The following is a 203673-nucleotide window of genomic DNA, read 5'->3' on the forward strand; positions in this document are numbered from 1 at the left end:
TTGCCCCGTGTCCACAAAGATTTGCAAAGGTCTTCAAAACTTCGGGAGAAAAATATAATAACTATAAAATAATTTTATTTTGACGTAGACCAAATTTATTAAAACTGCATATTTGCATTTATATTTTCCTTTGGTACTCTCGCAGAAATAGGCAGCAAGGCGATACTAAGGGGGAGGGAGAACAGGTGGGGTCGGTCTGCTCCAGGTAATAGCCAATTAACCTATGTATATTTATTAAATAAAAAAATACCCTAACATCCAACAGCCACATTGTAAAGTATAATTATCGTGTGCCGTAGGTATCAGGAACTACGGAAGACAATTGTAAACACCAAAAAAAAAATATTATAACCCCATTAATACAATAATTAGCTATTTAAACATTTGACCTATAAAGAGCTCTTCGTATTTTCGCGTTGAATAAGACGATATCCATGAGAATTCATTAATATCGGACTCCGTTGTCACTCGTTCTAGGTAATCCACTAGGTGTCAGTTTTATCTCAAAAGTAATCATTTTTGGGATAATAGTTATTTCAGGCTTTAACGCTACGTAGAGGACAAGGCAGTGCACGTATTTGACAGATGGCTGGACATCTGTCCGTGAAGGGCCCGGACCTTCTTCATAGCATTAATCACGGCATTGTTACTCTGCTCACAATGGCACGCAGTCCCAAGATCATTTTCTTTGTTACTCCTGTATTTTATGGTGTTACGTAGCTTGGAAGTATTTCGTAAGTTACCACGAAAATATTTTAAAATGGTGACAAAATTACAAACCTTTTGCCTTTGTTCTCGTCCATTGGCAGCAGCTGTACGAAATGGGTGTATTCGGATGAAAATGGAATAAAAAAGGCATAACAATTTGTTTTTATTTATATTTTTATTATTATATTTATTAAAATATCTAGTGTTAGGTTGTTTCTCAGAATTACGCTTGTGTTATTTTATTTATCATAAACATAATTTTAGATAACTATTCAATTTAGGAATTTTCGAAGGTGTGTCTACCAATCCGCTCTAGGGCAGCGTGGTAGACTACGGACTAATCCCTCGCAGTAATAGAGGAGGCCCGTGCCCAACAGTGGGACAGTATATAATACAGGGCTGATATTCAATTTTATACTTACACAAATACAATATAATACATGAAATGAAGTTATTAAAACAATTGTACAATAAATACATAACTTTATATCTCACGAACACATTAGGCACTAGAATAAATATAAGCTTATAGCGTATATAAAAACAAGAAATGCTAATCAACGCAATGGAAAGATTTTACCTCCCTGTAAAATAAAAACATTGTCAACTTTCATTTTCGTCATTCTTTGGAAGTGGGTAATTTCATTGTCTTATTTATCTTGTGAAGTGAATACAGTGAAAATGATGGACACCGAAAAAGCCAACAAGGTTTAGTTTTGTTTTCGCAATAATTCTTTCAGAGTTCCTTACATAAACAAAACTTAGTAAGCAGATAAAGAATATTAAGTTAACATTATTTGGATGTAGATAATTTTGCATGTTTATCTCGAACACTAAGCAGTGGTACTTTTATATTATTAAACACTTTTACGTGAGCTGAATTATCTAAATATCACTCGCTGTCAGTTGCGAAGTGCGTGGATGTGAACAATAAGTTTTTGAGTTCGTTTTCCGAATCTGGTAAATAAAATTTTAGTAAATTCCCGATTGACAGGAGTGAACGAACATGCCCCCTAAAACATCATATGACAAATATTAACAAGGTGCATAATTTTGTCACCATCCTGCCTATCCCTTAAGAATAAAGCGCCTGAATGTGTATAAATCATTCACATTTAATCAGGTTTAATCATCACTTTTTAATCATTTACCTAATATTATGTAGAGCTGAAATCAGTGTAGTAGTTTGCCTCCGGGCTCTGATGCAATAATCTCCGTTGTTGTGTGATGACGTCACTTGTATGGACAGACAGTTGTATGGTGTAGTAGATCTTAAATTTAACCTATGTTTAAAATTTGCAATGGACCCTTATTGTGAACACGAGGAGTAATAAAATTGTTTTTCAAGCTTCTCCTCTTGACAATTGTTTTTCATGGTTAATATTTAAATTATTTTTAACTATATGGCCATACCACAAACCATCGTTCGAAGCAGTCGTAACGTTTTGACCATTCATAAAAATATAAATAACAATAATTTACAAATAGCTAACTTGACATAAATATAAAATTTTAAATAGCAATATTTTAGGTTCATTTTTAATATTGGCTCGTCTGATTTTGTCGGCTTTATTCACGAAAGCGCTCGTTCTCCGGAGATTTAAATGAACTGCTCTATCAATCGTAATTGTTGCAAAATTTTACTTTTCAAATAAACTTATAACAAAAGCGATTGTAATTAAGTTTCTTTTTTATGATAGATTTTGAAAATAAGTAAGTATAACCGTTGTAAACATGCAGCGTGTACACTTTTTGAGTAATGCAATAAATATTTAATACCTAAGAATACAAAATAAAATAAAATAATTAAACGCAGTAGTATGGTGAGCTTACCAGTTTCATTTAGCATAGCTACGTGCGGCCCTGTGGGAAAGGGCTCATTTTCCGTTCATTCGCCCCGTCTATAACCAATATATTTTGTCTGAAACGTTAGGTGGCTTTTGTTAACCTGCGCGTAATGAAGATATTATTTTATCTGATGGCTCTTCTTCTCGTTGGCCAATATATATAGGTACTTATTGTATGCAAGTCAAGGTTCAGAGTCACCAAATAGCTCTATGTAGAGTTATGGTAAACGTAGGTACACCAACCATTGTGTGAATTCTATTATCATCATTCATCATTTCGCCACTAAACTTTGATCTGTTGAAAGTCCTCAAGAGGCATTTCGCACCAACGAATAATTCAACACTCAAGTACCTACCTACGTGGCCACAAATGACCCTTCTACCTACCAACTGGCCAATAGCCATACTATTGGTGACAACCATTAATAAGTATGGTCTGCTTATTTACCAACATGAAAAAAGCTATAACATATAATAAAACCTCGTAAAACCAATTTGGACCCGCACACCGTGACACCACACGACCACGAAATTGCGTGAGCCCGATTGAAACTTGACGAGATTTTATTGACTTGAGAGTTTACATTGTAATTGCTTTAAGTTTGGAACTATGTTAGTTATTACAGCTATCTATCACGGTTCAAAAGCTAGAACCCTGTAAATGTGGGGTAGACAGATGCCGCGCGACGCGAAGGCGTTAGTTTAATATTTAGTAATACGATTGGGTATCGTTACGTGCACCTACCTTATTTATGGTCTCTTTCAATGTGTCTCCTTGGCTTTAAATAAATGCTTTACTATTAACTAAATGGTTATTCGCACGTTATTAAATCGATTTTGATAGAGGTTTCATTGGTACATAATTATTAAAATTATTCCTATATTATACATATAACTCGTATCGTACTGCTGAGAATGCCTCCTCCATTATTAAGGCCCTTTGCTCTAAAGCGCTGATTAAGATTACAAATAACGTAGATTACAAATTCATATTACGAAGTTAGATATGCAAGTTTTCTCACGATATTTTTCATCATTGTTAAAACGAGCGACAATTAAAAATAAGTACCTTCGTAACTTCGAAGTCACTGCCCTAGGATCGGGGCCGCGACCTTCCATAAAACCGTCTTATATTACAATATATGCCAATTTAGTTTTGCCTCTGCATGGATTTAGTTAGTGGCGTATACCAAATTAATATTATTTCTCTATGGCGTACTACACAATAAAATGCTTTATAACTATAATCTAATTAATAAAGTTATGTTTGGTTAAGGGTGAAGCGCGTGGGTGAAAAACTTATTTCTTAGTCTAGTCTTAGTGGTTTCTAGTTTGAATAATTCAACACAAATAAAAGGTTTCGCCCATGTAATTTACAAACGTGTATTACGGATTATAGAATTTGAATAATAATAAAAAACTAGATACATGTGATATAATATCTTAGATCTCAGCTGCCGGCAAGCGCTCAATTAGAATTTTGGGTACTTAATTGGTTCAACATACAAATAAGCCAATATTACCTCTTTCAACAAAAAAACAATATTTGAGTTCTTGCATTTCGTCTCACGAATCTCATCGTTCATAAGTAGGCATATCTAGATACTGTTGCATACATCTGTTAGAGCTATTTTGAATTGCATGATTGTGTAATGTCGATACACTATTGTATGCAGATTATGTAGGTAGGTACGTATATTTTTATTTCGATAGGTCATTCATCACGTATTATGTCCAATTTACATTGTCCATATAGCAGACAATTCACAGTATTTTGTGCTATTTTTGTTGTGCTCTTTATAAAACTTAAGTCAAAGATAAAAATTCTAAAACTGTTAGAGAAGGATACTTCGTAAAAGTTCTCTGTGTCTATAATTTTTTTTGTAACTTTCCTATTAGCGTCGCCTTGGGAACAATTTCTGAAGCCGTCGCCGTTCCCCGATCTCGTTTACAAATTAATTGTTACGTGCTTATTAAAATGAAAAAACTTTGACGGTAATGTTTGATTTAAGGGGTTTCATTTCTTAAACGAGTATTTACTTTGGGTACTTCATTAAGGTTTTATAAGTATATTCAGGAATGTTGTAAAAAGTCAATGTTTCAACAAGACATTGGTCCAATCTTGGGTGTAGATAATATATGTATCTAAACTCCTCTACTGCAATATTTATTTGGTAAGTTGATTTTGCTGGTGGTAGGTAGGATTTATATTTTATATACGACCGGATAGCGACCACCGTACGCAAGGTGTTAAAACCCGTTGACTGCCTAGGGTAATCATCTCCGGTCAGTTAACATTCTATGGAACTATACTTATATAGTATACTTATATATATACTATACTTCACTTACCATCAGGTGCAGTGGGGTCGCTTTGTCCTACACGTATACGTTCTGTAGTTATAGGATCCGTTACTGCCCTTGCTGAATACTGTTTAAGTACCCATATTAAGTGTCAATTAACCTACAATGACTAGAAGGAAAACAGATCCAACATCAGTTCGTGTTCTCATGGTTCCTAACTACTTATTTTCGAACTGTGTTCAAATAAAACATCTCCAGTTATGTTTTCGAGCCTCTTATAGTTTTAGTTTGTGAAGCCAGTAGTTTTTGAATTTGTCCAGTCTATCTTAATTACTGGTCTCTTGAATTGTAACTACGGAATGTTCGGTAACTACTAATGCTAGGTTCAAGCCTGATTGATTGAATCGTTCCACTAGTGGACGCTTAGCCTTAGAGCTTAGTGGTAAAAACGAGTATCGCGATTCGCAAATCTAAGTATTCACTATTTACTAATAACTACATACCTACCTTAGTAAGAAAGGATTTGAAGTATTCAAATTACAAATTTACTTAATGGGTTGGCATCATAGATATAACTAAACACTTTCAATGTTATAATATTTTATTTAAATTAAGCATCCACTAAAGCTATACGTAAATTTTAATTAATAGCAACAATTTGAGTTTAAGAATTTAAAAAAGCTAGTGTATTTATTTATGAGTATAAATGAAATAATATGATTTCTTTCTTCAACTCTTGTTAAAGTTAAACTAATTAAGCCCGTTAAAACTCGCTGGGAAAATACTTGCTTATTTTGTTAGATAAAATGTGACCCAACTTTAGGCAACAAAATGGACGCTCTCTCATTAGCGTTTACAGAATGATAAATAGTGTTTGTTGTCTTGTCAATTAGAAAACCTATTTCGCAAACAACTTTCGTCAGCACAGCTCTACCCACCTAAGAGCTATAGAAGTGTAGACTGAGTAGTTAGAAGTTCAGTTCAATTCTCAGGTGGAGAAGTTTTCGTGCGTTTTCTGACATGAATACCTATTTTTAACCGACTTCAAAAATGGAGGTTATCAATTCGACGTGAATAATAAAGTTTTATGTGACTGGTCACGAAATAAACGGGTCCTCTGTTTATATGAACACTGTTTTAATAAGGTAAAAATCAAACAATGTATCAGTTAAAACGTATATTAAACTAAGATCATCAAATCACAATTTCTGTTTAGTAGACAATGTTCAAAATGACACCCAACAAAACGTGCACTCCCATTCATGCAGTGTCTACGTACAAATAAAACAAACATGGTTTATGACAACGCCTGGATAAACAATAAATAACAGTAATGTTGTAAAAGCTTTAACTAATGTCGTTAATACATTCTGGTGTTTTTCCAAACTCAATAACCAAAATTTATAAACACACTAAACGGTTTTGGTGTATTTTCGTTAGCCAGTCGAGAGCGGGAAGGAATAAATACACATAGAGCTCTCGCCCGTATATCCCATGGGGCACGGGGAGTTTCAACGAGAACGCAATAATATACCGTCTGTTAGGTCTAAGGTATTAAAACAATACTATTTTAGCGTAAATTTATAATATTGTCGTTGTTCTCATGAGTGTTTCAGACTTTTGCGTATACCTATATTTTCAATAAGATTTCAACTCGATATCAATAACATAATATTTGCTTCATCCCGCTCACCTGTCCTCCGAAAATGCACTCTTCTGGGTCTCAAATGTCTCATTATTCATGACCAATATCAAGGAATGTCAACAACAGTTTGGCAAATGACCAATATTAACGAGCATATAGTTTCGCCGAAGTAAATTATAAGTTAAATTATTTTTTCAAACTCTTGTGTAAAATTGTTGTATATCGTCTACAAATTACAATCGTACTTGTGTATAGGCATGTAAAAACGTGTGTCTAGGATACTAGTGTGTAGCTGTGCAGTGCATAAAACAGCCCAGACATAGGCTTACAAAACCAACTAATTTATGAACGACAATTAATCTAATTTGTACCATTTTGATCGTATTTCATCTACGATATATTGTCTAATATGAGCACAATATCGATTACAGCCTAAAATTCACGATTAAAATCTACTAGACATCAATAATTCCAATCTAAAATGTTCGTTTTTACATTTAAAAAGTTTGTAATTGTAAAACGATCTCAATAATACAACATAAAAATTTTAAAAGTGTTTTTTTTTGTTTGTAATTGACTCAAATGTTTGAATATTATACTGTCCAATGTAAATGCCATACCATCAACTTAATTACACAAGGAACACGTTTTCTAATAACTTATTATCAAGCAAAGGAACTATTCAATATGTAGAAATAAAATGAAAACAATACAAATAATCTAATACACATTTCTACACAAACAAAGTACGCTAATACGTGATAGATACCTATTTATAATATAAATACATTCTAAACATCTTTCAAAACAAAATTCAGTATGGCAAATCTCACATGTCTAAATCGAAAATGAGATCATTTTTAAACATCACTTCTAAGTACTGACCTTTGTTCAACTTATCAGGGTCATACATGTTCGTGTGGTGTTTAATATTTTCACAAGTAATGGGGTTTGAATTTGTTTTCTTTTCAGATTTGCCATCAGATTCCCAGATGTCGGCTTTTGATTTAGGTTTAACTTTACCTTCGTTGTTTACGATGTCCAACATTGATTCACCATCATTATTACGGTTTAACTTTGGCTCATACTCTTCGTTGGCAGTGTGAAATGATTCTGATTTGCATTCCGCTTCGGCGTCGGATGTATCGGCGAGACCGCTGTCCCGTCGTTGTTTCAGTACTGATTTCAGTCTTGTTGGAGTTGGCTGTTGATTAAAAATGTCTTTTAAAATTTACGAATCTTACTATCATTTGATTACATTTAAGATTGATTTTATTTTACGAAGGTATCTATTCTCGTATTTAATTTACAATGGAAATAGCCGAGGTCTGAGGTAAAAAACATTATAAAAAAAATTCACGTCGCATTGATAGCCTCCTCCTTTTTGAGACGTCGGTTAAAAAGTATTTCTACTAAAGGCAACATTTTAAGATTCGTATTTTTTTCGTGGCGTGGGATAACAAATATAAACTATTCTCAATATGTAATGCATTTACAATGTTATGATCTTTTATTAGTATATATAACTGTATATAATTATTGAAGCTACCGCAACAATTGTTTTGTGAGTTATGCTAAGTGATGTGTGAATATAATTATACACTAATGATTAATGCATCTTATCAGGTCATGGTAATAAAATTATGCATACATAGCTAAATCTTGCTGATATAGAAATTATTGTAAGAATAATACATTTCCTTTGTGTTTGCAATATATATTTATAATCATTTGAGATTATAAATATTTTCTTTTTTGTAGTATTAGCCCATAATCGCTGGCATGGGGCTATCGCCATAACAGTGACTCTAAACTCTTCACAAGTGTGTGCCTATGCATACACTCGTGAAATCATAGGATTTATTTATGGAAGCTTCTCCAGCAGATTATACATTTAATTTATGCACGAGTAGTTTAACAAAGGTCATATTTTGATGCACAACCAGCTTAAAGGAGTACATGGCGTTCATTAAAGTAATGCGCACATTTTTAAATTACATTACTACATAATATAAGAACATATAAACTAAAAAGTAACTAAAATTATATTATGTTATGTTATACTTAATAAGCAAATAGATCAAAAAAGGAAATCAAGGACAGAATAGACACGGCAAAAATTGGGTTGGTTGTGTTTCTGCTAGTACCTCTTTGAATGTGTGTGTGTGTCTCTCTCTCTCTGTGCCTGTGTGTGTTTGTGTCTATCTGTGTGTATTACCTGGGACGTGTTACGCGTTTCCTCTTCAGCCTCACTTTCACTCTTGCGTCTCTCCTGACACCTCTTTTTACTCTTCTTTCGCTGGTTCTTCTTTTTCTGGCCTTCTATGGAAGAATTATACCTGGAATATAAACATGAATATAAATATTCATCTGAAGATAAATGATTGAGTATTCTCTTATCTTTGTTGTATTGTGACGCCATCTGATTTATCATTTCATCAGAATATGTAAGATTACAGAGATAAGAAAATCTAGCTGCTTCAAACCTATATTTTAAGAGAATCATAATGCGGATGTAAATATTTTTAATAACAATTTTTTCAAGCAAATGAATTATCTTTGCTGGTTAAAGATAATTCTGATTATTACCTATTGTCCCACATTGATAAAAAGTAATAATAAACAACATGTATAGCGATAACAGTTAATAAAATTTCATAACAATAATAATATCTTACTAATAGATAATAATATAATTTAAAAGATTCTCACCTATAAAATTGTCTTGCAATAACATCATTAAACCTAACAGTCTTTTTTAAACTAGATTCCTCGGGAATACAATCAGAGCTGATGTAATCTATGGACGAGGCAACCTCACCCGTACTGGACTCGGAATAACTCCGCATCATAGATATGGGTTTCCGCAATATACTCTTAGCTCCATTCTCACAATTACTTTCTATCCACACTATTTCTTTTTCCTTAGATTCCTCTGAATCATCTTCTTCATAATCCATATGATTGGATGAAACAACTATGTTGGTTTCTGAGCCTAAATTAGTTACTTCTACAACTGGTGTCACAGTATCTGATTCTTCAGTATCCTGGTTATTTTCTTGTGTTTTTGAAGTCTTTTTAATCTGTGAAATATCCAAGTACTCTGTTATTGTTGAGTGCTGGTCAATACCTATCTGGAATTCTTGTGGAGCATCTCCTTCAAGTTCCAGTTGTAAGATGACATTATTATCCCAAGCTTCACCATTCACATTGCTGAATTTGATCGATTTATCAAAGATGATGACAGCTGCATAGTGGATTGGCACAAAACCTGAGCCAATAGATGTAAATTTAATGTACACTTTATTGTCAATGTTTTGAACTTTGACAGATTCTGGCTCTGTGTTTTTCACATGGAATGTAAATGCTATAATATCATCCATAGCATTATAAGTATAAGGTGGAAGTATGTATCCTAACTCAGATTGTAAGAAAGTGTCTGAGCTTGGCAAAGCCTCATTTGTCATTGCGGTAGGCTGTGGCGTAGTGTCATGGGCATTTGAAGAAACTTCTACAACTAGTTTTTTGTTGTTATTCTCTTCATCACTTTGTGATCCAGAATTTTCTTCACTTTCCACACCACTGTCTACTCTGAGATAATTAGAAGTGTCACTGTTAATATTCTTTTTAATCACTGGTAAAGTAACAATCAACATTCTTTTACTTTTATCAAACTTGGCATTGCCACATTCATCATTTACAGAGTAAGGAAGGGGTATTTTCAGTCTATATTTTGCTGGTTTTTCTGACAACAGGCTTAGAAATCTTTCTTGAACATCTAATATGCAATCTTTAGTAGATGACAATAATGGAAGATTTATTTCAACCACTATGTGACTGGGTATAGCAGAGTACTGTTTACTATCTCTGTCATAAGTGAAGTCCTGTAAATCAACATTTTTCTGTTGTTTTATCACATATTTTGGTATCGTAAAACCATTGTCAGAAGAGTGAGCAAACTCCTTGTTAGGCTTCTTTGATCCTTGTTTTTGGGTGGTATTATTTTGAGGGACTTGTTCTTGCTTCCCTGACTTTTCTGGATATAATCGCTGTGGATATAATTTTTCTAAAACCTCTGGTGAAATTTCATCATCACCATCTTCTTCAGGTGGTTTAAAATTAGGGTCTTCTTTCCGTATCACCGCGGGTACCGTCATTCCTTTATAATGTGATTTTGGGAAGCGGAAATTGTTGCTATCCAAATGTATGTTATATGCATTCTGCAATCCATCTACCGCAGTCTTGTTTACAATCTCGCGGAACTGTTTGTTAATCTCTGCCATGCGTAATGTGTCGGGATGGAAAACTACGTCATATATCACACAACGCTCTCTTTTATGATCGTAATCTTCTCTTGGTGGAATGATAGAGTAAGGAATTTGCCAGTTCATACCTTTTTTTCCGTTGGCCTCTTTGATATTGTATGATGGCTTATCGACATTTTCGTTACTGCAGATATTAATAAACGCTTTCCTGTCGCCGGCGACGCTTGTTTTGATAACATAACTTCCCTTCGGATTGATGAAAGTTACGTCGTAGCCACGTTCCTTCTCCAGTTGGGTCATTTCTTTCTGATAGATTGCCTGATTTGCCGGGTCACGTACTTCTTCACAGTACTCGGAAAGCATTTCTCGAAATTTCTTACTTTTCATTGCATCTTGGATTGCCTCTAGATCCGATCTCGTGAAGGAACTTTCTTCATCACGAGGTTTTACTCCTGTTGCCATTTTGGTTTACGTTACTTCTGAACGATTTATAAATAAACACAACGTTTCTACGCATCCACTTTTTAATAATTTTCAGCTGACGAGTGTTATGCGATGGCGATGTTACTGATGGAAAAAAACCAAGTAAAACTAATGTTCAGTGTTGACACTGTAGGCTAAAAATGTCAGAAACTCCTTCCAAGTTTGAAATACTATGGTTTTGTTAGAATTTTACAAAAGGTTATTGTCCATTGACACGTGTTTTGTGTCAATCAAAAATCTCATAATAAGCGTCAATACCGATGCGTATTATGTATTAATATAAACTTTATCAAGGATTTTGACTTTCAAATATTCAGTTTTTCTGTATTTTGAATTTCAATTTTTATTTATAATATTTTATGAATGTAACACTACTTTTTAATCATTGTCATTGCTAGATAGGTATTTAACTCAAAATATAAAGTATTTATTGTTATGTATACTTGTTTTCTATTTGTCACCGTTAATTTAACTTCATAAGTTTATGCAACAGTATTGGTTTAGGGGCTTCGCTAGGCAGACGGACAATGATATATCTATTTGCTTAACGCGAACGGACTATAACAAAAAGCCGGACACGGGGCGATACGTTAGCCGTCGTGTCACAATGACATAGTGGGCAACGAATCACTCCCAGCCCGCCTATTGGTCGCGATCCTTTATAAAATGGATATATTCTGGCCAATGATATTCTGGCAGCATGCTGCGATCTGTCATAAATCTATAATTCTCTTTGGTTATAAATGCTGTAGATCTGTGGAAAAAGAAAACATTTTTGGAGGTTATATTTGTTAATTATTATAACATTGTGAACACAAACTTGTTAGTAACAGAAAATATAATAATTTGATGCAGTAAAATGTCAAGAAATTTACATCGGTTTATTTTTCAAACAGTTAGACAACAGTTGGTGATTACTTCTAGACAATATGGCAGGTGGATGCATCGAAATCCTGGCAAAGTTCTGCTACCTTTTGAAGAAACATCTAAAGTAGATTTAAAAAAAGAGAAAAAGATTATTGATTTAGATCCTGAAATATTATATAAAAGTAAGGTGAAAACAGATAAAGTGACCGAGACTAAGACAGTAACTAGTGAAGATAATTCTGCATCTACACTGCCACCAGAGAAATCTAAACAAATCAAAAGTAATAGGAAAGAAAAATTACAAAAACGAAACTTCTATCTGAGCCAGAAAAAAGTATTTGATGATAATCATGACATTATTTATGAAAAATTAGGAGAAAATGATGGTCGCATAAGGTAAATTTAGTCTATAATTTTTTATATACCATCTGCAATCTTCAACCTACACATTGTATTTGTGTAATAAAATGTTCATATAAACTATTTCAATTTCTTTACCAATTATTTATGTCAGTAATGTATCCTTTATCTATTTTTAGCTCCCTTCTTGTGAAATTAAAGTCAAAAAAAGAAAGGTTGCGCTCTGGCCAGACTTTAGTGGAAGGATGGAGGCTGATAGTAGATGGGCTGGAAGCAAAATGTAAACTGAAATATTTGATATTCAGTAAAGTTGAAGATTTAAATAATTTGAGACCGTTCCTACCTAAAACAGGTGTATCAATATATAAAATACCTTACAAGCAGATTGAGATGTGGTCAGATGTAGAGACATCACCTGGAATTTTTGGTAAGTATCCATTCCTATACTAAATTGACTTCCAAATAGTAAACATAGAAATGAAAATAATGAAACTCTCACTTGGCTACAAGCAGCAGTGGCAGGTAGAGGGAGTGGGTGACATCAGGCAGGTCAAATGTTTTGCGTATTTAATTAATATTTCCATATGATTATACAATTTTATAATGATAATCATTAATTCTATGGTGTAATTGTTTGTCATTTCTTTGCATCATCACTAGAAGGGTGAAAATTTACATAATTTTTGCTCAAATAAAGCCTATAAAGGCAGGTATAATAACATTATCAAAAGTTTTATAGTTATGCTTGTATATTCCTTAAACTTTTCTGAGTATTTACATAATTAATTCATCTTATGACAGTGATTGATATTGACAGAACTGTAACCTGTTTGTTTGATTATAAAACAAGTTTTGATTTGTAATTAATAAAATCCACTGAAATAACAAGAAGTCAATGTGTAAATCTAATTTTTTGTTTAAGCATGCCCAAATAATATATAAAGGCATTCATCCTGCCATCTATTGTCTCGCTGCATCATGCCATGGGATGGTAGAAGCAGCAATATTGCAGTGCCCATTTTAGCTACCCGTGCTGCTGCTCGTAGTAGAGTGGCAAGAGTTTACTATATAATGAATTAATAAAACATTTTATCTCCTAGGAATCTTTGAGACACCAACAGCAGAAAATATAAGAAGATTTTCAAAACCTCTACCCTTAAATTTTATATGTGACAATATCAGGGTGCCTGGAAATTTGGGTGCTATACTAAGAGCTGCAGTAGGAGTGGGCTGTGATAAAGTCTTATTGTCAAAAGGTAAGGAGTGAAATTTACATTTTTTAAAATTTGTTTACTTAATCATAATATTCTCAAAAATTTATTAATGGGGAAAAAATGCTGCACACCACAAACCTGTTTAATACCATGTTATTAATTTAAATTTGAATCCTAATTGTGAGTAATTATAATTTGTTTTTATTTCCAGGTTGTGTTGATGTTTGGGATCCAAAAGTTATAAGGAGTGCGGCCGGAGCTCACTTTAGACTCCCAATACACCATTCTATAGAGTGGAGCGACATGCCCTCTCACTTGGAGGAGGATACCTCTATATTCATAGCTGACAGTAATACTAAAGTTGACAATTTGGATGATGAAAGTGACACTGAATATGGTAATGTGCCAGTATTACCATATTATGGTGTTGAGTTTTCCTCTTTGAGCCATATTACGCTTATATTAGGTGGTGAAACTGAAGGCATAAGTGAAAACAGCTATGAGTAAGTAACATTCTTGTCATCTTTTAACAATATTATTTGGTTCTGATACATTAATTATAATATAATAAACAACCTGGGTTCATATGTATTATCTTTCATACTATGATAGTGGTGGTAGATTCTATCATTATAATTATGAATATTACAATAATTACGTATAATTATACATAAAAATTACATATAAAAGTTATTATATTATACTGTAATTTTTCACTTGGTTGATATGTAAAATGACAATATCCAGATTGATTGTTACAATGGACTGTCTACACATTTCATATCTATAATTATATATTTATAAGTATTATCCAATTTAGAAAGTAATTTTCATTGCAGAATTAATAATATTCATTGACATTTTACTGGCTCATTGTTACAAGGTTCTATGTTATATTTATTGCACAAATTGAATTTTAATTATATGTCACATAATAATTCCTTTTTTTTAGTAAAAAAAATCCAATTATCTTGAAAGATAAATTAAGTCGAAAGCATGAATTATTCTCTTTTCATCAACATAAAAATTTAACATATAATTTTTCTAACATAAGTGAAAATAAGATAGGATGTTGAATAGCTAGTGATTTGCTGACTAGTGATATTAAATATACTTAATGTCTGAAGGCAAATTAAATGTGTTACATTTTTTATACCATTAAGTAATTTATAAAAAAAACATGACCTTTTCAGATTAGCATCAAGTAAACACGGCGTAAGACTGAACATACCTCTTCAAAAAGGCGTGGACAGTTTAAACACTGGCATGGCCGCAGCCGTCATCGCCTTCGAAATTAGAAAACAATTCATTCAAACCTGGGCGAAAGCAAAATTACAGAAACAAATGGGTCTTGCTACTTAGCAATATAACAAAGTATGATATTTAGTTTGTAGTTGATGTATCAAATATACCAAATAAAATATATTGTTTAAACAATACATTATGTTTCTATATTGATATAATAAGTAGAAAGTTTATTATACTAACTTGCAGATGTACATGTTGTCGAGTTCGGTGTTTTTACCGTATAATGTGGAAAGGCCTTTTCCCGGGCACGTAGACGTTGAAAAATGATCAAAGTTTACTTGACGAAAGGTTTTTATTATAATCCATAATGTGGACCCCTGAGAGGACGAAGTTTAGGGTTCCGCACGTAGAGTGCTCATGCAATATCTACCCGACATTTTAGAGGACTAATTAGTCCGTGATTTAACATAACTTTAACAGTAAATTGTAATAAGTATCGGGTTAGTTTTTTATGAAAAATAAAATGTTATACTGGTATGCCCATAAAATAATAATTCCTAAATAAATAAGAAATATTCATACATGTATGTATGTATGTATGCAATAATTTTTTGTAAGAATCGGATAGGCAAGTGTAAGATCTTTTACCTCCATAGAGAATACATTAAAAAGAAAAGCGCCATCTATGGAAAACAGTCCAAATTATTTACAGAATCGGTAACTTTAAAAACAATAATCCCAAAAATATCATCTATATTTGTTTTAAGATATAGAACACTCGAATGAGTTAAACTTGTAAGTACGAAATAGGTTTTTATGGCTTTGAAAATTAATTTTAAATCAGTGTGTAACATTTCCAATTCTTGTTGGGTACCAATTAGAAAACAAAAATTAATTGCTCTCGGAGATATAACAAGAAAACTTGAAAATCTGTCAACCGAAATGTGAATCCACGTCATTGCGTTTATGTGACATCCTCCGAACAATGCTTGTTGGTGTTCTGAGGTGACATCAGTATTTGTGAGCTACGATGCCTATAGAAAAACGGCCCGGTGACCATATTTTTTAGAAAGTATATTAAAAAAAATCGTATTTCTATAATATGAAACCTTACTTTCTCCGTTTATTTTTTTATAGTGTGGAGTGTAGTTATTGCATTATAGTATTCCATTAATTTCATGGTAATGCCACTAAAATTGTTGATTCTGTGCATCGCCACCTTAACTACACACATGAATTCATATTCATTTGCAAAAAACACTATTAGATAGACAATTTAATAAGGAACATTTTGGTAGTAAGTTTAAAATAAAAAAAAACCTTAAATTGATTTTATTCGTAAATATTCTGGTCGCTATCCCATGCGCCGTAAATGTATAGTACTTATAACCGTTGCCACGGAGAGGGCTTTAACTATACGAACTGTGAAAGCAGGTAATAAGCGAAATTGGAAAGATGCAGGTTGCTTCAGACGTAGTTTAAAGTTTACTACTTTCAGTTTAGTTAACGTAGACTGCAGATTAGATTAAAACAAAGTTGTTTAGTTAGTGTAAACATCCAAAAGCAGTTTTGTGAGTGGAAGTTATGTATTACGTATTATTTATATTACACAGACCTATTATGTTTTTGTGTTATTGTTACAATAACATAAAAAAACATAATAAATAAAAATGTAACTTGAAGTTTGTTAATTTATACTTATAAAAAAGCAAACATCTTTGTTTCCTAATACTTAATTGTTTCTATACATATTCTAGGTAGAGCGGCGATAGCCTAGTTGGGTGTGGAACGGACTGCCAAGACGAATGTCCGCAGGTTCAAATCCCAAGGGCACACACCTCTGACTTTTCTAAAATCATGTATGTATTCTTTGTGAATTTATCGTTCGCTTTAACGGTGAAGGAAAACATCGTGAGGAAACCTGCACATCTGAGAAGTTCTCTATAGGAATTTCGAAGGTGTGTGAAGTCTACCAATCCGCACTAGGCCAGCGTGGTGGACTAAGGCCTAATCCCTCTCAGTAGTAGAGGAGGCCCGTGCTCAACACTGGGCAAGTATATAATACAGGGCTGATATTATTATTATTATTATTATATTCTAGGTATGAGTATGTAAAATGTTTGGTTTCACTCTTTATTTTTCATTTCTGTCATCTCGCACGAATATTATTAACCTAAACCTTCGCGACAGGACTGTGGAAACATCTAACATTCGAAGGGCCCGTCATATTAAAGGAAGCTTGAGGCGAATCACCCACACTGTCTTCCATTTCGGAATTTAAAAAACATAAAGTACCGGATGCTCTAGGGTGCCTTAATAACCTCTGCTTATACTCATACGACCCCCTGTAACTCCTACTAATCGTCTCGTACGGCAATTTTCCAAATATTACCAATCCTTAGATAGCTTCATGCTATCGACTTGCAAGTAACGAGGAATGACCACTAAGAGCATTATAAAGTTGTTTATATATTTGTCCGTTTTGAAACTTAAAACTAATTGTATCCACCATTTGTTATGGCTAAGATTTTACGTCCACCCATTCTTATATTGTGCTCTACACAGGAGGTCGAGCTAACTTGCTATTTGGCAATGACGTTAGTATAGGTAAAAATATTTTTTCTTACTTCATGTTATTGACGAGATGAGCAAGCCTTTGAGTTAAGTCTCATAACGCCACTGTTATTACAATAAAATACAATACATATATAATTCTTTACAATGGGAGACATATTATTATTGTGTGATTCAAACAATTCAATACACCGGCGGGTGGCCGACAAAGTAACTGTTAAGCGTAGTTGGGGTGAAGTAGCGGAGAGTAGGGCACGGATTTCATTTATTTTTATTTATATTGTTTTCTGGATGACGAGACGAGCTTGCCGTTCGCCTGATGGTAAGCGATACGACCGCCCATAAACAGTAGAAACACCATCCAACACTTGGATTTGCAAATTATTGTTCGATATTCCACTGCGCTCGCCATCTTCAGACATGAGATGTTAAGTCTTACTATGTCCAGTAGTACACTGGCTACAATGTCCTTTAAAACAGAACACAACAGAAACTACGCAGTATTGCTTAGCGGTAGAAATAGATATTGCGGTGTTACCCAATCAGGCGCTGGACTCTCACATATGAGAGACCTACCACCAGTATTTTCATTCTAACTATTCATATATTGACTGTCCGCCGATCATGAAAAATGCAGAACCATCTAGCTGCTAGCAAATTCATATTATTTAAATTTCCCGTTTGGGGTCATCAATAACTGAAAATATAATATTTGATTAGAGTATAGTGTATAACGATAGAAGCAATATTCCTAACTATACCTATTATATGTTTGTATAAGTACACAATAGTCTCTGAGTTATGTTCGTGATTCTCTTGATTTTTAACTAATGTGTAAGATGCGTGATTCCAATCTTTAAAACGACCTAACGGTTTTAATGAGATTATACTGTTTTGCCTTGCATGTTAGTTGCGAATAAGAGCTATTAAAACTCTTATTTTATAGTGTGAAATATTATCTGTTTTGACATTATTCTATAAAGTTCGCACAATCTAATCTGAAATCAATATTACAATAAATTGAAAATTAACCCTAGTTCCTTTGTATGACAGAGCAGTCTAATGAACCATATCTAGACGAATTATCCTTTTGGAGGGTATATGATTTTCTTTAACATAAAGTCCATTGTTTGACCTATTTTAGTATATAATTGAAACAATAATATTACATAAGCTTGGAAAATAGCATTAAAAATTAACGCCTCTTTGTTATTAGTACGTTATTTTTGTAATGTATTTAGCAAATAACTTAGCATAAAATATAATACGATTCTCAATAAGTAACAGTACCAGTTGGCTCCAAAGAAAGCACATTAAGAAACGTTGAACCTTATACATTATCGTATAAAAATGGACAGTGCCAAACGATAGCAAACATTTGCTTCCTGTGAGAACTCTAACCCACATAATAAAGATTTTATGTCATTCTTGAGTACGTTCTTGTTCCAAGTTAATTCGCTTTGCGGGTATCCATCCCGTTGCCAACTTATGTTGACGTCATTTACTGCGTACGTATGTAGGTTGCAATACAACTAGGCTAGATCAATCTGGTGTAATAAAATTATAAATGAAATAGCCTATGCTTTAGTATTTCATCGCACACTTGTGGGTTCGCTCAGATTATTATTCTAAATGAAATTGGTTTAAGAATACGAAATGATTTTGATCAAGCAAATTTTATTGGAGAAATATAAATATGATATAATATTTTTTTTGTGCTGGAAAAGCCAGAAACAAACTTATAATGCATAATTTTATGATTCATATATGAATAGGTATTATGCTTATGAATGGGTAATGATAAAGGAATCCTATATTGTAGAATATAGAGTTCCAAATACAGCAAGTATTCCTTTTCCGACATAGAGAAAATTCACATCGATATTACCCATCGCTGCTCTAGGTTACATCATGTTCGGTGATATTCAATTACTATACCGTCATTATTCGCTAAATGCAGACGGTATTCCGCGCAGCATCGGGACTGATAGAATTATATAACTGAATCTCATTACTCTTCATTGCAAAGATCTTTTTTGTAATTTTTACATTTAATATCTACGTGAATATATTTGAGGGCGACTTATAACGTAAAAGCAATGTAGGAAAAATTAAATTATTATTAAATATATAAACTTGGGAAGTCCCAAATATAACTAAGTTCCGTTAACAAAACATGTATTACATAAATATAACTGCTTTACGATTGTTTTCATGTTATTCATAAATCGGATACTTACTACTTTTTAAATTTCAATTACATTTTATCTACAATGGTATTTGTAGCATCTATTATGGAAAGTTTTCCTAACTAAATATAAAGTTATTTGTACGTACAACGTCGTCCCTACAGCTAAATCAAAAGTATTTCATGTAATATAATAATGAATGATGGTATTGTAACTGGTTCTGCTCGCGAAAAAACTACCCTTGGTTAAATACACTGCCTTCAACAGTCAACGACAACGTAGCAGTATGAAAGAGTTTTCAAAGGCCGATCAACTGTTCCAAAGATAAATCCCTTAAGTAGACAGGATAAGTATATGTACAAACTAATAAACTTTATGCCTCCATATTAGTATATAGTATAATGGTACCTAAGATGGCAGTTTAAGAGTAATAATTATGATCTACTGAATTTCTAGGCGTTTATTATTATTGGTAATACGCTTGGAATAAGTGATAGAGTCTTAAGAGGCTTGGTTTTCTAGTGCCTGTGACTGTTAGATTTTAATTATGATAATTTACAAACGGAAGTAATTTATCAATTTATCTTATGAAAGAAATATAATATCGATTAAAAAAGAAAATAGTTGAAAACACGAGGATAGCCAGTCTCTATATTTGTGTGCTTTGTACCTATACTTATGCTCTATTTTAAAAGTATATTTTATTTCTAAATATGTTATTGAAATGTAATAAGAAAATGGGTCAGATACGAGTACTACAACTATAATATTATTTATTTTTCACCTTTCAGTTCAAAAATCGTTTACAACTGCTAAATTGAAAAATTAAATTTGTTCGTGCTATTGGCATTCACCTTTTTAATCTATATATATAAAAATCAATTGCTGTTCGTTAGTCTCGCTAAAACTCGAGAACGGCTGAACGGATTTATCTTATCTTGGTCTTGAATTATTCGTGGAGGTCTAGGGAAGATTTAAAAGGTGAGAAAAATTCGAATAATTGCCGGGAAAATCCTCAAAACAGCATTTTTCTATTTCCCATACAAACGTTTTCTAACTAATACGTAGAGTCAATTTGTAATTTATTACCGCTGCATAAAGTTCAAATTCGCGTGCGCGTTGGAGGATCTAATATCGCGTTCTGAAACTCAACAAAAGTGAAAGTGAATCGCGAACGCGACAAAATTGCATAGTCTCAAAATACATAGTACATAAATAGTGGTCGGCTTCGAGAAACTCAATTTTAGCTAACTTCAGTTGTTAATATAATATATAACTCAAAGGTGACTGACAGTGATATATCAAGGAACAGCCCAAACCATTGGACGGATCGGGCTAAGACTTTACATGCATAAAGCTACTATGACGTAGGCATCCCCTAAGAAAGGATTTTGATAAATTCTACCCTTAAGGGGATAAAATAGGGGATGAAAGTTAGTATAAATGTTCTTAGATTTTCGACTGATTGAACTGAAATTATAGATTGGGGATAAAATTAGTTTGAACCTATAAGTACCGGGAAAATATGTAGCAAGACTTTTATCAAACAGTGGAATTTTATCCTGGAAAACACCTTCACGCGGGCGAAGCCGCGAGCAAAAGCTAGTAATTTATAAATAAGTATATTTTTCATGTATTTTGTTATATTGTAAAGTTTAAAATGGTAAGTTAACAACAACAACATTCCTTTTCTCTGTGTTTAAAACGAATAAGTTGAAAAAGCATCAGCATCTCGTGAAGGTTACATAAGTGCTCTATGTGAAATACCTGCGCAAAAAATCCCATAATAACACATTTGAATAATAAGGTGCTTACCAAGTTTATGAACCATAGCCGTGGTCTATCTCTATCAGAGAGAAGGAATTAGGGGATTTTTCGAAGGAGAATTCGTAGTACCTATTTAAGGATGTGAAATGTAGGAAGGAGGCGTCGTCGGTCAATACTGGAGGTGGTGCGGTGCGGGAGCGGTGCGCAGGCGTGGTCCCCTGTCCCCCGGGCCCCGCCGCTGCCGGCCCACTCACGCAACTCGCGAGTCAGCCGCCGAGCGCTGCGACCGCGTGCGACACACATTTCGAACCATCTCTAGTCATGTGTGATGTTTTCATCACGGAGGGGAGCATCATCTAGCTTCCGAACTCGATATTTTGCAAGATGAATGAATAGACCACTCGTATTTAACGTTACACGTAGGAAGCTGTTACCGTTGGCTTCCCAGGAGGACAGCTTTCGCCGAGTGTCTGGTTTTTCTCGTAAGCTCGTGGCCGTTGACATTGCAGCGTGCGGATCCCGCAGTGTGCGAGTGTGTGCTTAAATTGGCGAATATAAAATCAGCTGAGTCACGTAAACATATGATCTAATGGGACTGTTGATGATGGCTTCGGCAAAATTTCATTGAACTGTTAGACCGGCACCGAAATAATTCCGATATGCAGCGCTCAGTTCTTCTGCTTCTCCTAACAGGTAAGTAAATATAATGTACAAATAAATCATGTAGTTGATAAATTTCTCCGGTTGGCGTGAAGTATCGACGGGCTAACTCGACGCAAACGGTGTTCATATTGCTTTTACAAGTATTAAAAGTTTTAAACTATGGGAGTGCATGACATTTTTGACGCGCAAGTTAGGGGTTGCCGTCAAACTTAAATTTTATTCAAATTTTGTTGAAATATTGTTATAAGTACGTCATTCGTTACGTTCTTAGAAAAGTAAGTTGTAAAACTGCCAAAGGTCCCTCGTTCTCGTGATTCATAACACAAGCAAATGGTTGCAGAGAAAAGGAAAATATTTTGCTTTCTCAACTTATTTTCGAAAACAATTACGATTATCTTTTGTTCAATGTTTTAAATCTCAGGAAGTAAGGCGCCTCAATGAATTTTATGGTCTTACTTCTTTATATTAAATATTATGTTCTCCTTTTTTTCTCAACCTAGCGCTCTAATAAATAAGAAAAAAATGTAATAATACCTATTGATGGTATTTTACAATCATAATATTATAGCCATTTATGGCGGCATTTCCAAAGACTTAGTTTAGGTTATGTCAGCTCTATATTATGATAAAGCATATATATTACAAAATAACGAAACCGGGACTATTAAGGGTTGATTTTGTTCGGGTTCTAAATAAAAAATATTGAAAAAAAAATATCTGCAGATATGCCAATGGAAACTAATCTATGAGCACTGAGTATCACATCATTTGGAATATACATATACAAAGGGCAAGGATTTAGTTTCTTATTATGGGAAGAAGCGACAGGTGTTCAATGCAGGTAGAAAGATTCGGCCGGCCGACGGGATTACTTTGATGAAATATAGCCATTCAAACATCGAACAAAAAATATCTGCACGCTTATTGAAAAGAGTATTGCGAGGATAAAAGGATTTCGAGGGCAACTACTTATCTACCTAGTACCCATATTATGTCTTAAATTTACCTATTCGCAGGTCTGTTTCAATTCAGCAGTTCCGGAGATTTATACTTGATCTTGCTTGTATCTACATCTATTTTATTCGTATATCCAATAGGTACTTGGTTATCATTTCTAGTTTTATGGATAAAATGTACTCAAAGTCCGTTTTTAAAAAATCTTCAACGAAATACGAGTAGATACCCAGAAAGCGCACTATGATACAATCATTTGTTATTGGTTTTTGAATAAGATGTTATATAAACGTTTTTTTTTTAAATAATAAGTTACCTATTCTCTGATAAACATAAAGCATAATGACGTCCAATTTTCGCAAATCCATTAAGCTGGATTTTTAAAAGTTTTGTTCCAAGAAGTCTCATATTTCAGAGTTCAATATTATCAGAGAGGGAGGAAAAAGTTTTTTGCTTCACTTAAACAGATATGGGCTGCACCTGGCGTCTGTCTTTTTCGCTTTTTATTATGCTTTGCAGGGCTCGGAATATTGCTCGGGACTCCTGTTTTAATTTACTAAAAAATACAAAACCTTTTTATAATGGAAATGAACACTACCGACATCTCGATTAATAGAAAAGCAATAAAACGGGACGAGGATCGTATCCGGACGTTGGATCGTTAAAATTTCATCTCACTTTGCAACGGCTTATTCCAATATGTTTATAATGGGATCGTTGTTATTGTACGGATCTCGTTTACACTTCAAAGATGCGTAGTGTTATTACTCTGTCGTGAACATTATCGTTAGCAATTACGTAAATTTCGTCAATGAATTTTAATGAATGCAGCGGTTTATGTCTATTTCGGGGTGCTGACAGAGAAGGCATAATCAAATCGGGTATAGGGAGTCGATAAGTGGCCGGCGTCTGCTTTCATCTCATCGTAGTGTGTGTGTTTACACTCGGCGGAGCTGAGCCGTCACTGCCGCCGTCTGTGACTGCGTCCGCGCACCTCCGCATCGCAATGCAAGGGTCGCTATGAGTTTTATTTATGACTTTTCTGATTACGGCGACGCTCTCGGTTTCTCGCCTTTCAAGTTTTTTTTTAATAGGTCTGATAAATAGCAATAATATATCCATGCTGTTGAATTGAAATGAGTCTGCCAGATTTAACATAAGTCCGTCAATTGCCTAATACTTTGAATAGTAACCGCTAAGATGATGTAAGACTGTAAATAAATCTGAAATAGTTCCAAAGTAATTCTCGTCCCATGTTCTTAAAGATTACAAAACTTGGGAATGGTAGATACTGTTTTAAAATTTCCCAAAAGAGTCGCAATCGTCCCAGTGGTCTTATGTATGTAAATATGTTACAAAAGTTTTCTCATTTGTCGCTTATTTTAAGACGAAGTATGTACAAGAAATGTTTGCTCAAAGTTTGAAAATGAAACTTGGGTAGAACATATTATTTTGGAGGATGAACAAGCTTTTTTCTACTGCGTAGTACGTACTTACATATGTCAATGTTTTATTTTTTACGGATAGACTGTAATACAATTACAAAATTATAAGAATAGCAACAATCGAAAAGGTTTAATTATACCTAGCCGGGTGAGTCGCTGGTTGTGATACCTACTGATGTTTCTTCAGTTAGGTAGTATTTTACAACTATCGGTACCGAAAAATTTGCTTTAAATTACATAAATTTTGTATCAATATGTTTAATAGCTAATTTTTTTAACTAAGCTTAAAGAGACCCACATATAAGAAATCACGTTGCTGCTTTGTGCAGCATTAAGTGGTGGTATAAGAAACTTAGACTTGGAGCACGCGACATAGCAGAAAAAATATATAAATGTGCTTAAAGGGTTAAAGTTTGTAAAGAAATTGCATCTTTTAAAGAAAATATAGGATTACCAACGACTGTAGTAAACGAATGTGCATAAGTTTCAATTCAATGGTGATTTTATTTAATATTACGATCAAGACTTTCGTCTGAACGGATTCCAAATGATGGCTTTTAAAGTCAATAATCAATCTTTCAAGAAACAAAACGGAATGGTGGCTATTTTTTTACAATTAACCTACATATTTAATCTAGGTACAGATATTATTATCTGTACCTATCTCTGTTGTAATACTAGGTACACTTCAATATCCATTATAAAGTCAATTGGATTTTAAAATAAAGCAATTTAAACGGTGGTTTCATTGCGTTTTCAGCTCTACAAATAGCTTTATATCAGGGGATCTCGGATCATGCTAATTATTTTTTTTTAAATTCCATATCCAAATCTTCAAATGGAGCACAGGAGACTAGATGACAAGCCACTGATCCGACTATTTAAATTTTTTTGATGATTTTCTTAGTTGTTGCATGGGTTCTTTACGATAGATTAAATTTTTCCTTAATATAATTTTACTGCCATCATAATGAATAGTAATGAAGATAATTGCTTTCATTTTCTCACGTGTTAGTGCGTATTATGTCACGCGATATGTTGCAACTGGCAGAACACTAAGGGTGCATCTTCAAGGTTTCTCCAATCGATCAGGTTAACTAGAACACTTTCGTTTCTTACTCCTTTTAACATTTAACTAATAATTCATTAACTAAATAAAATCAGTCATAGAGTCCACGGCCCATGTAAGTGTGTCACGATCCGGGATCAGCCTGTGTATATGTGGTTTCAACAGGCCGGCATAATTGTGTCAACTTCCGGCGGCTAATCGTTTCTCGTCAATCGACATTCTATTGGACCCCATTCCACTTACCATCGGGTTCACTTGGGTCACTTTTCCGTGCACAAAAAGAAAATATTCTGGGACGAAATTAAATAAAACGTATTTAAGAACTAATAAATACTAAAAGAATGTAGCATTTTATATTTATTGCTACATAGTATTGTACGACACTGTTCATTTTAGCGCACCGTCGTGTAATTGCTAAATTGTCTGAAATTCTTTTTGTGCTAGAACAAAGCGGCCATTGTTGTCACAAGTGGGCACGTTATTTCCCTAGAGGTGAGCTCGTCGTTAAACTAGCCGATTTAGCTGAGTTTGTAATTAAACTCCTATTGATCCACTTGCGGCTGTGGACTGCGTCACCGTAGCCCAAGACGCTCCATATTTAGAAAATCAAAGTGCTTTGAACAATAGTATTTTAAAAGTTTGGTTATTCAATTAAATTATAGAGTTTGTAAAGTATCTAAATATTCATATGATATGCTAAGATGTTGCAAAATACTTAAAACGATGTTTAAAGCAGAAATTACATAGGTTTGAAATAGAAATTAAATACTGAAAATTTAAATTATTTCTATACATGCATAAACTATGCCGCTATGTTATAATAAGTTTCCATAAATAATCTATTCATAAATATAGTTTCAACTTACAATAGATTTTTATGTTCTATCTACATCAAATACAACGGTTGCTGATGATTAATTATGTTTATATATATTAAGCAGTGGTTAATTAATTAATTACTTGTAAACATTTCGTTAAGTAAAATGCAATTTGCCACTTATAAATACATTAGAATTACGAACTTAAATTGATAATATCTTAGATTCAAAAATACAATTACAAAATAAAAAAGGAGCTCCCAACGACGAAAAACATCTAACAGTCAAGACGACGTAGGGGTTGCGCAAGTGTGGGACAAAAGGCTCCACATTCTATAATTATCGACCTTGAATAGAACGGGGGCTATCCCTCGCATGCCGCCACGTGCGTCTACTAAAATGATAATCATAGAGTGGCCCGAGGTTAGGTATAATCAACTGAATGACTAATTCAAGTCATTGCGCTTTGCTTTACTTAACGGTCCTTTTGTGGCACCCTTCTCTCTCGAGTAAAGGGTCATTTTGGAAGCGTTTTTGTAAAAATATTATGAGTGGCTCAAACTGTTGTGCATAATTTAGCTTTGACCGACCTTCGGCATTCAAATATTATTGACTCGTTTAAATTTGTACGAGTAATTATGATCCCGCAACGGAGGGAATAATAAACAGACAAAAGATCAAGTTTACTTAGCATAACGTTAAATTGCCTCATTTAAATGCCAAAGGGTCTTGCCTTGTTCACAAAATTTAACACTGTATTGATAGAGATTTTTTCAAAACATCAAACGAAAGTACGCAGTAGTATAGATGATAAGAACATAAGGCGGTTTCCTCAAATCGGCGTACTAGCCGTATTTTGGAAGCTATATATGTATTTGAAATTATAATACATGTAGAAAAAAAATATTCAATATCAAATTTATACAATATGTTATCTTTATTTTGATTAATTACGATTATTTATAATGTGGATATTGTTTCATTAATTTCATAATGGAAATGCCATTATAAATGTTGATTTCGTACATCTCCTCCGAAAGTACACATCATTTCAATTTGCAACCAACACTATTAGATAGATAATTCAATAAACATCATTTTGGTAGTTTAAATATTCAATAAAATATTTAAAATTGATTTCTAAAAGAAATTATTTGTATTTGTTTGCATATTTCCACTCGTAATTCGAGCGCCGCAAACGTATGGAACGAAAGCTCAAGGTCGATTGCTCGGGTGAGCGCCTTAATCAATAATCAACACTGCTTATATGCAGTCACCTAAAGAAGCATATATTTGATATCCATCTTCAAAGTAAGGAATTTAATGATTTCTCATGTTTACGCGAATGTTAGACGTTAAAATTAAACTATTTTTCGGATTTTTATGCGGTTTTAATATTTTAGTTTTCTCCCGACGTTTCGAAAACTAACATATTAAAACTGCGATATAATCCGAAAAATAGGTTAATTTTAAAAGAATTTAAATAAGGACAGTGGTGAGGTTAGTTCGGACTTGTACATTTGAAAATTAGGTAACCGTTAAAAATACAATAAAAGGCAAAGACGATTATCATTGTCCTTTGAAATTAAGCCACCTGTATTTTCAGGCAAAATATTATATAATACCGTCCCAGTCGGACCATCAGTTTCATTGTAAAGATAAAATTGTCCGCATAGTAGTTGCGCTACTTTTGGTAAAATTTTATGTCCATTTATACAATATTGCTTTTGTAATTACAGTGCTCACCGATTGTACATTTTATTAAAGTGATAATGATATAATTTTATTAATGTCACAGGTCACTGTAGTTGTTAAGTTTAAGTGCTCATAACAACAAAATGAATGAGTCTAAACTTGATTGCGTCATAACAATATTATAAATTGAATATTAGACTGAGTACTTATGTACTTTATTATTATTAATCATAATAATCTGTTCTACATTCTCCACAGATATTATTATTACCTACGTCTTCCCTAGACTTCTCAATTTCATTGTTTAATTTTTGAAAATATTATATGCCTTGTATGAAATTTTGCTTACGACATGGAAGAAAGAAAATTCACAACGAGTCATATTACTTAAGGCAATTCCAACGATGGTCTTCATCGTCATTGTCATTATTACCTCAATTTTGCGAAAATCACGTTGTTAAAATTTCAATGTCCCGGAATATTTTTGATTGATGGAAATTTGATGGAAAATTTATAGTTAAATGGAAGGAAAATTTGGTTCAAATAATTGAAGCGCACTGATCCTGAACTTCCTCGCACGTTGCAACTTAAAAAAAGCGTGTGAAAATATTATGTTCCGCATAATTGGGTCACAGAGTGAAGGACGGCTTTATGGTGGGCTGAAAGGGGTGTACCCCGTGGCCGTTGTTCTACGTTGCGTACAAATTGCTATATTATTGTCCGTTTTATTATAACACCACATTCACTGCTGCCAGACTTTACTTACACGCTCGATCCTTTTGGCTAAAGAAACTTGGCTACATTTGGATTTCCATATTTTAGAAATGCAAAATTTTCAGCGGAAGAGAAAATAAAATAACTGCACCCCGACAGTGACATTAAAAGACGCGATACATTAACTAAAAATCGATGAAAAAACAAGGGGTCGTTGCGGCAATAAAATTTGATTACAGATGATCATAAATCTTTTTTTTCATTATCTCGCTTGGCGTCGCTTGGGCCGTCTGTGTGAGAGGGCAGACGCCCAAATCCCCTATGTTTTGACATACATACATACTAGCCCGTATTTATGACGTGGCACTCGGCTGGTACAGAATCTGACATGGGATTTATGAAGTGCGCATGTGTGCGTAGAAGATTGAATTGGTATTACGCAAGTAATACCGAGTTGCAAACATTTAAATCCGGCTTTTTTGTCATACCAATTTTATGGGTTTGTAGTGTATTTGTCTTTGATTATATTAGATACATAATATTTTGATAATTATCGATATCGATATAATCTCTATGTATAAAATGGAAGCATTACATCACGCTTGAATAATTTAATTTCTCGCTTTGTTTAAAATATTCATTTGTCACCAGGTCAAATTAATTGAGACAAACGTTCGTTATTTCACAAAGCCAACAGACAGTCGTTTCGTTGTTTAATTCGGATCAATTGAGTACATTTTTTACAGGCACGCGAATGACGTTATCTGCTGGCAATTTTATTAATAAAAAAGTATGATACCACCAATGAAAATATGCATCACAGTGTGCATACAAAGTGTCGTTTCTTTATACGCATAATATATTTTTTATTCCAGAAAGTTATATCCCATTTGATATCAATCCCACGTTAATGGAGGTTTTACCCGCGTCTCTATAAAATCTGCCGCTGGCACACTTTAGTGACATGTGGAGGATCATGATTCATACGCCGCGAGATCCATTAGATACATTTTGCCGAATCATTCTGGCTTTTTGTGGGCATATCTCTCACCATTATTTGGCTACTTCCACGCAACGCATTTCAATAAAATATTCACATATTTCATCAGTCAAGTCTAAGAATTATATTAAATGTTATATCCCATGAATATTTTTATTTTGTAAAATAAATCATATTTTGTATCTAGTTGCAAGTTGTCTTACTCACATTAAGTCATTCTTACACACATTAAGTTAACTTATGCAGTAGACACAGGTGCAACTAGGACATTTAAAATCAGTCGGGCTTTTTACAAATAATTGAGATATAACAAAATAGACAAGTTTACAACTAAACTTTAATTATAAGTCAAAGTGAGTAAGAAACTTTAATGATCTGTTTGTAGGTTGGCTGAGTCGTAAAATCAATGCATTAATGTAGCTTGAGTATTGCTCGTAAACATTATTACGTTTAAGCATATCGCGGTACGATCTTGAAAGAGGCACCCCGTATTACGAACTATAGTGGTCATAAGTGAAATTAATGGAACGTTGTCACGGAATCGACAATAACTGTAGTAGAGTAAGTCTGAGATAATTCTAAGCGATTACTGATTAGAGTCCCATGTATCACTTCCGGAGATTGTGGCGACTGAGCCTCGCCGCCGGATGCGGCGAAACATGGAAAGCATTTTAAGTGCTAGTCCCAATAATATAGTCCCATCTATTGTTACACTTATTTCGAACGCGTTTGTAACAATGGCGCATCATATTTGGGATAGCATTTTGTTATAGCAGTAAACGTAAATTATTTCATTTTACTTATCAATAGTGCTTTTAAGGCATATAATTCCTCGACATCATCATCAATTACTAATGTAATGTACTAGAACTTGAATTATATAACAAGTAAAGTGTTTTTAAAAGGTCGGGATTTCTAAGAGCGGTAATAATCAATACGGACAAATTGTGTAGCCTTGAGATAGATATAGTATGCGATTGCGGTGGCTCACGAAGCCACAAAATGCGGCACCACACACGTCACTCCAGGTTATCTGATACAGCTTAAATGTAACTCGAAACTTGGCGAACTTGCGATGATTAATTTTCTAACTGTTGGCTGAGTTCATATTAATATCTTTGGCAACTTCGTGCAAGTTTTTTTGGTTATCAATTAAAGTACAATAGGAGTGAAATGAAAAGAAATGAACGCATATTTCGTGATTAGCTGCGTCATTTTTATTTATATTATATTTTGTGAAAACCTCGAGAGTTTATTGCTGACAGAGTTACATAAGAGCTTTATATTGGAAAACCAAACAACATCGTCTAGACAGTAGACAAAAATAATTTATTGGCGTCAAATATCGCTGGCTTGTGAACTTAGGAATATACATACATCTGAGAAATAGATATTATAGTATTCTATTTTCAGCTAAGCATTGTATTTGCATTTTGAAAGGATCTTCAACTTGAGTAAATGAAAAAAGTGTTTATCATACTAATACCACACTCGTAGACGATTGAATAATTTTAAAAAGAACTTGTTTACGAAGTCATTTTGACATTGTTTTAATAAATGAAACCTCAGACTGGTCTTCACTTACCAAAAATCATTCCCGAACAGGGAATATTTTCGCCAAAAATATTGGTTTTCTTTTCTGATCACTTTGTAGTTTAGTATGAATGTGGAGTGTGCGCGAATGATTTTTTGACTGAAAGTGTGACGTTGCCCTTAGAGTAGTAGTAATTAGGGTATGTCGAATCAAATAATTTTTTATTGATATTTATTTTGTTCAAAATTTACACTATTGCTTTACGTATAAGGTTAGAGTAACTAATTGTGTTATTTTGAAGAGGACGAGTATAAGGTATAATTTAGAAACACACTCCCAAAAGAACCCTGTATAAATAATGAATACTTAGTACCTACATAGTATACATCATTATTCATAACTTTTTTCATTAATTTAAGAGTATTTTAATGATAAAGAATGCTTACGTTATGTTTTTTATTCTGTGAATAGTCTATATAAGATCGTTAGTTACATCGTAAATCACCGAAAAACCAGAGGAACAGTCAACTATAAAAAGTTTGCGTATACAAATTCAATGGTTTTCAACGATGTAGTTTTATTGGCGATAGTTTTTTACGTTGTCAGATCCACGCAGGGGTGGCGCTTGCCCCACATTGTTGCGACACGTAGATAATGGCGCCACATCTCTGGGGGATTAACATAGCCATCCCCCTCCTTAGCATGTTTATTTTGAATTACTTTTTCCTTTGTGTAGCATTCTTAATGGCATCTATTTTATCGACTGTGCTAGTTGGATGCCACCCACATGCTTCAGTCATAAATCATGCTCTCAGGAATGTGACATATCGTAGTTATATAACACAGTTAAGTCAACAAAGCTTATTTCGACTTTCATCAGTCAGTGGCTTGTCAAGACGTCGATACAGGACGGCCTACTTTCCCTATCATTCCGAAGTGTGACGTATCTTCGATGTAGGAAAATCGTTTTGCAGCTCAGTCTAGGATGACTACGTGAGCTCTGGACCATGAGATCTTGATTCGATTGTCACGACGTGCAATCTTCTGCGTGAGCTATTCTAATCTATTTTGCAGCGGATTGGATTTGCGCCTGCAAATGTTTCTTGAGAAATGCTTCTAGAAGTAGCTGTAGCATATAAATGCCGAATAGTTAACAGTTAAATTTACAGTAGTTTGAATAATCATTACCTAAGTAAAATAAAATAAATTTGTCTGCCTAAATAAAACTTATATTAAAAATGTAATTTATGTATTATACAATCTAAGTTTGCCTATTCGAAGATTAGAATGAAGCTTGGTTGACTGAAGATTTATGCAAGGGTAGCGCTTACGTTATTTTGTAACGTTAAATAATCTCTAATCTCTTCGTAGCCTGTTAGTCTCGCTGGAATGAGATTAAATCGTCCAACTGTCGTAATGTTCCACGTCCCATACATGGGCATCTGCGTCCTTAAGAGGGCGAGGGGTCGTCTCCCCAACCCAAGTTGTTTATCTAGCTATCGATCCGGCCAAGTCATAGCGATCGTTCTAATTTCTACCCATAAACAGCGAATTCGAGGACGTTGCTGAATCTCTTACATAAATAGAAAGGCAATCTCGTGGATGGTTTCCAAATCTATATAAATTAGGTCTTGGCTGATAGTCTACTTTTAATTAACGGAGTCTCCATTGGAATGGTAATAAAGGCATTTATTTTTAAAAGTAGGCCATTCGTTTTATAATGTACAAAAATATTAAAATGATCAATATGCTAGTGCCCAGAGCGGAATATAACTTACGTATGCATTAATCAAGTAGAGTGTGTAATTGAAACAATCCCAAAAGAGTTGCCGATTTATGTAGTAAGCAGTGACGTGTGATGTCATTGATTCGAAACGATGATAAAAAGTATTTTCTCATGCATGTCTCCCTTCGTCCTGCGATTGCAGTCGACTGACACATTATAATTAACGCAAATATGACTCATATTTATTATGAATATAGTGACTGAATGTATTTGAAGAGAAAGAATCGCCTGTATCTTAGCGCCGATACTTATCGTGTTGCAAATCAGGGGGTGGACACTTAGAACATTTTGTGTAATGATGAATGATTATATATCTTAATGCCGTTACATAGAGTTTAGTTTTGGTTGACAAAAGGATGTCTCATCGTAACATCTTGTACCAACATAATAATCCAATAAATTTTGAAAGTATGTTGGCTACCATGATAGTTGATAATTTGCCGCCATTATTGACGGTAGATTTGTCATTGTTGAAGTTTATTTGCAAAAAAATTGTATTATTGCGATTATGTTCAATAATAAGTTATGTTTTATGCCGAATACGTTGAGTTAAGCCAGCTTTTCCGTTTCGTGTATATTTCTTCTTGAAGGAATTTGTGTAGTGTGTGTTACGAGATAGTGATTCTTATTATTCCGAGATATTGACTCTAATTCTGTTTACATTTGTGTAGTTTATTGATTTTGTGTGCGAGAATGGGGAAAAGAATTAATGTGTATAAAAATGTGAGGTTTGTGGCATACAAAAGTACCCAAAGTCAAACATATTTATGGTTAAGTATCCACTTGATCTACACCGGTAACAGAAAATTTATATTATGATTTAAAACATTACATAAAAGTGATGTATATTTAATTCAAATTTACAACCTCAGGTAGTCGTTGAAGAGAATACTCTAGATTATGGAGTTTCAATTCTATGCTTAGTAACCTAATCAAAAAAGGCACGTGTGAAATCTATGAATTTGCCCTTGCAATAATTGTATCATAGTAATTGTTGATTAGACGGAAAAAGATCATATCTGTAAGGTATAAAATTTTTCAATTTCCATATAAAATTGGAAATAAATAACGGAAAACTGGAGTGTTATGAATTTTTAAGTAGGAGACCTAAACATTATACAATTTATACATAAGAAATTCACGTGATAATATTGTGTATTTTCTAATTAAATAAAGGGAATTATTAAAAATTGTGGACGTTTTATTTTTAATATTCTAAATTCAATCATAATTTATACCAGTGTAAGATTTATGGTCAGCAAATTTATCGATATAAAGCTGTCGATACAAAATTATCGATAATATCGATTAAATAAGGAACGTTCCTAGAAACGAGCAGATTTATAGTAAGTTGGCAGCCTTGCGTATCATTTTTTCTGCGTAATGTTGGTACAAAATGTAATTCTACTGGGCTCACGTATGTGTGCGTGAGCTCAAATTCAATGTACTAAGTGCCGCCTCTTCTTACGTAGTATATTACTTACTCTATGTTGCAAATAACATGCGATGCCTGACCTCCATTCACTCAATGAGTCGATAATTTTAATTGACGTCAGTCAACTTTGTTGCCAGAGACGAATTAATGAGTATTGGGGTCCGACCGCCTGGTATATGTATAAATGAAAATAGTTCCCGCCATTTTGTCTTAATCGAAAATTAAAGTATTGCAATTATATTTCACTTTAAAGTTTCCGAGTACACAAACAAATACTTTATTTCACATGAAAGATATAGGCGACTATGCATCATATTCTGTATAACGTCTAATACATTAAACAATGCCATTTATAACATTATATTATAATGTAACAGCTTTCTAATATCTTTCCTTAGCTGGGTATATGTCATAGTGCTTCTAAAATGGCTTATATGTACTCTGAAAATTACTTTGATTGAATGAATATATTTTTAACTAGACGCAGGTAGAACTAATATCTAATTATTTTAACTACCTTGTTATATGAGAATATACAATATGACGAAATGAAACAAACATATTATGCCTACAAGAGATAAAGAAGAATACGACAAAATAAACTTAAATATTCTAACTTTTTGTATAAAATTATACAAAATGCGTGGGGGTTTTCTCACGTTCGTAATTTTAAAGCACGCCGAAAATATGTGTGTCAGATGTCAACCATAAATACATTAATTTACGAAGACAGCAAACCTTTTTTAAAATGTAAAAAATACACTATTTTCTAACTATGAGTTTAGATTAGAGACAGTCTGTTTCTAGTAGTGTAAGATATTTTTAGTAGTACCCTTTATAAGAAACTAGAAACAAAGCTGATTTGGAAGGTACTATGAGTATAGTACTAAGCTAATATTTTTAATATTATATGTTTTTTTCAACAGATCATAATGATGCCGCTTATTTATGAAATGGTGCAAGTTTTAAAAAAAACTTTAAATAATTTTAAATGGAATTTTAGCGGTAGTCCAGTGGTCGTAAATAAAAATCTTTTTATTTGTTGCAAGTCGTATTTATTATCAAATATATGTGTGTAACTGATAGATATAAAATAAAAATGTGTATAAAAAGTAATTATACGCCAAATATAATGATCGTGACATACCTACTGATATACCGGACCGAACATTTTAATTTACCATGTTGATAACCGTAGTAATTGAATCGTAGAGATTACTAATATGAAGTGATAAATTCATTGTACCAATTTGTGTTACAAAATATGAAGATTGATAATAGATTTTGGGTCCCCTTAGATAAACTTACTTAAACCCTGTTGTCATTCCCGTAATGTACTACAATTAATTATTTACTATTTATTGAATGGCACTACATTAAACATGTCTTATAACAGTCTGATATTTAGCGAATGGACACATCGTTAGATGCGTACAAATATTGTCTTAACTGCTATAATTAAAGTGATAGACCAATTTGACCTAGATATGTTATGAGAGAACAAATAATTCTCGTTATAGAGATTGGTATAAAATAAGCAAATTGTTTAGTTTGATATACTTAAAAAAAATCTGTTGGAATATTAAAGCTTTAATAATTACACAGTAACAGTTTTATCGAAGAATAATATGATTAAGACTAACTTTAGTAGGTAACTCGATAACATATCTTTCCACCATTGATAAGATTTTCCAAAAATATATTAAGCTCAAAATCGTATAGCCTGTCTTATGTCGACGCTTTATATACGTAACTAGCTTGTGTTCGTGGCTCCGCTCGCGTGAAGGAGTTTTCCGGGGTAAAAGTCCCGCTACATCCTTTCCGAGGACAGAAAGTAGTCTATGACTTTCCTAGGGTCTTAAACTATCTCCATACCAAATTTCATAAAAATCCGTTCAGTAGATTTCGAGAAAAGCTAAGATAGCAATTTTTTCCAACTTACTTGATATGTATCGTTATATAATGACCAAATTACACAAAATCATTATAAATTGTAGCCTAGGTGTTATTCTGATGTATAATCAATATTACTATAATGTTTCATTCCAATCCGTTCAGTAGTTTTTTCGTGAAAGAGTAACAAACATACATACATCCATACAACAAACAACATACAACTTTCGCATTTATAATATTAGTAGGATTGTTATAAAATAAATAACCCGAAAATGTTTTATGATTCATTGTACACCCGTGTTTGGAATGAATACAGCAAAATATTTGTTAAAGAACCTACGTAGATATTATTTCAGAAACATGATAAATGTTTATACAAAAGAAAAGTACTTTTTATTGCATTCATACATTATAATACTTAAAGCTATGACTTCACCGGCTCCAATATGGATATCCATTATGAGAGCGTACAAAGGCATCATTAATTAAGAATGTCACAGAAGACAAAACGTAATAACCAATTTGTATTTTGTTATTTTCATTTCGTTTCTATCAACGCTATAACTTTGTTCCGTTCTTGTTTGTTCAGTAAGTTTCACATATACTACTTCCGCGAAAGTTATTAACTTCGAGTAACAAAGGACTCCTTTTGTGCTGTCAATATGAAATTTCTCTGTTGCCTCCATTTGTACCTTTATAAAATATTTACCTTCGCCTTCCGTTATCATTTTGTTAATGGATTTATGTATTTTTGTTAAGTTTAGTAAATAAGGAGAACCGACCTAAAAATGTGTAGTATTTAAAATATATTTCTAACAACTCTAACATAAGATATCGCAAATGCTGCACATTTTATAATACGCTACACGTGCTTAATCTGCTTTAACAATAGACGTGTTCAGATGAAAAAATCCATTGTTCAATTTATCTGTAAACATCTGCTTGTACATGAAAGAGAAGTATTTTTCTAAAATATGCTTTCTCCTTACTTACATTGTAGTGTTTTTACTAAAATTTTAAACATTCATCATATTTCCGTGATTTTATCTGGATGTCCAGGCAGTTTTATATTGCCGTCGTATGATTTTATTTTTCTCTCAGTAGCTAGCAATGGGGCCGTTGGCATTTTAATTAGCAAAGCGACCAAGGTTTTGCATTCCCTGGTATCTTTATAAAGCAGTTTAAATATTTTCTCAGATATCGTAATACACTAAGTAGTAACACTAACAAATTCTAATTAATCTAGTTTTTCGGAAGTGTATAAATTATTCAGATATGACTTTGCTACACATTATATAAATAGATGTAGTAAATTCTTCTAATTTACCTTTTAAAGTAATGTAAATGTTTAATATTGTCTTTTATTGAATAAACCGATTAAAGTTGCGTTATAATTTTCAAATATCTTATATGCCTACGGACAAGACGACGGAGATATTTCAAAACTGTTCCCTAACATTTTATCGCAAACCGGGTCAACGAGAAAGCTTTAAAAATTCATTCGCTTTTAATTCCAGCGGTGTAGTCGGTACTCTAGGTGCACTCCCGTGTCTAAGTGATAAAACACTGCATTTGGCGCCCGCCGCCGATTCCCCAGGCTTGCTTTTATTGCAAGCCTGCAATGCAATTTTAAGGCCATTAATCTTTCCCAAGCTGTTTTGGTGCTTCACTCACCTATGCTGCTAGTACGCTGGCAACACAGTTGCATTTCGTTACTTTCACAGTTTTCGTTTGTGATACAGCTTGTGAATTTTATTTAGCTTCGTGTTTCACTTGCTTTGTACGAATGAAATTCTGAATTCCTCTCACTAATTTGAATTATCTAGTCTTTCAAGTCATTACGTGTTAATGTTAGCAAATTAAGTTTTAGTAGCTCGTTGGTGAGTGATAATCACTGTTATAACCGAGATTCCATTCGTGCAATCATGATATTTGTAAACGTCGGTATGATGAACAATTAAATTCTCTTTGATATCGCTTTGAGGCGTCAGTTTGTGGGAGTCTAGTCTAGCGGACGCCGATAAAGCTGCCCATTGAGGAGATTTATAACCGAGCCAAAGTTAACGACTCCACCGCCATTCAAGACACGCAGACTCACTAACTTGTTTTAGACGAAAAATGAAGTTTTAATGCTTCTGAGAACAGCTGAATTTAAATGGTTCAAACCTACCTAGAGAAACTCTGTATTCTCGCTGTTATTGGTTGTGGAAGCTAAGGAACTCGGTGTAATTGCTATTATTTTGGCCGGAGTGAGTAAGCCTGACTTAGCTGGAATTAGAAACTAAATATAAGTTGATTTGTGTATAGATTTGTGGTAGAGTCATACAATAAGTATTCATATTATTAGCTTTATTTTAGGATGATGGTAATTTCTATAAAATTTTCATTCATAAATAATGCTCAAATAAAAAATCACAAAAAAAATTGACAACAAACGTGAAGTGTGAACAAACAAAGTAACATAAGTACCTAACTATAGACTTTATAACCATATATTCGTTTTTTTTTACACAATTGAGTATTTTGTGCGTTTGTACACATTTTTACGTAATATAATTGTATATCGCAAATATCTATAATAATATAAAAATCTATAATAATAGAGTAGGTACAAATGTCTATATACGAAACATGAGCTATTGTAAAAGCAAAATTCCATAAAGAATAAATGAAACGTGTTTAAGACGCCGTCGATGTTAATCTTAAGGATTTAACAAAATGTTTGTTGTATAAAACATCTAATAAAAGCGTGTCGAATTGCAAAGCAACGTGTGGCGTTCGTGCCGTAACATTAAGCAGTTTCTTTTGTTGGTAGGACTTCGCAATCAACTCCAATGCATTGTTATTGCCTTCGTACGTGTTTGTCGCTTTACACACGGGAGAATTGTCCTTGTATGAAATACACGTTTTCAATTCAAGACCTTCCGTTAAAAATATAATAAGCTCCTTATGCTAAATACTCATATCAATTTAACTTAACACGCGGGGGTATCCAAGCGGTGCCCAAAGGACAACAAAAACGAATTCTATGTCCTTTAGCGATTTCATAATTTTGGTGGCTTTTACAATGTGTTTCAGTAGTATGCATTAATATTCTAGAGTGGGTACGCGCTTCCCCACTCCTCAGCTATGTCTATGCCTAACAGATTATGAACCTGGCCTTTTATAAGAGAGACCTATGGAATATGTCGTCAATTATTATAAAGCTTAGAATATACATATTTCAATGTAATAAACAGAAACAGCGAGTCACGTACTCAGAGATCATAAGTGCCGATTAAAGCGAACAAAAAGATAAGACTGTTGATAAAGTATTCAAATAAATTATATTAACACCCTATTCCGAAGTTTATCTTCTAACTTTGCTCGTTTTTGTAATGTTGTATATTATTCTTATTCATATTTTAACTTTCAGTGTAATTTCAAATATTTCGCATTAAAGTTGCCTTGCTATATAATAATAATGTTTTATTTTAATATCAAAATGAGGCCCTACCTTGTTAATTTGTGGACTAAAAGAAATTACTCGTGCGTTTATACCAAACAGTTTCCCTACAGTTTGCAATGCGCCATAACGCCGGAGACCGCGTCGCGTCACGCTGTGAGAGTTCGTGCGGATCGAAATTTTGAATGACTATGTAATTCGCCCAATGTTGTGTGTTAATCAGCTACGAAATTACGGACTACATATTTGGCATATTCCTTTACGTGTTTAAATGCAAATATCTTATTACATACATAGAGTTAAAAGATTGTATATATCCGAATATAGTTGTTTGGTAACGTTATTAGCAGCGTGACATTAAGGGTCAGAATCAAAGTCATAGTATAGTTATGAGAGTTGAGATTATCAGATTGTTTAGAAAGATTGTCATTGGGGTGTATATTTCAAAAAATCTCAATTTAAATTTTATTACTTGGTAAATATCCTCGAGAAATATATCCCTTTTTAAATATTGTCTACATTATCCCATTTATATTCGTTAAACCCAAGCTAGATTTGCATTCACAGAAAAGACCATGCTAGCAAACTACTTGAACTAATTCAGATTTATTTGCGTTTTATCTCTTTGATACCGAAGCAGAAAACTGGAAACTCTTGCATTTATTCGTATTAGGTACTTCTTTGAAGCTAAATAAATCGCGCTGATATAGGTGAGTTTATGGTATTTATGTTTCATTACATTAAAAAAAGATCACTCTTATTTCACCACGTAATATTAAGTAGAGACAAAAGTATTTTATATTCTTCTATTAATATTTTATATAATGTTATACAGTACAACTCTTTTAAACCTCTGAAAACTTTGCCAATAATCACGAGCAGTAGTAAGTCATTTTGTTACCTGCTGAACAATCTTATTCGGGTATAAAATATTTTTGTGATTTTGTTCGGCATTAGTCAGTCATCATCATCATACCTATTAGTAAACAAAAATATAAAAATTGTAAAGTGCGCAACAAGATATAAATTATTCATAATTTGTTTTAGTACTTTAAAGTAATCGTCTTTCTACATTATCAGATAAATTAAATGAAAATGTCTTAACACTTCAGTAAGATACTTTTGGTGATTTAGTGTTATGCTCTCATACTCGAAGAAATGTCAAGAACAATATTCGAAATTTATTACACAGAAAATTAATTTAGATAACTAAGTCTTATACGATACATTATAATTTTGTTTGCTCTTTAAAATACCTAGAGATTTAGAAGTTTTAATGGATGTCTTATAGCTTACAAATAACGCAAAATGTTTGCATTAATAAATAAAGCAACGATATATTGTTTTTATTAACCTTTGTCTCCAAAACTTTAGATTAAAACCTATTTGTTTCGATAAACTAACAAAATGTTACAATATCAAAATCGAACAGTTCGCTTTATATAGGACAGGCACCTAATGAATTTTCGCGGTAAGATGTGGGTTACAACATTCGGGATTGATGACCGTTAACACTGGAAAATAAGGTTATCGAACAATGTTTGGAGGTGACCTCATGACCTGTCCGTAACTTTAGAGTCGTTTATTCTTTGAAATATTGTAGACTATCTGCGTTGTACGCATTAAGTGCTACAAGATAATAAAACACTCAAACTTGCCCTCTATAATATAGAACATAAATTTGATGTATTCAGATCTTTTGTTGAGGTTATAATTTAAGTTTTTAAGCTAAAATATTTAAATTAATTTGAGGGATCAGTGTTTGAGTTGGTTAGTTTTTATGTCTTATAAAGGGGGATGGTATCTATACCACCATCTTATATTACGTACGACTATAGAGTTCTTTGCATATGCAAAATTTATATAATAATAATAATAATATTAGCTCTGTATTATAATATAATTAGACAATAATGATCAATTTGATTAATTCAAATATGCATAACACTATCATAACATTACCTATACAATGTATGAAGATTAATCGAAAGTAACCCTAAACTGTACAAACATAATTAATATGATGTACTATATACTGGCGTAGTCGTCGATAACACAAGTATTACTCCACTGACGTATTTAAATGAATCTAGATTTAGTCGGATTGCCAGTGCAAACAGTATAGTCTGTATAATTCGTGATATAGACGCAGCGTATTTGTCTAACGAAGCTTTATTGTTAGAGCTGGCAGGAGCCGCGCCGTCTCGCCGCACTGAAGCCGCCGGCGCGACGCCGAGGGTGCCGCTGTGCTCGTAAAATACCAGCTTTTGCGTCCTTGTTTACTAAATTTACCTACTATCATGTCAAAGAAAATGTTACGTTACATATTGTTGCATGGAAAGTATTTATTATTTCTATAAGATTATGTAAGTGATCTATCTTACCTTAATCAGTTAGTTATGAAAGTCGTAAAATTTTATATTTACGGTTATATGCAAGTTTCAATTGCGAAAATAGTATCAAAATTAATTTACGTAATTAAGTTGACGCGAAGTGAATTTGTCAGAGCGGTACAAATTAAATTAATTGCGATCCGACACTAAAAAGTTTGGATATTTAAGTTGTTTTAATTTAAGTACTTAACCTTATTTCATCGTTAACGTTTTAGCTTCTATGCAATTAATTTATCCAGATTTATATTGAAGTTTATAATGTGTAAAAGTATTGTATTAGAGTAATTTATTTGATCTTACTAATATAATAAATGTGAAAGTTGGTAAAGATGTAAACGCAGAAAGCGACAAACGGATTTATATGACATTTGGCACAAATATATACTATCATATTTAACTCCTTTTTATCTAAAAAAAAACGATATTGGACGTTAATACCGAAAAAGGTTATTCACGTGGGCGGACTGTGGAGCAACACCTAGAGTATTAAAGATGAAGTTTTCAGCGGATATACCAAGCCGCATACGCCCGTTTCTATTTTTAATAATATAGTATTTTACTCAATGATTTGAACGTTATAACTAAAGTACTTTAAGGTTCTGTGTAAGGAGGTCGCAGAAAATCATTACTTTTAACAACAAATATCCCGTGAAGACTCAAGTCTCTCATTTCATGTACGACGAACACAATCAATGAGCCATTACTCCAATTATCGATAGTGGGTTTGATTGTTCCACCGAACCCACTTCACATCCGATATAAATCGATACTTGACCTTCCATACCGCTGATATTTTAATGGAACATCATAATTTATAAAGTGTTGTTGGTTTAATAGTTCAGATTATAACTTCTGATAGTATTGTTTTTAATATAAAGAAATTTTAATATAATAGTACGAACTTATAACTAAAAAAAACAGATCAGTATATTCTGATGAAAGCTATGTAAGATCTTACAAATACCAACTTGAATGTAGAAAACGCTTTGAAATTCCAAAAGTTATGACTTCATCACACACATATACACAGTAACTTGTTATGCAGCTAGTTCGGAATTACTTACGTAAACCCGGTACATCTCGGCGAACATTTCGCGGACTTAAGCATTGAGCCGAACGCGTCGGTGCTGTAGTCAAACTTTTGACACTATTTTCTGCAAACTTGAGTTTTGATTAGGTGAGGAAACTTCTGAAACGATGTCTCTATAAAATTCTCTTATAATATGATGAGTAAACGAAACTTAACAGACTAGCTCCATTTAAATATCTATGTGCCGAGAAATAAGATTTATTATAAAGATTATCTTGATTGGTGATTGGGGGCGTATTTAATTACAAAAACAATTTAATCACAGTACAAGCTTAAAAACATTAATTAACGTTAATCAAAGTAAAGAGCGTTGATTTTTTGTCTAAAATAATTCAAAGTAAAATCTTGTTTCCTACTTTTAACCCTTTCATAATTTGAGAAGCCCCGTCGGCCAAATTAATTCACCAAAGAGAATGGATACGTTAATTATGAAGCCACTAATCTTTTTAGTGAGGAAACGAGGGTGTTAATCGTGTAGAGGTTAGAGCCACACATCATTGTATAACGAACCAACATACCATGTAATCGTGATTAAACGAGCCGGTTCATCGCGTGTTCAATCAATCAGAAACCATGCTTCAACCGCAGAAGCCGGTAACTGAATTCGCAGCTTCCATTCATACCTACGCGTACGTACAATAACAATACTTCACATTTTGATAAATTACAAATGATAGAAAAATGATTGAGCTGTCGAGTAAATTGAAATAAGTCATAGTAATTTACTATTAACTATGTGAATAAAATAATGCCTATAAGGTTATATAGAGTGAACATTAGGAAGAAACGCAAAATTTTTGCCATTATTATCATATTTTGCGTTTCTGTGATGGTTACTCAATCTACCGTGAAATAGCAAAACATGAAAAATACTTCATATTTTTCCATATCATGATTTGCACGTTTTTAATGCGAATATTATTATTATTTTGTGTAAATATATTATCTTTCTATTAATATTTAAGGACGATATGACATCTTTTCGTATGGATATATCAAACAAACAGCGAATTAATACCAATTGGCAATAAGTTTTGGAGCAAAAATTTGGCTTTGATATCCGGTCTATAAGTAACTAATAACTATAAAGTTTAATGTCTTTGTGCCTAACTAATTAATCGTTGCGTAATTAAATTCGGTTTCGTTTTAACACTTTGTTTAGTTTAAAGTTTGTACGAACAATGTAGCGAGTAAGCATCCGTAATTACTTGAAAATTAGATGGGCTATAATAAATTCATTCACCACTTTGTTAGCAATCTCAACTTTTAGGTAACTTTGAAGGACGCTGACGTTTAAATATTAACAGTAAGTTAATAAGACCTCTGACACGAATGAACTCATCCCTGTCTTTAGAAGTTTGAAACTATTTAGTTGAGGATTATGATGCCTTCTTTGACCTAAGTAAACTTTTTATTCCGCTAATTTATACTTTAGAAGTTTGAATGTTTTTAAAGGTTTTCGCAACTGATTTGTTATATTTAATAGAAACGTATTTATTTGTGGTCTTACTATGGCTACGATTGTGTGTTTATATCCTTAAACAAAATAACTCTTTTTGTTATTTTAAGCAAACATGACTGCTAGTGGATATTATTTTTATTCAATGAAAAACGAAGTAAACAAGCTATTATTAAATGCTAATCTATTTAAAGGTCAGTATCTCTATATCCTAATATATTATCTAGATGTTAAGCTTGTAATACAATTAGATATTGTGTGAATGAACAAAAGCAATTTTTTTTGGGAGAATGCAATATAAATGTGCATATCAATAATTCGGATTTAAAATTTTCGTACAAGATAGGCGGATAAAGATACGAATCTTTATTCACAAAAGGTTAATTGGGTGTAATAGCAGTGACTGTTTAACTTTCTATGTATAAAAACATTTGGTGTCCCTCGAGATTTGCAAGTTCACTGGCGTATATATTTTTTTTTCGGTATCAAAGTACTAACATTTATTTTACTGGGTTAAAAACTAGCTGATACCTTTGTTAATGCGAGATATGATGTATACGCCAAATCCATCCCAATCCGTTCAGCAGTTTCTGCGTTGATTTCTAGAAACATCCAAACATAATCACAAACTTTCGCAACACAATATTAGTAAGTAAGATGACATTGAATTATTAAGGTGCTGTCATCAAATGAGAATTCATTAAGTGAACTAACTGTATTAACATCTAACTCCATTAGTGCGGTGAACGCGCGAACGTAAGGTGCTATTATGAGTTTCCATTATAGAAGCCGTAGCCTAATGGTGCCAAGAGCTCTCCAGGTGAAGTATACTTAATTGGATATGAATAAACGACTCCCTTAATTACTATTGTACCAACCAAAGTAAGGGCAACTGAGTGTAATCGCAAAATGAGAACATTGTAGTTTGTGCATTGATATACAATGAAGTACTTACTTGGTATACAAATAGGTATAAATGGATTACATTAACATTCTGCCTGAGTTCTTATATTTGTTTCGCGGAATTAATTTTTCTACGTCATAATATATCTTATTTTGACTTGTCTGTCCAAAAACAAGGAATAAATTAGCATTGTAATGTAAAATTCATCAGTTGAGACTTTTTTATTATGGGAATGACTATTTTATTACCTTTTGTATAGATATCAGGCATGGTGTATGAAATTTTATTACAAGCAAATAAAACAGGCATAGACAGTTCCACGAATTACGAAGTGCATGATCGTCACAATGTGTGATGCACGCTGGCGCCTGGAATTTAAATTCCGAATACCAATAATCGACGTCATATCATCCTGTTAGTACACTGTTAGGAATATTGTTTTAAATACAAGTTCCGATTGAAATTCGAAATTCAAATATGGTAATCTTGTTAAGCGAAAACTGATATTAATTCAGTCCCGTTGTTTGGGGTGCATTGTCCTGGTTGTCATTTAATTAAATTGATGTTGTTCATTGCGATCGGCTGACCAGTGATCTCTTAGGCCGGATGAAAAACAATACAATGTTTTTTGCTCCGACACTTTTAACAGTGAGGGAATCGATTTCATCTGCATAGAAGGACGGTGGTGTTATTGGATTCACGTATATAAATTGTCCTTTTTTACTGGGTTTGTTTGCATTCGTTTGTATGCTATGAAAGGACTTTAATTACTCAATTATTCTTTTGAATGGAGGTTGTAGTTATTCATTTAGATACCTGTACAGAATTTGTAACATAAAGGAGCAATTAAGAAATTGCAATGTATTTATACGGTATCGCTTTGTACCCCGGTAGATATTATGAAATTACCGCCTTTGTTATAATTTAAAATGAGTAGCACGCTCGAATCTGATACGTGTTCAGGGCAATTACTCAAATTGGTGATGGCAAATTATACGATTTCAAGTAATTTGCTTAAATGGACGTTTCGCGAAGTTGGTACTGCCGTTAATTTATAAATACCTGCATCAAACTTTAATATAAAAACTCTTTTTTAGTCTAATACGTTTGTGTTGCCGTAATATTGGTCTTGCGCTTAGCTTGTTTTGAATATATTAAAAATCGGTTTTAATGATCTTTAACTTTTTTTGTTTTTATTTTGATGTTGTTTCATTTAAAAGTATGCGTTAGTTATTCGGAATTGCTTCTTGTGCTTAATTTGGCCATCACGTCACGAAACAAAAATAAGCTCAATGAAATGATGCATTGCAGAAGCATCTCTGCCTACCTTTAATTGGTATTATACCAGTATTATTTGTGTTATATATACTACTTGTATTTAAAGATATGTGAAACGTTGAGATCCACAGGCTTGCTTGGATTTCGCCGATTCCTATAAAGATAACATCTATCGAGTGTTGCACAAGAATATAATTATTATTCCGAAGTACGCGTATTCAGTAATATAAATGTTTATATTTGAACATAAGTTTTCTGGCAGCTTGCTTCCTATAGAGTGGTGAAGTAAGGGAACCCAGTGGGTTGGTTACGTAACCGCTGACAGATCGATATTGTTATTGTTAGGAAATGTGGTTGCGGTCGTGATTGAATTTAACCGAATTGAACTCTATTTATTTAACGGTTGAATGTAAAGTCAAATAATTCGTAATCAGCTCGTAGTAAACACGAGATTTTATGGCGCAAGGGCCTTTTCATTCACATCGAGGATCCTTGATGTTGATAGTGCGGCTATTGCAACGCGCAAAATAATTTTCTCTAAAGTTGTCAGTGCACGTTCCTATAGGAAACTTGTTAGTGTTTGGCATGTACCGGAGCGGGTGCTCTGGCGCAGGCACTGCGCGGAGAGCAGACACATTCTCGAGGAGAGCGAGCGATGGCGCGCGGGCGTGCAGGGTCAACGGTCGGCTGCGCATGCGCCTGAGAACCGACGATAAATATTTCACTTTTAACACTTGATACATATGCTTAGCAAATTGATTATAGCATGCTCTGCCGCCGAGTGGCTGGCACTTGTTTATGTCAAGGATTTGGGTCGTGTTAGTTGCGTTCTACTTGTAAGATAGCTACTGCTGTTTAAAACCGCAGCAATATTTCTTTGATGGTGTTCAGTGGAATGCGATATTTACGAAATATTAGCAACAAGTTAGCGAGGTCAATGAGAAATCTAAAGTTGATTACATTTGAAGAGGCTGTTAAGCGACTACTGGACCTGATAGGTTTACACTCTGTTTGCAAGAAACTTTAGAACTTGCAGAATAAATAAACAAAATATATTATTTATATAATAGAAATATAACGATATTTGTTCTCTTTCTTATAACTAAATCTTCCCGTAACCACGAAGCACATCGAAACGAATTAAACATAAGCAGAAAATGAGAACATTACACAAAACCTCACGATAATGTCATGTTTAAACCTTACAATCGTTCCGCCTGTGAGTGTAGAGTTGATTTAGGAAGCGACGCTAGGTCCCAGTTCCCTGAGAACGAATTTCGTGACGCCTTCACATAAATCGAACGCGTTAAGTGTAAACCGTGACCGCTGACCTGTCTTGTCTTTACCGTTTTATACATTGAGCACTGACCTTACGTATGGCTTAGATAGACTTATTCGGAAAGATAGTTTTGTTTAGTTATTTCCCGATAAAGTATTTATCGTGATTCAATAAAATTACGTTAATGCTTATTTTACGTTATTCAATACTACTACAAAAGATCAATCCCACCGATCATAATCGGCTCTGAATGATGACTGATTTGCAATTCATGTTTCTTAGTTGAGATAACGTAAATGACAACAGACATTTGTATTTTGTAATATAATGCTGGAATGTAATGAATTTGTGACGTTACAGGATCAAAATTACATTTTAATGATAATATTCCGGTCATAAATATTAATGTGATGGCGTCCGGCTCGATTTACCGGACGGCGTGTACGGTCGGCATCGCAGGATTGTGTATCACGTCGCCTCGTGCATAAATAAAATGAAGTTCACGGCTATAACGTAATAAAAATATCGAGACAAAGATAAATTTATTAAAGCGAGTGCATCACGGGGTTATCGTATACATGTGCGTAAATTGTCGATTCCCGGAAATTATAAGTAGAAAGTTTAAATTTATTGTTCCGTTATACCAATACGACTGTTTTGTGGATAGTGCGCTTTCATCCCGGTTAATGATCAATTATATATTTTGACGTTTCGTTTTATACAGTTTGGGTACCGTGTTTAATAATTAAACAAATTAATAATAACATCGTGTTAGTGTCGTCAATTTTGACTGCCTCGGCGTAGTTGTATTATGGTACGAATACAGTGCTGATGTCTTGAGTTCGATCCCCGGGTCGGGCAAAGTGTTATGGGATCTCTCTCCTAAGTATCAGCTCGGAGACAGTAATTTGTGCCTGATATGGCGATAGGTTCACCCCCTATCACATCATTGGATAAACACGGTGAAAAATGGGTGCACCAGTTAAATAGTCTAGTGTAGTTGGTCATGCATCCGCCCTGTGGACTGGGGGCGTTTGGAGAATTCCACCACGGTATCCCCTGCCTGTCGTAAAAGGCGACTAATAGGGGCCATCGGGGGTCGCCGGCGGGCAGCAGGGGGCTGTCTGCCGCTGGTGTAGGTTGTGCATGCTTAGCACATTGTGGTGACCCCCTGGATGGACGGCAGTGTGTAGTTGGCCTCATGCTGCCGTAGACGCCGAGGTCGTCCTTCGGTGCGCGGGGGCTTCTGAGCCCCCCACCCATAGGAGACGGGCCGCAAGGCGGCACCGCGCAGGGGCGGCTGGGGACGAAGACTTAGACAACTCCGTCAGAGGAAGCCCGCAGCCGTTCCTAATGCGCCGAAGAGGGCCACCGCGGAGTTTTAGCTGGTAGGCCGTGCGTAGGTTAGTTGTACATAGGGACTTGGTCCGGCGGCCGCCCGAAGGTCGTCATCAAATCCGGGCGGCTCAACGCCGGGCCGTAAGACACGGTTACCCCAGCATAACCGCTCAGTCACCCCCCACGAAGGCTGGGCGGTAGTAATAAGGGACTTTCTCCGCGAAACCAAAAAAAAAAGTTGGTCATGCATCAAATGTTGGTCGTTTCCATCTGGGTGGAAAAAATATTAACATAGTATTCAAAACTGATTCTACAGAATATACGAATTGTAATAAAATGTTAGCATGTTATTTCATATCCACTTCTAAAGAGTTGGAGGAAATTGACACACGTCACCTTGAGAAATAAAGACGTGTGCTTTTCTTGTTTTTAAAAACATGTTAACAGTCTTATAAAAAGATCTGTCGAGTCTTCAGGAGTCACCAAGTCACGTATAATTTTTTTTGTTCCTGCGCCAAAATGTAAAACAGTGTCGAGTCTTCAGGACATAAATGCGTACGAAATTACATTTCAAACAATAATGGATAGTCCCTGTCGAAATGAACATCTTTAGCGGAATAATGGTTCGGAACGGAGGAAAGCAACATTGTATTCCTAATAGGGCATTGTCATGAAATGAACAAGAAAGGCAATATTTGACCGCGCACGTACGCAGTAATTCCTTCCCGCGTGTTAGGAATGTAATAAAACTTATCTGTAGATATCTTCGTACCGTCCAGTGATTCCGTTTTCCTATTACTTCCGCAGTTCTATTATAAGTTTATGTATTATACGATTGAAACAACACTTCGTGGAATTAAACAATTGGACGCGATAATAGGCGTTGTACCCAAGTATTTGTTAAAGCAAGCATTCGCAAAAACTATGTTGGTAATAAAATATTAGTAGTTTATTTGTATTATTCTATGTATAAGTTTAATACCGGTTATTTAATACTTATTACTTACTTTATACCCATGTATCCGTAAACGATCCTAACGGAGACTAAAGTGTATGTATTTTGGATTTTATTAAAATTGCTCATACTTCTAAGATATATATAAAAAAAATATAATATTTTATTACGGACGTTTAATCGACCATATAACAATGATGGAGCCATAACATTCTGAAAGTATCCGAATACAATTTTTCGGATAAACATTTTCACATAATTTAATAGTACATTTATTTATTTGCGTTTGTTATAAATATTGACCAGTTTATTTAGGAGCTATTTGTAAGTTATATGGGCAATATTTATTAATAGCCTAAATACATAACGTATAATAATATTATTTAATAGAGCCCTAAAACATGTATTTCTCCTACTACCAAAGTCTAATTCTATATTTGGTGAAACAAAATAAACTCTTCACGTAGTCTGTATATGTGATCTTAATGTCTGGGACGCCGTGACATATCGTGGCGTTTTTAAACAGGTCAATAGGTCACCTGACGGTAAGTGGTCGCCGCAAAGAACACTCGCAATATCAAAGGAACGATGGGTGAGGACCTTATAGGAAATAAACGTGGATTAGAAGGATGATATACCTTAGGTATCACACATTATATGATAGGTTATAAAGGTGCATTAGAAGGATGATTTTTATTTATTTTAGGTATCACGCACTCCTATTATCGTTTGAGAACACCTTATTTATACGCATAAATAGACTAGCTCAAAAGTGGTATCTCCAAAAAAATCAAAACCTTGATTTTTATATCGTCAACTTAAAGAAATGCCCATCCAATGAACTTACCTATATAACGGTATCTTGTTTAGAACTTGTTAAAAAAAACCTTAAAAGAGTTTTTCTATCTCAGTTTTACATACAAAACTATAAAACTATATTTACAAAACTTCGATTATCTCGAAATAAGGTATACCTGACATACCACTTTTGCGCCTAGCACGGCAGAGTACCTACTCTTTAGGGGAACCTTCCCCTCTTAATTTTCATTGTGAAATATTCTGTTATTCTGCTAAATAAACTAAAATGGAGCGTTTCGACACAGGTATCCTAAAGCTTAGCTTTTACAATTTTCTATGACATCATTTGCAGTGTTTATAATGTTTATACTTTATAGCACTATTTGCCTTTGAACACGCGAGAACTTGGATGTTTATTCATAATTCATTCCAAACACGTCATGAAAGTTTAGAATAGAATAACTATTTTATTACTAATTGGCACGTGCCTTTATACATTAATGTAGTTATAAACTATATTAATTACATACATATTTACTATACAGCGAAAAAAGTATAATTTTGTAGGTCGAAGAATACCTATGTCATTTTAGTGTCATTTTTTTGTTCCATTAAACTTCAAATTGTTTATTAAAAATCAGACTTATATAAAAGGATAAAAATTAAATACACAAAAATAAATAAAACTACAGGAAATTATTATAAACATCGCAATCCAGGGGTAGCCAAATTAAGCGAGGCCTGTATCTTAGGAACCCAATTAAAGTTATATAACATTAGTTAAAATCTTTGTGTTGCTTATTAAGTTTAGACAATAATATAATTAAGGGAACAAAAATATAATAAAACAGTAATATTTGCCCATTTGCCTATCTTTTCAGGGATACCCACATGAGCCCAAGTTTATAACAAATAATATATTTGGAGTTATTTTAATTCATTACGTTATTTAGAATTCTATATCGAAACTAGTTGAACAATAAAATTTACAAGTTATAACTTAGACATGAAATCATAACATTGCGTAATTACGTTCAAAAGCAAACAATAATCAAATAAAGCCAATTTAAACAAATATATAACAATACTGTAAATGTACGTGTCTTTAATTATAATCAATAGTGACCTAACTTCCGCGTTTTGTTTATGATTTCCCTGCGTTCCTAGTGCTGCAGGCTATATGACATAATAGGGTTGGCACTTATCACTTAGTTTGGCACTGGAATTTGGCTTCAGCTATCGAAATATTACTACAAAATTAATATTATTTATATAATTTGTGGCTTTTAGGCTTTTAATTCCTTTTATACCTATTACGTAAAGCCCTAGAACGGTGGATTCAATATTTTTCCTTATCTAAAGGGCGTTTTTCGTACTGCGCGCGATATGGCTACCGTTTTTTGACTACCGTATTTTTTCAATATAAGATTTATAGCTTCGTATATTAATATATCAATAAACTATACTGATGGCAACCCTAAATTCAAACTGTATCAGCGGGGTGTTGTTAAAGCAAGCGTTTGTTAGTAATGTTTATTCAATGCATAGTTCACATATCTCATACAAGCGCCTCTGGATACCGGCTTTCGTGGACCTTGAGATTTAATTCGAAGCTAAAACAACACGCCCTACACAAATCCAGTTTGGATAAAAACTGGATTCTCTTATAGAAAATGCACCATTGTTCCACTATCAAAGAGAAAATTCTGATTTTATAACGATTTGTGATAATAGCGTGTGAATGCAGAGGCAAGAGGAGGTTTAATTAAATTGCGTGAAATTTATGCACTATTATTTGCTACTGCTTTTAAATGGAAACTAACAGAAATGCTGAATACCAAAGTAGGTAGATAATACCTACGATAAAGTTAGGAGACAAATTGCACGTTTATTGTTGTTAATTTTTGTGGCAGTGATTTATTAAAACATGATCCGTGTATATGTTATAGGATTCCTGATATATTTTATAATAAACATACTAATATTTTAGTGGCATGCAATAAGAAAACATAAAAAAAAAATTACTCGTAACTCGATATATTAGCAAAAATATTGGCGGAGCCGCATACTAAAGTCAGTAAACAATAATATACGGTTCAAAGTTCCGAAGTTCAAACCTTCAACAAAATATTTTTCACTATTTGAAAGCCTACTGTGTTATTCATTTATTCCGGATGCCTCGGAATAGAATCGAATTACACGCTCGAAAGTGTTTGATTTGTGTATCGTTGAAGTGTAGAGCCAACATGACGAAGCCAAGTTGAAATACGGGCTCGGAGCCACTTTGTTTTCTTTACGCAGTATAAATAACTAGATGTAGCACAATATTCATAAGGTCCATCGGCCGAGTAATGCTAATGCGTTTTGGAGCACCACTTTACGTCGATGCACTTCGTTGGCCCGTCGATGAAGCGTGGTTCCCGAGCCGATCATATTCTAATAGCAATTAACTGATAAATGATGTTAATTAAATGGAGCTGAACGTAAATTTTATTTATGAATGCAGTTTTTATACCTTTCAACGTTATGTGTAAGACCGCAAACTGAGGGTATTATAAAAAAAAATTATGTGTAAGGGATGTCGTAGCAGGACGGAAAACCGCAAGACAAAATGTTTTACTATTACTAGTAATAGAGTGTTAAAGCCGGATACCGCGACTATAACGTAGTTTCCATGCCGCGCCAATAACGAGCGTCATGAATAGCGCTGCAACGTCATACATTACAAGCTTACATCTGCTCACTTTCTTATTTGTGAGAAAATAGCTTGGAAGTCTTATTCGGCTGACGAGGCACGAGTTAATAAGAATGCAAGCTACAATACTCGTTCTAGGAATATTTGTAATGCAAAACATTTTTCCAAAGGAAACCGCACTGATTCAAAAATACGCGCTCCGTAAAGAAATTTCATTAGCACAGAGTTATCAATGTTTCATTTCTGTTTTATTAAACATCGTAAAGTATGTTTACGACTTTGAGAATCTTACAAAAATTTGAATAACTGTTTCCTTAATCCGGGGAAGAAATTCCGACGCGCTCTCGCATTTCCAATCCAAATTGGGTAAACTTCGTAATTCTACGTACCTATAATTTTAGAAGACATTTCCAATTAAACTTTGCAACGCTTCCTGTTCGAGCCGTCCCACGTCTATCGGTTGCTAGATCATGATTGGGGTTAGTTAATTTACCAGCTAGATATCATTTACGTGTTTTCCTTAAACTCTGTTTAAACATGACGCTACTTGTTTTTGATAAAGCAAATTAATTTAGTTTCTACAAAAACACTGAATGAATTAATGTTAATTCTATTTAAATAAACTTCTTAAGAAATTGCAAATATATTTTTATTTTATAAAATACTAATTATCAAATTGAATATCCCGGTATAGTTATTAGGTCAATTTAAGCAAGTATATGTTATAAAATTAAATGTTATAATATTTTTTTCATTTCAATACTTTATATTTAAAAGGCAATGAGCAAACATTCTACGGTTTAATTTGTTCAGATTGCTTCATCACTAAATGCTCATTCCACGAACAGACGTCGGTACTCCCAATCTGTAGGAAAACAATGCGAGAAGTTTATGCAACCGCCTTGAATTGATAGGTATACACTAATTGGAGCATTTAATTTGTAGTGTAGTGAAACTTATTGTTTATTAGCTTTAGTTAACTTTATGTTTTGCCCTAAAATTGTATCTGATATCAGCGTCTGGAGAGTGGAGACTATACTAAATCGGACTCAAGGCATTTGTTCCATACATTTTCGGCGTACGAGTCACGGCAGGAATACGCAATGATTAACGAATAACATATTTAAAAAAAGAGTTTTGAGTATTTTTGAAAATTTTGAATGACCATAATATTCCTTGTTACATTGTCTATTAAAATGATACATACTTTAGGAGATGCAAGCATGAAATTGTAATAAACGTTTTATCGCGATATTAATGATACAATATCCACATTATAAACAAAAATTTGACTACTAAAGTTGAGGTACCATCATATTATCTAACATATTGTAGAGATATGATATTTTATTTTCTTTTTTTTTTGGTTTTGTAAATTTCGAGTAGATATCTCATAAAAAATTGTTAACGCGCCGTTTTGCTGGGAGAAGCATCTTAACTGATCTAAGGTTTATTCAAGAAATATAATAATACGACATAAGGAACAAAATCATAAAGTTTATTAACCTATCCCTAGCGTAATGGGCTACGGGGCGAGTCTAATACTATAGCATGTAAAAAGTTCCTTTAGGTGACTTCTCGTTTGCGAAGTACGTCTAGGTAGGCACCACAGTATCGTCTATTTCTACCATAAAACGGCAGTGGGTAAACAATAACTGATTTATGACCAGGGCTTGCATTAAATCCAAGTTGTATGTACCGCTATTAGTATTCATTACTTTTTATTATTGTGGACTTGTATTTATGAATGAATAAAATATGGAAACAAGAAAGTACTGCCAAAGTTTCTTAAAAAGTATGCCTTGAATAAAAGATAATTTAGTTGTAGAACGAAAACAAGAAACCGTATCTGGTTAGTATCATGAATATATTTTATGTTTATGTATTAAAATTAGGTTATGCATAAAATATACTACACTGCGTAAGTGTTTAGGACTCTAATAGAAAATGAATGACATCAACAAAATATAAGTTGATTTGTATAAGTCTAAATTTTTTTATTCATTTAACTTTTTAAACTGTCAAACAGCAAACTGACAAGGAATTTAGTTGCATAAGTATATATAGAACGTTTCTATATGCCCATTGACGTAGACGGCTTTACATTAATTAGATATTAAAATGAAACATCAATAAAACGTCTCAGATCTCGACACTCCATTAAAATTGTGGTCAGTTTCTTTGCATGATTTATGTGCCTTAACAACTAATGCCCTTAGGATACTAATAGCACAACCTTGTAACACGAGAATGTTGCAATTGGAACATTACATCACCATCCTACCCTTAACCCATTATATGACTGTACATACTATATATGTAGAAAGTAAAGAATGACCGCTTTGTCTCTTGAAAGTCAAACTCGCTAATGTCGTCAACTTGAAAACTAATACTTATTCTCGACTAAGCTGTTAGTTGAACATCAACTTGTTCTTAAAGTGATTTATCTTTTATAGTAGTAGGTAGTTCATCAACTCGGCAGTCTTCAATATTAAATTTTCTCTGCATCCAAAATACATCATGCTAAGATTCAAACGCTCTTCTTTATATTTATAGCGATAAACTTTGACATTTATCTCGGCTCAGTACGCTTTGCAGTTCGAAAATGAATATTTAAGAGCATAATACATTCAATTTTACTAAAATTCGTTGCATCTAAACTTCATTCTTTGACTACATCTTCCTATGTAACAGTTGCAAAGCTCTATTTTTCCAGGAATTCTAATTAGGAAGGTATATGTTGGCAGCTTATCCGGCCAATTAGCATAGCAAACGAAGGAGCTTACGTCGCGTGGTGGCCTATGCGGTTTTCATTTGGCCTCGTTATAAGGAAAGGCATGCATTATAGACGAGTACACGGTGCACACATGGCGCGGTTGTTTTGAATTGCGTTTGGTGTGTGCACTAGCACATATACCACGTATTCCCTCGTAACAATGTCTGTGCTTCAAAATCAAATAGTTCTCATTCGTGTCATGCGGCGCTTTATTAATGTTTCATAGATGCAGCACTGTCTTCGACTGGGGTAGTTGTTAGATTTAAAAAAGTAATTTTCATTTTTAGTTTGGTTTGGTTTATGAGAATCATTTCAGCATAAAAAAAAACATTTATAATCAAATTATGATTATTGCATTTAGGCTATGATTGAGCGGCTAAATTTTACATTTCTTTCGTTATCTAGGGGCGCGTGCTCAATTTTTTATTACGAACCTAGTTCACTCCAATTGCTAAATGGAAAATGTTTGCTGAAAATATTTTTCATCAACTCCGCCAAAATGCACGGTTCGTTGGTCTTTCAATTTTTATTATATACATATGTTCATAGTTTATTATATTAGAGTAATGTAATAAATATGCTACCAATACATTTAAGATATCATTTAGGTATTCTTTATTTATCTTCATAAATTCCTTCATTTTTGGCGGAATATCTAACTAATATGTTAATTGCGCAAGTTTGTGAAGATGTTTGTAATGAATAAACGCAGAAACATGTGAAAGATTTTGTTAATGCCTTAAATAGGCAAAATGTATTCTTTCATTGCCTCCCCTATTGTGCGACTTTTCTATGCGATAATAACGTGTATTTTGTCCAAGTTTGCGGTTTGCAAAAATAAGATTTGGATAAAGAAATGTATTGTACTAAACAACAAAACTTTTAAAAACAATTACTCTACTAAAATGTTTTTGTCTCCCCTCGCTTCTTTGTACACGAAAGTCACGCACGAATTCGAAACACGAACACAAAAAGAAACCGTAATTAGTGTCATTTAATGAACGAAACATTTTTGGAGGTTGAATTATATAGTGTATTTAGTTTCTGCACGAACCTTTTGAATAACATCTGTGTTGCAGGCGATGAGAACTGCCGTTTTTAATTAAATGAAAATACACCATTACTCGTGCTAGCTATAAAGGAATCCTTCGTCAAAGACGTTCCCCTCGCTCGGAACTGTAACTTCCGCAAACAAGAAAAAAATACCATTTATACTGATATCGATATTTTCACCCTTTTGTGAGTCGATGCTGGAGTTTGGCGTAAAATCTCTTGTGCTTCAAGCGTTGCTTTTTTAGTGTATTTTAATGTGTGTAATGTTATTTGATTATTTTATTGCATTTAAAATGATTTAGGAAATTTCAGTTCATGGAGATTGTTTAGAGTATCTGTAATGTAAAGAAATGAGAAAGAAAAATTACACTTATATTTTTTATCACAGTGACTAATAGTTGTTTTCCTTCATGATTGCCATATTTGATCTTCAGATTTACGGTTATTCGGATGTTTTCAATTTCGTCCGCAGTACTGGGACCAAATTCCAGTCAAATAAACGTAACGAGGGTGTAGTGTCCGCTGGGAGCGACCCTTGTAAACTATTTTATTTAGTTTCGCAAAGCTGCAAATACGAAGAGCAGATCAATACATTACAAATATAAAATACGTAATACGTACACGCAAGCGTACACGAAAATGCGTGCATTGTAATACTGTGACTGTGATCATCCCGAACGCTTTGTCAAACAGAATATTTAATTGCCGTCAATACCACAAACCTTTACAAATAATATTTATGGGCGAACGAATGGTATGGTTTTGATTGAATCGTATTTTAAATAACATGGCTCACAAATATTATATAATTCTAGTATAGTAAGTTCGAAATAAAAAAATGATGATCTGTTACATCTAGTTTTTGATTTAATTTTCCTATTAATAATGCATAGGTTAAATATGTTACAACGACAAATTTTGTGATATATTTTATTAATTGCCGTATATGTACGTAGTACATATACATATATCGATGATTTTAGATAAATAATACCGGACTAGTGCAAGTTGGACACGCGCAGGAAGAATTCCGTAAAAACTTGTATAAAATAAACTGTATCTAAGAATATGCGACCGAACTTAACAAACTTAACTTTGCCGCTTGATGTCCACACACTGTTATTGCACCAATCGCAAATAATAAGTTTGTAATAATTAAATCGATTTTTGTTATATTTACAGGATATATTTACAGTTTTCTGATATATCCTTTGCATGTGCTGTACGACATTGAAATTCATTAATGACATTGTTTCTTGCAAAATTTTATGATTCTAGATCATCGGGAGTTACCCTACAGATTTGATTCACTTATGAAATCGCAAAATACGTGACATAAACTTTCGTATCTTTTAATCGCGTTGAGTTACAAAAATAATTTCTTTACAACTGTATGAGACTGTAGACCTGAGTATTTGTTATGAATATCAACTTGATACTTCTACTCGTTCAGTGTTCTGCTTGCGGATGAAAAAAGATCTTGACAGACAAGTAGACGATCAACAGTGTCCTATAAGGACTCCTTTTGAGATACGGAATCTTAAAATAGAATGTTAGGAAACCTTTGTTCTTAATAACTTTGTATCTTCACGGATATTAATGTTACCTATTCCGGGGTAATGAACCAATATCCAATTTTACGATTAATTTTAAAGTAAACAGATTGCAACAAGAAAGTAATATTTTTTATAGCTAGTCAATATCCTCGCGAGTATGTGTGCTCACAAATTGAAAGAAAAATTTACTTTTGTTGCGGGTGAGTATCGATTGTGGAACACATTAGCGTGATAGCATCAAACACTTGTCGGGGGCACGTCGCCACTCTGATATGAGGTGAATGTCAACCGCCTGCCACACCCCGGAGACCGTGCGCCCTTAACACAATATTACTTTCCATCATTAGGTGCAGTCATTCTGTTTAATAACGTCGCAAATGGGTGCTCTATAAGTACTTACAAATATATTATCTTGAATTATAAATCAATTGCAAATTACACCCCATTCAATTATTGTACGGAATACTGATAAAATGTAAATATGTACTCAAAAATTCATCGAATAAAAACGTAAAAGCACTGATCACTAAATTAAACTCGCCGACTATAGTTACGAATTCATGTTTTCAAATAAACGTGCAAGGTTCGGTGTTTAATATTCGGTCTAGTTTTATTCGCTTGAAACAACATTTTCAACGCTTTTCTGTAACTTGGATACTGGCTGGTTATTTTATTTATTAGAGTCGGCAGAGTGATCAAACTTGTAGCTGTTGAATCCTGTCGTCTGCCCGGTTAGAGTCTGTGAATAGATCGGCTAAATACGTACAAAGCCGTCGGAGCCTCCATTTGCATAATGGATACTGACAACGCCCTCGGAGTAGTCCTGCAAAGTAACTGCCAATACGAATGCAAGAGTTTGAAATTCAAATAGCTGAAATGCGGTGTAAATTCGGAATTATTATTTTGTAAACAAACTGTACCTTCGTGATAACCAACTACGGGACACGAAGGTGTGTCACGCAATAGGCTATTTTTACAAAAGAGAGTCCCATGTATACGATTAACGACGCAGTTATATATATTTTAAGTACTTTTTGCGTACGTAACCTTTCCGCGCTCTACGAACCGAATATGGAACAAATAAGTAATTTATGTTTAATAAAAAAATGGTCAATAACGTCCAATAAAAGATATTGTTTGACTTCCGCATTTGTAGTTAGATCAAATGTGCATGAAATGCGATAAAATCAGTTAAACGCCGCCGGCCCACACTGTTAAAGTCACCCCGTTTCGCAATCACTGAGGCACGAGAGACGTAATAAAATAACATAACGTGGACAGTATAGCCGTGTGACTGACGGCCATTGCATTCGACATCCCGCGTCCAGAAGCACCGTTTAAAGTTCTGTTTTAAATCCGCTAAATATCTCGATTCGAAATCCAGGCTGAGTCATAGAAAATAGTAAGGTTCTATTAATTTAAGAAATAGGTACATCTTAAGTACGTATTCGGGATTGAAATTTGTGTTTTATCTATAACAACATGATTTATGAGACGGACTCGATTAAATAAATATTCAATATAAATGTAGATAAATACGAAGAAATTAACTCTTGAAAAAGTTTACTTGGGACACAATCTTGATATTAAGTTATAAATTGCTTTTCTCAAGAAATGTAATTTGGCGAGAACATGTGTACCTATTTCTATTGTTCTAGTGTGTCAATATAGTTCAATCACTCGATCATACGATTACCTCTATGTAAATGCACAAAATAAATTTATATTTAAATAATTGATGTCGGACTGTTAATAGAATTGAAAATCAATGGTTGTTAGTTTAGTCGCATGGTTACAAATTTATTGAATCTGGTTTGGATTTCGACAGTCATTCGAATGTGACTTGCCAGTAAATTCTTTATTCTTTTGGGTTCAATGCGGCGTAGTGTTTTATGATGCTAATCGAATTTCATGGCAGGCTACGCTTCGATATACTCTGCTCGGCCAAGACATTGATACAAAGTTTTTATCGTAAACGTTTAAGCTACCCTTCTTGCTGGGGCTCTTAAACGAGCCGGTGTCGACAATGGGTTTTTTTTATCAGCACACCGTCTGTTCCGCTGTGCACATACGCATCGTTTGGTGCCCATAAAGTTATGAGTGCTACACTTTATCTACCGAGCCATGGAAATTTGTTGCTCCTCTTGATATCGCAATAAGCGCTTCGTATATACATAGATTCACAGCGCATTGGTTTGGAACATGTTTAAAAACATATTTCATGAACGCGTTTCTTTGTATTGAAATAGTCCAGTTCTGCTTATGTTTGCTTAACCAAGAAATGAAGATAATGTTTGCGTTCTGGGGGCGTGTGAACGTATATTTTAGGATAAATAATGACTTGTATCACCAGGTATAGTATGAACTATGAAGACGAAAATTATTTACTTATATCTATAATACAGAGTATACACACTACCGTGGTCAAACATGAACTAACTAATAAGTGGTATACATAAAATTAAAACCAACTCCGCTTAGCTGATCAATTTGAACTATGAGTTTTCTGTATTTATATAGAAATGTGTATGATTCAAATCCTTTTGTAAAAGGTATAGAATGAAACTACTGATAAAAAATCACGTGCGGGCATAAGTGAAATCATATACGTAAATCACTTATTGTCTCATTAATAATTCAATTATAAGTATATATGTTGTAATAAAATTAAATTCAAGATTCCATCTGAATACCTAAATACACCTATAGGTCCATCGACTTACATGCTATTTTTATACACAATACGTCCCTTAGGAGCAATTCGATGAAATTCTTTATTAGAGGACGCCCACTCCTTTTGAGGAACTTCCACACGGAAAGTAAAATTTCGCTTTTATATGAACATCCCTTTTATATGGGATTGAAGTACCTACCTTACTAAAAATATCTAAGAAATGGAAGAGAAAAGATTAAATTAGAATATAATAAAGCGCTTAACTTATTATTGGTGTTTTCATAAACTTGCTCATTAAAAAGATAAAGCCGAGAGTTCTGTAGTCGCCAAAATTGCAAGCCCAGATAAACTCGCAACTCTTGCCCAGATAAAATGTAATTTAATAGCCCTTCTTCGTGAATGTTATCTCGCGACACAGGGAGCTCGGGTTGCGTGTGTTTACCCATTCGCTTCCACAAAGCAGACCAATATATCAAGTTGTCAAGTCGACTTTGCTATGAGCCGCAAGATGTTGCTACACGAGCCCCTGTTTGTCAAGTTATGGGACGCCATATTATCCATTATGCTTCGTGTATCTCTTTCGAAGACTTGCAGTAGCAATATGTTTATTACAATTTTGAAATAGGAACGACAAATAGAGCAGAACTCGTGACTTATTTAGGTCACACTGATATTCCTATAAAATAGCAATCTGAATTTAGCATAAACGAACATAAATCTATCTTGTAGCTCAGCTTGTTCCGACAGCGGTTCAGGAAAGCAGAAATGAAATAAAAGTGCGCAAATCACGCGTGAAATTGAGTTCGACCCGCTGTTGAAGTCATTGTGCGCTCGGAAACTAACTGCCACTCCGCCAATCCACCGACGGACGTATCGGAATTGCCACCTACGTTCCCAAGTTTATGCTGAGAATTCTTGCAGAATTCTTTGTGAATTCTAGTCTACAATTCACCAAATTATGCGCAACTAGACAAATCATCTATAATTCCACTAGTGTCGCCCAAAAAGATATTAAAGCAACAAAAACACCTTACTTGCTAAGCTCAACTTAATTAGAAGTTTCTCGTAAATCTTTGCAAGTTCGACATTTTTCGGTAAAATAAAATTGTAATATGTTTTGGTTATGAAAACATATTTCTAGAGTTTCGAAGCTGGCAGAGGCAGTGGGCGGGTGTGTACGTACAAAGTTTCATGTTTTCAGTCGGGACGGCGCCCACGGGACTCATTTATCTGCCAACGTAAGAAAAGATGTAATTAATTGAAATTATTCTGTCAGCCTTATGTAACTTGCACGTCGTCGAGTGTGGCGCTCGTTAGCATAATCAACCTTACTTTAAACAGAGCTGAACTCGGCATTACATCATTTTCATATTACAGTTTTTGTGTGAGAATTGTATCATTATGAATGAAATGAAACTTTATAATTATGAGATCTGCAATGAATGTGCTTACTTTGTGAAAATGATGCTCATATTTTCAAAGAGTTTTGAGTACGCATAATTTAAGATAATCGGACGTATTATACAATTAACGACAGAACAAAGTGATGGGATCTCTCGTATCCGAATGACCCATAGTTCAGATTTATATATATTCCAGGTTTATCAGGAATCATGCTATTTAGACTTCGATCTACAACAATAAATAAAATTTAGATTAGGGCATGTGCTCACATTCCCAAAACGCATTGATCTCATATTAAATTACCGAAGGAAGTTTCACGAGAGTCTAAAATCACCAATATAATGTACACGTTATTGAATCTAGATACAGCTAGGATAGGAATTTACATTACCAAACTTAAAAATACCTAATTTTTACAGTACTAGAGATCAAACCAAACTAAACCAAGTAATCAATGTTATGCCCTGATTCACACTGTATAATTGTAGTATTATCCAAGCGGTGTCGCGTAGGGGCGAGGATGTCACGCCCAGGCCGCAGGTCATTTCCATATTATTCGGGACGCGTCCGGGAATGCAAATGCGGATAGTACAAGAGCCGACCGTGTTCCGGCAGATTCTCATGACCAGCTGGCCCGCGCTATCAGTTTCCGGAGTGAGAACGCATTTAATCCATCTATCACACTTGAAACCGTATGTTGCTATATGTTTTTGTTTCCGTGGGAAAGATATTTTTAATAATTTATTGATTACGTGGCAACGTTGGGAAATTGTTTGAACGGCGCAATGAGGATTATTATTAGGATTTGATTTTCAAATTATATATTATATTAAAAATATAAAATTTTTTCTTACATTGCCTCGGATACTAAGCATTAAAATGTTTAATCCTCGCTTATCATCTTTAGGGCTGCAAACGTAATTTCTTAAATCATATTAAACAACTTAAATAAAAATAACGTGTAGATATTCAATGGGTATGTACTGTTAATCGGTATATTAATAGTTATATATAAACTACGTTAGAAGTGCCTTTAAATATGTACTTACAGTATGTATATATGCAAATTGTACTTACTTAACCTCCAACTATGCACCTGGCTTACTTAACGGTTCTACTTAGGCACAAAACTTATTGCGTCCAGCATAAATTTCTCGAAGAATAGCATTTTATGCAGTTAAACTTATATTTTGGTGCAAATTTCATAGACGCGTTGAGACTTCGTTTACTTAACTGTCCCTTAATCCCACGTCGAGTATAACCCGACAGCTTAAGTAATGTTCCATGATTCCTGTTTAGATGAAGTTAATCAACGTTATTGTACAGATTATGGTGCCCTTGTGTCGCCGAACCACATAGAAATAACTAATGTCTCCGAGGCCGTAAACGTTGTTAATTAACTCTGAACTCGGTCGGCTTTCGACGAACCCAGTGGATTACTATTACAATAAGAGTACTTTGTTACGTTTCTAATCTGCCTTACTCCGAATAAGGCGTATAATACGTATTTCTATGTACGTATGCAATAGTATTAGAGTAAAAAAATCTCTGGTTTACTATTCTATATTGTTAACAAGGTTCTATATGAATTTTTATTAATACTGATAAAATTAAATTTAAAATTTTAATGTTGGTAAAAATTAAAGAAGGCTGTAATTCATGGTTTCCTTTTTATTTTAACTTACGGTTTTGTTGGAAGTTTTTATTAAAAAAATTAAAGTTTGAGATAATATATTTAATTTGCGCAAAAATACTTAGAACTTGGTACTAAAAACATAGAACTTGGTTATAGTTAGCCAACAAAATGCAATGGGCGACGTATTTTTGAAACAAAAACTTTTGTTTAATAAATAATAAATTTACTCAGGAAAAATAATTCTCTAATAAAAATTGATATTATAAACTTTCTTAAAAGTTTTTTTCAGAAACAGTTCATAACGCATTTGTTAAACCAACAACGGTATATATTATTTATAATTTTTTTTAATCCCAGTGAAATTTCTCCGTAATGGGAACATAATATCATGCGCTTGTAAATAAAATAGTTCGTTGATTTTGTCAGAATAAAAGTGAAGTTCTCGGAAGAACCTTTTAGATTCCGGATTGTAAAGCGAATTCTTCGTTTACCTCTTTGGCATCACTAATGCGCACTCACGTTAATTAAATTACTGTTCAAGCAATTCAGAAGTGCACGGAAGCCTGTTCAAGTTGAATTTCAGAATCTTTAGTTGGGAACGCTTCACGGTCATTGATTTCTGCAGATGCACCTTTCAGATGTTGACTTCTTTGCATCAGCATGACATTTATTTAAGTTTTATTTTATTCATTATTACCCTCAGGATCTTGAGATAGGAAATTAACACAGCCATTGTATCTACAATGAATACATTCAGGTTCGCTAAAAGATAATTTGTCTATCAAGCTCATTAATCTACTTGGATCTTAGGATTGAAGTATGACATTGTAAATGTTTAGTCACATCATTGAATATTTAAACAATGCGATACATGTACTTGATCCATTACGATAATTAAGAGCATATATAACAGTATATGTGTACTAAATTAACTAGTGATAGCTTGATTAGAGTATATCTCGTAGGTATTTAGGGGCGGTGGACCAAATAATGTTTTAACATTAAATGAATAAAACCGATTTGCTCGTTTGCGGTCGACAATCCATTTAATAGTAAAATGTGAAAGTTTGTGAAAATGTTTGGATATTTGTTAAAAGTAAACTCAGAAACAGCTGAACGGATTTTGATGAAATTTACAGAGTATGGTATACTATGTTCTGAATTAATACAGTCTACTTTTTATCCTGCTATTTTGCTCCTATGGAAAAAAATATAATTTTTAAAACGTATGGCGTTGGTATCGTACAGGTGGCACTATGGATAACTACAGTGTTTCAGAGACTTTAGAAGCAGGAAAGCTTTTGTACGCAGCTGGAGCTGCAAGACACCTAGTTCACCATAAATAAGTAGCGTATCTTTCTAATATAATATCAATACTTTATTCGTAGATCTTGATCCTAGTCACTGTATATGCAAACGCATGCATTAGCAAGTAACGTTTGTTCCCGTGACAGGGATCTGTTTCAAAACCAAAACTCAATGGCAAACTACAGACTCACACCAACAGTTGCTTTAAAAGCAAAGAGAGTACGTAGCGTACATCTTGCACGGCTTTGTGTAAACCAGCCACAGGTCGGATGTTTGCCACAAACATGCCAATCTCCGTGATGCGAGCTCGGAGATATTTTGTTGCACCTACTGCAGGTTTTAATCTTGCATATTGGGGTTTGTCGAGGTCTTTCAAATGGAGTTCGCTGGTGCATACTTTCATTCTTCGTTCCCTATTTCTCTGATATTTGCGTTTTTGTATTGAAAATTGGAAGTAGAATCAGATAATGAACTGGCAGCGGTAGTTCTAGTATTTTATCTAAAATATAGATTTCAAATAAAAAAGCGACTTATTACAACCCTTAGTTACATTTTAAATCTCTTGTCGCAAATCAAAATAGACTGGTCAATACAACAACGTACCGTTAAATCTAAAATGATCTATTAAATCCGTTTCATACCGGCGTTTCAGTAAATGGACCCTCACCGAAACGAGTTGAAAGAGGAGATTTCGTAGGATTTTCTCTTCGCTTTTAAATCCGTTGAGTTTATATAAATCGCACGTTCTCGTTTGTGTGAAAATCTTTGTTATTCACGGTTTATTTTTGACCAACGCTTTGTTGCGTTTTTTACCTATTCCTTGACTGTAAATGAAAAATATTCACTATTATTGCCGACATTGTTAATCAAGCCTATTGTTTTGCAAAACTAAGTAATAATATTACGAAGTCATTTTATTTGACTTTGAAAATAAAAAATAATGCTTAAAGTTATGCTAATGCTTAACCGCAGTAATTTATTTATTTTTGAAAAGCGAAAAATGAGATAGAAGTTTTATGTAATAAATTTTATATGTGAATAATTGCGACTGCTATAACAACCTGCCTTCGCTGTACGCATGCGATCTGTGATCATATCCCGCTGTGACCAAGCGTGCACTCAGCGTGAGATCACCTCACTTGCTGCAATTGCTTAGGATTACGATATCAACAGAATAAGCTCAAATTTTGAATAATAGAGACATTTAGCTTTACTTGTTACCTTTATATATATTATTCTACCTCATTATCGCATTTAGGGTTGTTCGGGTACATCAAAAAGTAACTTATTTAAATTAAGAAAATTATTTGGAGCAAATCTCTAGCGTAATATGTTATCACTACATCTCGGAACAGCGTTGAAGAAAACTACGTTTGGTGCTTCGCAATATCGACGATAAAGTTAACAGATTGCAATCAACTAGCGCTCAGCAACGGCCCAAGTTAAATTGCTTTGCATCCTCGCTAATAGAACCTAACCATCTAGAGTTACCTGCACTTAGATTGTTGATTTGACATTACTGCCTACGATTGCCTCACTTAAATGGTAGTAAAATTTTACAGCTTGCCTAAATTGAGATAACCACTTATAGTTTTCGTTTTAACTTTAGTAATTCTAAACGGTTTCTGTTGAAATAGGTTTGGCTATATCGTTACAAATTCTCATTACGGTTCAGTTTAAAGTTATATTAGAGTCGCTTTCTAGAACGTTTTCTGTTTAAAGGTTTATTAATATTAGGAAAAATGGAAAACATGATCTCAAAGTCATCTTTTATACCAGTGTAGTTTTAGTAGAATTTACATTTTCTTGTTACAAAGCGCCAACGGTCTCAAAGGCAATAGCTTCTTATCCCGATAATGTCATTTTCTCGCTTTTTACGTTTTGGAGTCCCGTTATGACCACAATCGATTTATTTCTGCCCTTGGAATGTTATGGTTATGATAGTTCAAAAATAAAATATATTTACTGAATGATTTAATTAAATTGTCTATTAAAATAACTATCTATTTTATAAATAATAATAAAATTTATGAATACAAGTATTTCAACATTCGATTATTCAAAAGGCGACTAAGATGTGAGTTATGTTCTTCAATACATTAGTTTTGTAGATACAAACACCGTATAATCACTGTAGTTTTAATTGCCGTAATGTAAAACTCTTATTCATTTTCTGCAGGTGTGGTAATGTAATAAATAAACATTTCTATTTAATATTTACTATCATAATTTTGTGCATAATATTCCGCATTTACCTCTGAATAATAAATGGACAAAGTAAAAGCTCTCGTTTAATGTATTCAGAGTAAAAAAATTTCAAACCACGAACGCGACAAATGAGGAGTGTGTAAATAAAGACAAATTTCCCTCCCTGTATTTGCATTTATTTAAACGAGTACGTGAAAAGTTATTGTTTCGTTCGAGGGTGGTATTGCGTAGGGAAAGTATAAAGCTTAGACCTGTTATCAAAAAACCTCACTCTATTTTATTACGAGGTGTGATTGTTGAATAAATATACTTCCCTCCATTGGAGGTACGGCTATCCTATTTTAAATAATTGCGAGAGTTTATAATTTTTTCTTGTATCTCCACTGCTAAATCTCTGAAGAGTTTCTTTTAGAATTTTGTAGAGGTTAAGAAGTAACTTATGGCTAAAGATTAAGGTTGTTCTTAGCTCTCTAAAATTGTGTTTTTAAAATGTTAGCGGGCCTTGTAAGAAATAGTTGTGTATAGTAAAGCGACATAGCATTAAGTAGTCTCTCCAACATGAAATTATCTCTAGCTATCTATTTTAATGCCGAGTTTATTTTAAGAGTAGTTATTTGCCATTGCGTTTTATGTAAACTGATTAATCTATATTTGATGAAAATTAAAGAAATTAAATTTAGTTCTTTATCTCATAAACGTAGAAACTCTATTATGTGTTATTAAAGATATAAGCAAAGGAAATATAGCCACATTGTTTATAACGTCATTCTAAATATTTTTATAATATAATATACTAAATTAAAATCCTTTGTATTATTTTGCCAATGTTCCATTCACATTAGTGTACATATTTATCAATATTACGTAATGTTCGTAAGTAATTTGGCAGCTACACGAAATGTCTTTCAAGTGATTATAAAAACACGACATGTCATGTAGCATGCAGTGTTCAAACAGATGTCTGTGGCAGTAAATCTCTGTCATCAAATATGCGATAAGGTCTTACCGTTATGTTGACTGTTGACAAATGCAAAGTGATGTATTCAATACTCGAGGCTCATAACTTGACATGCCCATAAATATGTAATGTTTAGTTGAGTTAGAAATACTTTTATAGCATACGACAAAGCTACATACTTTAAGAACTTTGAAGATATTTGAAGACAACCAAACTTCACTCTAGCTTAAACCTAAGCCTACTCATTAGTAGAGGAATCCTGTTCCCAACAGTAGGATAGTGTATAGGTTCATTTTGACATTATGTTACTGAATGAAATACCATACTTGTCTTCTTAAAGGTAATATTTTACAAATAGTTATTCTTTCTGTAGATGTAAATTAAAAAAGCGTAAGCTTCGAAGAAAATAAAAAGTAATTAGTTTTATACGCCCTATTGCCCCAACTACTTTAGCGAATTGTTCGTAGTGGCAAAATTACACTTTCTAATGACAAAGTCATAAAAAAATCTGAATTCATGGCACAATGTTAGCAGAGGTAAAGACGAATATGTGGTTTCATTGATTAACGCAATGTCAAAATGTCCCTGTATAATAAAAGCTGATGTAAAACATACCTACTCCAACAAAAGTACAAATATGTCGCCTAATATTAACTGATCCCAACCGCCCATAAACACCTATAATATCAAGAGAATCATGGATGCGATGCCGGCTTTAAAGGAAAAGAACGGGGATTAGGAAGGGACGAGGATGCTATAGCCTCCATATTTCATGGCATTTTCAACCATAGATTTTGAATTTACCGTATCCTAAGTTTTTGCTCTCTACATATACTTAAGAATGTAGTTTAATGTAATTGAATCAGCTATAGTATTAGACACAAAGTGAACCTATATCAATATTGGTTATTAACTCCAAATTGGAACTCCAAATGTAATAACACTGTGCTCAATTTATTTGAAAACCTTTGTTAAATCTTATTGTCTATATTGTACGTGAACACCGTTGGAATAGAGAAACTAAATTATTTGTCTTTACTACCTCCTTCTTTATTGATACATTTCGCTGTTAATTAAAAGCTTTCAAAGGCGAATTATTTCCTTTGAAACAATTCCGACAATATTTCTTCTTATGAGCTATACCCAAAGTGTATTTCCAGGAAGGTTCTGAGAGATTCTGTCTGTTTTATTAATGACTAGGTGTTTCTCGAGTGTCAGCCTGTGTGAAAGACTTCCTGGAATAAAAGTCTCGTTGTGTTTCCGAAAACGCGCACTATATCTATCTGTGTGCCAAATGTTCTATATATTCGTTCATTAATTTCTGAATTTACTTACATACATACATACATAATATCACGCATTTATCCCCGAAGGGGTATGCAGAGGCGCAACTAAGGCACCCACTTTTCCCCAAGTATGTTCCGTCCCATGATGTGATAGGGGGCGAACCTATCGCCATTTCGAGCACAAATTCCAGACTCCGGGCTGATACTGAGCAGAAAAACCCAAATATCACTTTGCCCGACCCGGGATTCGAACCCAGGACCTCAGAGCGCTATTGTACCGGACATGCAATACAACTACGCCATCAAGGCAGTCAGAATCTCAGTCAGTCAGAGTCAGTCTGAATTTACTTCAATACCAAAATTATCTTCGGAAACCTTGGGATTTGTAATATCCGTGAGATAAGTAGGTACATCTGGTTCTAAAATGGCGCATAAGTGATGGCAATGTTCGTCATATGAAAGGCTTGTATGGTAAGAAATGTAAACACGATAGGAATTTGTAGAGCCTGTGCCGATCTGTCTTCGGTAAGGATTGACAGCTATTAGGACCCGTACAATGGACCGCGAAACAGTTATTTCCCGCTAAATTACCATAATATTTTACTACGTGAACTATGTAACTTAAAAGGATTATTTGGAGTTGATTTATTTATTTTATAACAACGCCAAATAATTCAATGTTCATGCAAATAGTTGTTTCATTCATCGACTCCATTATGTAACCACGTATAGATATGCAGCTCATTTGGGATTTAATATTGGATCTGATAATTTACTATAACAGTTAAATTAACCCTGATTACGCAATCAAGCAACATGATTGGCTAGCTGGGGTAGTTGATTTTAGAGATGCCTACGAATATGAATTCATGACCATATTACGAAACGAAACGAAAATGAAATGAAATGTTGAATTAATAAATAGAGAAATATTTCACTAAAAAAACATTCACGCCGAATTGATAACCTCCTCCTTTTTTTAAAATTGGTTAATTATGTATACAAAAATAGTAAAGGTTTTTTTTTATTTTCAGATGTCAGCTATATTTAGGTTAACAATCGAATAAACCTTAATATATTCCTGAGTACCAACTTACCTTCTCTTTTAACTCACCTATCTAGGTATGAGCGCAATTTTCTGTGACTAACTCTTGATAATATTCTCCAAGTTACGAAATTCCAATAAATAAATATTAATAAGGCGTAAAATCTTGTATTGCAAAGCTCAATTCAGATAAAAATTGCGAGCACCACGCTATTCAACATTGACGAGAACATTAAACAAATTCGACAGTATTCCTTTGACTCGTTCAACCGCGAGATATTACAAAAGGAGGGAAATTTTTCAACTTGATTTCCCGAGGGGAATTGCGTAAACAAAGATTTTCGTAGCATACGTTATGTGTTAATATTATCTTGAAGAGTTTCACGTGGGAGTACGAGGGTTCTCATCTGAAGTGATACGCGAGAGGTTGACGGCCCTAGGTTCTGTCGAGTGGTGATCACGATACAGCAACATATATAAAAATACAGCTGTAAATAATGATCTTCTTAGCTACCGAATTTACCTGGAGATGTTATACCTAGTAATTTTAATTTATTAACGGTGTCTAAATTTTAATTGGAATCATTTAATAGAATACAAACAGCAGCTATTATGTTTTCAATAAGTTGTATTTTCATTTTCAAATCATTTAACGTTTGCACATCGATTATTTAACAATTACTAAGCTTACAAACATGTAAACTAGTTCCAGTATGCCTTATTCCTATACGTCTATCGATTTTTCACACAGACGTCCTAACAATTTAGTTTGTCGAGCGTCATATTGCTTCATCAACTACGAGTAACTTCACTATCTCAGTTGACAAATTCCTGAAGCCATTCTATTCTAAGCTTTGAATTATCGTTTGTCTCATTTCATGAGTCAGGCGTAACATGTTCCGAGAATTCGTCTGTAATAACTTACGACCATTCAACGACGTCACGCATTCCTGGCCCAATCACATGTCTCAGTTACTCGTCATTGCTTCTACTTATGAATTTAATTATAAATACAATAATATCTGGTTTAAGTGAGGTAATATACTTTTTGTTCAAAATAATGTTCACACAATGACGTGATTATCGTCTGTAGTGCTTGAATAAACAAAATTATTAAGTCTTCTCATTCTATTATAATGTGGGTTGTACACTCAAGAAAGGCCTGAGAATGTGGTCATAAGACGTCTGGGGAAACTAAGTAAGTAACGGGTTTAATCAGTGCCGTTGCCTTACAACTATACATGCGGATAGTAGGTAATCTCGTAAACCTGCATCACATGGATATAACATATTGCTTTAAAATTTTATATAAATCATGCAATAATAAACATTTTTTTTTATTTATACATATGCTTAATCATTTGCGAGCATAAAAAATAAAAATTAAGTATATTAATCTTCTTTTTAATCTCCCATTAACATCAAATAAGCCGAATAAAAGGACCAATGCGAGACGCACATACGAAGACTGTGTTAGGCTTGTTGACAATATAATCTGTACATAATATTATAAAATTGTAACAGGTCGATATCTGTAGATCATAGATATTGAAAAAAAAAACAAAATGGAGGTATTTATAGTCAAACAACAGTTTTTTGAATTTTTATCTGTCTATAGTATATAAAGCGGGACTTTTGTCCCGGAAAAACGTTTTTACGCAGAAGAGCTGCGATCAAAAACTAGTGCATAATGAAACAGTTTTGTCCACGCAAGTACGTAAAGACTGGCATATTACATGTTCTTATGTAAGGGTTTCTCCAAATCACTAGAGCGGACCACAGCCTTTAGTATTACGTGGTCAGACGACCCAATAATACGGCTCTATCTGACAGAATACGTAAACTGTTTTTAGGGAACTATAAGTATACAAATCAGAATAGTGATTTACTTTTGGTATAGTCAGCTTTAACCATACATCCATATTAATAAACTAAACGTTAAAAACATGTTGCGAGGAGTCTGGTAATACCACATAAACGAGGATTTTTCTCTTATTTATTTATTATGTATAAAAATTTTCTTCGAATATATTACCGAAAATACTGTAATCATAGGACTGTAGGAGAATCCATCTTATGTCTCTTTCTTAAGATGTTGCATTGCCACCGGCCACGCAACACTTTTTAAATCAAAGTTCATAGTGTTTTGGGCAATTATATTACTCACCATCAAGCAAGCTACTTGCTCATCCTTTTTCCTTTGTAAAGAAAAAAATCGAAAGTGAAAAAATACTTTCATTTTTTATGTTCCCCGCAACGTATATGCAGTATGTCGTAAACATAATTCGCAAACAAGAATATTTTTTCGCCCTTAATGACGATTGACAGTTTTCGTGATGCTTTTAAATTCAATGTCAGAATATTGATGGAGCACAGCCATCACATCCGCCGCGATTGCGACAAACGTAGAAGTATCTAAAATGAGGAAAAATGACTTTGTTTTCAACGCCCATATAAATTTTACATCGTTTTTATGTGGGCGACGGCGACAATGTTTATCCGACCGTGGCTGTGGTGGAATTTCCTATTTATTCTCGTTTTATGTCTTTTAATGAACGTGTTTGTGTTTTTTCCCATTAGGGAATTTTATTTTAAACAATCACTTCCACTGGCAACTTACATTATTTGTGACAAAAAACTTACTAACATTCCGATTGCTGTTTATATGATATCCTAAAAGAAACAGTTGCGTAATAAAAATTAAGAATCAATTTCGTATAAAAATTCCCAAATATTTGTAGTAATATTGTTATGACTGTGTTCCGAATAAAGGAGATAAAATTTAAAGAAAAATTCAGTAGTCTGGCGCTTTCTGCCTTCTGGGGTGTATCATTATTTTTTACGACGCCTCATTTTACCTCTATTTTTCCGGTTTATTGTCGTTTTATACAAATTTTAGGAGCAATTCGATTCGGTTTTTACTTAACCAATATCATTTTTATGTTTCAGATCTGTTAAATAAAATACGTTAACTTAATGTATTTATTTGGCGTGAAATATTGCGTTGGAGATTTCGTACTTTTACCATTCAGTTTTTCTAACTAATACTATTTTATTGGTTTTTAGCAGTATGTGTTTCACGTTTTGAAAAATAAATATTAAGTATATACGTAAATATGGAAATGCTGCAGTATTCAGATACATATTTGTTATGCAGGAGAAGTCACGCTACCAATTGAGTTACTCGTTCGATCGTCAGATAGGATACCAGGAAATAAACTACGTGCTATCGTGAATAATGATTTATGACCTCCACCCAGTAGCCAGTTGCCACCGGCTTATAGAAACATCAGCGTATTACAGACCAAACGAAATATTGAACCCACGAAATAAAGTTCGAAGATATATTTTTATTAGCCCGAGGACCCTAATAAAACGATTGGCCTAGGATTGGCGTTGGATCAGAATCGAAAACTAATTCAATATTACGTACCTTTGTTACGCAGGAGTTTTATATGTTCTTTTATACTTGTATAAAAACAGTAGACAAAAACTATGTTTTGTGAAAATGTTTTTCCTGAATAAATTGAAAGTATATGTATGAAGAAGATTGTAAAAGTTTTAATAGATGCTGGATATGCCGAGAAAACTTGTTGCAAATTGTTTTCATATTTTTTTATATTGTGTTCTTCCTTCGCGTATAAATATACTTTATTTTACTTGCAGCTGCAAGCTAGTCAGGCATAAAAAGCCTGTAATACTCGGGGCTAACACCTTCTTATTAGTGAACCAATTTTCAGAATCGAAATAATTCTAACGAATAAAGAAAAACTTCAATTTTGTAATGTTATGATTGTTAAAAAAGCATGAAGAAAGGCAACGAATTAGTTTTTGACTTGCTAGTACGTGATAGCAAAGCCACATGAGTGACCATTACTATTCCAATTCAGCCTGTTCGTGTATTAGTAAAAAATCGCCCTAACATTGCTATCTTAGAACCATTTTTGTTGATCATAATATATTTACCTCCAAAGAGAGAGTAAGTTGCTAATAAAAGTAAATGACCCGTGTTACGCAATGTAATGGCATTCCTGGTCAATAGCCATGTACGTCAACGACACTCAACCGCCGTAATGGGTTTTATTGAACACATCTGTCAACACAGCATCGATGAAGCAAATCCATAAATTAATCAACGAACACAAAACCAGTGTATGTAGCAGTTATGTAAATTGGCAGAACGGTCGTGTGACGTCAAAGTCTGCCGGCAATGCGCCATGACAAACGTGCAAATATTTACCCATTAACGGAGTCCGACACATTACCACGTCGCCTTTATTGATGTTTCAGTGAGCCATCAATACGAGAGCGAAGCGACAGGAGACATTTTCGCGCAACATCGTTTCAGGCAAATTATTAATCACGCTCCCTGTTTAGCTTCAATAGTAAATAGTAGCAACTTTTAATGAGGTTGATCTTGTCAAATATTTACACGTTTTTATAATTATCTATCCTGTTAATATGATATATGTAACTACAATCACATATTTGTGATTTGGGATTTAAATTCTATGTATCTCAAGTATTTTGGATTCGATCATCTATGTTATATGCCCTAAATTAACCAAATACATTATAAACGTGGCCTTAATAATATTGTAACCTAATTTTTAAATCTTTATATAATCATTTCATAAAGTATATAAACATTTGATGGAATTGCTACATAACTACATATCATGAACTTTAATAATGAAGAACTAACAAAAAGTCGAAGATTCTTTTTACACTACTACACAAAAAATACTAAAACATGGATGGTGGTAGGTCTTTTTACAAATTAGGCTTTCTTCGGTTACACTACCCTACAAATATTTTGGCAAAAGGCCGAATCAGCTCTATCGTAGATATAACACCCCAGAGCTACCCCACTTAAACGCCCTACGCAATCGACGTTACTATTGCGAAAAGCGATATCAATCGTATTTTTGTGCAAACAAACTTTTTTTACAGCCTCGCTACGTCCAAAGGAAATTAAAGTGTGCGGAATACGCTGCGAAACGAAATAACATTCATTCAGTATCTAATATCGGTATTTGTTTTCTTACTGTACTGTTATGAATTGTAATAGTGACTTGGACAATATTAAATGACGAAACTAAAAAAAGCCTTTAGCGAAATATTTGGATACTGACAGTAAAAAATATTTTATCTGGGCTATGTAGGAACGTTGAAATTATGAGTTTATTTATACTGTAATATGTACTTAGAGTACGGTAAGAACATGGCCTTGCTTATATAACAAAAAATTAAGATTTCAGAAATATTCTTCCCAGAATTGCCACTTTTCATCTCTAACAATTGCGAACATAATGTAACATATCCTCAAATGGAGTTGGAACTTGAAAGCGCTGTGAATTTTTCTTTGTTCTAAGAACATCACGTGCTAAAGCTTTTTATTATCCACCTTTTGTCCCCCCTTACCTCTCGTGTAATGGGGGGTGCGCATGCCGGCAGAACTGTGCCGTTTCCTTGCAAATGAAGCAATCCTTCCGTGTACAGGAAATTTGCGCATTACCGCTTAATTGTCTACGTTTGTGTTTTAATGAAAAAAATAATTAGCTTAACCAATTTCACCGATTGACTTTTATTAAAAGGGTATTAACGATTTCCACAGTCAATATATGGGTGGATTGTTTTTGATATTAAGATTCGAATATAGTGCTCTTTCTTCTATGGCAATTGAAATGATAAAAATATTTATTGACAGGCTAGAGTACAAAATCTACATATAACATTTTGCACATACTTAGATATCGAAGTTATATAATTTAAACTTATAAAAAATATTTCATTAATGTTTTAAATTATTTTGCTCGACGATGCTTTCAAAGGCAAGAGTGCGACACAAACCAACCTGAGCTCTATAACCAACGTGGGTGATAAGTGACGAGGCCGCGGCTTGTGAGGGCTTGCGACGGTAGTCTGCGTGACGCTAACTCATCCGTCATAACCACAAGAGCACTTTCGCCTTCACTCGTTGCCTTATAATGTTATTTACGTTCTACTTTTTTCCTTTCCTTATTTTCCTCTTGTGACACTTCACTCTCCCATTTTATAATATAGAATATCTAAATACATAATTTTTTTGTTAGTAGAAACATCTACCTCAAAGTTAACACTCCATACGAAAGAATCATCAATTAAACGACGTCGCTGTGTTTGTAAACATAAAGAAGTTAACGTTTCTCTGTAGAATAGGTACTTACGTAGCTCTTGGAACAAAGCCAACAATTTCCTGCCATGCCCTTTTATCCCAAAAAATATACAAACCGTAGCACTTATGTAACTTTTAATATTCAGCATGTGTTCTGTTATATAATATTGTATCTTCGTATCTGTTATTCGTAATAACGTTTTCCTTTCTTTGTTTCAGGGACTGTGCTCGCTGTTGAAGTTCATTTCGAAAACAAAGATAGCGGGTTTTTCCTCAAACACACGCCGAGATGGAATGGCGCCGGGCCACCTCCAGAGCCGATGGGCACGGCTTTACCGGGAGCATTACTTTCGCTCGACCGCTTCACCGTGTTACAAGGTTCAGCCCCGGCGTCAGTTCGTGCGACTTACGGACCGTTTTCTACAAAACAGACGGTACCAGCGAGATACGCTGTACCTGATCCCTTGGAACCACCGAAGAGAAATGCAACGCTAATGGAATTACAAGAAGCTACGGCACATCGACTAGACGTGTCCGCTCATCTTGTATTTAGAGAATTGCCACGAGATGCACCAGTTTTACGAGTATTATTCCACACTGGTGGGGAAGGTGGTGCACGAAGAGCGGCAACTCGACCTCGACGTGTTTGTATAACTTTACATGCAAGTCTGGGGTCTAAGTCGCTAATGGCTACATGTGGTCCTGAAGGAGAAGAAGGCGCGTGTCTAGCGGAATTAACAGTTCCTGCTGCTTGGTGGCCAGCTGATGGGAAGGGTAAAAGACCACCAAGAACAGTGCGACTTGCATATAGTGCTACTGAGGCAGGCACTGGGGAATCAGGAGAAGATGCTTGTGGCAGAGTATCAGTCCAGCCAGCGTGGCCTTTAGGGTCTGTGACTTTGGCTGGCGCAAGAGCAGGGTACAGGGAAGCCCGGGCTGGCGATGCGGCTCTACTTCTCCCAAGAGCACCGTTATATCCTCATTCGAGAATTCACCTGCCTTTTGTTGTCCGGCGAGACAGCACCCACACTATTGGTCACGTCGTCATCAGGTCAGTACCATGTTTATACTGTTTGTCTAAATGCGTTTGTATTTTTTTTTGTCGATAACATTATGCATAACGCACGCAACCATCTACTTGTGGATGTCATCGAACTCTCAATGCGACGGCTCCGAAGCAAATTAAGCAATCACTAGTGACATGACTTCACTAGACGTGTAAAGCTGACATGTTATTTCATTGCATTGAGTGCACGACAGAACACTTCTTGGGAGTATTTGTAACCAAATGACGTAATATTTTAACATAAATGCAGCTGTAAAAAAATGCATATTTTCATGACACGTTGCTTCAACTTTAACGAACTTAATAGTAAAAGAATTAATGATTGTTTTTAAATAGAATCGTTATTACTATTTAAAGTTAAAAATAGAATTGCTTCATCAAAAATCCATACAATTTCAAAATTAAATTCACCTTTTTTAAAACACTTTCATTACGTCCATAATGGTACTTGTGAACCGCTTGTCAAGTTTTAACAGGCGCGGTGGATTGAAAATGAATGAAGCGCCAAGAAAGTATGTTCACATTTGTGGTGAAGTACGTATAGAGTACCTCACCGACTCCGGTTATACAGAGCGCTCGCAACCTGGATGCGCCAATTAAAACTTTTACGTTAGGTTATAACATAATTTTATTGATTCTAGACAAAGGCACTGCTTTAACAGCCATAAATAAATAGCTCATATTTTCGTTTTCTCATTTAAATTCCTATTAATCTGTTGTCTAGACATCCACTTTAAATTGTCCGTATAATAGATAACCTTGTTTTAAATTTTGAACTCGTCTCGATTATTTTACGTGTTAAATTTATTGGTTAAACTTATAATCTTATTTTAACAATGGCTTCAGTATAGACTTAGAAGTTCTACTGTAAGCGACTAAAGCCTATTTATTAGTTCAATGTAAAACATAAGTGTAAGACTTAATTAATGTTTAACTTATAATTTCCAGATAAGCGGTCTTTAATTTAAAATTAAACGCATATAGAGAGTTTATTTATTTAGGCCTGTAGCTAGAAGTGAGGGGTGATGAACTTCTATATATTTTAAGTAAGTTATTTAGTAATGACTATATTATTTATTTAGGTTCATAATATTCTTCGATTTATATATTTATATTGATTGAGTTATGCCAAAGAAATTCATTTGATAACTTTAAGAAAAGTATTTGATCGTCACCAATCTAAGCATTTAGTTCAATCAAACAATAAGTCATAAGAATTCATCACTTTACATCTATTCACATAGAATAGTCACCTACGTTTAATACACATATCTCTTTACAAGTGGCTGTCGGTGCCAACAATACTATAATCATTCTAGATCAACAAGCGAATCGTGTTGTCTTAGCGCCTGTACATCGGCTTAAAAAAATAAGTTTATAACCTAAAATTTAAAGCCCGAAGACTTTTTTTTTATCTTTTTATCATAGGCACAGGACGATGATGTAAAATCTTCAGTGAATCCGTTTATGAATCATTTGTTTTTCATCTCTGTAATGCAAATAAAGATTGCATGCGTAATGGGATCAAGCCCGGATAGGGACCGACGCGAATTGTTTAAGCAAATGTGGATTTAAAACATACATTCAGTTTTGGTGACGAGATACAAACGTTGTTTAATTATAACTACGTTTAATTTTTCTGCGGAATAAATATTTTCATTCAAATTTAACGCGTGCTATTGTATTTTAAAACGCAGATGGTATACAATGTTGTTTACCATCCGCGTTTTGCTTCTACTAGTTTGTATTCTATCAAAGTATATAATATAACGTTACACCCCGACTTTGCACGGTTAGAACTAATTTTTATAACCAGATGACTTCTGGTGGTTTAATCGCTTCCAAACTACACAGGGCCCCTGGCTGGGCTAATCTATAGGTTAATTAATAATTTCATTAAAATCGCTCCAGCCGTTTTAAAGTCCATAGGTACTATACTTACATACACCTTTCGTAAATTATATTTATTTATTTATTTATTTATTATTAACGGACTGCTAACGGAGTTTACAATTCAATTTAAATCCACACATGTATATAGTAACAGTCTCTTATGTAATTGTAACTCTAGTTACAAGCAGTCACAGCATGAGCCACAATATATATTTTCAATCTTAAACAATAATTACTCTAATAATATTTAGTACAACTGCAATAAAATTACGTAAAATCTTATATACTATTTATAACAAAAGAGAAAAAACAAAACATACATAGTTAACATTCAGCGTTACTCAATAATTTACGTCTAAATTGTAATAATTTATCACCAAAAATGTCGACGTCATTACGGAAACCAACTGTTTGGTTGTACAGAATAGACAGGCGAGGAACAGGAGCTTGCTTCCCTTTATTAGTTCTATTGAACCGAACATGAAATAAGGGTCCAGGTTTTCGAGGCGGTCTATTTGGTGCCTTTAATAAAAACTTGTTAAGTAAATAAGTTGCATCTATTACACCATTCATAATCTTATGTAGGAATAGTAAATTCAAAAAATCTCTTCTATCACTTAAAGACTGTAAATTAAAATGTATAAGCTTTTCTTTATAAGATTTAATATGGGCAGGTGGTCTAAATCTGTATGACAAATGGTAGAGTAGTTTTTTTTGAACTTTCTCTATTCTATTAATGTGTATTTTATATAATGGTGACCAGACAGCACTACAGTAATCCAATTTACTTCTAACATAGCTATTATATAACAATAAAGTTGTAGAGGATTTTTGAATTCTTTGCCATTTCTGAGAATAAAACCAAGTGACTTATATGCAGAATTAAGTACTTTATCAATGTGAAACGTGAATTTTAGTTTAGTATCTAGTGTTATTCCTAAATCATGGATCTCAGCGACCTCTTTTATGGGTACATTAGAAATTGTATATGTAGTGTCGTTTGTTTTATGCTTAAGAGTAAATTTGATGTGGAAACACTTGGCTGGATTTAAATGCATCTTATTGGATACACACCAAGATGACAGGCTATCCAAATCGTCTTGTAACAGTTTTGCGTCATGCGTGTTTTGTATAGTACGAATTAGTTTTAAGTCATCTGCAAATAAATAACAATTTGAGTTTTTGAGAACATCAGTGACATCGTTTATAAAGACATTAAAGAATAAAGGACCTAGATTAGAGCCCTGAGGCACCCCAGAGTAGGAAATAAAACGAGCAGAGCTATAGCCATTAATTACAACACTGGATTGTCTATTTTTTAGGTAAGTTTTGCACCAGTCAAGCATAGGTCCCGATATTCCAAATTTTGCAAGTTTTTTTACCAAAATACGATGGTTAACTTTATCAAATGCCTTGGTAAAATCTGTGTAGATAGCATCAACTTGGCTACCTTTATCTACTGCTAATGTAACATCATCAGTGTACTGAACTAGGTTTGTGTTTGTGGACCTCCTAGTGATGAAGCCATGCTGGTTTGATGATAGTTGGTCTCGAACTTGTCTAAACAGGTGAGGATATACTAGTGATTCAAAGACTTTAGCTATACACGAAAGAATGGATATGGGTCTGTAATTTGAAATATTATGTTTATTTCCGTTTTTGTAAACAGGTACAATTCTCGCCTCTTTATATATACATATATATATATATGTATATATACATGAAGATAATATACTATTATAAGTTACAGTACTGAGAAACAATCATAAATATGAAAGGAAAAAAGAAATAAGGAAAATATTATCATAACATCCTGATTACATATTATCTTTTACATCACACATACGGTAATACGTTATAATAAATCACAAGCCTCATTAGGAATAGTGTAATATTAGAACCGAAATCACAAATCACGCCATATATTATACAGAGCACCTGTTACAAAACTTTTGGGGGTATATGTTTCCTTTGAGTTACGATCACACCCGGAACGGAGACGCGCCGGGGAATAAAGCTGGTGGGGCCTAAATGAGAATTTATAACATCACTTCCAAAATTCCACATTTACTACATTAACTGTTTATTGGTATTTTAAATATGTGCTCTGTACGTAAACGCGTACTCATACGGCTATTTTTAATACAAGAATTTAATATTATGAAAATACCATGTGGTTTCTGTTAAAGTTTAATAGAGCATGTGAAACGTTGAATACAGCGCAACACAAGAACCTTTTTATGATTCCATATTTCCATGCGAAGTGGTTTAAGAATTAAAGTATTTCTCGTTTGTGATAGACAAGACTTACGATGGAGACTTCCTGTTTTATAAAAATATAAAATCTAATATGAAATGTGTGACAAGTTTCATTAAAGTCACCAATTGAGTTAATATAGAACTAAATAGAGTTACAAAATGTTTTTACTTACTTAGAATTCCATAATTTAGGTAGAAAGGGTTAGAAGAAACTGCAGCTACAATCAAATACTTAACAATTTTAATAGATGTATCACATTTTTTAATTAAAGGAACTAGAAACAATAATGGAAAATAAATCAATACTATTATTTCGGATGTACAACTTACATCGTAAAAAATGTGGCTCCTCGTGTAGGTACACGCACCATGTTATTATTCTACCTGGAGATCTAAATTCACAACGCATGAGTAATAAATAATCTTTACGATGTATAGCAGGAAATTAACGACATTTAGATAAGTTGTTAATTATAGCATGTCATTAATAATGGTTATTGTTTGTAGAATGAAGGTGAAGTCAGGTTTACGATTGCTGAGCGTGACAGCTGCTAACTCTCGCTGGGCAGTCACTGCAGAGGTAAAGACCCGCTCTGCGACAGTCACCGCAACGAGGCTTGAACAGCCTTTAAGAGATGATGATGAACTTGATATGTAAGTGGTGAATTTATCAAACTTAGATATTATTACCAAATTTCTGCTACATCGGATGCAGTCAATAACATCAACATAAAGACCAACAAAATAGTTGTATAGTTTAGTAATAAAATGACGTGTGAGTATAGTAATAAATTTGGTTTCATCCAACCGTAGCACACGCCATTTCCTTGCCTGCGCACTACGGATATAAAGGATTTGTTGCGTTTCTATTTTCTCGGCGGCGCTTTCTAGCTATTCCCGTTTTACGATATTATTTTAAGTAGGTCAACCTGCGAAACGACCGGCACTAAATCACGGGGTTAATAATGTGTTCGTATTTGAAATGGCAAAATGAGGAAGTGCTAACAAAATTAACTTAAAATCTCCTTTTACGCAAATTACAAAAGTTGCACTGAAATTAAATAGCACGGTACAGGTCAGAATTTTATTTGTATCGACGATATTGTGTCACCTAAATGAATATTTAGGTGAACCTTGAAAAATGATTCTATAGCCGAATACATTAATTGTGTACTTCGCAGGATTTGTTCAATATCTTCAATTTTGTTTAAGACTCGTTTTGCCATTACACAGATATGATAAGACCGCCACCTCAACTCAAATTACTAAATACAGATAGCTGATACTGTAACTTTGCTAGCGTGACTATTGATTTATTGTGACTTTCTCACCTTTTCTATTCACCTTCAACGATGTCCTTGGGCAACCTTTTATAAAAGCCCAACTTATTTGAATATTTGAATTATGCATGATTTTATGCTATATTTTAACACATAGGGATGGTGACGAGAGTAGTGGTGCTGGTGGACCAGGATGGGAGGAAGTTCTCACGTGGCTTGTAGAAGTGGGGGCTGAAGGAGAAGGAGATGCAGAAGGGTCTGAGGGTGAATCAGGTAGAGGTACTGCAAGGCTGAGCTGGTCAGCTAAAGTATCTTCTACGTCAACAACTGCTTCGACAACGGAGACGTCTCCTCATGAGCACAGAGTCAACACCCGCCTTGACATCGAAAAAGATGATATTCAAGCCGTTTTACCCATCTCAAAGGTAGGTTTTATACGGCTTTAAAGATATCAATTATTCATGTCAAAGTTGTCGATATCATAAGATAACATTGTAGACAGTTATCCACAAACCCGGCCTATTGTTTAGAAAATTAAATATTTGGAACCATATAATAAAATTCTGTTAGCAATTTTGACGTAGGCGGGCTCATAGTTTATTACGAAGTTGTTCGAACTTAACTGAGTTTGGCAGCAAATAAACGGTAAGTTTTGAGATACAATCTTTAATCCAAGCAACGTCATGGTAACTGAATCATTATACTTTTTAAATAAGAGTAAGTCAGTTATAAATTTTAACTTTTGTTCTCATTCTCCAGTAAATGCGAAAAATGATTACTATCTTCGACCACCCACGTAATAATTCGACTATCATTATAGATTCAGACGTCTGGACAGAATTTATTGAGGCATCGATTATAGCGATAAATTACACTGAAAATAATTTCTTCATAATTAGCGGTGTTAACGAAGTCCCCTCTATTACAATGTCGTTATAAAGTTTCTAACCTTTTATATTAATGGCAATTTGCCAGCAATGTGCAGAATGTTCCGCAAATGGAATAATGAACGCTTTCTTAATTTAGACATGCATAATTTTTCGTATAATATATTATATGACTTTGAAAATGTTATAACAAATTGGCGAGATTAACGTTTAATGGTGTACTTTAGTATGAATTAAGTGCTTTAATGGGGGCTTTATCGGATGCTAATGGAGACTGGAACACTGTAGCCGCCCACACGGAATTAACCTTAGAATAGTAAAAATAGGACTACATTTTTATACCAACATAATCTCCGCTTTCCATTTAATTTTTACTTTTATATTAAGAGGGTACAAAGTAGAATTTTAATATTTCATCATGACCGTTGGTTTACTAGATGAAATTTTAATTAAAGTTAATGAAAAATTATCGTGAACGAGATGGTACACAAAATCACTCCATTAACTTGCACGTGTGTGGCCCTGATGCGTTAATAGTGTTACGGAGCAATATTTATAAAGCAATTACTCTACTTCCATATTAGTATAAATTCATTACCCGACGCCCCCAGGCGTTTGGTGGCAACGGTCGAGGTCGAACGAGACTTTTATTCTTGCTTACTGACGGATGAGTGCACGATGTCTGACTAGATACAACTATAAACGATGAAGTATATCACCAAAGATTAATTAGTTTGTTTGTTACACTCAATAATGAATTTGGTTCTGTTTACTTATAATTAACAGCATTTTTTCCAGATAATCAGTTTACTTTTCTATAAAATTCTGCCTGTCGCCTGTGTTACATGTCGTGTAAAATATGTTTTTAATTTCCCTTTTTCTGTTGATATAGCAAAATCATAATCTACTGTTTCGAGTGAAACACATGAAACAGATATAGATAAAGATACGCATGGAAATTATTAACGCAGTAAAGCTATTAGGAAGTTCGGATCGTGTTTCCCTTTCAATTAGTTTGAAATCTGAATCAACTTTCATTTCAAAAACTGAGCAAACTACCAACAACAGCAAATAAAAACAAACAAAATTCATCCAATGTAAAGTTAAGCGATGGCAATGGAAAACTTCATTTCTGTGCTCAAAAAGAAGTTAGGGGCTAGTTTGAGTAATTATGAAAATATGATTTAAATTTTTATATATCTCGAGAATTTATGCGGCATAGCTAATTTGTAGCCATTTAAATAAGAATGGTCTGTTCTTTTTTTAAATAGATTTATTAATATTTATACATATTGACAATTTCTTTAGTATTGTGGACATATATATCATGGGAATCATAGGATATGAGTACAAATATTTTATTTGCTACAAGATTTGTGTAGCAATTATGATATTAGTATTGTCATAAGTAATAAAAGTGGCTTCTAAATAGGATCCATCAACATTAAATGTAGGTACCTATTACTTTCATTAATTAGAGCTCTAGGATTTTTCCAACATCCATCTAAAACATTAAGAAAGACATTTTAAGTCTATAAGTTCAGCAACGAACGGCACCACATTTAGAGCACTCTAGTAAAGTTTACTAAATCCGTTTGTTACCAGAACTGGGAGGTGCTGAACACGGCAGTGCTAACGGGCCGTCAGGTGTCGCAGTCTATGAAAGTTCTTATAGTTTCGCAAGCCGGGCAAGTTGCTGACGTCACACTTCAGAGTTCCTGCCACTCCGAGGACGAGAGTGTGCTGAAGGTAAGCTTAGTTCTGACAGTGAGATAAATTATTTACCGCTGTGTAGTATGCGTCCGTTGTAGGTGTCACATTTGTTTATTGTTTTACGAAAGTGTAATATGATTTCAGGAATTCATATTTTATGCTCATGATTGTTAACTTTTGACGATTTTGCTTGACAATGCGCTAATTTGCCTTTGTTAAATTAAATAAAGATATTTTCTTCTGTTCAAATTAGCCAAATTAATTTTTTTTTATTCAGGTATCGTCCTCATGCAGCTCGGTGTACGTGGACGGCTCTGAGATCCGCGGCTCGTCTAATGCTTCCGTTATTGTTAAATATGGCACGTACACTGGTCTGGCGAGATTTACAGTTTGGATGCCCGAGAACCCTCTTGAAATCGATGTCGATGATAACAGGCTGTCACAAATTAAAGGTAAACTTTCAAATTGGAAAATGTAATTAATGTTGAAGTGTTTTACAGTGTAGGCAGGAAGCTATGAGAGAACTATACTTGGTGTTTGTCTATGGGATCTTATAGAAATAAGAATATAATACACGTAAATAACAGAAAGCTATCGACATGCTAATGTTTAAAGAAAAACAATAAATTATGTCATTAATTAATTTCAACGTAATAAAAAACAATATTAATTCGATTACCTTTGCTTTTTAGGCTGGAAGGTGTCTGATGATGCAAATTCGAAGGATAGGTTGCGACGCTCGCTTTCGTCCCGCGGCTGGGGCGGCTCTAGGCCAGACAATACAAACTCATTGACAGATCAACGTTCGTGTCGATTGCGTTACCAGCAAAGTAACGTTGAAGTACGTACACTACTACAAATCATTTATTAATTATATGTAACAGTTTCTAACGAGGCTATAGAATACCTTGTCAAAGCTTTCTATGTCACAGCAGTTATGTTCACCTTGGCTGAAATTAGGTGATACTATATTCTGAATTGGCCTTTCTAGATACTATATTTTAAAACTTATGTAGTCGTGTGTGACAGTATGTAAAATATGATTACCGGTCACAACTATAATATGAACATTTTTCTCCTAATATCGTATATAAAATGATTTTTTAAACTGTAAAATGTGTACGTATTCATCACAATGTGCAATGACCACTTTAAAAGATATTACAATAATATTATTATTCCAGGTTTACGCCCGTTTTCTGGCCAAAGACCACGACTCGGGGCGGGTGTCTTACTTCGTGTCGCGGCGCACGTGGCTCAAAGTGACCGAGCTAGTGATGTCGTTAATGCGCGTCGCCGACCTTCGCATCGCCACGTTACGTGGGAAAGTACTGCAGGGTCGCAGCACAGGCCGCACTGAAGTGCAAGTTCTGTCGCCTATCACAGGTTTGTTATTGATTAATACTCATTAATTCCTTAATATTAGTAAATAGTAAAGATCAGGATCTGAAACTGAATTTAATATTATAATATATAATCAAAAAATGTTGTTTTCTAATCCTTACTGACCTCGAGAGCGGTTCGATACGTAATTTTTGAATACGTCTAAAAATTATATTCCATTAATATTGGTAATAATTGACGCTTTATAAAGATTGAAGGAGAGCTTATTGATATCATTGGTAGAGACCACCCGCAGATGTAAGTACTGGGTATATTGATTAAGAGTCATTAATATTTAACAAAATATTGTAGGTCGAGTGATTGGTCTCCGCGAAGTCCGCGTTGGCAATGATAAAGTATCTATATCAAGGTTGCTAGTTCGTGTCATCTCAGGACTTCAGTTGAACATCTCTCCAGACACGGCCATTGAGAATGGATACGTGTCTGAAACAACTGTCACCAGGCGTCTTACAGCACAATACCAGGTATGTACAAAATCGATTCCTTACTAATGTGTGTTTGTAACATAAACAGTACAGATCTTATTAGTATTTATGACGCGACTTTATGTCCATCCTTTTAATCGAACAAATTAGTAGATAGATAATTGTTATTACTTAAGTCAAGTTTACAAAGATATGTTGATAGAGGAGATAAAGTTGAAGTCTGGACAGCACCTTTATGATTATATTTTTTTATTTCAGGAAGGACTGTTAGACATTGATCTCGAGTTCTCAGATGGAAGTCGCACAGCGTTACGAGATGTTGCAGTGTCCGACTATTTCTTGTTGGTTGAGAGTCTTGATCCTGAGGTTGTAGCGTTTGCTCCAATGTTGGCATCCAAACATCCAAGAGTAATTGCCATTGGTGAAGGTATGTCTAAGAATATTTATAGGCATGTTGAGATTACGTCGAATGGCAAGTACTACAATAGTGTTACAGAATTCATGAAATTTTCCTATATGGATGGGTGGGAAAACATAATTTGTTTTCATTAAATGCGGCACTGTTATAAAGAAAGACTAAAATCATAATGACGATTCTAATATTATTGTTTTCTTCGTTTTTGACTTGTCACTCAGGTTTTTAGATCAAATTAGAATGTGAAACGGCAGAGCAGCGTTAGTTCTTCAAAAAGATATTAGACGTTAGAAGATAGTTATGTTAATCGATTTTTTTCATTTGCAATAATTCTAAATATACCGATTGATGAACGAATTATAGTTTATTTCATACTTCTGTAACCTTATTTCAAGTTGCTATTAATACGGATTTCATACATTCATCACATCATCATTAAACTTCAATTCATATAAAAATAGGTAGTGGAGAACTTCTACGTGTAACATTGTTAACACCCGAACAATGCCGTTCGGGGCCCCTGCGACGCGTCGCACTCCCCGGCAAGGGTGACACCAAAACTCCAGCCAACATTAAGAACATTCCTGGCGCCCTCGCTACCGCCGCTGCCAGCGTTGACGTGGACTTTAGTGGCGGTGACATCCCGCAAAGGCCAGACACGCCACAAAATGATGATATCATGGCCCGTGGGGGACTCAGGAGCGGCATGTCCGAGCTTGGAGAGGTGCTTAAAGGTAAGACTATAATCGTAATAATAATAATAAGCCCGCAGGGGCGGCTTTGTGGCGAGTCGACGGTGAGTGGCGACACCGCGTTCCCTGATTCCGTGGGGGCTAAATGAGACCCCCTGACCCTTGGCTTGCCTTAACTGGCCGGCTAGGGGTGGAAGTCGCAAGAGCTAAGAACCTCAGCTCCAGGGTGGAAGTGCTCAATCTGCGTAATAGCGAGGAAACCCGCTCCGGGACGCGATAGCGACCCGCGATGGTGAAATCGGTGCACACCTCTCGACACCCTTAAGCCACCCACACCGGTGTTGCGTCCTTGGCTTACGCCACTTATGGGATGCCCATCTAGTGGGGGGCAAGTCACCGCCTGCCTTGAATACATAAGATTGAGACATTTTACTTGGCAGGCGTCCCGTTGTCTCAATCAATAGCCCAGCAACCAGTCCACCTAGATCCCATCCATAGACCCAGTATAATTCCCATCTTTTCTGCAATAGTCCCTGCACCTTGCAAGCGCTGTCTTTGGCTGTATTTCCTCCATAAGTATAGACAGAGAGAGTACTCGCAAGGTGTATAAACCCCAACTAGAGTAATGTATCTTAAAGGGGCCTCTACGTGTTGGATCCATGTCCCCACGCAAGCCTTCCAAAAGGACCGGCCTTTATGCCGTGATTTCCCGCAGGAAAGATACAACATAATAATAATATCAGCCCTGTATTATATACTTGCCCACTGCTGAGCACGGGCCTCCTCTACTACTGAGAGGGATTAGGCCTTAGTCCACCACGCTGGCCTAGTGCGGATTGGTAGGACTTCACACACCCTCGAAATTCCTATAGAGAACTTCTCAGGTATGCAGGTTTCCTCACGATGTTTTTCTTCACCGTTAAAGCAAGCGATAATTCACAAAGAATACACACATAATTTTTTAGAAAAATCAGAGGTGTGTGCCCTTGGGATTTGAACCTGCGGACATTCGTCTCGGCAGTCCGTTCCACAACCAACTAGGCTATCGCCGCTTAATTTAATTATAATCGTAATACAGTGGTCTTATATTAAAAACTGGAGCCTTTTCCACTATGGTAGTGTACGTGGTTTTAAGAACATTTAAAATAATGCGTGAAATGGGGAATTAGAAGGTGTTTAGCTTTAGTATCACTAGATCAGTATTTATGTATGTAATGATAAGATTTATTCTGGCAGATCTAAACATATCCTTTCGGAAAAGTGTAGCAAACTATAGACTATAGAGCGTTCAATTTGTGTGTCAAGTCAAGCTCTTAAAATTAATCTAATAATGGAATGGTTTAATTTTCAGGAATATCGCCATTCAAGGATGAGAATAACCACGAGCCAACAGTGCAGGCGCAGCACTACAATTCAATCTTCCGACCCAATTCTGCGCAGCATCCTCGACAGCACCAAACACCGCATATGACGCCTGTTGAAATCGGTACCAATCCATTTTACAGACAAATATATAATTTTTCTACTTTTGATGTTACTTGGAAATTATACTTTCTTATTTACAACTCATTATTTTTGCAGGAATGTACGTTCTTCTCGGAGCTTTCTGCTTTGCGATTGTGGTAAGATATTGATCAATTTTATACCGTTATTGAAGTTCAGAAGATAATGTCACTAATTAATGACAATATTTTAGGTGTTCGTAGTATCGTGTGTGGTGTATGCCTCTCGATTGAAGCCTGCCGGGACCGAGGGCGGTGGTGGCGTCTGTCGCAAGATGCCAGCACTGGCGGAGGGAGGACGCCTGCAGGTCGCCGGTCTTGTCGGCACCACTCTTGGTCTTGCACGTGACAAGCCGTCTCGAGAGTCTACCACTAATGCGCATGATTGGGTTTGGCTTGGTAAGTAACTTTGTGTCTGTTTTAATAAGCCCATGATGTATTAGTCGCTACATCATATTCAATGTTATTTTAGTGTAATACAATCAAATGAAATTACCATTACATAGATATTCAAAAAAGCAATTTCAATTAATCTAGAATCTTCATTTCTATATTTAATTATAATTTACTAATTTAGTTTTACGATAAATTCTAGGTCGAGCAACCATCGAAAGAAACGGAAACCGTCACCCAGCGAACCGCAATTCGACGCAACCCACCGATAACGGCAACCACGAGATCAGAATCACCGCCAACCCTTTGAACTACAACTACGTGGACCCAGACGACGCGATTCGCGACAATGGCAACGTGATGGTGACCAGCTTCGACAACCCTAACTCTATCGAACTGCCTTCGCAGAACGATCGAAAAGTTATCGATACTACGACTTATTGCAAGAAGCCTGCAAGGCACACCCGTCAGCATTCAGGCGATGTTCACTGGCAGTAAGTTACATTCGATTATATGCTTGCCTTTTGTGTACTTTTCTTTCAAGGGTTTGCAGTAATACTTAAAAAAAATAGTTCATATATGCCTTACCTACCCTTCCGGGGAAAAGGCGCGAATATATCAGTGTCATTTTGTTACCATATATGTAAAAGAGAAAGAGGAACACAATACCCTTCGAGGTTCAAATGAAAATAGCTTTGCTTCGAATTTCTCAGGACAAATGCGCCTTGCTGGATGTGCAAATATATGTAGCTCGTCGTGTGACTGTTAACATTATAATAATTGAGGTATAATTTAATACATTCGGTCTTCAGGCCGGACTCAAACGACCCAGACGATTACCGCCCACCAGTGCCACCGCACAGGAACTCGTCAACAACCCCGCAACCACAAGTGCCAGTGCCTCCCAGGAACCCAAGCAAAGTAAGCTCGCTTCTATAGAAAATGATGAAAACAACCCAAGTATTACTTATGTGTTGACTCTTTATTTAATTATTCCAGATTTTGCCAGAGACCGTCATGCCTCCAACAAGACGGAGCTATTCCAGGAATCATCACAAAAAACACGACCGAGAACAGGAACCTTCCAAGAGATCACCGGAGATTGGCCGCCCAGACAGGTAACTGAATCAATCGAAATTCATACATACCTACCTGCCTATATCTAACATTTTTTAAAAGTATACTTAATATTATTTCATAATATTTTCTAGAATTATTAATCTAAACAAAACCGACGCCCCATATATATCGAAACGAGACATGAAAGAACAAAGCAAACGAGATTCGGCCTCAATGCAAAATCGAGCCAACTTAGAAGACAATGCTGTAGAACAACTCACTAACAAAGACGATTGCGCGCGATTGTTCGAGTTTGACAACGACGCTCCGCTCATCATGGAAAACAAGGATTATAGAGAAATCGTGGGCCTGAACAGAGGCACTGACGACTCGCGACGCACCTTCGCCAAACCAGAAAGTCCTGACTACATGCACGACTCCGGAATAGGTTAATTTTCTTCATTACTACGCATTATTAATACCAATTCTTATATAATACTGTATTCCTACTCATTGCTATTTTTATATAATGGAGGTATTAAAGGCGTCACTAAAATGTTCTTGGTTTATAGGTCTCCCAGAAATACAAATGAGACACAAGAATAAAAATAAAGACACAAAAGGCGATTTCGTGGATGCAGTCAACCAGAACAAAGGTAATTAAAATTATATGTCATAAACCAAAATATATTCAATATTAAAAAGCTGATTAGTAGAGACAGAAGGATATAACAGACACGAGATTGCTTACGAATTGTATATTAATTATAGGAAACAACTCGCCAGAGGTGAAACGCGCCACGATAGTAGGCAACCCGATGTTCTCTCGCGAGGAGGCGGCGTCCCGCTGTGACGCGCCCGTCGAGTCTCTCGGCCTCGACGACCTGCACATGGACTACGATCAAATCATGCACTATTTCCACAACCTCAAGGTATAAACTACCACACACCGTCCCACCACGCTTCTAGTGTAGATGTTGCTGTGTCGCTTGCATCGATACCTGCTCGGATAGCGATCACGGCGTTCTCCTATCATAATACTTATAGTATTTCGATGTTCGATGTACTCTCTTATGAAATATAGAGCCTAAATTTTGATGCATTTAATATGACAATTAGGATAAAGTTTTATATTGGTACTTACATTTTATACAAATATACATTCGTGTTAATGCCATACAGTATTACATAATTTATCTGTTAAGTTTCATTTGTTAACAGTTGATAATATCGTCTCACGAGTTGAGCCAGTTTTAGGTTTCGGCGTGCGCCCGACACGACATTCCACAATCACCGTCGAACCATGCATTACTTTCTCATCAACGTAGAAATCTAGAGCAGCTATTTATACTCACTAGCATAGAACGTAGAATCTTAACTTCACTTTATACCTAGACATCCAGATTTATAGATTCTGCTGCAAAAATCTGACTTATGTCTATTTTCAAATTCGCAGGAATCAAACGCCTGAGTAGAGCAGATCATTGCAAAGATCCGGCAGATATTGTCTACGTTTAAATATCAGCATATCATCAAAGCTCCTCCAATCGACGTATACAATGCACCCACTAATACGTCCGGGGCAGCCGGCCAAGAGGATACTACTAACGACTTGCACAACAACAACGTAGCGCTCCCCGCTAGCGAGCACATATACGAGAACGTTAGCAACGGGAACGTCGTCGCTCCCACGCAAATGTTGTGCGACTCCATCGCCCACAAGAACGATTTCATGAAACGGCAACTCAAGTTCTTGTTGGAGCACTTGAGCGAGCCTTACGAGTAACGTTGTTGGTGGCAGTCCTGGTATTATCCTCTATACAATATGTGTCTAAAAGTGGATCCTTGCAGTGATCGAAATCGAAAATAAAAATTGTAACTGTTTTATACATAATATTATCGTTAAACATATTTATAATCTAGTCATCTATGATACAAAGCTGCACATATTTAAAGTACCTAATAATGTTAATTGTGTGCATGTAGTTAATACTCTTAAATATGTCGGTAAATTATATATATTGTACACGCGAAATGTTGTATGTATATTGATAAATTGTAATCTTCTAGTTATGGGCATAATTATTGATAGTAAGCAGAATCTTTAAAATAACAAATACATAACGATTCGTAAACCTTCAGCAATTGTATTTATGGGAGGTTCGGATACCAAATATAAAATCTTGCATTCGTTTTAGATCTGTACATATTTTTCCACTAGATTGTAAAACGCTACCTCACTTTTATCTTATAGCTTAGCGAATAGCTGTATGTATATGCAAGAGAGGTGTAATACATGTTATAAACTCAGTTATCGGTACACTATTCACATACATTTCTCGCCATGGTATACACTCTGAGGTAATAGATAGCTGTTAAGACTGTGAAATGCCAGTGTTTAGGAAATTAACTTATGATTTAACTATAAAGTTAGGATAAGACACAGAACTAGTCAAACATATTTATTTGTTATTTAATCCGAACTATTTAATCTATCCACCTGCATCTACTGCAACATCTGTGTACGTTCCATAATGATTGTTTTCTATAAACATAAAATTTATTTATTTTCATGATTTTCAGGCTCGATAAAACGAGATGTTTACGATAGAACTAAACATAATTAGAATCCCTTTAAGTTAGTACTAGGACTTGTAAATGTTAAAGTTTAAATGGGGCATATTATTGCGCGCACGTTAAGCTGCCTCTGGGTAGAATTTCTAATCAGTGGCGGGTGAGGGCTCTAAATTGCGTGATTAGGAACGACCTAGTATGGTACTTTTCCATATTTGTAGCTATTTCAGAAATTAACCAGCAATGATGATGTTTAACTTGGCGTGTGCGTATAATATGACTTATTCTTGCAGATGTTGGATGTATGTAGGTAAATGTACTAAATCATTGCGTGATTAGAATTGATAAATTTTTATTTTGCCAATAAATTGCCATTCTAATGCTACGGTTTCAAGTTGTGATATATTGACTGCTAGGAATTGATTTTACGCAGTCTATCTTATATATAAAAAGCCATATCATATATTAAAACCTAGCGCTTGTATAATATTGTAAACACTATTAATTTATTGAATATGTACATTGCATTTAAACTGTAAGTTAGATATTTAGGTTGTGTAAATATTGTTATGAAGTTATATAATTTATAGGTATGTGGAGATGACAACTTAAAACGACATATGTATTATGTGGTAGTTAGAGGCTTGACACAATACGAACAGAGTAGAGTTGCGCATAGTAACATGTCTGTTTATACGTACACTGTACACTTATAGTAAATGTTTCTATCTTGTGTGTTAATGTGATCAAATATAAATACAATATATACGTTAGAAGCCAAGCAAATGCAATCTGCCGTGCGTCGCGTTGAGACGCCCCAGCTTCCTGTATATTCGTCAATAACGACATCTAAATACTAATAGCGTGTTGTTTGGCTTTTGTCGTTAGGTTAGAAGTCATAAGATGTAAGTAGGTACTCTACGCTGTAGTATTTGTTACTGTAACCTTTGTTTTTGTTGAGTTTTTGCCATAATTGTATGAACGGAGTTTATAAATAATTATTGCTACAAGGTTTATACATGTATGCAAACCGACGCTTGTCACGAAAACTCTTTCATGAAATGTCAAATTTAATAAACCAATATAAAATAATGCTATGTTTTATTTTAATCGAACATATCCTTGATTGCTTCGTTAGCGTGGTTATATTGCGTGCGCTGTACGTTAACAGCCAGAGGACCCGGGGCGGGCAGATATTAGGTTTATTTGCTCTACCACCGCAGAGGCTGGAATTCGCACCCGATATGTCGATATCACATCATGGGACGAAAGACACTGACGAAAAGTGGGTGAACATCTGCTTTTCCTTCAAAGAAAAAGGCGTTTGTGTTTGTTTTGTTTATATACCATGTTTGAAATATAAGATTGTTTATCGAATGCTTTTTTTACTTTATAAATAAATAATTATGTGTAGGAGCTATCCTCAGCACCCACGTGCGAAGTATCCGAAGTATTGAAAGATTTTTACGAGAAAACAGTATAAGTAATAAAATATAATTAATAATATTTATTCATACATTTTTGAAATCTATAAAACAGCGTTCTTGAGCTGTAACTGGTATTGGGTTCGACTCCCAATTCGAAAAATATTAAATTGTGAGACTTCTTTGATTAAAAAAAATAAAAGACGTACAGCCGTTTAAATTTATGCCTGATTTGACAGGTCCGCCTTGAAATTTTTAGGGTAAGCCTATGTCAGCAGTGGTCTTTATGTGGCCGACAACGACGATACTAGCGTCAGGCCCCTACCGTGATGTTAGGTCACTTATACCACTGTTCACTTACAGACTTCCCACAGATTGAAACAAAGTAATAACTTAAACTCCATTTATTGTACTACTCTAAAAATATGTCTACATTATATATATTTACCATACCAGCGATGGTCGTAAGGCGATAATTCTTTGTGACACCCTCCCATATTATTCTGGATGAGATATTTCATTGTATAAGGATTTTGATTATTCTCTTCCTCCCATTTTTCTTTGGCTGCCTTCTCTTGCATAATTTCGTATGAAACTGCTTCCGCTTTAAACGGTAATCTCTCGGCTACTATTTTTAACATTTGATACACCTGAAAAAATAATTGTTATATCAACACAATTATATTTTTTAATACTATAGTTTTTCTCGACAAAGGGGCTATCCAACACTAAAATGTTTTTTCTATTCAATCCAGCTGTTCCGGAGAGTAGTGCTGTTAAACAAACTCTTTAAATTACTATATATGTATAGACTAGCGACCCGCCCCGGCTTCGCACGGGTGCAATATTTCTCCACTATTTAATGGATGTTATTATATACATAAACCTTCCTCTTGAATCACTCTATCTATTAAAAAAAACCGCATCCAAATCCGTTACGTAGTTTTAAAGATTTAAGCATACATAGATAGGGACAGAGAAAACAACTTTGTTTTATACTATGTCGTGATTATTGCAGAACAGCAAACTGACAACCATAGGATGGAGGAGTAAGGGACTGTGTTGCCTGTTTATTTATTTTTATGGCCACAGGAAATAATTTATCTACAACCCTGCTCATAACAATAGACAAGACTATTGTAAACCTGTTGGAAAAAACACTGCAAGAAAAAGCAGTATTTATTAAAATTATCTATCATGTAGACTAGCAAAAAAAAATCCTATAAAATATTTTACATACCTCTGCATATTCACATTTTCCTCCAACTTCTAAAATAATCCTGCCAGCCTTGATCGGGGTAACATAATGATCAATTGCACCTTTTCCTCCGCCCATACGTTGACCTTGTCCCTTCTTGGTGATAGGTTGCCAGGGCGGGTCCACCCTCCATATGGCGAACATTCTTTTCATGTCTAATTTCCTTGCAACAACCAAACGGGCCATTTCAAAATGCGGAATGGCCATTCTGCCACCACTCAATGCCTGAAATATTTTAAAATGTAGGTAAATGAAACTTATAATGAATGAGCAAGCATTGGTTGTAACCATTGCATTAAAATAACAAAATTATTAAATTTAGCAGTGACTTGCAAAAAACTTGCAATAGACAAAATACAACTTCATGTTGTTTCCAAGTCAAGCCATCTTATTTATACATAATAAGTATAGCGTTATAGTATGGCATTCCTCAATAAATGGGCTATCCAACATTAATAGAATTTTTCAATTCAAAGTAGTAGTTCCTGAGATTAGCATGTTCAAACTAACAAACAAACTCTTCAGCTTAAAATAAGAGCATACATAAGATGTAACGTAATTTTTTGATTATGTTACATGTTTGGTTTGACAGGTTTTTTTAGTTTATTTATTGCGGCTCTGGAGGCTTTGCTTGGTTTGACAGGTGATTGCCAACATTGCCACTTAAAAATTAAATAAAATTGTGGAAGTAGGATTTCCTGCACTGGTCACATTAGAGTAGCAGCAGTAGTAGTAGCAGTAGATAAGAAGAAACAAATGCCAAGTTCTTGTGTAGGCTATACTTACAACAACACCATATTGTTTAAGTTGTAATGTTGTGTGCACAGGCTCTGGTCCTCTCATGTACCTTAGCCTTTTCTGCATCTTCGGTGGTTTCAAGTTTGGAGGATAAACTGGCACTTTATCATACACACGCAGCCTTTGTCGTTCAGGTATTTCAATGTCTGAAAGTGCCATCATATGAATATAAAAAATGATATTGTATTTCTTATTTTTTTTTTATTGCTTTGAATGAAGAGACGAGCTTGCTGTTCGCCTGATGGTAAGCAATTCAACCGCATATAAATAGTAGAAACACCATGCAACCCCTTAAATAATAAAGTATTGTTTGGTATTCTAATGCACTGGCTATTCTAAGACATGAGATGTTAAGTCTTATTATGTCCAGTAGTCACACTGGCTACAATGTCTTCCAAACCCAAACACAACAGTGCCTTCACAGTATTGCTTGGAGGCAGAAATAGACATTGCGGTGGTAGGTACCTACCCAGGCAGATTCTCACATATGAGAAACTTACCACCAGTAAACTATTATTATTTGATGTACACTTGATGTTATCAGTATAGTTGCTAACAATTTGTGAATACGATCATCCCACAAGGCATGTATGATTTAAACCTAGGCTTAAGTAAATGAGTATTGAGTTTTTGTGTTCAGTTTCAGCATAAGTTTAGGACTGCTTGCTTAACTGTAACAGGTGTCATTACTTCAGACCTAATTGCTTATACTTTGGAAGTATGGGTGTAATACACCTTTACTTATTCTTAAAGTGAGGAAAAGTATGAAGCTAAGTTAATGTGTACATTTTAGGCTCATTACTGATTTTTATTTAAATGGAATTTATGTGTAAAGCTTTCACTAAAAACTTCATTTTTATTCCCCCAATTATTACTATCAATAATGGGTAGAAAATTTTGTGACATTTCTATTACACAGTGGGCTGTAAGAATGTTATGGAAAAAGGATTTTTCGTATACATTTTTTTTAATGAAATACAAGTTAAAATACTTACCGTCATAGTTCTTTGGCGGAGGGAAATATTTTATGCCAGCTATACAATTTAAATGCGGGCTTTCAGGTCGCAAGAGGCCTAGAAATATAATAAAAACGATATTATTTTTATTTCACTTTTATATCACTGGGAACATTTTACAATTATATCAAATTACCAAGCGTAACACGAAATGTTCTGGTCAACATTTTTGACAATTCTTAATTTTGTTATGGTATTTTTATTATTTCTTTTATAAATGTTTAATTTATAATAAATGAAGAAATTTAAAATGTGAGGTTATATTATATGAAATGTCAAACCACGCCAATGTTGTCAACTTTATTTTAGAGTATGACATATACCAAGACTTCTTGTATCATATACTAGGAAAAATCCAGTGGAAATATCGTATTTTACTAATAATTTTAGAAAAGAAATAGTACATACATAGGTACGCATTGAAATTTCAATACAACAACGGTTAAATGATTTCTTATGTTTATGCGAATGTTGGAAACCAAATTGAATCTATTTTTCGGATTTTACCGCGGTTTATATGTTTTATTTTCTCCCAAAGTGACGTTTCGAAGACTACAGCCTTCGTGGTCAAGGAGCAAACTAAATAAGAATCTGACTGAATGTTGATCATCTGAAACTCAGAAGTCAAAGTTAAAATATCTAGGTACATTTTTTTAAGTTTACGGATAAATTGTTTAGTTTATGTTAAAAAATGTGATATAAGTTACCAGCTGAAGGACATGTATCCATGGCTATGAATAAATTAAATGAAAAAAAAAAACTGTGAACTTTGTATCAGGGGGTGGACACTTAGACCATTTTGTGTAATGATGTTTGGGACAGGGTTTTCTAAAAATGATTATGTATCCGTTACATAGAGTTTAGTTTTGGTTGACGAAACTTAAGATTACATCTCGTACCAACATAACAGACCTGAATATGCTGAATATGTAGAAAGTATGTTAGCTATAATGTAATTGACAAACCGCCATTATTGACGCTAGATTTGTTATTGTTGGATTTTATATGCTAATTCTTTATAATTGTTATTGTTTGATAATTACTTGAGTTTTATGCCGAATACGTTGAGTTAAGCCTGTTTCTCCGTTTCGTGTATATTTTTCTTTTAAAAATTTGTGTCGTGTGTGTTTACGAAATAGAGACTTTTATTATTCCAAGATATTGACTCCAATTGTGTTTACATTTGTGTATTTATGCTTAAATGCTGTGGCGAATGTTATGTACGCCGTACTTGTTTTATGTACATATCAGTGACTATAATTATTGTTTAAAACTAGTGTAACTATGTGTAACTGTTATTATATGTACAATGTGGCAGTGCTAATAAATAAATAAATAAATTTTATTTATTTTGTGTGCTGCAATGGAGAAAAGAACTAATAACCAAGGAATTTGCCTTTACAATGATTGTAATCATAGGAATTGTTTATTGGATGAAAAAAGTTGATAAATCTATAAGGTATCAAACTGTTCCATTTCTATATGAAATTGGATAGAAATAAGGGAAAATAGGACTTTAATGAATTTTTGAGTCAGAGACCTAAAAACTGTATAAAATTTATACATAAGAAATCCGCGTAATACTATTGTATATTTTGGAACAATAATTTGTTATGAAATAGAGGCAAGTATTTAAAATTGTGGACGTTTTACTTTTAATATTCCAAATTATATCATAATTTAAACCTGTGTAAAATTTAAGATCAGCAATTTTTATCGATATCTTATCATCGATGGAATAAGGAATGTCCCTAGAGAGGAGCAAATTTATAGTAATTTGGCAGCCTTATGTCATTTTTATTTGTGACATTGGTACAAAATCTTGCCTAAACTGTGTTCATGTATGCTGCGTGACTTCAAAATCAATGTACTAAGCAGTGTGACCATTTGTGGCAGATTTCTGCCATTTGGGCAGATTTGGCACCAAAATTTTAACTCTGGCAGACTAAGCTGAAGTTTCAAAAAAGTGGCAGATTTTGACAGATTTCAAGCTAATCTTTATTATTTTTGAATCTCTATCTTTATTATATATAAATTGAATCCTTATAATTTTCTGTTGCTTATTATTTACATTATTTTTTATTATGCATATATTTGGTAGGAAATTATTTACTGAGCTAGCAACTTTTGTCACGGGCATAGTACGGGGATTTCCTGTGCTATTATTTTAGCGTTTAAGGCGATACCTCAAGGTCCATTTTCATACATTTTGTTTCGGCTTTAATCTGGGTAACTAAACAAGTATTGGCAAGTAAAGAATTTAAATTCACGTCTAGTTAGTGATTAGTTCTCGCAGTTGAAAGAAAAATGTAAAAATAATTAATAATCATGGATATTTCTGCCTTTAAAATTTCGTCATATTAAATTTAAAGCCGAAACAAAATGTATGAAAATGGACCTTGAGGTATCGCCTTAATGTGTGCAGTTGTTTTTCCGTGTATGATGAAGAGAAAATACGAGCGTTCGTACCGACCAGAGTGACACATAAAAATATGTAGTGAATGGAGTAATTAAAAAAAAGTCAAATGTTTCAAGTTCAATAAAGGAATTCCTTTGAATACATAGTATTTAATTTATTTATACCCGTCTTCATGGATGCTATAATATGATGGCATATTTTAGATATATTCTGGAGTTGGGTTAGGCAGATTTTGGCAGATTTTTTGCCAGGGTCAGGCAGATTCGCGATTTTTGAGGTGGTCACCCTGGTACTAAGTGCCGCCCTTCGTATGTAGTATATTACTTACTCTATACCAGAGACCAATAACTCTATACTTTGTATGAAAAATTGTTTGAATCTTAGGTTTGAATTGAATGTTGCGAATTTCTTTTCAGTCAAAATATTAATTTGATAATAATTATTTTCAATGGACTATTTCCATATATATTATAATTCTCTTTGAGTGAATCTAGATATTTTAACACTTATTAGAAACTCATGTAAGAAATTTACAATTTATTCTTTTACAGCATATTCTTGGGGCATATCAATATGGAATATCGAACTATGTTGCATCTACAAAAATGCCTTTATTTTAATACATACCTCTTCGTGGTGTGGGTCGCAGTAGTTTCGTTTTTCTTGTACGTCAAGGTAAATAGAAATAGCTTTAAAAACCTTAATTGTAGCAGAAGCGCATCACAGTAAATTACTTAGAAATAGAATTCCGGATTTTTCTTATGGGTTGATAAAGTAATAACTGCTGATTGAAGATTCGCTGGTTCTTTTAAACAATCCAATGTTTACTGTTCTATTTTTGTTTTGAGCATAACTAGAAAATACATTGAACCTTTAGGAGTAACTAGTAACTGCTGAGTGAACATAGCTTCTTGAAAATTATGTTATTTAATAAATAAATATATAGTTGCTCATTGTACTAAGTATATTCGTGGATGAAATATAGATTAGAATGTTAAGAAATGTTATTTTTAAAATTATTAAATATAATATTTCTAAATATTCTTACTGGTAAATGTATGTGAAGGTGGTAAAGTTGGTTAATTTGTAGTTAAATTACAAACAATAAATTGCTTATTAAGAATAATATTGGTGTAAACAAATGCTGACAAATGAATGTATTGCTAGTTCCTGTGTTCTAGAATATTGATATTAATATTTTATGAACAGTGACTTCATATAACATATAGAATGAAATTGTGAACAGCAAAATCAGTCCATATAGTGCACCTATTAATAAGACTCATGTGCTAGCCATCAACCTCAACCAGGCTCAGGGATTGTTAGACCTATACATGTCACCTCTCCAGCACACACACTATTGACTGTATTACCATACCATCAATTTATATTTTTTTTTTCCAGTTCAACATCCTTGGACATCTTTCAAAATATCTATCAATAACTGTCTTCATTTTGCTAATCTTTATTGAATCTGCAAGAATATATCTTGGACAATATGGAAATTTGTCATGCAGGGTGAGTTGTATTATTTTTAAAACCAAATTCTTGCATATTGGATTGATCTGTAAACTGCAGTGGGGTCCTCGCATATCTGTCGTAGCTGAAAAGGTGAGCATGGAATTTTTTGCAGTGAACAGAATATGTAAATTACGTCACACTTGTGGGGGGGGGGGGGGGGCTGGTTTTGTTAGTGAAGTGTGACATATGAGAAGGGGACAAAGGTTTATTCATTTTCATGATTTCACATAGCAAAATCTAAAGATTTTAAACCTAAGATTAAATGTAACCAATATAGTGGCCTCCTTGAGTCTATTTGGTTTACTTTCAGTTTGCTGAGTTAGGGATTAGCTAAGGGACGGTAGGTACTAATGAGATTAATACCAATTATGTTCTCTAAAAGCTAGCAATAAGATCTATTTATTTACTAAGTAATATCATTTTCTTAAGACAAAAAATCAAACAAACAAATATAATGAATTCTGAAATTAATATAGCATCATAATTCATTTTTGCTAATTTACTGTATGTCCATAAGTACATACAAAAATATCCAAAAGTTTGGTATATCCATGGTTTAAATACTAGAAGTAAAAATGATCCAGTCAATCACAAATTGTGCACCAAAACTCAGTAAGTCTTAAGGTTTACTTCCTGTATACTTTTTTATAACTATATATTTTATAAAAGTTCCCACTGAGATCGAGTCTTTAAATATGGGTAAATTTCAAGCAAATATTAAGCAAAAGTTTGCAATAAGCAAATGCGAAATTTGAAGGTCTAAATAGCCTTTCATGTAATATCCAATTTTTATATGTTGAGGGATTAAAGTTCTTTTTCATTGTTAATTAACTGAGGATTATTTAATTCCAGGTTCCAGAGTTGGCAGGTTTCCTGATGTTGACTTTGCTCATGCAGATGCCATTGGTTAGTTTTTTCCTGTTTAATCCATATTTGTTGAACACACCAGCTGAAATCACTCTACATACCATGCTGTGGTTGTTAGCAGTTGCAGAGGTTGTCTACAGCTATTTGGCTTTAAAACGGGCATCTTCTTTAGCTAAAGAAATTTATTTTTCACACCCAAGAGACAGGTGTAAATAAATGTATCATAATATTTAATTATCGCTCAAGATCTTTGTACTAGTCATAGTTATTAAGGATGTATAATAAAAGGTGGAAATATAATGCTTTCTTTTCTATGAATGTTATCTATTAAAATCCAGCAGCTTTAATTTCTAATGAAATACTTGTATGATTTTTTTCTATAAAATTGTTTGAAAATTCAATCACTCGGATGGTAGTCACTACGCCTGCTCTTAAAACATAAAATGTGCTAAATACCTATAAATTATAAAGTATATACTGTATGAAACTATCTATCAGACCATGAGGTTAATATCTAGTTCCAAATCCCTTTTGTGCTGTTGAGCCATGAACACAAGCTCATGTTTCAATATATTTCTCATAATACTTGTCTTTCAAGTTCCTTAACAACTCTGCTAGATTTAAAAACTTGTAATTAATGTATACTCAATAAAATTGTGTAGTTAAAGTTGCAAAAGTATATTATTATCCTGAATTAGGTCTGGCACTTAATCTTTAGTTGGCGTGGCAGGAGATTTTTTAATTAATAATGGTGAAATGAATTACAGTAATGCTATCCCATTGTTAATTTATTAATAAGAGTTGTGGCTACTAAAACAAGGCATTAGCACTCTTATGGATGTATTGGCAACTTTTTTTGTCGTGGATATAGTCCCTTATTACTACCGCCCAGCCATGGGGGGCGACTGAGCGGTTAATGTTTTGGCAACCAATATGCTTTTGGATATTAGCAATGTCGCAGAGTTCCTTGCTGTGCTGTTCCACAGTGGGTGCCAGGCCTAGGATAGTTGACGAGACAGGTTGGTCCCAATAGTTAAAAAAAAATCATGCATTTTAAGACTTTATTGTTGTTATACAACATTTAAATGCTGACAACACATGGATTCACATAAATTTAGGCTTTGATTTAGAAAGCTAAAAGTATGCAAAGCTTTGGTATTAAATTAATTTTACAAGTTAATACACAAGACACACATGTATAGTTTATAACATAATTACAATATAAAGTAATTAGTATAACATAGGCATTCAAAAGATTAATAAGTTCATTACAGAGACATATATTTTTTATCTTAAATATCAGCTCTCCTTAGTTTCACATAAATTGAGATGAATAAGTGATATAGAGGAAATATTAATTAAGAATAAAAAATAGGAGGGGGCTAATATTTTATAAATTTAGAACCTTTGGTATTTTTCATCTTTAAAACAATTTGAAACAAATTGTCATTCTGAGCACCACTACAAAATACTATAACAATTAATTGGTAATTTTACCTCTCACTGAACAAGTACCTACACATTACGTTTGTATCAAATATAAGTTCTTAATAAGATTTAGTGTAATATCTGAATACATGTTTCCATATAATTTTAAACTTTTGCCATCAAACATTCCTCAAGGCACTGAGTATTGAATATTAAAAATGTCATGACAAAATTATAACAAAACAATAATAAATCTGTTTCTGTTTTAATGCAATTACAAAATTGTCGTTAAACTAAATATTTATCTAGATTATCCATATTTATAGCCTCTTTAGCACTACTTATACAACACGGCACTTACAGTACACACTCTTAGTATTAATTATGATTTTCATGACTCGTCATTCACATCCTTTTCTCATATTGTATGTTGATTGTGTAAATGTTAATTACATACAATTACTTTTAGGGACACATTAAGATACATAATCCTATCTTAAATCATCTGATGATTTGGACAATCATGTTTTTCACCAAATAAATTATTATCTCTAAAGAAATCATCAATCTTACATCGAACTAAATGCAATGTTATATTGAAACTTGCCAATTTTATTTGAAATATTTTCACATCTTCTACCTCAAAACACTTCATGACTTGAGGCAAGGTGGGTCTCATTTTGCAGATGACCTGAAAATGTTAAAAGGGTATAATTAATAATAGAGAATATACCTAAAATAAATATTGCAGTTACAGACTACATACAGTAAACCAGCCATGTAATCCGGTGCCCCATTATTTAACAAGACTGATGGATTTTTTAGTTAATACACAATCATGTAGTACTTTAGGGTAGACATAAATTTTTCTGAGGTACTTCGTTCTAAAACGTTCTAGACTATAAGTGCCTAATGGCATTACCTTGTAGTCGGACAAATTATTCAGTGTACCAAAATCTTTGTTGGATTATCACAGGTTTACTGTATAGTCTCAGGCAAATAAAAACCTTACCATGGGTGGGTAAGATTTCCAGACATTAACTTGAACATAAATAGCAAAAATGGCATCAATAAAGCAGTCTTTTTTATTTTCTGGTCAGACTATAACATTTTGAGCCTTGACATCTGAGAGAAGAATCATGAATAAATAAGATTATTATCTGCCATAAATATATAGTATTTCTAATACATTTAAATATATAACACTATAAAAGCATTTGGTGGGGTATTAATAAATATAAAAACATGAGACTATTTGAAAGATCTTACTACTTTACTTTATAATTATTAATGCAATATCTGTATGTATTTTTGTTCAAAGTAAGCATTGAACATGAATGTTGGAAGGATTTGTATGAAAATAGCATATACATAGACCTTAGATTGGATTAATATTCTATAAACTATATACCTGGAAAAGTACATAGTGAGACTTTTATTTTGTGAAATATTCTATCATGCTAATGGCATAGGCATTAAATAAGTAGAGTAACAAATTGCACTCACTGTAAACAGCTGCTGTGTAACCCAGTTGTGGTATTTCTTAACAGAACCTTCATATGCTAATGTGAAAACATTTTTCATATTCACATCATAGCACTCTGCTTTTAAATGTTTTAATGTCTCCAGAAACACCAACTCAAAAAACAACAATGCCCTGAAAATATAAGCAATATTATATAGAAGGCATTTCAATTTTTTTAATTAAACAGCATGATTTATTTCTAGGTAGGAATATTGTATTACATGTTAAATATTTTTATTAATTAATTTATGTATCAAAGCTACAGATACTTAAGATTTTTAAATAAGGTATTTGTGTATTTCAAACGAGTTATATTAACCTTGAGAAATAACATATTTAAATTTGATATCCAGTTAAAACTATTCAAGAGATAACATTCTTCAAGGTTTATTTCTGTCTTTTGCTTATACAATTGATAATAGAACTTCAAAAGCATAACAAAGAAAGTAAGTAGCACATTATACAGAATTAATACTATATAGCTAAGTTATAATTCGAAGTTAGAAGCAGCGATAGCCTAGTTGGGTGTGGAACGGATTGCCAAGACAAATGTCTGCAGGTTCAAATCCGAAGGGCACACACCTCTGATTTTTCTAAAATCATGTGTGTATTCTTTGTGAATTTATCGTTCGCTTTAATGGTGAAGGAAAACATTGTGAGGAAACCTGCACGTCTGAGAAGTTCTCTATAGGAATTTCGAAGGTGTGTGAAGTCTACCAATCCGCACTAGGTGGAATAAGGCCTAATCCCTCTCAGCAGTAGAGGAAGCCCATGCTCAGCAGTGGGCAAGTATATAATACAGGGCTGATATTATTATTAAGTTATAATTCTAAATCTATAAGTGTAATAATTTTATTATTCTCTAATTTTAAACAGTTTTACTAAAAGAAAATCTTAAGAAAACCCAAATAAATATAATTTACAGTGCCTCAGCAATTATATTGCCTCAAAATATTGATTTAACATGCAAAAAAACATTTACTCTTTTGAATAATAAATAAAGTAGCTTGCCTAGCATGTTAGTAAGTTTGTATATAAGTATATACAAGCAAAAAATACTACTATATATTAAAATATTACCTATTTAGCCATAAAACACCTTCTGCTACTGTTTCCTTGCCATTATTTTTTTCTTCAAGCATCAATTCTAGCAGACAGGAGTTTTCATCAAATTGATAAAATCTTTTTATTTTCTGAAAATTATATTGCAATAAATAGTGAGCATTAAATTATTGCATGTTGATGATTCATTATTTGAGCCTTCAGTAAATAAAATAACCTTACTCACATCAATATTTCCTTGCATGTCAAACTTAACTGGTGCAAATACTGTGCCAAGGCGCTCTGTAACAGGGAACAGTAGCATTTGTGTCTTTACTGGATTTAAATTTGAAAACAATAAAAATAGTTTCATAAATATAATGTGCAACATAGTACATACCAATTAGAGACACTAAATCATCCGCCGCTTCGAGGAAGCTCACTATATTTATCTTTCCATTTACAACCGGTGGAAAAGGTTTTATATTACCAAAAACAATTTCACCCCCAGTCGAGCTGCTTGCCATTTTCTAGTCTTGTACTTTAAAAAAGGAAAACCCACGTTCACCTATTTACCTACTACTTATTTATCACATATTCACTTGATTAATTTATAACTAGAGAATGATAGGTACTTCTGAAGACTGATTATAGAAAACAACCAAAACAATGTTGATGTCATTGTGGACGTCTTGTAATCCAGTTGCCTGCTTTATAACAGGGATACCACTTTACAGCATAATTTAACGGATACCTATTCATAACTAATTATTTTCAATATAGTGTGGATTCCCCCATTGTCTGTACGTCCGCAGACAGGTATCTGATTTTCATTGTGGTATATTTAAAATGTTGGCTTATGTTTCTTAAATTTTTAGACTGAAGACATTTATGTGTTTAGCGATTCACTGACGTATAATACTTATTTTTTCATATATTTACACTTTATTGTCCGATTCGACAGCACAATCATTTGATTAATAAGTGAACGTCTGTTTCAGCACATTTCCCAAATCATCTTCTACCACTATTGTTAAAACATTGCTTTTAGGCGAAAATGTAAATGGAACTAAAAATCGCTTTTCTGGCAACAAATTCGTAAACTCGTAAGAGTCTAAAACCATTCCATTTGATTCATCTCTTACTTCTACTATTCTTATGCCTGCTGTTGATATAATCATCATTTTATTTTTGTCAAACTTCAAATATCGTGTTATGGCTTGTCGTTCTCTACCATATTCATTGTTGAACCACCGATGGTAAGACAGTAATACTGCGCAATTTCGCGTCCAATAAATAGAATCGTTTCCATTAGTTCGATTGATATTTTTCTTTGAATCAGAGAGTTTGTTTGTTATACTTGAATACACACTAGACGGTCTTGTTATTGGAGTAACGTTTGGACTTCTTCTTATAATATCAGATTTGGACATTGATGCAAAGTTTCCCAGTGTGGTTTTACTTCTTGGTCCCAAGACCCGCAGCGGTTCCGCCACGTTCATCGTAACACTTATATTTCTTTGAAGGGAAACAGTGGAATGTTGCACCGGTTTTCCACTGAAATTATTCATGTTGTCCTTTGTTAAGGCTGACCTTTTTTCTCCAACTGTAAAAACTCTGTCTATGTTATCGAAACCTCTGCCCATGATTCCGTCTTTTGTGTGTCCGAGGTCAAACGTGTGGCCCAATTCGTGAAATACAGACCCAAGTGTTGTTGCAAAACATCCTCCTAAGGTTCCACGGTATCCACTGTCATCCATAAATCGTTTCCAGTTAACTGGATTAGAATCTAAAAATTTTGGGACAATTTCGTCGACTCTTGTGGGCCATGTGTATAAGCATGCTGTCCCAAAAAGTGCGAGGCCACCACCACCCAACGCAGCATAAGCTTCTGTCAACGAAACAACTTCTTCGTGTGTCATTGGTTTATCAATATCAGTACCTTTGAACCTTGTACATGAAATAAAGGCCAAATATTTTCTTTCATTACTTCCGAGATCTGAAAGCATTAGTTCTCTGCCAAAATATGACCATAGCTCAGCTTGTTTCATTTTTCTCGCCTTATTAACATTAAGTCCGCTTTTGAACACTATACATTCTGGTTTTTTTGGATTGACTTCATGTTCAAGTTGGAATGTTTTCCGCCCAATGCCACATTCAAACAATTTTTCAGCTGTTATACTCTGAATGAGCTTAGCACCGAGTGCTATTCTAGTACAAGCACTCTCTATGCTGTTGTCAATATCAGATGGGCTTTGAAAACAGCCATCATGTCCTTGACATATAATGTATACTGGAGTGACTCTGAGATTAGTTTTTCTTGGAGTGTAGTCTAGAATAATTGTTTTTCTTTGTTTTTCTGTGTATTCCAATATTATAACATTTTCACCTCTATTTAATTCAATTATAACTTTGAATTCACCATTATGCACGTTCCATTCGGTAGTGTTTTGAACACCGTTGCTCGTTACTGTACAAATTAGCTTGTCTTGGTTATTTGAATTGCCTCTCGTAATTATACCTTTGACAAGAACAACCGAATAGTTGACATTGTCTCCATTTTGGAAGTTTGTTATGAAAATGGACGAGTTGTGCTCATTTTCAGCATCTTCGTTAATTCGGTTGTCCATTACCTGAAATTCGTTGGATGTTGTTAAATCTTTCGTTGTCAATGTGTTAGATGTTTGACCTTCATTAACACTACGCAGTCTTCTCGATTTCTTTTATTATATTCAATACACACATAATTGGGTTAAGATATTTTATAGCAGATATCTTGATCATTCGATGGTGTAAATATGTAGGATGATTTCACGGATTAACATTTAGTGAATGAAGTGGAGCAATCCGTTTTATTTCATTCTGTATCTAAACTTTAAAGGTCGTCGCAAATGAATAGTTTCGCACTTTAGCAATGACTCACCATGATGCGGTTAGCGTGTAGCGCGCAGAGCCGGCGCGACGGGAGGACTGCGGGTGCGGGCGGCGCGGCGCGGCGGCGTTGGTTCGGCGACCATTCGCAGGCGGCGTGCAGTGCCGTTCCTCCTCACTTCCCACTAAGCTTGGTCGAACGTTAGCGCGGCTGATGTGCGCATGCCCGCCGATGCAGACCGACGCGCCTCGGTAACGATTGCGTCCGCCAGACAGGTACGCGACTGGCTGTCTCCATTGGCAAGAGGGAAATTTGAACAATGCACCAGCCAACAACAAACGACACTGCGTAACTCTCATCTCTTTGTTGTTTGTTTCTTTCATTGTTTATGAGAGTCGTTGTTGTTTTTGTATCAATATCTATCTGTAGTAGAGTTTGTGGCAATAATAATGATCATAGCGATCGCTCTACTTTTTTTATAACAATCAATTTATTATGAAGTAGGTAATTGGAAATCTGATTTTAAAAAACATAATGCTATTTTAAGGTTAATCAACCATTTATACTCGCCAATCAAATAATTAGTATAGATTCTTTATGATTTAGACTCTTTTATGTGACATTATATCGACCATGCTCCATCTTTAGGACTCAAACTAACCTCACTTATACTTGCACACTTACATTAGCTAAGAAATGAAGTTCCCATGGCTCAACAAACTCTTTAGCCTAATCTGATTGTTATTAGGAAACACTCCTAATGTCAAGAAATTGGGAAGGTTGCATGAATGAAAGGGCTTATCTACCTTTAAGATATTCATAAGTTAGCTATTAAAAACATCGGAGACATAATAGTAATACAAAAACAACGTTGCCTGAAGTTTAGATCAGGAACCTTAAGATAATATTTTGCATGCACGAAGCATCAGCACCATGGCGCAATACGGTACTTTTGTTAGTATTGATTGCTTCGAACAACCACATTAAAATTGCCCGCTCTGAGTTATCAAAACTCCCGTCGATACAAAGCGCCTACTGTAATCGCGTTAGCCTTGTCTCTAATCGTCCGGTTTGATACAAACTCTATAAGGCGAATCGAATGGTATGAATACGAATATTTCCAACAGCTGTAATGTTATAAATAGTTTGCTTTTGTAATGGAAGTGTCCCAATTTTTTTTTGTGTAATATCAAATTCTATCTATTATCAATGGGAATTGCTTTTTTGTGGAAGTTATTCTTAGGGAGGCATAATATCTCGAGAGTATGAATGACGAACACATGAATAGAAACAGGATAATACCGCGGGAAAATGGCCCTCGCAACCGGATAAAGAAAATTTCATATTACGACATGTTGAGCACATGGAAGAACGGTGTTTACGTCATCCGCAATTTTATTTCGGCGTAAGTAGGTATGTCTCACATAATGTCTACTTCGTGGAACTGATCCACTTGGAAATTTTCCTTTTCACCATTATCGATAAAAATTTTCAATTTGTGGAAATTATCCCATTGGAATTTTTTAATTTGAAAAACTATAAAAATATATATATTTCTAAAGTAAAATATACCTATATTTTTAAAATATCATGTCATCGTTTAGAGCACAATATAGACTAAAGGTGCGCAACGAATAAATGGTAGAGCACACTTAGATGTACCCGAATCATGTCGATGATTTCCTATGTTTACGCGAATGTTAGACATCAAAATGAAGCTATTTTACGGATTTTATCGCGGTTTTTTATACCCGAATCATAATCTTATAATATGTTTCGATCTGTGGTTCACATGATCTTTGAGAGTTACCAATTTTATTTTTAATCGCGTTCTAAAGCTTTTGATTAAATTGTTGCAATGGGCTTCCGGTCTCAAGTTTACACCTAGGATTATAGTGCTGATTTCAATGTGTTAGAAAAACTTAGGAGTTGCACAACCTGGAAATCGAACTCTCTCGGACTAGATTAAGGAAGCGATACTTAAACTTGACTATAGATGCAAAATTGACTATTGTCTTGATGCAAAATTTATCGTAAAATAAGGTAGAGCCAAAAAGGGATGCTAGATGGTATAAGGTCTTTGGTGTGCAATAATAATATATTCTAAGGATGCATGGGTTTTCCTGGTTCGTTGGCTTCGTGATAAAAATATATATCGGGGGTGTAATTTTATGTTTTCGCCAAGTTGTGATTTATAAGCTGCTTTGGTAGGGCTTCGTCGTGAGCTTAGAGTATGAAAGTTTATTTGATTTGCAAATAGCCTTCCTCCTTAAAATATTATAATCTAATATTTCGTAAATTATTTATAAAATATATTATGTAGCTGTTTATATAATGCACCCATTTTCCGCCCCGGTTCTGCGCGTGTTAACGCCTCTGGGATAAAAATAACTTATAGTACTCAGGGGTAATAACGTTGCTTCCTATAAGTGAAAACATTTTCAAAATCGGTTAAGTGAGTAGTTGTTGATTTTATCCATAAAAAAAATCTAGTTTCTTTCTTTTATATGTATTTCTCACTGAAATAAATATAAGAATACCTACTACAAATGAAAGGATACTAATTACGGACAGATGGAAGTATTAGGGCTTTAGGGTTTCTTATTTTCAATACGAAACTCAACGGCTAGCTATCATCTCGGTTTTATAGTAGGCACTGGTTAGTGGCGGCTTTAGTTGACGCTAGCCTCCGGCGGGAGTAAAGTCATCAATTTTAACAATGTCGTAGCTGGTCAGACTAACTGACTTGCTGGTGGTAGGATATACTTTATATCCGCCTAGATAGTGACAACCGTACACAAGACGTTAAACGCCATATGGCCCAAGTAAGTGTGTCGCGTTCCGGGATCAGCCTTTGTATATACGGTTTCAAAAAGCCGGCATAATTGTGTCGACTGCCGAGGGGTAAAGCTCTCGTCAGTCGACGTTCTATTTGACCCGACACCAATTACCATCATCAGTGGGGTCATTTTGCAATGTACGTATATGAAAAAAAAAACTTAGTTCGTGAAGCGGATAGGTACTAAGCTAAAAAAGGTCCTCTAAAGAACCTAGCGGACTAATTCAAGATATTGTACAAATAAATATGTACTTACGATCCCAATCGTTATTTTCAGATCGATCGCGAAAATGAAGCAATCGTATTTTGATTTGAAACATTTTTGACAAACTTGAAATCACTTAAGATTGGGATTATTCAATGGAATCGTCCGTAAATAAATATCTGCAGAAAGCTGATTTTAAAATTTATAAAAAGATTAAAAATTGTTTTTTCTAACATTCTGAAACTTTCAATTCGCGTAGGTATTCAAATAAAATGTATTATATACAGTAACTATATTTTTTGTAATAAAATGTGCGTATTTATTTATTACATTTTTGTCTGCATTTTCCTCTACTTAAAGAGGAAGACGCAGATGTTTTACCTAGTACTAAAATTATCTTTGAAGCAAGATTAACTTTGTCCTCTACAGTCACTGCGGTAAAAAATTATGATCTTCGGGTAAGCTCAAAAAATATATCCATAAAAATTCCAATATGGAGTTTCGATTACAAATGTTTCGGCAAACTTAATATTTTGCTGAAACGTCCCAAAAAATTATTAAAGTAAGTAAAATAATAAAATGATATATTTTACTAAGAAACCAGTGCTGGAGTCTTTTAGTACGTAAGCATTTTATCTGCAACATTAGGTATACGAAGATTCATAGAGGGACTCTATATCTTCTAGTTTTTACCAATTGCTGAAAATATTATTTCCTTATTATTAAAGATGCGTTAGATTATAATTTCCATGTTTGTAAATCGTTTTGATTGGTTAGTACAAATACACCGTTAACAAAGAAAGAAAACAATAACAGTTACTTGCTTTAAGAATTAGACATTCTCCTTTTTGTTTTATGCTCATGTGTGAGCGAGGGAGAAATTGGTTCGCATTATGCTATTTCCATTCTTCAATTCTCTTTTCCGTAAGAGATTTTATATAGCAGCTTGCGTAATAAATCCGCATCTATAACCCTATCCTATCCCGGTAAAACAGAATGCAACCTAAGCAACTTCCGACAAGATAATCATCTCATTAATTTTAAATACAGTACGGCATATGCAAATGCTTGCACCCGTCATTAGGTAGTCGTTATAATAAATAAAGGCAGGTTGCCGCTTGCAGCCGCGTTGCTATTCCGCGCGTGTGCCTGACACTAAGGCTGACCAATCGCAGGTCTGGTGACGCAGCCGCCTTGATGACGATGAGCTCGTTACAGGAAACCGACAGGGCTGCCGCAGGAGCCGGTCGTTGTCCCAGTGAACGCAGCACTTTCGCTTTTATCGGCGAACGAACCCGGCCCATTACTACCTTACTCACGCGGTTACACCATCACATAGCCGTTCAGTTTTGGCTGCGTTTGTCGTTTCGGTATGCATACAAATAGTGTTTTATTTAGGGTTGTGATGTTTAGATTTCTCCACGCTACCGTTCGCTGTGACGTACCTACTGTTCATTGTTTTAAAATTGTTTTATAGATAAGCTTTATGTGTAGCACATCAACTGCTACGAAACTGTCGTTTACCTACATTCATAATAAAGCGTACAACCAGCCTTTTTCTAGTTTGTCCATCAATCTTCTTATGTTATAAAAGAGTAAATATAGACTACTTTTTAATAACTTTCACCTATTGACAAGCATTTAAATCCATATAAAGGAATAGTCATCTAAATAAAATCGACCATGTGCGTATAAACACTTTAACTAGAAGTAAATTAATTCTAAATTTAAAAATCATTGAACCACTGTAAATAATCATTAATCATATTCTCATTTAACTTTAAGTACCTGCAACAAGAGTTATGTATTCGTAGCCAATAAAAATGATTAATGGAATAGAAATAAAGTTGATTTGACTTTGCGTAAAGCTTTTAAAGGGGGGTATTATTATCATAATCATTGTGTAAGCTGCGTGAATGAAAAAGTTAATTTCTTCATTTTAAGTTTTAAGAATTAAGTTGAGAACATCGATGTCGTAGCCGATTTTTTGATTAAAATATTTATTAAGGAAATTGGTAATTCCAAAATGGGGACTTCTTAATTCTTACTTCATAATATACTATTATTAAGAGATTACATTCTTGGGTGTCTTATAAAGCAGTCGTTATTCAATACCGGTAGTTTATATTATATTTTTAATTCCCTATCTATGGGATATGTATAAATTCTGTGTCGATTTTCATGGTAATTATTTGCGTTATAAATGATTCCTTAATTATGATATTGAAGGTGCGGCTCTATCTTATGGAGGCGTGTGTTCGAGAGCAAATACCCTTTGTAACATACGAAGAAAACCATATTTTCCATTTTTTTTCTTCATATGTTTTGTTTCCTTTTGTTTAAAGAAACGCCATATTATAATACGAAGAGATATCTTGATATCAACTAAAGAGGATTTTTCATGACAAACTTATTTTTATAGAATAGCATACGACAAATATTATGCCCGTACTCTGACAATTGTTTTCCATACAATATTTTAATACATAAATCAACCAATGGTAAGAGTAATTGGAACAGTTATATTTATTAGGTTATTTAAGGTATGTGGAAGTAATTACAGTATCTTTTTAAAGTGAAGGAGATTTTTAATTTGTTAAACACTGCGGTAAAATATGTTTGCGGTTTAAACGCTGCTGTTTGCGTATTCGTTTTGTACCAACTGCATAAAAAAGACTTGACTTCTAAATAATTATTTAAGTGGGGACACATTGTTACGCCTTATCAAAAAACGTTATAATATGTAAACTGTATTAGCAATTTAATTTTTACGTAAATGTAAATCTAAGACCGTAATTTTTTTTATGTGTGTGGTCCTGTAAGCTTAATTATTGTTTGTTTCGACTTTTTTTATAAAGTCTCAAAATTTTCTGATTTTAATAATTATACAATTTACTATACCTACATAGAGCGCATAAAACACCTGTACAGAATAAACTATAGTGCAATGTTGTACAACTATTTTTTTTTGTAACAAACATTAAAATAGTACTGTTATAATTAAAAATGTTTCATGAATATAATGACTATTAAAATCACTCATTTCAAATTTATGAATCAATATAATTATAAACTTTCACTACGATCCCAATGAGAGACGAAAGTACGCGGAAATATTTTCCATCGCATTGCCTTAATGTTGTGTTTTGTTATACTGAGCTTTGTTTGTCATTTAGGGCACAGGGCGGGTTGCACGTTGTTTCTGTGGCTAGCGTTTCAGGGCCCGGTACGTTCCCTACGCCATACATGGTCCAATATTTCGTAACGTCGGTCTTTGTTAATAATAATGAAGATCTCCGTAGTTTCATCACAGTGCGTTCGTTGAATAATAACGTCCGGTTGAATGAACCATTGCATTGTGTCCTTGTTTTCTGTGATTTTCCATGGCACGTGCTCCGAGCGGCTACTGCTGGGTACCCAGTACCACTTCACGTACCAAGCACCCACCGATAGCCGCGGCCGTCTAACTTCTCATGCAAATGCAATAAATTAATATACGATTATGCGACCTATGTAACAACTGCGCACATGTGTTTCACTGTTTAAATCATTCATGATCGATTTGTAGGGGTCGTATTTTTTATTGTTTACTTATTGCTAAGTCCGTAGAATTATTCAAGCGTAAAACAAAAAATGCGTTAAATAGATGAATATATATCCCACCTGCATTTACTAAATAATATATTTCTAATCTATGTAATAAAATTGTTATTAACCCGCGAAATAGAAAAACTGCACGATCTGTTACAAAATTCGTTGTAGAATGTTAGTACCATTTTATTGCGGTTGTTCTTTCGCCGATGACCCTGATCATGTTCAGATTTAGGCCGAGCCCTTCCTTATCTGATTGAATTGTTATGCCGCGCGTTTCTACACTTTTTTTGACAATAAAAAAGCAGGTTACGTTGTTAATTCATAAGTATCTCTACGTTACTGTTTATATTGTTGTAATAATAGTTACTTGTTGTGTATTTTATAAGTTTCTTAAAGTAATAGTTTTGTTTAGAGTTGACATTCGTCCGCTTTGCATATAATAAGTACAAAACATTGCCAAACGATGTATCTACTTCATAAATTTTAAATGCCATGTCGCGAGCAAAGCTGTGTTATAAATCTTCGATCGTAAATAATGTTTCAAAATTACTTTAGGCGTGAAGCATTTTTAATGTATTTAATAATTTGTTGACGCTACGGGACCCTGCCTACGTGCCCGCCCACTGCACTGCACACTCCACACTCCACAATACTCTGTAACAATGGCCACTTTGTCCAACCTGACCTAATCGCATCGGCCATTCAACATCCGTGCAAGAAACTGACCACACATACTGAATATGAAATGCACGCAGTTAATGTGTCACTTTTATCAGAAGTAAGCATTTTCGAGTACGGTCATCGACCCTATCATTGCGTAGGCTAGCTACTTTCTCTCGGAGTTGGGGCGAGGAGGTGCGAGGCATGCGCGGCGAGAAGGGGGTCCTGCCAAATTAAGTGCGTGAAAGGCTTCATACAGCCATTTTGGTAATGCGACTCAGGCACCGGCGTTTGCGGGGACCCTTTCTGCCAACCTACCTGATGTTACAACGTTTTAAATTGTAATTAACACAATAGTATGGTTCAACACCAAGATTTGACGTGTCGTGTTTCTAATTGGTCGCTAATAATTGACCCAGAACATCTTGCACATGCTTACAGAATATCGAATATCTTCATAGAATGGTCAATGAGGTCAATGACCTCACATCCAAGTCGTAGAAATCGCGAACCAACTGTGAGTTGATCACTCATAACTCTGTTGGTAAATATTGTGCTATGCCGAGCCGCATCGCGTTTTCGTTTTCTCAAAATATGAATAATTATCTATAATAAAGATTTCAAAACTGACTCCTTGGACGTTTCATTCGCGGTTAGGTCGTTCGGTATTTATTATTGTAAAATTATCATAAAATTATAATCTGCTGCGAACATGGTTTGTGCGCAATGTGTTACGCAAAACTATTTCTTTGGTAAAAAAACGATACGCTAATTGACCGTATCTAGATAGATCAAATTGAAATAAGGAAATTAGAAAGTCTGTAGCGGATTACCTAATTAATTGAGTTGGCAACTTAATTGATTATAAAACATATTTTGTTTTATTTTAAAGAGAATTAAATGTTTATTGACCGATCTAATGAATATATATTTTATGTTAACTACTATATTTAGATAATTTTTTTTGGATAAGTACTGGGTTCAGTTTGTATGGACGAAACGAAAACTACAATCATTGGACCTTATATTGATAAAAACTAATACAGACTACGTCATTAGGTTTTGTATAATCAATTTCTCAAGGGGTGAGCTAATTGAATTAGCAGATTCTGTGAAATACTATATGCTTTTATTGGTTTTTGACTTCGGCTGTCACTCGATAATCCCTACTAGGAAACAAATTCTAGGAAGTGGGGTCAAATAGAAAGCTTAAGATACAACTAAATTGGAGAAGCTAGTTTTTATAATTCACAATTTATTTGGGGATAAATTTGTGTAATTTCGTAAACAAGACATGTCTTAAAATTTTTTTTGTAGGAGTAATACCTGAACTCGCGATTTTCTTGCATAGAAGCTTATGGGATACTATATATGTACGCAAAAAAGGGGTGTATTGAGAGGCAACATTGTTATGTTCAAATACACAAAGTGACATAACTCCTATTTCATCGATAAATTAATTTCTGCGAAATTTTATCTATAATCAAACATTAAATAAATCGATTGATCCATCTATGTTATTCAAATCTCAAATAAATTTTTATGCCTATTCACTGTTGCATCCCTACCAATTCTATTTTACCGTGCGGGGACCAATTTTCATGGAATCAAGTTATTTTATCGTGTGGTCGCGTTTCGTGTTTTTGCCCGCCGACGACAGTCAACGGGGGGTTATGCATAATCTATGCTTAATCGCGCTCTTGCGTGTGAAAATTATCTTATGGAATTTTTCATTTTTCAGTGTAAGTCGCTCTATATTACTTTGATTGCTCTGTACCGGCCTCGTAACAAATAGCCCATAAAGGCGTTGCATTCCAAAAGCTTATTTAGGTTAAATAAGCAAGTATAACTTTGATGACTTCTCACTTATGTACAGACTAAAATTATGTAAAAATCATAAAAAAATATATCAGATATACAATCTTAGCTTAATTCTTGTCCCACAGCACACATAAGCAGCATTTAGTATTTAAATTTGCAAGTAAATATATCAAGAATATACCTTTCAAAATATTACAGGGACTACAGGCCAGTGACATTACAACATTTATGTAATGAACTTTGTTACGTGCTTAACGCGCAAAGTACCAGCTAATACAGATTGCTAATTTTGTTACACATTGGTATGTAGATGTTTAGAAAGTTAAATATGAGAAATATTGTTTTAAATTACACGAATCAAACGCGTTGACGGGGGCGGCGGCCGCCCCAACCCCCCTGACTTGTCCTTAGACAGTCGGGAATGATAGTTTAGGGATATTCAAAGGCTACAACTTATTTCGATATTAAAGTGAATTAAGCGAACACGTTCAAACATAGCCTTGGCGTGGCAGCGCGTGTATATAAATTTATTCTTGTGAAAGTAAAATTTTCTTTCATGATCTGTATTTTATGATATTATCATCGAAATAGGATCAATTATTTACTTTTAGATTATTTGGACGCGTCCGTATAAAAGATGCCTGTCAGTCTTACCAGTATATTTAGTATCTGATTTAAGTGGCCGCAAGAATTTTAGCCAATGTCTCAATTGTATGAAATTCTGTAGGTGCAGAATTTGGTTCATATTATCTACTGTAAGTCAATTCAAGTAAAATTTTGATATTACTGTAATTATAGTGTTTCACACTAGGAAATGTGCCAACACAGCATTAGTAACGAAGTTTCTTTGATTTCATTCAGTTCCTTAAAGGTAACTGCGCAGGAAACTTGCCTCGTAGGCCCTCGATCGATTGCAGGGCTATTCAAGTATAGCAGTGGTTGTCAACAATTATAGCGCTCGTGCCATTTTAATATTTTATATGGGTGAGTCACTCGTGACTTAAAAATGTTGTAGAAAGAGAACAGGCGCGACGAATTATAAAGACCTCTTGTTACATATCAATGGGACTGTCACATTATTAATTAGCGCCTTAAGAACAATTTGTATACTGCGCGTGTGGTGCGCCAACTAATGACATGACGGTCACGTCACGCTGGCGCATTGCGCTCTATCACAAGTTACGAAAAGCACACGGTGCCACAGTAGGAATATCAATTGGACTAAATTGGGCGGCTACAAAGGTCGAAGGCAAAATTATTTATAAAAAAATTGCGAAACAACTACATAAAAAGAGTTGGCACATTGGACGTGCTTGCGACGCGACGCCGCGTTCTCTCTTTTGAAGGTTACATCGCGAAGCTGTGCGTACCGTTAAAACAAAACTGTCATCGTTTAGAAGAACTAGTTTAACCGCGGTACGAAATGAGCGTAACTGTACAAAAAAGTACGCACGTAAGGCAGAATTTGATTTTGAAATACAATAGAGTAACCGTCACGGTCGGAGGTTGCATGTAATTACGTGAATGCGTAAGTGAATTTGAATTTTGAGGGTGGGCCTACGAGCGTAGTCAAGGTGTCTACGGTCTACGAGAGGCGCGCGCGTAGTGCCGTGCGGTTGCCCTGGGTCGGGTGTCGTATTTCTAGAGCATTGAACCTCCGCAACCTTGTGCGTTGAGCCCGACCACTCTCCGCGCGCTGACGCAACCGCTTCAGCCCCTTCTCCACTTCGACCGCAACCATATCGCATAATTACTCCTTTAGGGCACACCTGTTGTTAACAAACGCTGCTAACAATAATTTGATGCCTACTAATCGATGCACGCAATATCTGAATTAATTGTATATTGTTCTACATTACACAAGGGACCAAGCCTCTTGCATCTAAAAAGGTACATGTCAGTGGTATTTAATATATTACAGATATTTACTATATACATATATTCTTATGTTTCAAGGACACGTTTATATTTTTTTTTTGTTATTATTATTTCACCTCCTAGGTCTAATGGCAGCGCAATATGTTCTATGAACCAAAGTTAGATTCCCAGGTTAGTAACTCTTTATGTCGATTTTTTTAACACGTTATATCCGGTATTGGAGCCCTCAGCACTGGTCAATATCTAATAGGGAGCAGGACGGACAGCTAAGCCACCCTCAACATCATGATTAAAAATGTGCATCGCGTCGATCCAATTGGGGATTGTGATAAGGGCTAATGGGTTTTATGCCATGAATACTGCTCTAACAATCAGTATTTAATAAAATCCATAGCGTGAGAAACAATAGTCGATAATCTGAATAAGTATTAACGTACGGCTGAGTAGCGAATGAGCACTAATTGCTCAGGCAGTTAGTAGGCGGCAGAGGGTTGAAAAGAACAATGCAACGAGTCGGTGAAGAGGTGTGAAGCGGCGGGCGCTAACGAGTTGCAACCGTCCGCAAATAGTCCGCGAGAAGTGCGAAACGGTCGCGGGGCTACAATTATTGGCGCCTGCTCCGAGAACGTTGCGAGGTGAAGCTTACGTAAATCGCTGACATAATCGAGTCGACGACCGACGCTTGCGCAACCACAGCCGAACCTGCAACCCCACGCACCGCACCTCCCCCTCACCACCACTCCTCTCCCACTACTCGTGGATATTACTTAATTGTACCAAAAATGCATCAAAAGGACACCGGTCCAACGCCCGAGTTACGACATCGACAATCATTAGTGCAACAACCTTTTGCCTAGGCAGGTGGCGAAGGCGGCCCCAAAGTAGTTTATTGTGCGTTTCGATTGACATTTTAATATGTAAATAATATTACGTATTACTGCGCATAATCATTAATTTAGAATCGGTACGAGTACCTATGAGATACATAAAGTTGAATTGGTCTATTAGTTGAACCAGGCCTATCGAATTTTTTAATTTGACAGATAGGTCAGAGTTACGTTAGCCAAACGGTAGAGCACAGTGTTGCGTATGCGCAGCGGGCTCCCGGGACGGAATGGGTCCGGACGAAATTGTGGGTATGTACGTGACGTATATGGTACAGTTATCCTTAGTGAACGAAAGTGAAAACTAAATGCGGGTCCGGTCAACGACCCCGAACGGGTCGTCGACCGCACCGAACTGCAAAGGCCGTTTGTGAGTGCTGAGGCCGCGCGCGCGACATTTAGCTGCGAGGTGGACGCGCCAGCGGCGGTATTGCACATAGTAACAAATACAAACCGACGTGTTATTTTGGAAAACATAAAATTTTTATTTTATGAAAGGGAAAGTTACAGCCGTGAGCTGTCCGAGTAGAGATGATCTCAGTGGCGCGACAGGTTCGAAGGAATGTTTTCTTATTTGAAGGTTGTTTTGACCTGTTGGTAATGGAATGTGACAGGTATACAAGTGCATTCCGTTATAAATGATTTAATTTTACGGTTAATGATTTCGAATAAGATATCAAAATGTTTGAATTCTCACACTTCCCTATTGCAACTGCGTAGTTTCCGTCATAGAGTAAGTAATTACATATTACTTAACATTCTATAAACTACACTGACTAAGTTCGTTTAACAGTAATGAATTATTCAGATTTGTCCACTTACATCGCACGTCACCTGTTGAGATATTTATAATAGCACTTGCACTCTTGACTAAGTAGCCGATAATATTGGCATTTAAGGAAAACTCAGCGGTAGTAAATCACTAAGCGTTGAATTAATGGCGATAAGTAACAAATTCGTAAGTGAGAGTTTATTTCATTAAAGCAATTATACAAGAAAGTATTTTGAAATATTCCATCGTCTACGTTTTATCGTAATGTGTCGATTAGATAAATACATCTTATCATGTTATTTCAAATGGATTTGCTTGCTCTCGCTCGAGTCGGCAGTAGGACTAGTTCCGTAAACAATATTTTAATAAAAAGTAATTCATTCTAAAATACTGATTCTAAAACCTCGGATTGTAGTTATCAAATTGGCTAATATGCTTTTGTTTTTTTTTAATTATTTTAGTTTCATAAGTAACCTTTTTTAAATTTGATATCTAATCTGAGACAGAGTATGAACGATATACTAATAATACGGTCAAGGTATTTTATTGTATGTTCGTATCAAATAAAGCTATTACCATAGGTAGAAAAAAAATCCGAGTCTATAGTTGTAGAGATAGTTGATACCAGATATTCCATATTAGGCATTTTACCAGACAAATTCAAACGTTGATAGTCCACAATGAGTTTATTTTAAGCCAATGGAAAGCGGATGCTAGAAATTGAAAGACAAAGGTTACTCATATAAAATGTAGTGTAATATACTATACTATTGTAACTGTCTTTGGAAATCGACGTTATAGTATCTTAATATATTGCTAATTAGGACACTAAGTTGTCGACGCATTTACGAGTATAATTTCGTAAGGTGGATCTGTTCTGTACAAGTAGGTACCTGTGGCGAAGTGTGAAATTTTCCGAATGGGAACCCGACAGATAATATAGGTACTTAGATTAATTATACTTAGATTTTAACCCATTAAGCTGTAAATATGAATTATCTATTGTAACTGTACAAGTACGAGAGCCAAGTATGAAATTTTCTAAAAGGGAACCCGAAAGAAAATATAGGTACTAAAACTAATTATAATTAGATTTTAACTCACTAAGCTATAAATATTAATTATTCATTTACTTCAATACTTATAAATTATAAAAGGGAAGCCTGTATGAATCAGATTATATGGATCCATCGCCACTGACAAGTACGAAACTATTTTAAAGGTGTATTTTGATTATTCCAAAGTAGCTCACAGTACTGTCACAAGATTTTTTATTACATATATTACTAAATTAATATTCATTAGATTACAACATTTCAAACGTAGTAAATTTTGACAAGAGTATGTTTTTACTTGTGAATATTATGTCAAAACTCTTGAACGTAACCAGGAATTGACCACAAGTTCCTTTGACTGTTGTCGAATTCTCAAAACAGACTTTAATTTTCCAATTGTTTGACTCTATTGTAACTAACAGCAATCTTTTTTGATTTCGTCAATTAAGTTCAGTCGACATTCGGCGGCCGCCTGTCGAGTCCAGATGGCTTGAGATTGATACACGTGTGAAATATATTAGAGTTTCTATGTCAAATAGTTTAAATAACTAATCGACGTCGAAGCTAAATACTTGTGTTCAATATAGTAAGCCCGGTATTGAATCACGTGACCCTGGATACGGTTTTTACACGGGACCACTGCGGTAATTCACATTATTCAAACGGAACTTCGGTCAAAATACATTTTTAGGCTTCGCCGCGCATACAATAGCAGTTCGCAGCGCCTTTCACCGTATCTACCCTGTAATTTGCTATTTTGTACAAATATATTATGAACTTATGTGACAAATACCATCTACAGTTAAATAAAGAGGCGAAATCCAACCAATATTATCAAAACCATTGGTACCAATGTGCTAATGTCACTGAACACAGATTTTACCAGTAATAATATACGATAAGTATCTTGACGGAACCACAAACATGTTATTCTTGTTGTTATTGTCTCGATCACATACCGCTTATTCTATTGGAATAGGTGTTTTCTGACCCCTTTGAGCACAATTAACACTTGAGATGTACGCGAAAGTACTTTTAGGCGTTGAGTATTATTGAACGACGCTATGTAGGCAACTCGCTACAACTAGGCCGCGTTTCCACCGAACGGGTCTTGACTTTTTGTTCGTGATGATGCGGAACAGCAGAGAGAAATTCGGTGAGATAAAGCAGCACTCGCTAAGGAGGACACGGTCACGAGGAGTCATCGGCTCCGAACTCGACGAATGTAGAGCATCGATGTTTCTCCTTGGGCCCCGGCGCAACCTGTCCGCCGTTTGCCATAACCGCCCGGGGCCAAAATACAATGATCGTTTCCACTTTGAATCATTTACGCGATACTATAGTAGAATTTCTCTAATTTATATAATTGTGTTCAGGCTCTGACAGAAACCATGTGTCGTGTTACGGAAGCAAAACCCATTGTTATGAAACGACAACGTTAGTGATGTAGAAACGTCGTTTAGATGACTTATCATAAATATATATGGTTACAAAAACATGCAACAGTTGTGCTTTCTTTTAATGCGACCATAAGTAGGCATTGTTAATGTAAGAAAAAGCTAAAATTTCCGATAATATTTTGGAAAGCACACGGAGTCCTTATGTAAGAGTTCATCGTGACACTTAGCGCGAAGCCGATGCGCGTCCGTTCAGCGCGCCACTTTCCTTACGGTATAATATTTGGTTAGTTCTCTAGGCGCATTTTATTCACAATAAAGTTGCAGCACGAGACTTGGTTCGCACGTGAGCGGCTTCAAAAGTTGTTACTATGGCAGCTACGTTTTGTTTCATGCTGTTGAAAAATGTACGTTCATTATTCGACATGGTTTTGATTTGTGTATTCATCATGGAAATTATTTACTACGTGCAACGTATATAAGAAACTATAAGTCGTTTTATTCATAATTTAAAATGGAATTACGCTAAATACAGTTTAAAGATTAATTTAGAGGTGTTGCGATATATACATTGAAATATAGTGCAATTAATTCATAGCCCAGCTGACTACGTGATGAACTGAATGCTTTGTATTAGAAAGGAAAGTCACGTGTAACATTTTAATATTACTAAATATTAACTAGTATAAAATATGCATACAAGTATGAATTTAAAATTAGGAATTAAGCAGGTGGGTATCTATATATTTAAGCTTTTTCTAGAGTCCTGCCGATTTATTTTTTTGAAGGTAGGTATTTGAATTAAAATGATTTTCGAGCTACAACATCTCCGAAATAAGTTCATGCGAAATAATTAAACTCAGGAACATTAAACATCCGTTCTGTTTATTTTTGTGTTTACAATAGCTGATGATTTATAACTAGGCACTTATGAGCTGAGGATGTTTGTATTTGCGTTGATGGCATCGTATCGAGTGTCGTTCGAAGAAGATCCGCGCTGACAGCAGCCTCACTGGGGTCGATGACCTCCGACAACGCTGTACATTTGGCGAACAATGATTTGGAGTGGCGAGGTGAATGGCCGCGCTCGGAGGGGCTGAGCGTGGGCAGTTATTGACCCATATTGGAGGTGAAATGTAGATCAGTGGGCGAGAGCGGCGAAATTCGCCGTGGAGTCTGCGCGCCATCCACACCGCGCCGCATCGTAGCGTAGCTGCGCCGGCGCCGGTAGTCGGCTTTACGCACCGCGACACCGATCTGTGCCTTTATATCGCGTCATTATCTTTTAACAATTCAATTACTCGTTTATATTTATTATCAACCTATCATTGTTTCATCTCAACTCAAACAGCTCCACCAATAAATGTTGTCTATATATAGATATGTAAAATTAAATATGATACTAGTTTATACAATTTATTTTAATACTAGAGACACTTTTACTGGCTTCAATCTAATAATAACGAAGCTCACAGTATTAACATTATATTTTAATTTTAATTAAAAATCTTTTAAAACGTTTGTGTAGGAATAATTTTCTCATTTGTATGCAAAATCTAACATCAAAAAAATCATAAAACCAAGCCTTTGGATCGGTTTAAATTTAGAAGGCAACAACGCGTTTAGAGGACAAAAGTGTTGGAAAATGCGAGCTAAGCTCTCAAGCCTGCTTATGATGACACTCGAGCAATCGCTTCAATCGCTTGAAAGCCTTTAATGCTGAATGGAATAGAAAAGCAGCACGGTTTTAAGGAATAATACTTTCGTAGCGTGTTCCTCGCTTGTGTTCATATATCTATAGTTTAAAATAGTTTTGCTATTTTATAAAAACTACCTCGAAAAAATTATTACAAGTATGTTTAGGGTAATCACCCTCAGACGCAATAATAAACATCAACGTGAATTTAATCACATTCACGTTGATGTTTATTATTGCGTCTGTTATCGTATGAGGTTTTTTTTTTAATTAGTCACAAAATACGATGTACTTTCAAAAGCTCGAAACTGTAACTCTATACAGGTAAGTATATTAAGTTCTAAAAAGTAGTTTCAAATGACCTATTTCCACACGTGCAGCTCCAAAGGAACGTCGAATTCCGAAAAAGAGAAAAGTTCTTTATTGTTCTACGAAGCTGTTAAACAACTTTTGTGCAGGGTCCAACTCCAGACACATAAAAATGTCAAATTTGCAAGGGAGTTTTTATTTCAGTATCGGGTCAAATAACGGTTAAAATGAAAAGGTATTTTTAAAAGGTCTTGTTTTTAGAGACATTCTATTTTGTAATAAAAAGATGACTTGTTTAAATTATTTTTTTCGGTTCGCCGTCACTAAATCTAGAGTTCAGACACATCTTATTTTTTAGGGTCCAAAACGTGTCAAGAACTCAACTCTTGGAATCTTGTGTCTAGACAGAAGATTCCAAGATTTGCATTCGCAAGATTTTTGAGATATTGTGTTGCAACCGACTAGTATGTAAATTGCAGCACATTATAGGACATAGAACAAAGAATAGGATGCCTCATAAAGTATTTACAAATAGAAATGTCAAGCGGATTGATGTGTTGCATGAACTTTGGAGGCATGTGGGCTTGAGTTCTTTGTATCGTTAAATGTAATTATATATGATCATTGCAAAAGTGCAACAACCCATTTTTAAATATATTTGTAACCTAGTTATTAACTTTGATTAATTTTAACGTCGAATTTTGCAAACTAATTTTGTTTCTTAAAGTATTCAAGATAAATTCAAACAAATAAAAATAATATATTTCTTTTTGAAAAGTTCGATTTGATATCAATTTATGAAAAAGGTTTCTACCACCGATTGAAGATTAAATTAATTGAAATACATGTACACTAAATAGTATTTATAAATAGCAACGTACGCGAAAACAAGACGGAAACCTTATGCGTCATTTTAAAACCCTGAGCTAGTTGCTAGGCGAATGAATTATATCAATGAAGCCATATTATTAAAGGCTCAAATTTGAAGGTGAAATTTAATCCATAGTGAACTCTATATTTGAGCTTAAATACAATTTTGAAAAAAATATGCAGTTTATAAGTATGTTTTAAGGAAAAAACTCTGCTAAAATATACAATTTGTATTCCAATTTAATTTCAATGCTCCATATTGGTGGTACTGAAGGGAAAAAGCATGCCATTTGTTGTTTTTAAATATTTTCTTATTAGTATCGTGGTGCATTCATTCAACATAAATAAAGCGGTCTCATTTCATGACTTATAAAAATAACAGATTAACTATAATTTTTAACAAAAAGAGTATAGTTTTTTTGTAAAGCATAATAAACAGGACCCATTGACATCGGAATGTATTGGTTACAAAGAACAAAGACACCGTCCATTTTGTGGTAGAGTTGAATGCAAGGGGTGAGACCCAACGTCGGAATCGATTTTACCCAGACTACTAAATAAACCTTTTCAAACGGAATTGGACAGGGTACGAGAGAGAAAGGAAGTTTAGGTTGAATTTTCTTTCTCTGTCTTGTCTTTTAATGCAAAGAGCAACTTATTTCTTGGCACATCTAAGCTTGCTTACTAGTTTATGCAGACTTTGCCAAATTATGTATTTTCTTATTGTAGTTGATTTGATGTTATTTCTACAAATAAAAATTTATTTCATATTCTTAATATTTTATTAATTTGATACGGTTAAGAACGATTAAAAAATATATTTCATGTAATTAAAAAAAATAAATTTTAATCATAATCATAGAGATTAAAAAAAATTAAACAAGATGAAAAATGCACGGCGTCTATTACTCATTGTTATTATCCGCGAACACGATGAAATACGCACGTCTTACGTTTAAGCTGTGTGTACGACATGGCTTATAGTATCGATTGTTAGTTCTCGGACGGCTATAAACGTCAGGGCATCTAATTATAGCATACGCGTCGGTAAACACATTATGTCACATAATACACGGCTATAGTAAGGAAATTTGTTCTAGACGAGATTCCGAAAGCGGCTAGAAGAAAGTACTTTTACTGAGAGAAGGCGCGACGCGACATAGTTTCCAGACGAAACGTGTTCGTACTGGTACGTTGGAGGCAGATCGCTGCGGCGGACGCCGGCGCCTGTACTGGCTTTCCAACCGACACCACAAAGGACATTGTTCTGTGCCCATACATAATTCGCCCTGGAACCAACAGCAATGGAAAAATGTTTATAATATTTAGAATCATTAATAAACTTTCATGACATATTATTTATAAAACGGACAAGCTGGGATATCGCATTAATCCAAAAAGACGATGAGATTTTGAGGTTATAATTGATAGTAAACATTGAAAACTTTTCAATGTTCAAAGTAGATTTATAGTCCTATCATTTACGCTTTAAATATGCTTTTTATTGATAATATAAGTACCTATCTAATATACATAAGCCCTAAAGATTCATCACTATGTAGGTATCTGATTATTTTTTACTTAAATCAGGCTATTTTAAGACTTGATTCATATATTTTTTTATAAGTAAAAAAGTACCTAATTATGTAGTTATAGTATTAACATCCTCTAAGAGTACCCTTCAGAATTTATGTATTTTCTATATATACGTACGTATTCCCCGAAGAGACAGACAGAGGCGCACAACAGAGCATTCACGCTTCATCAGAAGCATGGCATATTTTACACTTTTGGTAGACTCTTAGGGCATGTAGGATTAAATTAAATAAATAAAAAATATTTTTAGTTCATATAATTTATTTCCTCATCACCTACATTGTTTTACAAAATATTATCTGAGTATTGTGCAGGAGGGTTGTTGTTATGGTATTATTTATCAATTCAGTTTTGCCAATCACCATATTAATTAAATGAATATAATCTTTCATTATATGTACCTCCAATGGTGCAAGTCTTTCTAAAATGATATTTCTGCTATAAACATGATGTGGAGTATTTGTCCTTAATGAAATTATTTGATGTGAGCGAGTCCGGAGTTCCAACAGTCTATTACAGAGCACGCAGCTTCTACTAACATTCTTACAGCTGAAGTATGTATAGGCTCTTGGGCTGTGGTCCAACATGCTGTATGTACATATAAGATCAAGGGCTACAACCTAAAAAAAAAACAAACAAACACATTATGCTCAAATTAGAATGGCAATATATTAATATTGTGTCACACGGAAAGCAGATTTATGTATTCAAATCTTCCAGCTGAATTAAATGTAAGAAACCTTCTAGCATATGACACACATTTTTTAATCAACAATATCCTTGCTAGTTTGTTCTTAAGTTGCCACAGCCACATGCTAAAGTGTGTAATAGGTAGTATACAGACTCTGGTCGCTGTCTCCACGCAGTTACCAAGAACAGGAACTGAGGAGCGAACTAGAAGTTTGGCGGCAGTTAAACTTGTACGATTAAAGAAAAATGTGCTTACCAAACGAGGCGCTGTCCATTGTTGTATACAATGGCGAATCTGCTCGTTCTCCAACACCATGGACCCGCCAGCAGAGCCAAATTAATGCAAAAAGCAATTTTCATTTCGTATCTGTTATCAATGCCAGGTAAATTGTTACATCAGTTCACAAAGTCCAGAAATCACAGCCAGTGTATGTCGATATCGTAATCAATCGCACAGAGTCTTTATAATAGCCGAATCGTCAATGATATAGTGAGAGAATTATAATATATTATATGGAAAGTGAGAGTCTAGTTTATTTGTCTCTGATGAGTGAAGTGTGAGTGACATTAAATTGAATTGAACAATGAAGTAAGAATTAGGGATACTACTCGACTAGATTCTGGATCTATTATATCGATCATTTATACAAAAATCGATTTTATTCAACATAGGGTTATTTTTATTCGGAAAAATATTTAGCGGGACCCTTATCCCGGAAAATCTTTTACACGGGCGGATCCGATAGTAATTTAATACTTTTTATATGTATAATTCATAAATATTTTGTACGACAGAAAAATAAATGTTCGCATAATATATTATGCTCTGCTATCTGTACGAAGCTAGGGCGGGTCGCTAATATAGAATCTAAATAAACAAAGTATCTCAATATGAATCAAAAACTAAAAAAAACTTTTTTCATAGACGACTTGATCTATAATCAGTTTAGTACTAAAACTACTACTTATTTATTTGAGACGCATCCACTGCTCGATTAAATATTATTATAATAATTAAAGAACATATCGCCTCACAAATCGAATATATTAAAATGATTGAATAATTAATTATCGGTAATTAGATTTATCGTTTTGTCGAACCGGTACATCTCTATACACAATTAGTTGTAAACATGTCGGCGACTTCGACTTTAAGTCGTTACAATACTTTTATATATTCATTTTGGATGTAGCAGCTTGTCCGTTTTATACATATATTTGCAAATTATATAAAAAAGTACATAAATAATTATGGTGTTAGTCACACCTTTGTTGGTTCTGGGGCCGTTTTCGACAATGTCCTTTAACGAGATACTTGTCCAGCGGGAAAATGTGCGGGATTCATGTAATATATGGGTAAATTCACCGGATGGGAAAGGGTGATGTTGCCGCGGAGACTGGCGTCCACTTTTCCGACTTTTCCGTTGCGTGGGGGTTAGGTACTTACATATGAAAGCCTTTCTGACCGCTCCATCGAGCTATGGAAGTTTCCAGAGCGATGTGGTTTAGTTTTACAATACTTGAAAGCTTTTTGTTGTATTCTGGTATAAAGTTAAAATAAGACATATTTGTTGCCACTTCGCAATTGAAACAACTGTATATGTATATAAAATAGAAACAAAAAAAGCTATTGTTAAAGTGCATGTCATTCAATCGTAGATATATATCAATATTTGATTTATATGACAAATTGTATCTGGAATTTAAATCTACATGAAGATTATATAAATTCTGAGTAATATCTTAAAAATCCATGGCTATTACAGGCACAACAACCATCTGTATTTATAGTAAGGTCTCGACTCAAGGTATGTCGATAAAAATATCTGTGAGTCATGCGCGTCTAGTGAGTGACGTAGCGTCTCTCCGAGGGTTGAATGAAGAATGATTGCCATTTATTACCCGTTTTTTGTTCCAGTCTTTGGCAGAAAACTAATACCTGCTTTGTGTGTCTACGTGAGGGGACGTCAATATAAATTATGGCATAATATTGCGTAATTATTTGGAGTTTATTATAATAAAAATAAACACGTCACGTCTTTTACTCCCAAAAAGGTAAGTAGAGGTGCAACCAGGGCATTCACTTCAATCCCATGATGTGTTTGGTGGCGATCTAATACCATATTGGACCAAGATGAACAGAAAAATTCGATAGCACTTTGCGCGACCCGGGTTTCGAACCGGAGACCTCAGCGCAGTAGTCGTAAGTACTGCATTATAACTACGGACGGGACAGTCAAGAACAAGTTGCTGGAACAATTAAATGAATTATTATTTATCGCACATTTTATAATGTCCTAGGTCATTTACACGCGCGCGGGATTTACTTGTTTACAATTAACTTGTAGCTCCTTTATTAAGAAAACATCATAATTCATAAAGAATTTTACCTACTTGTCTGTAGTTTAAATTTGCATATAGCTTTAAAAGTTCTATCCTTCTAATAAGTATTTCTCCCTTAGACCGATACGGTTATAGTATATAATTATAGTTTACGTAAAGTAATTTTTTTAGAGACAAAACCCATACCTAATCATTAAGTATAGAAAAAAAAAACAAGTGGGAAGTTGTTTAATATTACCCAATATCCGTACGATATTTCCAATATTCACCTTTGTTGGAGGCCTAAATAATAATTCCCAACCTCGAAGGTCACCAAAACACCCATAATATTTCTGACATTGTGTTGACATGTTCATGAGCAGTGGTCATCAATCTCCATCAAGTGACCCACATGCTCCTCCGGCCTTCCGCTAAAAAACATTTTAGTAACTACACATTGTTTTGGTATGCAAACTGGCAAAACTTATATGAAATTGCTTTAGAAATAGGTCTAATAATAGTAAGCTATTTCAGAGGATAACGGCTCCTTTTTTCCTTAGCCCTTAGATATAAATATCTTTAATGACATCACATGCGCAATGCCTCCCATCGACTGGTTCTCGGAACGTTTCGTCTTCCAAGAAGTTTTTATACACCTGCCCCGTTTTAACAGCCATTTAATTGTGTCTGGTCAAAATGGCCATCAATAACCATGACAGCGAAGGTTAGTTTTTGTTCCAGTCGGGTATTGTCGTCACTTGCTTACATGTGTAATTAATATGATTAATTGTTTAAAGTCAAGTTTGCATTTACACATTTTTATTTCTTAAATGTGGTTGAATGTTTTATTATTTTGTTCATACGAAAACGATAAAAACTTTACTAGATTCGTTGATTCATCATCATCAGCCGCAGGATGTCCACTGCTGAACATGGGCCTCTCCCAAAGATTTCCAGATGGATTCGTTGATTATATAAATGTATTACTAACGTTAAAATCATGTAGTTATGTTTTTAGTCCTTGTTATATTATCAGAAACAAATAAAACTAAATGAGAATAATCATACTGGTTAAGTAGAGTTCATGGAAGTTTTAACCGGTAACAGTTAAACTTATCAGGTCGACGTTGCGTGCAAATTGCATCTTGTACTTATTAGTTCCCCGCATGCTACCTAGTTTTTATCGGATATTTTCCTTATATTACGAAAGTGGATGGTATTCCCACGTGGTCTTGAGAATAGTATGTTTAATTTGAAGTTAAATTAGTATACCTAATAAAATTTTATCATTGTTCTAAATTCATACAATGTGTTGAAAAAAATATTTTACATATTTATTACGACCAACCACTTGCTTATTCAATTTCTTTTAGAGGAATTAGTTTAGATAACATAGTGATAACCTATAGATAAAACAATACAGTGTTGTGACACAGGGTTCGAACCTAAGACCTTCCTATCGACAATCCATATAATTATCAATGTGATATTTATAAGATAATAAAACATAAACTTATTTTTAACATAAATCCGACTTGCTAGATACATTGTGTTCTTTGGTTCGATTGTATGTAACCGATAACGTAGTTTTTTGCAAAACCTACTTTTCATTCATACTGGTTTGTTGCGTCTAGGCAGACTTGATAAACTTGCTATGTGTTTCCTGTCAATTAGTATTCGATTTCTTATCTAATTGCATTTAATAATATAAATCTGAAACCTTGTGTTTGACTCTTTTTTGTTGTTATTCTCTAGATGGGACTCGAGGCAATGCCTATTCTTTCGTGATAAAGGCGTGAAGTGAGTGTGTGACTTTTGTTTTGTTTTTGCCATATCTATGGTAGGTACTAAAATACTGGTCCAGAAATCAGATATTACTGACACAGTGTGTGTAATAATTTAGATCACATAATATACCACCTAACGTCTAAAGAGGATTTTTACTAGTCCAATCTTTTTTTATGCAAGCGTATGTTTGGGTCCTACTGCTTTGATAATGTTTACAGATTAAGCATATTACTTGGCAACAGAATTACTAGTGTAGGGTTACTGCTGTTTACAGGTGAAAAAAATAATCTTAATACGTTGCTGTAATTCTTCAAGCCATTTTAAAATATGCCTTTTTAAATTGAATTATTATTGTGAATAATTCCAAATGTTATTATTGTACTATATGAATTCGCAGAGACCCGATTAGTAAGTGGGAAGGGGAAGGAAGAAGAATGTCGAGACACAGGTCTCGGATTTAATAATGAAGAAAAATATCGTCAGGAAATCTATATAGTAAAAAATATGTACATATTATTAGGAAATCAAAGACTTCGTACTCTGTAAGAGTTGTCACAACGACTAATGCATAAACATGAGATATTCGAAGGCTTATACACATTCCACCCTAGTCAAATCCCTTTCCTTTATGTTAACCGACAGTTCATCCATGATTATCTAATATTGTGGGTGTTTCTTACGTCAGATCCGAATCGGTCTCCGCTGTTGCATGCTTAAGCTATAAAATAATAATATTTTCTTTGAATAAAAAAGACGAAAGCAATAAATAAAAGGGATTACATAATAGCTACTGCGTAGGTATGTACACAAATATTGCTGAAGATTTTAATTGCTTGCCAAATATTCAGATGTTAGATCGTATCTACAACCCCATTTAAGGTAATGTTTTATTTATTGAACAAATAGGCATTAGGGAATGTTTTACACAACGTTAAATACTTAAATAGCGTCATTATGAAATTTCAAATAATTTAGCGTACGCGCCGAACACGGTAAACGCTAAATCAGTAAACAAAGCGAAACTGTATAAATAAATAGAGCTTAGACGCACGTTTGTGATCTGTAGGCGATATCGCAGAGGTCACGCTATCACTCTGAGACTTCGCCCATTGTGACCTTGCTCCAGTTCACCCGACCTTGTTCCCTCCACTCGGCTAACGAGCAAACGTCTATCGCGTAATGTATAGTTATTCATTAGTAGCATTCGTTGGCCCACTGCGCTTAATTGAGCCACATTCCCATAAGGATCAATGTCATTTGTCATTGTAGTAATAGCGTCGATCTGGTGATAATGCCTAAATGAATGCTGAAAAATTGTAAATGGTGAAGTTATTTGGTTTTAAATATATTTTGTACGTGGCTGTCAAATCTGATGTTGGCATATTCAAACTAATTTTAATACGAAAAATATTTAATTTCAGGAATTATAGATTCTCTGGAGCAATGATGTGCGGATCAATCGTTTTAAGTTGAAATCTGTTTAAATAGTTAGGGAATAAAATAAGTTGGTAATTCTACTATGGACCAGCTATTTCATCCTATGTTATGTTGACAACTTAACCATATATAAATTCTATTAGTAGATGATTTTATTTTTAAACTATCTCCTGACCACCAATAATCAGTATAAATATAATTAACTCTCAATAGATCAATGTGAATGCCTACAGTATGACATCTCGTGTGGGCCTGCTTGTGTCGTTTTTTGTATAAAACTGAATGAGGATACTAACGATTAACTTACGTATGCAACACTAGGAAGACCTATTTCGACTAGTGTATAAAAATCATAACAATGTGCTTATCGCAATAATATATAGAATTATTATTTCATAGAGTTAATTACCGACTCGATGTAAGACTATCTTTATTGATTACTAGCTCCCGCTCTCCGCGCTCTACCGACACTACATCTGCCGAGTGCCGGGTCGCTGCATATTTTATTTCACATTCGCTCCCGTTGCTTGGAAATAAAAGAAAAATATGTCAACAGTTACCCATTGAAAATGCACGACAAATAAATGATTTCCAATTAAATATCAACTTTCGCTAAGGTTATTCATCGACAATATGAAATGAAATCACGAGGTTAAGAAATGCAGCGGTAAAAGTTACATGTGACCCATACTAGAAATAATTTGAGAGATGTGATGTGATGATATTTACAGTGTTAAATGAATAATAGATGGCTTCGGATCTTTATAAAATACTATACTCTCAGTCGATCTCTGGGCTTATCAATAATTAAAATAGATAGGTATTTTGACAAGAACAGTAAAGTAACACACACTCACGCATTTTATTCCCGAATGGGTAGGCAGAGGCGCAACTGGTACATCCATTTTCTGTGAGTATTCCGTTCCATGATGTGATAGGTGGTGAGCCTATTGCCATATCGGGTACAAATTTCAGACCCCGGGCTGGTACTGAGTATTAAAACGCAATATCACTTTGTCCGACTCGGGGATCGAACCTGACACCTCAGCACTGTGGTCATAAAAAAAGTAATAATTAGACTTCAAATAATAAGATACTGGACTCATTTTTGTTCTTTACTATTATCGAATATTTACATAACATAAATTATAAATATAAATTATAACACAGAAGGAATTATTAAAATCCGGTAAAAAATCAACAAGTTATAAATCTTTGAATTCCGGCGGAAGGGGTAATTAACAAGAAACAAAAAAGAGACGAAATACCCACATGTGACGTTACCGGGAATTACGACGCGTGCGAGAAAGAGAAGAAGCGATATATCCCCACATCGCGCCCACTTCTGCACATTACAATATTTTAAATATGAATTACTCGCTAATTTTTTAACCAATTTTTATGCAGTTTTCACAGGAGTGCTTCTTTTTCGTATTATTAACCATTAGATATAGAATAATGTACAAAATCAAGCATAGGTCGGTCCTCTATTCAGTGATGGCCGGAGATCGGGTACTTAATCAACGTATCGCAATTATTATTAATATGCTAAAGTGTAAATATTAAAGTAGCAACGATTCTTAGTGTGAAGGAAAAATAACTGAAATTAGGTACTGATCACGGGCTGTCGCCAAGATGCTATTCTATAATCGTTAATGCTAATAGAAAGCAGGAAAAATGTATGGGAATAACAAATTCTATCGATTGTAGATTTGTCGCTAGTATATGTCATTCTCACACATAACGTTAGCGTTAACGATTGTAGTAATTTCGGCTACGGCTTCTGATTTAAAAATTCTTTTACCAAATACTACTAAGAACTTAGGGTACTCTTAAACTGGAAACGGACATTAAAGTGAACCGAGCCAGAAGCAAAAGTTATATTGTAATAATAAAAATAACCACAATCATTCATTTATTAAACTGAGAAATCAATCTTCATTCGTCATTATTTGTCATTGATTATTTTGAATATGTAATTACTAATTTCTCATAATATTACGGCAAAATTAAAGTTTAATTTTTGAGTGACAATAACTACTTTAATCGAAGGGCTCAATAATTTTGCTATAGAAGAATAACTGAAGTAAAGAATACTATAAGATGTCATTAATACGATGTAGTATTATGAAGAATAAAAGATAAAATCTATTTCTTATACGTAGGAAAAAACTGGTTCTTCATGAAGTTGTTTTATCAAAAAATCTACCGCTAAAATTGAGAGCTATAAAAATAATCTGCGCCGGAAAGTTTACTAAAATTCGACGGTTTTTAAAACAATTGATTCTCAATAAAATATAATACAAAACGACTCCTGATGTCAGTTTTTGTGGGCCAACTGTGAATAACACAAAATTAAGGATTAACAATATTATTACTTTAATAATATCTTTGATTATAAGCTTCGAGAAATCCGTAAAGTTATAAGTGATATTAATCTAAACCTGTCTTATATATGCTATAGCTATAGGTGAATATATATACTGGCCTAGTCCGGTGCAAACTTAAGCTACCCAAATATGGAGTCAATGTAAAAATATACCGCCAAAATATATCTCATTTTAATAAAGTTTATTAAAACGAAAGAAAGGACTTATCATTTTAATCGTAATTCCGACGAAATGCAATTTTAATTTAGAAAGTGACATCAATTTTACTTTTTAATGTGATTTTGTGTTATATTATAGCAAGTACCAGACTCGTGGCACATAATATTAAAACAAGAGCTTCGAAACAGATAGGTCTTAGCCTAATTACTAGAATATTTTTTTTTATAACTTAACAGAATGAAATGCTACAAATATATATTACCGAGAGTTTTCTTCATTATACAATTTTAAAATATGTAGGTACTTATATATTATATATATAAGTTTTATTATCGGCGATTTCAATAGACAATACTTAAAAGAGCATATTAAAGATTAATACGGCATGTCACACCATTCAGTAATTCTAAAACAGTGTATAAAAGAATAGAAAGTGGTAAGATCCAAATTAACAGTAAAGTTAAAAGATATAAGACTCAAATTCAATTTCAAAATTCTTTGAACCCCAACATGAACTCGTTAACTTTGCCACAGATTTCTATACAAACCAGTGTCACGACCTAAGATCTTAAGATCAAGCGGTCGACTTGTGCGAGTGCATGCCATTATGTTTTTTGCCACACTTAAAATACAATATTATACATTGATGGCAGAAATATAGATTAAAGCGAATGAAAAGTGAGGAAGGTCGGGGTTTCGAAAAGATCATTCGATGAGCCATTTTTTTCATCAGCCTTACTGTTAATGCCAAAGTATTGCATTGTATTTCATACTGATTCTAAACGTATGCGCAATTAGGAATTTGCACTTTAATATGATTTATTACGATATATTGTAAATGTGTATAAATTATTAGTAATTTATACACATTTACAATATATCGTAATAGCAGTAGATTTGGACAAACTTATATAAATATCTTTACAGGTAATCGTATTGTTTGTTGAGTGATATTATACTCTGTTCTTTAACTATTGCCATGATCCGGATCTGTGTAGAGCATAACAACAGAATATATTGTATCTCCTCTGTATAGTGTTTACTGCTAATAGAAAGGTTATTTACGATTTTGACGATTGGAGCGAACTAAAGTTCTTTTGTAATATTTTTTTAAATTACAACTTTGAAACTCATATTGAACGTGCTAATGAATGTACCATAGATCAGATATATATTCTTTATTTTTTTGCGAATCCAGAAATACTTATAGGATTGCGTCGTATTAACTATAAGACTGGGATATAATATGTTTGGATAAATAGGTCTGCTCAACAAGCAATTTACAGACAAGCCATTAGATCTAAATATAATTAATGATTGTAAACGGTATGATCACATTGCCCGCCCATGTACAGAGTTGAACTTTTCTCAGCTTTCCGTACAGTGCTCCCCACCTCCGCGTGGGGCGTGAAAGCACACCGGTCGTGCGCGGGCGCAGTAAGTGTGCCATGCGGGTCGACGAACGCCGGCCTAGACCCACATTCAGCAATTGGGGCATAATCAGCGACAGTACAGCGAGCGCGTTGACCCCACACGGTGAAATGCTCATCTCTCTCCTTCACACTCTTTCTCTCGACATCGCGGTGTCAGCTTTCTCAGTGGCTACGTGCGTCGGGCACCCGTCAGCCCCGCGATGCGGTTTACGCATGACGCACCGGCCGCGGCGATGTGTTTTACTTCGTATACATTTTTGTATTTTCTCTCGCGCATACCGCTTGCGTGTGACCATCCAAACTATTCGACGGAACTGACACAAGAAACTGTCATTAAAATATCAAGTAATAGCAGAATGTTCGATCTTCGTTCTTTTATAATAGCTACCTATATGCGTCACAGACTTGGGATCGCTAATGGAAAAAAAACGAACAACTTGCCCATCCGCAGTGGCATGTGCAGCTCGAGCGTGACGCTCTACGCATGTGCGCACGCGCAGCCGAGTGCGGACTATGTGTATAAAATATTTGATTTTCACTTTCAGATGAGAATGCTCGTAAGAAAAGTAATTAATTAGCTATTTTAAACTGCTGAGTTGAATCAACTGCACAAACGCTATCAAGACATTTTTCCCTGTTCGTAAACACGTTAAGAGCCATTAATTGACTCTTAAAGGCGTCTTCATTATTAAAATTTTTGGAAATTTATTAATTTTGAAGTACAATTTCATAATTTAAATGTTATAGAAGTATTTTACCCAAAAATGCTTGTTTCACGATTTTAAATCAAATGTTTCAAACCCTTTTTTTTAATCATCTTTGTTGTATTTTTATCTTACCTACATGTAATATTGCCATATTATATATTTTAGCATGTATTTATTATGAAAATAAAGATTGAGGTCAATATAAAACATAGATTTATATTCAAGTATGTGTCTTTATGAATCTCTACTTATTTTTCCTCTCGATACCTAATACGATATATAATTAGAAACAAAAATGGATTTTCATAAAATTTTTATAAAATTATATGACTGCCGAAGATTTTTTAATTTATTTAATCCTGAGTATAGTTGCTGGATATCAGTAGCGAAAAGTGAATTTTTCCGAAAGGTGACCCCACACAACATAACAAACAATAAAAATAACAACATGTAGATGCTAATATGCATAAATGTGGTCTGCAAATCGTTCAAATATAATTAGATTCTATATTAATTCTACATAAAGAGAAGCCGAAAGGAATTGGGTTGTATGGACTGTTCGCCACTGCTGGATATATGAGGTCATACATGATTTGGATCTTCTAGAGAGGATTAACATCAATCAGCAGTCTGGCATAAAAACAGCGAAATTGGTATTTCACCATACGTCAAAGGTAATATTCGTGTGAATGAGGGCAAATAAATGGAGAAGACCTTTAGAACTTTAAATAAAGAAATATCATCTAGTAAGTAGTTATTTTGAGAAGTACCATTTACGACGCTGATCTTTCGTTTTCAATATTACTAATTAATTTTATAGTTTGTCGGGTTGTCACATAATTTTGGAGTATTTCAGTTTTCTCTCCAACAGTTCTCCAAGTGCTACACGCATCCTAATTATGTGTATATGTAACATCAGTAAATTCGTGTTGGGTCAAATTTATGATGTTACTCCTTCGTTCTCACGAGCAATTTTCATGCAATCTTGATTTCTCAGTCTGTGCTGACAAATAGATTACCAACGAGACAGTGATCATATTCTTAAGTCTATATTGATAATAATACTTTCGGTACTTAATTTGTAGGTAAAATTACTTCGAATAGTGGTTGTGGTATTATTCGGTAATAGTATACGAGTACATTATTTGGTAGTTATAATTATAATAATGCAAATGGTTGTCCTCAATAAGATTGCACTAAAAATACTTATGCTTTACCTACTAATATAATTTAAAACTGCTTATTTTATACTTCGATAGGTATTTAGTAAATGTATAAGTAAAAGTAACTGGCATGGCAATCAATTGAAAACTAGAGAGTCGTGTTATTGTTTCACAATTCAATGGAACACGAAAGCGCTTGTTTTTATTTTCATTGTGACTAGCTATAATATATTTAGCTATGTTAGTGTGGATGCGCGCGGTGGAACAAACGAACAAGAGCGAACGGAAAAGAAAGTAAAAATAAGTGCACCGATACAAGAACTAGGCAAACGTGTATCGAGAAACGTGTGCAAGCGAATGCAACAGTTTCATCTACGGGGAAAAAGTGATGGCGGTCCGGCTTCCTTCGCAGATTCGGAGCGGGCATTGTTTGTGGCGAGATGCGTTCCCGCGCCAGAACCCGCGCCCGCTCCCTGCCTCGTGCATTCCCTCGCGCCCCCGCCATCACGCACTTGCATTTTTCCCCTACTTCTTCACTTTCTTCTTATGTACACTTTCTAGGCTTTATGGTGAAATGCTCTACGCTTTCTAACGTAACACCAGTGCAAGTTTTTCTCACTGCTTACCATTGGAAATGAAAACGAATAAACATTGTTATTGACTCCGTATTTATTAGTTTTTAATGCGACGTTACTCTTGTATATAAAACTAAGTTCGTTGCCAGCTGAAACAAAAGTGTCACAAGACCTATAATCGTCGTTGTTAATAATTGACTCTCCATTAGCTGTTATAGCTTTGTAAAGTTCATATTTAGGTCACCGTCTCTGTGGAGGCTTGCTCTGGAAATCTGCATAGGCGGATGTCGGTGCTATTAGATATTGTAAGTTTCTCTATCGGTGAAACTTTCGGAGTGAGCGAAGTGTGTCGGTCCGCGGGCTTGGCGGTGGTCGTGGTCGTGCACCCACGGAAATAGGTCCGCAACAATAAACTGTGGAGCATGTCTATGTGGGCCATCGCGAGTCGCGAGTCGCGAGCGCGGGATCACCGCCGGTCGCTTGTCGTCGCCAGCTGAACGCTATGCAAATCGTTAGGAACTTTCTTCCGGCGCATTTGTGAGAGGGCATTGTAACGATTTCTCCTGCGCATGATGTCACCGTTCTGCAGCTTTGCCTTGTGTTATTGTTTTTTGTTATGAAATTAAATATAACTACGCATTGCCTATTTTGTAGCATTCTAATGTAATTTTAGATTGAACTGTCATAATAATTTGATAACATCATGAACGATAACAAATTGTTTGGAATTAGGTTCAGTGCATATTGATATAGAATTATCTAATATAGATAGTGTATTGCTTTTGGATAATGATACATAATATTCATTGGTCGGTTTGTTTATTTTTTCAGTGCCGTTGAAGTTGGCTGAACTTTTAAAGCGTGTGAATGTGGTTGACGTTAAGGTCCCAACGGTGGCGTGTAGGTGAGTTCGTGAAGTAGTGGATTTGCGAGAGACCACGACCCGCGCAACACGGGCCGCGCGGCGGTAGCGACGCGGCGGTGCGCGGCGGGCGGCAGCGCGGGCAAGCGCGCCACAGCTCTGTGTTAACCTACTTGGCGAGCGTTGATCTCTTTGTTTGTAAACATGAATGAAACATGTTTGAGATGTGCATGGACGGTTCCGTACGATAATCAACATTTTTTTAAATAAATGCAATGACATTGTACTTACATGTCTAATCAGTATTATGTACTTTATCCTGGAAACCAAAAAACAAGTGATGTTTAGCATTTTGATTTAATGCTGGTCACTTTAAGTCCTGGAGGTTTAACATTAGGCACCCTGTAAGCTCCCATTGTCGGCAAATCGTGGAAAAATAAAATTACCTCATATCATGAGTTTAGCTAGATTTAAATAAAAAATAAATGAATCAGCCGTAGTTACAAGATGATACAAATAATTTGGTCGCCCATGTTTCGTAAAATATATTATTACCTTAGTATTTCGAATTAATTTTTCATTTCACTGCAGTTTATATGCTGAATAGAATGCGCAATCGCATAATCCATTGATTAATTATGGTACTTTTCTAGAGTCTGTGTTCAAATCTTAGAAATAACATCCGAGTCTTTGGAGTAACAATTTATCCAAAACCAAGCAGATTAACAATCGATATCGTAAAGCGGAATTTAAAAACGCGCCATTAGAATATTGAAAAATATGTTTTTATATTTTTTTTTTACTTTTTACAATTTTATATTATATTACGTCTTTCATCGAGAAACTTAAAAGGTAAATTTATACTTTTTAGAGGAAGTAAGTTTTATATATTGGTATATAACATTTAAAGTTATTTTTAAAAGAATAAATTAATACAATTGCAACATATGGTCGGAAAAACACGGCGGTATTTTAAAGTCTCTAGTCCTTAGTTCTGCTACGAAACCCTAAAAAGAATATCAAGAATTTTTGGTATAAACTGCAGTGTAATTCGATTTACCTAGTTTTCGTAAACATTTCTTATTATGATGACGGATCGTTACGAATTTGTTATTTTCACTTTTTGCTACTCTACTAAACAAATTGATTGTCTTACTTGGATCCTACAAATTCCCGGTATATTATATTTATTCTTAGGTCCCGAAAAAACGACAATACTGGTAAAATAGTTCGTAGTCGGTACACTTTGAGGTTATTAACATCGATATATATTATGTACTACGTACTAGATTTGGCGTTCCGAACATTCACTGTGTTCAACTGAATTGAACTGCAATCCATTCAAACTGACTTTAGTATGGTGAATATTGACAGCTTGTGGTTGTGTACGGAGTGGCGCTTATGATATAAGAACTCGAGCCTAAGTGTAAACCAGGAAATATTAGTCAAAAAACAAAATTATTTGTTGTTCAAGTGAATAAATAGGTTATAACTGTGACGTTTTGCTTACCATTTTAGTTCAGATTTTGAATAAATAGTTTAAATGGACGTTATTAACTTTTACTGATTGTAAATTTTTGTGTTAGTAAAACATTAAAATACGCTGCTATCTCTACCTAATTGAATCATATGCTTTCCTAATCCTTGTCTCTTGCCAGCTAGTGACTCACTTTTTCATTTACCTGCTTCATCGCGATAATAATATATTGCGATGAAATGATATGAGTGCGTGTAGTTATGCTCTCTAAGTATGTATGTTGATTAATGCGCCCAAATATTTGAATTCGCACTCAACTTTTTCCCCGAGGGAAGAGGGAAGGCAAAGATGCATCCAGTGCATCAACTTTTCGCCATTTGTATTTTGTTCCATTATACATATATAGGTATTTAATAGGGTAAAAATATGTAACTCCGGAGTGATAATGAATATTGAAAATTCAATATCGCTTTGCCCGACCCGGGATTGGAACCCGAAACCTCAGCGTGTTACTCATACCGCAATAAAAGTACGCTACATACATTTTAAATTCACGTGAAGCCATATCTACTCCTTAGCCTAGATTGATACAAAAAAAATAGCTACTTTCCGACTCAACTAATTGATTATAAATATATTTTAGACTATAGTTTGCTCGCACCTCGCCCGCGTGAGAACAATGTCCGGGATGAAATATATGGAGTCTATATTTTAAGTAATAATAATAACAATATCAGCCCTGTATTATATACTTGCCCACTGCTGAGCACGGGCCTCCTCTACTACTGAGAGGGATTAGGCCTTAGTCCACCACGCTGGCCTAGTGCGGATTGGTAGACTTCACACACCTTCAAAATTCCTATAGAGAACTTCTCAGATGTGCAGGTTTCCTCACGATGTTTTCCTTCACCGTTAAAGCGAATGATAAATTCACAAAGAATACACACATGATTTTAAAAAAGTCAGAGGTGTGTGCCCTTGGGATTTGAACCTGCGGGCATTCGTCTTGGCAGTCCGTTCCACAGCCAACTAGGCTATCGCCGCTATAAATTTATTTTAAGTAAGACCTATAGCAATATATCGGTGAAAATGGCATTCAATTCCGTGTAGTAGTTTTTTCGTGATGGGTATAAACATACAAACCGACAAAAAATCTTAAAACTGTTGTTTTGGCTTCTGTTGCTCTAATAAAGACCCCCATATTGGTTTTTCTTCATCTATAATGTACTGACATCGGCCTGTTACACTTTTATTATATTCTCTAAATATATTTGGGTATATTTAAAAACAGAAAAGTGTTGAAAGCTTATAATACTAATGACCTTAAACTTTGAATTAGACTTTAACAAAAACAACGAAGAGCGGTTTTCTAAACAAAATACTCATGTTTTATACATGTCAATAGATTACACCCCTATATTCAATGTTAATAAAACAATCTAGATGTATCAATAAAAGTTTACAATTAATAACAAAAATATCAATATTGTTAAAATTATAACAAACTGACGCCTCATCGATAAAAATCAGACTATATTGCCCTTACACCCGGTAATACATCTCCTTTAAGCAACGATGACATAGTCATGTATGCTAGTTTCGACAGTTGCACGCTTTTTTTAACTTCTTTTTGTTCCGTGCCCGTCAATTTGACTAGACTGCAGTTAATATTAAGTGGAGTGGGATCCAATCATTCACGTAGATTCTAGACACGAACGTCCATATAACTATTTGTTCAAAATCTAAACTAAAATGGCAACCAAAACGTCACTGTTATAACCTATTCATTGATTTTAACAACAACTATTTTTACTTGACTAATATTTTTTATTCCAATCTAGGGTTACACTTAGACTCGAGTTCTTATATCATGAACATCACTGCGTATACAACCACAAGCTGTAAAGATTGACCTACTAAAGCCAGTCTGAATGGATTGCAGTTCAATTCAGTTGAACACAGTGAATGTTCGGAACGCCAAATCTTGTACGTAGTACATTTTTATCGTTGGGTCCAATAGAATGTCGCCTAACGAGACATGATTACCCCTCGCCAATCGATACAATTATGTCGGCCTGATGGAACCGGATATAGACAGGTTGATCCCGGATCGCCACACAGTTACGTGGGCCATAATGAGATTTTTAACACCTTCTGTACGGCTATCCGGGCAAATATAAAATATATTCTACCACCAGCCATCAATCAATCAAGCTGTGAAGTTTGGCGAATCTTTGAGGCTAATTACTTTCTCTTTAATCCGCTACGAAGTTACTCAAGCAGAAAGATACGGTGGAGTTCGAAATAAAAATTTTCCACTTCCCTCCACAATAAAACAGCGTGCTTTAATATCTGTCGTGTGTGGGCTGTTTTATAATATCCTTAAATATGATGCTTGACACATCATATAAAGCGATTTTATCGACATATATGAATATATATGTCGACTATGGAATCATAGTTAGACGAAACCTTTTTACTTGACAAATAAAGCAATACAAATTGTACAATGAACCATTGAGTCTGCATATAAAGTACCTATACATATATTTTTACCAGGAATGTAGGTATAATATGCTGCAGATATAACCTCTCAGACGGTATATGTGTCATGAGAAAAGGTTTCTAAGCATTGTCTCCGTACTTGCCTAATGGAGCGGGCAAAATACCACAAGCCAAATGTTAGATGCCAGAAGTCACGATTTTGGTTTCCGCGATTAGCCAATAATTATAAATTTAAGTGCGCGCATGCTGTATTTGGTACATTATTCTATGTATATAGTTCTATGCAAACCAAACCTATTGGGAATTGCAGCAAAAAAAAATCTCAGACACAGCGAGTGACATCTAGTGATTTGTATTTTACTATGTTAAGTTCGTAAAACACTACGAATTCAGCACGGTGTACTTTAAGAATCCTATTATTTACCACGGCAGCAAATTATCGGGATATAAAACCTATTTGTTAATCCAGGATATGGTCTACCCATATGACAAATTTTATCCAAATCTGTTCAGTTGTTACTGCTTTGATGTTACTTTTTGTAAATATACAAATACCAAACAAAAAAAAATTCACAAACTTTCATATATATAATATTAGTAAGAGTAAGAGTAAGAGTAAGAGTAAGATTTGCTTACCAACGCCTAATTTATACGTATACGCATAAACTATTGTAACGATAATACTAGTAAAAGGTTAAAATAGTTAAACCGCATACAGTCACCACCATTTTTTTCCAACGATTGTTATTAAAAAATATTAATTTATTTATTTTGCACTTGCTTACAAGATAATCTTAATGTCGCCAAATGCGTTGATACACATCTCAGTTATAAATAAACCGAGGCCAGTCATATTTAAGTGGTCATGCATTTAATATACAGGTAAAAAACCTATAACGCTCTGTATTTTAATATTTTGGTTAATATCCATTAATTTACATAAACGATAGGTACTTGTATAGTTTTATTAAATTGTCTTTATGTGTTAAGATATTCTTAAACGTAAATTAATGATAAGTACATATGCTTTTAGCACAGAAATTTTCCAGTTATATTTTCATACTATGGCGCTGTTGTATTGTAAACAATATTACTGAAAATAGGGTGCACCGTGCATGTCACATGATCTATGGATAATATAGAAAGAACTTAGATCAATAACTTAGGGCAATTTTTTTTATTATCCCGATGTTTATTGTAATAGGTTGGTAGATGTCATTTATTTATATATCAAAAATAATTGTTAAATGTAAATTTTAATTTTCGAACGACCACATCTGTCCGCGTCGTGACCATGAAGGCTGTCATCATTGAAACTTCGGGAAAAAATTAAAATAGAATCCGTGCTAAAATTCAAAAATTAGTTTTATTTCCATATCGTTTATTTTTTTTTATAGTGTTGTCAGACAGGCAGGCCAATAACTTATCTAATTGTAAATGATCTCCGTGCAATCCGCGTTTTTCTTTGTCTCGTGACTAATTACATGGACGGTCTAATTCAACGATTAATCGTTGGTGCGTTGCCGGCCTTTGAGGGTTATTGTGCCTTCAGCAATACTTTGCCTTGACAAGCCTTTGGCGCATTATGTCGAACTATATAACAAGTAGGTCGGCATTTAAAAACTGAATGGTATTTGCTATGGTCAGTTTAATGTGTAACAAATTTTACGATAGTTAATGGTGTATAAGTCTTTATTGATTAGTACCAAAAATGCATCGTAGAAGTCGTTGACCCTCTTACAAGACAATGTTTTACTTCATTTAATGACCGATACGTAATCTGCGTGTTTATTTATTACTTATAATATTAGCCAAATTAATTAAATATTGACAAATCAACGGCCTATTTTGCACAGTTTGCAAATCTAGTACCGGGAATAATAACAAATAAATACAAATGCAGTTAATATCAACAGTCTCTAAAGGTCATTGGTTCGATTTGCATATTATCAATTATTTGCGTGATAACCATTGTTAATTGCGTCTGAAATTAGCATAATCCAATAGATTTTGGCTCTAGGATTCTCAGGGCATTGTGTCGATTTTTAATCCTAATATAATATATTTTTTTATGCTGTATATTTTTTATTCCTTCCCCGAGAAAGCAAAATCATATCATGGTTTTTTCTTAGTTTCAGAACTTTTGCATTATCCATTAACATTTGTTCTTTAGTTGCATGCACTACAAAGTTTGCCGTAGATTTTAATTAAAACTCTGCAGTCTGGCTTAATGATCTAATTTGAAATGATTATTGTATTATAATTTCTTTATCGCTATCACGACTATAAACGGGTTGAGATATTGTTTTCATTTCCTCTACAGTATGAAATAACTGTATTGTCTATATCGTAAGATTGTCGGTGTGTTTGAGCGTTCAATGTATACCTATAATATCGTGGTAGTAAGATACCACCGCCCTTAAAAGAGTGAGCAAAACGGTTCTATACGCAAATTCCTATATAGAATATTTGGTACGCCTTACGAATTCTTTTCTCATTTTTCAGAGCGTCGGCTCTAATTTTTCTACGTCGAACGTGATCTTTTAACTGAGTGGGTACTATACACTGTCTCATGCTGCTTTTCGACAGGCGCATATTTATTTGAGTTGTGTAGCAAGGTTTTGATCGATTAATGACGTGTCAAATCTTGTGTTATGCATTGGGTCATCGATTTGTCGACATAATGGCTAGAAAACATTTTTTATAAGCTATTTAGAATCTCTTGAATATCTAGTAACCGCAGGAAGCGTGTCTCGAAAACAGTGTTCCAAGTTCCAACATCTTCTCATTGTTATTTTCTACTATTGATTTAAGATATGGAGATATGTTGATTGACTGACTTCTGAACCAACTTACGTTCTGGCTGAATTTTTCCACGTCGTGGCGCTACGTTTACCTTACAGAAAAAAATATGCCAAATAGGTAGTACTTCTATACATTGATTCCCGTACTTCCAGCTGTTTTATACACGGAGAACTAGATGATTCTGTATGGACTATTTACTGATTGCAAAATGAGTCTCAAAAGCTAAACATTGGTTTTAAAGAACCCATGTTTCACTTGTCGTTAACTTTGACTGTTTGCTTGTCGTATAACCCATGCTTGACGATGAAATATTTACAAGAATAATTGCTTGCCATGTATATTTTACTGCCCAAATATTACACCTTATTGTTTTAGCATCACGGCACTTGACCGCTGTGTAAACAGTGCACGAGATCTGACCTCAATACTTATCCAACAAGGCTTATGACGTGTTAAGTATTAAATGATCCCTTGATGACTTCTACTGTAAGTGCGTATTGTACGAGTTATCGTATTATAAGACTGTTTACTCTAATCAATCTAATTGTGACAGCGGCATACTTTGAAAGCATAAACAATTAAAGATCTTTCATTAAATACGAAGGTTGAGCCGATGCAAGTGACCATCAAATAGTCTCGACCCTCACCATCGGCTTCATTACGTAAACTTACCATAACGTTTAAAGCAAGAACAATGTTGATCCCTTCACATTGTCAAGGGTCATTGAACCGGTACCATTCTCAAAGAATGCAAGGACACCGATGGGCCGCAGGGCGTGCTGGTGAGGCGACGCGGGCAAGCCCGGCTGCTGAGCCCCGCTGCGCCGTGTGGCCGCTCTCTCAGCCACACTACTTGCCAATTAACGTTCACGCATTGCGCGATTTCTGTTTGTTCCCAAAAACAAACACAAATGATTTCGAAACAAACCTTTTAAACGCGGCGACTCGCAAGCCGTTTGTAGAAAATCAACAAGTATTATTTCAGCGTACGCAATTTTGTTTTGTTGTATGGAATTTTTGGTGATAAATTTTACCTACTGTCAAAGTAATTGTGTGCAAACTCCATTGCTGTAATTAATTTATAAATTCATTCCGCAGTTTATTTACGACATAAGAATCCTGGAAACGAGAAGCAAGCTATAAATAGTCCGATAATACAAGTTCGATATTCCAGTAATTTCTCGACTATTGTGCAACACCTGCAGAACAGGGGTAAAAAGCCTTGCATACATTGACTCTGGATGCTCGGACTGGTCGACTACCTTTTTCGCACAAACTAAAAATAAAAGAAGGAAGATGTATACTGGGAATGCAAGATTCTAGACGATATTTACGGGTGTACAGGATAAAAAAGGTACAAAATAATAGCCCGTTGAGAGTAACAAGCGACGGAGAACGACTGCCGACTGCCGACGAATGACTTGTTCGACATATCCTTTTAAAAGTAAAAGAGAACAAAGTCGCGCGTTGATTAAGATCTGGCTCACAGCGCTCTTGTCAATGAGTATCTCATTAGAGCCCCATTGACTTAATGTTGAATGTTCACCGCACGTTGTGATGAAGTTATTGACGTTATGGAATAGTAATGAGGCGAACATTCCGATAAAGGTACAATCGTGAAGCAAGTATTTAGTTGTACTTTTTAATGATTAGCGGCGATTGAACGTTAATAGTTCGACTGGCGGCGCGAAAGAAAGCTTCAGAAAAAGAACTCATAATGTTAACTAGATACAAAGAAAAAACACTTTTATAATCAAATACGCGTGCAACTGTTTATTCAAGTATTAATAATGAACTAGGAAATAGTGACAGAGCATCATAAAGTAGTTATTCTTGTGTGTTTGGCGCTTGAAAACGGATTTCGATATCTGGCATGTCCTGTTTGATCCGTTCTACTCGATAAACGTAAATGTCCTTTTGAATGCTATGTAGCCAGTTGCGCGGGCGTCCACCTCATGTTAACCTTGCATTGTGTCAGTAACACCAGCGGCTGAATAACTGTACGGTGGTTGAATGAGAATGGCAAGCAATTCTCTGCCAATATCTGGATGCACCTGTTCGTGAAAAACGGGCCCTTTTTTACAAATAATTGATTAACTTAGTCTCTCGCTTGATATTTAACTAATTGACGACCCATAAACGGTGGCAACTCCATCTAAACATTAAATTGCGAAGCACTGCGTGGCATTGCACTGCGCTTGTCACCCTGAGATGTAAGATCTTATGTCTTATAATACAAAGTAATTGGTTCGTACATCTTTATTAATACCAACCCTAAAAAATACTGTGCCGTTCTGTTATCTTTACCGATGTGGTAATCGGAGTTTTAGTACTTTATCATTCACTTATTTATACAATCCTTACATGTTAGTTTATGTCGTAATAAATCTTAACACAAAGACGTCATAATTCCATAAAGTATTTGCGTAGCGTTAACGTAGCGTATCCAAAAGGTATGGTAGGGTTTACATATAAAACGCTGGATCAATATTTTCTTAATGAAGATGATTCTCGTTTATAACATTTATTTATCGTGCAGTTAGGGATATCATAATCTTAATCTCAAGCAAATTATTAATGTTACAATTACATTGGCTCAAACTAAATTTATTATTAAGATTCTTAATCCCACACTTTATAATAATATACAATCTGTAGTAAATGAATGGAATAATTATTATGTTACAGACAATGCCTATGCGTTTGCCATTGTTATTTAAACTTCAATCGAAGAGCTGTTAAGTGACGGGTTGAACAATATTGCAACGAGAGTAGTGCATTCTTTAGGTAATCGTGTTATGCCATTTGGAGTGACGCAGCATAATACCACCGTTATATTGTTACGAAGATTAAATCACTGCAGTAAACATTTTGTTACGCAAATTGTAAGATGATATGCTGTAAACTAAAAAACACTATCCGACCTATCTTACAAAGTAGAAGTTAATCTGTTAATGTCAGTAATCATTCTGTCAGCACACATTCATACTTATACATTTACATAATTTTCCACTGATCGTTTACACGACCGAGTGTTGCGAGTGTGTGTGCGTGTGTATGTGTTTGTAAGCGTAATTGCGTCTCGTAATTAATAAAATCAGTGGCACGTGGTCAAGCTAATGCTTATATTAGTCGATACTAAGCGAATTGATCGTTATGATTGGTCCGATAAGAGCTCGGCCGCTGACCGACCTTCACACTTCGCGCCGCCCGCCTGCGCCCGCGAGCCCGCCACTGCGTCGACCTCGCCCGTCCGTCTCGAACTCCTTGCAGCCTCACTCTTTTGTCTATACATCTATTCTTATAAATATTTTGAAATCTGATTGTTACGAGGCCCATTGTTATTTTGGTTTGCACGTTACCTTGCACCCGGTATTAATTTGCTGAGATCGACGGATATGTTATAATTCACATGTCGTATTGTTTATTGCTACTTGCATATAGTGTGTTTTGTTAATTGCGCTTTATTTAAGAGTAATGCAGCGAAATCTACATTTAGTCATACCAATTACGAATTATTTACTTTATCCATATCAGGGCAGGATCGATATTTGGAGGAGGCTTATAACCAGCAGTGGACAAAGATATAGGCTGATGCTGATGGTGATGACTTCAGGACAAGACTATTTGTTAAAGAGTGCAACAGGGGATCTGAATGCTTAAAAAAAATGTAAAAAATGTTACTGTTTTTAGTGAAACTAGAACTGAAATTGAATTTAAATATACTTATCAGTAGATAAATAATAATCGAATTAAAAAATCAACGAAACGCATAAAAGACTATGTTAAGAACATTTATTATCACGGCTCGTATGCTGGATCGGTGTTAATATGAAGTGTCATCTTGTTTGCTAATTATTCTCCACGTCTCGGTAACTAGGGAGGAGAGAATTTTAGTAATCAGAGATTTCCAACATCAGACACTAAGGGTAAAAGACACATTATTCACGTATGATATGCACAGTATAACACTATATTTATATTATGCTATCTAGTCTTTCCTTTCAAATAATAAATGTTTAAGAAACATTAACTAAAGCGAATAAAATAGAGATAAATAAAGGATATTAATTTACATTCACTTTGACGGTTCCTCTATAATATTATAGTATTTAATCATTTTATGTTAATAATTGTAGGTATTTAATTATATTAACTGTATTATTACATAAAGCTAAATAGGTTATTTGTTTAATCGGGAGGTGTTACCAATAGTTTATTTTCTCACCAGTAATTTTCTTTAATATTCTTTACAAAGTCCAGAAATAAGAATATAATCTTTTATTAATTATTCATAGTATGTATCATGTTTGAATGGTGTTTTCGATTTTGTGCATACTGTGTATACTTGATTCGCTCAACTATAAATTGCACTTGTATAAAAAATAGAACCACCAGGTATTTTATTGTACCTAATCATAACATACAGATGTTAAAAGCAGGAACTAAAAAATAGCGTATCCATAAATAAAAAAAATACAGATTATATTAATTTACCGATGACATAATAGGGCACCTACAAATTCACCGCGCGACCGCAACGCGGGTGAAGCGCTGCATTTATATCGTAAATCCATATAATGAAAACAAGCGCGACTGCATCGCAGCGGCTGTATTGCGTCCGCGCGGCGAGTTGAAGGTGCCCTTAAGTCTTTTATTATAGCATCATTTATGTTGTGGCAACAGTTTTACAAGATACCGCGATTACAGCGCTGCGGTCACGCTCCTTCCGCGCGGCGCTAAGCGGTTAATTTGAAGGCGCCCTTACACGACGTGTAGAAATTAAATGCGGTGGCATTATTTGAAAAATATAGCGTGCATAATATTGCATAATATAATATTGCGGGCAGTTCTACGTCAATTCTTAGTAAAAATGTAAAGACAGCATATTAGGTCCATAAAAATAATCATTCTATTTTTACTAGATATGTCGTGTAGGCAAGTACCTTTTGCGTATTTCGTATAAATATATTTATTGAAATGAATTAACTATAATCGCATTTTTAAATATAATTTATAACTCCGTCAATATAATTAAATCACTTTTTAGCGTAGAAGAGCAGATAGTCATAACACAAGTAAGATCACATTAGCATATTAGATGTGGCTTATTAATGGAAATACCATTTTAATGTTTGTAGCGATATAAATAATTTATAATAATTATAATAAATCATTAAACTTGCTGGTGGAAATAACATTTTTGATTAGTATTAATACATATTTTTATGCCGAGTAACGTAGGTTTTTCGGCATTGACGTATATTTCTCGGTATAAAAATAAGTTACTATTTTAAAGATGGAGTACATTATCAACAGGTCGAAACATAATATGTAAATCGAATCGAAACATCTACTTATTCCCCGCGAGATACTTAAGAATTCTTGGCAGTCAGGAGTTCTGGAAACATTCGATATGTACATAAAATCGGAAATAATTCATGATTTGAGATTTAATTTGAATAATAACTTTTGTTTGGCAGCGGACATCGCAGAGGCCCTGAAGACCAGTCGTCAGGCGTCTGGCCACGTGATTAGTGGTCTCTGTTGACAGTTAAAGCGATAAGCCGGCGCCGTGGCGCCTCTGGCAATCACCTGGCATCTCAGTTATTTCGTTACATCACTACTGCCAAAAACGTAACGTACGCATTTTAAGGTTACAGTTAGAGGTAAGTTTTAATATAAAACTTTTAATACTAACATTAAGTTATAAAAATAACCCTATAATAGTCATGGTTCGAGCTCCAGCGACAAGTTTATTATCAATGAGTCACGCTAGTAATATTTTTTTCGTACGGTTGGTAGCGCCGCTCGATGCCATAGTGTTGCTAGTTTACTGTATGAATCAATGTCGCTTTATGGTAATACATCATGGTGTGTGTATGTCAAAATTTGTATATAATATTTTATGTTGTTTATATGCGACGTAGCTGAACATGTACTTGAAGACTTGGAATAAAAATGTAGTACTCAAAAATTTAAATTAAACTATTTTTCGAAGTTTATCGCGGTTTATATTTTATTTTTCTTCCGATGTTTCTAAGGCTTTGCAGCGTGCGTAAATCGGACCACCAAAAGCTAAAATTCAAAAGTTGTATAATTGTAAAAATGTAGGTAGATATTTACGGATGATTTACACCTCAGTCCCCCGTGAGCACGAAGGCTGCAAAGTCTTCGAAACGTCGGAAGCAAACTAAAATTTTAAAACCGCGATTAAATCCGAAAAATAGTTTAATTTTAATGCCTAACATTCGCGTAAACGTAAGAAAACATTAGTACTAAAAATTTGTAATTTACGTTTTTTTACAGCTATTTTTGTTTAACTGTCACACTGGTTTTTAATTTCATGCAAATATTTGAATATGCGAAAATAAAATTATTTAATAAGAGTACAATTTAAAATATGCGCATTTTTTTATATCTTGCATTTTTAATCACAGAACACAAATTTTAGCAATATGTATTTTCACCAAATGGGATTTTAATATTACATGTAATACTATTTCTGCTAATGATATCTTGTTGTTTATCAAGAATTCTCCAGTGTCACTCCTATAGATAAATTGAAAAGAATTAATGAAGAAACATCCATGAACCCGGCAGTGGCGAAGGATAATTTTTTTTCAAAAGGTAAACCGACGCAAAAAAATTGGTTTAGTTAAAATATCGGGTCCAATTTAACAGAAAAGAAAATTGGACAAACCTAAATAAACCTAAAAGGGAACCCGATAGGAATCGGATTGTTTGGACCCTTCGCCACTGAAACTCGGTAACAAAAAAGCACTAATAAACTGCCAATAACTTGCCATTATTCTTCATACCAAAAATTTTATTCTCTTATATTATCTATTTTTTTTTTACTACAGTTGAAAAATAACAATTTTGTAATATTTATGAATTTCTTTTTTTATCGCCTTACATAGAATTGCTGCGGCATCACGTATCACATTTAATATATCCGTAGAGTGAAATAGTAACAGTCTGATGAGTTCATGTAATACGAATGTGCGTCATTCGCTCCAATTAATGTGCAGGTTATGCGACCTTCATTGAATTTTTTTTCAAAAGGCAGAGATTTCGCTGTGCGGTTTTTTCTGAGCTAAAAACCACATCAAAATCGGTCTATTTGTTACGAAGCTTGGCTGCAGACATGCAGACAGATACCCCTTAAACTTAATACACCCATCTTATTCCTTCAGGGGTATTATACAAATGGTATGGCTTTCGATCGGTTTGCTGAAGTAGAAATTTTGATAATGCCGATGAGTTATTGCTTTAAAATAATACCACAATAAAATCTAGAATCCTATGGTAAATAATGAGATAAAATAAGTAAAGGACCAAAAGAAGTTCAGGAATGTCTTCTGGCATTTACGATGATTATGTCATGGCGATCAATCTCAAGTAATTGTCTATTCAATTTAATGAGGTACTTTTTTTCTAGCTGACAATGGACCTCTTCTTTATATGGTTGGTAACATTCGTGGCAGGATTTTGGATTTGCAAAAAAATAAAAGAATGGCAAAATTTACCTCCTGGACCTTGGGGCTTACCTATATTGGGCTACCTGCCCTTCATCGACCCTCGTCAGCCCCACATTACATTAACAAAATTATCCAAACTATATGGCCCCATCTATGGATTGAAAATGGGAAATATTTATGCCGTTGTTTTATCTGATCACAAACTCATAAGAGATGCCTTTGCCAAAGAAAACTTCTCAGGACGAGCACCCTTGTATCTGACTCATGGAATTATGCATGGGAATGGTAAGTGCCTTTTTTATATGCATGCAAGATTGAATCTCCTCGAAATCGTTCTCAAACAAATATGATAATGTAATCTCCGTAGCGCTTGCAACATCTTTCTAGACGCTTTTGTAGATATTAAAATAAAATGGACAACAGAGCAGGATAGTTTCTCTTGTGTATTTCTTGTGTAGAGCATTATGGATAGAGAGGGATGTCATCTTAGGATAGCGCTGGAAAAAATATATTCTGGGGTGATGTTTAAACTTATACTAAAATATATTTTTTACATACCTATTTTCCCGTTTATGCAGTCTAATGAAATTGATTATTAATAGGGACGAAGAGATTTATATTTAAAACTTGTCATTTTGAATATAAATTTCTGCATAATGGTTAATAACTAGTATCAACAACAAATACTTTGAAAAGTTTTAAATTTTCACAAACTATAGACTTCCTATCTGATATTATTTTATTAGTTAAACATGATAATTACTTAACAACGCGTCGAAATATTTGTACAGATTTACATTTTGGTAAAATCTAAATTGCGCTTTATACAAAAACACCTGACCCTTACTTTACTACTCTACGTACCAATGATTACAACATTTATAAAGGGGGATTTTTTGTTTAGGTGTCTCACTACCCACGTACAGGGCGACCTTCTCACGCCACGCGGATGTGTCAACACATAAAGACATTGAAGTAGTTAAGAAACTTGTTAAAGAGAACAGATGTATCGTTTACAAAGACTTTTTTTATTTGAATGACGAGACTAGCTTGCCGCCTGATGGTAAGCAATACGACGGCCCATGAACAATTTAAACACCATCCAACACCTTGAATTACAAAATATTGTTTGGTATTTCATTGGGCTCGACATCCTGAGACGTTAAATATTTAGTCTTATTATGTCTAGTAGTTATATTGGCTACAGTGTCCTTCAAACCGGAACAGTTACTACATGCTGCTGCTTAGCGGCAGAAATAGACATTGCGGTGGTTACCTAGGCGGACTCACATATAAGAGACCTACCACTAGTACCAATGTTTAAAAATTTGACGCATCAGCGGTTCTGTTTGAGTAGAAATATCCGTTTGGATATCGCATAGTTACAAGTCTAACTAAGTCTCAAAAGGGCTTTGTAATATGGCAGTGAAAAGAATTATTAACTGAGGAAAGTGTGGATAAATTGAAAGAATTACGAAAATAAAACTTCTTTAGTGATTTACATATTAACAATTGATCGTGAATTTTGAAAAAAGAAAGTATAACTATATTGTTATTTTGGTGTTCGGTTCTTGAAAATAAATCGAAATTGTATACTTTTAATGTTGCTATTGCAACCCTTAACCCACTATTAATTATAATTATATAGTCCCATTTACATATAACTATGTTGGTTGCATGCTCTATTTATTCAGTTCATATCGTATGGAAAATCTAAGTCTCTATAATTATAATTGTAATCGATCACAACAGTAATAATGCAAGCCGTCAGTACTAGTATCTATAAATATTTATTTTGTATTGAGGTATAAATATATTTATTGTGTAATAAGGTTGATAATAGGTTACATTAATCCTATTTGTATTCAGGTATCATCTGCGCTGAGGGAGGGCTTTGGAAAGACCAGAGGAAATTGATCACGACTTGGCTGAAAAGTTTTGGAATGAGCAAACATAGTGCATTACGAGATAAGTTGGAAAAACGAATAGCGTCTGGTGTTTACGAATTGCTTGATGTAAGTTCTTTAACTTTATGTGTGGTTGAATTATTGGATTATTTTTCTAGATATAACTTCCTCGCTATTCTAATATTATAATATGATGCTATCATTTTATAAAACTATGTTATCTTTTAAATACGTCTATATTGTGTCCTATGTTCTAAATTAAATGTTTATTGTTGTGTTTAATATTACCTATTGGTGTTGCAGAGTATAGAAAAATCACCAAAAGAACCAATAGATCTACCTCACATGGTATCTAATTCGCTTGGAAATGTAGTCAATGAAATTATTTTCGGCTTTAAATTTCCCTCCGACGACAAGACTTGGCAATGGTTACGACAAATACAAGAAGAGGGGTGTCATGAGATGGGTGTCGCTGGCGTTGTGAATTTCTTGCCGTTTGTAAGGTAATAAAACAAAACAAACATATAAATACTTAAATAACTTCGGTTTAATTTATTCAGTCATCAATATTTTCCAGATTTTTCTCGCCAACTATTAGAAAAACGATTCAAATGTTAATTCGCGGTCAAGCGCAAACTCATACTCTATATGCAAGCGTTATAGCGAGGCGTCGTAATATGTTGGGGTTGGAGAAACCCAAGGGAGCCGAGCACCTGCCACACAGCAATCTGTTCAACGAATACCCAGACGGCAAACTTAAATGTATAAAATATAGCAAGCATGCGCCGAACACAGAGCACATCTTCGATCCAAAAACTCTCATTCCCACTGAAGGCGAATGCATATTGGACAGTTTTTTGTTGGAACAAAAGAAAAGGTTCGAGAATGGCGATGAGACTGCGCGGTATATGACAGACGAACAACTTCATTTTCTGTTGGCCGATATGTTTGGCGCCGGCTTGGACACCACGTCAGTCACACTTGCCTGGTTCTTGTTATATATGGCCTTATACCCTGATGAACAGGTGCAGATAATTTACGTTATGTCATTGTGTGATACATTTGATTGCACATTCAGCCGATATGTATTAACTAGTATTGTATATTTGTTGTAGGAAATCGTTCGCAAAGAAATTCTATCGGAATACCCAGAAGAATGTGAAGTGGAGAGCTCACGACTACCGCGTCTCATGGCAGCTATTTATGAGACTCAGCGAATACGATCCATTGTACCCGTCGGCATACCTCATGGATGTTTGGAGGTTTCATTTTTATATTGCTTCTGTTTACTGATTTGATTTATAAGGGCTATAGTACAATTGTTTAAACAGAATGATACCTGAAACCTATGTTCATTATTTAGTATAATGAAAAGTCAATAGTAGAAAATCGACGCAGAACAATAATTGTAAGAAATCTTGTATTCTCCGAAAGAATTAAAAAATAGGACTATTTTTAATGGAATACATTTGTTTATGAATTGCCAAATAAATAAATAAAAATAAATTAATATTTTCCAAACCGAATTAAGTTCACTCTGTCAGTGCAATACGTAAATTTAAATTAAATAGTCATCATACATATTTTATTTATTTTTATTTATTGATTTAATAGCTTTATTGTACACCATATACAAAACACTGTGCTTAATATTAAAGCAATGAAGGCTGAAAGGAGGTACAATTGGCGGTAATTAATATATTAATACAATTACATTTTTGTAGACATTTGTGATAAATATTCTCAAAAGGATAAGTAGAAGGATTTTTCCAAGAAATCCTCATAAGTAATAACTTACGATTAAGGGCATTCCCTTATGATAACACATCCCATTCCGTAGAAATTACAAAATGTATAATGTCCGACTAACGACTTCTCGACCTGGTTATCAAACTTTTGACCTCTGTGTTATACTCGAGTCCGAGTCCGCTAAGTCGAAAGAGAGATTTGGTGTCATATTTTTTGATTATTTTGCAAGAATCCTGTTGTAGTTCAAGCGAATGAGGTTGCGGACAACTGCTAGTTTTCTTATAAGGAATACAGAACGAACTGAACCTTATAATTTCGGTGATACAATTCGATTTACTACTGACATTTATTGAAGCATAAAATTATGTATACCTATAACAAGATACGTGTGCAAGCTGTCAGGAGTGCGTGAATCATTCTTGTTAATCGTTAACAACAGGAATGGGCAAATTAAATGCGCGAGTTATATGCTCTTATTTTCTGCAATAAATAGATGGTTTACTGCTTTTTATTGACTCAATATAAGATCTTAATAAAAAAATCGAGAATATTAAAGAGTAAAAAATGAACAAGCGTATACGTATGATATGACAGGTTTTCATACTTCATTTATAAGGAATTTAATTGAATTTGGCGTTTATACAGCAAATAAGGAATGCAGGCAAAATCCTCAATCCTCAAGATTGACAAATAAAAAAATTCGATATAATTTCATATACAAACGCTTGGTTCCTAAGCATTATAATTATAATCAGGGCGTCTTATTCCGTCTACGGAGACTTATCTGTCTTTTTACCATTACCGTTCCAATTCAAGGGCAGCTTTGATAGCCGTATAGGCAAATAGAGGATTTGTTGATCCTTTAACTTCTTTTAGTATAATAGTCTTCCTTCGATTAAAACACCCGTAATTGCAAAAATACGGATATGCCCCCATAGACGGAATAGGGCCCATATTAGTTCATAAATAATCGAAACAAGAATGTGAAGCCGGCGCGGTAGCGAACATAAACTTTTATTAGTCGTATTTATTATACATCCCAACAAGCAATAGTTATATTATGTACATAGGTATAACCCTTGCCATTCACACGAGTAACAATGACTCAAACGATTGAGCTTCGATTACACTTATTTCGCGGAGCGTGTGATGATTCAGAGTTTTCTTGCAGGATACATATCTCGGCAATTACAAAATTCCGAAAGGTGCTATGGTAATACCTCTGCAGTGGGCCTTACACATGGATCCGGATGTGTGGGAAGACTCGGAGGAATTCAAACCGAGTAGGTTCCTAGCGCCGGACGGTAGCTTGCTAAAACCGCAAGAGTTCATACCTTTTCAAACAGGTATTGTTACACTTTTTCTCGTATATATTTTGCGCTCCGACTTTAATGGCCTTATCATTAAATATGAGTTTTAAATTTATCATTATGGATAATAATAATCTTGATTCTGGGGGCTTGGCTAGCGATAACTGATGTAGATTATTTTACACGAATAAAATTTATTATAATTATTATTAATTAAGAAGTTAAGAGTTTTATATATTTACTTTCTACTATAAATTAAATCCTTGTACAGTTTATTATTGTACTATTGATAAAGATAAAAATCCGATTCAATGGTGTTAGTGATATCAACAATATTATATTACTTTTTTTATATATTTTATAAGCAAGAGATATTTATTACGGAAATAAATTTTGATTTTTGCGTAAAATCTTTAATAGAATTTGTCTTGATTGATTCATTTTACTCTGAATAGAATTCTATAATATGTTTAATTAACGCTCAATGTAGTTTTGTAAAATCTTATAATATTTTTGTTGTTATTTTTATTGGTATATTTTTTCAGGTAAACGTATGTGCCCCGGCGATGAGCTCTCTCGGATGCTGGCGAGCGGCTTTATTGCTCGTTTGTTCCGCCGTAAACGTGTCCGTCTGGCTTCTATACCATCTCAGGAAGATATGCAAGGGACCGTCGGAGTCACGCTGGCGCCCCCGCGTGTTCAATATTTCTGCGACCCAATATGAGGGGTAATTTAATACAATTAAGGCTGATTTTCCCTGGATCAGATAAAAGTTGAAAGTACCGCTAAAAAAATTGCAGTGGTTTTGGATAGAACAGTTTATTTGAACTCTCTGTATAGTGAGGTTATAATGTTTTTTAGGCATAACTTTTAACTGACTATTATAAATCAGCCCTGTTTGTTTTACCATTGTAGTGATTTTATTTTGTTTGTTTAGTGTAGTGGTGATTAGCAAATTGAAAATAAATTATTTTCAGAAAATTTTGTAGTGTTTTTAGTTTTTCAAATGTTATTTAGTGATGTGAGGATAATATTTAAACAAAATATATAATTTCATACAGTATATTTTCGTAAATTTCTTCTTTTAATATTTTTTAACTAATTTACAATTTAGATTAAAAAATAAAGCATTACGTACAAAGCTTAGGTAAAACATAATAATATGAACTAATGGTCTTTCTAACAGAATGTAATCTGATAAGCTGCCAACTAAACAGACTTACTATATTAAAGTTCAGTACAAAGCAACTTGGTTGCGACAAGATGAAGTTTTAGCAGACTAACAGTAAACTTAGATTTGTTAACTATTTCCTACTAGCGACAACATGCTCTAGACTAGTAGCTGATCCCTACTCTACCTGGAATGTTATTTATACTCCCGATAGGTACAATATCTTAAATTATACTTGTTTAGATGAACACTTTTATTTCTTAAAATTAAACCTTAATTGTAACGCAACAAACATGAGATCACACACAACAGACAGCACTCTCGCAAGTGATAGCTACTAATAAATAATGACATACATTTTATTTTGGTATAGGCACTAGATCTTACACGATAAATCTTAAATTACATGCATCCTTCATGGTATAGTATTTAGATCCTATTTTTCTACAATCTATCATTCATTCTAATACTGCAAACACACATCATTTTCATAATCTCAACGATGGGAATATTGGATAAATCTAAACATTCGGTTTACTATTAAATTGAACACTTTATGCACAGCCTCGACGATCGGTGGCGCGATGTCGTCACTTATAAACACTTAAATATTATATGGTTGTCGATGCGCTCTAAAACGAGTGATCTCTTGATACTGGTGGGTGTTTGGCGTGGTAGGGCGCGGCTCGGGGTTCAGTGCGAGCCGACGTGGCGCAGGTGCGCGTGGTCGACGGGCAGCGCCGCCCCGACCAGCGGCGCGCCGGCTCGCGACAGGAACTGCACTCGAAACGCTTGAGGTGAGATGGTCGCGCCCACCGTGCCCTCCAGCGATGGGGGCGCGTCGCCTTCCACCATTTGGATGTCGAACTGATGCATCATGCATGAGAAGAACATGAACATTTCCTTACGCGCCAGCACGTCGCCCAAACACATCCGCCGACCGACACCGAACGGCATAAAATACTCTGGACGCCTGATTTTACCGGTGTCATCGAAGAATCTGCTTGGGTTGAATTTGTTAGGTTCGTCCCACAGGTTAGGGTCCATGTGCACGCAGTTGATGAGAGGAACGACTTGAGAGCCAGCTGGAATCCTGTAGCCGTTTAAGTGAACGTCCCTGATGACAAAGATAAATTATTGTTTAGCCATTTAAAATATTTTTTAATTGTTGATATTTTATTATTGATTTGGTGTCAATATTTTTTGATAATAATACGTACCTCGTAGGAGAGTGAGTTGTTGCCAGAGGAACGATGCTGGACATGCGTAGAGTTTCCAAGATTGTTGTTTCAGTGAACGGGAGGTTTGGCATATCTTCAATAGAGGGCAGACGGTCGCGGCCAACCACAGCATCGAGCTCTTCTTGCACTCGCTTTTTCACATCGGGGTTACGCAACATGAAAACTATCATCCACAAAAGGGAAGACTTGATGGTCTCCATGCCGGCGGAGAAGAGGTCGCCCAGGATTTGTTTTAATTGTAATTCTAAAACAGATATGGAATATTTAATATCGGATTCAAACATGTAATAAAATGTTATAAGGTATTTGTCTGTTTAAAAACTTACCATGATCGCGGCCCTCAAACAATTCTCCTCCTCTTCCTTCACGCTTGGCTTTTTCAATCTCGATCAAATAAACATCGATTAGATCTCTCACATTGTTGACATTAAGAGTTTCGCGATGTTCGTCGATCAAAGTTTGGTAAAAGGCGAACATTTCTTCACGATTTTTTGCGACTTTTTCTTGAGCTTGGGCTTTGCCGGGAAGGTACTGTAAACAAATAAACAAAAATTTAATATCATTCAAACAAAATATAAATTTGATTGAGATATATTTGGCATAATTTCGAGTAGCATGAAAAAAAATATGACAATGCAAATATACTCACGTTGTAAAGAGGGATGTATTCGCCGTAGTGGACTTCGCCGAAAAGTCTCATCCCTTCTTCAATTAAATGATTCATTCGTTCAAACCGCACGTCCCCTTGACTAAACCGCACCGACATGGTAATGCCGCAGATAACGTTGGACACGCCCAACGCAAGAAGAGGGTTTATGTCTATGGGAGTGCCTTCTGACCGGTGCAAGTTCGATATTAATTCGTACACTTCATTCTGTTGAATAAAACGATTTATTAGTAATTTATTACATATTGTTTATACCAATATCATTTGAATGCTGTATTTATTAAGCAAAAACATTAAAATTGATAAGCAAAAAGTAATGCACGAACCTTAATTCTTCCCTCCATGATTTTTTTGCCATTGCCCATGTAAGTGACTCCGAATTCACGCAGTTTGTCGTGAAGGAATCGGCGCTGGCTCTTCCAAAGACGGCCTTCGCTGTTGATGATGCCTGAAACGAAGGAGGCGTTAACAACGGCTTCGACGCATGAAGGCGGCGCGTGCTATGGCGGGAGGGCCGCCAGAGTACGCGACGCCCACATGCACATGTGCACGGGCCTCTGTATGCACTCTCACTTTATTATTTTATTGACCGTGGTGAAAATCGATTAATCTAACAACTAAAATGTGAATACTAAGTTAATGACTGTGCAGCTGAGATAAATTCGTTTAGATATATAATATAGAACAATAAATGCTGTTAGAGAAAACGCTACTTTGCTATAAAAAATGGTAATATTCACCTAAGCCGTCCAAAGTATGCATCAGCGGAGTGTTAGGCCTCCCAGTGAATTCTTCACGTCGGAAAGCTTCCCTGATGAGTTTGTAGTCACTGAGTACGATGGTCAACTGATTTCCGAGTCGTGCAGAAAAGAGTGCTCCGTAGTTTCTCGCCAACTCCAGGAAGGTCTTGTGGCGAACTCCGAGGAACGGCAGGTAGCCGACGACAGGTGGAGACCACGGGCCAGGGGGCAGCTTGCGCATCTCTCGCACCAGCGCCATCAACCGCGCTGCCAGCAGCGCCGTGCCGACTGCCACCAGCAACGGCACCGACGTACGCGTCACACAGTAGTTCAACACTTGCCATAGGCCCCACAATATTTTAGAATTTGTAAGCATCGTAATCATATTTAATCTTAGTGTTTATTGGAATCGAAGTGAAAACTTAGTTGTGTTTAGTTGTAAACGAAACGTTACATTCGTGCGCGGAACGTAAATCGCGACAGTGCGATGTCAAGAACACTGTGATTGTATATCGCGTGCGACTGACGTCTGCGCACTGGCGCGCCGCTGGCGTGGCCTTGCGAATAAATAGTACGCGCGGGGTGGCGCACGCGCAGGCTCGTCCCAGCGGCCGCTCCTCTCTCCGCCGCTTTTCGGCCAGCTTCGTGCGCTACGAAACCCGTAGCAAACTCTCGTAGAACATGTAGACTTCATTTTTTTGTGCTAAGGGCCTATAGCTTAAATATGAATGAATAGGCGCTCACAATAATATTACATAATGCGTAATTGAGTTTATAATACATTATAATTATGTGCGCTGCTGTGAAAAATACAGGACAGGACATTAAATACATGAGTTACGTAGAGGTGGTAAGAAGTATAGGAACTGCGTTGGGTAGTATTATTTATATACGAATTTATGAATTTAAATTATTCCAAAAATTTAAACTCTTTAAAAGAAAAGAAACCTTCTGAATTGATGTCATGGACCCAGCACGGAAAATAAAGGACAATATTTACTTATTACAGCTTATAAAACCAAAAGTTATACCTATTTTCAGAATTGAAAAAAAAATAAAATCGTTCATATTATTAAAATCTGTCTTTCTTTTATGATCATCTTAGTAATGTATATCTTAACATTTTTTTTATTTCACTAGGACTTGCTCGCGGCTTCACCCACATGAAAAGACTTTCCCGCTAGAAAAGTCCCTAAATCACTATACCGATTCACAATGCTATCTGAGGGACGCCAGGGCCATCTATTTAAAAAATTACTGGGATAAAAAGAGGTTTATGTATGAACCCAGGACATGGTCTATTTGTGTGCCAAATTCCATCCTAATCCATTCAGTTGTTTCTGCGTTTATTTTTAACACACATCTAACCATTTTCATAATTTTTCGCATTTATAGCATTAGTAGGATAAGTAAGATAAATTTAATAAGAAAAATTCATCACAGTTTTACTTTATCTAAAAATACTGGAAACCCTGGAACTATTTGTAATGCAATTTTCAAGTATAAACAGTGCAATATTTGGCAGATAACTCAAATATTTTTCTAAATTATTTACATGTTCTCGCTAAGGCCGAATGGTTTTAGTTTAAGTTTGACTGGTTTAATAAATTTTAAAAGTAGGAAATAATGTTATCCAAACATTGGTGTCCAAGCAATACTGTGTAAAATTGTTTTCGGTTGGATAATTTTGGCCATTTTCTGTAGAGCATGGTAATGTATTCTTGAATGAATTATGTCATATGCGTACGTTACGGACCCTGGCAACAAACGAACACTTAATCGATGAATTATTATCCTCGTCACATATCTTGAGAAAATCCCTGACCAATATACAATCTGACTTTATATAAGGCATTTCATTTTTATAGCTTTTTGTATTATCTATTAAGTATACTTAGTAAATTATTACTTTTACTTTATATAATTAATGTAATCAACATTTCTTGTTTTTCAATTTCAATAATTATAAAACAAGGCGTGTGGAAAATTCCGGTGCGTTCCGGAACGTCGAACCCTACAAAAATATGATAGAACTACTAGCTCTACTAAAGCACGAATTTTTTGTTGTACACAATACTAACAACATAGATTTTCTCATACCTAATTTTATAAATTCACGAGAAAGTACATAGGCGACTTTCGTAGATTAATAATATAATTTTAAAGAATGCTATTTTTATTATTTTACCAATTAAATTAAATAAGAATCGTCAATAGTAATACGTTCGGAGTAGCAAAAAATTCTTTAACCACCGAAGACGAAAACCAAGAAATGTGATTATCACGTTCACGTACATACAAAAGCGCAAATCTATTGTGTAATGTAGATTTACTCCTTCCGAATTTTAAACGTTGACTTTGGGGATGACCTTATAATTGTGTGGATTGATGTTAATGTAGGCATCGAAATTCGGCGAGGGGTGAGAGGGGCCGGCGAGGTCGCGCACCCGCGCATGCAGATGATAAGATTAATGAATTGCGTAAGTTGGTGTGGTGCAAGGTGACGGCGGGTCAACGACTCGCGATCGTGAGCCTTGGGCGAACTTCTACGCGGCTCGACCTCTATCCGACACTAAAATATCAATATTAAAATTATGCAACCAAACAAAATACCTTCAGCATTGCCTTCTACACGGCTTTTCAATTGTAAAGTCAAAATTTAGTTTAAAAAATTTACTCTGCTTTCACTAAACATAAGGTCTTATTCTTTCTAATGGAATTGTATATTATAAATAAATCAAAATACACTTTATAGTTTTCGCGCCACTAGCGAAGCGATGTTGATGCGTGTTCTGTCGGAATTTACATACGCACTATGTTCTAGCTCATGATTTATTGTCTAGGAATATTACAATTTTCGGTTACATAAACATGAGATTCTATGAGGAAAATGGAATGGAAACGGATGGCTTGTAAGTTCAAATAATATCTAATAATATTGCAAATATTCCGTAGCCATTTTCGCTAATCGGAACACCTAAAATGAATTTTAGTAAAATATTAGAATCAAAGGAAGTTTAATGTTTAATAAAGAATATTAATGATATAATACCCTCGCCTCACTCTTAGGTTAATTACAATTACTGAGACGCTAATAACCAAAAGGATAAATGAGAAGAAAAAACATAACTAAAACTAATTTTATTAATCATTGATTGATAGGTACCCAATTTTGTACCTTGTTGATTTATTATTCTTTAACTAGATTTTATCGGGTTACTTAGGAATTGGAACTATAAGATCTTACATTTATAAAAAGTAGCGGCTAAACGCGCAACCAAAATTTATTAATCGAATCGGCGTCTATTATTTTGAGCAGTTATTACATTTTTTAATAATATAGATATTATTTATTATAATTTTAATAAATGTAATCAAATCTTATAACCAATTTAACAAATATGCTGGCATGAAGTGACTCCCGTAACAGCACCTGAATACTTTTAGAGGAAATATTATGTTGTGTTTTGTACATAAATCTTATCCACTATCGTATGTAAATACATACCATCGAATTCATACGTAAACCAAGAAAAAAATAACGATTACGTACGGATGGTGGACTTAATTATCATAGAAATATGCATAATAAAATTAATTTGTACGACCGGAAAGTTTAAATCACTTCCAATTTACAAACTACCCAAAAAATTATTATAATGTTAGTTTTAACCGTGCGAGTTGTGTTATAGTGTGATTTAAAACAAATGCATTATTCCCATTACCTTGCTTTGTTTTAAAAAACATTTGATAACAAACCCAGTGAGTATAATCATAATTTGAGCATTAAATATTGATTGCAACGAACACAATCAAAATACAGTACCTATAACAATTCATAAACTTGTTTTGCATAATTAAAATTATGATTGTATGTTTCAAGGTGGGTTACCATTCGTTTAACACGTGAGATAAAATTTTGGTTAATTTATTAATAGCTTCGATATCGCGACTAGTTTCGTTACAGGTCAAATCGATTTTTAGTAATAACAAATACACTTTCAAACATGAGTAAGGTAGCGTGACTAGAGAAAGCATCGTTCCTAGGGTAGCCATCTGAAAACCAGCGCTGCAACGTTTGCCATGTTCCAGCATTTTAAGCTGAGATGGGACGCCTTGCGGACTCACACAACTGTTCAATAGGTATGGTACACATTGCATGTTATACCTGTTAGGCTTTATTAATAAATTTTATAATTTGTAATGATATGTTGCAAATTAACCGTAGGTTTTTCTTAAAAAAAATCATGAATCGATTTTATGATTTTAAAATTAGGTGGGCCTTCAACAGTTCCATTAAATAAGCAAAAAATATTAAGATCATATATTTTCTTACTTTTTCAATTATAAAAGCAATGGGCATAGCCACTACATTACATGAGCGGCTATTTCATAAAGTAGGTGATACAATTTTGATGGCTCGTAATAATTGTGAATCGTCTAATTGTAATAGTATCAGTTTTATAAAGTATAAAGGAAATCTATACTATTATATAAAGCTGAAGAGTTTGTTTGTTTGTTTGTTTGAACGCGCTAATCTCAGGAACTACCGGTCCAAACCGAAAAAATATTTTTGTGTTGGATAGCCCTTTGTTTATGGAGTGCTATAGGCTATATATCATCACGCTATGCCCAATAGGAGCGGAGCAGTAATGGCTAATCTCAGGAACTACCTGTTCAAACTGTTTTTTTTTCATGTTGGATAGCCCTTTGTTCGTGGAGTGATATAGGCTATATATCATCACGCTATACCCAATAGGAGCGGAGCAGTAATGGCTAATCTCAGGAACTATCAGTTCTAACTGAAAAAATATTTTTGTGTTGAATAGCCCTTTGTTCCTGGAGTGCTATTGGCTATATATCATCACGCTATAACCAATAGGAGCGGAGCAGTAATGAAACATGTTGCAAAAACGGGGAAAATTTATTAGTTCTGATAAACAGTTAAAGTTATGCAACAACAATGTATGACGGGATTGTTCCTCTTAAAAAGTTCTACAAAAATATATTATAAACAAAGTCCCCCGCTGCATCTGTTTGCCTGAACGTGTTAAACTCAAAAACTACCCAACGTATTAGGATAAAATTTGGTATGGAGACAGTATGAGACCCTGGGAAGAACATAGGCTCCCGGGAAAATATATAGCGTGACTTTTATAACGGAAAACTTTAGCTCGAAAAACTTTATAATGTGGGCGGAGCCGCGGGCAAAAGCTAGTATAATATAAGAATATTTGGCAGAAAAACTTCCACTCGAAGGACATTTTTTTTTTTTTTTTTTTTATTTATTCAATAGTTACATATTACTATGCGCATTGCACTTTCATTCATATGACACTAAAATTGTCAATTTTTTTTTGTGACGTTAGTAGCCACACAGCGCGTCCTTTCTAGTTTGTCAAAGGTTACATTTAAAATAACAACGTGTTGAGAACAATTTGAGAAACAGTGTTATTCTTAAAGTGCAATATAGACTTTACTATTGAATAGTATCAATATAAACACCATATTTAACATAATTGAATAATATCCGGGGAATGTATGATTTACGTAGTCTTTAGTCGGATGAAGCAAATCTAAATCGGTGCACGTATAAATAGAATACTAACAGTTTCAATTTTAAAAATGTTTGTAGCCAGCATTAGGCTGAATAATTATAGTGTTCAGCTGACGCGAAAGTGAGATACTCGTCGAGTATAGTAATTAAAAGTTTACAAAATCGAAACTGTAAAACTACATTATGGTGCCTATGAATTTCTACGCATCCATAACTGCTCAATACATGACAAAAATCAACGTTCGCTATTTAGATGCCTCCTAAGACTTACATATTATCTTATTTATAATATTAATGCAAAAGTTTGTAAAGATTTTTGGAGGATTGGCTGAAGTTTTTAGAACTAAACGCCATATTCATTGAACGGATGTAAGTCAAATTTGGCACTCAGGTAGGCTATATTAATTTAAACATTTGAGCATAGGATTTTAATCCCGAAAATGTACACAATTGAACTAAAATATCGGCAAACGTTTTCCACACGGGCGGATTTGAATAACTCTTATCTATTATAAGCTTTTTACGTTCTCTATTCTAACTTATTATTGACATGGGTTGTCATTGATCTGTAAACATTTCTCCGAACACTTCTATATTATATAAATACGTGAACTGCGGCTGCTTATGCCTTGGGAATTTATCGTGCAATTACTAGATGATACTTTTTATGTTTCCTCGCAGGTAAATGGACTTTTAATTGACGTTGATGTCATAAGAAAGCGCTTTTGCGAATGCATTTTAAAATATTATATGGAGAAGTGAATTACTTAAATTTATTAAGTGGGTAATGTTATAATTTTTAGGCCATTTTATCTCCCACAGTCCAACCTTACAGTGTCATTAAATTTACTTACGAGAATGAAAGTCACTCTTATTATAACGATGTGAGTAAAAATAACGCAATATTAAAATTTAAAGAAAAAATACTTTTCAGCGAAAAATTGTTTTTTAATACCCGATAATATTCATAGTTGATAATATTTGACCTGATCGAACCGAGTAATCTGATAGAGAATGGCGCCTACTCACAAACAAGATGAGGTCATGATATGATTCTTCGAGTACGGGTAAATGTGTAAAAATCACCAAACAAAATAAAAACATAACTAAGATAATAGCAATTCGCGTAAATTTTAATGATTGTTACTTACGTAATAAATACTACATCATTCATGCGTATGTAATATGTAGAGAGAGCCACGAGGAAAAAAGTTTACATAGCAGCCACGACTATCGATAAAAATAACCAGTATATCTTGAGCTCTTGTTTAGGATTACAAATATCGTAACGATAGTATTACTAGGATATATTCGAAGGCCTTTTTTATCGCTTTGAATGACGCGACGATCTTGCCGTTTGCCTGATGGCAAGCTATACGACCGCTCATAAGCAGCAGAAACACCATCTAACACCTTGAATTACAAACTATTGTTTGGTATTCCACTGCGCTTGCCATCCTGAGACATGACATGTAAAGTCTTATGTCCAGTAGTTACACTGGCTGCAATGCCCTTTAATCCGGAACACAACAGTGACTTAACACTGCTGCTTGGCGGACTACCAGTAGACTACGGACCACTAGTAAAGGCATATAAGTGTACATAACAGCCGCGACTATCGATAAAATAACCAGTATATCTTGAGCTCTCATTTAGGATTACAGATATCGTAAAGTTGGTATCACTAGAATATATCAGAAGGCCTATAAGTAGAAATAAATTCACTGATCACGTTTTATGCACCGGCCAAAAGATCAATGACCGTCCCTTTTATCGTTACAGCACCGATTTATTGCGATACCATAGTTATCGTATTTCGTTATTTCCTATCAACAACATTAGATTATTGCGTTTTACGACAACGCCGACACTTATGTAACTCTGTTATCGTGGTATTTCTACTATTGTGAGCTCTATGCCGTACCTTATTCTGTTCGGTTTAATTAAACGAAGAAAATTGGTTTCCTTGTTTGCTTTTTCGTTGTTTATGGTTGATTTATTAATTAAAGTTTTCATTACATTAATGGAAATTCAAAACATATTAAATAAATTGTAGAAAACCTTCAAAAAGATGTCATTGTACCTCAATAATTTAATTTAAGTGATTACTAAAATTAAATAACTAATTATGTCATTATAATTAAAATTAATGAGCTGTTTAAATATCCGCATGTTTGGAAAAATCGTGTTATAATTAATTGATTATGAATTAGATGATAAATTCAATCTTTTTCATTGACCCCAATACTGTAATCATATAATATTATCTCATTTCCTTACTGATATTTATAACATTGAAGGTTCACAAGACGTGGTTATCTTTATATTTATGAGTACAAATCTAAATACGTATATGAACCCAAAGTTGTTATGTCGTCCTCATTAACAGACATAATTATCAATTTTTATTAGATTATAACGATAAATATAAATATTTATATATTTAAGTTTTTTCGTCGATTCATTTTTAATACATTTTATATATTATATTTTTTGTTAGTCATTTGGTCTATGGAAATATAAAATTATTCCATAAATTGGGATAGGTGATTATGAGTTTTATATATAATAATATCAGCCCTGTATTATACTGTCCCACTGCTGGGCACGGGCCTCTTCTACTGATGAGGATTAGGCCTTAGTCCACCACGCTGGCCTATTGCAGACCGATAGACTTTACACACGTTCAAAATTTCTAAAGAGAACTTCTCAGGTACGCTAGTTTCCTCACGATGTTTTCACCGTTAAAGCGACCGATAATTCATAAAGAATGCACATAATTTTCAAAAAAGTGAGAGGCCTGTGCCCTTGTGATTTGAACCTGCGGACATGCATCTCGGCAGTCCGTTCCATACCCAACTGGGCTATAGCCGCTTTAATGATTTTTAATATTATTGTTTTAATATATGCTACAAAGACTACGTGTACCATTATTAGGTCAATAATGCAAAATATAATATATGAGTAACAGATTTTCATTGTCTTTTTTGTACGTGCTTTTTCTTCTACGCTAATGGAGTCTCAAGTGCATATTGTATCCATCTTTAGTTATTATGAATCATAGCTCGCTTTCTTTATTTAGCCGCGTTCATCATTTACGTATGAGTCACTTAATTGCTTATCAAAGTAATCAATTTTTATGTGTAATAAATTCACTCATCATAATGGCTTATTTGTTTCCGCGAATTTGTTAGAGCGCTAACCTATAAATCGATAATGCTATGACTGCTCTCCGTCTAACTCTTTTCAATTAGTGATAAACTTTATTCTTTTTTTAAAAATATCTTTAGAATGATCATCGATATATATGTACTACGTTCTAAGCTTGGCGTTTCGAACATTTACTATGTTCAACTGAATTGAACTGTTATCCATTCAAACTGATTTTAGTATGGTGTCAATATTGATGCCTGTGGTTGTTTGACATTTTGGTTGCCATTTTAGTTCAGATTTTGAACAAATAGTTTAATATGGACGTTCATGTTACGTGAACATGTTAAAATGTAAGTAAAAAAATATTTAAGATTTTTTTGTCGTTGACAGATTTCAAGAAGATGTTTTTTCCTTACCAGGGTTATACAAAAAACATTAGGAAATGGCATTCACAAACGGTATTACTATTGTGTATAGCACGAGTGATTCGTTTACAGCGTGCCCAATGTCCAAGGTTTCATCGTCGAATTGTTCGTATACACAAAGGCGTAAAAAATCACACGTAGTGTTATTGTGACGTCTTGAAACACAACTCTATAAATTGTCTTTAAAAAAATAAATATGGCTTAAACCTTAATAGCTTAAAAATATTAATAAATATGCTGCTTATTAATACTCCTGTAATAGTAACTGTAACTCTTTTAAACTAAAATCACCGATAACACCCATTTTAATAACAACGAGCACCAGTAAGCGTACGGGAATGTCAATTATTCCCTATAGCCACTAAAAATTATGCACTAGTGTTATTATTGTAGAACAAAACTTGTTAACACAAACAACAATAATTTATTTCCTACCCTTACTAGATGTTTCTCTCCATAACAAGCTGGAGACATAATTAATTAATAAATTATTCGCGGACCTGTTATGATTATCATTAATACCCTTACATATCATAAAACAAAGATCCTCGCTGCGTCTGTTTGTCTAAACTGAATAAACTCGAAAACTACCGAACAGATAACGATTAAATTTGATATGGACATAGGATAAAGTCCTTGGAAGGACATAGGCTTCTTTTTATATCAGTAAAATATATAGCGGGACTTTTATCGCGGAGAAACTCTGTAACGCGAATGAAGCCGCGAACAAAAGCTATTAGTACAATCAATAAAATTGTTCGAGAACTCAAACGGCGAACACCCAAATAAACAAATAAATCAACGATTATGTGCGGCAAATAAATCTTTACATATTATTAAACAAAGACTTTACCACGTCTGTCTCTGAACGCGATAAACTCAAAAACTATTAAACGGATATTCATATAGTTTTTACCTATGAACAGACTGATTCAAGAGGAAGATTTACGTGTATAAGTCACCAATGTTTTGTATGATAGAAAAAAATTGACATGTTTGCTCTATTACCCGTGTGAAGGTGGATAGCTGGTATCCTGGTATTAAAGGTCATTTTGACATTGGATTATAAATGAAACCACGTATTTATAGTCTTAAAATAATATTTGAAAGTAAGTTACTTAAACCGCAGATGAATCAAAGTGTCGCTTTCGAACAATATAAATATCAATAAAAAGTCATTTTAATAATTATACACGCCCTCATGTCACTAATGCTACTCTAAGAGAAGTCGTTGCAACAGCACATCCTACTTTCAGTCAGAAATATACTTACGTACACGCCATATTCGCACTAAGCTACAAAATGATTAAAAACTCAGAAAGTAAAACAGATTTTTGGTGAAAACATTGGCTATTAGCATAAGTAAAGACGTGATGTAGTTTCATTTATTAATACAATATCAAAACGACCCTGTATACATACACAATAAACACTATACAAATAAACAAGACCGTGACAGTGAGCTTTCATTGTGTTATGTGAATTAGGCCGTCGCTCTCTTTTGCAAAGTTCGCCTTGTATTTACAATGCTCACGTCAATGGACGAGTACGCACGGTGTTTGGTTATCCTCGATTATTTACTCCTTGACACGAATGTTAGTTTTCATCGCAATCTATTGTGTCTTCACTATTCACGTGATTTAGCCCGGAGAATTAGAGATGCTCATTCTATACAACATAACTTGTACATAAATTATTCGATAGAATATGAATGAGTTCATGATATATTGCGAAAGGCGGTTTTATAAAAAAATATCAATATTAAACGATTTCGATATATGTTTATTCATTCATTTAAATGTAATTAAAAATGTTGTTTTACTCCAGAAAAGTGGTTTTGAAAGTATTGTACTTATAAGAAGTAATAAAATAGAAGTTTCTCAATAACCGCCTTATTTGTGTACACAGAAATATGGAAGCACTCAACATCAATATTTTGCACATATAAAATATTTTTTTTTAAGGTATAATATACACATATTTGACTCTAAGCGACCAGATAATGCTATGGTTATATAAAGTGTAAGTATTGCAATGTCTTAAAGAATAAAAAAAAGATACTATCTGACTGATAAGGACGCGTAGTTATAAAGTGTAGACCTATATTTAGCACAAATTATGCAATAATAAAAAAATAAAATAGACAATACTCGTGAGTGTTCTACTAAGTGAAAAAAATATCTACGTGATCTCGATTATGAAAAAGCGAGTTGTCATCATATGTATGCCGGCGCCGGTGCGGCGAGCGCGAGAAATCAAAACAAAAGCAAGTACAATTGCGAGAGAAAGTTGGGCGCAAATGGCTCATAACATTATGTCCAGGGCATAAATTGTTTTTCTGCTGAGCCCTTCTCAACACAACGGGTCACAGGAATTTATTGTTGTTCCAATTACTGAATAAGGGAAAATCAGATAAGGAAATAGATGATTGCGTTATTTCAATAAGATAGTAGAATATTTCAGCTTCATGTTTTTTTTTGCATACTAGTTGTTGTTCGCTACTCCTCCCCTGTAAAAACTTTTCCCGCTACAAAAGGATGTAAATCACTGTACTGATCTATGCGAGGGCAGCGCCATCTATTTGAATTATTATATTAAAAAATTCAATTATTTCCTACAGAACCAAATTCCAGATAAAAGTAGCCCATGTCATAGTCCAAGACATGGTCTACGCGTGTAAATTACATACATCCATTTAGCTATTTCTGAACTGTCACAGCTGTTGTGCTGCTATTTTTAAAACATTTCACAAACTTTTGCATTTGTAATATTAGTAAGAAAATAAGATTCATCACATTTATCTATGATATTCTGAGCTCATTAACTTTCTATAACATGACATGGGCACAGATTTCAATGCGTGGCAAATGGTGTAGGTTCTCCAAGTTTATTAAAATAAGTTAAGTTGTATATACGTCAATTATTACACAAGTAAACACATTTCTTAATTTAAATAAACAATTAAATTCGCAATTTCGGTATTTAATATCGCAAGAAACGTGTTTTATTATAATAATAAGTTTATACATATGTATAAAGTCAGATAAATTAATTTAAACCATTTTTATTACATTGGTTCTTTTTAGACCGACATCCTCTGCTCTAAACCTGTCCAAATATTTTACAATGCTGTGTGAGCATTTGGAAGTATGTTGTCGACTAAACAGTTTTGTTTTCTGCCTCCGAGTACATTGTCGTTAGGCAATTGAAGCACGTTTACAATTATTGTTCGTTTCTGCTATAACATCTTGAGTCTTATTCTCATATTATTAATGTGTTTATTATTCTCCCTCTAACCACTTTTATCATTAATATTTTGGTTCACCTATTTCATAAAAAAGAGTTAAAGTATGTTAAATACCGCGAAGAAGTCATTAATAGTGTTTAATTGCCGTCAGTCTTCAAAGACCTAATTAGTATCATTGCATCGACATAGTAGTAAATTGTATCCATACAAGTTGAATATTATTTTAATTTTGGGCGATTAATAGCGGATATCTTACTGTCCGTGACACCGAGATCACAATAGTTTAAACGATTTGATGATTAAGAAATTATTATTGTAAAAATACATTATCAGCGACCTTCAATATGTGAAAAGTAGGTGACACCATTTTTGCACTACCTATACAATCGGCATAATGATAACGATGATAACCGGGGAGCCCTACGACACTCCAACGTTGCGTGGACGCGTTTCATACATACGCGCGTTACTTTCATTATAAAGGATAATAAAATCATTAAAATACCTTATCGTGTACGTCATTAGAAGATGGTTTTACATAAGTGGAAAATATCAGAACATTATTATGATAGCGGCGCTTTATATGTAATTACGAAATTGATAATACGCAAAGTGTACCGACAAATACTTCTCATAAACGCTAGGGATTCGTCATTAGGAGTAATTTACAATAATCTGTAGAAAACATTACGTAATGAACTCAGTAATGTTATCGCTGGATATATACGTGTTTTTTATACAATTCCGACGTAAAATTGAATAAATTAATTTAAAAATAATATGAACTTACTAAGAAAACTAAGAATCAGTCTTCTTTTATTTCATAAAAATACAATTTAATTAGTCGCAGATGTTTCAAATTTGCACCTATTTGCAATGTGCCTAAATCCAACGCGCTCAAACAAGGCGATCTTGTTTGAGTATGATTCCGAGCGATGACGATAATGGAGACATTACTGAGAATAAATTATTTCTTACCTCAAAAAGTTCACAATGGTATCTTTGGCATGTTGTTTGGAGATGACGGAGAACATGAAATTCTTTCGTCGCCATGCATGACACACAAGGCCCCGCGCTGAACTAATTATTCCAAACATGTTTGATTTAACTTCTGCGTTAATAACAATCAGTTAAAATTATTAATTAGAGTTCAGTGAACTGATACGTAACTATGTTACCGAAAATATTTTGAAGAGTCAACAACCGAGTTCTCTTGCAGTTTACACAGTAGTGAGCCATTATATATTGCAATTATGCATAAATTGCCCTTTAAGTGGTTCCGATTGATAAAAGACGTAAAATTTGTTTACGCTAGGCGAGCTGTTTTCATCTCAGACTCGTTGGCGATAATGTTTTTTCCGAAGGAAACGCCAGAGCGGATAATTCCAGGAAGTATAATTATCATGTTATGTATTAACGTATTATGTTTTATATGGGGAGCATTAAATTCCTACAAGGTGGACATCGACCCTGTAAAGCTAGTAGGAACCCACTGCATGCAGACCGGCTTTAATAGATTGGTCAGGAAATATTTGGGGGAGGCCTATGTTCAGCAGTGGAGAAATCTTTAAGGGATGCCTATGTCCGGTCGACTTCCAAGGGCTAAGAAAGAAGAAGAAGAAGAGAATACTATGTATAAAATGATTTCCGTATAAGTAATACGTAACTTGTGTACTAAATTTAATTATAGATGCAGTTTATACCTTCGTTTACTAAGTTAACCACATCGAAACATCTGCGTCAACTTGATATTTAGAATATAAGTGAGATGCTTACAGGACGTAGCACTCGTCTCGGTAATTCTTCTGACGTCAACTAGCCTTTAATGCTGATTAAAAATAATCGTTATGCGTCAATGAAAACTCGAGCTTACTTTTATTGCGAGAAACTCTTGCGTAGCAAAGGTTATAGATACTATGTAATAAAAAATTAATAACTACTTCGGTACATATCGATGAACAATAACATTATTGTTTAATAATATAAATAACTAGCTTTTGCCCGCGGCTCCGCCCGCGTTATAAAGTTTTTCGGGCTAAAGTTTTCCGTTATAAAAGTCACGCTATATATTTTCCCGGGAGCCTATGTTCTTCCCAGGGTCTCAAACTGTCTCCATACCAAATTTTATCCTAATACGTTGGGTAGTTTTTGAGTTTAACACGTTCGGGCAGACCGATGCAGCGGGGGACCTTTGTTTTATGATATATTTTTGTAGAACTTTTTAAGAGGAACAATCCCGTCATACATTATTGTTGCATAACTTTAACCGTTTACGCAGCGCATGCAACAGAAGCTCTCAAAACTAATAAATTGTCCCCGTTTTTGCATCATGTTTCATTACTGCTCCGCTCCTATTGGTCATAGCCTGACGATATATAACCTATAGCACTCCAGGAACAAAGGGCTATCCAACACAAAAATATTTTTTCAGTTCGAACCGGTAGTTCCTGAGATTAGCGATTACTGCTCCGCTCCTATTGGGCATAGCGTGATGATATATATAGCCTATAGCATTCCAGGAACAAAGGGCTATCCAACACAAAAGAATTATTCAGTTCAAACTCCTAGTTTCTGAGATTAGCCATTACTGCTCTGCTCCTATTGGTCATAGCGTGATGATATATAGCCTATAGCACTTCACGAACAAAGGGCTATCCAATACAAAAATGTTTTTTTAGTTCGAACCGGTAGTTCCTGAGATTAGCCATTACTGCTCTGCTCCTATTGGGTATAGCGTGATGATATATAGCCTATAGCACTCCACGCACAAAAGGCTATCCAACGCAAAAAGAATTTTTCAGTTTGGACCAGTAGTTCCTGAGATTAGCCATTACTGCTCCGCTCCTATTGGGTATAGCGTGATGATATATAGCCTATAGCACTCCACGAACAAAGGGCTATCAAACGCAAAAAGAATTTTTCAGTTCGGACCGGTAGTTCCCGAGATTAGGCATTACTTCTCCGCTCCTATTGGGTATAGCGTGATGATATATAGCCTATAGCACTCCACGAACATAGGGCTATCCAACGCAAAAAGAATTTTTCAGTTTGGACCGGTAGTTCCTGAGATTAGCGCGTTCAAACAAACAAACAAACAAACAAACTCTTCAGCTTTATATAATAGTATAGATAAGTGAGAAAAAACAGACTATGTCGAAGCTTAAGCTTCTTAAGATGGAACATTTACAAATTATAATAATAATAGCTCTGTATTCGTCGTAACGGATCTCCTTTACTACTGAGAGCTCTCACTTAGGTCTCACACACCCTAGCCTAGTGCATATTAGCTGACTTCACATACACTCGAAATTCCTTAGAGAACTGTTTTCCTTCGTTAAAGCAAGCGATAATTCACAAAAAACACACACATATATATACCTTTCGAGAAATCAGAAGTACGTGCCCTTGGTTTTAAACCTGCGTACATTCGTCTTAGCAGTCCCTTTGGCTCTCAACTAGACTATCATCGCTTTTGATACACACGTAATTGGCTACAACATTTCATATTGTTCACACTTCCACAAAGTTACAAATACTCTACTTACAGCCGTTTTCAATAACCAATTTCAATCTTCAATCCGATTCCGAGAATGAACCAATTAAAATGACTCATTTGTAAACATGTCAATCAAACTTTGTCCTGATTGGTCCATTTTAAATAAATCGAAAAAAGCGATTGGGATCGTTTTTTTAAAATGACGGTTAATCGAGTAGGTACACTATCCGTATTTTGCAATATTAAAGATAGTAAATCTATGGCCATATTTAAAACACGGCTAAGAACATTTGTTAGGGAAGAAATATCTTAAATACATGTAAAGATTGATTGAGCTTATCATATTTTTTAAGTAACTTTAATTTACTAAGACTCATTGTAAGTGGACATCTTGTCTTTAATGAGCAAATAAATTCTAAACCCAAAATACTACCGTAACAGACCATAAAATGTCTGCTGAATTTTACATTGCAGTTACGATTCACGTGTCTGTACGTGGAAACGCAGCGAGTTGCGACTCGGTATATACCGACCGTGTCGAAATAGTAATGTCTTCCCGGGATTGCGACGCGACGTAACCCGAAACGGTCCACGTTACGTGATACGTGTAATTCGCGCAATTCAATATTGTATTATGTAAGATACTGCTACGGAATATAAATCGCTTTGTAAACACCATAGCTGAAATTTGATTTAGTTTAATAATTTGGTAATTTTTTTGTGTTGTGATGAAGGGGCATGCTGTGAAAAAAATACAGGTGCTTTAATCTATATACCCAGAGAAAAACTTTTGTAAATAACCCTTTTTTAAGCATATCGTGCACTCGAAAGTGTGTGAGATTTATTGTAATTAAAGTTCATATAGAGGAGTGTAGAAAAATAAAATATACGTATAATATTTGTTATATGTATATTAAATTCGACATAAGAATTTCAAGTACCAGACAACCATTAGTATTATTTAATTTTTCTCTGTAACACGGAAGACGCGACACTTCTATTCGGGTTACTCAATACAATATGATACATAATGAACTGATAGAGCAATTAAAGCCTTTTGAGCACACCTTTCTGCCACAAGCAATATTGTGCCGGTTTGAAGGACATTGTGGCCTGTGTATAACTGGGCTCTATGAGCGTTGAGCAACGCAGGGCTTTGTAAATTGGGTGGTGTGTTACTGGTTATGGGTAATCGTGTCTTATCACCAACCCAGCAGCTGCTCGTCTCTAATTTGTATAAGAAAAAGCGAATGGTTTGTCTGATGGTGATCATCGCCTATAAGCTTTAACGGTGTTAGAGAATTTGCCTTACACCATATTCTATCTTAAACTCATCCAACATTAGCCCATCGTACACATTTTGATTGATGTTCGTGCCGGTATCTAAACACATTAATCAATTCTGACGGAATACCTTCGCTAACTAACTTAAACAAAATTAATACTTACGTATTTTTTATATTAACTTTAAACTTTATGTTGAGTACCATGGCCTCGTTAATGGTGAAAAAAAAAATGATTACCCACATTTTAGTGTGTAATACCATATTTCTGTAACTCTAATAGATATTACTTATATTATAAAACTCCTTCAATCGATCTTTTCCATACACGTGTAGCATACTCGCCCGGCAGACGGCGTCGACCGTTGCAAATGCCGCGATCAAAACAAAGTTGTATAATAAAGGACGAGGAAGACGCATGAATGTGAATGCAGTTTGTTACCAAATCTATATATTTGCGTGAATGGCCGGGGTGAACGACCTGTTTAGAGCGGAGCGAGAGCATTGCGAGTGCGACCAATCGATAAGACGTTGCGTAAGCGCTTTGCACGCCCTGCTAAGGGATTTACTATAAGGAGCGGTTGTCCATAGGCGTTTAAGGCGTTTTGCAATTAAGAACAATTTAAACTTTATACAAAATGTTATGAACAAATCTCGATAATACTGTTACTTCCCTGAAAGCTATTAGGCAAGCGCTTTTAGTGTTATCGCGCTTTAAGCGATTAGTTGAAATGATATACCTACGTATAATCTGCTAGCAAGCTAACAACGTATAATCATGCGATAGGCATCCTAATCTATTAGAAACGTACTTGATTGATTGATGTTAAAATAAAACTAATTTAATTAAAAAACCGTTATTACATAAAAGTAAAATAATGCCTGAAAAATTCAAACATGGTAGGTCATTTTGTAAATTACTTTAAAATTTAAATAAAAGACGAACATTGAAAAAGAAATTAATATTTGAACAAAATTAGGAGGACTGTTTTTTTTATTTTATACATATAAATTCCATTGCACGATTAACTATGCAGATTCATTACATTTTAAGAACATTTACGGAGCCCAGTAGGCTGGCACACCATACTGTAATTATTAATAATTAGTTTTCGTGTTCCCTACTCCACTCAAAAGTTCTATTCCAGGATGTAAAGAAATCTGTAAGTATTTAAAAGATTTATTTATGCAATAAAGTATTCATTTACATAACAATAAGTATGTCATCACAATAATCGGTTGCATATTTTGTGTAAAGTGCGGCTAAGTTTAAACCACTTTCAGGAATGTATACAATTTTTTCTTTGTTAGTTAATTCATATCTATTACCTATATTATAATTATATAGACTTCTAATTATAATTATTATTAGGTGTACGTATAAATATTCCACGTTTGAATTTTTTTTTATATATTTCGCTACTGTGTGGAGATTATAATCAAAATGATAATGTTCAGAATGTTGTACCTCTAATATACCTATATTCTACACTACTTTTTTGGGTCATTATTTTGGTTCTTTATCCAATTAACTATGCTACATTACTCAATTTAAATATCTTTAGCTATAAAAATACATCGCGCGGCTTGACAAAAATAATAATATAACTGCCTAGTGTGAAAAAGACCGTAAATCTGCTCAAACAGTGACCTGTGACGTCATTTCATCAAAATTATCAACAAAGCACTTTGGTGGTCAACTGATAACCTACTTTTGGCTATTAACTGCGTTGCAAAAATGTAGAGTAATAATCAGCGTGTCGTTCAGATACAATGCTCCCTAATTGAACAGCTGCGTCCTTTTGTCTTAGAATAATTTGAATTGTTTCAAGACGTTTTCTGTCAAATGACAAATACTGGGCTAGTTTGTTTGTTTTAAAACGAAAAAGGATTGATGCAATTTGGAAATCAGTCTCTCTTTGAAATCTGAGGATGAAGAATTAAGATTGCATGTATTTTTTAATGATATATCTTGTTACATTTAATATCGAAAAGCGTACTAAAAACATTTTCAAACGCATATTTTCCGAGCCTACAAAAAGGAACTAAGGTGCCAAAATGGAATAATTATACGGAAAGGAATATATTAGTCAATTTATAATAAAATATTATGATATTAATTAAGTTTATATAATAAAAACTGGTTTTGTAATACGATTTTTATTCAACAGGACCATGATTTAAATTGTTACTTCTTAGAAACAACTTGACCTCATTTGCAAATCACTGACCGAATAATCGGATAGCATAATTAATTTTAGTCTTGGGAATAGACCTTGAAATATTTGAATTTAGTTCAATTCTGAATTTTTTTTATTTTTTATATTTTAAACCTAGGTCAAGTGTCATACTGACGCTATTTCAACATCCAGTTTGCTGACCGCAGATGTTTTTTAATGCACGGATCGATCCCGTGGTACTTGGCAGTTGGTTCATCATAAAATAGACGGAAAATATTTGTTTCAAAGTAACCGTAATACATTATTTTGGGAAATACACAAATGATAATAAATGTGCTAATATACTTTTAATGTGTAGTGCAATATTATGATTTTTAATACCCGGTAGTGTTACGTGTTAACTATGCATAATTTGGTAATTTTGTACAGATTACTAAGACGATAAAAACGACATGTTGTGAGGGAATGGCAATTAGTGCGAAAAATTAGGGTAATTCTATTTGAGATAATAAATAATAATGTGTTTTGTATTTGTTATGTTTCAAGGTACATCCTTATCCACATTATTTGCTTAGCGGAGCCGCCTCTAATGCATCGACGAAGGCTACCGCGGGCTTTCAGTCGGTACAACGACGTGCAAAGCATGCTGGTAACTCCGACATACCCGCGTTGGTTCCTCGGACTAAAACAGGATCTTAGTAATTTCTCAGCAAAAAAAAAACAAAAAATATACTTATAGTACGGTAACTATATCAATGGCATTCAAAATAATTACTAACCCGTCATCAAGATTGTTTTAGATACTATAAATAATAAAGGTACGCCGTGTACAGCTCCCTACAAATTATTTTGCTTGAAAAATATATCCAATAGTAAAATTTTTCGCCAATATTCCGATATTTGAATTTGGTTCTTTAGAGCAGGAAAATATATATATTTTTTTATACTTACGTAATATTATTGTGTAGCGGGTTCGCGGTTTAAATGTAAAACCTGTCGACTTAATAGAGGCAAGTATTACCATCCGCAGTGGATATGTATTTTTTATCGTTTTTTCAAATATTGATAAGGAGAACACTAAATCTTTTGTTTAAGTGGTTATAGATAAAACTGAATATAAAAATTTTCAAAGAAATTTATTATGTATATTATACTATTGAATGTATTATAACCTTGTATTATAGTTATATTTTTGGACTCGGAACGAATATGGTCAGTAATAATATAATAATATCAGCCCTGTATTACATACTGTGCCACTGCTGGGCGCGGGCCTCCTCTACTATTATACCGCCTTCTCTACTACTACGGATTGGTAGACTTCACACACCATTAAAATTCCTGTGAAGAACTTCTCAGGTACGCAGGTTATCTGGCGACGTTTTTCCTTCAACGTTAAAGCAAGTGATAATTCACTAAGAATTCACACAATTTAGCAAAGTCAGAAGTGCTTGCCTTTGGATTTTGAACCCGCGGACATTTGTCTCGGCAATCCGTTTCACAACCAACTAGGCTATCGTCGCTTTTATGGTCAGTAGTGTCATAGTTATAGGATACCAGTGGCGAAGGGTGAAATTCTTCAAAAGGTAACCCGTGACGAAAAACAAAGACAGACGAAAGGCCTTAGTTAACAAAATAAAAAAAAAAAAATGGTAATTTTACAGATAAGACAAACTAAAATAAACCTAAAAGGGAAGCCGGTAGGAATCGGGTTGTATGGACGCTTCGCCACTGTTGGGTACATACTAAATAATTTCTTATTTCATCAAACTTTTACTACTCAGATAATATATTACTATAAGTACACACACAAATAATAACGAGGTGTTCTTGTTGAATAATAATTATATATGCATGATCTTTAAACGTAAATTTCTTTAGTCATTGAATATAATTTGGAAGAGTCAATGTGATGGGTGCATTATCTTGCGCATTTTCTGATATAATAGCAGTTGATTATTGCAGTACCAACAACCTTGTAAAAGTCATAGATAACTTGTAAATAAGTACGATTCAAGGTGACGGAATTTCGGCAATATGGACATGACCTTACGATAATTATTTTACTTTTATCAATGTTGTAAATTTTATTGAATATTGTGTATGGTTTTTGTTTTTGAAATATAGTTAATATACATACCTGGCTTTAAACGTCACTTCTATTATTATTCTAGTATAATGTAATGTTCAGAGATTTACGTAATAGCCAACGAATCATCATTTATTACATTTTATAATGATTACTTACCGTGATTAGTCGGAATAAACAACACAGTAGCGGTATAGATAAAGCTGGCATTACGACTAGACTCATGTTACAATTCATATAGTATCTATGCTGGAACAAGTATCTTCTACCTAATGCGATTCTATTCGAAACAGTCTGGGAAGATATCACTGATTCGTCTATTTCTGTATTCATGTAATGGTATCCAAGCACCTTGCGCTATATTTCAAAGAAAAATTAATTCACTTCAGAAAAGAATAATAATGCGATTCCTTCGAGCATTTAGTCGTACGTTACAAAGTCTCTACTATTATATATTGTTCGGCGACGGCAACATTTATGTTAAAAAAAACGGTATTGAATTTGTGAACATGGTGTTTAACACAATGTTATAATTTCCCTTTTCATGACAGAGATAATCAAGCAGAGTGAAGTAAAAATATAGTACAACAATCGCTCAACATTTTGGGACACATTTCTGACTATCGCTACCCGTGAGATAAAATTATATTTATTCAAGATAATAGCTAAGTGACCATTTACCGTCCTGTCGTAGAGAATCAATTTCATTGCGTTACTAAATGTAACCGCATACTTATCTACTTAAATATAGCATTTTACAATAAGTTACTAGAACCCTGAATGTAAAATAAAAAAGGCAAAGTTTTGAACAAAACAAAAATCAATAATAAGTATTTTTATGCCATAATGCCATTACTACTACTCAAAGATAATTCGTCGCAACATCATACACTTTCGGTTAGAATATACTCACGCTTGCGCCATATTTACACTAAACTACAAAATAATCAAAACATCAAAAAAATCTAACAGATTTTTGGTAATATTCATTGATGATTTTGGCACAATGTTAGAAGAGGTAAGGATGAGTATTTAGTTTCATGTATTAACGCATTGTCAAAATGACCCTGTATAATAATTAACTATGACTACAGAGGTAAGACTTTAACTAATTTACATAAAAATAACTCTTGGCGTTGAAAGCACTTAGTAAATTATTTATTCAGTGAGCACTAAGAAATGAAGTAAAATAGCTTTGATATTAAAATTTTGTAGGTTATGAAGTCTGGAAAGTTATATTTTTTAATTTTCTATACAATGTTGCTAATTTTCATATTGGAATAAGATATTAAATAACGTATTTCTCATTTCCGAAAATAATCCTCGGTTAAAATTTGGTTCATTATGTGTTTTATGAAAAAAAAATACGAAACGATGTCTTTTTGCTTCGTTTTCCTAAAAAAAAAACATAGAAATATTTATAAGATTTAAAAAAAAATATATGTGTACATAATATTGTCTATAAACATAGGCTAAAGTGTACATTTATCTATGAAAATAATTTCAAGTGAAAGGAAATTAATACTTACTCTAAAGACATACCTTTACTGTAAATGAATCAACTTCATTTAAAAATAAAATACAGGTAAATAATGACCAGGCATTTATTAATAAAAAACAAGCTATATATGATTTTGTTTTCATTTCAGTAACGTCGAGTTTGTTGCTAAAAATAAAACAATATGGTATTAATATTTAAAAATAAATAAAACACGGTTGTTTCTATGCGGTGAGCTTTAAACGGTAAATTTTAATATGGCAATTAAAATCTTTCGGATGAAAAATTACTCGTTTGAAAGTGAAACTCATTTCACGAATTCAATTTTAACTTCGCCCTATTCGCAACTCTATCAAAGTAATATTAAATGTTCGATAGCTTTATTGTAATGATTGTTTCGTATTTCGAAAGTAAAGTATAAATTAATTATACCAATGAATTTGCAACTTTGTGAACTGTTACAATCAAGTAACAAAAGTCTCGTGCTGTTACATAATATTGTAGAAGTTAATCCAATTGGAAATAAATGTTGACGGCAAAGTTGAAATTATAGTTATTGTGCGAATAATTTTCGTAAAATAGAAGACTTATATTTGCACTTGTCTCAAAATAAAATTTTAATAACATTAATATTAAGGTTATAACTTGTTAGGTTATTGTATAGAAGGTAACGTTCGTATGATTAAATAACTTATAATAGAAAATTATAATTAAATAATATGAAATACCGAATATATTGTGGTAAATCCATCAAATACGCATACCGATACCTTACCGAGAATTGCATACCTACTACAACTAGCCAGAACTTTTTTGTAATTAACTTGTACTCTGGCATGTTAATTACAAGCAATAACAATTGCTCTGTTTTTGCCCGTGGACATTGTGCACAAAACTTATTTTGTTATACGAAAATATAAATGATAATAACATTAGCCCTGTATTATATACTGTCCCACTGCTGGACACGGGCCTCCTCTACTACTGAGAGGAATTAGGCCTTAGTACATCACGCTGGCCTAGTGCGGATTGATAGATTTCACACACCCTCGAAGTTCCTATAGAGAAAAAACAATTTACTTTTTCTAATTTATACTGAGATTCTTAGGGTTATAAACTAAAGATAAACCTACCACATTCCCGCAACAAACAATCAAATAAATTTGATTGTAATATATCGATTACTAAATGAGTGTGTTGCTTATTCATATTAGTGAACCCCTGATCGAAATGGTCACAGGATATGATTCAGCAACGGTGGGTTTGTTTTACGCCATCGTATGGATTTTCATACTTATACATGAATCATATTGTAATAAATGAAAGTTTATTGACACGTAACTTAATATTACCGTTCTAATAGCGTATCTTACAATTATTTCATACTACGGGGACATTGAACTTTTTAAAGGTACGGTAGGTAGGTTAGTAAACAACGTGTCAAATATACAACTTTTTGCATGTATACTGAGTTTAATTAATTATTAAATTGTTGCAAAAATAATATTTATGTTGTCATGTAGGTTTTTGTTATTTTTGAGCAAAAAAAATATGTTCGTGAGACAAAATACGTTTATCGTGCTGCTGCGTGGATGCTGCGCCATGTCAGTTTAGTTAAACAAAAAATCGTAAACTGCTATGAGTACAAAACTGCTCACATATAATTATGTGGCAGGTATATTATTCAATATATACCGCTAACCAAACTAGCAACATTGTAAACAAATAGAGCGACCAACAAGGAAGTGCAAGCGAGTCAATTCAGGTAGTAGTTGAACAATTGAGCTATTTCGAGCAGACAACTCTGCCCACGCTGGCAATTGGTGAACACGCGGCGAACCAGCCAGGTCGCTGAGTTCAGGGACAGTTGACACAAATACGTTTTATGTTAATGAAAAAAAAATCAAATTAGCTTGTACGGACACGTGCGACACATCTCGTAGTCACATTATTATAATTAGTTCCCTATTCGATCCACTCATGGCCGTTCTGTGATTTTTACTATTTATTTTGTAGTACCTAATGTGACGTCAGAGATAAATATGGCAAAACACGTCAACCAATATAAGTAATTTATGATGTAAATTAATGAATATAATGGCCCTTAATTCAACCACGTAGAATATTTTAAGTCGCTATGGATTTATGGATGGAAGTTTTGAAATTCTTACTTTAAGGTATGTTTACAATTTATAAAAATACGACACATCGGAAACGCTTATTTTATCTTTATTGCTTAAACAACAACGTTTCTAATCTTAAAAGACGTAACAGGTATAAAGTCAGATTGAAACACGTTTTATTAGTCATTCTGAGGATAATAAGTTATCTCACTATTATAACACTCAGGTATAATGTATATTCATATCGGGGTATGAATATTTGGAGCAGTTATTCCGAAAATTAGCACGATCATTAAAAAAAAATACAATAATGTATTTATCATATATACATGGTAAAATATCGGTTATTTAGTTAGGTTATTTATGTCAAACATAAATGTATCTTTATGTTTACTACATGTAAACATAAAGATCAATGTATTCTATTACAAAACGAATGTTACCGGTAAACATATTCATCAAAGCGGGGAAAGTCAACAGCGTGATTTATTTATCTGAAAGTCAAGGCTAAACGAGTACACTCTCGTATGCTTGTACATAACAAATAACGGAAAGATAACTAATTGATATTTACCGCGCAAATATATGTTACTAAAGTAGGCGCCATGACATAATACATGTATGTTGAGTTGTGGTATTGGGTTTGCCGTGTGATATCAGTAATATAAATTTAAATTGAAGCATATGTCGTTATTATTTATGGGTAGACAAGTCATTTACGAGCTTTTCCTTTTATATTGCAAATAATAAGAATTTTCTTAGAGTAAGGTGTGTGGCGTAGATAAGTAGAGCGGTGATACTCCAGTTGGGAATGGTACGGTCTGCTCTGAAAAAAGTCTGTAGTTTGAAAACCTAAGACACGCGTCTTTGAAGTAACGTATGTATTGTTCTTTAACTATCGCTCGATTTAACGATAAAGGTTCCCAAGCTCATTAAGTAAAGATAAAAAAAGCAGTAAAGGTAAAAATCGTGAGAAACCTATATTCCAGAGAATTCTTTATTTAAAGTGGAGTCTGCCCAGGCGCACTAAGCCAGCGTGGTGAACTAAGGCTTAAACTATCCTAGAAGTAGAGGTGGTTCGTCGCGCCTCCGTCTCAAATAGCGAAGGATTGTCACTCTTTAATCGATACTTTATACAGAGGCGAAGTCATTTAATTTATTTGACAATGCCCTTTAAAAAGAATACGGTTGTGGAATTATCGTAAACAAGAATTCGTTAAATTTAATTATTACGACATATATAAATTATCTTATTAAGTTGGGAAGTTCGATACGGAAAATAATATTACAAATGGTAAGGAAAGATATCTTGTATTATTCGCTGTCATGAATATTTCCAAGTATTTGTATTGGAATCGTACCTAGAACTGTTTTGCCACAATGCACATAAAAATGCATGACATGTATGTATTTATAAATTATTCCAAGTTCCATAATAGTCTATAGTTTTAATCACACGTTTTCTTTAGGTAAGATCATATTATTTCTTTTACTATACCAGGAAAAGGAATAAATTAGGAGTCCCTATATTAAACAATAATTTATAAAGCAGGCCGTAAATAACTGAACTACCTAAGTTATTCATAATTCTTTAAAGCTGAAAAGATGTTGAGTAATTGTATCAATTAGCCTAGTGACGTCACTGGAGTCGACGTGTTGAGTGTTATTTAGTCCATGACACGCTACTTTTTAACACGACCTAATAGATCTATTGACGTATATTCTATAGACACGAAAGTCTATATAACTGAATGGAAATCTGAACTAAAATGGTAATCAAAACGTCACTGTTTAAACCTATTTATTTAATTGAACAACTATACTTATTTGATTAATATTTTTTATTCACATCCAGGTTTACACTTAGACTCGAGTTCTTATATTATGAGCGTCACTCCGTACATAAACTGCACGTTGTCAATGTTGAAATCATAATAAAGTCAGGTGTACGGATTGTAGTACAGTTGAGTCGAACACAATGAATGTTCGGAACGCCAGATATAGTACGTAGTACATATATCTCTATGAATAGATCGAAATGTCATGTATTTTTGCTACGAGTATAAAATACCCTATTCCGTGCAATTCTTCAGGTCATTGGCTCAAGACAACCTTAATAACTTATTATCAACCTCTTTATAAAATATTTTATTTAAGAAGCTAAACAAAGATTACATAACATAAAGCAAAGAAATACTAATTTTGTTTTAATTTAAATAATGTTACGTAAAAATGTTTCATTTTTACATTCAAAATATGCAAGGAATAAACAGGTGATGTAAATTGTAGCAAATCGTGAACTAAGTTCTTCAATTTTAATACTTTTATCCTTTTATGTACCTACGCGGTTACACAGAAATGGCACATAATATACACCTGGCGCCGTAGCCAAGACGCCCTTCTGCAACCTTAACGTTAACGTTATTTTAACCTTAACGTTATTTATGGGAATGGCATATCCTAGCGATAGACTCATACTCAGTCGACCCCCGTGAAGGCTAAGCGATAGTGGCAAGTCACTTTCTACACGAAACCAAAAAGAAAATTACACTCCCACACATTTGTATTGTAATTTTTCAAATCCTTGTACAAGGAGCTTCGTCGTATGTTACGACTATGTCGCTCCATACGTCCAAATGCCAACAGATTCCCCCCTCATATTTTAAATTATTTATTACCAAAACTTTGCTACCTTTGATGCAGGAGACACACTAATATATTCCCCTATATTATAACCTAAAGTATGAAGTTAACACCGCTTTTGTTTTCTTTTGACGCGAGAGAGAATCGCAAGAGAGGCATCTTGGCTATACGCATATTGCAATTATGTAGAGTCAATCGTCAATATTACACTATATCACTGTCCATTAAATACGCAATATTATATAACTTAATTATAACATTTCGATACCATGTTTACTGTCTTATGTTGTCAGTTAAATACGTGATATCACGTAATTAAAAACAGTATTCTTCAGTGTCAGTGGTGTGAATGATCGATTGTTTTTAAATAAAATCCGGCGAGATTGCATAGAGTAGGTTTGTATTTATCGGAAAATACGATATTAATAATTATCAATAATATATAATGAACAAAAAAATTGTTTTTCTATGCTGTTCATGGCCGGTTTTTGAACCCGGCAATTATGAAGTAAACAAAATCAATAAGACAAAACGGAAGGCATCTTGTTACGCAATTGTGCTTTGTTGAAGGTCAACGATATCGGCGTACTCGTAAGTTACTTGATATGCCACTTCTGACTTATTACGTAGTTGTATGTCTAGATATTAGACATATTACTTTACACTTTATAATACCTATTGGTACTCTCTTACACTATTAGTAAAGTTTTGAATTAGACTTACAATAGTACTGAATTTGAATACGATTTTTAGTTGATGGCATTTATTATTTACATTAATAAATAACAAAATTACGTCTTTAAAGTTCTGGTGCGTAACGTACATACGTAAAATTAAAACCTTGTCAATGTATTGACAACTAGCGATAAATATGGCATCGCGGAGAATTATACCGGCTTTATACTTTGGCCCTATCCTTTTACTCCTTTAGGATTGAATTTTCATTCGGATGAACAGTATACATTAGATATATAAAAAAGAATCATCAAATTCAGTTCACCCAGTCAAAAGATCTGAGGTAATAAACATAAAAACAAATTGAGAATCTGCTCCTTTTTTGAAGTTGATTAAAAAGTGCTTACTATTATCACTGTAATTATAATCCACATATAACATAATCCTCTTCTGGTGCACGGTTAATAAACAACAAATTGTTTACAATCGCTTTTACGAAAAACAAACAGACACAGTACGATAGATTATATTTTAATCTAAGTTGTTAAACACTGAATATTATGTGTGATATATAACCGTATGACCCTACACTACCAGTTAATGTAAACAAAATAAAAATTTGCATTGTGTAAATTCACTTTGGCAAGGAAAAACATGGCCAATTCGCTCGAGCCAACCTTGGTGGTCTGCGCACCTTCGGCCGGGAACGGTTTGCGCAATACCGCGGGTCAAGGGTGGGAAGGCGCCGCACTCATTTTTGGCAATAAAATTTACCTACGCACACACAATACAAATTATAACTCTTCTTTTGAAATAGTATGGGAAACACGTGACGTCAGAGAACCGAGCGTAATGAATAACACGTATATAAAAACCAACTATGCAGACTGAAACGCTTTGTAATCAAAGTCAATCGCCTCTTGTTTTTGTCTGATCAGGTTCTGAGAACATCCAGACATAATTCCGACGAATCGGCGAGTTGACACCTGTTTGCTAGTGGGTGGCGGTTCAGCGTATCGTAAATCACGTGTGTTTTTCATTAGAATTAATACCATAAAAGACTTAACTACCTAGGTATGTCGCATAATATATTCTGCAGACAATTTATTGATTCCGCCCCGAATATAAGAATGTGCTCGCGCCAAACAGCTTTTTGTGGACTCACTCCGCGTGACCTTGACCTGTCTGATCAGCCAAACCTGTTGTGGCACTAAAAGTAAAAGCTTTCGCCACTCACGTAACCACTACGGTGGACCATAATATATAAAATACACCGTGATCGACTCACCCTTCGGTACAATTTTTGTTTAGTGTAAGCAGAAACAAGTTTATCCAAATTTCACTTCAGTTATGGTACTCACATTACCGGTCCAGTTTGTTTGGCTTTGCTTTGGCTCAGCTTGGATGTTTGAAGAAGTAAAGACGTATTTTCATGGGAATTAGAGTATGAAATACTAACTTTATGGGCAGATGCATGGTAGTATTGGTACATAGATCTGAAGCCACACCAGAGACAAAGGGTGAATTTTTCCGAAAAGGAACTGACACAACTTATAAGTACTAATAATGTGCATATGCGGTCTGGAATTCGTTCTAATGATGAGATTTTACATAAATTACGCAAGGGACGCCGGCAGGAATCGGGTTATATGCACCCTTCACCACCGAGCTACTTGTACTATTACATTTGTATACAGTTGTTATTTTTAGTAGTAAATCTTGTAGCATACATTTTAACATCATGTAGATGTGGGCTGTACGTAAGGCTAACGATTTACATTGATTATAACCAGTTAAGAAATGAATATAAAATTATGATTAATGATATAAATGTAATGGATGTGACATACAGCATTAAATTAACACGATATATAATTAATACGAAAGCAGGTTTTGCAAAATTTATTTAAAAATACAATCCTTTAAATTATATTTTTTGAACAATTTTACCCTACTCTATACCCAAATGGAATCAGATAATATACTACATAACTTCTTTATTATATTGAGAAACAAAGAAATGGAAGGCCGTAACCAAGTGGAGACTTGACGTAGATCAATATTCTATATTACAGTATTTTACGTGGGCATTGAATTAAAATTATATTTATTAGCTATACAAAATATATGCCTAATCGTTTGTACCTGGTGCTGTAGGAGAATGATGTCATCGTGAATAAGAGCTAACATTGCGTAATACACAAAACGACTCGGCAATGATGCAGGTATTTACACTTACAATTATAAGTACCAAAATATCATTATGCATAAGAAAATTTATGACGATGTTTGGACATTTTTAATGTAAATACAATGTCTGATATTATGAAAGAACGGACTGCCAAGACCAATATTCGCAGCTTCAACACCCAAGGGAACGTAGTACTTTCAACTATTCTAAAGCTATGTGTGTATACTTTGCGAATTATCGCTTGCTTTAATGGTGTAGAAAAACTTCGAGAAAACCTGCGTACCTAAGAATTTTGTGGGTATGTGAAGTCTGCCAATCCGCATTAGGCCAGCGCGGCTGACTAAGGCCTAATACCTGTCGATAACAGAGGAGACCCGTGCCCAGCAGTAGATCACTATATAATACAGGGCTGATATTATACTATTAAATATAATTAAACGTAATTTTGTGTTTACGAAGTGCGTCAGTATAAATAAATAATCTATGTAACCCCTGAACTGATTTGTATAGAATTAACTATACAACCGACGTCCTGTCATAACACAAAGGGTACTCTTCTTATTCTTCCTTGAAATGTAGAGAATGAGACTTTGACATCGGGAAAAGCCTTGCACGCGGGTGGCGCCACGAGTGACATGTAGCATAGATTTTTAACATGATTAGGTATCTATTAGAATTTCAAAACACAACAAAATAAATCCATATACAAGTGTCATTACCGGAAATAATATTGAACAAAATGTTATTTTATTTTCATTTAGGATTCATATACGGTCATCCTATATAAATGTTTACGGTGACAGCAAGACGTTCCGCATTCATTACTTTAATTCAAACTTATTTTGGTCTTATCCGAATTACCTTAATGGGGGCGGAATATATTTATACTGTCAGTAAGTATGTTATATCTAGATGACATGACGAAATAATTAAAATAAATACCATTATTACTTCTGTTAAATAACCTATTTCACAACCTAACCAATTTCATAATACGTTTCATTTACATGGTCGTACAATAACCTTTTAAACAGTTTTCGTATCTACATGTAGGTTTTCTACGTTCGTAGGAATTTATTCCACAGAATTTCGAGGGTATGTTAGGTCTACCAACTGTTACTAATCTAGCGTGGTGGATTACCTCCAATCCTCTCACAAGTAGAGAAAGCCCGTGCCCAGCTGTGGGACAGTATATAATGCAGGGCTAGTATTATCCTTATATTATAAGTATCATTAAAATACTACAATTAATCACGATAAAGTGCTATGAGTTGTTTACTACAATCTAAAAATAAATATTATAAATACACAAAATAAATTAATTCATTTACCACGAAGAATAGTTGGAAAGGATAAAGTCTTCATTTTATCTTAAATTTCTTTGACTCCTCGGGGGAAAACAACAAGATATATGGTTCCTTTCAACCGCCGTTGGGTAAACAGTGTACGGGAACAAAATAAGCTATTTTATTTAAAACTTTGGAAATATTGTAGTGCAGTAAAATATTTAATATTCCTTGAACACATTAAATATTTTTTTTTTTTTATTCGAGTTCGAATGTTTGTAATTTGTAAACGTTACAGTTGTCATAAGGAGCATTGCGCCAGACAGCAAACTCATATAAGCGTGTTTACGAATATGCGTTCCGTTCGGAAGCTATAAATACAATAAGTAAGGAAAGTAAACCCATTCTGTAAACGTTCACAGGTAAGTAATTAAATTCAAAATGTGAATTTATATTTAAATTGTTTGTTACAATCGGTATGACTCATTTTATAATATTAAATTGTTTAAGGATGATGTTGAATTTTTTTATCAGAAAGCTTCCTGCTCTCATTGTCAAAGATACTGGGATGCAATGTATGACAATTTTTCGGCTCTGGGGACATGGCCAATGATTACTCAATCATTCAATTTAGTATTTTCTAGCTGTTTGCTCGCGTTATCGTCCACGTAAAAATCGAACCCGTATAAAAAATCTGATGAAAAATAATCATTATTTTCCATGGATGCAAAATATCGGAATTAAAAAAAACACAGACGTCACACATTTTCACTAACTTGTATTTATAATATTAATAAAATAAGAAGTAAGATCGAATGATTATGTGTAGTTTTTAGTTTTCTACATAAGTCGCCGGGCTCAAAATTTCATATCACCCATACAATTTTTTTCTTTGCAATTTTTTACACAAAAACTTTATTTCACAAGAAAAAAAATCTTGTAAAATTTTACGTGAATTGGCAGTTTGAAGTATTGGATTCGTTTGACTACTTTTGTGGTTGACTACATGAATAGCTACAGTAAAAAAAATATGTTAATGTTGGTTCCTGTAAATCCATGCACTCCCGGTACATAACCATTTCAAATGCATTTACAATGTTGCAATCTTTTATAATATACGTTAAATATTGTTTGTTCGATGTTTAAAAATGTACCTATTTAATGCAAATTTATAAATTAATTCATAGATAATTATTATTTAAAATTTGTACAACTTACAACATTTATTGATTATTTTTTCCATTTTGTGAAATTTTCCATTCTCTATAATAAATCAAATACGTTGCCCACAATGTATTCCGCTTGAAAACGTTCGCATTGCTTCAAGGAATTCCTTTTTGGGTGATTATTTGCTTTAACTGAATTCTAATACTCAAGAAGCGAGCAGCGGTCTAGACAATAAAAATTCTAATTAGTATTCAAGTGTGAAGTCTCACGCGATAAGACACGTGAGTAGTGTGTGTATATTTCCAGGTCCTTTTAAGTAAGCACATATCGTATTTTGCAGTAACTGGAAAAAACCTTAAGAAATCCATCACACGACGTTTCGTCGGCGTCGTCTTGCATTATGCTTTTTTTTCGACTAGTAAAACCGGTCGTGCATAATTGAATTCTTAAACTTTTTGAATTTATTGATTCATGACTACTTCATAAAATATGCCAGTATCAAAATGTGCCGGTTGATAAAAATAATAAAAGAGTATTAAATAATATTAAAATATTTAATAAATATTCATTTTTGTCTGCTCTGTTAGCGCACCTTTAACCCATTAAATGCAAAAACCCATTAAATATACCCTAAATTATTCTAAGTTTTTACTTGTCAAAGGAAGTGATAAAAAAATCGGTTCAGCTGTATAGAAAATTGTGCTGGACAAATAGCAAAAAATATTAAATTAAAAACGCAGCTTTTAAGTTTTTGCCTTTATTTCGAAAGCACTTCGATTCATTTTATTTTAATAGTCTCTTTACTTAAAGGTACTTTTATACTTAATACACACTTTATCTGTCCAATTAAAATTCATCTTTGAGTTCTTATATATAAAAATGTAATCATATTATGTATAAAATATTCGTTTCTGTTTTCGTAATATCCTTATAGTTTTTAGCCACGGCCGCGGGGTTTTCCCTTGGCACGGCTAGGCCTACAAGGTATTGAGACCCGGCATCTCTTCTAAGATTATCCAGAGACCAGAGGTTATCCATTCACTGATAAATATCTACGTCATGTTAGGTTAGTAGATAACTTTGATTCATTGCTGGGTGTTGGGTTACATCATCATAATATTGAATAAACAACAAACTACTATTATATGTAAGTACGTGTCAGCCGGCGCTTAGATTTATAATATTAGAACATATTATACATAATAATGTGTATTATGTTTCTATAATGTAAACGCATTGATTCAACGAACGCAAACAACATTCATAACAGAGGAGTCACTTTTGTTTTCTTAAGGCCGAGGCTTACAAACTATGACGTCATAGCATAGCATTTCTTTATTCAACATTTTGTAAGTAGTTTTTGAATACCTATCATTGATAATTTTTTATGTTAATATTTTTCCTCTTTATTATTAAAAAATAGCAGCTTTTTAATTAATTATAGGCATGAAAACTCGGATATTTAGATATGTACATAATACTATTAGTCGCCTAGTAGTTGAAACAGCAATGCATTTTTTTTGTTTGAAAGGTATTAAGGGTCTTCTCCTCTTTACATGAACTTGAGTCATGTTTAATCTCACACTCCTCCGTGCGCGCAATGTGCTAAAAACATGTATAAAGATTTTTCTATACGTTAATATATTGATTATGTACAGCTTTTATTATGTTGTACAAATAGGTTATTATATTTGAAAATATCTGCAATAGCATCGAAAATAAATAATACACGGGTATCCATCGATATTGCTTTAACGGTGAAGGAGAACATCGTGAGGAAACCTGCGTACCTGAGAAGTTCTCTATAGGAATTATGAGGGTGTGTGAAGTCTACCAATCTGGACTGGGCTAGCGTGGTGAACTAAGGCCCAATCCGTATCAGTAGTAGAGGAGGTCCGTGCCCAGCAGTGGGACGGTATATAATATAGAACTGATATCATTATTTATATATGCATCGATATACATATATGCGGTATGTGTATTGTACTATTCTATGATCATTCATAACGAAAGATAAGTGATCCTTGTGGAGGTTAGCTCTGCCTCGTTCGGTAATAGAGCCATTTAGGCGGGGGAAACAAAACGATGTGTCTTCCTTGCGTAATCAAATCATCAACGAGTGATTTGCAGTTTGCCGTTAGCAGAAAAACAAAAAGAAATTTGGGTGTACAAAATATTGCGTAATGAAATTAACACTTTTTTTCCGAAGCTTATTTAGTTTAGATATGTCTATCTATATTATAAATGGTTACCTAAGAAAAATTATACGAGAGTCTATTAGTTTTTTATAAATCTCGTTTTTTTCTGTACTCCATAATATTATTATTGCTTGCGATTTATGAATGCTTTTTTTTTGAGATTTCGTGCATCATATTCGAGGCATTGGTTATATCACAGGAATTGTTTATAAAAGTTAAGATTAAAGCGGTAGACACGTGTGATAATGATGAAAGATAAAAGTAAACTTCGGAACCCTGGAACTGAAAACTGAATTAAACTTAGTTACGAAAGTCCTTCGATAATGTTAAAATCGTGATTTATTTCTCACAGGCGGATTGCCAAACCCATACTATATATTATAAATGTGAATTGGTAT

General features: G+C 34.3%; 9 protein-coding genes across 15 annotated transcripts; 4 read left to right on the plus strand and 5 right to left on the minus strand.

Annotated features, from left to right (window-relative positions):
- Positions 1 to 6023: 6023 nt before the first annotated feature.
- Positions 6024 to 11413, minus strand: LOC115443456 (protein kintoun). Its single transcript, XM_030168863.2, has 3 exons — positions 9217 to 11413; positions 8723 to 8843; positions 6024 to 7708 (listed from the first exon to the last, which is right to left on the minus strand). Exons 1-3 carry the CDS (start codon positions 11229 to 11231, stop codon positions 7334 to 7336), a joined length of 2511 nt encoding a protein of 836 aa, XP_030024723.1. The 5' UTR covers positions 11232 to 11413; the 3' UTR covers positions 6024 to 7333.
- Positions 11414 to 11891: 478 nt separating this feature from the next.
- On the plus strand, positions 11892 to 15132 carry LOC115443457 (rRNA methyltransferase 3, mitochondrial). Its single transcript, XM_037439485.1, has 6 exons — positions 11892 to 12033; positions 12149 to 12515; positions 12659 to 12906; positions 13580 to 13735; positions 13905 to 14196; positions 14887 to 15132. Exons 1-6 carry the CDS (start codon positions 11919 to 11921, stop codon positions 15053 to 15055), a joined length of 1347 nt encoding a protein of 448 aa, XP_037295382.1. The 5' UTR covers positions 11892 to 11918; the 3' UTR covers positions 15056 to 15132.
- Positions 15133 to 21737: 6605 nt separating this feature from the next.
- On the plus strand, positions 21738 to 96829 carry LOC115443464 (transmembrane protein 132E). The gene is made up of 21 exons (XM_030168877.1): positions 21738 to 22164; positions 78395 to 79226; positions 83901 to 84047; positions 84831 to 85098; positions 87166 to 87309; positions 87551 to 87725; positions 87966 to 88114; positions 88458 to 88659; positions 88969 to 89141; positions 89361 to 89529; positions 89979 to 90251; positions 91561 to 91695; positions 91791 to 91831; positions 91906 to 92110; positions 92307 to 92598; positions 92917 to 93025; positions 93104 to 93222; positions 93316 to 93611; positions 93736 to 93819; positions 93935 to 94095; positions 94620 to 96829. The coding sequence occupies exons 1-21, from the start codon at positions 22131 to 22133 to the stop codon at positions 94632 to 94634; spliced, it is 4023 nt and encodes a 1340-aa protein (XP_030024737.1). The 5' UTR covers positions 21738 to 22130; the 3' UTR covers positions 94635 to 96829.
- A 721-nt stretch (positions 96830 to 97550) lies between these two features.
- On the minus strand, positions 97551 to 100550 carry LOC115443468 (39S ribosomal protein L16, mitochondrial). Its single transcript, XM_030168882.2, has 5 exons — positions 100370 to 100550; positions 100213 to 100290; positions 99206 to 99363; positions 98402 to 98644; positions 97551 to 97811 (listed from the first exon to the last, which is right to left on the minus strand). The coding sequence occupies exons 1-5, from the start codon at positions 100398 to 100400 to the stop codon at positions 97596 to 97598; spliced, it is 726 nt and encodes a 241-aa protein (XP_030024742.1). The 5' UTR covers positions 100401 to 100550; the 3' UTR covers positions 97551 to 97595.
- A 2078-nt stretch (positions 100551 to 102628) lies between these two features.
- Positions 102629 to 157464, plus strand: LOC115443470 (transmembrane protein 17). Of its 5 annotated transcripts, none has more exons than XM_037439498.1 (5): positions 102629 to 103036; positions 103204 to 103327; positions 104057 to 104170; positions 105026 to 105079; positions 105159 to 105850. In XM_037439498.1, the coding sequence occupies exons 1-5, from the start codon at positions 103014 to 103016 to the stop codon at positions 105192 to 105194; spliced, it is 351 nt and encodes a 116-aa protein (XP_037295395.1). In that variant the 5' UTR covers positions 102629 to 103013; the 3' UTR covers positions 105195 to 105850. The 5 variants fall into 5 exon arrangements, with proteins under 5 accessions (XP_037295395.1, XP_037295396.1, XP_037295393.1 ...); XM_037439499.1 differs by lacking the exon at positions 105159 to 105850 and adding an exon at positions 157279 to 157464 and having other exon boundaries at positions 102630 to 103036; XM_037439496.1 differs by having other exon boundaries at positions 102638 to 103036; positions 105026 to 105850.
- LOC115443469 (glycolipid transfer protein) lies at positions 106088 to 110016 on the minus strand. Its single transcript, XM_030168883.2, has 5 exons — positions 109435 to 110016; positions 109282 to 109337; positions 109074 to 109186; positions 107975 to 108125; positions 106088 to 107159 (listed from the first exon to the last, which is right to left on the minus strand). The coding sequence occupies exons 1-5, from the start codon at positions 109559 to 109561 to the stop codon at positions 106965 to 106967; spliced, it is 642 nt and encodes a 213-aa protein (XP_030024743.1). The 5' UTR covers positions 109562 to 110016; the 3' UTR covers positions 106088 to 106964.
- On the minus strand, positions 109944 to 112117 carry LOC115443465 (putative zinc metalloproteinase YIL108W). The gene is made up of 2 exons (XM_030168878.2): positions 111958 to 112117; positions 109944 to 111667 (listed from the first exon to the last, which is right to left on the minus strand). The coding sequence occupies exons 1-2, from the start codon at positions 111958 to 111960 to the stop codon at positions 110012 to 110014; spliced, it is 1659 nt and encodes a 552-aa protein (XP_030024738.1). The 5' UTR covers positions 111961 to 112117; the 3' UTR covers positions 109944 to 110011.
- Positions 157292 to 165226, plus strand: LOC115443466 (cytochrome P450 306a1). Of its 3 annotated transcripts, none has more exons than XM_030168879.2 (8): positions 157292 to 157464; positions 159240 to 159564; positions 161149 to 161294; positions 161490 to 161689; positions 161764 to 162211; positions 162302 to 162448; positions 164107 to 164281; positions 164791 to 165020. In XM_030168879.2, the coding sequence occupies exons 2-8, from the start codon at positions 159246 to 159248 to the stop codon at positions 164967 to 164969; spliced, it is 1614 nt and encodes a 537-aa protein (XP_030024739.1). In that variant the 5' UTR covers positions 157292 to 157464; positions 159240 to 159245; the 3' UTR covers positions 164970 to 165020. The 3 variants fall into 3 exon arrangements, with proteins under 3 accessions (XP_030024739.1, XP_030024740.1, XP_030024741.1); XM_030168880.2 differs by lacking the exon at positions 157292 to 157464 and adding an exon at positions 158123 to 158425; XM_030168881.1 differs by lacking the exon at positions 157292 to 157464 and having other exon boundaries at positions 159239 to 159564; positions 164791 to 165226.
- Positions 165227 to 165326: 100 nt separating this feature from the next.
- Positions 165327 to 168616, minus strand: LOC115443463 (cytochrome P450 18a1). The gene is made up of 6 exons (XM_037439500.1): positions 168065 to 168616; positions 167651 to 167772; positions 167307 to 167531; positions 166984 to 167188; positions 166637 to 166901; positions 165327 to 166533 (listed from the first exon to the last, which is right to left on the minus strand). The coding sequence occupies exons 1-6, from the start codon at positions 168447 to 168449 to the stop codon at positions 166110 to 166112; spliced, it is 1626 nt and encodes a 541-aa protein (XP_037295397.1). The 5' UTR covers positions 168450 to 168616; the 3' UTR covers positions 165327 to 166109.
- Positions 168617 to 203673: the final 35057 nt, after the last annotated feature.

The sequence above is a fragment of the Manduca sexta genome, chromosome 17 (assembly GCF_014839805.1).
Source record: "Manduca sexta isolate Smith_Timp_Sample1 chromosome 17, JHU_Msex_v1.0, whole genome shotgun sequence".
Lineage (NCBI taxonomy): Eukaryota > Metazoa > Arthropoda > Insecta > Lepidoptera > Sphingidae > Manduca > Manduca sexta.

Coding starts and splice junctions, on each gene's coding strand:
- LOC115443456 (XM_030168863.2), bottom strand. CDS start 11,231: ATGGCAACAGGAGTAAAACCTCGTGATGAAGAAAGTTCCTTCACGAGA. Junction 8,844..9,216: donor ATTGCAAGACAATTTTATAG/GTGAGAATCTTT, acceptor TTTATATTCCAG/GTATAATTCTTCCATAGAAG. Junction 7,709..8,722: donor AAACGCGTAACACGTCCCAG/GTAATACACACA, acceptor TTTAATCAACAG/CCAACTCCAACAAGACTGAA.
- LOC115443457 (XM_037439485.1), top strand. CDS start 11,919: ATGGATATATTCTGGCCAATGATATTCTGGCAGCATGCTGCGATCTGT. Junction 12,907..13,579: donor GACATCACCTGGAATTTTTG/GTAAGTATCCAT, acceptor TTTATCTCCTAG/GAATCTTTGAGACACCAACA. Junction 14,197..14,886: donor ATAAGTGAAAACAGCTATGA/GTAAGTAACATT, acceptor TGACCTTTTCAG/ATTAGCATCAAGTAAACACG.
- LOC115443464 (XM_030168877.1), top strand. CDS start 22,131: ATGCAGCGCTCAGTTCTTCTGCTTCTCCTAACAG. Junction 87,310..87,550: donor AGGACGAGAGTGTGCTGAAG/GTAAGCTTAGTT, acceptor TTTTTTATTCAG/GTATCGTCCTCATGCAGCTC. Junction 91,696..91,790: donor TATGACGCCTGTTGAAATCG/GTACCAATCCAT, acceptor TTATTTTTGCAG/GAATGTACGTTCTTCTCGGA.
- LOC115443468 (XM_030168882.2), bottom strand. CDS start 100,400: ATGTTGACCAGAACATTTCGTGTTACGCTTG. Junction 98,645..99,205: donor TTAAACAATATGGTGTTGTT/GTAAGTATAGCC, acceptor AAAATATTTCAG/GCATTGAGTGGTGGCAGAAT. Junction 97,812..98,401: donor GAAAATGTGAATATGCAGAG/GTATGTAAAATA, acceptor TTATTTTTTCAG/GTGTATCAAATGTTAAAAAT.
- LOC115443470 (XM_037439496.1), top strand. CDS start 103,014: ATGAAAAATTGTTTGAATCTTAG. Junction 103,328..104,056: donor CGTTTTTCTTGTACGTCAAG/GTAAATAGAAAT, acceptor TTTTTTTTCCAG/TTCAACATCCTTGGACATCT. Junction 104,171..105,025: donor ATGGAAATTTGTCATGCAGG/GTGAGTTGTATT, acceptor ATTTAATTCCAG/GTTCCAGAGTTGGCAGGTTT.
- LOC115443469 (XM_030168883.2), bottom strand. CDS start 109,561: ATGGCAAGCAGCTCGACTGGGGGTGAAATTGTTTTTGGTAATATAAAA. Junction 109,338..109,434: donor TGATTTAGTGTCTCTAATTG/GTATGTACTATG, acceptor TCCCTGTTACAG/AGCGCCTTGGCACAGTATTT. Junction 107,160..107,974: donor TTACACAGCAGCTGTTTACA/GTGAGTGCAATT, acceptor TAACATTTTCAG/GTCATCTGCAAAATGAGACC.
- LOC115443466 (XM_030168879.2), top strand. CDS start 159,246: ATGGACCTCTTCTTTATATGGTTGGTAACATTCGTGGCAGGATTTTGG. Junction 161,295..161,489: donor GTGTTTACGAATTGCTTGAT/GTAAGTTCTTTA, acceptor TTGGTGTTGCAG/AGTATAGAAAAATCACCAAA. Junction 162,449..164,106: donor TACCTCATGGATGTTTGGAG/GTTTCATTTTTA, acceptor GTTTTCTTGCAG/GATACATATCTCGGCAATTA.
- LOC115443463 (XM_037439500.1), bottom strand. CDS start 168,449: ATGATTACGATGCTTACAAATTCTAAAATATTGTGGGGCCTATGGCAA. Junction 166,902..166,983: donor GTTTGAGGGCCGCGATCATG/GTAAGTTTTTAA, acceptor TATCTGTTTTAG/AATTACAATTAAAACAAATC. Junction 166,534..166,636: donor ACAACTCACTCTCCTACGAG/GTACGTATTATT, acceptor CTTTGTCATCAG/GGACGTTCACTTAAACGGCT.